This window comes from Phalacrocorax carbo, chromosome 3, assembly GCF_963921805.1.
Source record: "Phalacrocorax carbo chromosome 3, bPhaCar2.1, whole genome shotgun sequence".
Classification (NCBI taxonomy): domain Eukaryota; kingdom Metazoa; phylum Chordata; class Aves; order Suliformes; family Phalacrocoracidae; genus Phalacrocorax; species Phalacrocorax carbo.
The window spans coordinates 84,942,234-85,230,591 of record NC_087515.1 but is presented as its reverse complement, the minus strand read 5'-3'; the positions used below and the strand labels follow the sequence as shown (position 1 = coordinate 85,230,591).

General features: G+C 40.3%; 5 protein-coding genes, 1 long non-coding RNA gene and 1 pseudogene across 13 annotated transcripts in view; 3 read left to right on the top strand and 4 right to left on the bottom strand.

The window, feature by feature from the left end:
- Window positions 1–17,899: 17,899 nt before the first annotated feature.
- GPR63 (G protein-coupled receptor 63) lies at window positions 17,900–49,356 on the bottom strand. 4 transcript variants are annotated; one of them, XM_064447600.1, is made up of 6 exons: window positions 48,961–49,356; window positions 37,377–37,611; window positions 29,835–29,920; window positions 28,078–28,232; window positions 25,136–25,213; window positions 17,900–23,194 (listed from the first exon to the last, which is right to left on the bottom strand). In XM_064447600.1, exon 6 carries the CDS (start codon window positions 23,048–23,050, stop codon window positions 21,791–21,793), a length of 1,260 nt encoding a protein of 419 aa, XP_064303670.1. In that variant the 5' UTR covers window positions 23,051–23,194; window positions 25,136–25,213; window positions 28,078–28,232; window positions 29,835–29,920; window positions 37,377–37,611; window positions 48,961–49,356; the 3' UTR covers window positions 17,900–21,790. The 4 variants fall into 4 exon arrangements, with proteins under 4 accessions (XP_064303670.1, XP_064303668.1, XP_064303667.1 ...); XM_064447598.1 differs by lacking the exon at window positions 28,078–28,232; XM_064447597.1 differs by lacking the exon at window positions 37,377–37,611 and having other exon boundaries at window positions 25,136–28,232.
- Window positions 41,167–49,014, top strand: LOC135312790 (basic proline-rich protein-like). The gene is made up of 2 exons (XM_064448564.1): window positions 41,167–41,249; window positions 48,294–49,014. The coding sequence occupies exons 1-2, from the start codon at window positions 41,167–41,169 to the stop codon at window positions 49,012–49,014; spliced, it is 804 nt and encodes a 267-aa protein (XP_064304634.1).
- Window positions 49,357–49,502: 146 nt separating the features above from the next.
- Window positions 49,503–58,084, top strand: LOC135312630 (uncharacterized). Its single transcript, XR_010372261.1, has 3 exons — window positions 49,503–49,674; window positions 50,199–57,205; window positions 57,827–58,084. It is a non-coding gene; the product is annotated as an uncharacterized LOC135312630 (long non-coding RNA).
- Window positions 58,085–76,569: 18,485 nt separating this feature from the next.
- On the bottom strand, window positions 76,570–79,809 carry NDUFAF4 (NADH:ubiquinone oxidoreductase complex assembly factor 4). The gene is made up of 3 exons (XM_064447596.1): window positions 79,643–79,809; window positions 79,131–79,228; window positions 76,570–76,886 (listed from the first exon to the last, which is right to left on the bottom strand). The coding sequence occupies exons 1-3, from the start codon at window positions 79,767–79,769 to the stop codon at window positions 76,590–76,592; spliced, it is 522 nt and encodes a 173-aa protein (XP_064303666.1). The 5' UTR covers window positions 79,770–79,809; the 3' UTR covers window positions 76,570–76,589.
- A 4,875-nt stretch (window positions 79,810–84,684) lies between these two features.
- On the top strand, window positions 84,685–235,692 carry KLHL32 (kelch like family member 32). Of its 5 annotated transcripts, XM_064447592.1 has the most exons (13): window positions 84,685–84,840; window positions 112,225–112,347; window positions 129,312–129,373; window positions 134,317–134,405; window positions 137,080–137,260; window positions 161,390–161,497; window positions 172,238–172,336; window positions 194,858–195,073; window positions 218,335–219,061; window positions 228,136–228,194; window positions 230,618–230,810; window positions 232,853–232,947; window positions 234,770–235,692. In XM_064447592.1, the coding sequence occupies exons 4-13, from the start codon at window positions 134,383–134,385 to the stop codon at window positions 234,929–234,931; spliced, it is 1,863 nt and encodes a 620-aa protein (XP_064303662.1). In that variant the 5' UTR covers window positions 84,685–84,840; window positions 112,225–112,347; window positions 129,312–129,373; window positions 134,317–134,382; the 3' UTR covers window positions 234,932–235,692. The 5 variants fall into 5 exon arrangements, with proteins under 5 accessions (XP_064303662.1, XP_064303660.1, XP_064303663.1 ...); XM_064447590.1 differs by lacking the exon at window positions 129,312–129,373; XM_064447593.1 differs by lacking the exon at window positions 129,312–129,373 and having other exon boundaries at window positions 84,685–84,867.
- On the bottom strand, window positions 99,819–101,232 carry LOC104045574 (kinesin-like protein KIF11; annotated as a pseudogene).
- A 9,085-nt stretch (window positions 235,693–244,777) lies between the features above and the next one.
- MMS22L (MMS22 like, DNA repair protein) overlaps window positions 244,778–288,358 on the bottom strand; it is a 99,507-nt gene continuing 55,926 nt past the window's right edge. The window contains exons 15-25 of the mRNA XM_064447589.1: window positions 274,397–274,587; window positions 271,821–271,971; window positions 267,071–267,213; window positions 266,178–266,320; window positions 265,860–266,019; window positions 263,391–263,560; window positions 253,135–253,346; window positions 250,534–250,700; window positions 249,056–249,152; window positions 247,688–247,855; window positions 244,778–245,470 (exon numbers count right to left, since the gene is read on the bottom strand). Coding sequence (XP_064303659.1) covers window positions 245,389–245,470; window positions 247,688–247,855; window positions 249,056–249,152; window positions 250,534–250,700; window positions 253,135–253,346; window positions 263,391–263,560; window positions 265,860–266,019; window positions 266,178–266,320; window positions 267,071–267,213; window positions 271,821–271,971; window positions 274,397–274,587 — 1,684 coding nt within the window. The 3' untranslated portion in view covers window positions 244,778–245,388. The remainder of the gene's footprint in view (window positions 245,471–247,687; window positions 247,856–249,055; window positions 249,153–250,533; window positions 250,701–253,134; window positions 253,347–263,390; window positions 263,561–265,859; window positions 266,020–266,177; window positions 266,321–267,070; window positions 267,214–271,820; window positions 271,972–274,396; window positions 274,588–288,358) is intronic.

Here is a 288,358-nt window from a genome sequence, read left to right as displayed (position 1 = left end):
CTGGTTCTGTGGCAGCACGCGTAATGTTCAGGGTATCCAGGCATCCAGGACATTAGGGAAAATCCACCAAACTGCAGGTAAGCATCCAGATGCATGCTCCAAACTGAGGAGCTGATACCCAGGCAGAGAGGTTGTAGAGCCCACATTGTTACAACAGGAAACTAGGAAAAAGGGATGGGGAGGTATGTGGCACTTGCAGCATCACAGGTCGATAGCCTGGCTATATCGGTGTTCCTCTGCTGGTACGAAGAGGTGGTTAGTCTGGCACTGAATCTGCAAAGATGCGACTCTCACGTTTGGCCAAGGGATGTCAGTGCAAGCTGATCCTGGTGTTCACCCAGCTCCTGTGGCAGCACTGTCATAGCAGCTCCTTCTGCTTGCATAACTGATGCAGCTACCCACTGGAGGAGACTGGCTATACTGGTGTCTGTGGCCCTTGCCTATCTACAGAAACTTTTTTGATAACGACCCTTTTCCTTACCCTGAGGGGATAAACACTGAGCTCCAGACAATGACGGTGGGCTCCTGGAAGTTTGAATGGATGCCTCAAGGCTGGCCACAGCCTTTCTGCCTTGTAGCTGGGTACCAGGCCCCTGAACAGTGTGTCAAAGACAAGAGGATTTTGCAACCCTTGCCAGCAAGAGTAGGCAGAGTTGATACAAGAGGTGTCAGAGAGGTGATGCAGACAAACTGGGGGAGAAGTGTGGGCAGAGAAACCAACGTCGGTGAGACATGAAAAGCCAGTGAGACAGTGAGGTGGAATTTACTTCTGCCAAGTTCTGCACTCAGCTGAAGCAAGCTGGAGATGAATGGCTGTGTCTAAAGTGAGCGGAGACCAGAACCAAAGCCAGGCAACCTGTAGTGTCCCCTTCAATGAAAAAGGGTTTTTAAGGTTTATCTCTAATCCCACTGCTAGAATAGCAAAGCACCTCAAGCTTCCCAGAAGCAAGGGAAAGGAAACTGAAGAATTCAGGCTGTAGTGTAATGAAATGTGCTTTCCACCCACTTAGATTTAAGACTGTGATTCAGTACTGCATTTATGCAGTTTCTGGGATGGAAGGGCATTGCAGTGTATCTAAAGCAGATTTCTGAGCCAGTGGTAGCAGATGGACCTCAGAAGAAAAAACACATAGTCAGATAGCTAAAATAAGCAGATATTTTTCACCTCCTCTATTTCAGTGATGGTATCACCCTCTGTCATTGCTAATTCTAACAAGACTAGTAACCTCTTTAAAAAATGAGACACATGGAGGATAAAAATATCAGGAGTAGAGGTTAGCTAATTTTGTACCTTCACAGGTTTTGCACAATTTGCATCATCTGTAACATCTGTCTGACACTGACACACTGTATGTGCTAAGACTGTACTGGCAATCCAGGAAACCAAGCATTAAAGGCTATCTCATTAATATTATCGTAAAAGATTGCAAGAGACGTCATTAAAAATTGATGGCAGCCATACTTAATAATGAACACAATTTTGAGAAAAAAAAACTATCACAGACTAAGAATTTCTATAGGGTTTTTTTATTGTTAATTTGCTTTATGAAAAGGCAACTCTATAATAAAATAAGCAAATGAAGCATTGGAAAATTCTTTTATGCATAACAATCTTAACAGAGAAAAGTTTCACCTCCTTTAAAAGTTGCTCAGCCTTCCTGCAAATTTTGCTTGATGTTTCCTTATCAATGTAGCATTTGCTTTTCTCATTCATGCATTGGGAAGTTCTGCACTCTCACTTGCTATTAAAAAAAAACAAAACCACACAAAAAAAACCCAAAACACACAAAACAAAGCCAACCCCAAAACACAAAGACCCACCAACTTTCAGGACAGCATGACTGCTTCGTCTTTGACTGGGATGCTGGTGACAACCCAGTGTTCACCCAAAGTATGCAGTTTAATCTGAGGGAGATAAATCACTCCAGTGTAATGCCCGGGGTTTCAAGCAGAGGAAAAATTAGTCCTTTCCAAGTCCAGCCTAGGTGGTGATATTAATAATGAGTAAATTTAGAGTTGCATGTAGAGCAGAAAAGTTCAGTCATCAAGAGGCAAACCAGAATAGCTTATAAGTTAGGATGAGATATGCACTGATTTAACATTTTTTGTTTCTGAGACTTCCAGTTACAGAAACTGGCGCAGTCAGATACGTCATTACCATTTTATTCAATGCTTAAGATAAAATGTGGCAAAAAGCATCCATCTGTTCATCTTTAGCACCCACCCAGACAGAATCTATAGTGCCAATTTCTGCTCAGAAGTCCACCGAGGTAAACCAGTAATAACTACTTTGACAGTAATGTATTCACTCCAGGTTTAATATAGAATAAATTGTGTTTCCTGTTTGGCAGTTCTCAGAAAGACTAGAAAATCTCCCTGGAGCCCTACCTAATACTTCTGAAAAAAAATAGTGCTTCTTATCTACAGTAGCGTTTAAATCATTGCTTGGCAGATAAGTGTAAACACTATGTCCACTGTTTAACTGCTGGGCAAACTGCTTTACGGTATCATAATTTAGAAAAGCCATCATACAATGCCACGGTCTATTGAATATGTAGGAAAAAAATTACGGACTTTCTTTACTATCTGGTTCTCTAATCAGAAAATATAACATCCATGGGATATTATAGGAAGTTTTGAATGTGTTTTCTTCATACACCCACTTTCACCCTACATGAAGCAAAGCTATGCAGGGTTAGGGTTGCACCAGTCTTGTGAGCCTGCATATCACCAGCATCCTCATGGCACGCTGACTGAATATTTTCCCTGATGTGCGAACCTTGACAGATTTTCTAAAAGCCCTGTTTCTTCACTTCAAATCGGTCCATTTTGTGTCTCAACTGGCTTCACAAGCACGCAAGACCCCACATCAGACTTGTGCTACATATCAGATTTTATGAAGACAAAATGCTTGAGAAAACTTATTTTCACCCATCTTTTGAGAATATCTGAGTGACCTTGTTACATTCCTCCATACCGGCAGCTAGTGCTTTGATTCACAGAGCTGCCAACAAGTGTTGACGTTAGGATAAATTTGCCTGAACAATTTGAAAGAATGGAGGTCTTTTCCTGCACAAAGCCTAAGGACAAAATTTTGCCTGCCTGCCTCCACTTTTATTTTTTTTCAAGATTTTGTAAAGTCCCTTTTTTTCTTATCTCAGAGATGGCCCAGCACATTCCCAGTAAAGTAACACGCAGCTCTGTTCTCAATTTGAATGGAAAATGTTAACTAAAGGCAAGGAATGATATTACAACACAGTGAAAAATAAAAAATTTTAGTCCAAACTCTTCCCTCCCTCATTTATATTTTTCCACGAGAATTCAAAGGCAATGTGTCAAATGATGACATGCTGCCTAAGCGGCAGGGTATGGAAAATTCTGCACCTCTCATGCGCAACGGAGACCACAAGTGCAATAACGTCAAGAGACTTTACTGTATGGCTAAAGAATCTGTGATCATTCGCACTCTCCAGGCAAAGCCTATGATAAGTACATTAGTTATTAGAAACATATTAAAGGGTAGTAACAGTGTGAGTTGCTTCTGATGCCCACATTGAGTTCTGAGAAAGACCCTAGGAAAACTCCATTTGAGGATTTCTGTGATACGAGTAGTTGGTTCTTACTATCAATTTCTGAGAACGTTAGCAGTTGCTGAAGGCCCTCCTAATCTTGGACTTTGACTCCTCTAATCTAAATTATCAGTATGGGTTCAAATCTATAATCCTAATTAGAGTTTTGATTCACTTCTGTTACTGTCAGGATTTCTCAAAGGCAATGACATTTTTAAATGTTAAAAATAAAACTATTGTGTTTGTAGTAAATGAGTGCATCTCAAGTTCACTGCTGTATTTTCTACTTGGCTATAGAAGCAATATATGAAATAAATATCAAAAATAGATTTATGTTAAGTTTTGAAGAACCACCTGTTATTTGATAACTGCAGAAGTCTACTTTGAAACCATGAAACATATCCACTCCAATTCATTTAAAAATTATTAAACTCTCTTAAACCTGAGTACTACAAGCATTCAGAAGCACAGTCACCATTTACTGATGAAACTATAACCAATGGAAATGTATGCCATGACCCAGTGTAATAAGTACAGTTACAATGGCAGCAGGATTGCCTAACGAAGCGCTTTGGTTCCTCATACCTGGAAGCAAAATGAATTCACATGTCTAGGTAAAATACTTCTCACCCATCCTTATGTTTCCAACACCAGTTATTTAGGTTAGCTAGGGTAATGAAATAGCTGTTGAAGAAGTTTGGGAACAAGTCATTAGCACTACCTTATGATAAAAAAAAACAGAAAGATGGCCTTATGAAGAGGTGGGATGCACAGAAAGGGTGCTGAGAACACTCTCTCTCCTTTTCTTGCTGTTTTGCTGTTTCAGGGGTGAGCTACCTGCCTAGAGACAAGCTGAGCTCCGGGCAGCAGCCAGCCTGGCTCCCAGGGCCTGCCACAGGTAATGGCTATTTCACTGGCTAAGTCTGTTGCCTCACCGCAGATGCCCTTCTGTTTTTTCTCTCCCCCTGGATGCACAGCAGACCCTGGATGCAGTGTTGGCAAATATTTTATTCAGATGTAACAGCCTGCTTAGGAATTTAGCAAAACTTTCCTTGCTGCATTCCTGCAGTGAGGGCATGAATTTAGCTGTGTGACTTTGTTAGCTTTAGTGGGAGTTATGCGGCAGTATCTGAGTGCAAGTGTGTTCGTCTACACATTCCCACGGCTGACATTCATTAATAGGGTGATGTCCACAGAAACACAGTAATCCTTTCTATTGTGATCCTCCCATATAACAGGATAACATAATATTTGTCTGTATTTCTGTCCACTTTCACCTTTACCTTTGCTCAGGCAGTAAAGTTTCCTTGACAGATCAGAAACCACCTCCTTATGCACAAACTGTTTTCAAACAAATTGTCTTTCTGCAGCTTCAATGGTTTTCAAACAAGTTTGCCAGTTCTTGCAAAGGCTAAAAAAGGTTAGCCCTTCAGCATCTCTAGCAAGGAAGAAGTTTCTGCCCAGTTAGTGACCCCCATTTCGACCTGTAATCAACCAATGAAGAACTAGTTCAGTGCCCCGGACAGACCTTGCAGAAAACCCTTCTGATGAGACCACGAACATGAATGCCGATTAGCACCAGTGTTGATGGCAGTTTGTTAAAGCTTGGAAAGAGCTCTTAGAAATTCATCTCACCTAGCCCACAGACTTGCTGGGAATAACACCATCTGCTATGACATTTGGCAGTATTTCTTCTGCCTATTTAACACAGCGCTAGGTTAAAGTAACCTGGACTGTGTACCACAGTCCCATAGTACATTACAGTAACTATTACAGTAATCATGTACCACAGTACGTTACAAGCTGTATTGTACCTATATTTAGGTCCCAGACTGTGAGGACAATTCTCTGTAGGTGGAATGGAAAGGCTGATTTACTGAAGGTATTAAAAATATCCTCAGAGAGGATGGCTGAAAGAAAGAAACGCTGCTGGACGCAGCTTGGAGCAAAGCGAAAAACCTTTAGATAAGCTTTACCCTGTGCTGTATTTTGTATTATTAATTTAAAAAAAAAGCCAAAATAATATCATATACCCTTAACATAGCAGGGACTGGTATAAAGCAGTCTAATAGTAACTAAATAATGTCAACAATACAGGTAGTACATTAAGAATTTGATGGTAGCAATATTAATAATAAGAATCAGACTTGAATGTCTGCCTTAAAAAGTAAGTCAAAGCTTTTGTTAACATTTGAAAGTCAAAATCTTGTAATAATGATGCAAACATTCACTAAGTTAGCTACAGGCAAAATTAATGGAGCAAGTTACTGGAGGAAAGTAGAATGTGATGAGTCCATATAAAACAAGTGAAGGTGACAGCCTGCAAGGCCTTTCATAAGAATCACACTAGAGAGTCTGAGAACTGTCACCTAAAAAACTTGGGGTCACCTGTGAGCTTTAAGAATGTCATAAAGGAGAGGAACAAGGTGCTCGTTCTTTCTGTTGCTGATGCACTTAACCAGAAGCAAGAAAGCAACAAGGAGATGAGACAACACCGGCCAGTCAAAATTTGAACTAAAGTAATCTACTGCCTCTTTATACCTCTGAGTAGAGAGGATTGGTGCACATGTTCAAAACACAGCAGGAATGCCATATGAGATACCTCATTTCCCTGCCCACATAGGATTTGATTCAGTAAAACCATAGAATAAGTGCCATGGAGCAATCATGGTGTAATTCTGTGCTGCTCTCTTTTTAAAACAAACATGACCATGGTAATAAAGAAGCTACATCTGGAAAGGGAAGGAAAAATGAGCTTCACCTTACAACACTTTAGAGGTACAAAAGTTAGTCCCCCAGTCTAAGCCTGCCCTCCTTTAGAGACACTGGAAACAAGTGGCCATTTCTGGAGAATGACTCATCCTCCTAAAATAAGTTTCTTCGACAGAAGGGATGATTCACCACCTGAAAGTACCCAGGGAGCACATGGGAGTATCTTAGATTAGATGCCTAATTTACTGGTGCTGAAAGTTAGGTAAAATGAACCTCTAATATGGTAACTATCTGATAATTCTTAGAATCCAGAAAAAAAACCTGCAACTGAAGATGCACGAATTTGCCTCACTCTGCTAGACTTACATCGCTTTTCAAAAGCTGACAAATAGTTATAGCTTATTCTTGACAGAATTCAAAGCAAATGCCATTAAAAGACACATACCAAGCAGGTAAGTGCAGTAACAAAGTACTATTTTACCATTCCTTTTGTTTCTCACATTACTATTACAAAAAGGAGACACAAAGTGATCTTGAAGTGTAGTTATGTTCAGGCAACCATAATCGGTCCCATTATTACCTTTCAAATACAAACCTGTTAAAGCAATGTGCATTTCACTGTAAGACATAAAAAAACCCACACAAAATGACGCTGATCCACAACACTGACACCAAGAATGTTAAGAAACATCCAGCCTGTTTCCTTTAAAACCCACCAACCTATATTAACTGGAGACCAAAGGAAAAAAAAAAAAGAAAAGAAAAAAGAAAAAAAGAAAGAAAAAAACAACCAAGCTCAATTCACTGCCTTGTTAAACAGATGTTTCAGCATGGTAGAACTGGATGTAGCTCCTGCAGGTTGCACAGCAGTGGATGCTTCCCAGCCTCTAATCCCTACTGGAGCTAGATTGCCTTTTCCTCTAAAACATCTCAAGGTATACTATATAGAAACTGGAAGTAATAGGCTACTATTCTCAAAATGAAGCTTCCTCTGTGTTATTTTCACATGAGGATATTTCATAGCAATTTATGTCTCCTATTATTTCTTCAGCAAGAAGAGCTTTCAAGCCACATAGCCATGCAACTCTTAGTGGGGCAGGAGTTCACTGAACAGCCAGTGAGACTGCCACAGACCTTGTCTATACTAGTTCTGGTAAGGAAAGATCAGCCAAGTAAAAAAGCTCACACATTTGTTAGTTTTAATATTCCCCTGAAAAAGAATAATCTCAATTTCTTGCAGACATATTTATGCTAATTCTTCAGACATAGGGAAATAGTAGGGAATAGCATGAAAGCCTGGGCAACTGCATATTCTGACAGGCATATTTAGAAAACAGTTTCTTTTTTCAGAGGTTTAAGCACATTACTGCCTAAGCCATAATTGCAGTGCCTCTCCGTTTGCAGTGATTGATTGCATTACTAGCATTCAATGAAAGGGTCAGAGAAGCGATACAAAACCAGATTTTGCTATACACACGCACAAATTTGTTTTGAGTCAAATAAACCAAAGTTTTCCATTGCATTATGAGCTCAGCAGGGTATCTTATCGTTTGAGGCATAGCTCATATGGAAGACTATGATTAAATATCCCTGAATAGAAATAAGTTAAATTAAAATACCACTGGCTTGGATAAGTTCATTGGAAAAAGTGTCAAAATTTGAGTTTTCAAGACTTGCTCGCTAAGCAATTTGAATAAATTCTGGGTAAGGAAAATGACATATAGGTCATCAGTGCATTACAAATACAGGAGCTTGGTGCTCTACAAAAGCCATTATACTTCCTTGTCTGAAATATTATCCAGGTTTATAGTGTAAGCATGCTTGGTTTTCCCCCCTCTGTCTAGGTCAACCCTCTATCAGAAGACTGGCTTAAAGAGCAGTGCCTCTATCATTATATTATATGATAATGATTGATATGATATAATGATTAAGAGCCTTCACCCTCCACCCCAGAATAACTTGAGTATTGCAGACCACGTCATTGGAAAATGGCACCGCCTTGTTTCAGCAAGATAGACATTTTCCAGCACCACAAATGACAGCTTTGTCATTTATTACTGCAACGGGGAAGAAGGCCAGTACAGAGGGCTACAGTCATTGTCATTATTTTTACATATTCAAAATGCAGTAAGAGATGTGTAGCAGCAGAGCCCTTCCTTTTCCACTGTGATCATATCTGTCTTTGAAGGCCAATTCCAAATCATACCTATGGAGCTTTGTGTGTATAGATCTGTAAGCATACATGGATGATGATAATGATGATAATGACATGCAAGTACACATACACACATGATAAATCCCTCCCAAAAGTACACTCATAAAAAAAAAAAATATTTAATTGTGGACAAAGGAGAGTTTCATACCTTTAATACTGGTGTTTGCAAAAGCCCAGAAAAAAACCCAACTCATACCTGCTCTTCAACTGAATGCACAGAATATTCTTCTACCCCAGACTTCAAAATGAGAGCACTTGGAACAACAGACACAAATAATGCAATTTTAATTTCAATTTTAGATAGCATTTTAATTTAATCTCTTTCTCCTTCAGCGATCTGTTCTGTACTGATCTGGTAGAGCCAAATACCGCAGAATTTTATTACAAAGTCTCCTGTGAACAACCGTATTGAAATGAATGGATTTATTTCACATTTACAATTGCTATAACGAGAGCAAAAATTGGCCCCCTGTAATGAAGCTGGTCCAGCCTTGGAAGTGAAGATATGGAAAAGAGTCCAATAAATTTTAAACATCTGAAACATTTCCAAGATGTTTGTCAAGTAACACCAGTAGCATACAAAAATTGACTGAGGTACTATAGACTGACGTGGAATTAATAATTTAAAGACATAAACAAGATTAGCATCTTTTCTAATCATGCTTGTAAGCCATCCTTTCTGAATACATGTTGGTTTGTATTAAAACATACAGCAGGTAATACATACCTTAGAGAAAGGGTAGTTTTTCGAGTGGTCTATGATTCCTTAGGGGAAAATATCTGTTATGTTATGGGGTTTTTTTTTTAAATCTAATTCCTGCATGTCTTCAAGTGTTGATGGATAAGCTGCAAATAGATCAGTAAGTGGATGAAAAATTGAAATGCTTCCATTTCAAGAACTGGCAGGTGAGAACTTGCCCTAGTTGGTGGGAATTAGTAGGAATTCCTAAATCCCTGCTTATATCAGGAATGAAACAAGGAAATGAAACAAGCGAGGGATTTATCTCTCACACCAAATGACATGGCTTAGCAAATATTCATCCTGTTAAGGTCTCCCTTTAAAATATAATCTCTGCATCCCAATTGTTAAACGATATGGTCCCTGTTCTGTACTAACCCGCAAGAAGGCTTATTGGCCTGTGAAAAGTTAAGTTTGTTAAATATTTAACAGCAAGGATTGTGTTCAGCTGTGTTGTCTCAACTATGCCCTGGCCCATTTAGCAGTGCAGACGATGTCTCGAAGCCTGCAGCTCCGTGTCTCCCTCGCCATGCCCAGGGCTAGGCAAGCTAAGGCATCCAGGGTCTGCAGCTTCACATGGCCCTGATGCAAGGCACTGTGAGGCTAAGAATATTGGGTTTCTGGCTTCCCTAACACACAGGTAAGAGGCTTCATGTCTCCGGAGGCCCAGCTTACCTGGGATTTTGAATGCTTGTCTAGAGCTTTGCAGCAGAGACTCTAAAAGCATTTAGGGAGTTGGTAGTTCAAAGAATTTAAGCCTCCTGATGTGCCTTCTCACAATGAGACATCTCCACACCCTGGTCTGACTCTCTGGAGGCTGCCTGGGATCCTGGATAGTCCAGGAGCCTCTGGAACTGAAATACATGGCATCATTTTGTTGAAGAAATATCAAAACGGAAGCCTTCTGCTTTTCTAAAGGAATTGTTTCTTTGTTTGCTGAGAGAATTTTGAAACCTCTAACTTGCCTTTTGAATCAAAATTAAAACACTTCACACTGCTGGCATTTGCCACAGAAAGGAAATCTAGGCTTTGACAAGATCTACCTCTGAACAATTTCAACCCACCTCAACCCAATACAGGAGTTTCACATACGGGATCTGAACTTTTTTCTCTAGATTATTCTGGCATCTTCACTTTGTGGCACCTGATTGTGGACCTCTGCCTGCTCAGACCTACAGCAGAAACAAAACTTGAAATTTTCTATGCCAAATTATTCTTGCAAACAATATTAATTACTCCACCAGCAGCAGAACTAAGGAAACCAGTTTCCCAGTATACACTGCGCTGCAAGGTTCCTACACAGCTCTGGATGGGAGAGATATGGGGGTTTGAGATTCCCAGGCATTTTTTCCCCACTATTTTTACTTCGTTTACCCTGGCCAAGAAGTCATGGGGAAACTGATTCTAAAAAAAAATGGGTCTCTTGGCTTTTCTAAAAGCTAGGTAACTTTAAATTGGGTAAGGTTTAACATTCAGGATCAGTCACCTGGAAAAAAATCCATCATACAAAATTTATGTTCAAGATGTAGCATGTGCTAGAAAAGGTCTAAGCCACCTTAAGTCTGAACTGAGTATAGACTTTCAAGGCCAGTCCAATTCTACTTTCAAATCTGTTTGAGTATTGAGATAGTGCTTCATGGTGGCATTATCATTCTCACGTGATAGGGCATCTCCCAGAATAGCCCCCCAACCACAAGCTGCAGAGTATTGCTGGGACAGTGATGGATACTCACTAATAGCACTGAGATACTCATTAGTCCAAAACCAGTTATTGCTACCAGGTGTGATGGCCATAGAGGCTTTCTCTAGAAGAGAAGAGACCTGAATTCAAGTTCTTTTTTAACAAATACATGTTAAAGTCCTGGGTTCTTAAGGAAAAGGGTGGGCATGAGATTAGCGTATTAACTCTGCAAGCAAAAGAGTTGCTTTAAATGTCTGGACATGGACAGGGCTTTGGTGTGACTAAGGCACCTACAGCCCAGCAAGATGAGGACACAGCTGCTTCTGGGCATGCCCAAAGAACGGACCTCAGGTAGCTTGGGAGCATAGTCACCTGCTGACCCTCAGTACTCCAGGGACAGGAGAATCTGACTAGATATTCTGTTTACTTTTTTTTTAATTAACCTCTCTTGTGCCTCATTTCTCACTTTCTAAATATTTGTATAATCACAGAATTATAGAGTCATAGAATTATTAAGGTTGGAAAAGACCTCTAGGATCATCAAGTCCAAACGTCAACCCAACACCACCATGCCTCCTAAATCATGCCCTGAAGTGCCATGCCTACACATTTTTTGATCACCTCCAGGGACGGTGACTCCACAGCCTCTCTGGGCAGCCTCTTCCAATGCCTGACCACTCTTGCAGTAAACACATTTTTCCTAATATCCAATCTAAACCGTTTCCTCTCGCTCTATCGCTAGTTACTTGGGAGAAGAGACCGACACCCACCTCGTTACAGCCTCCTTTCAGGTAGTTGTAGAGAGCCATAAGGTCTCCCCTCAGCCTCCTCTTCTCCAGGCTAAACAACGCCAGCTCCTTCAACTTCTCCTTGTAAGACCTGCTCTCTAGACCCTTCACCAGCTTCATTGCCCTTCTCTGGACACGCTCCAGCACCTCAATGTTCTGGTAGTGAGGGGCCCAAAACTGAACATAATATTCAAGGTGCGGCCTCACCAGTGCCGAGTACAGGGGCACAGTCACTGCCCTGCTCCTGCTGGCCACACTATTCCTGATACATCTTTCCTTTGCAGTGTTAGAAGGTATGTATATTTGGGAAAACAAAATAAAACTGTGTTAAAAAGAAACTGTGACTGGACTGATCAGAACAAATAAAAAATATTTGGAGGGTAGGGAGATTTCTATGCTAACAATGACTTTGAACATTCTATCCTTACCTTTTATGAAGCTGACATTGATGACCACATATATTTATTATTTAACTCAAATATTTGGAACATTTTACTTATTTCCAGACTGTACATACCCTACACATACCATGATTAGTGAATAAAGTTGTATGATATTGATATTTTTATTACTTTAAAGTTTATAAACTCTATTGAACAAATATTGAAATTCACCTCATGTAACTTTTATGCTAGAAAATGCATCACTTAAACAATTACCAAAACTGAACACAAAAGGGTCAAGACCAAAGGATCTTACCGAAACATTCAAAAGTTTATTGAAAATAATTGTGGGGTTTGGGTTCTTTTTTTTCCTTTATCCTCCATAATTTGTATCGTGTATTTAGCAAAGCCAGTGGATAAAGCCAAAGTAAGAGGACAGAGTGAAATCTCTATCTTCAAAGAGCTGAATAGCCAGGTGTGGTTTTTTACTTAAGCAAGTATATTTTTCTACTCTGACACAAAGCTGCATAGCAGAAAAAATTACATAATCCTTTCTGACTTAAGAAAGCTCTCCTGTATTTCATTTTACTCTGTCCTCAAAACTAGAATAACCATTCTTCTTGTAATATGGCTAATATATATTACAGCTGATTGCTTTTCTCGGAGAATTTGAGTATGCTGAATTATACTTGGGACTTTTGTTTTTTCCCCCTCATTCGTGCTGTGGTGTATCTCTACATTTGAGGAGAGGCTGAATCTTGCTTTACATTCACAGTAGACGGTACATGGTTTATGCTGATCTTTAGCTCCTGCGGGAGTTTTTCCGTTGGTCAAACAACAGCTTTCAAGGAAGGAGACTCCAAAACAGGCCCTATACACAGTACTATTTGCGGTCTCTCTGTCTGGGGATAACATTTCATCATTTTTTTCCCCACTGTGTTTTCTTTTACTTTTGTACGCACTGTAGTTTCAGCCCCTCAGGAGACACTCTACAGAATCTGTTGCTTAGGAATAGTACCCTTCACAGAAATTAGCTTGAACTTCAAAAGAACAAAACATCTTTCATTAGTCACAGGTTTTCAGGTAATGAATTCCTCTGAGAAAGTTGATTAGAAAAGCCAGCCTTCTGGAATCAAGTACCACCAATGTTGACCTAAGATGAATTACAAAGGTTAGCAACGCTCTTGAAAGGGCCATTTCTTTGTTCCCCTTAAATTATGTCTGAGATTCTTTCTACCAATACCCAGGCTCACCTCAACAGTGGCACTAATAAAGTGAAGTTTTATGTAAGTGGAAACAGCCCCTCATACAGAATAAAGCCAGAAAGAATTACAGCGGTCATATAGTCTGACCTCCTGTGTAATATAAGTCATACAAATTAATTATTGTCCTAACAAAAGCACCGCAAGAAAAAAAAATCTCAAATATAAAATGCTGCTTGATTTTTTTTCTTTTTCCTTAGAGACCTGCATTACTTAAAAGGAACTCCTGTTGCATGGTAAGGAAGCGGGGTTAAGGACCAGAGAGGCACGGGAAGAACTGCAGACTCCCATTCAGAGGGTCAGAGATAGGGACCTACATCCTCTGTCCTGTGAGCGGAGAAAGTCAGCCACCTCTGCAGGCTGCCCCAGGTCATCCACATGTCAGGAAAGCAGCTGCACGGAGCCGCTCAGTAGAAATGCTTGGCAGAACTGACACCTTCCTGCTGAAGTCCTGGCTTCCACCCCCCACTGCACCCACCTGAAATCCTACATCTCCATTTCATTTGGAGGAAGGGAGGTACCTAACTAAAAAGAACTAATCTCCTTTAAAACAAGGCCACGTGGAAAAGGACTAAGCTCTCAGCCTGATGGTTAGCGCATGCTGCTTAAGAGGCAAAGTGAGGTCTGATTGCCTCTCCCACCACTTAGCTGGTACTGCAGCATGGTGCAAGAGCAGCAAAAGCTTTGTGGGGCCAGAAGATGACAGTATAGGAATGAGTGAGATTCTGGTGCCTGGAGACCAGGACACTGGAAGCCTCAGCTCTGACCTCCATTTATGGGATTGCTGATCCATTTCACATCAGGTAATGTCTGAACAAAACCTGACATCAACTAGGCAGTTAGGACCATCATTGAGGTTTTTGACTTGCCCGAATTGGTAGGCTGCAAAGTCAGCCCCCCTCAACTGAGTCCCTCTGCTTCTTTCTTACTTTCCATTTAGTTTTGTAAATCTCCCATTACTCCCTCTACCTAGTCTAATAAAACAGATAGGACAGCAGCTCAGTCTATGGAATGACGCATTCTGGATTTCTAAATTTGAAATAACAGAAATGGAATAATTACTAGTATTTTAAAAATCAAGCTAGAAGGCTGGGTAGTTTTAGGATTGACTTTATAAAGACTTGTCTATGCCTGAACATAAGAAATCAAAAACCAAGCAATTAAAGGTATAAAGGTAATACATTCTAGTCGAACAATGCTAAATCCCTGTGTAGAAGCTCTCACACAGAAGCAAAGTGACCTAATTCCTTCAGAAAAATTGGACCAAACTGAGGCCAATTTACTTTTGCAAGAGAAAATCCACACCATGGTTAAAAGTGCAGGTATCTTGTGCCTCTTGTCCACAAAGGAGCACTGAAGAAAGTGACGCAAGTTCTAAAATGCACAATCATTTTTCCAGTGCAGTTATCACCAGAAATCACAATATTACAGGTTCAGGCACTTCAGAAAAAGTCAAAAAGGAGAGCCTTAAAGTCCTGTTCATCCACATTGGACCCAAACATTCATAGGTGCCTGTTTCCCACATTAAAATTCCTTAAATGATTTGGCATGAGATTAATCTGACCAACTGAGAACACGTATCTCTCAGCTTAACACTCCAGGTTTCCTTATTACTCAGTGCAGACACACGGGCTTTTCCGGGCTGTCTCTCTCGCTCTTTTTGAAAGGTAAACTTTCACACCTGAAAACATCCACTCATCACTGACTGCAAAGGAGTCTCAAGTGACCAGTGGAGCTGTCTATGCTATAGCTAGCTAAAAGCCCACAGATGTATCCCATCATATACATCTGCTTCTGCATACGTCCAGAAGTGCTGCGGCACTGACAGCAGCGAACAGTGCAACGCCCACCTCAAACCAGAATTTACAAAATAGGCTTTATGTTATAAATGTCACATGAGAAAGTCATTTTCAGAGCTCAACAAACAGCAGGTTCACAAGCTCAGGCTGCCAAAAACTCAAACTAAGCCAAAAGTCTTGGTAGACCACTCCCTTAACCCAATAATTCAGTGGTGAATATATTTAGGAAGGAGATGATTTCAGTTCCTCTCAGGACCCCAGATGATTTTAAACAGTCTCTCCCAAATGCTTTAATCAGTGGATTATTACCTAATCTGAGGTAAGAACAGAAGGGGCACTCTCACTCCCTCCTGTAAAAGCTGTTTCACTTTGAACAGAATAATTATTCACTAGAAGAGACAGACACCTGGGCTGGGGGAGCTACTCTGCACATGATGGGAAGAACCTGGCTTCCACTGCTGCTCTGCCAGCAGACTAACTGTGAAACTCTACCTTGCATCTAATGGTGGCTGGAACACAGCCTCCCACTTTCTCGTGAGCACGCTCGCTCTTTCTCTCTGGCCCAAGGAGTATTATGTGTGAAAGAGTCCACAGGAAGGACTGACGGTGTTTCCCATCTCCTCAGGCTGATACACGATGGCTTCAGATCTCCTCCAGTGAGGCAGGGAAGGAAATCCAAGTCCAGGGAACCAAGTTCAAAATTACTGTTCTCACAGTCGAAGTGTCAATAAAGAAGCAAGAGACTATGAAAGAAATGCCACTTCATCATCTCTCTTCCTTTGAAAGGAATGACATTTTCAAATAGCACCGACGCGCCAAAGAAGAGCAGGAGTAAACTACACTCTTGCACTGAGATTCTCCTGTAAGCAGTGGCTCCCTCTTACCATCCCCATTGTTTAGGCAATACCCTCAGCCACCAAAACGCCCCCTCTGTCTTTGATACAGAGCCTAGGCCAAGTAAATCAAAAGGAGATGCTGGTGAATTTATCACAGCAGCAATTACATCCCTTTTGGAGATCAGACTAACTGACTCTTGGAGAAATTATTATCGTTTATTTCACTAGACCTTCTCTTTCAACAGACAGGGCATGTTAGTGGATTTCCTACTCTTGTTGGTGAACAGGCTTAATTTTATTCCAGGTCAACCACAGAGGTTTGAATTGCAGTAAGCTGTTTCAGGCAGACCACCAATTCAACAAGGAGTAGTCTCGTTATTGCTATGTTTTGTACCCACATATCAGCAAAGCCGGTTATCTAGACAGGACAATAAAATAAAACAAGTTCTACTTTGATATTTATGAATACTGTGTCACTTACCTGCAGTACTGTTAGTGATTTTATACCAAGCTGCATTCACTGCCACACAGGGAAGCAGAACACAACCCGATACTCTCTGCATAAAGTATCTGTAACTCCCATTTTAAAACAAAAAATCAGCTCTGTGAGGGGCACTTAAGAAGTATCACCCATTACAACCCACATTTTCCTCCACCACAGAGTGCACCCACCAACTTACGGCTCTTCCTGCTTCTATCCGAGCCAAGTTGTGATTGCCGTAGGAACTTCTGTTCCGGTGGAGGCTCACCGGCAGGTCCTGTGCCCAGGGTGCTCACAGGGACACAAGCCAGTTAAGGGATTCTTACTCAGCCATGAACTGGCCGTAGACTGTCGTAGCTCAGTTGCCAGAAAACAGGGTGGAATAAAACCTATTTTGTTTTAAATTTAATTTTTATTTATAAAACACTACTGGGGACAGAAGTCAGAATCCTGCACTAGTGCTAGAGGCAAATATACATGCTCCTGTAACAGCTCTTCCCTGACAGCCCTAATCTTATAACCAAAGGTGGTAAAACAGTGCATCAGAGATGGTCCAAACTGCACTCAGGACGGGAGGGAGTGGCACCAGGTGCCTGCTGGCTTCACAGCTTCTCCAGGCACCTCCACCTCCTCCTGCCATCAGCACCAGTGTCTCCTGCCACCATTGCAACCTGCTGCAACACAGCAGCACAGAAGGCACTACCTCAGGGAGGTGGAGCGGACAGGGAGAGGAGAAGGGAAGAAGTAGTGGCTGTTGTGGAGGTACGAGGAAGGAGTCTCAAAATCAGGGATGTCAGCAGCTGAGCAAGTCCCTTCCCACGGAACTGGAAATAGCCATCCCCCCTCTAGGCATTCTTTAGGGACATGCCTTGACTCTATCATTTAGAGAAATTATTCCAGCAGAACTTCTGCTAAATTAGCAAGCTGAAAAATTTCCCCAAAACAGCCAAGATGCTGAACATTTTTCATTTACTCATATGGGGAATAATCTGTCACATACAAACATGCAGCACTTGAATCATAAAGGTCACTGTCTTGTGCTGAAATGAATCATACCATGCAGTACCACTGCCTGTTTTATTTATTGCACAGCAAGATGATACGAATTACTCAGTCCTAGCTAAAAGGTAGCACACCCAGTTCAGGTAGTGTTTTTAGGAAAAGTTATTTTCTTTTTAGGCTTACTCTCTCTTTTGCTGGATATTGTTTCATTTGTTTTAGATATACTGACACATGTCTACCCCCAAGTCTCAGAGAAGAGCATTCTGTAAATTCTTTACACAAGAAACATTTTCTCTTAAACAAAACAATCTACATTGGGCAAACAATCTTTGTTATTTAATATACAGATAAAACAAAGTGTTTGAAAATACGAAGATGGACATTAAATCCAAGAAACCTGCACATGAACAAAGATAGAGCAATTTTATAGACTTTTGCTACATTTTTGGAGAATGTTCATGTTTATTTTTTCTTTTCTTTTGTTTCTCAGGTATTTTCACAGGTGTAATATGTACAGAAAAGACAACGCCATTCTACTTAACAGCTTATTTTAAAACAGTAATTCAAGGTTTCTCCACATCAGAAAATGACTACTCCTCAAAAGAAAAAAAAATCAAACCAGTTCATAATAGCAAAGTAGTGGCTCCTGGAAAACTGGACTTAAATTCCTCACCATTCCAGCCGCTACAAACCTGTGCTCTCAATTTTTACTTTTCACACAAAAATAAATAAAAATCTCTTTCAAGGAGGGCATTGTTGAATGATTTGAGAACTAAAAATCTCAAACGGCTGCAGAAAGGCCACTGAAATCTTGTGGTTGTTTATGCATATGCCCAGATAAAAGAAAATATGAAAGCATTAAGCATACAAGTGAAAAAATTAGTAACAGAAAGCAGTAAGAGGCAAACCAATTTTCTTCGCTATATACATAAAGTTTTCACATGAGTAAGAAGAAATGTCAAAAATACACAGCTTTGAGTACAAAAGAATAATTTTAGCAATAGATTTGTACAAATGAGACTTGTGTAAGCAGCATGCTTTGACAGAACGAATGAAACCGCAACATATTTCAAAATACATTCATTTCAATCCTCCATACCAAAGATTTCTGAAAATGTAACATGAGGGAATACAGTTTAGTAACGAGTATCATTTCTGGAGAGGAAGAAAATTATAATTCCCCAGTAGAATCAAGAAGGATCAATTTCAGTTTTTAAAATCCTTGGTCTTGGTCAAGGTCAAGCCCACTAAACCACCTCAGTAGCCCCAATCCTGCCAACACGTATGCGTTTTACCATTACAAACTTTAGCACAGTTATGCTGATCTTGGCGGGATCACAGACAGCAAGACTGAGCAGTTTAGCAGTCTTCAACTTGGTCCTAGGACTTCAGCTGTAATTATCAAGGCACTGCTCTAAAGACAGTATATAAGACACAATAGCCCAAATGGTTCTGTAAACAATTACTCTGGGGATACTTCTATGCCACCTCGTTTCTTTTTCTTAACACCCTTTTGTTCTCTGTATGCTCTGATCACCTCTAAAACCTGGTAAGTGTGAATACTGGATCACCACGTAAGTCACCTCTGAATTTGGGCCACACAACCTGGGTTTCTTTTCTCCAAGTATTGGCAGACGCAGCTCTGAGTGGAAACCCTGTTACAGTCAGTGCAAACAAACACTAAATTATCAAGACAAATTAACTTTCTTTGATGTTTGCAAGTTCTACTTCACAGCCAGTACTTATCAGAGGTTATGAAATCCCCACAAAATGTTTTCCCCTCTCCCTTCAAGAAAGTCATTTCACTAACTGTATTACTCATCATCTTTACTTCTTGTTTTATGACATTTATTCAAACCTCTTACATTATGTCTCTGGAAGACAGCAAAAATACCTGTTCCTGCCACCGTAGACAGTAGCATCAGCTCCTTAGACAGTTACGTTAGCTCTAAGCACAACTTTGCTGCTTTCAGAGATAAAGAGGCATGACAACTCTGAAACAGAAAATCCATACTAACCAGGTCATAAACTTCCGCTATCAATGTGAATGTAATTGAGAAATAAAAGCTATACTGCAAAGACATGCTAAAACACTGTTTTACAGTGGAACTCCTTTACTGCCTGTCATTTTGATCAGAAAAATCCATACCACCATCAGTGAAGCTGGCAAGGAATGGAAAGCATAGACATCAATAACATCGCCACTGCCTGGGTGCCTTTACACATAACCCACAACCTCAGCTAGCAGCTTTTATTAAAAAAATGAAATTATTAATACAAAATTGTTCCTTTTATACTCCTAAATTTTAAATATTGCCAAGACTTTTACCAGTAGTTGTTGATGAGAAGAACAGAGAAAATTGTTAAGTTAGTTCTTAACTGAAGACCTAAATAAAATCTGGGGTGTGAATGTTTAGCTGGCCTCAGGAAGCAAGCAGTCCCTAGATATCCACACAGTACAGGGCATTTCCCTCATACACAAATGCCCTGTACTGCATGGATAGAAACAGATAACATTGCTATTATTTGTTCCTCGGGTACAAGAATTATGAAGACATCCCCATGCTTTGGGGCACTGAAAGAGATGTGGAAGAAAGGGAATCCCAAACCCTAGCCCTGGTTGATAACTTTGTTGTACATTAATCCTCCTGTACTTGGTCACAGACTGCCCCAAAAAGCTCACTGCAAGGACACAAAAATTCTGCAGGCATTCTTCCCCAGCCTCAGAACAACTGGGAATTTCACTTCAAAACCCAAACCTAGGTCTTAATTTCATTTACCTCACATTAAATATTTATTTAGCTGGTTAAAAAAAACCCAAAATGTCTGAGTCTGGATTGCTATCTTCAAGGAAAACCTGTGTCTTTCTGCTTTCCAGGCAGGTACCAAGACAGCCTGACATTAATCAGAAAGGTGGTTTGGCATTTCAGGGAGAGAAGCTGATGCCTAAGAGATGAGAACAGCAAAGTTAACCCTTGAGGCAGCAGGCATTACAGTGGAAAAGGGGCAACAAAAAATGAATGTAAAGTAGTATCGGAGGGAAAAGGGGAATTTAACTTACACCCCTAGCAAACTCTGCTGGCCAAACGTTATTATTAGCTTATGGTTTCAGTCTAATACTTAAACTGGAAAACAAGGAAGTTGAGGACTTTTTTCCCCAGTCATTACTACATAGACTAAGCCCTAGCCTCAGCTATGGTTCACATGCTATTTGTTTGCTGGGTTACCCTACTACTCCTAATTCTATCCCAGCAAACGCCTGACAGCATGATTTCCGCAGCGTAGGGCACACCTAGCCTAGTATGAGTTCCAAGCCAAACCAGCATTACACCGACACAGAGCAGAGTGCAGGCCCAAAGTCACAATTTGGGATAGGTTTTCAGGCATGCCATTAGGTTTGGGCAGCTTGTAACAACCTGAAGTAACAATTACAGCCATCCCTTCCCCCATGAGTTTTCACATGAAGTCTGTTTTTCTAAATCTTGTATTATTAGCCTGAACCTCAGGACACGGTATTTTCATTGCTTTCTTTTCCTTTCATTCTTCCATTTTCTCCTTCCAACTCCCCTGATAACTGAGCAGTTAATGCTACTTTTGATCAATTGTTACAAAAACAGCAAATCTATGACTGTGCATGTAGCTATACCAACATAAATTGCCCTCCTAGAGCTTACATGGGTCTTTCATTGAAATTCACCAAAATAACAACTAAAAATAATAATAATAATAATACCACCCTTCAATACAGAATATTCCAATGAACAAATTCCATAGTAAATTTTGTAAAGTGCACAAAAAAATAAATGGGAATATTAAAAAAAGAAAAAAGTTTCTAGTGTCACCATGAAAACTTCTGAAATATTGTTAAAATTAAATAGAAGTAATCTAATGAGACTTTTTGGCTCTAATATATTGGCAGACAGCAGCAACATTTTTTCAGAAAAATTACACCAACTAAATATACTGTATCTTAGCAGCATAAAAAGTCCCTACAATTAGATGCAATTGCAGGCCTAGTAAGCATAAACCTGACAAAATGTTACAAATGTAGTTTTCATTTAAAAGAATGGATTTCCATGGAATCCTAGAGGTAACATTTGTTATTTTGTTTACATTGTATTCTGGTAGTAAACCCAGCTATAACCAATCACTTTCCCTCCCTCTATCTTTCCTCCCCAAATTGCACAGAGTACTGGAAAATTTAATCAAGTTATAAGATATGGCCACACCAAAGAAGCCATATTAAACAAAACAAAAAAATCAACCTAAAGCCTAAAAAAAATAATCCCAGAAGATAACAATCATTGTCAAACAACCACAGCTTCACACCACCGACCGATGCTCCCCACACACATAGATGGCACTGGGTCGAATGCGCCGCCTTGTATGGCCAGGTAGCTGTGGCAAAAACTTGAAGTATTTGGGCATCAAGTCCAAGCATGCATCGTGAAACTTCTTAATCCTCCAGTAGTAAATCAGCGGGTTCAGTGCAGACTTGAGGTAGCAGAGCCAAAGGAGCCAAGTGCTTATCTCAAAAAAGTTGTGCTTATAGTAGAAGTGGCTGTTGAATGTGGCAATAAGGCTGTAAGTGGTGAAGGGTGCCCAACAGACTATGAAGACAAGGAACAAGATCAAGATGGTTGTGAAGGCACGAGTTTTAAAGCTCATATCAATATTCATCTGAAAAGGTCTCTGTAAGCTCATGAGACCAAGTTTGCTGGCCTGGCTGAGGCATATGCTATCAGGGTGGCTATGGATACGAACTGCATTGTGACGGACGGTGTTGAGTATGCCCATAAAAGAATACAGCATTACCAGGAATGGAATAAAAAAAGAAATTAGCAAGATAACTATCACATAGGCTTGGTAACCTGGGCTCGTAGAGTAGCCAAAAACACACTGAGGTGCTCTTGAGGGTATCTGCAGATTAGGATTCCCTACTGATAACGGAAAAGCGACAACAAAGGATGCCGCCCAGGAAATCACAATGAGAATCTTTGCACGGTAAGGGTTCAGTTTATCTTGCCTCTGAACTATGATAAGAAATCGGTCAATACTAATAATAAGAAGAATGGCTACCCCCTCTATGACAAAAAGCCAGAAGAACATAGCAGAGACTCTGCAGAATATATCCCCAAAAATCCACTGAGTGGTAATGATTGTTATCAGAGCAAAAGGCATGTTCAGCACTGCCAGCAGCATGTCTGCAAAAGCCAGGCTTGCTAAGAGGATATTAATTGCAGATCGCATAGCTGCCTTCTGGTAGACCATGAGGCAGACAACAAAATTTCCAAGGAAAGAAACCAATAGGATAAATATCATAGCAGCAGAAAGAATGATCTGGAGTGGCAAACTCAAGCTCCTGAAAACTTCTTGTGATGGCAGGGTAGCTGTTGTGTTTACCAGAAAAGTACTTCTCTCAGTGGTGAGCACGGCACCTGAACTATATCTCAATGGCTGTGTTGTGCCACTACGAAGCAAGAACTGGGGAGTGGTAAAATTCGTATAGGCATTTTCATAAACAATAAAAGTAGCATTTGAGGTCCCAGAGTGGGCCAGTGTCAACATTGCTGAGAAAACCATTGCTCCAGGAGAAATGAAAGCAAAACCAAAGGTCTTCAAGGCATTTTATCTTGTTCAGGCAGTATCTTATTCCTGGTCATTTAACAAATCAAAATTCAACATCTGAAAGCATCAAAGTTCTTAAATTCATGTCAGTATTTCCATCTGAAAAAGAAGAAAGAAATTTAAAGCAACAAAGTAAGACCCTCTGAAACCAAGGGGAAGCAAACAATTGCTCCACTTTCCTTAACGACAAAAGGATCCTTAATACATATTTACACTTTAGGTCAACACAATTTAATTAAGCAGCAGTCATAAGAGTCTTGTAATATTTGGTCTTTTTCTTATAGATCCTGCTCCTGTAGCATTGTCAATACTCTACAATAACCTCAACTCACCGAGCTTTTTTCTACTATAACCAGGAGTGGAAAAATTTTGTGTTTGAAAACAAACTTTACTGATGAAGTACGAATGAATCAAAAAAGTATCTTTATTTAAATCTCAATTTTTAAACTAACTTCATGGGTTTTTTTAATCTGCCTACAGCTGGAAATTTTAATCACATTTCCAAGTAGCTTAAATAGTATCAGGTCACCTATCTGCCTGTTTGGTAAGCACTGAAAAGCCTACCTATCTGAGCTATCCTACGTAATACAAAATCTTTTGTTCCACGTCAGTCAGCAGCAGCAGATGCCTCAGGAAAAACATGTAAAACATCCTAACCATGTGAGCCCTCTTTTTCCCTGTAAATCTAATCCTTCGACATTCTGCTGAACTCCTTGCCTCATCATTATGCTGATACAATGCAACATTTCCTTTTATAGTTTACATGTAATAACAGTACAACAAGATAGTACATGTATTATTACGTGTACTGTTCTTACAGGTAAATAAAAACAAAGGAGCTGAGAGTTGTCTCCCCTTTTCAGTGCTAGCTCTTCATAGAACTCCTCCCCTCTATCTTGGGCTATTAAATTAAATGCTCCCAGAGTACTCTGGCATCTGGTCAAGCTGGAAACCAGGAGGATTCTATGCCCTTTTAAAAAAAACAGATCACCATAACCAGAAACATAAAGCGGGATTCACCTTATTCATTCTGGATCACTGTTAATAGTCACTTCAGGCTGTTTTCATTATTTTAGTCATAAGAGGGACATAGGCATCTTCAGAGGGCAAGCTATCTCCTCCCTCTCTGCACATGCTGACAAGCTTGTTCTATTAACTCAAGAAGCTTATGTTTGGTAACAAAAATCCTGACTGCAGTATTTTTGCGGGTTCTGTTTGGTATCAACATCAGGCAAAAGCAGGAGTGGAGGAAGGAATGCTGTTACGAATTTACACAAGGACTACAGGCTTCATGGAGGATCAGAAGTTTCCTCTTCCCTGGCTAATAATTCATGAACAAAGAAATGAACTGCAAAACAAAGTCTAACCTATGTCCCCAGTTTGGACTTCTAGTGATCCCATTGCAAGCCTGCTCAGGCTGCTGTCAAGGATTCATCAAATAACATCAGCACTATGACCTGCTCCCCTCATTCCATAGCAAAGCTGTTCCCTTCCGATATGCCAGCTCAGTATCACTAGATTTCCAGGGCCAGACTGCCTTCAGCACTTTTTCTAAGACAAATGATTAACCTCTCTGTCTCCTCTAATTTTCAATGGTATCATGAAAGGATGTTATTATAAGTACCTTCATTTCACTGAGTCACACAAATTTCACTTTCTAGAGGTCTTCCTGATGGAATGGGAGGGAATGTCATCATTTTCTATTTTACCCTATTATATTTCAAAGATTGTTAAACTAAGCTATGTACATTGACACTCTGCAAAAATGCCAAATTCTGTTAACTTTATTCTAGACTTTTCTCTCCATTCTCTCCTTTTTTATTTTACAGTAACTCTTCTAGAGAAAGCCTCAATGTTAATTACAGGCTAAAGCATATATAGTAGCCAAAAGTCTTCTTTCTTTGGCTTTATAAACATTTCCTTTACTAGTCGTCTTTAACATATTTATCAGAATAAAATCTGTAACCAACAGCAGAAATGTTAACACAGCTTTCCAGGAAAAATAAGCAAGGATTTTAGCAATGAACATGAAAATCTCACCCAAAGTTCCACCAAGGTTTATGACTCCACAAACGAAGAATACTGAAGAGGGAAGGAAGCTGTAGCGTTCTGCAGGGACTGCAAAAGAGCACAAATTCAACGAATAATTCTGGATTTAAAATCACAGAGTACAGAAGGTTAGATCCCCAGGGCAGTATCTTTTAGAGCTCTGTTAGCAATATGCCAGCTAAGGTAACTTTTGCATTTCTGATTGGTTTTGACAAGGTGTCTCCAAGAAGCTAACCTGCCATCAGAAAAACATAAAGCCCTCTCACAGACAATAGGTTTAAAACAGGAATCAAAAGAAGGAACAGTTAGTTTTGCAGTAAAAAAAGGTCACTAGAATGATCCTGCAAACAAAGTCCGTACCGCAGTTCAAGCTCTTCAACCGATAGGGGAGAAGAGGGAAACGTGAAACCACGACATTTGCTGATGATCAACATGAACTGTTTTTCAGAGCAATTTAATAAAAACAAAGGTCAACTATACAGAGGTACAGAGGAATCTCATGACAGTTAGTGACAAGCTAATAGACTGCCAGATAAAATTCCATGTTGCTAGAGGTAAAGCTATGGATGTATAGAAAAAAAAAAAAAAAAAGAAGTTATCTGCACAGTAACAGATGCTAAACCAACTATTACCATCCAGCAGAAAAACAGATCTTCAAGTTTTGATAATCTACTCTATTAAAACATCAGCCAAGTGTTCAGAATTGTTAGCAAAGAAACAGAGAAGAAAAGCAGGAGCTACCCACATATGCTGTATATTTATATCCACTACCTGCTACAATACACATCCATGGCATCTCTTTTCTTTAGTACTATATTCAGTTCTGCTCCACCAGATCTCCATTCAAAAGTGACTGAAAAAAAAAAGTATCATAGAGGCCTACAGAATTAGTGGCAGAGGGAAAGTGCTGTCTCTCATAATGTAAGAATAGGAAAAGCCAAAGGAATTACAAAATCCCAGAATGGCTGAGGTTGGAAGGAACCCCTGGAAATCATCTTGTCCAACTCCTCTGCTCAAGCAGACACCTAGAGTCCATGCCCAGGACCATGTCCAGATGACTTTTGAGTATCTCCAGGAATGGAGACTCCACAACCTCTCTGGGCAACCTATGCCAGGGCTTGGTCACCCTCACAGTGGAAGAAAAGTGTTTCCTGATGTTTAGGGGGAACCTCCTGTGTTTCAGTTTGTGCCCATGGCCTCTGGTCCGATCGCTGGGCACCACTGAAAAGCGCCTCTTCTCTGTCCTCTTTGCACTCTCCCTACAGGTATTTCTCTACATTGGTAAGATCCTCCTGAGCCTTCTCTGCTCCAAGCTGAACAGTCCCAACTCTCTCAGCCCTTCCTCACAGGAAAGAGGCTCCAGCCTTTGTAGCCCTTCACTAGACTCTCTCCAGTATGTCCATCTCTCTCTTGAAATGAGGAGCCCGGAACCGGAAATTATTATTTCACAATTAATTATGAAAATACTTGCCACAGGATGCTGTGGATGCCATAGAACTTCTGTGGATTTAGAAGGCAATTTATGACATATTTCACATGATCTTTATAGAGATGTCCATGTCGGGAAGAGGTGAATCCCCCTCATGAAGCACCTACCTCTCTCTTCTGACTGCAAGAGGTACACGGCCATCTGATTTGAATAGACATTTTGAGCACATACATGCAGTTACTTGAGTTACTTTAAACATATACAACAGAATTTGCTCACTTAGGTTGTTTACAGCTCTTTAAACACATTGATGCCACAAAACTTTACGATCTGAATTATGAAGTTCAGCAGAGCCTTAGATAACATGTATCATAAAAGCTCTAAAGAGAAAACAACCAACCGCAAATGTTCTAAGGTAAAGAATCAAAGTTTTAGAAAATACTGCTTTATCACAAATTGTCCTTCTAAACACAAGGAACCAGAAAAGAGGAGTCTGAGCCAAAGTGTTCTGGACCCTTTAGACAAAAAGACTGTGCTACCCTGCATTTCTCAAGCCAGTAGCACCCAGTATATAACAAAGGACTAATAGTTGTCTATAGACTATTCCTAACAAACACAGGAAAAGTGACTAAGAAAAACAATCTAACGTACGCTCCCTCACCCTCCCAGCTGTCTAAGCAAATAACGATCTCCTGTTTTGTGCTTTCTCCCCTCAGTGTGAAGCTTAGTGTTAAGAGGAGAGGAGGAGAATGACATCATGCAAGCTGCTGCCTGGACATAGGCAAGTGCTTGAAGTGGGAAGCGAGTGTTAGCCATCTGCCTGTTGCGTAAGTCATCAGCCATATCGTCTTTTCAAGAAGGACAAAAGAGTGAGTGGAGATCAACTGTTGCAAAGAGAACACCTAACCTAATGAGAGAACTGCAGGCTTTGGAACCCAGGTAGAAAGACACTCCTGTGTCATTGTTTCCTGACTGATGGCTTCCTGGCAGCACCCTTCTCCGTACTCTGTTTATCACTCTGAGGTATGAAATCTCTCCATGCACCACATACTGAATCTGCATGCTCAAATGTGTTTTGGAGTTACATTTATCTAACCTGAAGGCAAGCTAGTTAGGCTGTTGCTTGGCTCCCATCTGTTCTAAAAGTGATTGGCATTTTAGCCAATAAATTAAAGCATATCACTTCTGTAGCAGTCATATATACATTTTTTTAAAAAAAGGCTTCTACCATAAGCTTATTAAACCTGTGCCTCCATCCCTCCTCCAACTTCCCAAAAATTATGTAGGGATAGAAATTTAAGCAGAAAAAAGGAAGCAATAAGGTAACTTCACAGCCATTTCATTTCAGTCCTCACTCGATCTTTGAGAAAGACAGATCCTGTAATTTCAAAGCCAGCGTCATTCCCAAATGGTAATCACATAGCTTGTAAAAGATGACCATGTTCTGGCAGCTTGAGTAGGTAAACATATTGATGGTCAAAGTACTCATGCAAGAGGCAGATACCTTTTTTGTCACAGCATTCTCACTTTTGGAACACGTACTCTCACTGATTCTTTTCAGATGCAAAAAAGCATCACACAATCACTTTTTTTCCATTCCAGTACTGAAGATTACTGCACATTTTCTCTCAAGCAAGGTTCTCACTCATATGCAACTTTCTTTTTATGGAACATAATAGACACAATTATTTCAATGAAGTACACACTTAAAGCTAAATACCACACAAATTTCATTCATCAAATATAATTATTGCTAGAACTATGGTGTCTGTTTTTAACAGCTTTTGAAGCTAAAAGGTTTCCATTCAAAATTTGGATAGCATGCTCAACCAGAAATAAAAGATTATATCTTATATGCAAAGCCAGCATCAGTCAAAACCAGTAACTTCAACACAGACAAAACAGGGAATATAAGAGTACCATAATAAGTTACGTTTAACACAGATCAGAACACACTATGAAGAGCTGCCAGAACGTTCAATGATTTATTAAATTTATCTGCTAAAAGTAAGCATGTTTTCAGTACTGCCTAGCACCAAAATTTGGTCCAGCACACAGAAATGCTTTTTCAGAAACCTGAAGCTACCAATGCCTGGTACAGTGAACCTATTTCTTGGTCACAGATGGGAAGGTTCTGCATGCTTTATAGCTACTATCAATAGTTTTATTTTGATGGTAAGCTTTGGCAAAACCAGTTGGTGCAACATAAAAAAATATTTAAAAAAGAAAACTGTTCTTAGGGGGAAAAATTATAAAGTCAACAACAAACACAAAGGCCATGGGCTTAATCTGTTTTAAAAAAATATTTATGTGTTGATAGAAAATACTTAAGTATGTGCTCTCTGACAGCCCTTTATTGTACAAAGAAACCCGGGACATACTCCCATACTCTCAGTATGAATCAGGCATTGTCTCCTATGCTGTTAAGCAGAGGCAGGAATGTATTGCAATGGAATCCTTTCTGCTAAAGCCAGTGCAAAGAATGAGTCAGAGCATAAATCAGCAGGGACAATGTTCTTACTCACCTAACTATTCCTCCTAAAAGGAACTAGCAGTTTTCAGTTTTAATACCTATTTACATATCCTAAATTGAAACTAATCAACTACACTGCATGAGTAGATGACCCATAAAACTATTCACAAGAGGCATTACTTTAATTTAGGAAATTTTCCTTTTTTCCACTCTATAAACACTACTGCGGCAATTTTCATAGGAAAGTATTGCGGGAAACAGCCACCTCTGCTTTGAGTCATTAAGTACAACTAATTGCCCTCTTGAGGATATTTCTGTCTGTCCTTAATTCAGAGAGCCATTAACTGTCAAGAAATGTCAGCCATGGGAATCATTATTACTATTCTAAACGACAAATATGCAAAATGTAAAGAATAATTCTATTTTCTTAGCTCTTGGGAAAAATCAAGTTCTCAATTTGTAGATCATGTGAAAGGACTTAAGCAGTTCTAGGTTCATTTCTAGTACTGTCACAATATTCCCCGACTTCTACCTTTCCCACAAGTTCAACGGTCACATTAACCATGTTGAAGAGGTGACTGAATACTGTAGTAACTAGAACAATAAACACTGAAAATATTGAAAACATACTCTCTTAATGCATAGTCTCTACTTAGTTATTAACATACAACTAACAAGTTGGAAGCTTCCTAAATGCTTGGATTCCTATATTTTAGGTGGAATATATATTTTACATGGAATCACAATGTGTCCGTTTGACAAATAAAATAAAAAAACAGGCAGCATACCAATCCAGACAGGCTCCCATGAAGGGCAGGAATCATAAGTCATCTTGTGCTGTTCTGTTCAGCACAGAATTCCCTTTCCAAATAACCTGTCAAACAAATAAAAAAAAAAGTTGGTGACATATTTATACATGAGGCAGGACAAGATCAGAATAGCAAAAGTTCTTCCTGTAATAAAACTTTATTTTTACTGGGAGAGGTAGACTATGATGTATCTCCTGACAGAAGGCAGATCACATGTCCCTTTCTTGCAGAAGGCACAGGCCTTAGGCAGACTAAGGCATCTAAGTTTCATCAAGCCAAAAAAATTCTCAGCTATCTCACCTGTGGAGCATAAGAAACTCACCATTTAATACTAATATTTGCCAGGACTGAAGAAACATGTTGGTTTAGATCTCATTCAGATGCATTTATTCAATTTGTAGACAAGCACACAGCTGTTAGCTGCCACAAATCTTATTAGGTCTATTAAAATACATGCTTAGCCTTAAACATCAGGATCCTGATCTTGAGACCCCCAAAGCCTCTCAGAAAGAAATGTCATTTAAATCCACAGGGTGCTACTGAACATCATAATGAAGCTGAATAAATTTTCCCCAGATGGCAAAGATATTAGTGTAACAGTGTCGGAAAAACTAAGGGCAAGAAAATAGGTCTAGAGAGGAAGAATAAACCATTAAAGTTTCACTGCAGGATCTCAGCACTTCCCTTACATGCCCTTGTACAAATCAATCAGCACAATGCTATTATATCTCAAATAGTTAAAATTATTTCTGTAAACTGGGCCTAACATAGCTAACAAGCTCCACATTCCATCATGACATACCTGTTGTTAACTGAGAGCATCAATTTTCAATGTAGCTTTTCCATGTATTCTCAGAAGGAAGCCAGAAAATTTCAGTGTGCCTTGAAAGCTGAGTTTATCTGACACTGAAAGATCCCAGTGGTGTGATTTATGTATAAATATTGTTTATATATAAAAATCAAAAGCACAAAGACATGGGACACAGACATTTTTACATGTTGGTTTTAAAAAGGCTACACAACTTCTAATTTCTGCCAGAAGCAGCTTTTGGAACATCTGTAAGTCTCCTCCAGACTGGAGCAACAGATGTCAGGATCCTTCAGGAACAAGTTTCTGAATAAATGCTGTACACAGCACTTGGAGGACAAACCAGCCACTGAATTTACAATGATCTCCTGCAAGGGACACAATAAGAACAAACCGTACTTTACGACCACTCATAACCTCCTGGTTCTTCCAACCATTCTATTGCTGAGTTTCTCTATCTGCAACCAACTTAACACGGACTTCAAACACCCAAAAACATAAGGCCTGATCTGCCAGACTGGCGACTGCTGAGAAATCTGCCTTCTGCAGAACAAATCCATTATTTAGCCACAATGGAAGTCAGTGTCCGAAAAGATTTTTCTGACAATCTATTGATACAAATTATTTTCCAATAGCACAAAAATTTGATCTTTACATTTATTCCATAGAACAAGGTGGGAAGAAAAGTACAAGTCTCAGATTTAATTACGTATAAAAGAGATAAAGTGTAGCCATTACATTATTATAGACCTTCGCCACTTGGTTTGTTCCCTTTTTAGTGAGATAAGTATTATAAACGGTTAATCTTCCCTCTTAGGCTTTCTGAAGCATCAAAGCAGCTACTAGGTTTGCCAGCAGGCAGAATGCTCTGCCAGGAACTTGGATGGATTAAATACAGCGACAACCTGTCAGATCTTCCCAGCAGACAAACACATTCTCTGACATAAGAACCATTTCTTCCCTCTACTTACGTGTTTATAGAAAGTATTTCTCTTATTAAAAGTATCTTTAAAACCAATTTAGAATAGCATCCAAAACACCACCATAAACTAGAACGTTCTTCCACTTCAAGCCTCCAAGAAGGGAAAAATTAAAAGCACGTTTTCAAAGTCAATTTGGAAAATTTCACTAAATTTGAGTACCTTGAAGAGCTTGCACTTAACTGGTTGAGATGGTTTTGGGTAGTTTTCTGTTGGCAATCAGGGGTTAACACTGTTTCCAAATGACATTCCTTCTTACACCCCCATTATAAATGATTAGTCAGGCTTTTTTGTAAGAACAGAGGGGAAAAGCTCTGTAACCCTTCACAATCCTGCAATGAAATTTGAATGCAAGGATTCCTGTACCTGCAAAGAGCTCTACTTGTGGTATTACAACCTTGATGATATCAGCATTTAGAGCTGGCAGAGCTACTGAAAGGGTAGTCCTGACCTCTGCCTCATTCACTCACTCCTGAACTCAGCTCCCCAGTCCTGAAGCAGAAGGATTGATCTGGACTGAAACAGACCCTGACAAGCAAATTTAAAAGCTTCATATTTCTGGCCTAGAAAAAAATCAGCAGAGAAGCTGTGAGGTATTGGGGTATACAGATCAAGGCATAAGATCTAGATTTGGCTTCTAAATACTAAGAGGTATTACATTCAAGACAGTGCTGTGCCATAAGCAAGAACGGTGCAAAACTTGTAATAGCTGATGATCTTAGAGGAATTTGCATATTATTAGGTCTACTTCGATTCCCCAAACCAGAGACTGTCACTTCCAAAGAACTGAAATAGTGGAATTAAAATCACAGAGATCTTAAACACTGTTAAACTTAAAATGTTTCCCACAAGCATTCAGATTATGTTAAAGACATAACAACAGGCTAGAGAAGGTCTCAAAAATATTATGAAACTTTTTCAGTATACCATTGCTTTTCAAATAAGTCATAACTTTTGTTAAGTACTTTACCAACAGCTCTCTACATCTAGTTGCACCTAGTCCGCAGCCATTTTTTGGCAAGTTTTCTTAACGTTTTCTTGGAATGTTAAGTCAAACCATGGGCAAAAATAAACTGAAATACTGAAAGATTCCTTTCTTCACCAAAAAGTCAGTCTATCAGAACATAATATGCAAGTGAAGAAAGCTTCAGAGTTGTCCTAAGGCTATTTTGGCTTTTCAACTACAGCAGCTTCTCCACTATATCCTCTGAATGGAAGACTGAGTTCTCTATGAAGATGTTTCACCTTCATATACCATAAGGTAGAGAACTAAAGGCTCCTTGTATTACATCACTCTTACCTCCTTTGTAATGCCCCAGTACACCCAACATACACTATTGTGCAGCTTTCTGCTAAAAATGGGGGAAGATTGATTTTCTTATTTCTCATTAGTTTTGACAACAGCCATTAGCACATTAACTTCTACCAAAATGCAAAGGCTTACAAAATTCATCTTATAAAAATGGTAACCCCATCTTCAACAACATTCTATATTGATGCAATTTATTAAGCTGCCTCTCCCACAAAAACGTAGCTGGGTTTTGAAACAAAATTGATTTTAATAAAAATTCATCTGTTTATAAAAAAAATGCAGGGATGCTAATGGAAAAGTGATTAGAATGACTGAATTTGTACTCTTTTCACACTGTGTGCTGCCCACAACAGGTTCCTGGGGTTTGGTTTAGCTCCCAGAGCAAAGGGATCAGCCCTGATTCTGCATTGCTCACAGGGATTCAGCTCATGCTACAGTCAAATTCTGCTGCTGCCCAAGAGTCTTGCTGCTGTAACACAGATGTTATGGATTTTACTTCTTGGCAGTTGGTTCACAGAGGAGGCGCGCTGGTAGCAAGTTAAATGAGGTGACTGTATTTCAGCAACACAACTGCTGCTGCTTGCAGCATCCTGCTCTGAGTACTTAAAGTCTGCAAGGGTAAGATTTAGCTGAGAACTAAACATAGACTTAGTTTATATGCATATTAATGTATTTTTTCTTAAACATATACACATATGTATGTGTGTATTTTCAATACTTATTAGGATCTCTATTCAGCCAAAAGCAAACAAAATGCTTAATGCAACAAAATACTCTAACAGTTGCGTTCCTTTAATTTTTCCCCCCAGATTTACCATATACCTTGTTCTTAGTCTAAATTAGTCTGTTAAAAATCAGCTACGTCTTACAATAGTAACTTATTTTTCATAACAGAAACAGAGACTAAATAATAAACTAACTACGTCTTAATAGTTATCCATGTCATCTAATTGTTTTAGTAGCTTCAGAATTATTTTTGTCTCATGCCAGCCAACAGGAATAACACTTTCAAGATAGCAATTGTTTCGGAGGAACAATCTTAGTTAGATATCTGTTCATAATAGAGATTAAAAAAGACAGTTAAATTGAGAGTTCCCATTTGGACAACTCTTAGGGTGAGATGACGTATTACAGACGCTCAGACCTTATGCAATATGGCACTAACAATTTCTGTACAGACATGATAGGCAGGGCTGGAACACGCATCATGAACAGCTAAAACAATTGATTAAATTTACAAGACAGAAATATTTAAGTGAATCAATCTGGCAATTTTTAAAGCACACTTTTAGTTTAATGTAACACAAGAGATCACTATTTCAAGTTTTTCTGTTTTTTTAATACAATGCAAAGCAGACAAATATGCTTATCAACTGAAGGATTCAAATCCTTTGTAGCAACAATGTTTTTAGAGTACCTTGCTTAAAGGTTACAAATAACTTGACAGTTAATTGAAGTGATTTTGCAGTACTCAGTGGTTTAGTGCTACTTGGGAACTGTTAAACAAATTTTAGGCCAAATCGAATGCCTCACACGGATAGAGTTACAGCAGTTCCCAGTTTCGCAAACTGGGAACACAAACTTAAGAAAGGCTTGTTTCCATGGAAAAGCTCCTTCAGTAATAAAAGGGATTGTCACATTATTTTAAAAAAATAATTACTTATTTAAAAAAAAACCAACACACACAACCAACACACACAACCAACAACAGCAATCCCCCCCCAAAAAACCATAGCACCAAAAAAACCCACCAAAACACCCCAAACAAAAAATTCACCAAAAAAACCCCACAGCAAACAAACAAAAACAACCCCAAAACAAAAGAACCTTGCCAACCCAAAAGCCCCAAACCTAGAAAGAGAAGTATTACCTCACCAGAAGAGGTCACACTCAGGTTGTCTTCCACTTTGGTAGAAGATCATATTTCCCTACTTAACCGAAAGCTGGCAAAGTATGCTCAATTAACTCATTTTGCAAATAATATCAAAGTATTTCTTCAGTTACAGAGAAGTTTATTTGGCCTCATTTTCAATATGAAACAGATTCTGAGAAACCACTGTATGCAATGTATCATCTGGCATGCAGGATAACTAAGCAGAACAATAAATGTAACACATAATTTCTAATTTGGTTGCAATTACTCAGCAACCACTGAAAAAGTCAGACCAACATACTTGTATACAGGTTTTTTTTTTAAACACTGGAACACACAAAAGTTATTAACAACTGAAAGTTATGGGCTGGATTTATAGGAAATGACCTCAAGCTGCATCAGGAGAGGTTTAGGTTGAATATTAGGAAAAAATTCTTTATTGAAAGAGTGGTCGGGCACTGGAACAGGCTGCCCAGAGAGGTGGTGGAGTCACCATCCCTGGAGGTGTTCAAAAAATGTGTAGACGTGGCACTTCAGGCCATGGTTTAGGAGGCATGGTGGTGTTGGGTGGATGGTTGGACTTGATGATGAACCCTTGCCTCTGTGCTCTCTATAAGTCTCTCTATAAATCCTGAAATACTGTTCATGTTAAAATTAACAGTATTCAGTACAAGACATCAAAATGAACACATACAAAATAACAAGTGATGTTCCTCCTATATTTCCAAGACAGAAGGTGGGGAGGGGAGAGATTTTAAGCCAATGGGGAAAGTCTGCAGGTCATTTTAAAGGATTCTGTATTAGGATGTCATGACAGACAATAAAAATATTTTTTTTTCTGCCTTTCTCTGGGATTGGTTTAAAGTATTTTTCTCTAATTTTCTGATAGTTTTCTCTTTCTTTCTATGAAAACCACTTTCCTACTCCAGATGTAATAGTCAAGCTTCTGTTAGCAGCTCCTTTATACTCTCAGAGCTGGCTGAAAATAACTTCCATAGAAATTTTTGCCAAATCATTATTGTTTCTTCCATTGAAAATCATGTTGAATTTAACATATTTCTACAAAATCTCTCCAATAAAAGCCAAAACTGTTTGTTTATACATCATTATTTTGTTTACACACAAAAAAATCACTTTAGTAAGACTTGTTCCAACACACCAGGCTACAGTGCAGTACATTTACTTTAGTTCCCTCAAAAATTTTCTCATTTGGTTCAACCAACAGTCTAAGAGCCACAGTTAATCCTTCAGAACATTTTCATCTGTCTTGCCACCTTTCTCCTACTATCCATTTCCTATGGGCAGTTTGCAGCAGACGTTAATCTGATCCACAGTGTGCTCTCTCTTGCCAGCTTTCTCACGGGTCCTACAGCTCCTTCCACCATGCAACGGGCACAGTTTGTCAGAAGATGAGAAAGAGCCTTTCAGGAAGGATGCAATGCATCCTTCAGGGAGCAATCAGCCACCACAACAATTAAACTGCTTCAGTCCTGAAGTCCCTCAGCAAAGGGACAATTAAAGAAAAGTTACGATTTACATACTGTGACAGCTGTAGTCTCCTCCTGGCTACTGTTCCCAGTGATAAGACCGTGGCAGATCCTGATCCATAGGCAGACCAATACATCAATGCAATAAATCCAGTCATACGACAAACATGGAAGGAAAGGTTCTAGTGCATTTAAGGCCATCTCCACAATGACCTCTGTTGCCTACCTGGCTGAAAAGACCAGGAATGGTTCTCTCCAGTGTACTCTAAATAACAGTTTAAACACTGCATGTTGAAGAGGTTTAACACTGCTGGAACGCTGACTCATTTCAATAAAACACGTTCTGGAAAAGCAGTTTCATTTCAATTCAGAAAACATAGAATGGCAATTCTACTGACCACCTGTACATACTTCAAATCTTTCCTCAGCCTTCCATTTCATATTCAGCTCACAAACTATTTTTGTTTGGCAAGTTCTCACAATTTTCAGTTTCACAAAGACCTTTTCAGATCTCCTCTTTTTGTTCCAGAAGTAGCTAAGGCAAGTTTCTGAAGCTCTACAGACTCAACTATTGCCTGTTCTCTTTCCAGCCTGCTTTTATTCCTTTTCTTCTTAAGCAACCATAGCCTGTGAAACTCATGCATATTCAGTCCGTGACAGTTCCATTTTGAGGAGATATGCTCCATAAATAATGTCAGAATAAAGTTATAAGCACTTGCTCATGTGCTTGAATTTACACCCTTGCATGCACAGGGTACAACTTCAAAACAGCAGACTCTCTTGTTAGGTTTTTGTGTTGCCCTTCACTATCCATCTATCTGCTCTCACCACTTTTTTTTTTTTTTTGAAGTGGGTGCAATTCTAAATATATCATATCTAGACACAGTCTAGTCATTCCTTTTATCTGAAACTCACACAATGCTGAGAACACGGGTGCCATTACCTTCTCTAGTATTTCAGAGTTTCCAAGCCCACCAAGCTGCAAAGAATAGACTTTAACTGCATGAACACAAGGCACTCAGGAGTAAAGAAAGCAACGTGAAATAAGCATGTTATTTTACCTCTTATGTTGAAGACCTTGGTAAGTGGGAGGGGGAAGACCATCATCCTATCTACACCCTTTTAAAAGTCTGAGGTCTGCAGGTATTTCAGGCTCTTCAGAACTCTTCCTGCTTTCTCCTTGTCCAGTCAGTCCATCTTACCAATGGCGGTGGTTGCTCTCTGTCCCCTGGGCTCAAGCCTTTTTTCCTACAGCCACGTGCTTAGCTAGAACAGCTCAGCTATGCTTGCCCTTCTCTGTGGGAAAAAAAAATAAAATCCTCTTGTACCAGTCAATAATCCTGGTTTGGAAACCTGATACATTTTCAGCAAAAGCATTAGAAAAAGGAGCCTATGCCTCTTCTTGAACAGAGCAACTATCAAAAGTGCAATTCAATTCACTCGCTCTGAGCAACTTTATACATGTAAATCAGATCGGTATAACATACATGTTAAACAGGTTATACATGAAGTTCAAAATCTGTAACTTCACAAGGCCTGTCGTAGCATTATTCTTTCCCATGTAATCTCAGCTTACTTCCTAGTCCTAGTTTTTCAGTAGGACCATACTGCTGCCAAGTCGTTGTTACAGTTATCTATCCACTGATAGATTAATGATTATTTGGGGATCTGTTTTACTGTACAGCTTTTGTCCATTTTCTAATTTTAATAGCAAATTTTTGTTCAGTGACCCACACACCAGGTGGTCTGAATGGGAATTTAAGGTAACTTTTGTAAATACTAACAAAGCAATGAAAACTAATGAACCATAAAATACAGGAAATTAACTTCTCATCACATCATCAATTTATCTACCCACCTAAATGAGTTTAAAATACCAGCTTCAAGCAGTCTGATGTTCTAGGGACACTCAGCTGCCACTTCATTTATAGTCTGTTTCCTTAGCAACACTATAATCCATCTGGCTGCAGAAAGCTAAATTCCCAAACCATATCCTCCTGTACACCGGAAATAGGCTCAAAAACATTTATATTTTAAACAGCATACAGTCATCACGATTAGTGAGCGTATAAATGAGTCTGGAAAGGCAATAATGTTCTTAACACACACGCAAACTCTCCCTGCTCTAGCTGGAATAAGTGATTCACACACTAAGAATGGCACGCAGTCTTTTCAACTTCCAGGTGTTACAACAGCATCTCCTTCCTGATACTGCAGTCCTAAGCAAAGTTACTGAAGATCTGAGTCTTGGCTCTGAGAGGGAGAGACCTTGTATATCATCTCCCACCAAGAGTTTCAGAAACGAAAGTGGTTTTCTCATCTTTGTTCCACAACACCCAGCTGAAGGAGCCTTCAGAACTGTACGAGGTCAATCTGTTCTCTTAAGGGACCTGGGATGCAGTGCTATTAATGGCAGCCAAAAAAAACCCAATGCAAGTTTATCACATTACAAAGTAGGGCCATTTGTCTTAAAAATAATTATGCTTCAGATTTTTGCATCTAAAACTACAAATATCATCTGTACAAACTAAAATAAAGATCCAGTCCCCAACAGCAATGTTTAAACATTGTTAAGAGCATTAAAAAATGCAAATCCAAAATATTCAGGAAAGCCAAATTAGAGACTGGAGGGTAACTAGCAATTCCCCAGTGCGATAGCCAAGCTAAGAGGAAACCGGATAACACTAGGCCTTCTGCCACCAGGATGAATGGATACAACTTTAAATGGCAGAATAATTCTTAACTGTATACCAATCTGCCTGAATTTAGAAACTCCAATCTGGCAAAGGAAATTCAGTTCTTACCTAACAGGCAAATTAATCAGTTATGTAGAGTGGAACAACCTCCTCATTGCCTACATCTCACAAAGACCCATCAACAGCAAGGCAGTCTTTAATCCACAGAATGATTTTGCCATGCAAGTCAACCATTTCAGTGATAAACCTGGATATCTTTGCCTGACTCTACCATGCAGTGGTGGCATACAAGTCCATACTGATTGGCCTGCTGACAGCGATTGGAAAGAGATTTGAGCTTTCAGAGATCAGGAGCCTCCTCAGGGGAGGAACTGAGCAGTGTTTCTCACTGCTATTCACTGCCTAGCATCCCTCTAGGAAGTACTAAATACAGTAGCATTTACACCAGACACCTGATGCTTCCCTCAAACAAGTCCCACCTGACTGTTAACTACAACCATCATTTCTTAGATGCTTGGTGGTGGCTGGTTCCAAGAAAGAAGCAGGCTGACTATTGGACAGCAGCAAGGACAGTTCTTTGTCTCTTTATTCCTGGGTGAGGGAAGAAATGGGTCAAATTTACAAATACTAGTCTAAAATCACTTAGATGATCAATCATACATTATATGAGTGACCACAGCGAGCTCTTAGGAAACAGGCTGTTAATCAACTGATACATACAGTTGATTACACTCTTTGAATATGTTTTCCAAAGTGTATGAGCTTAATCTTTTTCATGATGTATACAGCAGCTCTTTGAACCACTTAGAACACAGTGGCATTTGCAGCCCCCAGACTGGCTGAGCAGTGACCTGGGTAGGCCTTTTGGCAATGTCTAGCAACTTTAGTAAGTGCTCAACAATATGAAGTCCCAATTTAGGGCCTTAAGGAAGTCTTCTTCTTTATTAGCATCTGGTTTTACACACACATTTTCCTCCTGCTAGGGCTGAGACTGATCTTACCTAATTCCAACACAGCTTTGAGGTAATGACATAAGCTTAGTCAGCAGTCAGACAGAACACGCATTTCTGAAAAGCAAATTCATCTAAACCATTTGAGATATCTATTTTAATTATCTTGTTTCTTAACAGTACTGTATGTGAACTCCATACCTCTATGTACCTACATGGGTCTGCATCCATCTGTACTGCCTGAACAGCTGACTGAGATATATGCTTCTATATAAGAGCTGTATAATGTTTAATAGGTACATTCCACAATTCTGCAGTCTCAGAAGACTACAGAAATTGCCCTGTCAATGGCTGACAACAGCCTACCAACCCAGGAACGATTCACTAGGCTCCCCCCCTTCCTGGAGTTAGGATGCTTGGAACCTCAGTGTGCTCTGGAGCTTGCCAGGAGCCACAAAGAACCATAACAGAATCGAGATCATCCATCTTCCTCATCATTTTAGAAGTGTGAAAGCTTGGAAGTCCACCGAAGTGACTGATCAGTCCCTGAGACAATGTCTAATTCATATTCATTTTTATTGTCATTAAGAAATGAAGAATCCAGTTAATTTTCAAATAGCCACACACCCAGGAACAGAATGTGTTGAGTATACGGGGCGATGAATCCACTTTTCAGACAACAAAAACTGTGGGGAAAACAGAGACAATAGGGGACTATTACATTTTCAGCCTTGCTGACAATAGCTTGAAGTGTATCACCGTATTGCCTGTGTACCGTGGAGATGCTTTTTCAAGTCTATCATTTGTGGTGGCCTTGAAAACACACATTTAATCCAGTTCAGTTGGATCTAGCAGTTTAACAGCAGAAGTGCTATTACCTGAGATTTCATGCTTTGATTTGATATTTCCAGAAAAGATGAATGCAGTCAGAACTTGCCTTCTTAACTTATCAAAATGAAGGGAATGGGGACTGAAAAGGCTCTTAACTTCAGTCAGCAAATGCACTCAGCCCCATCTCTACCCTCATAAATGCAACAGAAATTTCTTATGGCAGATGCAGATGTCCCGATACCAGCAAGGCATGGTACAACCTCTCCGTTATAAATACTCTGAGCATGCCTTTATGAGTCAGTATTAAATATTGCCAAATTTCTTTCAAATGTCACCTCCTTATCATAAATGACACAGTTGGAGCCTGAGCAGACATGCTGAATGAATTCAGCAGTGTGAAGGATGGAATTAACTTCTCAGCTCTACCAACTCACGAACCCTTCAAATCAGAAATAAGGTAAGAGGCGGGAGGCCCAACTGCTACTCAGTTGATTTTGCTCCAAAAATAATCAGGTAGCTCCTCTCCAGGCCACACAAATTTTTCCAGATTACTCAATCCAAGCGTACAAAGGTCTGGGGTACCAGCGTGCACGTCTGCAATTTTGACAGAATGGATGTGCAAACGTAACACACATTCTTTCAGTGTTTCGCAGCATGGCTTTGGCTATATGTGGGAAGTTTGGATATTGTTTTACTTCACTTCTTAAAATCATTTTGGTAGTAAGAGAAAGCATGGTAAATTTGGACACAAATACAGTTTGAAATCATTATATATGATTATATATTAACTCCAAAGTATTTATGATCTAATATATGCAAAAGCATATATACATACAGTTAGTGATACAGGAATCAAAATACCACAAATACATTATGTGCATGTATTTCTAAACACTTCCACAAATATCATGTAAGACTCCAGAAAAACATCTAGAGAAAATTCAGAAGTGACAACTGACAGAAGAGTCTGAATCAAAATGATCAAGTAATAAAAGGCTTGTTGGAGTATTACCTACTGAAGATAAGAATTTAATCAACATATAATGTGTTTTCAAATTACTTTTCAAGTCTTTGACAAAAAAAAAAGTCATCTCTATTTTTCACAAGATATCATACTCTCTTTTCTAACATTATACACAATGAAACTTGTATGATCCTTTGAAAGCGATAATTTTGCGAATTACACTACTGGTGCAGAAAACTTGTAGCAATAACCATTTTGAAGTAGTATCAGGTTTTTGAAGTTCTAGCTAAGACAGCTTTAGAAAGACAGGATTATTATTTTGCAATTTGCATCAAAAATACACATTGGGGTTTTTTTCCCCCCTCGCACTTTGTTGCAAAGTTTCCCCCTTGTGCTCAAGGCAACCCAAACTGAACCCCTCATCTGTGAGCTTTTTTCCTAGCACTTTTTTCCTTTTTCCTGTTTTTAAAATGAGGGAATAGCTTGCACAAGCTAGTGAGGTAAGGAAGATAACTTAATGTTCCTGAAGAACTGAGTTATTAAAGGGATGAATACCACCACAGAAGAAACACACACTGAAGTTAATTATTAAGCATTCAGAATGGTTTGTAAATAAGGCATGTGACCATATGCTGAATAATGACAAGAAAAAGGTCTGCAAAGGTGCTCACTAAGGATTAACCTTGCCTAAAGGTAGCTATCCTAAAAGCTAGATAGCAAAGCTAGAGAGACTCTCAGGATACAAAGCAGAGACACACTGAGCAAGTAATTGAGCCACAGGTGGGATAAACCACTTTCTGGACAAGCTTATTTTTCTCCACTGACTGTACGAGTGCCTGGAAGGCTACGTGAGACTACCTCATTGTCACCATAGTCCTCAGCAGATTATTTCCAACAGATCCCTGAGGGCTAGCCTATTGTCAGTGGGTTTAAATTTGCTATGCAGGGGTCCATATACCTAATGAGGTTGAAAAACAATTCACAGGACTGGACAGCTACCTTTCAAAAGTTCACATTGAAGACTTAGATTTATCTCCTAAACCACCAGCATCCATTCACTGCACATAATGAGGCAGGCACCTGCTGGAAAATACAATATACGACCATGTGGGAGAAAGAAAGGAGAAATTTCAGACGTCTCATCTGTTTTAAAAAAGCAAAGCTAGCAAAAGATTTGGGGTTTTTATGTAGGCAAAATAAAAAGTAATTCAACTGATTTGATCAGCATGCTATTGAATAAGGTCTGCAAGACTGGCTGGAAGAGGGTTGTTTTTTACGTGTTTGGCAAAAGTTATATGTATTCCCGACAAAGTGTGTTATTAAGCATCTGAAAAAATATCTGTTGTTTTTAATGAGCACAAGAACCAGATTCTTCTTGGAGGTTCACAGCAAAGGATGAGGGACACTGCACACAAGCCACAGTATGGGTAACTCCAACTAGGCCTCAGGAAGAAAAAAAAAACATAGTGAGAGTAGTCAAACACCAGAACATGTTATTCACAGACGCTGCAGAATCTTCATCCTTGGTGATATTGAAAACTCAGGTGGACATGATCCTGAGCAACCTCATCTGACTTTCAAACTGGCTCAGTGCCGGGCAGAGAGTTGGCCTGCATGGCCTCCTGAGGTCTCTTCCAGTCTGAATTATTCTGTAGTTCTATGCTCCACCCACAGCCCCCTTAGGCTATAACAGAATTATTCCTTCACCACAGCCTCTTAAGTCTGAGCACTGCATCTGAAAGCCCGTTTTCCCTTTGCTTTTTTGACCTGATATGCTTCGCCAGCTGGCCTTACCCACGCAACTAGTGGGCTGCAACACAGATTAGGATAAAATATTCTAACTGGCCAAGTAAAGTGACTAGCAACTAGAAATTATTACCTGAAAGGAGGTCGTAGCAAGGTGGGTGTTGGTCTCTTCTCCCAGGTTACTAGAGATAGGACAAGAGGAAATGGCATCAAGCTGCATCAGGGGAGGTTTAGATTGGGTATTAGGAAAAATGTGTTTACTGAAAGAGTGGTCAGGCACTGGAACAGGCTGCCCAGAGAGGTGGTGGAGTCACCATCCCTGGAGGTGTTCAGAAAACATGTTGATAGACTCACAGAATGGTAGGGGTTGGAAGGCACCCCCAGAGATCATATTGTCCAACTCCCCTGACTGAGCAGGGGCACCTAGAGCAGGGGGCACAGGAACGTGTCCAGGAAGGTTTTGAACATCTCCAGGGAAGGAGACTCCACAACCTCTCTGGGCAGCCTGTTCCAGAGCTCTGGCACCCTCACAGGAAAGAAGTCTTTTCTCATACTCAGGTAGAACTTCCTGTGTTCCAACTTGTGCCCATTTCCCCTTGTCCTGTCATTGGGCACCACTGAAAAGAGTCCAGTCCCATTCTCCTGACACCCACCCTTTAGATAATTATAAGCATTGATGAGATCTCCCTTCAATCTTCTCTTCTCCAGGCTGAACAAACCCAGGTGTCTCAGCCTTTCCTCATGAGGGAGATGCTTCAGTCCCCTGATCATCTTCGTAGCCCTCTGCTGGACTCTCTCCAGTAGTTCCCTGTCCTTCTTGACCTGGGGAGCCCAGAACTGGATGCAGTACTCCAGATGTGGTCTCACTAGGGCAGAGAAGAGCAAGAGGATAACCTCTCTCGACCTGCTGGCCACACTCCTTTTAATGCATCCCAGGATACCGTTGGCCTTCTTGGCCACAAGCACACATTGATGGCTCAGGGTCAGCTTGCTGTCCACCAGATGTGGCACTTCAGGGCATGGTTTAGGAGACACGGTAGTGTTGGGTTGATGGTTGGACTTGATGATCCTAGCGGTGTTTTCCAACCTTAATGATTCTGTGATTCTATGAAATCAGTCAAGAGAAGGCTCTGGCAGAAAAATGCAGGAAGCAGCTGGGCAACAAGATGGCCCAGAAGAAGGTCAGTAAGAGTGAAATATTGCAGGGAAGACAACAGTAAAGTCACCAGACAGCAATTGCCCTGTGGACAACAGAACAGAAACTAAGCCTCAAAGTTCCACCATACTCCTTAAGAAAGCAACATTATATTACATAAATTTATGAGGTAACATGGGTCTTTTCATAATCCATGTATAAAGCATGCTATTCTCCGCCGTTGTCAATCCACATAGAGATCACAACGTACTGCCACAGCCCAGTCAGTTACAGTCAGATCTGGCCTTTAGAGGTTCTAACTCTGTTAAGGACATAGGAAGTGATCAAAGATACCCAGGGAAAAAAAAATACTCCTTTTGCTTCCATTTGCTTTAGGGATAAAAGAAAAAGCACTGGGAAAACTACACTCCCAGAAACTATGTTAAAAAATGAATGCTATTAAGGTTTGAAAGTAAAGCTCTAACGACCTGAGAAGGAACAGTTATAGAACCGTAATTAAACACTATGACGCAGTATTTACATGACCAAGTACTACTTAGCCACACAGAATCCAGCTTCCTTTAGAAGGCCCAGCACTCACCAAGATGAAGAACTGTTCAAAACCTTGCTTTCTCCACAATTATTGTATGTTACCATGTCATAGTCAATCAATTCAAACCTTGCTTTAGTGACTCCAAGGAGGAGATGCAAAAATCACAGCCATCCACAAACTTTGGTTGCCCAAATTGAGACACTAAGTGCTCTGAAAAAAGTCAGATCCCAGATAGTATAAAGCACAGCTCCCAAAGGCTGCATCATCACCACTTCAAAGCTTTAAATTTCCAAACACTTCTGTGCTTATGTGGTCTTAACAATATTCTTTTAAACACAGCTTGTGTATAATATACATCTAGATTGAGGTAAATTAGGTTACAGTTATGCAAGAGATTTCTCTAAGTGCCATTCGAACCAGTGGGACTCCTCAGACACCTCAACGCGTGCCTAAGTGTAATACCTTACTGAATCAGTGCTTTTACATAGAGGCAGGAGAAAAGGATAGCTCACCTTTCTCCTAAAGTACATGTTGAAATATCTCAATGTTAAGATTTGTATTTTATGATGTTTCATTCAAATGAAATTGACTTAAAGTTCAGAGGCAAGCTGCCTGTTTGGGAAAGTACTTTAAAGCATTCACTAAGTCCCATCACATACGTAAGGTTTAGGTAAGTATCTGAGCATCATCCTCAGCTGGAAAGGAGGTGACTAAATAATTTTCCTACTTAAGTTCAAACTGAACTACTAGCTAGGTTAGCAAAATAACAGCTGCCAGCAAATACAGAAGGAAAAAAAAATACACTGTTCTATGAAAGTATTTTATATGTCTATGAGAGGCAGTGCGACCTGACATCAATTTTTGTTTAGAGATTCTACTTCTGGATCCTACGACCAGGATTCCTTAGATAAATAGTTACACTTCCTCTCGCCTCACTTTCTTCATTTGTAACAATTAAGTCTGACATCCTTTAGAATTGCCTTGAAATTTATTTATGAGACTATTACATAAGATTAACTGCACATGCCAAACCCAAAAAGCAAGCACAGCGTAAACCACCATGCACATGCACTGTTTCATCATTGAACCGAATAGTGAGATACTGCAAAAAATGTGAACCAAAACACAAGCTTACAGAAAGTTATGAAGTACACAGGATTTGTTCATAACTTCAGTGACAAAAGAGGCAGCAATCATGGCAAGAGTCCATGATGATTTGTTTTAAACATGTAGTCTAATAAATTTAACAGGTGAGTAACCTCTCCAGGCATCTAGAAGTCAATAATCTTCAGCACATTTAAAAAAAAAAAATACTTGCTCTGCCCAACTTGTTGCCTACAGAAAAATAATTTGGAGAGTAGCAAAACAGCATGAGCCACGGACATGTTCACACACAGGCATCAGGACTGCTTATGGGCACGCACTGGGAGTACATTCCCAAGCAATCAGAACAAGCCGTGTAAGCCTGTCCCTGATCCTGCTTACCCCTCCCTTACGGGCAAGTGGGAAAGCCACCGAGCCTTCACCTACTCCCTCTTCACCCACCTGCACAAGTGAGGAAAACAGTAGCCCTGACAGTTCTAAGCAGCTGACTATGAAAAGCAGCATTTTATAGTGCCTAAGATCCTCAATGCAGGGAAATTAGATCACTATGACTGAGCACAGAGTTAAGAGAGGCTTCTTACAGTGTTACTGACAGACTATGTCCACACTAGTAAATCAAGCAATGCCAGGAAGCATTCCCAGGAAATGAAACTCAGTCACACAGACTGCTGAACTGCAACAGACTGGTGCAGCATCCTCCCAACGCAGGCCAGCTACAGCTCTCCCATGCAATTCTGAGGCATGACTTCAGATTTAACACGGGCCAGGAGCCAGTCCCAACCAGCAGCTTGTATTCAGCTATCCCATTCTGGAAGGCAGGAGAGTTTAGCAGTGTTGACAAGGGCTAATCTGTGCCAGTTGGCTTCAAGACCAGAGAGTATGGTCTTGGGTACATTTAATTAGCCGGTAGAGAAGTGGTCATAGCCTCTCCAAGCTTTGTCTGCTATTATTCTTAGAGGAAGACTTTAAAATTGGCACATGCAATGAAGTATACAACATAGGCTGATAAGCACCACCTGACAAAAGTCATCTACACATTGTAGTATACAAGAAAAAAAATGAGAAGTCAGTAGAGCTCATCTTGGCTTCTTCCTGTTTCCTCTGAGCAGAGAGGCTTGGCATGTCATCTACTAATATCCAGTCTCATTTCTTTTCTTGGTAAAAAAAAAAAGTTCTATACTTTTAGCATGGGCTCTTATAGAAAGGCCACTCTAACAAACGAGTCATGCAAATTAGCATAAGAAGCTGAGTTTCTGAGGGCTGATCATTTGGTACTAAATATTTCAAATGAAAGTTATTCAGAAATTATTATTCTTCTAATTACTAATCACTATAAAATATGCTTCTGGAGACTAAAAATATGATTACTAGTGAGTGTACGATGTTATCCTGGAAACAGCTACAGCAATGTTGGCAAATACATTTTCACATGAGATAACTGCACAAAAACAACATCTGAGAGCTGACAGTATAGCACAGAATAGCCATATCAATACTTTTTGAAATATCTTTACGATTTCAGATATCCAGAAATGGTCTATTTGAAACTGTCCCTGTTATAACCCAATGCCTCTGTCACCGTTGCTCTAATGCCAGAACATATACAAAGTCCCACAGAAAATGCACTGTGCAAAACCCATTTGCCACTGTTTAAGCATTCATGTTTTCAGTAAGGATAGTTTTATTAACAGTCCTCTCAGGCATGAATCTAACTTGCCGGCTATACCTGTCTCTAAGCATTTAAAACGTGTACGTTCCCTGTACCTTTACGCAAATCGACTGTTGTCTAGGAAAAGTGTTTTTACTGATTTACAAGGAAAACTTCATAATATGCTTTATTACATATATTCGCCTGCACTGGATCATCTTGCTTTAAAGATCAAGTATAAAGAAAACCATGTGGAACACCTAAATAAAAGTTACACACTTGCTTAGAAAATACCAGTTTTCTTAAGTGAGGCGCTTCCCCCCCCGCCCCAGGGGCGACTCCCCCCATCAGGACCAACACCTACACCCTACCAGACAGCGGCAGGTTCTCCCTGATCGGGAGTTGTGACAACCCAGGCTCTGAACAGCAGGTGACAGAGCGCAGCCCCCCCCCCGCCCCGCCGTGTCCCCAGCCGGGGGTCCCGCCTCAGGGAGGCCGGGGCGCCTCCGCCCCCGGGTGCCCGCGCTGCGAGGCGGCGTTCAGCCGACGGCTCCGGAGAGCGAGGCCGCCTCACGGGGATGGAGCCCAAGCCGCCAGCGCGGCCCCCACACACCGCCTCCACCGCCCTGGAGGAGAACCCCGCCGGCCGGTCGGGAGCGCCCACCCGGTGTCGGCAGCGCTCCCGCCGCCGGGCCCCGCTCTGCCCGCCCGCCTCCTCCCCTCAGCCGCCGCCGACCGCTGCCCGCCAGCGGCGGGAGAGGGGGCGCCCGGCCGCCCCGGCCCCGCGCAGCCTCCGCCGGGCGCCCCGTCCCCGAACCGGCCCGGCCCACCGGCACGGCGGCGCGGGCGGGTCCCCCCGGGGCCGGAGCGCCCTCCCGGCCGCGGGTCCCGGCACGACGGCGCGGGGCTCCCGGCGGTGCCCGCTGCAACTCTCCCCGCTCCTGCCGCCCCCTCGGACGGGGGGCAGCGGCAGCCCAGCGCCGCGGAACTGCCGCCGCCGCCCAACGCCGCGCCTCACCTCACGGCGCGGCCGGTGCCCCGCGGAGCCCAGCGCAGCACAAGCCCGGCCTGAGCCCATCCCTCCGGGAAGTTTCCTGCCATCGCAGCGGCCGGGGAAAACAAAAGCTTCAAAGCCGGGATCAGGAGAGGGAGGAGGAGGAGGAGGAGGAAGGGCAGCGCTAGCAGAAAAGTGCGGGGCATCGCTCGCCCGCCGCGCCGCTGCCCCCGGCTGCCGACCTCCCCCGGGGGGCAGCCCGCTCAGCGCCGCCTCCCCATCGGCTTCAGCAGCGGCTCCGCCACACGGGCAGCGCCGCGGAACCGCCGGACCGCGGAGCGGGGGAGCCACTGGCAGCGCCGGTGCTTCCCCGCCTCCCTGCCAGGCCGGCCGCACCTCCCTCCCCGCCACCGCCCGTCCCGCCCGCCGCCTCAGCGCCGCCGAACCCCGACCCCGCCCCCGCCCGCCCGCGCGCCCCGCGGCCCCGCCTCCTGGGGGCGGGCGCGCGCACGCGCGCACGCACGCTGGGGGCGCGCGGCTCCCGCGGCTGTGCGCGCGCCCCGTCCCGGGCAGGGTGGCGGGGCTGCCCTCCGAGCCCTGCGCCCCGCTCCTGCGGGAAGAGGGGCGGCTTAGGCTGGGCTTAGCCGCTCTGCAGCAAGGCCCCCGTTCGGTTCTCACCGGCAAAGCGTCGATCAGGCTGTTCCAGTAAAGTTGGAGGCGCCTCTTGTAAAAACGCAGGTAAAAGAGATGGCGAAAGCAGGACTGACACATGCAGAGGAGCGAGCGCCAAGCCTCCTGCCAGGCAGGGACATAGATACGGTGTGCCCTTGGTGGTATCCTAGTCCTTGCGAACGTAAAGGGAAAACTAATACATCTCCAAGAGTCACTGTCTCCATCATAAAGGGCTGTGCCGGTGAATTTTTAAGGGTTAAGCCTCTGTGTCTCCTCCTTGCCCACGTAGCTACCTTGGTAAGGAGGAAGGTTTGCCAGATCGGATACAGTTGCAACGCTGAGGTCGTGCAGTATGTGGTACGGGCGGCCGGACCACCTCCAGACTGGGATAGGGTGGCTACCGATGCAGAGGAGTGTGAGGCAAGAGAGCATGATTTCAGCCAAAGGCTACGTGATTCAGAGTAGCTTATTGTGGTTTTAGCTAGTTTAATTTTCATAATTAAAATATGTATGATTGGCAAGACTCACTGTATCATATTAAATGGGTGTACAAGGATGTGAATTGATATGAAAACCCTTATTCTTTACAGAACTTGATGTTTGAACCAGGAAGACTCCTTCACAATCCCTTTTTCCTACTCAAACTACATTTACCTTATTGCCAGCTAACAGGTCTCTGAACCAGATCACAACTGCTCACAGTGAACTCAGAACATGTGAAAAGAGAATAAGTAAGCTTCTTGGCTCCCAAATGGATCCCTGAAGCGTGACGCTGATGGGATGCCAGCAGAATGTTAGCCGCTACATCCACTGGTCCTGCTTTGATGTTTGAGAAGTACAACTCTCAACAGAGTTCAGCTGCCCTGCACCCACAAGGCTATGACTGAGAACCGCAAGGCGAATCCAGAGAGGAAGCAATTCTTTCTGACTGCTTTAAAAATTCTTGACCAAGTGAAATTATTTCTTTATTCTTACATCTTCTTTAACAAGTGGGTGTGAGCACTTTTTTGTTGTAATTTTCCATCAGAGGAAAATCACTATTATGTTCTACTGCTTATTTTGAGCGCAGAAAGAAAAAAAACTGCGGGGTCTGTTTGTTTTCTGGGATGCACTCTGAACTCCTCCCATCTGAAATAAGCATAACTAACCAGTGAGAAACTGCCCCACTGGGGCTTCTGATTTGTTTTGCTATAGTTGGCTAAAGTCTTTAAAGGCTTTTTGTAGCATAGGGGAGGCAGGATATATTGATTCAATTTGAAAATCCTCAGATATTATCACTGCACTCCATCTTGTGGAAGAGGCAACACACATTTTAAAATGATCCTGTAGTGGGGTTTTTGAGTAATTATACATAACAATGTCTGGTTCTTACTGTCAAAGCAAGGAGCTACATATAGCAGTGGATAGAAGAAGCTGTTTAATTCTCCATCTGCCTAATTGTACCCAATGGATTTGTGTAAATGTCCCTTGGTTTTAGGTATGAGCTTCACATCTCCTTCCTCTTTGTTTTGGAAAGGAGGTTTAGGAAAGCATTCCAAGAGCCTAATTTGAAAAGAGAAACTAAAGCAGAAAGGAACCTGCTTTCTAGGTGAGGTTGCCAAGCAGCACCCCAGCTTTGGGAGAGTCATCATAAGGCTGAAGAAGCAGCCAAGTGGTGGAGGGATGGTGACCTGTGGGGATATGTGGCTGGGGTAAAGACTCTGCTACGCACGATTGCTTTGTAGGGGACTGACTAGTTTGGGGGTTTTATTTTTGTTATCCCTCTAATATAAGTACAATACTTTAGCTGTGTCCAGGACACACTATTGAGGATCGCTATCTCTCTTACCCAAAAAACCCCAACGATGAGGTCCTCTCTGCCCTTCTGAAACTGCCTTTCGTGACTTGTGACCTTTTTACCCCTTGACGTTCAGTGCTGCTTTGGGAAATCGGAATGGGTATTGAGGCAACAACTATGAGCCGTAGCAAAGGTGTATTTATACATATTTGTGTCTGGCTGGGTGCAGAGAAAACTGAGAAATTTCTCTGGATTCACAGCTATAGAAAGGTTAACCTTATAATAGTTGCCCTAGGACAAGCTGGACGAGAATGCCATTGAACTTTAATGAATAACTTAAAATACAAAGGGCTAGTTATTCGAACTGTTCCGTGGACAGAAGAAAAAAGGTTTCCTTCAGAAAAGACTGCAGAAAAGCTTAGTCATTCAGACCCAAAAAAGCAGGGAAAAGCAGGTCTTGTGCTGAAAGAAGTTAGGAAAAAATTCTGTTGTACAAATGAGGATCCTCTGAATTACCTCACCCCAGAAGCAGGTTCCACAAGGAGGATAAATTTAATCAGCAGACATGAACTGTGACTTCCCCCGTCCCCTCCCCCCCTGAACTTCCCCCTCTCTTGCAGTAGCAGTAATGTACGGGTCTCTCCCCGTGATGTGGCGTGGAACAGCAGTGCTGAATGAAGCACTGGCCTTTTTTGTTTCGTTTACCAGGGAGGGGCTTGGACAACACAGTGGTCAACTTGCTGATTGCCGGTATGCCTTACTGCTCCAAACTGTGCTCAGTCTGCTAACGTACAATTCATCTGTTTTAAGTAATGCCTCACTGAAAACAAGGCCTTGAAGGTGGAGTGTCTGCTTCTGTCTACTATTATAACAGTGGCGACAGGTCTCATTAACTCCTGAGATAATACTGAGGACAGGGAATCTTCGTTGACTACAGTATTTGTTAGCCTTTTCCAGACTCCTTGGTCATTTTCCTAGAGCAATGACTCATCACTTCATCACTGCGCTTATTAGCTTAAATTGTTATTATTATTATTACAATAAAAGTAAGATAATGCTTATGCTAATTCACTTTGTGCGCAACTGTCAGAATTCTTGAAACAGTTGTCAGTTGAAAACATCCTACATGAGCATTTCAGCATTGTTTAGACTTTTCCTGATTATTCTATTCATATTTATGAAATTTAACTCTGTTCAGTGATGATTTTCAATATAGTATGTGAAAATTCAGAGCAAATGGTCAGACCTTTTTGTGAAACCATTAGTATTGTTTGAAGGGAAATCAGGCCATAACATGACTGCTCTTCAGTTTTAGTAAAAACTCAGCCTCACAGATTTCTTTCTTGCTGAACAGCCCAAAGAGTAATGTTGGGACAGGGGTGGCAGGGAAGACTTGCCCAAAAGAAGAGGTGTGCTTTTCAGAAACATTGAATATGGATGATAAAAAGATGCAGTGAGATTTTTTTCCCCCCCTAACAACAGCAGAAATCATGCAGGTAAGCAGGAAAAAAACCCACAAATGTTCAGAGATTTTATATTTGCACTTATTTTATTAAGCAGTTAGTTGTATACAACCCCAAAAGTGTCTTGAGTTTCAGGCTGTCTGAAGTCTATGCCCTGAAGAAAAGGAAGACGTCAAAACGTGGTTTCAGGTATATGCAGCATAAAAACCTTATCATCCCTTTTGCCTGCTTTTTCTTTGTAAAAGAATGAATTTGAAGACATGGAAAAACACAGCATAGTGTAACAGCAAAGGGATGGTACCAAAGTCTGACCTTGGTGGGGTTATTCATGTGCTTGAAGTTACACAAGTGTTTTGTTCTGCCCATATGTGGAATATAAGCAAGCTCACCACAGTAAGTAGAGTGAGTGAAAAAAGACTGGGTGAGTAAGGATTATAGTGGAAAAAACAGACTGCTATTTTGAAATGGAAATTTATTACATTTATCTGAGAATTGATGCAGAAGGCTTGTGAACTGGAGCTGAGTTTGAAATGTAGCATGAAAATGCTTTCGCACCTTTCGCTAGAAGAATAAGGTCTTCTAGAGCTGCTTTTGCAGTCGAGCAAATATCAATTAGTAATTTACTCACAGCTTCAGTACTTTGTTTTCTATCCTGTTTTTATTCTGCGACGAAGAGAGAGAAAGAGAAAGCATTTGAGCAAAATTTGTGTCATTGCCAAGAGAACAGGAGATCATTTATTTTGTTGTAATTTCAGGTATTGCCATGCATTCAGTGTCTCTTGTCTTCCCTTTTGGTCATCTGACTGCTGTTGAAGTCATTCCTCTTGTTTTTCATAGCAAAAATGAAAAGATGGTCAAAACCCTCATAAATTCACCTTCCTCTCAAAGGCCATTTGCTGCTTCAGTTGCTACTGTTTGCATTTGAAGCAAGATAAACCAAAGCTCTATTGCATCTGTGCGCCATCCACATTGCTGTGAAAAAAATGTTTTGGGAAAATTCAACATTCAGCTTCAGATCTATAAGACCCTGAAGTGTCTGAGTTGTAACTTCAATCCTTCAGCAATTATAATTGTTTCAGAAGCTCATGGGAGTGGAGGACATGGCACAGAATAATCTCCAAGGTGATATTTTGCCCATGAAATTCAATTCTGAGAACTATGTATCCTCATCCCATGTCCCAGTTTTAAGAAAGGAATGAGACTTAAAACACTTCTCTTCATTTAGACTCTCCTATAGGAGAACCAACCGACCTCCCCTTGCAGCTAGTATGCTGGACGCTTTCTGGTGTTTCTAATCGTGGCAGGGAGGCAATATCCAGTATTACTAAAGCTGATATACTCTTTCTAATATGACATTTGTTTCATTTTGTTCCTTAATCCAGGAACCAGGGCCAAAAAAATCTTGATGTATGGACTTCCTAGAGAGGAACTATAAACTTCTTTCCCTACTCTCTGCCCTTCCTTCCCCCCAGTTTAGTGTTTCCTGTGCTTCCATGAAGAGCGTGTAATAAAAGAAGCGAGTCTTTCTCCCCATCCAGATCCCAGCTGTGTCTGGTTTTGTAAATTTGCTATCCTGTCACATTTAGACTAGATTTATATCTACTCCAGTTATTCAATCCAATTTTCAGTAGAACCTGCATGGTGCATATTGATATATTTGTTTTTAAAACAATTATTTTTACTGATAACATAGGAATTTAAATTACAGTCTTTATTTTCAGCAAATTATAGTTTTTATTTTCAGCAAATGCTTTGGGGTCTTTACATTATAGTCTAGTGAAACCGGCTGGGATGACTTTCCAATGTCCTAATGCTGGAAACTATCTACAGTGCAGTGTCTGAACATGCCCAGTGTTCTCTGCAGCTACGCTCTCTAGGAAAAGCATAACACAACAAGGCTTCTGCCACAAGGCACCTTTCTTTTCTGATGTCACAAACTTGGTATTACAATATCTAATTCTGTGCATCATGTTAAAACTATTGCCATTCATTCACCAGCAAATTTTACTTTTAACAGAGGCTATAAATCAAGGTGGACAACATAGATATTATTAATTTTAAAAATTCCCATTTCTTTTTATTCAGAACCAAAGACAATGTCCTGTGAACCTAATGTTATGAAGTGACCTCTATAATAAAACAGGTTTCTGAGCTGCTAACCAATAACAAATGCTTCATAGATGCTCCAATTAAATAAAAATAATGGTGAAAAACTCACTTATTGAAAGAGAGCATTAGAGTAAGTAAGGTAAACAATTTACCACTGGGAAATATCTATGTTGGAATCCCCTCCTCTCAATTGGTAAGTAATTTCAGCAAAGAATGAACATGGAATCGTGAGTTTAAAACAAATTTTTACTGTGGTGTTGCACATAATTTTCAGTTCTCTCTTGAAAAAAAAGACACCACTCTATTTTAATTACACCTGGCATTAGCTAATGTTTCAAATTCTTTTTAAGTTCCGTTTGTCTTAAATATGCCTTACCATTTTTAGGTCAGCACTAGTAATTTAACAGTGACTTTCACCTGTGGAGGCTTTTACAACTTGTACTCCTCAGAGAGAAAGAAGATGTCCAAGGACATACGTGAACACAGGAGGTGCCCCACTGGGTCGGACTGGGGATCGTTTTTTTTTTCTTTGACAGCGGCAAGAGACCCTGGCACATGTCAGATACTTTGAGTGTACATCAAACAAGGCAGGCTGCGGTCTCTCCTCCAGAAATTCTCACTGAAGTTCTAGCCGCACTTTTTCCTCTCAACTTTTTATTTATACACTCCCTAACCAAGGCCCTTCCAAGTTGCAGGACCTCCTCCTCAGTCTCTTCCAGGCCCTGTCCGTCTTGGTTACTCATGTCACCAGAAGAAGGAAGCGTGATGGGGGGATCCTGGTGACTGTGGGAACCTGTGTCCATTCATTCCATCATCCTCCCACATCTCCAAGCAGAGCATCACTGGGGAGCATCCACCTCTTCCTCAGTTAACGTTCGAGAAGTGGTGGGTGACGTCAGGGTTTCTCTGCTTCATGCCCTCTTCCAGTTCCCTATCTCTGTAGTTTCAAACCTGTAACTCTTCCCTTTCTTCCATTTATTTTTCATTGTAGTTCATTTTTTCTCCTTGTTTTCATTACCATAGCCCTCTCTCCCCCAAGGGGCGCTTCAAGGTTTTGCCCGTAAGTACCCAAACAGAAAAGCAAACAGAAACAGGAGCAGTAGGAGAAACTATTTATAGAGTGCACACAAGCTTGGCCACCTTCTTCAGGCCTTTTCTGTGTTAGTCCCCTGGCTTCCATGGCTGTTAGGAAGGTAAATCCTTACCTAGTCCTTTCACTATCCATTTTTGGACCTATTCTACATGAACTTGTCCAATTCCTGTTTGAACCTGCTGTTGGGATCTGCTTTCACAACCTCTTTTGGTAGCAAGGTCAGAAATTCACTAGCTACTGTGTAAAGTCATGTGTTCTTTTCATCTGTTTTAAACTAATTTCACCAAATAAGCCAAGCTCTACGCTGTGATGAAAAATGGTTCCTTATTCATCTTTTCAGCCACCTTTGTGATTTCATAAACATTGAACAAGTCTCACCACAGCACTTACCCTTCCCAATTGAAAAGCCTCAAATTTTTTAGTCGGGTCTCATAGGGCAGCCAGTCCCTTTAATCCCTTTTATAATTTCAATTGTTTTCTCTGTATCTTCCCTAACTCTTCCATGTCCTTTTCCAGATACCAGGGCCAGAACTGTACAGAGCATTAAAAATGTGGATACAAGAGAGTCACACTAGAGTTAAGGCAAAATTATGCTCTCTCACTACCATTTCAGATGATGCCAGACACCTTTTTTGCCTGTTGTTTGAATGCCACCACATATTCACCCAGTGATTTCTGAGAACTTCAGTCTCAATAACTCCAACGTTTCTTTTCTGAGTTGTACCTGGTCATTAGATCTGGCAAAGCTATGTGACAATCTGTGTACTTCAGAGAAAGCCAACTAATTTAGCCAATGAAACAGTGTTCTTAATTTTTATAACTGGTGTTAACCTATACAGGTTCAGAATTTTATTCTGAATCCGTGAATTATTACTTTTACAATTTCCTGTATAATGTATGAATATGTCTATTGGTCCCAGTGTTGCAGGTCTTCCAAAGGAAGAGCTCTACTTTGAGTGAAGTGGAATTCTTACGTAAATAAGCTCAAACATGTCTTTAGTATGAGGTGGACAAGGTGAAAGCTCTGTAGATGTAGATCCTACATAGGAAGACAACAGAGAGAGCAAATTGGAGTTACCTTTGGAGCAGTACCCGAGTCCTGCGATGAAGAAGTCAACTTCTTCCTTTGTGGCTGGTGATCTCCATGCTGAGTAGGTAAGGAGGAGGGGAATGGGTGCTCCTTACACATCACTGCGATCTTCATAGGTTTTTATTTATTTTCTTAATTTATTTCCTAATTTTTAGATGCACAAATGCAGAAAGTAAACAGTTAGGAGGTTGTTATCAGAGACTTTATGATATTGAGCTGTTTGTGTGTGCATGTGTGCATATGTGCATACACCCCTTATATGATGTACCCTTTGACTTGAAGGCCTTGCACTAGAGTTCAAACAAACAGATACAGGCTGAAGAAATAAACTTTTTCTTACCCATTTTACTTAGACAAGTAATGACTTTCTAGCAATCTGACATTTTGCATCTTACATTTTGCTTGGCACATTAGTTCTTGTCTATTCAGTATCCACATGAAACAATAATGTAGGGCACCTGTAAAGGCAATCACACAAGCAGGCAGGAGGCTATTCTTCTATAAGGTTCTTCACTGTTTTAGTTTTGTATTTTAAAAGCCCAGACATTTTACGTTAGTTTTCTAGCAAATCAAAGAAGGTGCTACCTGTTGGTTTTTTTCAGGGGGGGGAGGGTTGCATAATATCCAAAGAATAAATAAAATATCAATTTAAAACTTAATAATTTGATGCTATCTTATTCTTATAGATGCTTATTACCGGGGAGAAAAGGATTGTTAATGTGAAAGCTCTATGTTCTTTTAAAACAACTCTGTGTTATTGAAAGTAAACATGTTTGAAGAATCAACCTTTTGCTAATGATCAGCATACTCCTTTCCCTTTTTGTCTTCAAACAGACCAGCTGACGCCAGCTCTGATGTTATTTTTTTTTCATGCAGGGAGGAGGTGGTTATAGCAAAGATGTATTTTAACAAACAAACTTGGAAAAATAAAACCATCCTTTTTTCAATTTGAGATCATGTTTACTGGAGCATATTTCTCCTGATTGCTCTATATAAAGTCCTTTCTAATATTATGATTGATGCCTATAAATACACAGGCAGTAAGATGGCAATCACCAAGGAGGGAGAAGAGCTATGAATAAATTTAGGCTTGAAATTTAAAACATTTCTAATCATCAGAAGAATCAGTTTCTGGAACAGCTTTTCAGTGGAAGTCACGGTGGGATGAACTCTGTTCAGTACAAAGATGACATCTGTGATTTCCAGCTCTGCCAATTTAATGAGAATGCTGTAACGCAGCTTGGAGTCTTTCTTTCTTGTGCAGAACAACCAAAAAAAATTACCTGAATTCTACAGTCTGAGCATCCTGCTGTCTATGTGGGGACATAACTATAGCTCTACCTTAGGGATTAAAAGGAGAAGATCCACATTCTGCTCTGCTACGCCTTGCCTGTGCAGGGATTGAGCTCTTACTGACCTGCGGAGTTGTGTTAAATAACTTTTGTGAAAGCATCTGTGGAAGTTTTAGACATGACTGCTTTTGTACTGGAGGGCACTGTCATCAGAGCTGAGCCAGCAGAAAGGCTCGTACAAGTGTTTCTTATTTGCTTCAGCAAAAGGTCAGCCAAGATTAGCTCAAAATACATTAAGCAATAGGTTAAATGACACCAGCTGACTTTGTGCAGAAGTAGATTAGGAGTGCCCACAAAGGCTGTACCACAACTGAGCTCTAGAGGCAAGTGAACTCCGAAAGAAAGGACAGCAACAGCTTCTGCCATTTCTGTGGTGACTATCTGACACAGCCCAGTAGCTGTATCTATGCAACCAGTTATTTCTGCTGCAATCTGCATGATAGTCTCTGTGCAGTGAAGACCTTTGAAATACTAAGCTTGCAGCATTTCTGGACAGGGTGAAAGCACTTCACACCCAGATTTATGCGTTCTCAGGTGTTGTCTTGTGGCACGCTGAGAGGCACCTGATAGATGGCAGGAAAAATCAATGGACAATATGGGCTTGTGGGTCTAACTCAAAAACTGCTGTTTTCCTTTCACACTGCCCTAAGGCCCAGTTCTTCTTGGTCTCTTTGGATGCCTCTGTACCACACTGCTGGTCCTTGCAAGTTCTGACATGTTGGTGACAGGGTGTTTGACACCTTGACCAATGGACATCTCATTCTGGCAAGTCAACCACAAAGATACCACGCAGCTTTAGCACGGCACTCATGCTGGCATATTTTATCCCAGTGTATTCTTTGTAGGGGTAATCAGTAGATGCTTACAGGAACAGCATAAGAAACAGGCCATATACCAAATGATTTATCTGGTTTCCAGCAGTCAGTGACTTATGGACTTCCTAAATCACTTGTTCTTCCTAGATGTTACATCCTGACTGCTGTGTTTAACAGCTGTACATGGACTTTCACTTCATTGTTGCTGGGCTTTTTTTTAATTCTTTTTTAATCCACTTATAATTTTGACCTCCATAACATCTCACAGCAGTGAGTTCCACAATTTAATTATACACTAAAAGAAGAATTGGCTTGCAAGACTGACAATGCACAGAAGCTACACATTCCTCAAAGCCTGTTTGCCATTTTAGAGCCCTCATTGCAAAGCTCCAGCGTACAGGGACACATACAGAAGCTAGAAATGGAAAAGATCCATTGTATCACACTGTTAGCTCCAGCCTTAATAGAAAATGTTTCAGTCACAGCTGGACATGATAACATCAGTGTACTTAAGAGATACACCAGGTCTCTGAACAGTCTGCAGGGTGCAAAAGCAAAATGACTTCTACAGCCTCCAGGGTGTTTTTCCTTAACAGAACGAACAAGGCAGGATTCGTGTTAAAGCTACTGTGAGCATCTGTCTTGGAATTGTTGGCATTTTGAGTATGCCTGTCGTTTTCCTGACAATTGTAGTTCTAGAGGTATTTCCTATACTTCTTCAACAGTTGCTAGACTAATACTGTGTGCATTTGTATATGCATTACAGAGATGACATTGTTACATTACTAAATCACAGTTTGTAAGTATCTTCATACTGAATACAGTTGGTTTTCAGTACCATAAACATTGGTTAAAGAAGAGGCAATAAATGGTTGAAAGCTTGCCACAGTCAGTCTAGAAGCAGAGCTCAGCCTTGAACCATGAAGCTAGTAAATCACTGCGGTAATTTTCTAACAGTTATGCAGGATTGTCTCTCACTTGAAATTGTTTAGTTGATAGTGTGGGGTTTTTTTCCCCTAAAGCTTGTTTTCTTTTTCAAAGAAATAGGGAATTAAGGAAGCATTACATCACTATATTTTAGATCACATTAAATCATCACAGCAGTCATGTCTAAGATTATATAATGTATGAAAATAAGGATAAAGAAGGAACCGAGAATAGCCATAACCATGGAAAGACATAATTTGCTCTGGAATAATTAAGAGGAAACAAAGATCAGTTAGTTTAAACAACAACTCCTTCTGTAATCTGCTGAGGGCTTTTCCTAACAGAAAACAACACTGCTGATTTGTATAATACTTTTATGTAGCGGTAATCCAAAGTGATATACAGATGGTATATAGAATTATTTCTTGCATCTATAAAAAGAGATCTCTTGTTGAGCAGAAAAACTGTAATTATTCTCTATCAACAATAATACACTGTATGCTGGATCAGCAGTGCTGTTTCTGGATATCTGGGGTATAATTCCATCTATGGATAGAATATATGAGCTACTGTCTGTTTTCCTCTTTTGAGAAAATTATAAGAAACAAATGTTGAAGAAAATGCCTAACTACGTGCTGGAAAACCTTCCTCCAAACCAATCCTCAATATCTGATTAAGATATCATGGATTTTACATTACCTCACCTATTTTTTTTTCTCAGAGAGAAAATATATTACCTTTTTTTTCTCTCTAGAAGTTTTAATTCCTTCAGTCCTGCTAGTGGATGAAAAGCTTTATTTCCTTCTTTTTTAAATGGAAGTTTCTAAGCCTTATGATTGTAGAGAAAAGATTAAAAGTCTGCAGCAAAGGTTCAATAATTCTAAATCAAATAAACCCCATGAACCCCATATTTCTTTTAAAATTCCCTGATGCTTAAGGACACTAATACGATGCTTGGCAACTGGGACACGAGCCTTTTCTGTGCTTGGGACTGATAATATTGTAATTCCTACCTCTTTGTAGCCATTTGTTCTAGATGAGAAATAACTTAGATTGTGTTATAGCCTTACTCTGCATTCCAGGAAAACTCCAACAGCCTCATACAGATTAGGTGAGTCCAAAGTGCAGGTGTAATTTTTTTTAAAAAATGCATGTCCTTTGTTCCAAAGTGCCCTCAGTTAACGGGAACATCTAGTGGCATGCTGAACAAGGAAACCAAGCTCTTACAACAGGTAAAGTTTTGTAAAACTCATCACCTGCCTGGGTTTATTTTACCTAGGTAGACTTGACATGTACTTTACGTTTTCATCAGTACACTACATACTATTGCTAGGTTTTAAACCAGGTACAGGTTTATAATATCTGAGAATGTACGTAGCAAGAAGAACAAATTGGCAATTTGTACTTGGCTGAACACAAAATTGGCAAAATTTGGTGCAGGGCAGTTATGTAAAAGAGCTCAGTTCTGTCAATCCAGATCTCAAAGCTCATCCTAGGTTTTTGATATAACTTCTAATCATTATAAGTGGCTCTGATTTATATATATTTGTAACTGAAGCAGGCCTTCCAGACTGCACATGCATGTAATCCACCTACCAGGCATATGGGGACTGTGGAACAAATAGGTGCAAGCAGCTCCACAATTGTTCATTGGCTTTGGGGAGCAAACGGTTGCTTAGTGAACCATCAGCATCACTTCAATATGTTTTGGAAGTCTGTTAAAATACTGCCCTTCTCCATCCCCACTGAGAATATAAATTCTCATGGCTCAAAATGGTATAACTGTTTTATTCAGTATTTCTATTTTGGATACTCAACACTAATTTTCAGTGTAATTCTGTTCCAGGTGTTTGTGCACTACAAAAGGTTTTTGTTTCTAAGTACATGTTCTGCTACAGTAATTATACCTCCTGCACCGTAATTCAAGCCTGAAAGTTGATTTATCCTCCATGTGTTCTTTGTAGAATTAAATGTGTCGCTGTTGTAACTGACTGACTTCTGACAAAGCTGATCTAAACAGTTGCAGAATGTCTCATTGCCTTCACAGTTATGAGCCCAATTAACTTGTCAACATTTTCCAACAGTTATTTACTACAGATTTACCACAGCTCTAATCAGCTGTAGAGGTGGGAGAAAGAAGGACAATTAGGGTAGGGAGTGGCTTTCCTTGCAGTGTTTGTTCTAGTGACAAGTGTAACTGGAGCCTCATTTCACAAGTGTTTTAGGATACGTAGGACATCAGAAATGGTGACGGGTCAGAAAATCATGAAGAGGTTTGTTCAGCGATTGTGATCTGACTCTGAAGCCTACTGAAATTAGCTTTCGTACTGCTAATTATTTCACTCTTGGTTGTTTCAACAGACATTTAAAATGAGATTATCCCATCTGTCTTAGCATATTTCATATGTCATTTCACATGCAATTTGCTACCTAAGGACCAGCTGCTTCTATCTTTGTTCATCATATGCAGAGAACACCATGGCTGCATGAAAAAGGTGAAAATCCCAAAAAAGTTGAGAACACTGGGCATTGTTCTGATAGCATTAATCCCTTTCATATTTTGCTTCTTTGCATGTATCCTGTATTGCTGAAACTAAATTACTGTAGATTCTTCTGGGAAAGTATCACACTGAACATTGTGTGATTTAAATATAGCTAGAGACCGCAAGGGGCCTTGCTAGAGAGTGAGTCTCAGTGCATTGTGCTTTCTGGAGCTGTTGAAAGGTGCAGAGATCAGAAGCTGTTTCTCTAGCCTGACACCTTCAGAATAAATACTGTCTTCAAAATGCCTTCACTCTTCTCTCATGAGAATACAATCGACGACTCCTTTTGAGAGGGAACTGCCCTCACGCTGCAGATCTTTTTTCCCCACCCTGACCATCACAGTGGTGAAGTGTGCCCCCCTGGCAGCGGGGCAGGACACCAGCAGTGGCTGCTGCAGGTTCCTGGCAGCCTCTTCTAGGCTCTCAGTCCGTCACCGCCTGCTGGCGACGTGGCTGTACCATCTGGTGCCAGGTTGGAATTGCACAATCCATTCGCTGTCAGGGTGCGTCATAACCTGCAATGTTCAAAAGGTCCAGCACTCCTTGACAAAAGGCATCTCTGTGAGGGTGTTTATTTTCAAACCTCTCTGGGGTGAGAGGAGATACTTTTAGGTCTGCGAAAGTACATATCGTGTTCAAGAACCAAATCATGATGATCTGTCCATGGATAATTCAAGTTGCAATTCTGGTTTTAAGATACCTAAGGAACATATGTAATGAATGTAAAACTAAAGTTGTTTCTTTTCTGAGAGGGCACTGTGGCTGAATAGAAACCATGGTAACTAGGATGGCATATGCTGGTACCTTGTTCCTGAGTGATAAAAATGCACATAGAGTAGGCTTTGTGCTTAGCAACAAAAACTAATCAACCAAGTTTTCAAATACCCCTCCCTCCAGCCCTCCATTGCAACTGCCATCCTTGCCCCATGCAGTATGTATGCCCAGTCTTTGTACTTCCATATTCACCAATCCATCCTTTAGGCATGCAATAAGCAGCACAAAATACATCTCAAAAAAAAAGAAAACAATTTATTCTTTTTGGCCATCGCTTTAGAAGAATACACAACTCAGATCTCCTTCCCTGTAGAGCTGTTATGAAGTGTGACTCATCCTTGGCCAACATGTTGGATGTTCACTTTAGTTACAATATGTGCATCTAAAGATTGTTGTAAACACTTGCTGTTAATAGCAAATTACTCCATGGTATACAATGGGAAGTAGAAGCAATTTTGAGACATTTAATACATTAAGCTGTATATTTTAAGTCATGTTAGGGCAGCACACTGACAAAAATTAATTAGGGAAATTCTCTATTAGCATATATTGGCTGCCATACAAATCATGTTGGCATGAAAAATAGGAATAATGCAAATCATACTCTACAGTGATGATTAAATATTTTCTAAACACTAAACAATATTACACAAATCTTTGATATCTACCCTTTGTGGCAAATCTGGATGAGGATCCAATTTATTTATACTAACAAGTGAAACGAGATGGAGTATCGCAGGTTTCCAGTTGTTGATGGTACATGTTAAATAGGCTGACTTCCATAGACTCATAGAATAGTTTGGGTTGGAAGGGACCTTTAGAGGTCATCTAGCCCAGCCCCGCTGAGATGAGCACGGAAATCTTCAACTAGATCAGGTTGCTCAAAGCCCCATCCAACCTGACCTTGAATGTTTCCAGGGATGGGGCATCTACCACCTCTCTGGGCAACCTGTTCCAGCATTTCACCACTCTCACTGTACAAAATTTCTTCCTTATATCTAGTCTAAATCTACCCTCTTTTAGTTCAAAACCATCACCCCTTGTCCTATTTCAACAGGCCCTACTAAAAAGTCTGTCCCCATCTTTTATAAGGCCCCTTTAAGTACTGAAAGGCTGCAATAAGGTCTCCCCACAGCCTTCTCCAGGCTGAACAACCCCAACTGTCTCAGCCTGTCCTCACAGGAGAGGTGCTCCAGCCCTTTGATCATTTTTGCGGCCCTCCTCTGGGCCCACTCCTACAGGTCCATGTCCTTTCTGTGCTGAGGGCTCCAGAGCTGGACACAGTACTCCAGGTGGGGTCTCACCAGAGCGGAGTAGAGCAGCAGAATCACTTCCCTTGACCTGCTGGCCATGCTCTTTTTTTATCTCACATGCAGATGCTTTCCTCAGTACAGGCAGGTGAAATGCCTTCATACTTATGTGGGATCTAACCAGCCCACACAACAGAGTCAGCATCTGACACAGCACAAGCCAATGATCCAGAGATTTCAAAATCTCTCTCTTGGGAGATTGTAAAAAAGAACAGGAATATTATGTCTTTCCAAATGTAGCTTAGCACACTTGAGTAAGCTTAGACTGCTCCCAAAATCTAAGCTATTACACTATTACTAGAATGATAATATTGTGTGTATGTACGTGTCTTTCTCCATTGTGCAGAAGTAAATCCTATTTGTCTGTAAGTAACATATCTTTTTTTTTCTCTTTTTAAAGTTCACTGTCATTTACTGACTCAGGACGTACAGTGTCAGAGATTTTGTAACATAGCATAATGCTATATCACTGCGTTAAAAGGAAGTCTCTAGGGTGTTAGACTAATTGACTTTATTAAGGTCATCTATACTTTAAGAGTGTTCTCACATGGTCAGATCAATAGCGCATGATTAGAGCATTATCATGCCTTTTCCTACTTGGAAGTCTTCACAGGGTGCCACTTCACACTTTCACTGAAGAGTATATTTCAACGTTTTTCGTCCCTCAGACAAAAAAAAAGTGAACAACAGAATCGTAGCTGAACTAGCTGTATTTCTGAGAAATTTACAGAAGCCTCAGAGCTAATCTTAAGACCTAATTGTGCATATTTTTGACCACATGCATAATTTCTGTTGGTGGAAACCTGACCACTTATATAAATAAAAATTCACATATCCAAGCTGCAGGATCCGGGCTTGAGGGTCTGTCTCGTTCCATTCCCTTGATGAGGATAATGATGTCCCCTGGCACTGGCATAGGCTCGAGCTCACCAGTTCTTCCACAGTGCTTTTGTGGCAGGTCAGAATTTTTCAGCTTTCTTTTATCACTGACTTGAACTTAAGATGAACACCTACCAGAAAGGCAAACGTGTATAGTCCACAGAACCATCAGAGAGTCTTCCTGGAGTGATTTATGTGATGTCATGACAACGATTTGGTGTACGCCGCTACGGCAACGATCAAAAAAATAGAGGTGTCAGTCACTGCACCCAGATTTCTTCATACATCTGATGTAGACCTGAGGCATTAAGAAACTGTGCAATTTTTTCTGTGGCATCTTTGTGAAAATGTGGGAGACTTGAAAGTAAAATGTCAACTGACTTGTGCCTATGTATCAATACCATCGAAACAAAGAATCAAAGCATCATAAATTATAAAGCTGATCTATAACAGACTTGTTTCCAACTATTTCATAAAGTTTGGGGCCTTAGAAAATGAGAACTATGGATCTTTTTAGCATGCAATAAATGGAAACAATTCCTTCCATAAAGTGCTCTGACTGTAATGTGGATCCTGTAACCTCATTACCGGAAAATGTTACTACAGAGGAATTGCTAAAGGAAGAGGAGCAGTTGTGAGCTTAAGTATAATTTTTCTACATTACTGTTCATGAAATAAAATAAGCCAATATCATTTCCATTGGTGAACCACAGAGAAAAAACAGGGGTATGTTTTGTTTGGATTTTCGCTCTTGTTTCCCTGTTCTCCCACCCACAGCCCTGGCTGCTGCTTTCCAGAGACAAATGCATTGCATGGTACTAAGTATATACTGAGAAAACATGCAAGCTGGCAGCTGGCATTACTACTGCAGGAATAATCCTTAAATTGTATATTTGTATTCTGTTGAATGATTCCTTTGTCTTTTAAGCTATATTTTAGTACCTTTTCTCTCCACTCATGTCTTGTATATGAAGTGGCAGGGTTAGCTCCCGGTAGGAATGAGAACTGGAAGGATGGAAGGACAACATTTCAAGCAAAGGAGTAAAGCATAGGTGGATGGAATCAAGTTTCTTTCCCTGTAATTTTTAATGTTCTGGTGATGCTGAGAGACATTTGGCGAGGCATAGGCAATATGGAGTCACTCTTCCCAGAGGTTTGCGGCAGAACAACAATGGGTAACAGTCACAAGTTACAACAGGAAATTTTGCCAAGCCGTAAAGAAATTACTTTTTCCATGAAAATAATTAAGCACTGGAATGGGTAGCCCAAGTTGTTGAATCTCCAGCCTTGGAAGTATTCAAAGCTCAACTGCACAAGATAAATTACTCCCTTATAAGCTAAATTATTCTGTGAATTCAAAACTGTTTACAACGTGGTGCTGAATGTTTTGATGTAGCAAGTGGTCTGCCTCTTTCCCAAATGAAATGCTGAGTTCTTCTTCCAGTAAGATCATTCTACATCCCTATAACCATTAGATCCCAAATGCCTGGATGGCTACCTGCATTTGACTTGGGGGTTGCCCAGCCCCTGTTAAAACTGTCATCCAGCTCCTGCAGAGGTGCGTAAGACCCCAGTACTTATTACTCTAGTGCAACTGCCTTTGTATAACCTTGATGGACCAAGGACAAGATATGAAAGTATTACAGAAATTAGAGATGCTGCTAATGATCTGCAATTTTATAAGTAAAATTAAAAAGTGAAGTAGTAATATTATTGTAGCATGGCAAGAGATGCATTTGTAAAAAAGCACGCCTAGGAAAACTCAAGATTTATTTCTCATTAAGTTTTTTATTCCTACTCTGATGCTAGCAGACCTCAGAAAAAAATAAGACAATATTATTCCTGATGGCAAACCAGACAAAAACATAATAGTTATTTAAGTAATGCTTTGTGTGATGACTTCTCTAAAAGCTATGAGGTAAAGCATCCTTGCAAAACACAGCCAAAACAAATATTATTCTTGTTTTCATAGTTTTCATTTAGGTGCATCCTGGTAAGTCACCTTCCCAAATGGTGCAATCAGGTCCCCAGAGCACGCCCTGCATAAATCTCATTATATTCTAATAAATCTCTGAGGGCACTTAAAAGCTTTGCTAGCTAAAAACATAAAACAAAAAAAGAGGCCACCTGCAGCATACATGGACTTGGCAGGGCTTTCGGAAAAAGTTTTCTTTAGGGAGAGGGATTATTTGCAAAGATTCAGCAACAAAACCATGAGCCTGTATCTCCTCTGCAGCCTGGAACTCCATTTTTGTCTAGTGCATCTAGTGAAGGGATGCAACAGATAAGCTGTTTTCTCATGTTTAAGCCACTTTTTTTCAGCTGAATCTTTAGATACCGCTCTGCAACCATAGAAACTGTTTGACCAATTGGAATGCACACTGGATTTTTATCTCTTAAGTAATCATTTTTCCTTATCATGGAAATAACTTGAAACCAGCAGCATATGAAGTTAGTTCAGATTCAAGTTGTCTTCCACTTGAAAAAAACCTTTGATTGAGACGGCACAAATGCAACGTATCTGTGTCTAGTGCCTGATGTAGAAAGTACGTAGCATTTGAAAATCCTTCATGAGACATTCGCCGACCTGACATTTGAATCTATTTGTCTACCATTTTCCTCCCTCATTCAGGAAGCTGAGATGATCTGTGTAGGGGAAGGTGAAGGAGGTGTTATCATTTCATCAAGGACAAAAGATTATTTTAGCAAAGGCCTTTCATATTGTTAAAAACTGAAAAAAAAAAAAGGGAAATTGTCACAGAGTCTGTGTTAAATTCAAGACTTCTGAGTTTAACCCAGGGGTTAAGGAAGGGAAGGAAAGGAGTAACAGCACACCAAAAGCCCTATGTAATGTATATTAATATCTTGTTCTGCATTTTGACTTTAACTACATTTAGATTTTCATCTTTCACTTTCAGAAGTATCTAGCAGCTAAGACAGAGGGAACAGTTCATATTTCTCAAAGTATTGTTTTGGGTTGCAGCAAACTCAGGGGGATTTCAGTAGCATGGTTCTCACTCAGTCCAAGCTTTTGTTCTTGGCTGAGAAATAATTACACTTTTTTTGACAAATTTAAATGTTATACACTAGAGCATGATGTTGTAGCAAGGGGTGAATTCCATAACAAGTTCCACAACAGCAGAACTACAGAAAACATAAAATTTTGAGGATGAAAATCCAGCATGGGTTTCCTGTAGTGCTCTGTCAGTAAAACTATGGTTTTTCCTTAGGGTGTCTCTGAAACATTGCAGTTTCACCACTTTTAGAAAGCTAGAGAATTATGTATGTCATGGATCCTGTACATCACAAACAGGTATTTATGTTATTAGTTGAAAGGACACATTTGCTTTATGTAGTATATTCTCAGCTTTTAAATACAGCTCTGCGTCCATGATAAAATTCAAATAATTTTATTCAAAATATACAAAATGGTACATTTCTTTCAAAAGGGCTAAAAAACCATGATTAAATGTCAACCCTTTAAGAGCCACAAGAAAAATGGCTCGATTTTTCAAATTGCTACATTAATGAGAACTTTGCAATATAAAAAAAAGAGTTTAATGCAGAAGTGAGCTGATAGAATTTATCTTTGTTAAGTGATGACAACTGTGAATTCATTCCCACACAGGAAACCTTTAACTGGTGACAGCTAATTGAGAAAGGCAGAACACAGTATGAAATTTATTCCCACTTTCTTCCTCTGTGGAGGAGCAAAGCCAATAGAGTGGCATTATTTCTTCCTAAAGACATCTTCAGTAGCCTGCTTTGCTTTGATTCATTGCTATTCAGTGCACTTAGTTTCTATTTATTCCAGTTTCACTGTAGCTTTAGATAGACAGTAAATCAGCCTCACTCATTGTATATAGTTAATTGCCTATCTATGAAACAGGACTAGAAACATGACAGATGATACTCAGCAACAAAGTAGCGGGGGGAGTGGGAGGACTGGATTTAGGTAAGGGTGGGAATGGTAGCAAAAAGGATGGGACAAACTTTTGTTTAACAAGTCTTAGCATTCCTTTTTGAGATTGACCAAAGCAAAAAACAATCAAACACGCACCCCTCACCCCACCCCCCAAAAAAACAACCTAATTATTTGGCAAAGCAAGGGATATCTTTGGTGTGTAAACAAAATATTTTACATTCAGTTTGAACTGTTCTTAGAAATAAATGTCATCTCATACCACCATGGCAAAATACTTTATTACAATATAAAAAATAGGTTTTATAATATACTTTTCCCATCCCAAATCAAGTAACATCCTCATAGGTAAGCTTAGGAAGTGTGGGTTAGATGAGAGGACAGTGAGGTGGACTGAGAACTGGCTGAACAACAGAGCTCAGAGCGTCATGATCAATGGTGCAGAGTCTGGTTGGAGGCCTGTCACTAGTGGTGTTCCCCAGGGGTCTGTGCTGCGTCCAGTCCTGTGCAACATATTCATCAATGACCTGGATGAAGGGACAGAGTGTACCCTCAAGCAGGTTTGCTGATGATACCAAGCTGGGAGGCGTGGCTGATACACCAGAAGGTTGTGCTGCCATTCAGTGAGACCTGGACAGGCTGGAGAGCTGCAGAAGAACAACCCCATGCACCAGTACAGGCTGGGGGCTGACCTGCTGGAAAGTGGCTCTTCTGAGGAGGACCTGGGAGTGCTGGGGGACAGCAGGTTGACCCTGAGCCAGCAATGTGCCCTCGTGGCCATGAAGGCCAACAGTATCCTGGGATGCATTAAGAGGAGTGTGGCCAGCAGGTTGAGAGAGGTTATCCTCCCCCTCTACTCTGCCCTAGTGAGACCACATCTGGAGTACTGCATCCAGGTCTGGGCTCCCCAGGTCAAGAAAGATGTGGAACTACTTGAGCAAGTCCACTCAAGAGCTTCAAAGATGATCAGGGGACTGCAGCATCTCTGGGACTGGAGCAAGGCTCCCCTCCCTGAGCAGAAATAAGCCCTTCCTGCACCCACTGTGTTACAGCCTCTACCCCTTCCCCACCTCAGCCACACCAAGAGGGACTCAAACTTTTCTATGCTGTGTGCTCACAAAGGAAATTAATGGTACGGAGGAATTATGCAACTAAAATAAGATCCAGTTTCCTGCTGTTGGGGGGCATGGAGACAGCTAAGCTAGACTGCTACCTAACATTCAATTTCCCCTTCACCTTAAGAGGGATGCAAATCCACATCCCCACTTTAAGAGGAGAGATCATCAAGCCTGTGGCATCCTTTAGGCGACAGTGCTGTGCTGCAAACACCAGAGGCCAAGACAGAAGGCAATCGGTTGTGGCATGCATGCAATGTACAACTCCCAGCAGACCTGTCCATACAGCGGCTCAACACGGTTCTGGCCATCCAGGCCTACAGTGCTCTGCCCCTATTTCGCACCCAACATCTGTCCTGGGAAGAGTCAAAACTGCTTGAGTCACAAACCACACTGTGCTGATATTCCTGGGAACAAAGCCCTGTGCAATTAATAACAGGGCATACTTTAGTTCAGAGAAAAAGCTCTGAAGACTCCACCTTTATCTCTTTTTCCCTCTGCCAACACAGGCAATTATAATCAGCTCTGCACTCCCAGCTGCACCCAACTTGCTGGTGCTGTAGTCCTTTCTGCAGAGCCCCAATCTGTCTCACATAAGCAGAGCTCCCAGCTGCGACTTCACATTCAGGCTTCGAGTTACAGCAACCCCTGGCAGGAGCTAATCTAGCTTTCACCAGAACCATTTGCAGCTCATCAGCAGTGGGACCCCTTATTCCGCGGGTAAACCCAGCTCACAGGTGTGGCTGCCACTGGCTGACTATGTCAAAGGTAGGGATTCCTCCAGGCATGCTACCATCTCCCTCAGCTTTCTAAAATGTAGTGGCCGAGAGCCTCGGTCCTACAAGACACCATGTGTTTTCCATTACTGTGCAAGGAATCCTTATAGAAGATTATGGCATCTATCCTGCCACCAGTCGCTTCTCTCCTAGGTAATACAGCAGCACTACTCCCATCAGGGGCCAAAACATCTCACCTAAAGACAGAGCTTCAGCAATTGAAGTAACCCACGCCCAAAGGGGATTTTGCACAACTGTCATGGAAGAACCACCTTGGTGGATTTATTTTCTGGCAGCAGACACATCAAACCCTGCTCCACCCCACAGAACCACAGGAGCTCCGGCAGCGTGCTCCCTCCAGCACACTGTATACCCACTGTCACCTTGTATAAATCTCAGCCTCAGTTTCAGACCAAGAAAACTAATGTTAAGTTTGTAAGAGAAATTAATCCATGTTTTTGTATTGTAATTTTTTCAGCAGAAAACACTTAGCTTTGATAACAACACAGTAGTACCTAAACCGTGAAAGGTTACAGAATTCATTAGACTTGTAGATTGCTAGAAAAAGATTTAATAACAGGCACCGACACATGGTTTTGGTTGCTAATAGCACATCAGTTGGCATACAACTACCACAGTCTCAAGTGCCAAAATCTGTTTGCACCTGAAGCTCCCCTGCACTGGTCAGGCCTCCCCTGCTGTCAGTTCAACACTGGCACCGCCTGATTAAGAACCAGAAAACTCCTGTTTAGAAAGGTGCTCCAGAACAGAGCCATGAAGCTTCATGCAATCTCAAACATGAAAGCAAGATACTTATATGAAACAAGGCGAGACAGCCGCCTTTTTTAAAACTTTTGCATTTTGATCTTGGTTTATGACTACTTAAGGTTTGACTCCATTTTTCAATGCAGAAATAAGATACTCCATTTGGTAAGTTTAGTACACACCTCTCGCATATAAACATAATTTTCTTTTATCCTTGAGTAAAGAGAGGTAGCTTAAAAGACAACTTCCCTGTGCGGGAAGGCCACAGAAAGATCATTTTTTGTACTGAAGTTCCCTCTGACTAACCTGCACAGAAAACAGAGTTAAAACTCTTCCCTGCCTCACAGCTCCTCACAGCTTGCCGTCTTGGTATCAGACTGCAAGAACCTAGCTACGATTAATACATAGTGAGACAGCACAAGATGACTTAGTTTCACATATCCCGAAAGAGCAGCTTTTGAAGAGGTATGAAAAGCTACATCTCTTTTGAAAATCTGTCCTATTCACAAGTTCAGCAGAGGAAAACATGTGCTCAGTCCTCTCATCTTTACCTCAGCAGACGTGCTACTCCTAGAAGGCAACAGAGCTCTGCAGAAATAAAACAGGTTGTTGATACTGGAAGGGCAGACTACAACCAATATGTGAGCTAGTAAAGAGCAAGAGTGCAGCTGCATGAAGTTTTCATAGCAGAGAAGACTGGCTGGAGAAGGCTGGGAATAGATTTAACAATAGAACAAGGAACAGGACTATATAGCAGAAAATGTGGGTGAGTTACTAGGCTCCCCCTAAAGAGATATTTTTTTAAAAAAAATTCAAGCCAGGAATTCCAGTATGCCTGCCAGAACTCCCCTGAAGAAATCCAGTTTTATGTTTCACCAGGAATATAACCCTCATTTCCCAATGAGGCTCAGCCTGCCCTGTGTACTCAACCTGTCTCAGCACCCAAGGCACCCCTGGCTTTTTTCAGTAACATTTGGAAAACTGGTATAATAATGCCACATATAAAGAAGTTCATTAACTGTGTGTCATTTACACTAGAAATGAAACAAGTCCCTTACAGGCTCACAAAGCTTATACTTGCTACACATTTTACATTAATTCTGCAAGAACAAAGCAGTTTGAGTAAGCCAGGTTGCTCCCTACCAAATGTAATGATTCTTTATGGTGGCCAAAACTATCTGAGCTATATTTGGTGCACTGCATGCACGGCAATTAAACATGAAAAATTCTCCACATATGAGTACCACAGAAAACTGAATTGCAGGTTCCCACAAATTCCCCATAATTACCTCTTCAAAAAAACAGTTGCTTGAAGAGTACCTTTTCCTTAAGCTGACAGCCAAACAGCTATGGGAAAGGGATATAGACAGAAAGGGACAAAAACCAAGTTAAAAGTGTAAAGAAAATACCATTATTCTTCTGATTAGAAATTGCATCAAAACCAGAAACTAGTAAGCAGGCAAGAAAACTGATGAGTAAAGAGTCCCTTGTAACTGGAATAAGCAGTTCTAAAAACCATGCAACAGTGAGAATAGTCTTGTCCCAGACATCAACCCTAAAGACAGCGTTATCTTCAAACACATACCCACTTGAACACAGCTTAAGCACACACCTGACAATGACCTTGTGGCTGGCTGGGGCCAGTAGCCTGCACAGCACAAGATGGTAGCCTTGAGAGTGCTTGATCAGGGACAGGCTTTCCCACTGGAGCAAAGAGAAAAGGTCCACACTCCTGGATCTTCTTGTGAGCTTTGGGTAAGTAAAACACTCCATGTCTGAAGAGACAGTGAAAGCTAAACATTCAGACTATGGATAATTTGGATAGATAAAGGAACAGATTTTCCATGATCCCATACCATCAGCAATGCCTTCATAAGGCTGGTTTGACATTGCCCAGCAGAGGAATCTGTGTGCCGACAGCAAACTGCATTGCATCTAATTTTCCCGAAGTGAACGCGGTGTGTCAGAGAAGTTCCCTGCTCCAGAGGAGCCTTCTGGGCCACTGGAAGTTCACCTCCTTCAAGGTATATGGATCCTTGACCCACCTCTGTGCTGTGGGACCTGCCTGCTTCCCCACCGTGGACAATACATTCTGAGGACGAGATCCTGGCTCCAGAGAAAGTGGGGATAGCTTTGCAATCATCTCATTCGTGGACAGGATTTTGTCTTGAAGGAATGGCTGGAGCATTGAACATGATGAGCACCAAACATCCCAAAGCTCGTGCCTGCTCAAGAGTGTAAGCAAAGCAGCAGTACACCATAATGCCTCTAGGGACCTCCTCCGCCAAACAGGGCACTGTAACAGTATATATAGCCACATCACAAGGCAGTTCACCAAGGCGGACAAAAGAAGCCAAAATACATACCGAGTCAGTCACGGGCCATGGTTAAGGTGTTCTCTGGTGCCAACTGCAAGTGAGTTTTGAATCAACTCCAATACCTAATTAAAGATTCATTTTTACAGAAAGAAACCACAGCATCTCCAATAAAAACAACAGTGTCTGTACCAAATGCGTTCCACAGCTGTTTCCTGAATATTACCTTAAATATTACATTAGGATGAACAGTACTCAAACAATAAAGTATTTCTATTACAGCATTCTGTAAAACAGAGTATTCTGTGGAAAACAACAAAACCTTACTGTGGTACGTAACTCAGATGCATTAGTTTCGGAGTGCAGCTCTGTCCCCATTACATTACAGGCAGAATGAGAAGCCTAATCCCAGCCCACACATCCAAAGACTAACAATTTCCAGTGTTTATACAATGCACTTAGGTGTCATCTTCCGCTAGGTACAGCGTTATGTATTTCAGAAATTATTCAAACAAAACCTTGAATAAGCTGTGGCAAACTGTAAATACCCTGCTCCATCTGAGAGAGACAAGTGGAAAGAATCTTGCCGTGAAACAGCAAAGCCAATCATCTTCTTAGTAAGGTATTTACTGGAGCCTGAAATCTAAGACCTGGCAAAAAGTTATTAAAACAAAAGTTACATTGTAGACCTGGTACTGACTTCCACCCTCTTGATAAATCCAACTTCTTTGGGTGATGGGCACTAGGAATGTTAGCGCCGCATAAAATTTTGGTTTGCTTTTTGTTTCTTTGGAATGAAGACACCCAGAATGCATTTTTAAATATCAGTTCTGATTATCTGGGCACCCCGCCCGCAGCTTATCGGGAAAACATGAACCAGTTTTCACTACGGTATTGATCATCAGTGCAAAACTTCTTCCTTACCTACACAGCCCCAAATAGTCACAGTATCACGGTTACAATCCACTGTTACCACCTCACAGCTTGTGTCATGCTTTACTAACAATTGGAAAAGATGCTGTTCATCTTCGGTCTGGCAGCACGGGGGTAACTCATTGTGAGTGAATGTCACCTGATCCTAGTCAGGCAAGGCCTCCATAGGGGAAAAGGGCTATTGCAACAGGACAGGCAGACATTTACAGAAGACCTACCAGCGGGTCCGATTAGTAGATCCAGCTGCATTTCATAGCTACCTATTAATTATAATATGAACCATTATTTCTCATACAGTAGGTGCCATAGACTGCTGCAAGAGACTGATGCTAGAAGATCATTGCTCTTTACAAATTCACTGACTGACAGCCAGTATCTGGGGAGGTACAGATATTTAAGCTAAATCAGATTAGAGTGGAAGAGGTGCTACACATCAGCCATTACTGTTCGAGCATCAGAAAGAGGCCTTCTTGCTATTTACCTTCTTTTTATTTTAAATTTGACACAGCTGAATTTCCCAAATGATCTTGTGGTTAACCTTCCTTACGGAGTATAAATACTATGCCATTCTTATACAACAGAAATACAGCTGTTTGTACATACACACACCTTGACAGCACGGCCTTGAAGGAACACTGTAACGTGAAACTACACAGCTAATACACACAGGGCACTGATTTAGCTGAAGGCCAGGAATTCTGCGCTAAGAAAGGCAAACAGTTACGGTAAAGTTCTCGCTGGAACTTGCACATTTTAACTTGTAACATACGAATAGGGTAATCAGATTCGTGTGACATGCTCTCATGCAGCTTATTAGTTATATTCTGGTTTACAAAGTGTATCCTATAATTACTGCATTTAACTGAAGCCATCCAACATAGAATGGAATTGCTTGAATACACGTTATGGTATACAGAAGCAGCCTTGGTGGATGACATGTTACCAACTCTTTTCAGACACTCAGTAAACTCAGGAGTAAAATTAAGACGCAAGTGAGATCACACAAGGTTTTGGTAATTATTTTTATGTTGGCTTTATAGCTTTTTTGGATTCCTTAGGAAATTCCTGCACAGTGAAAGGAATGAAGAATTCCAGAAGAGAGTTGACCTCCTTCAGTTCCAGACTGTATTCCACTGCTATTTTCTCTGCAGTCCATGTTTGAGGATGAAGTTTATGATTATTGAGAAGCATCAGAGCCTCCACAATAGAAATTTTGCCTTTGGGAACTTTCTTAACATCTAGATCTCCGCAGTGGCCTAGTTTTGCAAGTCTCTTTTCCTCCTGTTTACATGGAAGATGTTCACCACCTCCAACTTTTACCTAATTGTGGGAAGGAAAACAAGAAGAGCTTAACAGCAGTTCTATTTACTATGCATACTGTAACAGCCAAGCTGTTTTCCTAAATATGGCATTTCCTGTTAGCTTTCCCCATTTTCACAGCATTAAAAAAAAAATAATAATGCTTAGCCAGCCTTGCTTCTTGATATCACAAAAATTGTCAGTTCTTCCACAGCTGTTCTACATACAATGTCAACTCCCACCCAAATTCTGAAAAGGTACCATACACTGAACAATAACTGTTGTACAGACTTGGCAGCCTTTCATACAAGGCGAACTACAGATTTTGGTAGCCAAACATAAATGCAGGTAATCTAATATTTGGTACTGATTTGTGGCAAGGGGGTGGGGGGCGGAAATCATACCACAGATTAGTGTCCCTGTTCTGATACCACTGGAAATCTTTTTCATAGAGTCTCTCTCCTCTTCCTTTCATTTTCAGATTTCAGTTTTGCAACTAAAATACGTCTATTCTTTTGCTCTGTCTAGAGAACAAGCTTTGCTGGAGAAAAAGAAACTATTTTGCAGCATCGTACGGAGTTTCATTCCCATCACTACTGCAGTGCTCAGACACATGAAGTCTCTTCTCACTAGTGCCTTCATATTTCCAACTCCTTTCCAAACCAGCTGTGCCTTCCCCATATTGCTTATTAAGATTTAACCAGTGAATGACACTGCAAAAAAGACAAAATGAAAACCTTTCTTAAATTTCAGAAAAAGTACTTTTAAAGTTTTCAGAGTCCACAACCACTGATTAGCCCACAGACACTATGTATTAACTCACATGCTGAAAAAATGGACGTGGACGCTACAGCACCTATAACTGCATGTCTGTTTCAAAACTAGAGAATGTCCGATGATGCTACCAATTCTCCATTTCTTCCTTTTACTTTGTGCTAAAACTGGGCTCAGGTAACAAACAATTTTCAAGTCTTAATAAAATGATCTGTCTCTGGGTATCTGCCACTTCAGGACTTTGAGTTGGTGCTTTTCCACTTCCCACAGACAGACAATCCGCATATACATATAGGTATGTATACATGCACGACACACAAAGTATTCAGAATAACATCAGGAAAGGAAGGAAGCTTTCAGGTGAAGTTTTACCCACAAGCTTTTGCGCTAGCGCATTAATCATGCTCTTCCTAACAGCTGCAGGTAGACACACCACAAGAGCCAGTCTTACGTGGCAGCAACCTCAGAGCAGGCACGGAATCAAGCGCTAAGATTTGTTCCACTTTTAGCTTTTTATCAAATCTGTCTTGCCAGGCTTACAAATTAGACCTTCAGCACTTCAAGATTAGAATCCTAACTAATCCTAACATCCAAATCTATTACGAAAATTAAGGATAGAGATTACTTGGAAACTTCATGGAGAGACTGCAGTAACCTGTTTGCATTTTAAAATACTTTTAGTCTTGAATACAAGGTACTATGAAGGAGGAAAATTAGAAGGACGTAGGAATTTTATTGCTTTATAATTATAAAACTTTTATTATTAAATAAAGCAGCTAGAAAAAAAGCGGTCCAATAATGCAACAGGTAAAATGCACAAGCCACACCATAACATTGGGGAAGAGGAGACTGAACCCCAGTCTGCATTTTACTAGAAGGGGTACACTTCACCTTCCAAGTGGAAGAGACTACGGCTGTTGGCAATGAGGAAATTGATCACCAAACTATACAGAAGGTTATGCAGAAAAAACACTGCTAAGGCACTTCCTCAGCCACTAGGAGAAGTCTCTGCACAGTAGGACATTAATATCAGTAGTTAAAGACGCCACTAAAACCTTAAAGTCTTTGTCCTCTACCGCACCCATCCTCCCCTAGTAGTCCCAATCTCTTTTCCTCCAACAACTCTACAAGAGATCTCTAGCAAACTCCTGCATCTTTACAAAAGGCTGGCCAACTGCCCTTGACCCTTACAGGAAGCAGAAGTGGGAATTTAGGTGAAAAAAAGTAAGATCAATGTGATGTTACAAGGAAGATTGTGCAAGCATTTGAAAGGCTGTATAATCACAATCCAAAATCACATGTTCAAGACCCAGGGCGAAACACAGTGCTACTGATACATAAAAAAGTAATGAAAACATCACTTTTTTTTTTTTTCTATAAAACGACAGCTTTTAGGCACTAACAGAGCATTTTTCTTTCTACAGAATTTGAACCGAGTTTGAAAACCACAAAGCCGATGTTGTTATGCCTCCTAAAGAGCAACACACTCACCTGCACAGGTGGATCTCTGGACTCGACATAAACATCTTTTAAGAAAGTGAGGAGCCTGTCATCCTTTCTGTAAATTTCTGCTTGTATCTCTGACTGGTCTAAAGGCAGCAGGGAAAAGCAGGGAAGGTGAAGGAAAAAGAAAAATAAGAGAAAAGACAGATCTGTGTCAAACAGTTTCCTTTTTGTTACTTCTGCCAGCTTAATCGCTTCCCGATCAGGGACCGGAGAGGCCCGGTCCCGGCAGCCCAACGGCGGCCCCAGCAACGGCCCCAGCAACGGCCCGCGGCTCCCGGCATGCCCCGCGCGCCCACCCGCCCCGCTCTCAATGTCACCGTCACCGGGGGACGCCGCAACCCCGCCGCCGCCCCGCGCAGCCCGCCCCCGACACCTGCCTTCCCCCACCCGCGGCCCCGGCCCCGCGCCGGGCCCCACAGACACCGCTCCCTTTCCCTCACCCCCCCACCGGCAGCCCCACCGGCGTCACCCCGAGGCCTGAGGAGGCCGGCACCCACCGGCCAGCTCGTTCAGCCGAAAGGTGGGGTGCCGCGGCGCTGGAGTGGGCTTCTCCTTGCTGATCTCGCGGCGGGCCCGGGCCTCCACGTTGAACGCCCGGAACACGCGGGTCAGCCGCCCGCCCATTGCCGCCGCCACCCGCGCCGCGCCTGCGCGGAATGGCTGCGCATGCGCACAGGCCGGGCCGGCGGGAGAAGGCCTGAGGTGCCGCGCGACAACGGGAGGCGGCGCCGCCGCAGCGGGAAAAAAACAACCACAAACAAACAAACAAACAAACAAACAGAGAAGACAGACGGGACGGTCCCCTTTTTTTTATTTCGCAGCCCCCTGACGCTGTTTCCTCCTCAGCCTCGGGCCCGGGCCAGCGAGTACCGCCGGGGATGCCCGCAGGGCGGCGGGGTGGCCGCGGGTGCCCTTCCAGCCGCGGCGGCCGGCGCAGGAGTGTCGCTGGCTGGTGGATGAGCTCCCACGACACGTCATGTCGCGGCTGTCGCCGCTCGATTTACCAGCGGGTTTGCGGTCGGTGGGAGTTGATTGAACAAGGGAGCGGAGCCCGGGCAGTGGGTTCGGGCGGGCGCCCCGCGGCTGGTCACCCCACCGAGGGAGCCCCTCGGTGCAGAGGGCATGTCTTGCCCTCCTTCCAAATCTTTTCAAGTTTTTACTTGAATAATGGTAACATGGAGGTATTTAGGGATGTTGTGCCTCTTTCTCGCTGATGTGTACAGCATTTCCTTACAGGCACCTCACTGGTTTATTGACAGAAAATTAATTTTATAGGCAGATATCTAGAAGGCATACTCCACATGGAAATCTGGACAATCACCCAGTACTGTTTAGAATTTGTGGGCTACACAACGTTACTGGGGTGCAGCCAGCCTCTTTCAACCCAGCTGAATAACCTTCTGACTAATGCAAAAATTACTAAAGTACAAAAAGGAGTTGTGAGAAAATAGTCTTGAGCCATGCAAGATAAGAAAGGTAAAATTGTAGACAGGTAAAATTAGAATCATAGAATGTCCTGCATTGGAAGGGACCCACAAGGATTATCAAGTCCAACTCCTGTCCTGGCACAGAACAACCCCAAAATTCACACCATGTGTCTGAGGGCGTTGTCCCACTGCTTCTTTAATATCATCAGGCTTGGCACTATGACTATCTCCCCGGGGAGCCTGTTGCAGTGTTCCTCCACCCTCTGGGTGAAGAACCTTTTCCTAATACCCAACCTAAACCTCCCCTGGCACATCTTCCTGCCTTTCCCTCTGGTCATATCATTGGTCACCAGAGAGAAGAGATCAGCGCCTGCCCCTCCTCCTCCCCTTGTGGGGAAGCTGCAGGCCACGATGAGGTCTCCCCTCAGTCTCCTCCAGGCTGAACAAACCAAGTCACTTTAGCCACTCCTCATACGGCTGCCCCTCTAAATCCTTCACTGACTTTGTGGCCCTCCCCCGACGCTCCCTAGTACCTTTATATCCTTAATGTACTGTGGTGCCCAAAACTGCACACAGTACTGGAGGCAAGGCTGCACCAGCGCAGAGCAGAGTGGGACAATCCCCTCCCTCAACTGGCTGCAGTGCAGCGCTTGGTGCACCCCAGGACACAGTTGGCCCTCTGGGCTGCCAGGGCACACTGTTGGCTCATGTTCACCTTGCCATCGACCAGAACCCCCAGGTCTACTGAACTGTTGAGATAGAATCAGAAGTTTAAAGATTTAAGAATTAAAACATAAGCATAAAAAGATATAAAATTCTCTGAGAGAAAGGAAGGCAGCAGGAGCACCCCAAAAGACTATTAACCTGTTGGATGAAGCAATAGAGCCTAATGCTCCTCTACATGATTATAGGACTAACTAAGACCCATAGGGTGTCTTACCAAAGGTGCTTATTAGTGGCTCATTAATTCCAGCTGCTGTGTGAATTAGCAAATAAGTAATTGCTTTGTTTTTAAGTTGTGTATATGCTGTTGGCAGGCTCTTAATGCATGGTAATAGTCATGCTTATTACTGTGGACATGCAAAACTTGGGTTTTCAGAACTTGGTCTTCTATTTGTAGCATTATTTAGTAATAACAGTGATGATGTGGTAGTTATTAAAGCTACAGTGCGCTTGAATATTTATAATGGATTATAAGAGCTTTCCTTAGAGGGAAGCTAAAAAACAAGCTGGTGGATGAGGAAAGCTAAATAGATTTACAAATGCAATGGAGACAAGGTAGCATAAGTATGGTACATGCTGGATCTCTGCTCTCTTGGGGAATTCTGAAGGTGCAGTTTCTTCACTTCTTCATTTTTAAAGACTCACTGTCTGTAGGAGAAGGACAGAAACATGTCTTTAATTTATGTTCTCTGGTAAAAAACATACTGACCCAATCTTATTTTAGGCACTGCATCTGTAGTGACACTAAGAAGTGATATTGGGAATAATAAGAACATGGATGCTGTTAAAAGCTTAGACTGGTAGCAAGTTTAATTAAATATCAATAGTCAATTACTTGCTGACTAAACCTGTGTTCCTGCATATAGGATTTGATATTTTTGTAAGTGGTTAGCCTATCTGGTGCAGCTGTATTGGTAAAATTCACATGGACGCCTCTGGTGGTTGTAGACCTTTGATGTGTACTTCAGCATTTCTCTGAGGCATATTCTTATTAATCTGTCTGTGGGTGCAAGCCATTGTGCCAAATTTGGAAATAAAGATTCTCCCTGTAAAGGCGAAGAACTGCCAGCTTCTGTGATCAAACTCAGCACAGGGCTTCTGTCTCTGTAAAGCCTGAATGTGACTAACACGGCTGAAATATGTAAAAAATGACAAATAAATTCACCAGAAGGCAGTCAGTTAAAAATAAAGAGTGATGTCATGCTCTGCCTGTCACTTCCTATCACTGAGGATGACACAAGGCTGTTCTTTTTATGTATGAGGGCGCATCAAAAGTACAAGGCTTTTATTCTGAAGAATCTTTCTGAGACTGTAGCAAGCCAAAGAACTGAATTTTTTTTTTAATTTGGTATTTTACCAATGTTACCATGTTGATATTAAATATCAGTAATCAAGAGCTTGGGTATATGAAGTATCTGCAAGTGTGATTGTTAAAAAATGAATGTGTAGTTCCTCAAAGCATAAAAACTCTGTGTATTCAGCTTATACAGTGTTAGAAATGGGATACATTTTTCTTGAACCAGGAGCCTGAATTTTTCCAGGGAATTTAAAAATAACATAAGAAATAAATCAGTTCTCAAGTAGCTCTTTAACAAAACAGCCCATGAGAAGAGCACAGGCTGTCCAGCTGGGTACATGTATACCAGGAGCCTGTTCTGAACAGTGGACAGCATCAAACACATCAGAGGAAAATACTGTAACTCGCAGAATATGCGTGTGTTACAGGCTGCCACACTAGATCTTCTTTTAATCCTTTCACACCTCTAAGAGAGGAATCTCTAAAACTACTGTGGACCTGGAAAATGAAAAGTATATTTGTGACCATTTGAATCTTTTGTTTCAGTTTTTCATCCCAATTTTGATTTTATGTCGTGTGTTCTTAATTTTTCATTCTCAGCTACTTCTGTAGCTGAATGGAAGACCAAAAATTCATTTTGGCAGTTAACTAGCATCAGAAGTCTGATCGATCTATTGCAAATTCTCTTTAGAGAAGGGAGAATAGGAATGCCTGGTGTTAACTTGTTTTGCTGTGAGGTACTACTAAAGTTTTCTGCAGTGTTTAGTATTCAGAAAAGCAGGAATTGGAGTATTAGTCAAGATGGGCAGGTAATCTCCGTGAAATAAGAGTCCTTTTTTTGTAATGGGTGCCCAACCTGAGAATTTTTGAGAGGAGGCAGGTGGGGTTTGCTACATGATTTATGGTCTGGGAATGACCCACAGGTCGACAGCAGAGGAAAATTATAAGTGCCCTTATTGAGCAGTGGCATAGGCTTATGTTTGATCCTGTCCACATTTTCTACCACTGCACTGTTTTCCTCTTCTCATATTTTTGTTGCTGTTTGTCCATGATTTATGGCAGTCGAAAGGGATACTCTAGCAAAATCATGTGTAATTAGGATTCAGGGAATTGAGTCCTCTGTCCTGATTACTGGTTTCCCAGTAAATACAATGAGAACATTGATCCATTTGTTCCTTATCTCATAAGCGTTAGGCAGAACCAGAGAACTTAGCATTAGCAAGAACTGATTATGAGCCAAGCAAAAATTTCTGTCCTGCAGCTTTGTGAAGAGGAACTCAAGAAAGATGGACATTTATCTAAATGTTTAAGTCACTGTTGCCTTCCAGTGATACCTGATTGTTCTGTTACTTCGAATTCAGTTTGTTTCTGTGTTACTGGCTTCAACTGATGTGTCTTTCACTGGTCCTGAAGTATACAAATAAATGGAAGGCTTTTGCTTAACTCCAGGCTGTGATCGGCGTTACTGAACACTTGCATCTTTTCAAGGCTAGGTGGCTGCAGTGCTTTATTTAAAGGAGTTTCTGTCAAGTCCTTACACGGATGAAGTTTATGGAGCATGCAGCAAGCTCACGTTTACAGTCTCACACATCAGCCCAGACAGGTCACTAGCCCCTTGTCAGATAACATTCATTTCAAAGACATTACATATAAATTCTCCTGACTGACTGTAGCTTGGCATACCTGATGCCATCTTCTATAGTTTTCCTATCTGATTGTTATATCTCAATTAGCAGGTTACTCTGACTTGGAAATACACAGTAGGGGCCGGCATATTTGAGAATGAGGCAGCCTGGTACTGGAATTAATTAATTATAGCAATTACATGTGCATTTTTGTTTAACTTTTACTCTTAGCATTCAGTTCTCAGTGGCAATACTAGCTGAGAGAACTTACACCCTCATTCTTTCCTATAATCCTAGATTCAGTTCATCCCTCTTGCCAGAGCAAGGGTGTAGGAACTCTTCAGAGCGAACAACATCAGATAGGAGGAGTATGAATACCTTGAACGGGTATTGCTGCCAGGCTGGTTGTTTGGTTGGTTGGTTTGTGACCGGTTGCACTTTGCACCCAGATAGTTTCACTCCAGCAGTCAGAGACAACTGTACCAGCTCCAGTGAGGAGCAGAAGGTGAACCAGCAGTGAGAAGAAACTGGGTGGAATGGAGAGGTGGCTCATCTTGGGCTGGCTTTGCTGACACACCAGAATCACCCAAGACAAACACCATCCCTTTGGGCCTGAAAAACATGTAAGTGAATGTTTATCCACTTGAAAGGTAAGAATTATGTTGGCTCTACTGGAGGGTCTGCATTATGATGATAAATTGTTACAGAGACCATTGTACAAATACAAGTTGTGTATTGATAAATACAGTGACCACAACCATTTTGCTGGATTAACTATGTATAAATTGAAGTTACACCCATTAGATCAGGTTATCATCTGGGGAGGTGACAGAAATGTGCACTGATGGGACTGAGGTAAGTTATGTGACTGAATAACCAGTAAGCCTGACCTAAGGGCCTGAGGTGACTGAAGTACATGGGGTGACCCACCCATCCAAGGTCTCTTCTTTCCAGTGTAGCAAAAAAAGGGATGCACATGGAAATCTCTGCTTTCTACAGTGTTTGTTATTTGATGATCTGAAATTTTGCTTACATTCTGCTTGGCAAATAAAAGTACACATTCTGACAGCTGAAAATCATGAAATCCGGGATTTCTGAATCACAGCACCACCTGTATGTAGCTCGGAAATATGTATTCTTAGTCTGATTTGTATGAAGCTCCTTAAATTATATCTCTCTAATATTTTATATCACAAAAAATAGAGTGATCCAGAGGTCTGATGTGGGCATAGTGTGTATTAAAGGCACAAGGAGAGAAAGAAGAACTTTTATTTTTAACCTATGATTATTCCAGAAAGCTGGACACACTATAGACCAAAGCAGGCTGTGGAGTAACTTAGTTGTTCAACTCAGGTCTGATCAAATCTGGGCTGATTTTGCCCCAAGAAGGACTACATTTCCTGACCTATTAAAATGTTTCTCTAAAGAAGCTGCTTTAAAGTGACAAGAGTTCTGTTTCAGTGTGTTTGGGAATTTCATTTAGCCTATCAGTTATTTTGAAATTTTCCAATTTAAATCATGTCATGCTGAAATCTCTTTCATGTCTGACTGAAGGCTTTCCTGAAAGCAGGGCAGAAGGAATCCAGTCAATCCTTCTGTACTGGGAGCCTCAATTTAAGATGGTGACCCACTTCCACCGGCATATTGAAGCACACTATTTCCTATTTTCTTTATTCCAACACTACCATCCGCAGTGCTAGAGGAAACATACAAAAATGGAATCCCTCTACTTATTGCTCCTAACAGGGATTTCTCAAACAAATAGTTGAAGACAATTCTCGGTATGATGCACAATCTAGTCGTCAGTAAAGCTCTGATTTAATCTCCAAATTTGGAAACATTGGTGGCAAATAGGAAATTAGCTTAACGCATCTGTGTGTGAACAAGAGTCAGCGTAATAATTCCACTTCACTTCTTTGAGGAAGTTTCATTCTTACAAAACAAATATGAGACCCATTAGTTTCGTGACATAAGGCTGCATGTGCTACCATCTTTTTCTTTCTGAATTCTCCGCCCATCCCCAAACCCAAACAGTGTACCAATTATTAACTTGAAATTAGACCATAAATAAAAGTTGGGGGGCATCCTGTTCTTCTGCTAATGCTTTTTTTATACTACATCAACATGTTTCTTTGCATTGTGTTTTCCATATTTACTCTGTATCAATCAGTATCTTTTCTGAGTAAGTTTGTGTTATAAAGAACCACTGTGAAAGTAACAAGTGAAAACTAAGGATATGTAACTGTCTTAAACTATAAGCACATTACAAGAAAAAAAAAGTCAACACAAACCCTGTTGAGACAAACGCCTCTTAGTTTTTGCTAAAAATTACTGTTTAAAATCACTAACTTAATTATTTTCTGTGGAAGTTACTTACATGTTCTTTTTTGTGGAAAGCCAGCAACTATTTTAGTATCTGGCATATCACTGAAGGGTTGGTAACAACGTGGCCTAGGCAGAGAGGGTCTACTCTCAGCTCTGTCACTGACCTTCTCTCAGACCATGGAAACTGCAAACAACAGGCCAGGAAGTTCTCAGTGTTTTCTTTTTTTCCAAGAATGTAATGATCTACCCTTAAATAACGGAAGAATGCATTGTCAGTAATATCTGTAAATAATAGGAAGTTATCTGGGCTTGCTCAGCAAGTTGAATAACAAGGACCCCAGTTAACAGGTGCTAAGGGCTAAAGTTACATCAATTTGTATGTAGCTAATCTGGCAAAATGGTTGTGGTCACTGCGTTTGTCAATATGCAACTTTCTTAAGGTTTCTTAAAGTTCCTACCAAGATTTTCTTAAAGTCTGGACACATCCGAGAAAAATAAAACTACACTCACTGGTGGCTATTTTGACTTACTATAATAAAGTTACAATTAGAAGTTAAACTAATCTGTTGTTAATAATAATTACCGATTTTGAGTCCTCTCCAAGAAGCAAATGCATCTACTACACTAATGGTAGAAGAGGCTTCTATGAGGGAAAGCTACCATACTCCAGAGCAAAGAAAACGTGACCATAGCATTACAACCTACAACCTTTAAGTAAAAGCCTTGAAGTAAAGTAGAATGTGTAACTTTGTATTACCAAAAGGTAAACTACAGAGCATGATTTCAGAAATACATCGTATTAATTTAGCATTTAGTCCAAGAAACAAATGACAAACCATCATCTAACTTCTCTAAGACATGCAGTCACCAGTAGAGTTACAATAGTCAAGTCTTGCTGATTCAAACCCAAATTTTGCTTAAATTTGTGGTTGCATTCTTTTCCCATATTTTAAATAGTAACTATTTAGGGGCTGACCTTAAAACAGATAAAACATAAAAAGTCCCATTGACTTCAGTGACATTTATACAGAACAGGATAAATAGGAATTCAAATAACAGGAAAGAATCCAAGGCTCTAGACAAAAATCTACATTCAAAATGGACCAAAAATTTTCAGGCTTGGGGTGTGATCCAGTGAGGGTCAGGAAGGAAATTCCTGAGGGAGGATTTTCATAACTATCTGCTGTTGTCTGCTGCATGGGTTCTGTTTCTTTGTTTGTTCTACATCTTACTTTGAAATATCTTGTGGAAGCCATTATTACAGACCCCGTTTTAGACAGCATGTATTCATATTTCTGACCGGGGAAAATAGACTTATTCTCTACTTGCTTCATTTACCATAAAAGATGATGCTTCTTTTCATTTAGGATTAAACCAGTATGGATTATTGCAACACATTGCAGAAAAAATGCCTGTTGTAACAGGAGTAATGTCCACTACAGAGGATTTGGTCTACACCTAAGGCAGTAGTACCCATTAATGTATGTAAGGAATGTCTGGGGTTGGATTAGTTCACCGAGGACATAATTAAGATGAATAATGCTGTATAGTTTTAGTTAATTTTGCATTGTTCCTAAATAGTATACTTTATGTACAGTAATACAGTAAATGAATTACACTCTTAATGCAGGTCTTCTGAGCCTTTTCATTTATATTTGTAGGTATCACCATTTCCCTGAGAGCTTACATACACAAACTGTGCTGGTAGAGAATGCATTAGAGAAACAAGAAAATGTTTCAATGATACCAACACCTAACTACCAGTATTAGAGTTCTACTGGAAATCCTTACTGAAGTTAGAGAGCCCTCTTTCCACAGCATCAAAAATCTGGGGGCAGCATGTGGGACAGACAAATTTTGAACAATCACATTTACTAATTATATGTGAAGAAACAGTGTCTAAATATGTTAGTGTCAGGTTGCTCTGGGGGCTACTAAAATAAACCATTAAAGAGGTCCCAAACTATTTAAAGAAGTACTACCTCTATGTACTAAAAGTCCATTTTTAGATTGTATAATAAGGACACGATTAAGCTTCAAAGCTCCAGCATTAAAATGCAGGCTTACTGAGACTCCTTGAAGGCAGAGTTCTTTCTTTATGTAAGATGCCTTCAGGACCATGATGAAGCTAACACACTTTCCTATATACATAATATAATGCAAAAACAGTGTTCTTGAGCATCAATTCAGAAATTCAGTTGGGATTGACATACTCTCTGGCTAGAAAATTAATGCTGAAAATGGTCAAGATTTCTTTGGTTAATAAACAGTTTGTCAGAATGAGTCATGTTTTTCTAATATGGATTAAGACCTTTAATTCTCCACAGAAGGCTTTAATTATGAATGATAACAAACAATAAATTCCTCTTGCACAAAACATCTGGAACCTCTTTCTAGTAAGTTACTGACAAAAATCCCTCTGAGCACTTTTCTGTGGGACCAGGCCTCAGCATCTAACAGCTGCCTTGAGAAGAGGTTCTCTGCTGTACCTATAAGTAGCAGGACTCTCAGCTTGTGGATAATGGAGACTTTAAATACTGCAGAGGAACTGTCTGTTCACGGCCTGCCTGAGTTACGGCAGCCAAGCTTCTCTTCCCAGAAGCACTGCCAGACTCTCTTCAACCGTTTGTGACATGGGCCAGCTTCGCCCTGGCGTCAAACCTCTTGCAAGCCTGTAGAAAGGATGCCTGCAGGGCATCTAGTGGCAGCTCTCTCTTTGCAGCACAGGGAAATTCACCTCTCACCCCACCAAGAACTGAGGTTTTTACATTTCAGCAAGCTGCTCCTGCACTCTTGTACCCTTTGTTCAGACATCAGAGGGAGCATGAGAAGTTATTTGTTGTTTTTTAGTACCTTCATCTGTTTGGAAAATGTGGGTGATCTTGTAATTGTTAATTGCTACGATGTGGTGCTTTCTTCTTTTTCTTACCCCCCTGTGGATGGATCATACTTCATCTCTGGGCACGGGGAGAGATGCAGAGCTACAGCCTGTTTGCACGGGAGACAGAACAACATTGATCTCAGAATCTTTTCTCTCTCTCTACAAGTGTGACCTCTACTAGCAGACTGCAGCATACTCTGCAAGGATATTTTCATAAAAAGAACTTCTTACAGTTTAGATTGTTGCAGATACAAATAAGAAAAGGTATTTGTTCTTTTATACGGAATGAATGATGTTGGCCATTTCCTTTTTTTTTTTTTCGTATTTCAGGCTCTTCCATAATTTCCCAGTACTGGTTAGAAAGTGGAGTGGAAAGAAACAGTGAAATCTTTAAAACTGTAATTCCACCTTTTGCTAAAATCAAATACTTTTTTTTCAGATGTGTTCCGTCTTTCTGACGCATAAGGGAATAAGGTGCTTTTTTGTAGTGCAGTGCATGAATTGAAAATAAAGAGTAAAAGACTAAAGTATAATAAGCAAATGTATAAGTAAAAACTATTATGAAAAACAGAGAAAAACTGTGAAAGTGTGTTCCTTGTTTCCTAACAATAGTTAAACTCTGAGAAGTTTAAACCTTCATACTTCTTACAATTTAGCACTTTATTGGTTAATTGTTTTGCCAGAGAGGATCATACTTATGATTTCTTTATTGCTCCTTTAGGCTGGGAGTTGAATGGCAACAATATTTGTTTTAATGCTAGAGTTTTTGCCAGCATTTCTGATTTTACAGGTTGTTTCCACCAGGAGAACCAGATGATGGCTTCAATGACTTTTCTCAAGGGATCTTGCTCATTTGAGACCTGTTCCTTTCAAGCAATATACATAACACCCCTCCTTTTTTTTTTTTTTTACAAACACAGCAGGAAACAGGAGATTGTTTTCATGCTCAGAGTTTCAGGTCCCCAACAGACAACATTCACACACACATACACACACACTCATATGCTTTTGTTGCTTTTATGGACAGGAGGACCTGTTGTCATCTATACCCACTGCTGCCACAAGCCAAATGTTTCATTTAATAACTTCCATAATCGGTCTCCCCCCCGCTGCCTTTTGTCTCTTCCTCTGGGATGTACAGAGCTACCTGCAGACAAGTCCCAACCCTCCTGGCTTCAGACCAGATTGTTCAACTCCCACTCCAGGCTTGTCATTGTCATTCAGGTGAATGACTTGAGCAATGACTTCTGTGGTTTCAGATTTATTTTTTTTTTAAAAAAAAAGGTATTTGACTGTAGCTGGAATGGAAATAGGTTATCACTCTTACTAACCTTAAATAGGATTTAGGCTTTTTTATAAATCAGAGGTACATCTCTTGAAAGTTAGATGCAGTCTGCCTTTTAGTGTCTCTTGTGCTGTCAGGACCTGCCATCTGTCTGAGCAGACAATGTACACAAGGTGCCTGGTGCCCAGAGTGGAAGCCGTCACTCTGAAATTAATTTCAAGTATCTTCTTGTGTGCTTAACAGGACCGATTTAAGGCTGCAATCTAATAGTACATTATCTCTAAAGGAGAATCCTTCTTCTGCTAGTAGCCACCCCTCAACTCCCTTGGAAGAAGGGCTCTTCTGCCTGCACGGTAAGCCAGCTCAACTCGCTGCCTCTGCAGAAAACCATTCACTGTGTTTTTTTTAATCAAAGTTTTCTGTCTTAAAACACAAAGCAGCTTATAAGTTGGTTATATATACTACCGAATAAAATAGGTCAAGGAGCATTCTTTGGTCAGTCAGCCCTCAGGTCAGTCAGCACACGAAGTCCATACCAATACATATAAATTTTTATTACCCTTTTTTGTCCATAGTATGACATACTGTCCCACAGCTGATAGTTATTGCAGTCACATTCAGATGCTGTTAGTACCTGTGCAAGTGCTCCTCTGTTTCAGTACAAGTTTGGCCACAGTAGCCTACAAATTGCCGAAGATACATCAGCATGTATCTTCAGCATGTATATAACACAGCTGTATGCTGTGTTACTATCCTTGCCATTTATCAGTACTCAGCAAAACAAAGCATGCCGATAACATAGCTTTTTTTTGCCTCAGGTTTAACTGCAATTTCAGTACCATAGTTTTGTAACAGCTATGCTAAATTATTATAATTGGGGGTTGTTTTTTTTTTTTACAATCCTAACCAAGATACCTTTGTCAGCAAAAGATTTTAAATTTAAATGAGGACTCAGACTTGTCTGCATCCTAGTCAGGTCACGTTTTAAATTCTTTTTGAATAACATAAAGCCATGAACCTTAAACAGCAGAATCACAAGAATACAAGCTATATTTTCTACTTTGGGTTTTTCAAAAGCCATACTGCCCTTCTGCTTCTTAGACATGTAGGTGGCTCTGTGGTACAGTCCTTGCCATTTCTGTGTGTTCAATTTTATAGAACCCTAGAGGTATGAGGGTACTTTTATACACTTTTTACATGGTGACAAATGCAGACACAGCTGTGATAGACCTGTCAGTCTGACCTCGGTGCAGGGGAAGGTTATGGAGCAGATCATCTTGAGTGCCATCACGTGGCACATACAGGAAGACCAGGAGATCAGGCCCAGTCAGCATGGGTATAGGAAACGCAGGTCCTGCTTAACTAACCTAATCTCCTTTTATGACAAGGTGACCCACTTGGTGGATGAGGGAAAGCCTGTGGATGTTGTCTACCTAGAATTAACTAAAGCCTTTGACACTGTTTCCCACAGAATTCTCCTGGAGAAACTGGCTGCTCATGGCTTGGATGGACATACACTTTGATGGGTAAAAAGCTGGCTAGATGGCCGAGCCCAGAGAGTTGTAGGGAATGGAGTTAAATCCAGTTGGTGGCCAGTCACGAGAGGGGTTCACCAGGGCTCAGTGTTGGGGCCAGATCTGTTTAATATCTTTATCAGTGATCTGGATGAGGGGATCAAGCGCACCCTCAGTATGTTTGCAGGTGACATCAAATTGGGCGGGAGTGTTGATCTTCTCGAGGGTAGAAAGGCTTTGCAGAGGGATCTGGACAGGCTGGATTGATGGGCCGAGGCCAACTGTATGAGGTTTAACAAGGCCAAGTGCTGGGTCCTGCACTTGGGTCACAAAAACCCCATGCAATGCTACAGGCCTGGGGAGGAGTGGCTGGAGAGCTGCCTGGAGGAAAAGGACCTGGGGGTGCTGGTTGACAGGCGCCTGAACATGAGCCAGCAGTGTGCTGAGGTGGGCAAGGCGGCCAACAGCAATCTGGCTTGTAACAGGAATAGTGTGGCCAGCAGGAGCAGGGAGGTGATCGTGCCCCTCTACTGGGCACTGGTGAGGCTGCACGTCGAATGCTGTGTTCAGTTTTGGGCCCCTCACTACAAGAAGGACATTTTGTTGCTGGAGCGTGTCCAGAGAAGGGCAACGAAACTGGTGAAGGGTCTAGAGAGCAAGTCTTCTGAGGAGCAGCTGAGGGAACTGGGGTTGTTTAGCCTGGAGAAGAGGAGGCTGAGGGGAGACCTTATCGCTCTCTACAACTACCTGAAAGGAGGTTGTAGTGAATTGGGTGTTGGTCTCTTCTCCCAAGTAACTAGCGGTAGGACAAGAGGAAATGAACTCAGGCTGCATCAGGGGAGATTTAGATTGGATATTAGGGAAAATGTGTTTACTGAAAGAGTGGTCAGGCATTGGAAGAGGCTGCCCAGAGAGGTTGTGGATTCACCATCCCTGGAGGTGTTCAAAAAATATGTAGGCATGGCACTTCAGGGCATGGTTTAGTGGTGGACTTGGCAGTGCTAGGTTAATGGTTGGGCTCAAAGATCTTAAAGGTCTTTTACAACCTTAATGATTCTATGATTCTGTGATTCTATTGGGATTTCCATATCATCTGATCCTTCTAAAATAAGCCCATTTTAGGTCTTTCAGATATGGATTTAGAGGGCATATCTTGACCCTGAATCTTAAAAAGGTATTTATTCATTCTCCTGAAGAGAAGTTCCTGTACTGGGGATCTTAAGTAAAGGAAGTGTGCTAGCTCCAGAAAAGGGAAGTATTTCCTGTAAGCTCTTGCAGTCGGTGTTTTCTACTGGAAAAATCTAGGCTGATTTTATGCAACGTAGATGAGCGTTAGAAAGACTGTGTCTCTAAAAGCTTGTCGACTCTTCTTGACTGTGTTAGACTAGCTGATACAAGATACTGCTTTTCTATATGTCGCTATTTGTTGACTTAAAAGAGAATTAATTAGGAGTGCTCTAATTTTTCAGTTTAAGTGCCATGCATACATGTGCCTTTGTCCAAAATGAGCTCAACAGACTTAATATGAACTCCAGATAAATGTCAACTGTCAATCTGTGAATTAATCAGATATTCCATTCAAGGTTTGGTTTGTCATTGTTGTGTGGTTTGTTTTTTTTTTTTTGTTATAGTATCTCTTTGATTTTTTGTAGTGTTGAAAAGAGATCTATTGTGTTCTAGACTAGTGTACCTGTTAAAAATCCTTGAATTACAGAAGTTCAGCTCCAAATACATTCATACTTAACTGTTTCCACACATACTGGATGGAGAAACAGTGAGTATACCAAAATCTTATCTCAGGATAAGGCAAGTTTTGGGCCATGTGGAGTAAGCAGTCCATTTAGTATTTGGTGTATAGAGCATTGTTTCTTGTCTTTCATCATGATCCAAATGGGAGAAGGTGTTACAGACCACCACGCATGCAGCTTAACCAGTCCAACAAATTGCTGAGGGAGCAAGCATGGACCCTTCAGAGAATGGTGCCTGAATGTCTCATTTGTGGGGCAACTCTGCAGAGATGTGCTAGAGGGGCTTTTGCAGTGTTCGGATACTTCCATGGCTAGATAATGTCAAGAATGGGAAAAGACAAAACGTATGTACTAGCAAATTTGGACCGAAGGATATGTATTACAACTAACATGCTCCTTATTCCTACTGCGTTTATCATAACATGCAAAATAAGCTAATTCGCATACAAGTGGAACTTGTATTCACTTTCTATCACCAGTTGCCTGATTAAAGATCACATCCTATTAGAAGAACAGATTTCTGTTAGGGAACTATCTACCCCGGATTTTTACTGTTCCTTAACTAAAGAGTTAAGCATTGGAAAGTCAGCCTGTGAGGGTTCAATCACATTGCGTTAGGTGAACCTTTGCTCTGACCAGTACAGCCATGCTTCTGCCACTAGCATGATTACGAAAGCTCTTCCTCCACTGATTTAACAGCACCAGTCATGCACATGAAAATACCACGCTTTTAGAGACTAAGGTTTTTATATTGCACAAGCACCACTGAGTAGATGCATGTTTCAGCGACTGTGTTAACTAGAATATCTTCTGTTTCCAGTGCACAAATGCAGGAAAAGCTGGCAAGGTGCAGGGGCCTCAGATCAGACACGGAGATTCTCGAACAAGCTGAGACCTTGTATCACTGGTATCTGCGGATCATTATTTTGGGACTCTACCTAACTCTTCCTGCCACAGTTTATGAAATCATGTCCTGACAACATGAAGCCATACAAGACCTCAATAATGCTCTGAAAACCACAGAGAACTGTTAGAACACACACTGAGAAGGCTGAACGTATGGTAGCATTTGCAGAAAAAAGTTAAAACTTAGTAAACCCCAAACTGTAAGTGCAGGGTTCAGTAGCCTACAATAACTGATATCTGTAGGTGCTTTTGAATGGCAAAAGACCAGAACCCCTTAACCAGTTATGGAATCATGTGTTCTCAAGGTGGTGCCTGGAAAGTGAATAGTCCCAGTTTGAGGAAGACTAAGGACAATGTGTTACACATGCTTATATTTCTGTCACATGCTGCGTTTCTAATGTGTACTTAGTAGCTCCTCTTCTGCTCATCTTCAGATGTTCTAACTTACAGGGCTTTATTATTAGAGAATTTAAAATATTTCTTTCAAACTCTGTGAGGAATGAATTGCTAGTGTGCATTTTGTTCGTAACATTCTGGACTGTGGCAAATCTTCTGCTGAATTAGATATTCAGCTTCAGCTCATTTGGTTGCCATTTCAGGCTCCAGAGCTTGCTTGCAGTAAGGTCCTTGGCCGCTTCTTTACTCATGAGAGGAGACCAGCAGCAAGTGGCTCAAACAAAACCTCATGTTACTCATCATTAAGGCTTTGGAAGGCAGCACAGTGAAGTCAGGTCTGCCAGCTTTAATCGTGGAAGGGATGAGGATTTTCTAATAGAAAGCACTTTCATTCTGCAGACAGGCTAAATTCAGTAAATTACTTGTACAAGCTCTCCCTCAGTTTCTAACACCTCCATCCTCCCTCGTATTCTTAACAGGGAGAGGACTGGTTGTCTAATTGTCCCAGAATTAAAAGTGCAGCAAATATTCAGGCATTCTTTCAGATCTTCACTATCTCCATGCTACTTTCCATTGTAGGAAGAACCTGAATGTAAGAAAAAGCTGGAGGAAGAGTAATCTGAAGAGGCTGTGGTTCCTGAGGTAGGCTGGTTTTGAAAACAAAGGCATGCAAAGTGCCCTACGCTGAGGCGTGCGCTTTCGTTAGCAGAGTGACAGTGCAAAGGCTTGTACCAGGCTCAGTAAAGCATTACATATACAATATCATCTATCACAGTGGAAAAAGCGCTGCAGGAGGTCGTGGTCTCTCTCCCTCTTCCTGAGCATCTACCCCTGCTCCTCCTCTGCCAGCCATTCTGTGATCCCTTTCCTCTGGTCATGGAACTTCTCATACATCGGAGCCTCCAGCCTTTCTTGCAGCAGCCACGTGCTAAATGAAGCAACTACATTTTTGGAGTACTGGCTGTGAAATATGCTTGCTTGATGTTAGAAATACACCTCCTACTTCACAGAAATAAAAGCTGTGGATTGTCACAGCTAACGTGCCAGACTATTTGGATTTCAACAGTTCAGAAGTGGAGAATGATTTTGTTTAAAGCAACCTCAGGCTGAGCCATGCTCAACTGTTCTTTGGGAGTAGGAGGGATCTAGGAAATGGAGATGGTACAATTAAAGAATTGTTAACTTTCAGTGGCCAGCAATTTACCTGCCAACTATATGGGTTGCTTAGAGAACTTTTGTTAGCATCTTGTCCAACCTCCAATTCCTTTTTACCTTTCTGTAATGTTAAGTGCTGTGTCCAGAGCTGTATTCAGAACGACACGCATAGCAGAGGAAGCATTGCAAGGTTCAAAACAGGACTTTACGCACCCTGCTACCTGCCAGGAAGCTTCCTTCCTCCTGGAGAGAATGTCACCTCATCTGACTAAGCCTGTTCCAAATGAACCAGGTCAAAGCAGTAACCTAGACAACTCCGATGTTACAGCTAACACTGCTATTTATATATCTACTACTCCAAAGGGAATAATTACTCCCTTAACTGTTTTACTTTTCTTTTGCCCACTGGACTTTTTATAAGCAGGTGCTGTCATGCAACTGGTGCTTGTCAGCTCCACCCAATGAGCAGAGAACCTGAGGCATTTATGGGTTTCTTCTAGTTCCAGTTGCAAGGTTAGAGAAGAGGATTGCAGATATTTTTTTTTTCCTTTTTCTTTTAATGTTGGACCTTTATTCTCTTTGTTTTATATACTTGTGGTACTGCCATGTGATCTGGAAAATGCTCAGCTGAGCGAACTGCTCAGAACTTAGTGTAGTGTTTGATATTTTTATGGTTTTAATCAAAATAGTGGTGCTTAGTATACTTTCAAATGCAGCTATGATTTGACTATGTTTATCTCACTAATTTTCAGAACGTTAAGATAACATGCACCAGTACAGCAGGTTTACATTCAGCTTTGCAAATCAAGAAGAGCACTGTGGGAACCACTAGGCACTGTAGTGTCCATAGAGGTTTCCAGTGACAGGAATCTCAGGGGCTGGTATTGGGACTGGTGCTGTTTAACATCTTTGTTGGCAACAAGGACAGTGTGATTGGGTGCACCTTCAGCAAGGTTGCCAATGACACCAAGCTGTGTGGTGCAGCTGACATGCTTGGAGGGAAGGGATGCCATCCAGAGGGACCTGGACAGGCTTGAGAGGTGGGCCCTTATGAACCTCATGAAGTTTAACAAGGCCAAGTGCAAGGTCCTGCACATGGGTCGGGGCAATCCCAAGCACAAACACAGGCTGGGTGGAGAATGCATTGAGAGCAGCTCTGAGGAGAAGGACTTGGGGGTGTAGGCTGATGAGAAGCTCAACATCAGTGTGTGCTTGCAGCTCAGAAAGCCAGCTGTATCCTGGGCTGCATCAAAAGAAGCGTGGCCAGCAGGTTGAGGGAGGTGATTCTGCTGCTCTACTCTGCTTTCGTGAGACTCTGCCTGGAGTACTGGTTCAGCTCTGGGGCCCCCAACATAGGAAAGGCATGGACTGGTTGGAGCAGTCCAGAGGAAGGCCATGAAGATGATCCGAGGACTGGAGCACCTCTCCTGTGAAGACAGGTTGAGAGAGTTGGGGTTGTCCAGCCTGGAGAAGAGAAGGCTCTGGGGAGACCATATAGCAGCCTTCCAGTACTTGAAGGGGTTCTCCAAGAAAGCTGGAGAAGAAATTCTTATGAGGACATGGAGTGATAGGACAAGGGGTAATGGCTTTAAACTGAACGAGGGTAGATTTAGATTAGCTAGAAGGAAGAAATTTTTTACACTGAGGGTGGTAAAACAGTGGAACAGGTTGCCCAGAGATGTGGTGGATGCCCCATCCCTGGCAGTGTTCAAGGCCAGGGTGGATGGGGCTTTGAGCAACCCGGTCTGGTGGAAGGTGTCCCTGCCCATGGCTGCAGGGGTGGAACTAGATGATATTTAAGGTCCCTTTCAACCCAAACCATTCTATGTTTCTATTATTCTATGAATTTACTTTTCCTTTACAGTGCCAGGAGTAAAATAAAACTCTATATCTGTGTTTGAAAACAGTCTCAGTTTTATGTTCAGCTGTACCCTGAGGCTGAAACATGGCCATGTTTTGGCAGCAGGGAAGGCTGCCATATGTTGCAGTGATAAAGAAATTACACTCATGCCAATCTCTAAAAGGCTTATAAAAATATGTAAGGGAGTATATTTGTAGCAATTCAAGCTTTTGTATATATATATATAGAGAGAGAATTAAAAAGCCTGACAAGTCTGTATTTAGGGATAATTTTTCTGTCTCTTTAACAGTCACACGCTTTGTAAATGCTGCAAGCCACAATTCACTATTGTTCTTGAGAGGAGTTGTATTATATACACAAATCCATTGCATTGCTTGCTCTCTAGCCCCCAGCTTCCAATAGCCATAGGGCAATTCAGTTCTCTGAATAAATTCTTACTTATTGACTGGCTTTTAGTGAGCACATACTGGAAATCAATAAGAAGATTGGTTTTTTAGTAGTCATTCAGCCAAGCCTCTAAATGAGAGCACGGACGTGGAGGCCCTGAACATGGCCAGCAGCAACATGACATACTCTTTTTTTTTCTTTTTAAGGTCAGTACAGGCCGTCGGTTTGTAGCTCTCATGGGTGACTTCCAGTGCTTTTAAAATCACCAATTAATTTGTTTTAGTGCCAGCAGTATGTCAATGATCTTTGAACACAAAAGACTATTTGTATTCTTGATATGCATATAATAAAATCTATTGTAGGATCTATTTGTACAGTGTGGTAGTTCCAAACCACATCTACTGCCACTTAATGCAGAACCAAATATCCAATCCAAAATACTGATCTCAATCATAAACCTTCTGTTTTCTATTGTAAACACTGAAGCTGCTGTTTCTCATTGCTGAAGGAGGACTGCTACTGATCCATAAAGCTGACTATCTGAGCAGTTTTAAATTCATTCTGTTTACCAGTATCCTGAGACACGACGTTGCTAAGAAGTTGCTGAGAACAGACAATGGGTTCCACCAGCATCTTCTTGATTTCACCACTTACGTCCTTGAAGAAAGTATCAAGAGATGCAATAAATTTGTTTTGAAGCACAAGTTTTACTGCTGACTGGGTCCATAGGTTCCAGGTAAACATTTTCTTGCCCAGCAGTGATGGTGGTCTTCAAATTTCCATTGTTTGACTGTATACCAGCTAAGTTCTTCTGTGTCTCTCGTGCCAACGGGTCCAGCTGACTTTGCAGTGAGGACACTAATTCATTTGCATTCTTTGTATATACAAGTCTTTCCGTTTCCACTTCTTAAATTCTCACAGTAATTTGCAGCTGAGAAAAAATACTGGCTGTTTCTTCCTGTAATTTTTTCAGAGAGAGATATCTCCTAAGAAGATTTTAATTTCTTTTTATGGCCCTCCATTGCATCAGCCACAGCAGAACATCTCCTCATGTTATTCTGAAACTGACAGTTTAGTTCCAGGACAATTTGCACTGCTGGTGTCAAGATATTTAATGCTCTTCCTAATCCACACATATGCTCCTCAGTCAATCTCAACAGTAGCTTTACTAGCAAATGGCAGAGTCTTATTTTGTAATATTTTTTCAAACATATAAGGAAGTTCAGTGGACAGCAATTTTTTAACAAGAGGCAAAAGACACTGATACAACTAATGCAAATACATTAGCTGCTGAACAACTGGTAGATAGGAAGCCCCCTATAAAATATACATAAGATGTCAACAGACTGTTCTCACTAACTGAATCTGGTATTTTGTTGAACATAACATTCATTTCTCCTGCAAATTTATTCGGACGATAGCACTGTGTTGATCAACAGCCTTCTTATGATCCAGTTTTGCACAGAATATCTTTCGTATTAACAGTACTAACCAAATGACTAGCTGTGCCATAAACTTTTTCTCCGGTGTTTTCCAAAACTGAAAAGCCATATTCTTTCTCAGCCAAAGGAACCTTGGTTTCTTGCAGATCTGTCTATGCTTCTTGCAGTTCTTTCTCCTTGATCTGCAGATCTGTTTTCATTGTCAAGACTGGCTTTTATCAACTGTGAATGGTTTAGTGATTGTTTCAACTTCTTCCATGGTGCTGATTACGTCAATATACTCTGCAACTTGTTCTTCCTGAACTTTCAGCTTCCTTTTAAGCGCTTAATGAATTTTTAATAAAAACATAGACTCCATTTTACTGTTGTGCAGCAGCAACGTCTCCTTTTAGATGCTCAATCTCTTCAGTATCTTCCTTAATAACAGCTCCTCTTGGCAGCTGCTGGTTAACTTCAGGCTTCATTATGTTATTTGTTCTGTGAGCATGCTTCAGTGTACTCAGTGTTTCCTCAAGATTTATAGTATGTGAGAAACTGTGATAATTATTGACGTTCTTTCTTGTTCTCCAAGAGAGTCTTGAAGGATTCTTGTAAGTTGAGATCCTCTGTGTCTCCTTCCAAAAAAGCAGTAATAAATCCTCCTCTAGTCAGAACAGACCACTCGGTATTTCCAGCTTCACAAGCTCTTTCATCAACTGCCCCAAGCTGAAGCGTTTTCACTTCCTGCAAGATCAACCAAGTTTATCTTCACAGATCTAACAAGCTCCTGTCCATCAGCTCTGGTTTCTTTCATATGGATGGCAACCAAAACCACAAAGATCAACTGGAATATGCATTTTTTTGAGTAGCTGCGTTACTTCTTTTTGCTGCACCTCATTCCAAGATTTTGTAGGCTTTATTTTTGTTGTGTACAGGTATTTCTTCCAAGCCTTTCATGTTTACACCTGTTTTCTTTATGGGATCATCAAATATCTGCAGTCTTTCTCCAGTGCTGGGAATAGAATTCAGAAGATCAAAAAGCTCTTCATTATAGATTTCCACAAGAGAGGCTTTTACAAAAAAAAAAACAGTATCAATCTGAGTTTCTCTAATATTTGATACAAAGTATTATACATGGTAGCAAATCCTCTTTCAGAGTTTGTTCCTCATTGGGGCTCCCCTTAAACTGCGGAGGTCATTCCAATACCGTTGTGGCCATAAATGATCACTGTACAGTTGTACTCATAATAACTTCATCCAAAATGTGACACGACACTCTTGTGTCAGTTGCCTGTGATGCCTCCAGTGCGAAACTTCTTTTCTTGCTTGATCACAGTCTACAAAAGCGTAGGCACTTGCTTTACATCCTGAGGCATTAAAAGGCCTGCACCACACCACCATCAAGATGTTCTTGCCCTTTGCATTCTTTGTGTAGCTACTTCCCTGGAAGCTCAAGGAAGCCGTGCTGGGCCTCAGGGCCAATCTGCCAGGGAAAAAGGCAAAGTGCTGACTGTCCCTCAATGCTTTTGCAGCCCCTTGAGCTGCAGCCAACTGCCTGCTGCTCACATTCTGCTCACCTCAGCCACTGGCACTGCGCCTCCTGCAACTCTGCCCTCCAATTCCTGCCAAGTTTCTAGTTACAGTGGCCCAGAAGTGTCTGAGTGTAGGGAGACTCTGCTCGTCACTTAACTTGTCATGTCCACACTGTGCAGTGCAGCAGGGTGTGACATGTTTAAGCTAACACTGATCAAAATAGCCCTAGAAATAAAAGGTAACGTAGCCACAACAGTTTTGTGTTGTACTTGAGTTAACTGGCCCCGAAATGAAGCAGTGGCCCTGCCCTTATGCCTCTGTTTTGACACAGCAATCGGCCTCTGCCTAGTATGGCACTGCATAGGCACCCACCTGCTTGAAACTTGATTTGGAGAAGCTTTGCGTTACTACACAAAAGGCACCATATATTGCACCTGCAGTGCACTCTCTGAACTGACTTCCTAGCTTTTACTGTCTGCTCTGCAGATGAGGAATTGTGGTATTTCTAAATGCCTTTCATGGACACCTTACAGCAGAACAACTCATCTGTCAGTAGGCTTAACTAAAGGCCCACACTCTCTGAAAAATGTTTTAGGGAATTGTCATCTGAAAAAGGCTGGAACTCCTCTGATGTGACACATACATCAGATTTAATCTGGAGGTATATTGGAGATGGAGGCAGATATTTTTGGGATCCCCTGTTTTTTTAACAGCTGTACAGATCAGAAAACAGGAACTGACTTCTAAGAAAATCCAGTAGCAAGATGTGGACTTTGCTCAAAACTAGAGCCACTGCATGCAATTCTCAAAATAGTTTCCTCCTATATCTTAAAGCACTGTCCAGTCTTGCTAAATTATATGAGTGGCTGACTAATCATTAGATTTCTTTTTTAACTCTCCTGAACATTCTTCACAATCTTGGGATCAGTTAGAGAGTGGGGTTAGAAAAGCTTCCACCACCTCACAGGTCTGTGAGGTGGGGTTGAAGGAAGAGCCCCTTTACTGAGCCTCACTGCAAAGCCAGGTACTGTGTCCCTGCAAAAACAGCATCTGGAAAAATACCTGACTGCAGCCTGCCTGTGCACAGCAGTTTTATCTCAGAAAGGTGTCCCTCCTCGCTCTTGCAATACGGCTTTTAAAAAGCCACATCAAAATCTTTAATAGGATAATAAAGCTCTGACGCTTTAATATCCTGGATGTAGCACTCGGGCCCTGACCCTGCCCTGGGCCTGCCCTTCTGGAGACCTCTCCCTTCACAGCCATATTTCTTCTCCTAAGACCTTCCTTCCCAGCTCCCCGCAGCTGACAGCCTTCCCGACCCGCCGTCCCTGGGGCAGCGATCCCGCCACCCAGATGCTCTGGCCGCAAACTTAACGCTACTTCAGGGGCTTGGCCAGGCCTCCTCCCTCCAGCCCTCCCGCAGGGCCGCGGCCCCGGCGGGCGGGAAGCCTGTGGCGCTGCCGGCGGCCGCCGCCTCCCGGGGACACGGTTGGACCCCGACGCCCCGGCAACACCTCGGTCGGGAGTGACCGAGAACCGGCGCCAGGGTCCCGCGGCCCAACCCCGACCCACGGCCCGCCCCTCCTCTGGCAGGTGCGGCCCTGCCGCTCCGCTCCGCTCCGCGCCGGGCCGGGCCGCCGCTGCGCACTGGGCGGGGCGGGGAAGCTCCTCCTGCTCCGGCACCGGCGCCGCGCAGCCGGCCCGGAGAGTCAGCGGTGTTGCGGCTTCTTCACCGCGGTTCGTCCCTCGCTGCTGTCGGAGCGGGGCGGAGGGTCGGCGGCCGCACCGCCGTGCGCGGTCCCGGCACCTGCCGCGAGGTGAGGGAGCGGCCGGGCCTGAGGCGGCGCTTGGCCGCCGCCGTTACCTAACGGGGACCGGGGGGCGAGGCGAGGGCAGCACGGCTGCCAGGGAGCACGGAGGGAGGGAGGGAGGCATGAGGGGGGGCGAGTGTCGTCGTTGCCACGGAGACGGTTCAAACGGCGGCTCCGACCCTTGGGGCGCCCCTCGGTGGCGGGGGGCGCCCGCCTTAGCGGTGCTGCCGGCCCGCGCCTCCGTGTCCCTCTGAGGGAAGGCGGGGGGGGGAGGACGAACCGCATCTCGGGGGGTGGCTCCGGGGCGCGGCCGGTCCCGCTCCCGCCGGGGCTGTGCGGGGACGTGCGCCAGGTGCTCCGTTTGTGGCGGTTTCTTAAAACATGGCTCTGGTGCCTCGAAACGGGCGGTGAAATGCGTCTCCTTACTCAGTAGGAGCGGTTCGCGGCGTGTGTCCGGACCGTGAAGCTACTCGTTTGAGTGGCAAAAACACGCTTTTGCTCTTCTCCAGTGTTTTAATATGTGAGAGCTCCCAGCTGGAAAGGAGCTCGGCACCTCGATTGCTGAAAGAGTAAATCTGCAGCCCTGGGACTTTAAAAGGTACTGCCCCGGTGGTCGAATGCCTCTCTCAGAGCAGGGAAGGGCAGATGCCTCGCTCAGAGCGACGTGGTTCTCATCACTAAATTTCCAATTTGGCCAATCTGGAGCAATTCTACCGAAAAAAAAAAAAAAATAAAATCCCGGGTTCCTGCGACGGCGCAGGTGACTCGTTGCTGCGAGCCTCCCAGGGCGTCGGTGGAGGGTGAATTCAGCCTGCGGAGCGAAGCCGGCTTGTCTGCACGGTGTCTGGCGGAGCCCGACTGGCAGGTGATACACATCGCTGCCACACGCAAACGCTGGGAAGCAGCACGCTGGGCACCACCCGCTGTAATAAAATGTGAAAGGAATGGAGCTACAGTTTAAAACTTAGCGCCTTGAGATAAACCGCAGACATTGATCATAGCAAACAGTGGGACTACGTTTTGGTTTTTTTTTTTTAAGCTTGGTATAAATTTGTCTGGTTTTGTAGCGGTAGGAGGATGTCTTACAAATGTTTCAGAAGTACATTGGTGTTGGTCTTACTTGTGTAAATGTTAATGGCAGCGTTTGTTCAGTCATGAAAAGATCAGGAGTAGACCCAGAGGCTGCAGCCCTGTTAACTGTAGCGCATAGGGTAAAGAATTAGTGTAGCCTTGCCAATTCCTGTTGATTTTGGGATCTGCCTGCATGAGGCAGTTGGCAGGGGTAAGGCCTCTGAGGGGTATTCAACAATTGTTTAGAGTTTTTATCCAAAAAAGAAGTTTACTATTTAACCAGAGTCTACAGAAATGCAGTGATGTACTGAACAAATAATTTAGTTACCACAGATGCTTAAAAATCTACCAATATGTAGCTGCTCAATCAGATCTCTTTGTTCTGTTCAAGTTTATGAATGGTTAGAGAGAAAATTTTGCCCAACTTTGAAAGTGTTCTAGAAACACTTTCAGCTTTTGTCTGCTTTTCAGTTTGTGAATAATCTGACAGTATCTGTAGAGCGCTTTGAAGTTATACTGTATGAAGTACTAAGCTAGGTATGGGTACTCTGAGAAACCTTTAGGGAATAATAAGCTCTTGCTTTAGTAGGACACTAAAAATAATGCAGTTGTACCAATTAATGCCTCTTAAGCATAAGATTTATTTTTTTTTTAGGTGCTTACAGTGTTTATAAAAAATGTCATTATGATTTATTGTGCATACGAGCAACAAAAGTCCCGGTTTATTCCTGTATAAGTGCGCATGGAGAAAATGTGCATTTGGGCAGCTATTGAGTTGGCAGATGTGGGGAGAATAGTACTTCTACTATTTAAATGGGGGAAGAAGTCGCACCAGGGTTTCATAAAAAATGATACAGTTAGATTTGCAGGTATATCTTGCATTCAATTCCAAGTGAGAGCAAGTGCTTTTAGGGAAGGGGATTTTAATATGGAAATTGAGGGGTTGCTTATTTAACACTTTATAAATCAGCATGGTATATGAACCACACAGAATATGAGATTAAGCATTGTCTTCACTGTTAGAAAACCATGTGATATTCTAAAAGTAAAGATGCCTATGTAGAAATTAAATATCTGGAGATTATTTTTTTTGAACACAAGCTTGGAAGTGATTGAACTTCAAATTGGCCCTGAACAGAAAGTGTAGAACCTTGCCTCGGACAACAAATTTGGGATTCTGTGGGATCTTCCAGTTGAGCTGTAATCTTGTTTAAGTCTGTCTTCTCCATAAGAAGGACATGAACAGCTGTGTTTGAGATGGCAACTCATCTTAAAAAGTCTGTGTATTGCTAAATGTATAAGTGAATTTGGCTCAGGATTTGAATTTGAACACACAAAGAAATTCAAAACATCAGGGAAGGTGGTGTGGTTTGGTTTTGTTTTGTTTTTTCCTCTCTGATCGTTCTCTTTGTATTAAGGGGTGCAATAAATTTGCAGTTTACAGTAAGGAGAAGTGTGGATGAAACAATGGTAGCAGGTGGAAACATAGGCTTGTGTGGGCCTGTTCTTCAGTGGGTACTTGCAAAGTAAAGTGAGCGGGATTTGACCAGGGAAAATGCAGTGTTCATCTAAAACAAAAAATGGGTTTTGTTACCTCCATTTTTGATTCAGAATGTGTTGCTTCTGCCTGAAAAATCAGAAATTGATATAATGTAGCTTCTGACACTGATGATCAGCTTCTGCAATGCAGCAAAAAGGAATGTATTCAATATGAAATATGAAAATTCATGGCACTGCTGTGGTGTTTTTTTCATCGACTGCTGACTGGAATATGATTGACTTAATGGCCAAGAATGACGGTAATTTAATGCCCCGCTACTACGGGGAAGTGGTGATTATAAATTGGACTAGAAATGGGGATTGGATTAAGTGAGAAATGAAATTAATTTAAACACTCAAGTGAGAACAGTTGACAGTGTTATCAGGAGAAACTAGTCAAACATAAATGTCATCCACTCTAATTATGCTTACCTACAGTAACTGCATAGTTGTCTCATTTTAATTCTTTTTAGCATAAAGAAATTATTCGTCATATTTCTCATCCACCTAGGACTTTCATATGGCCCTTGCCAGTGTGTTCTGTGCTCTGAGGACTTCAATTAGTCCAGAACTGATTGGGGGTGGGAGGGGAATCTCATGTTCAAATTTTTGTATCTCTTTCTTTGGAGATAGTGAGAGGAACAGTGCCAAAAGGCTGAAAATTACAGAGGTTTTCCTAACAAATTATTCAACTTTTAGGAACCTGATTTTTAATTTTTTATTTATTTATTCCCCACAAAATTACTAACCTCTTGTGGTGGTATATCCCCCCAATTTCTTCAACTACCTGCCAGTTATACTTAGTAGTGAAAGATAAAGGATCCCTAACATAGCAGTTCCTAAATTTTCATTTCTTTGTCTTCTGAATTAGATGGCCTTTTGACTGCTTATGAGGTAAAATGCTTGGCTTCCTTTCTTGGGAAGAAGTTTTGCACACAGGAGGTAGCTGCATCAGAATACCTTTTGTGCTCCATGCTGTCAGTGGACAGCTAAGTCACTCAAAGGACAGATGCCCTGTGAGAACTGGCGTAGTTCTGGTGGGTCTTTATACACCTTTATACACCTACATACATTGGTTCAAAATGCCTCTCTCTGTTGGCTTGAGAAAAGAAAGGTGTCGTTTCAAAAAATGCCATTCCGGTAGCGAATGCCATGCAAATTCCATTCACGCTCGTGCCAGTTTGAAGCTATTGACTTTCATATCAGCAATCGGAGATTTCTCTGTGATGAGAAAGCAACAAAATATGTAAACAGTTCTGAGTAAAATAAATCAAGAGGCTTCAGAACATCAATAATACTTGAGAATGTATGATTTTTCTCCAAGTTAGGTGACTACTCTGAACGATTATGTAAATTGAGAATGTGTTCTGCCAAAATTTCTGTAGCAATATGCTGCAGCAATTTAGAAGAACTTTAATTGTAGAGAATGAGCTTTATATGGGGATAAATTTTGTAAATATTTTGATTCATCAGTACTTAAAGGTTATGGTTTTTCTGAAGAGTGTCTTTTTCTGCGACCATCTGTCTTTATTTTTCTGACAGGAATGATACATGTAGTGGTGGTTTTTGACAGTGTAGAAGATGTGATGTTGCAGCCTAATTTACTCTTGTGTTTTTCCTGAATGCTGTGATTACTTAGGATGTGTCTTAAAAGTGTGTATGTGTATCTTCCCCCTGGTAGTCTAAACTTTAACATCTTCATTTTTTTTCTAATCCCTTGTGCCTCCAGAATAGCCTTTCATTCTACTCTTCAGTAAGAATACACTTGGAAAAAAATCTCAGCATTACTAGTTTGGGTAACAGTGGGCTTTTGTTTTTAAGGTATCATGTCTAAGAGTGATTGAGGTCCATTTCTGCAGTGTTGATAAGACTTGATTTCTGTACTATATTTTTTTATTAAAGATTGGTTAAGTGAAAACAACATTGCTTAGATTAATAATGAATTTCAAAGTGGACACGAGCAAGCTTATGGCCTTATTATGTCTGAAACACTTTCCATCAGGTTTCACTTCAGGTTAAGTAAAGTAAAAAGGCTATTGCCCTTTATAAGCTAAAGTGGGACTCTACCTGGTTTATCAAGACAGAAGAGATAAAAACCTTTGGTTGAAGGAATGTTATCAGGATATGTGGAATGTATTCTTTCCAGGTTTATTTTTGAAATTCTCTAAAATTGGTATTAACATTTTTTCCAACAGCTACATTTATAGGAAGAGAGTGGCTTTGAATAATATTTTTTCCTGATCTAATACAGATTTTAAAATGATGTTTTTAAAGCAATAATTGACTACCAAAAGGTGTTCCCTTTGAGAGAATACATCTTTTGTGTTTTTTCTCTTTTCTGTGTTATATGTAGTTTTGAAAGCCGCCTTTCAGTCAGTGACCTGTATTTTAGTTGCATAAAATAAGAAGAGAACTGAGGTGATGTTTTCAGAACAGAATGGGGACTTTGACTTTAGCTAACTGTGGAGTTCAAAATAGAGATCTCAAGAGCTGAAGTGTGGAATTTATTTAAAGGGGATAACAGCACCTGTTTTGTGGGTTTAGTATATGCCTTAGCTGAAGTTCCTTTGGTTTTTTTTTTTTAATTCTTGTTTTTTCTTTTTCTCCTTTAGTAGAAAGCCCGGGCAAACAAACAGGAAGGGAACAGAACTCCTTTCTGGCAGGGTCTTAGTGCATCAGGACTGCAGAGTGTACTGGAGAGTATGCCATATCCCTGCTGTGCTGAGCTTCTTATCCTCAGTGAGGTTACATTAAAATCCACTATGCATTGCTTGTGGTCAGTGGTGACTTTTGCATACAAATGCAACTGCTGTATTTGCTTGTTGGGAAAGTGCATAGAAAATTGAATGATGCAATACAACTATGAGATCTGGTGCATTTACTTTTCGTGTATGTGCTCCATCCTCCAAAGAGAATTACAGAAGTGCAAAAACATAGGAGTTGCTGAAATGTAAATAAGAGGACTGGAAGTGCTTTGCTTGCTTGCTTCGGGAGGATAACTATGAATGAAGGTGGAACAGAAGTAGGAGTTCAGCTTTACAGAGAGCAAGTCAAACTGCAAAATGTTTCTGTGGCCAGGGCTGGTTGTCTAATAAATGAAGTTCTTGTCTACTAATGTGACTGGGCCCTCAAGTATATACTCAGTTTGAAGCGTGCCATTTGAATTTATTTTTTTTTTAAATCATCTGGACAGGCTGGATCGATGGGCCGAGGCCAACTGTATGAGGTCTAACAAGGCCAAGTGCTGGGTCCTGCACTTGGGTCACAAAAACCCCATGCAATGCTACAGGCCTGGGGAGGAGTGGCTGGAGAGCTGCCTGGAGGAAAAGGACCTGGGGGTGCTGGTTGACAGGCGCCTGAACATGAGCCAGCAGTGTGCTGAGGTGGGCAAGAAGGCCAACAGCAATCTGGCTTGTAACAGGAATAGTGTGGCCAGCAGGAGCAGGGAGGTGATAGTGCCCCTGTACTGGGCACTGGTGAGGCTGCACGTCGAATACTGTGTTCAGTTTTGGGCCCCTCACTACAAGAAGGACATTTTGTTGCTGGAGCGTGTCCAGAGAAGGGCAACGAAACTGGTGAAGGGTCTAGAGAGCAAGTCTTCTGAGGAGCGGCTGAGGGAACTGGGGTTGTTTAGCCTGGAGAAGAGGAGGCTGAGGGGAGACCTTATCGCTCTCTACAACTACCTGAAAGGAGGTTGTAGTGAATTGGGTGTTGGTCTCTTCTCCCAAGTAACTAGCGGTAGGACAAGAGGAAATGAACTCAGGCTGCATCAGGGGAGATTTAGATTGGATATTAGGGAAAATGTGTTTACTGAAAGAGTGGTCAGGCATTGGAAGAGGCTGCCCAGAGAGGTTGTGGATTCACCATCCCTGGAGGTGTTCAAAAAATATGTAGGCATGGCACTTCAGGGTATGGTTTAGAAGACATGGTAGTGTTGTGTTGATGGTTGGACTTGATGATCTTAAAGGTCTTTTCCAACCTTAATAATTCAATGATTCTATGGTTTTTATTTTATTAGGATTGTTCACTTTCTTTAAGACCTTTTAATCAGGTCGATCGTGTTAGGCACTTTATGGAGTCAGATTCCACGCTTTAGATCTTTGGATGCATATGACATAAGAGACTTACTGAAGATGAGAACAAGTCATGCACAAAACTATTGTAGTTTATACTTATTGCAGCTGTTCACGTTTCCACAATATTTCAAATCTGGCATAGTGCAACTCTAAACTACTGTAAAGGGAGGAAAGCTGCTAGACAGGCCATTCGAATTTACTCTCTTCACTAATTAGAAGTAGCTCTTGCACTATGGACTTGCATTGATTTTTAGTGATGTTGCTGGATAAATGAAGAGAATTAAGGATCTAATAACTGATCTCAGTCAACTGTAATTCGTGGGAATTTAAGACATAAATACCTCTAGTTTTCACCTCCCTCTGCTCATGTAGCAGAGCATGTGCCTGAATTTTTGGCTGGTCATGAGATGTTGCTATGGGTTTGTACCGTAACACCAGCAGGATGGTGGCAACACAAATGTTGCTGGTGCTCTGAGGCAATAATTTGTTGCAGAGCTCAGGGCATACAGGGTAAGGGGAGTAGAAGTGTCTTCAGTGGCATAAATTGTTTCACTGAATTACACATTATGCTTCTACATTTTGTCCTGTCACTGGTCTGCATACTGTGAATACTGAAAATTGTTTTGGGAACCCAAGGAATGACTTTTTATGGGCTGCATCTTTATTTTCTGACTTATTAATTCTTTGGTGAGAGAGGTTACTATGTAATTACCAGGTAGCCCACAGCAAACCAGACCAAGTCCTGTAGACTTAAAAGCAGGGAGGGGAGAGGGGGAAGCGGTAGTTCAGCTGTGGTGATCTAAAGATATGAGAGAGGTGATGGGTGGCATTTTGTTTGGTTTTTATGGGGTTTTGTAGTTTTTTTTTCTTTTTCTGATCCAGTTGATATAGTCTGTGGGAAGGAGGAAAAAAGGACAAGGCTTATGAATCAAAGTGTTTCTTTTGGGGCCTGAGGAGGGCACAGAAGTCTAAACACTTGTCTGTTTCTTTTATAATTCTATTTCTGATATTAATTAAAGATCAGGGATTAAAAATGATTTAAGATCTTCTTTTTAAAGTGTTTTTCCTTGTAACAGAAACTTTTCTCCAAGTAAGGGAAAGTTGTGTCTCAGGCTAAGGAGGGCGGGGGAAGTTTGAAGAAAATCTTGAGCTGTAAATTCAGATCCTTCTATTTGAAGGAGAAAAAAAGCCCCTCTACCTGTTCTCAGTTAAGATTATTTTCCATCTGCTTATCTGTGTGGTGCACACAATTGAAAACTGTCAGAAGAAACAGACTTTATCAGAACATTGTCTAATGGATTTACAATCCCTTATCTGGATAGATGGATGACAACTGAGTAGAAGTTGTGGATCAGTCTCTCTTTGCCTTTCTGTCATGGTTTGATACAAGATGTTCTGCAGCAATACTGGCAATACTGCCCTCCTGCTGCATCTTATTGCTCTGGTGTTTTGCTTGCATCACTGTGTGTGTGGGTGTACTGTGAGCTGGATCAACAGCATGCCTCTTAAAGCTTTAAGGAAAAAAAAACAAATGAAAACCAACCACAAAACCAGAAAGCAAACCCTAAATATCAAAAAGCAGCCCCATAGAAGTTCTGATATATTCTTTAGGCAGGTCAGGCAAGAGAATGAAGTACAGAAGCCAGTGTAGCTGCTGAACTTGTACCTATTCTATCTTGAAAGAAGAGCAACCAGCTGCCTTGCCCTGTAATGAATATATGCTGACTAGAGAAAGACCTGTTGACTGTAAGTGCTTAGTTTTCTTTCATATACTAGGGGGCAAAAGGTGTTAAATTAGTGTTTTTATTTACCAGATTCTTGCACTGAATTGGAGTAAGCAAATGTTTTTACTGCAGCTTGCCATAAATAAACAGAAGGGTGTTTGAAAATCCTGACCAGTTTTTGTGTAGGAGAGAGCAATCATAACAAACTGGTTCTGTGAGACACTGAAAACAAATAAAAGATGAGCTGTTATTCATGGTTTACAAAAGCAGAGGAGATTGTGCAGAAAAGAAGCAAGTTATTTTCAATTACTGAAAACCATTGTTTGCAAACCTAGGACAAATTTTAGTAACATTTCATGTTCTCCTGTTTTCAGTTTTTAGAAGATCTCGGGAAACCAACGGCAATGATTTTAACCAACTTCAGCCTCAGAAGAGGGTGAAAATCTTCTCCAACTACTGCATTCAATACTGCTAGAAGTCTCTTGAATCTCCCCAAGGTATTTCCAAGAACATTTCCTACCTGTTTCTGTGTGTTACAGTCTTGCAGAGGGTTACAACGCTGCAGTTAGCTGAAGCGAAGAATCAGTTCCCCTAACAAAACTTCTCATACAAGGAAAGCTCTTCTTTTAGTACTTAAATTAATGAGATTACCACCTACTACTTTGAAGTTATTTTCCTTATTATTTTGTGTTCTTGGCATTTTTTGAGTCTAATATTACTGTACAAAGAGATAGGCAGGCAATACTTAGATAAGCAGAGTATTTCCAGTTGTGAATCTGAAGGATGGATAGATTTATTTTTGGGAGTTTCTTTTAAGTAGGGAGTTGTTAAATGACACAAAATCTCAAAATCAATATTCCATTTTTATTTGTCCTGGTTTTGGCTGAGGGAGAGTTAATTTTCCTCCTAGTAGTTGGTATAGTGCTGTGGTTTGGATTTAGTATGAGACTAATGTTGATAACACACTGATGTACTAGTTGCTGCTAAGCAGTACTTATACTAAGTCAGGGACTTATCTGCTTCCCACGCTCTGCCAGGTGCACAAGAAGCTGGGAGGCGAGGAGGCACAGCCAGGACAGCTGATCCAAACTGGCCAAAGGGATATTCCATATCATATGATGTCATGCTTAGTATATAAACTGGAGAGCTGTCCAGGGGGCAGTGATTGCTACCTGGGGACTGGCTAGGCATTGCTTGGCAGGTGGTGAGTGCTTACAACACTTGTTTTTCCTGAGTGTTGTTTCTCTTTCTCTCTTTGTTGTTTTTGTTACAATTTATTCTTATTTTATTTCAGTCATTAAACTGTTCTTATCTCAACCCACGGGTTTTCTTACTTTTGCCCTTCCAGTTCTCTCCCCTGTCCCATGTGGGGGGAGGGTGAGCAGGCAGCTGTGTGGGGCTTAGTTGCCAGCTGGTGTTAAACCAGGACATTACTTTATATTGATACTGTGTGTTTGTGACTGAGTAATGTCTGAGTATCTTGAGCTGGTAACTCACATTAGTGTTTTGCAACTTTTTTGTTGTTTTCATGCAGCCACACCTGTGACCCAAAGAAAGTATCTAGCCTTAAAAGGGTAGACTCTGACTAGAAATGGAGCTGATGAAATGGTAAAAAAAAATCATGCCTAAGGCTGCACCTTTCTCTTAGTTGTTCCCTATGTGGAGCAGAAACCTGTCTTAAGCAATCTTGGGGTCTTCACAGAGAATCTCTTGGTTGTAGGGATCCACTGGAACCAAGTAGGCTGGAAAACTGTAACCATAGATCAAATGTGTTTGTGGCTGTGATGGTGGGAAAAAGAAATACAAAGTTTTACAGAAGGGACGAAAACTTCCATATAAGCATATCATCAGGACATACAAGTTGACTGTGCTGTGCAGAGGTACCCACTTAGCTCTGAACAAAGTTGCAAAGCCCATAGGAACAGTATTGTTAGTACAGTGTTTTGTGTGGGTAACATGAGAAACTACTTAGATGTCTTTGCAAGCCTCTGCATTGGGCTGTGTTGAATGCAGGTGAGGTGGTGATCCTTTAGGAATTGCACATTGGTAAATTCCAATCCAGATTCAGAAATTTTATTCTCTGTCAGTGATACATGGCCTTATGTGTGGTAAATTGGGAAATACTGGGGAAGTCCCAGCAGTATTGCTGCATCGGATTTTGATTCATCTCTGAGCAGGTTTGTATTGCCAGTAGCACATACTGAAGGAATTTGATAAATACTTAAGAGCAAATAGCTTTTAGTTCTAGTTAGCCTTTAGTTTGTGCTCCTTCTCTCCTGAAGTGGGTGGGAAAAGCCGGTGTTTGGTTGTATCAGGATCAGTGTAAATACAGAGGTGAAAGCTTGCATTTGTTTTTCAAAAGTAACTGAGAGTTGCATGAGAGCATGCTGCAAAGCTACTCATAAGTAGTGATGCTTCTGTCTGCTCACTGACTGGCAGCACTGTTAGGTCTAAGAGTTAAAGCGCTGCAAGGTAGAGAAAGATCTTTCAAACCTATTTTTGCATTACAGATTTCTTTATTTATTAGAGAACAAGAGTCTCCTGATTAGGTAGGGGTGACTGTAGTGTTGCCACGTAAATGAGTGAACCTGGCCAAAGCTAGAAGTCAACCCTTTGTTTGGTTAGAGTGACTCAGACCATCTGGATGCAGTCCTGCACTTGTTGGCTGCATTTGGTATGTTACTGTCCAAAGATGGAAAAGAAGCAGTGAGTCTGTGCTTAGAGTGCTGGATCATGTACAATACAACTGCTCAGTTCGTTGGCAAGGTAAGGAGTAGTCTGTCCCCTGCAAATCCTCTGATTCAAATCCAGGTTTTTGTGTGTGCCATTTGGTAAAGAGAGAAATCAAACGCCATTTAATTATCCTCTTAGTCCTTGGAACTGTCTGCAGTATCCTTAGGCTTAGTCATTGGAGGGGGCAGGTGGGTGCTTCAGGCCATCTTTATGCCAGTCATCACCTTTTGGGCCAGTGTGTCTCTGTTCCCAGATCAAGACATTGATGAATAGCTTCCATTTGTTATATCATTCAATGGCTTTTAATTTAAGCAGTGTCAGCCTCAAGCATTCAAACACTGAAAGCTAGTTCCCAGACACCAGTAATTAAATAAATTCAGACACTTGCCATCAGAATTCATAAGTCTGGTGTTACATTATGTTTTCAGGCTTCTCTCCGTAATCTTCAGACCTATGAACTTTATTTTTTGTTTGAAACGAAAGCTTCAGGTGCAGTTTGATTCCAGGAGATACATTTGGTGACAGGGGAGTAAACCACCATGACTACTTTATTTTGGCTTTTTCTTACCTTAAAATGTGTGCTTTTTGGTGTTTTTTAGTTTTTTCTGATCAGTGCTTACCTTTGACTGCAACAAAACTTTTCTCTTGTGGTAGAGGCTGAGTTAGCGTTTTCCTTCCTAAATCAGTCTGTATCAAATTCTAATTTAAAAGGTCCGTTGCTTTTAGTGGTGATACTGTCCCATTGATTCTTCTAGAGATGTACTAGCACTGATACATTTAAATTTTATTATTTGTTGTGGACCAACTGTAGAGTCAACATAGGTAGCTTCCATGTAGATTAGAAGCTTGGAATCTAAACTAATGAAAAACTATTTGGAGTAAAAGAAAATCTTAGTGTTGTGATACAGTGTAGAAGTCAGAATAATATTGTAAAATACAGTAATTCAGATTCCTCTCAAGGAAGTTAACTTTATTAAAGCTTATGAAGTGTCTACCATAAAATAGTATTGTTTTGTTGGGCATATGCAGTTTAATTTGGTCATCATTCCTTTGTGAAATGGATTGTCCCTTTTATGTCAACAAACATTGCTTTTGGGTGTCTAAAAGTTCATAGCAGCTGGAATCAAACGCTTTCCACTCAAACAAGAATGATTATTAAGAAAGTAATCTCTAATCACGCTGATACCATTAATATTTAATGTGCTTTAAATAATTAAGAATGTTAGTGTGAGATCTTGTAGATAAAGTGCACAGTTAAGGCAATTAACAGCATAAGAACTCGTTAAATGAGTTGTTTGATGTAAATTCTTTTCCACTAAAGAAAAAAGAGAAAAAAAGGGAATGCCTAAATGAAAAAAACCCTGTGTAATGGAAGTCTGCTAACTCTATGGTGTGAACTGTAAAAAGTTTGTGGGTCTTTCAAATTTAGTCAGAGCTTTTACTTCTTCAAGGACTTCAATAACATATTTAGGGATGAAGGAACTGTTTTGTCCTTAAACATGTCCGTGGAGAAAGATTTTTGGGGAAGAAATCTCTTCAGGCTCTTGTTGAGTTTTGGTATTCCCACATCCAGGAAAATCTTCTGTTTTCTGGGACATGACAACAACAGTAATAGGCTATTGTTCTCCTGTTTGTAATTCAAAGTTTACTGTGGTTTTGAATCCCTTCTCTCTCCGGCAGTGCATCCACCATGGCCTCTAGCAATCTGGTCTTGAAGCATACCCAGAGGAAGATGCAACTGCTCACTAAGCTAGCTTCACGTTCAACATCACTGATTTGGTGCTGAGTGAAGTGCCTCTTCTCCAGGGACTGCACCTACCCCCTCTTTTCCCAGCTGTGGCTTGCTTGTTACCTGAATGCCTTTTCCAATTCTTGGCATCCAAACCCAAAGGCCTGTTCCATGCTGAAATCTTAGGTATCAGGGAGAAGTGTAATAAGTTACCTCCCACTGTGTAAGGAGCTTCATTCCTTTTATTGCAAGAAGGTCATTAAAATATGAGTACCTGATTATTTAAAGATTTAATTTCTTCATTCTTCACTGTTGGGAATGCTTTACACATGTGTACCCTTAGAGAACTGCTTGCCAATAGCTAGGAATTCAATAATTTGCCTAGCTGCATCTGTAGGAGTGATCTAGCATTAATCTTTCACTATTTTTTTTCAAATATGTAGCAGTATTTCTACTAGCAATCTATGAAACATTGCAATAAAAAGATTCACAGAAATGTAGGCTGTTAAAGTATGAATTTAGTCTAATTCTCATTGAAGTCCTTGACCAAATTATTGATGAATTTGAAAATAGCTGGGTTTGACCTGAAATAAATAGTACAATATGGTATATTTTGTAGAAGTTAATGGATACTGAGTACTCTGAATTTAAAAATCTGAGTACTTGCTGTGGTTTTCCCAGATATACTCAGAAGAAACCTCTTTCAAGAAGGCTTCTTAGTGTGCCTTAATTCTGAAATGTTCTGATTTGTTCCCTTTACCTTTGACTCTTTGAAGCATTTTATTTAAAAACAAATTTTTGTTGTTGTTGGGCATTTATGCAAGGTGCTTTTATTGGTTTGGAGTTCTTTCAAGTGATGAACATCTATCAGAAAACTTCTTGGAAATATACTCACTGAAACTTAAGTTACATAAAATAAATTCTTTTGCTTTTTGTCAGGAGTCATTCAGGGATCAACTTACTTGCTGAAACATTGATGTCTAGTGCCATTTGAGATACTGATCCAGAAGAGACTGGATGTCGTGTGTGTCCTACATCATATCTCTCATCTCCCCTGGGAGATGTCTTAGTTACTGTAGGGGGTCTGAAATGATAATAAATTTCTGTATATTATCAACTGAATTTAAGTATTAATTGAGCTTAATCAGCAAACAATAAAAATCAGTACATGCGTGTTTTGCTTATGAAGTATTAGTTTTGTTTATCAAATGAAATAATAAACTTTATATAACATCAGTTGCACCAGGATTGCTACTGAGTTTTCCTATCCTTAAAAAAACCCAAACAAACAAAAAAAACACCCCACGCCAAAAAAAACTTGCTATGACAAGATAAGTCTTTTTAGTGTTCTAGTAAGTTTGCTTTGGATTGGTATAAATTATAGCCAGAAGTTCAAAGGATTCTTAGGCTGTTCCAATAAATGGAAAGACTGCAACTCCTGAATGTGCTGCACCAGGACACTTGAGAGATGTGGACGCATGTACATATGCTATGATTTTAATAGGATTTCCTGTTTTTTTTCCCCTTCTGTTTCCTTTTAAGAGATAGTCTCTTAAAGAAGATTGGAATGTGGAATAAATAGGGCATATGGGACTAACGTGCTCTTGCATGCATACCATTTTCGTAGTCTCAGCTGTACCGTAGAGAATCACACAAAGCACATAATTGTCTAGGTTGGAAGGGACACTTGAGATCATTTAGTCAACTCCCCTTATTCAAGCAGGGTCAGCTAGAGCAGGTTGTCCAGGGCTGCATCCAGAGGTGTTTTGAGTACCTCCAAGAATGGAGATTCCACAACCTCTCTGGACAATCTGTTCTGGTGTTTAATTATCCTCACAGTAAAAAGTATTTTCTTGTTTTCAGATGGAATTTCATGTGTGTTAATTTATGCCCATTAAGTTATAGAAGAAGGAATATTTTAACTTGAATTAGGAGTAGCTATTTGTAGCATTTAGTGATTATTGTCCTTACAATTTAAAAAAATATATATGTTATTTTAGAAACAAGTGCTCCTAGAGCCTTTTAAATTATATATATTTTTTTATATTGTCATGTATACTGACATCATGTTGGCAAAAGCTGAACTCCACTTGTGTCCAAGGAATTATGCTTGGCACTGTTTAGCTCTTCCAAATGTAGTGGGCTTCTACTGACTGGCATGCAATTCATAAACTTCAGTTAGGCATTTAGGGCTGTCTCCACAAATCATCTTACGTTTGGTTCTAGGAGCAGTATTGACAAACCTTACTTGCTGAAACAAAACTTGCTAAAACAAACTTAATTGCTCAGCTTCCTAGTTTAATGTCTGAGTAGTGATAGATGCTTAAGAACAAAGATTCTTTAGCAAGCCACAAGTTGTTTGCATGTGTATGAAGGGAAGAACAGGACGTCAATTTAGCCGATAGAAAAACAATCAGAGATATATGTGTTAAAAATTCCTCACTCTTCTGGAAGTAAGCACTTAACTGTAGCCTTACAAAGTCTTTCATAGTGCCTATGTCACCAAAAGCTGGGAATAAAACTCCTTAACACCGGGTGTGTTAAAGAGCAGGCATGACTTTATTTGGCACCAAGTGCACAGGGGATAATTCCTCCTAGTGTGCACACCTACCATAATTCCTTTTTGACATTCACATATGAAAGTTAACACACCACGCCTATCTAACACATAATCGTTGACCTGACTGGGCATCCCCATCTTCCATTGGTCTGTATCTTCTCTGCTTAAGTTGAAAGCCACAGTGTGATTTTAATTCACTGCGCACGCCCAAGAGGAGTGTGGTCCTTTTGTCCGTCAGTTGAGTCGGTGGTCGCAGTCTCTCCCTGCCGGAATTACCTTTCGCCCAGTTTCTGTGCTTCAGTGCCTTCTGAGCCAAGATGTTCCTTTTTAGCACTGCTGACTGATTTGTCGCCTTCCCTTTCCTTCACAACCTGCTTTGTAGCAGGATGTTTCCACTGTTAGTCCCTGAAATTCTGCTGAGTTGTATTATTTTAGGAGGTTCTTGTCAATGAGGCGTTCATTGCTAATACCCTCTTGTCTGGCCTAAGCATTATTCACTATCTTGTTAAAATTCTCAGGTGTTAGTCTCTACTCCTAACTATGATTCTTTTTTAACTACTACTAACTCCTGCGCTATTGCATTTCATCCAAGAAGAAAATATATATATATGTATGTTTGAGGGAACACCTATATTCACAGTGCCCTTCTGAATGTAAGCAGCAGGTTGTTTCATGAAAGAAGCATTTTACTTTTCTTTTGAAATTTAGCTTCTCCTGTGGTGTGCGTGTTTTGTGGTTTGTTTTGGTTTTTGGGTGTTTTTGTGTGTGTGTGTATTTTTCTTTTTTTTAATAACTTAAGAACTGTTGATGCACCACTTGCCTCGTAATGGATCTGAGTTCAGTTGTCCTTGCTGTGATGGGCATTCAAAACTGTTCCTCTCACCTTTTATGAAGAGTAAAATAACTATCAGACTTGAGGCAGAACTAGGTACGCATTATTCCTGCTTCCCTCCCACTCTTGTGGTTTACTGTTCCACTAAGAATGTACACTTTGGGTCAGAAGGAGAGAGTGTAAGAACAGATGGTGCGGATAGGGAGACCCAGTTCTGTCCTGGGAGCTGGCACCAGAAGATTGAATTGCCATTTTGAAAACAGGGCTGTAATACAAGTTTCATGTATACACTGGTGCACAAGTATTAAGGAAATGGGAGATTTGAGTATACTGTTTCTTGTTTGTTCAGCTTAGAAGCAGAGCACATACAAAATACAGCTGTTTACAGCTCTCCAGTTAGAGTATCTGTGCACTCACTGAGTACTTCTACACATTTCCATTACTGAGATGAGGTTATTGCTGAGAAGTGACAGCAAATGAGGCAGTTTCTGGTTTGTCTTTTGACTGCCAAATGTGTCAACAGTTAATGCTAGTCAGATCTGACTTGTGAATTTATACAAGTTAAAAAACAAAATCCATTGAACTATCCAGTCTGTCTTCAAATCTGTATATACTAAAAGGATTTTAAGTATTAATTCTCAGATTGTCTCTGAAAAAGAGTAGAGCACGTTGAAATCTGATGTTTGCAAACAAGACCTCAAGTGTCTCTCTCTAATAACCTAATTGATATGGCTTAATTAGAGTGATCTTTTACTTTAGTACAAGGTATTATCTTAAAGTGAGTTTCTTAAAGCATGTTGTCAAAGGCATGACTCACACTACAAAATACATCATATGCATCCTCAAAATTAGTCTTTTTAGACTATATTTCCTGGCACCTCCCCTCCCTACCTGGTATGTCCTTTCTGTTCTGAGATAAATTTTTATTTGCTGATTGACGCTGCGCATTAATGACAGTGTTCAGTATCAGAACATTTTCTAGGTAGCTGGTCTGGAACATAGAATAAATTCTGTGTTAGAAATGGAACGTATGTTAAGCAGAGGATGAGAGAAAACAAGAAATCTCCTGTTTCAGTAGAACATGCTAGTATTGAAGTCTAGATATCTTGTGCAAAGCCTAAATAAAAGCTCTGAATCAATCCCTGGAGAAGAGGAATCCACTAACTCCACAATCAGCTTGGACAGGACATTCAGCTATTTTCCTGAATAAGAGGTCAGGTGTCCTGATGTTTTCCTTTGTTACCAGCAGATCTGTGAACCTTACCTTCCCCTGGCAGGGGGTGGGAACTGCACTATTCCCAACCTTCTTAATGCTTTGGAAGCTCACACTATAGCAGGTTTAACTCACAGGGAGTAGGGAAAAGGCCACAGTTAGTTCCCCTAGTAAATCTGTCCCTCGATACCCTTCAAGAGTTGAGAGAGCAATTTTCCTTCTGTTGGTATAGTAAGAGTTTTCTGTCTTGATTAAATTGGTTTTGCTTCCTTTGTCTGGTTACAACTTTGTACAGCCCTGTGTATATAGCGAAACTCCTCCAGATTTTTGGCTATGGGGTGCAAAAAATCACTCTGACTTCTTCCATGCTACTTTTCCCCATCCCAGATCATGCTTATCTGTGTTCTTTTCTAGCTTAGCTAGTTGAGGTTATAGAGGTAGCAATGACTGTGTAAATGTGTTAGAGGCAGTGAATGTAAGAAGTGGTCTACAGTAATAAAATTGTATACCTGATGAAAATCCTATTTTTTCTAAGCAACAGATCTTTTTTTTCTGATCTGCAGAAGGCAGTGTAAGCAGGGTGAAGGGCTGGAATAAACCATCCGTCATGGGGATAGCAAGTGAGGGATTGTAGCTAGGGAAACCAGTGTCCTTCCAGAATGACAGAGGCTTAATGCTTTGTTAATCTGTAACCATGGTGCTTACAGTGCTTCTGAATGAAACTTTTGGATGGTTTAATGAAAGCTTGGAATAAAAAAAAGTACAGTTCAGATATGCTGAGAGCCCTAAAGAAAGTGGGTCAAAAGAAGTTACTGCTGCAAGATGTAGTGGTGCAAGTTCTAAAGTTCAGATTTTGCATGCTCCAGGTCACAGTTTTGTGAGACAGTAACTGCTGTGCAGGAAGCAGTATTGAAGATGACTTATGTATACCTCTTCGATCTGTCTTACCTCTGATTAGACCTTATAGGTTTAGTCTTAAAGACAAGAGCATCTTTACAGTTACTGCTGCATATTTATCTGTGGCAGTGTCAGTATAACTCACACTGCAAGAGTCCTCTACAAAATCTCCCAGCTGTGTCTGTCTTCTAGAAAAAAAAAAACCAAAGTCAGATGTTGGTCTGTCCTGTATGTCCTGTCAGATTATGTGTTTCTGAATTATAGCATATTTCAAAAATGTAGTAGTGGTAAGAAGTAGTAACTGGGATAGTCTACTACAAGGTGGAGGAGAGAAACTTCTGGAGGAGCACCTTTCTGCCACTTACTGTTGGAGGGTAATTAAATAACTTCCCATCACAGAAGAGATGATCTGTGATTAGTGTGCGGGACAGATGGGAGGTGGTGGAGGTGATCATCCCTTCCTTGGGGCAGCTGATCCAGGTGGCAGCTCTCCTTCCAGGATGAAGATGGGTCTGGCAGGACAAGAGAAGTGCAACAAGGAGCTGTGCAAGGGACAAGACTGTAAGAGAGCGCTAAGAGGAGCAGGGAGCAGATGCCTGTCAGGTTCTACATGACTGAAAGAGAATATTCCCCAAAACCAGAGATGATTGTGCAGGATTTACTGCTTATGGCTTTTGTGATTGCAGTGTGTAACAGAATTTGGAGATGGGCAGCCCTCTCCATTCTCTCCCCTACGTCTCACCCACAAACAATGGCCAGAAAGAAATTTGTCTGTAAGTCTTATTTATTCTGGTCATGTAATTAGTTTGGATTTTCTCTTTCAAACTATAATTTTTTTAATGTTTCAATCAAACCTGACTTTTCAATATAGAAGTGTTTTAATCACTCTGAGTTTTCCTTAGAAAAGGTCTAGATTAGGTGGATCTACTTCAGAGCTTCAGCTAACTTCAGGTCCTGTCACCTACTTAAACTTGTAAGTCAATTAGAAGGGAATAGCATGAAAAGCTGCATGTGAAAATTCCTTTTATACTTAAAGCAGCTTGTAGTTCAGCAGTAACACAGGCATCACTGTAATACAAGAGTTTATGCTGGAATGGCATTAACAAGGTTTATATAAGTTTGGATATAATCTAAGTGTGGAAAAGGGCCCAGGGGGAGCTTGTGTGTCTTCCTAATATTGTTACCCCCACTGACTTTGGTTTTAACACAAGCATAAGTCATATGAGAAGAATTTAACTTTGCCTTTTTTTAAAAAAAAAATAATAAAACATTCACGTGTTAGAAAATGTTGGAATTACCCGTGCCTTTTCTTGTTGTAAGATGGTCATAGGCAACTTCACTTTGGGAATTGGAGCACTTAAGTTTTTGCCTTTTCTAGCATTCTTAGCTTCATGGGCATGTAACTTTTTCACACTTTTTAAAAAGCAAACTAAAGGGAAAAAAATCTTGAAGAGCTGTACTGACTGTATGGAACAGCAGCATAATTGGAATCATTAGCACTGAGCTCTGTTGCCCGAGTAAACTGTCAGGTATTATTCATTATATTCCAGCACAGTCAGCAGAAAGTGAAGGCGAGTGTTCTGCAGATCCTTCTCCACAAAAAAAGATGTGAAACTTGGTGATCTTAATTTCTATTATAAAATCTAGATGGAATGGGCTTCAACAGACATTGATTCTTTTGGTTGCTTTCTTCCAAATCTGATGTTTTTGTGTCACATGCAGGTTTTAGTCCAGGATCTTCCATGCCGTTGGTTCTTCGTCTTCTCTGTGCCTTCCCAGTCTTCGCTTCTGAACTGAGCATTCAGCCTTCTCCCCAGCAATTAAAATTATTCCCAGCTGACCTCTGGCTTCTCTTCCTGTGATTGTGCTGTGGAAAAAAATATCCATCCTTTCTCCTCAGTTTTGCCCAGATACTCGTCTGATGTCAGTGTTGTGCGCTATTCCACTGCTTCCCCTCGCCCTTTGCAAAAGAGGAAAACCAAGAAACAACTGCAGCTGTCTGACCTGGTTGTCATCACCAGCTTGCTCCTTACTGTCTTTTTGTTTCCTCTTCCATCTTCTTTCCCACTCTTCATCTTCCTCTTGGCCTCACCCATCAAGATGAATGTTGCTGCCCAATTTGCTTAAAGCTGCCTTATGGCATCTTTTGATGCCCTCTTCTCTTTGCAGAAAAGTGTTTGCAAATATCTTTGTTTTTTCACGTTGAAGAGTGGGGAATAGTTGACAAGCCAGTTATGTTGCAACAGGCTAGAAGGTAGCTACTGTTCCTCCAGAGTGGAATTCTGTGCTTTTAGTGTTTGATTGAAATGGCAGATTATTTTTTCTGTCCAAAAAAAAGTCAAGAACCCAGAAGCTCTGCAATAAAGGAAGATTTTGAATGTCCTTGACTGGGAATTTGAACTTTGTACAAAATATGTTTTCAATTAGCAGTGCATACATTAACAAAGGATCTCAAATAACATATTTTAATGTTTTAATATTCATTAATAACTGGACCACATCTCTTCCACCTCTCCACTCCCCTCCTATTTCCATGTGAAAGACATTTATGAAAAACGTAATAGAGAAAAACAAATTTATGAAACTGCCTAAGATGGTTCCTATGTTAGGAGTTTGCTAGAACTTCAAATGTTCTTGCACAACACTGTGTTTGGTGGGGGGATTCAAAAGCCTTGTTTCTGCTAGTAACATTGCATGGCCCATTCCAGGCCAGAGCCTGAAACACTAACATCCTTATCAGCAGACCTTTATAACAATCTCTGGCAAGGTCTTGACCTGAGCCATCTAGTGCTCTCCCAAAACGTTTCCAGGCATGGCTTGGAAGTTAGTTGGTGGCTTTTCCCAATTAGTTGTTTGGATGCGGCCATGTTAATTTGGAGGCCACAGGACACCAAATGTGGGATAGTTGGCTGTATGGGCAAAGGAACCAGCACTGGCACTGTTAAATTTGCTGATGTTGGTGAAACTTTCCCTGCCTTCTGAGGATGTATGTTGGTGAAATTGTATATACTTCCAGTGAAGAAGTGTCTAGGGTTTCCTTTGGCCTGTTAAAGTATATGAGAAAAAATCACGCTAATTTAATGATATGAGGTAAAATTTGATAGTGATCAGTTACTGAATGACTTGAATAAATTGTCAAAATAGAAACATGGAGGTCAGTAATCTTTTGCAATGCTCTGATGTTTGGAGAACTGTGGGTTGGTCATACTGTTACGTACAGGCTTTTTTTTTTTCCCCTCTCTGATTCCTGGCATTAAAAGCACCCACTGAACACACAGCAAGTATTTTACGCATAGCAATTATGTTGTGAGTGGGGAAAAAGACTGCTTGAAATAGTCTGGTCACTGTCCTGGAGGTATAAATTATCCTGAAGTATAGTTCTGCCACCCTGTGGCTACCTAAGGTCATTCTTAGAAGGTGCATGTTTACTTAGCTACTGGAATTCACAGCCTCTTTCGTTTGAACTTCGTGAATGCTATTTGTGGAGAAGGTTGGACTGTTATAGGTCCCATAGAGATGTATAAACTCTCTCTGCTTTTATTGAAAGATATAAGTACTCATTCACCGGAAATGCCGTTAGTTAATAAATCTCATGATGGTGTTGTATGTAGACACATAACTGGTCACCTCAGTTACGCAGGGCTGTCCACAATCCAGTGATCACATATGCTTTTCTTCGTATTTTTAGGTGGTTTTAAGCAGAAAATATGATCGTTTATGTTTCAGTCATAGGTATAAAATGTTTAAGTTCATGTAGACTAATTGCCAAGATAGTCTGCAATCTACAGTACAGTATATTCCTGTCTGGTGTAAATACACCATATGCAGGTTTGAAGTAGTTTCAAAAACATACCCATGTATTTTTGACTCTTACTACTCTAGAAAAGAATGATTGTTGTGTTCAGTAGAAGCACCCTGATGGTTGTGACAGTTAAAAATCCCAGGCTTGTAGGAGTGAGGCCCTGATGAAGTTGACAGCATTTCAGAGCACACCTCACTCATGTGTGTCCCTTTCAGTGTTCATTTCTAGAATTACAAGGAGAAATAATTATGATCTCTATAGTTAAATTTCTGTTGCCCTCCCTTATAAAGCATTTTGGCATCATTTAGAGAAGCCTTCCAAATTTTGCAATAGGCAGGTCAAATTTCCTAGAAAAAAATGTTTACATTTAAAGAACAGGGGTTTTTTTTGTTGTTGTTGTTGGTTTTTATCCAATGAAAATGCAAAAGAAATTCCAAAAAGAAGTTTAATTACAAGCTACAGAAGTCACCCTGTCTTGTCTTTTCTTGAGCTCTGCAGAAAAAAATATTGAAAGCATACTTTGGCAAAGTAACTGAAGATTTAGATTCACGCCAGCAGCAGTATGCCTGAAAACTAAAATACCAGAGAGCTTTTGCCCTGTCCCTTTATAATGACTGTGCACTCAATGTATGGTTTAGATACTTCACTTTGACAGTGCTTTGCATATTTGTTGCCCAAGTTTCAGAAAGATGAGAAAATAAGGTCATAGAATCATAGAATAGTTTGGTCTGGAAAGGACCTTTAAAGGTCATCTAGTCCAATCCCCTGAAATGAGCAGAGACATCTTCAACTATATCAGGATCAAGTTGTAATATTGTTCTCCTAACAATGACACGTGGGTCAGCTGTCAGGAATGGCCTTCTCCTTTTACCAGGTAAGTAACTGGTATCACAGCTTAAATGATAGTAACAGTGAGTGGCTCTGAAAAGCTAAGCTGATAGTATACAGCAGTAAGTTATGTAAAACTTTTTTTTTTCAGATGAAAAATCTTGAAGCATATACACTCATCCTGAAATGTGTCGTTTCCAGTGGAACTGCAGGCTTTTTCCTTTCATGGGTAGTATGCTGCTCTGTTGAGCGGTGTCATTGCATGTTGTTTTATCAGTAGAATTCAACAACCTCTTGCTGAAGAGTAGCGTAGGTAAAATATGCCTCATGTTACACAGACAATCATAAACTTGGCTCTTTTTTTTTTTAAAATCTGAATGCCTCTTCAGAAAAAATGTTCTGAAAACTGTTTTATTCAGATATGTAGAAGATACAGAGCTGCAAAGAGGATACAAAGACATAAAGATGTGGTTCTGCTCTTACATCCTTTACCCCTGTGGTTTCATTTTATATTTCTGTGGTTAATATCTCAATGATTTGTGAAGTCAGATGGTAATTTGGAAGTGATAGACAATAAACTTCATGCTTCTAATTGACTGCAGCTTATGACCTGAAGATAGCAATGACCTTTTCAATCTTGCAAGAAAATAGTTTGTAACTAATCAGAAGAGTGAAACAGTTTGATTTTTTCTTACTGTGTTTTACTTTATTATTGATTTTGTTGAATGTTTTCTTGCATTGTTTTGATCGACTCTTATTTTTCCAAACAAATCCAGGTTTTCAATTTTTTGCTCCCTTGGTGTTGTAATTTTCATTAAATCTAAGGTTTCCTCCCCACCCCCCCACCCCCTGGTACTATGAATGCTTTCTTGTGAAAAATCACTGTATTGAGGCACTACATTAGATGTGACACTTGTGGTTGAGCTGCATTATGGTTTCACTGACAACACTGGGCAGTGGTAGAGTCCTCACAGTTGTGGCATTCTTGAACATTCCCATGGAATGGGAAGAATCTTTCAATTCTCAGGGACCTTACCGAAAAAGGGAAAAAGTAGTGTCTCCCAGGCAAGTGGGAGAAGTGTGTTAATATACTCAGAAGAGCAAGTTTGCAATCAAACTTTTTTTTAGCAGTTTGCAAGTGTGTCCCTTTTGACATTAATTTGGCAGAACTGATAAAAAATAGAAGATAATGCTGTCCTTTATTTTCTGTGAATGGTAAGCTCATATAGTCTTGTTTCTGAAGACGCTTTTACTCTGAGAGAAGGTGAAATACAGGTTGAAAGGATGATTTATTATGCCTTACTAAAACCAGAGTACTTTTAAAGACAAAACCAGAAGCTCCTATGAATAAGGATCTAAACTAGGACAGAAAATTGCCGTGGGTCTTAATGGTCTTATTCTGCATCCATGACAGCCTCCTTCAGCATGTGCTATGAAGTCATTCTATAAGGAAATTAATGTAGTATACTTATGATAACTTTTAAATGTTACATTTTCTTTTTACATAAAGACCAAATTTAAAACAGATATTTGAAGTTGTCAGAGGGAAAATAATATTTCATAGAGTTCAAATGCTTTATCTTCATGACATATTGAGCTGGTTCAAAATTTTGCTTTTCTCCAGGAAAGAGTAATGTGATCTTATGATCCCTTTGGTTCACTTTTGCACCTGGTGTATGTTGTTATTTCTTCTAAGTTAAAGGGAAGAAGCGTGGGTTTAAGTGAAATTGTTTTTCAATACTTAAAATACACATTTTGAAAAGGAGTGACTTGGAGGATTGAATATAACTAATTCAAGATAACTACTTGAAAATGCAAAATCTTTTGAATTCTTTATATATTGAGTATTTCTAGTCTTGTTAACAAATTTTTGAGTGTGAATTTTTGTGTAGTTCGGCACACTGCAAATTTAATGAAAGTAATGTTGATTCACCATTTTCCACCATAACTTAAGAGTCAGTAGTAAGACTGTTACTATATACATCTAGATGAAATGTTGCTAACTGGAAAGATACATTATCTGTACTCATAGAAACAAAATAAAAATCATGTTTAGTGGGAAGTTTTACAAATCAACAGGTTTTAATGGTTATTGATAAATGAGACGACCTCCGTTTAGGAAGAAAACTAAAAGCTATATATGTGAAATGAGTTTAAAATCTTTACTTAAATCCTCAGCGTTTGGCTAGCTGGTTTGAGTGAGTGTTAAAATTGATTATTTAAAATAGATTTTTGATAGGCAGTATAGTTTTAGATAATGTGGAAATAGATAAATAATTCCCCAATTCAAAGTAAAAATTGAAGAAGGATAAATTAGAGGGCTTTTCACACACCACAGGAGTTTAGTTAAGTGTTATTCTGCCTACAATGCAGTGCCGTTCTGGGAAGTTTAGTGGTAAATAGGAGATCAGCAACATTATTTGTGATGAACTGGGTGAAGGCCTTAAGTGGTACTAGTGTAAAGGACTCCACAGTCCCCAAACTTCCACGCTGCGTCCCATATTAGGAGGTGAAGAACGTAGATCTTTCCAGAAAGATAAGCCAGTCTTCCTGTTGCTCTGTGAGTGGGTCTGAAGCAGCAGGAGCGGTTGTGAGGAGCCAAGTAGTAGCTGCTTCATTCTGTGTAGACATCCCCAAGGGTTCTCGGCAGCCTGCTCTCCTACCTCGCCCCAAATGCGGATCATCAAAGGAGTAGGGATGTTGCATCAAGTTGCAGTGAATGTTTATGTATGATAGCTGGGTGGATCTCAGTGAGCTGTTTGAAAGATGTGGCTCAAATTTTGTGTTGCAGCTTTTCATAGTTACAGTCTTTTCTTTGGGGGAAAAGGCATCAGTTGCTGTGTAATTTTCTGACCTGTCTTTTAAAGGAGTTCTGATACTGGCCGTATTTGCAAGAGAGGATCTCTTCTGTTTGCAAAAGCATCTTCAAGTATCTCTTGAATATTGTATTAAGCTGAACTCTGTGAAGTGGTAGCTGCCTGTGTTTCACTTTGATTTTTCTCAAATTACTATTTGTCAGTCTTGCCAAATTTCTGGGAAGGGCAGAGTCTCACTTCTCCCACAGCAGCACCATGTGTTACCCAGAACCGTGGAGGCAGCTGAGAGGGGAGGAGGTAGATGGAAGGAGCAAGCCCAGCCCAGATGGAAGAGGATCCTCCTCTGTAAACGGCTAAAGCCAATGAGCAATGATTAAGTGATCTGTACAGCTCAATTGAAATGTATTTCCTGGCTTCTAGGTAGACAGTAAACCCCTTGCTTTCCCCTAAACCCAGGCTGGGGCTGAGGGGATAGGAGAGGAGTGAATATCTTGTGGGGAGGGGCATAGTTTAGTAACTGCTGCCTAAGATGTAATTGCCTTAGCAAAGAAGAGAGAACTAATTTCTTTTCAAACACCATTTTATTTCTGTAATAAGAACACATTTAAAATCAGGATTTTCAAATCACTTCATTTCTGCCTTATTAACAAAAATAATGCTTATGTCATGTTTTGTGAGTTCACATTGAGGTGATTGTAACTCAGTTCTTATTTACATAAAGCAAATATGAAAATCATTGAAACTCCCAAAGTTATATTTATTTAATATAAGCTTAAATTATGTAGAAAAGCTGCATATTTTCAGGCATTATTAATAGGCTAGTTTCCATTATGAATATATATTTTTACTAGTTTGTAAGACAAAGCAAGCATGCTTAAAGGGGAGAAAAATGTTTCTTAGGCACCAAATCTAAAATACAGAGCCTGTTTATGCACATAATTAATTTTCTGATGACCTGGAATGCGGCTTAAGTCCTTCTGTAAAATTGTATATGTGAGCTAGTAAAAAAACCAGCTTATTACTTGGGCGGGGAGGAAATAGTGAATATTGTGCCATTGAAGTTATTTTCAGTAATAAACTAGAATTAATGGGAGTTTTGCTTTGATTTCCAGCACCCCCTCCACTGTAATGTAATTCATATTCTGTTGACATGTAGGTTCAAGAATTAATCAGAAATATGTTCTTTCCTGCAATGCATTTCTAAACAATATAAGAAAAAAAAAAACCCAAAATTATGAGAAAAGGTGTAACTGAAGTCCTCTTAGTGCTTCAGATGTATTCTGTGTAAATCTTGAATGTGTATTGGCTCCTCCAGGTTAAACTAACTTAAATGAATAAGTGCTTTTTCTGAAAAAGGACACATGAATTCTGCCAGTAAATACTTTTTGGAATAAACTGCTTTGTCTAGTATTTCTAAAACAATATTATAATCAACTAAAAGGAAGAAATACTGCATGCTTAAATACTATTTTTTTAATAATGTTTGAACAAATAATTCTTGAACTACACTACTAATTTAGATCAGAGGAGGAGTATAGCCTGCAAATATGTGATGGATGCAGCAGAGTGGCACACTGTTCCAAGGTTTTCTGAGAGAGAAAAAAAAACCCAAACCTACTTTTTACTCTGCTGCATCATAAGACTAAGACAAAAAAGTGTATAGAAAGACTGACATTTCTTTAGGTTGCCACGGAACAAACACTGCTTTGATACATTAGTTGGGGGTTGTTTAGATTGGACATTAGGAATATTTTTTTCACTGCAAGAGTGTTCAGGCATTGGAAGAGGCTGCCGAGAGAGGTGGTGGTGTCACCATCCCTGGAGGTGTTCAGAAAACATGTAGATGTGGCACTTCAGGGCATGGTTTAGGAGGCATGGTGGGTGCTGTTGGGTTGATGGTTGGACTTGATCCTAGAGGTCTTTTCCAACTTTAATGATTCTGTGATTCCATGATTTTCATGGGCATTGTGATTTCTTTTGAATTGGTTAACTTTGAAATCCCTGGATATACTGTGTTTTCATGGAAAACTGTTGGTCTCCCCCAGTCCCCACCAAATTATTGTTATATTCTTTCAGCACTAACTGGACCATTAGTAAGTTTTTGGTGCACATTTTTAATTTTTGTACTTTTCTAGGATGTGAACGAAGTAATGAAGGAATAAGCCTTTTTGCTCTAGAATTCTTTGTGCCAGTATGGGCAGTGCTGGCATTTATATGGGTGTTGTAGTGGTGTAACAGGAATATTAGTACTGTGCTAGCAGTTTTGGCATAGGACTTAGGCCATTTAAGGACCTAGTTAAAACTTTTGTGAATATTGGTCAAGTTAACTGTTGAATCTCTTTCCTTTTGGGACTGATGAATGTAAAATTTGAACTTAGAAGCCTGTTCTAGCCACTGAAATGTTGCATAGGTCACATATGGCTGCATGCAATAGCAGGTACATTGATCAGAAAATGTGTCTGCTTCATTAGTTGCCAGCACATGGACCACTAACTTAATATATTGTGGTTTTCTGTCTCTTGAAGGATAAAGTGAATTGTCTTAATAAACTAGAAATCAAGTTGATGGTGAGAGTGAAATGTTCTGAAACCACCATTGGGAAGCACTGCATACCAATTTGCTGAGCATCCAGCTGAATCATTGGCATAAGTTCTCAGTGACCTCACACCCTTGCCCAGCATTATATATAGTCTTTTGCAAAAGGGAGAAAAATATGAAAACATTTCCATTCTTCAAATTTTGCTGAATTGTAATACTTTATTTTCACATTAAACGATCCACATATGGTTTAAATAAGCATCCAAAGTAGTGTACGTTTCTTTTGACCATTCTATTAAAATCTGTTTTTTCTTTCATACCTGACATATGAACTTGAAATGTTATGAGTCGGCTGTGCTAGCTACTACACCACTTAACAATTTGCCATACAACCCTGTTTTCAAGAACTTATTTCTTTGGATACTTCAGCTGTTCAGGATATAGTTTTCTATGCCAGGTGCCTGTCCCAGGCTGAAGTTTTAGAAGCTGCTGTTGTGGAGGATGAGATGGAGGAAAACTACATTTCACCTAGCTAAACATACAGTTGTATCTGAACTGAGTGGCTGTTACTCCTTCTGTGGTTTGGACTAAGAACTTGAAACATACAAGTTCTCAAGAGTGTTCCTTATATGGTATTCAAGACCATACAGCTAAACAAAATTATTAGCCTCCAAAATTAAAAACTCTTGGAAAGTTCTACTTAGTCCTCCACTGCTGTGGTGCAGGCGACGGTACTTGCAGAAAGGTAGATGTCAGTGTGCCTCTCTGGCAAGTAGGAACTGAAGTTTTGTCTGTAGAATGAAGAATTGTAATTCAGGAGAAATAGAGAAGGATTAATAGTCCTTTCTTGCAGATTGCTTGCTTGTTTGTTATCTGGGAAATGACTAAGGACTTAATTCTGCCTTCATATATACATTGCGGTCTCCCTGAAATTAGTCTAGTGGCTTTCAAAGTAAAACTACCAGACAGTGTAAGATTAAGGGGCAAAATTAAGACCAAATTAATATAAGCAAAGAATGGGATTATTTCTAGCTTTTCTTTTTGTTTAATTAGTAACACTACAAAAGGGTGTTTGTGGTGTTTCAGTGCTGATCTCAGTGGAAACCTCTGATAGCAGCTGGAATAGGGCATCATTTTAATTGGAAAGCGTAAAAAAACCCCTTGTATTAAAGACGACTGCTTTTACAGGGGCACACTGGCAAGGAGCAGTGATCGAAAAATTCTGTATTTAGGTACTGGGAGATCAGTGACAGATCTCTAATGGTTGGACAACTTTGGGGAGTAATTATCTGTTATGACCTCCTTTATCCTTTTTGTTAAAAATACAACATTCAGTAGTCATTAAGCAGCATAGGTTAATTTTTAAAAAGCTGGAGATTTTATAAATCTGATCATCCTGCTTGTATGTACTGTACTGTTTGTATTTGCCGGAAGGTTTCTTCATAGAATCATAGAATCATTTAGGTTAGAAAAAGACCTTTATGACCACCAAGACCAACTGTTAACCTAGCACTGCCAAGTCCACCACTAAACCATGTCCCTAAGCACCACATCTACAAGTCTTTCAAGTACCTCCAGGGATAGCGACTGGAGCTGCTTCCCTGGGCAGCCTGTTCCAATGCTCGACAACCCTTTTGGTGAAGAAGCTTTTCCTAATATCTAATCTAAACCACCCCTGCTGCAACTTAAGGCTATTTCCTCTTGTCTTATCACTTGTTACTTGGGAGAAGAGACTGACCGCCACCTCGCCACAACCTCCTTTCAGGTAGTTGTAGAGAGTGATAAGGTCCGCCCTCAGCCTCCTTTTCTCCAGGCTAAACAACCCTCAGCTGCTTCTCATAGGACTTGTGCCCTCGACACTTCACCAGCTGCTTTGCCCTTCATCCAGGTTGAAAGTGGTACTTGGTCATAGCACTGAGCTGCCTTTTGAAGTATACAGTAAACCTATCCCCTCTCCTCTACCCAACTGTGTCTTTAGGAAAAGTTAATAGTAAAAAAAAAAGTTATAGTCAAAACATGAGCTTAGGTGTGTGGTAAACCTCTTAGACCCTAGAGAGACTTGTGAGATTACACTGTGAGAGATGTAAGGTTTTTGTAGTTGTATGGTATTCAGGGAAGTGAGCAAACACCAGTAGATGTTTCTGGCCTACTCTTCAAATTGAGGGATTTTTGGGAAGATATTTCCTTCCTCACCACTATTCCTTTTTTTTTTTTTTTTTTAATAAAGATGTATTCCTGAGTTTGCAGAAAGGAGATGTGCCTCAAGGGCAGTAGGTGGAGGAAGTTCAGATGATAGGGTGTGAATTTCTATAAAAGACTAGAGGAAAAGCCGCTTTCAGACTGTACTCCATCTAGCCAATAAAATTTCACATGCAATTAGGCTATATGGTATGTCTTTCAGCAATAAAAGAATTGAAGAAAGTTGCTTTTGAATTACACATCCTGAAAGTATTGATCTTCAAGGCTGAGGCTGTGTATGCTTTGAATTTTAACGTTCCTCTCCATTCTCTCCTTCTAGCTGGAATGCTTGCTGCTTTCCCTACAGGATTATAAGCTTTGATATTCAGAACAGCACAACTGAAAGATGCCATCTGAGAGGTGCCTGAGGTATAGTATCTGGTAGCATGTAAGAAGTCATTCACATTTAGGATGATGTTTACCAAAGCATCAGTTAACCAAGAGTAGAAAAATGAAACTAATATTTTTGTTTATTAGGTAGGAATGCATGTTATTAAATACATATCCATGTTAGAATCTGCAGAATACTACTTTCTTGTTGCCACTTATCTCTAGCAAAGAGAAGTGTGCCTGGGGTTGTTTTGGGACCCACAGTCTCTTCATATGTTATCTTATTTATGCCTTCATATGTACTTGGAATTTTTAATTGAGGAAGCAACTGACATTTTACATTCATGCATCTGAATGAGTGGCTGGTAGTAATTTTGGTGTGTGTAGTGTTCACTATTTGCGACATAAATTACTCTTCCAGTTCTTTGAAATGGTTTCAAAGCATTCTCTCCAAAGTGATCTGCCCGCCTTCCAGAATATCCCATTCTGTCTCTTTCCCTTTTATAACGTCTTAATCATCTATATGTACTTGCCAGTCTAGCCTTTCTCATTTATTTGTATTGTCCATTGTCTCGTCAAATAATTTTATATTTATAATTTAATTAGTTTCTGGGAGTACTTTCAGGCAGAACACTCAGAAGAATTTATTAATCTAGTTGCTTTTCTGCAGAACCTTGCACTAGTCTGATATGCTGGTAGTTTTTCTGTTTTACAGAGTAGTTAACACTCATGGGCTGATCTGGGAGGTCAGAGATATACTTGATATTACTGGGACATCATATAATTCCAGTTCTGTTCCCCTTTCCCTGCCATGCTTCTGCAGCAGAAGAGAATCAAGAATTCCTTGCATTTATAGCTGTTGTTTATCAGCTGAAAATATCACTACAAAGTGGCCATGTTATGTTTAATGAATCAGGGCTTTTTCATTCATGAATTCCAGTTCAATTGCCATGCATGTGTATACATTCTTCGTATGTTGTTAACACAAGGGTTACAGACAACTGATTTTCACTGTGGTCATTGAATTGAAAAAAGGATTACGATAGAGCTCAATTTAAAACCACAGATGCCTGAGATTGTGCGTGTGTGTATACACACATATGTGTACATATAAAATTTCTTCTCCAATATTACCCTTGTGCCTTGTCCCTCCGATCTGTTTTCTAATGAGTGAAATGGGCCTTTTCTTGTGGAAAAGGACTTTCACCTCTGGATGATGGTGAAAAAAGCAAGAGGAATGAAGGTCTTGGCTCACAGCAGTGGGAGGGAGGCTAATAAAAATAGAAATACAGTGAAACCATCTCTAGGTATAATTAGCTTATTATACTTGCACTATGTTGATTTAGTCACTTTGCAGAAATTACAGAAGGGAAATAATTGTTAAAAATAGTTCCCTTGTATTTTAACAAGCTACTTTTCTTGACAATTGTACACTTCAGACTATCAGTGGAATTCCACAAACAACAGCTGAAGGAGGAAGAAGCATTTCAATGAATAATTTTGAAATGTATGTAGGGTATGTCCATATGTGAAACCTGAACAATTAATGAGGGGATGAAATTCAGAATCAGGTTATTCCGGTGTAATTCTAATTAGGCCATCCTCCTTCTGCAACAAATGTCTTAGTTCTTGTTTTTTTAAAGATTAGGTTAGATTAGAGCAAACAGTCTGCAAGGCAGGTCTGCATTAGTTTACAGATGCCCAAGGTATAGGCAACACAGAGAATGTATGCTGATGGGAAAGGAGAATATAGCAGGCACCTAGGTGCTGCATAGCATGTGTTTGGAGTGAATTACGTGATTGCAGTGGAAAGATGATAGCTTATCTACCCTTTAATCAAAACAAAAAAAATAATTATACCTTCATTTTGATTTACTCAAGAATGACTCTCTGTAAACTCACCTTCTGTAAAGACCTAGATTCTCGGGCAATATAAATTGGTGTAGTGTCACAGATTACAAATAAACCGCATAGTTTTGTGCCAAAGAGGATTTGCGGATTTGTTTGCTTTGTTTCTGTTTGCATCAACAGTTACATTGTCTTTTCCTTTTACTGTAGAAAGGGAAGCTGCAATCAGACAATCCTAGGCTGGATGACATGGAAATCTTGTATTCGTACAAGGAGATACTCAGAGGTGGTGGAAAGCCTCAGCATTTTAAAAACAAGCAAATACTCGCTGGCCCCAATACAAAACAAAAAACCAGAAAAACCCTACAACACTTCTTAAATGTGTATGACCTGAAATGGTCTGAAAACATTCAGTATTGCAGTTTCAGACTGTGAGTCTTCATTCTTTTTAGTAGGACTAGTTACACACATACACACACACACACACACGCTCCTTTCAACTAATACATCAGTTTGAGCCATTTAAAGTTTTCTGTCACTCAATTGACCTAGGCCCTTTATTCTTCTCACTTAATTCTGATTTAATCCTGAGTCCAGCTGACTTGCAGTGCAGCAGATGAAAATCAGAACAGTTGAGGTTTTTGAATTTGAGTGTATAGCCAAGTTTCATAATACTTTGTTATACTGAACTTTTCTTGTCATGTCTATACCATATAAATATTTTTGCCTGACAGGGTTCCTGACTTGTTTTTTTTCCAAGAATCATCAAACAATCTTGTCTTAGAAAAAGTTCTTTATTTCTGACAGAATCTGCTTGTTTCCTACATTATTTTTTTGACAAGGCCTTTTCCCTTTCCCCTCTCAGCGTTCAGGAAATGCTGACAGGTCAGAAGCTTTGTCAGTCCAGCTCCCATAACGATGCTGTCCTGGCAGCCCTGAACCAACAAAGAAGTGATGGCATACTTTGTGATATCACCCTTATTGCTGAAGAACAAAAATTCCATGCACATAAAGCAGTCTTGGCAGCCTGCAGTGACTACTTCCGAGTAAGTCCAGAGTTTTTTTTTTTCTTTTAATAATATTAAAAATCACCTGGGGAGGTAGGGTTGGGGGGGGGGAGACGGGGACAGGGATGGCTATAGATATCATCCTTAACAAGCTTTAAATTTGAGCCTATAGAAAACTCCAGATTATTACACATTCAGTAGAGTATATAACTTTAAACACCCCCGTCCATGTCATAGGAAAGAAATGTTAAGAACATAATTAAGCTTTTTATCATTATTTATGATTAGTCTTCCTTTCTACACCACCACGCCACCTCCCCCTAATAGAGGTAGGCAGTACACATCTTTCTATGAATCCTATGCCCCACTGAAGTCAGAAGTGGAAGATTTTTTTTGTAGAACCCAGACATTTGAGGCAGTTGTGATTAAGGCATGGAAGGATGGGGAGAGGGAATTTAAATATTAATAAATGCAATTTAAGTCAGCTTGAGAGTGGATTTTTGTAGGGGCATAAATGGATATCCTCAAAGAGGTGGCCATGGTAACTTTTTAAGCGTAATAAAGCCTATTTTCAGCAACAAGTGTTTCTGAAATGTAAGGATTAAAATATTCCCTGTGAAATCTAATTCAAATTCTCAGCATGGAAAATTGAACCAAGATGCTGAAATTGGAGTAACTGAAAAACTGAGTTTTCTAATAAGACCATTCTTCATATGAAGTAATTCTGTTAACCTTCACTATAATGTACATGTTCAAAATGTTGGGCTGTCTGTAGCTTTTTAGTTGACTGGTGTTTTTAAGTTTGAGTCATCCTGTTGTTACTCAGAGACTAAAGCTGAAATAAATTTAAAGGTCTGTTTTCTCTAACAAAGTAAGTTTATTTTATATTTTGCCTACACTGTAATTGTAGCACTACAAACTTTTGTGGTGACCTTTTTGTTTTGTTACAATAGTAATACAGTGTATGACAACTGTTCTATATCTTTAATTAGCTGAGCAGAATTTTTATCTTCCTGTCAACTCTGTCTCTCTCTTTCGGTTAGAACTGAGGCTTAATTTTCTGTGTATTTAAGAAATATTGTTAACCTTAATGTTACTTTCACTGTGATGATGTGCCTGTTGATTGCTTGGGTTTTTTTGAGCTTGTCTGCATGCTTGTGTGTTCTGCTGCTGCAGACTTTGTACTGCCGTAGCTGCTGATGTTGCTTTGCCATGGTGCCCTGGCCTGCTGTAACACAGATTGCTTATCACTCTTTCCCACAGAGAGGGATTTTGGAGCTCTCTAGGACTAGCATGTGCTATATATGCTTGTTGATGATAGATACACTGCAGGGCTGCTGTTCTGGTTTGACTGAAATATTTTAACATGGGTGCTATATCATTCCTCCACACCTGCGACATACATTCCTTCCAGAGCTCACTGTACCCTGGGCAGCTGTAGCCAGTGTTCAAGCAGTGTGGTAGGAACAGCTTCTACTTTGGTCACTTAGCGACTGACCTTGAGATTTGGGACACTGTGACTCACCTTGTTATTTCCAGTTGAGCTACTTGATATTTGCTGGACTGTTATTGCAAATTAAAATCTTTATACCCTATGGAAAAGAAAAGAAAAATACTCAGTTTTACAATAGATCAAATTCCAAATTGCTGCATAAGTACTTTCTAGTAAAAAAAAATCCTAAAAGAATGATCTATATGGTATATAGTAATTTGATCAGCCTCAAAATTTTTGTAATTTGGTAGGACGTGTTCTTCAGACTTTAAGTATCAGCTATAAATATGGAACTTGTGCTTTCTGAAGTCAGCCAAACAGTTTCTAATATTAATGGACAAAAAGCTTTGTTAGATAATTGTGGAATGAGATTTATGTTCTGTAGGAAGATGGCAAAAAGTTTATTACAGACTATGTTTCTGATTCTAATAATTAAAAAAAACCAAACCAAAACCCAAGGGTTGTTTAAAAAATAATAATGTTTTGTATTTAAAATGAGATTGTTAATGTTTTTAAATCTAGGGGGATTTTGCCTAATTTGAGCTACCTGATTATTCATTTTCTAAGATTTAGGAGAATGACGCCAAGCTTCATTCAGAGTCAGTGAAGAGAAACGGGCATTTCCAGAGGATGATAAAGAGGGAGAGAAGATTTATTTAGAATGACACAAAACACCATCTGGAAGTGCCAGATCTCTCTCCACTAATCATAAAGACTAGATTCACATGCTTCAAACTTAGCTGTTAAAATTACCTGATATTATTTCTATCCTTCAGTTTTTTCTGGGTTTTCTTGGAAGAATTTTTGGAAGAACCTTGCTGCTTTTCTAACCCTGAAGAAGCCATTGCCATGGGAAACTTCCCTTTCACTGATTTTTGTGAGATCTTTTTTTTTTCTCCACATAAGCACAGGACTGCAGTGGATGGGATTCTGGGAACATTAGATGTCAGAGTTGCCTTGAATAAAACTGAGGTAACAACACTGTAAATCATTGTGACATACAGAACTTGCCTACCGTAGCTTCTGGTTTCTGTGGCTTATAGATGTGATTAATGTACCAGCCTACCTTCAGCTCTGTCTAGAGAGGTTGTCATGCAATTCTTAAGATCTCACAGATTACTCAAGAAATATGTTCAGTTCTACACAGGGCTCTATCAGAATGAATCAGCATGATCTCTGCTGTTTGTTTTCTCTTTTTTTGCACTCCTGTAAAACAGCTTGTACAAGAGACTGGATATTTGCTTTCTCCAGAGCCCTTTTACGGTTTTCACATGTTCTGTGTCTACTTTGATTTAGATGAAGCTACTTCTGAAACTGTGGTGCCTTCTTGATAAGAATAGCAAGTCAGCTGAGCAGCATATTTTTTTTCAAATTGCCACTTCTTTCCTTCCTTTACTGCAAAGAAATGTTTGTTAACACTTTTGAAGGATAACTAAATGTGTGTCATGTTACAGACTGAGGGAATTGGAGCCACTGTATGCAGAAGAGTGGAGAATGTTAAACAGAGGTTGCCTTATCATTTTTTCCTTTGAGGTTGTAGTCTGGAGTAAAATAATATGCTTTCCTAAGACAAGCCAAAGACCTGAGCTTCAGCAAAATACAAAGGGCCAGCCTTCTGGGGTAACAGCTTGCCATCCCTTCTTCCAGTTGATATAGTTAGTCTTGTAGTTCCAGCTGTGCTGAAACATTGGAATTTAAATCATAAAGCATAGCACCCGATTTGGGAGTTTGTTACATTTGTACATCAAAATGTTGTGGTTTTTTGCTTTAAGAAAAAGAGCCCATAAGAAATTGTGTGGAAAAACTGCATTAAAAATACAGAGTGAAACTGCAAGATTTGACGCTTGAAAATTAGGGTTTTCAATCTTTCTGTTCAGCGTCTCCTGAAGGACCTCTTCTTTCAAAATGAGCTAAGAGCTACAGTAGTCAGCTCTGTACCCTAAAAGACTCATATAAAGAATGGTAAATGTATTTTATTAATTCTTTTTTAAGCAACAAACAGCATTTTAGACAAACTTTTCTGTATGACATACTGTAATTTGCTGTTTGTCTCCATCTATTGCAGTGAGACAAGTGAGTTAGGGAGTATGTGTGCATTGTGATAGCTCTAGCAAGCTAAGTGATTTCCAATTAAAAGATTCTTTTTTCTTTTTTCCCCCCTCTGGGAGCAAAATGAAATGTTACTGCATGACTTCATTAGTAGGCATTTACAGTGTTGGCAGGTGATTATATAACCTCAAGATTTTCTTGTACAAAATGCATTGGTTTTCCAGTCAGAACAACTTTTTCCTTATTTTTCGTTTGAGTGGGTTCATAGTCACAGGACTTTGATCTTTCTGAAAAAGATGTAGATTTTCCATGTAATCTGGATGAACAAAATTATATCAATTAACTAGAATAGATTTTCAAATGTCAATAATATTCTAATTTTTTTCCACAATGAGCATGTTCAATCCTTAGCAGAATCTTTCTTCTCTGAAATGAACTAGTAGATAATAATTTTACATACAGGCTTTGTACTTACAACTGTCACAGTTCATTCTCAAGCAGTTTATTTTCAGGGGTTTTCCATGCCGTCTTTCCTCCCTGTCAACAGATAATTTCTTCATGTGCACACAACATTCCTGTTTGTTTGTATTTTGAAATATATTGCATTGTTTCTTGATAAGGTTAGAGAATTAATTTTTGTAAGCAAAACCCTGAGGTATGAAAGACTGGATGATCCAAATAGGTTTTGAGATCTTGTTACATTAATCATAAAGAGGAAAAGGCTCTCCCTAAGACATTTTAGGGATAGGTCTAACGACCTAGTTCTGACAAATCAGAATTACCTGCTGCTTTTGCAGTATAATGAGATTTTGTTTTTCACTATTTTACTATTGATATGTGACTACCAAATGAAAGGTATTTTCCTTGCAATTGTACTCTAAAAGCAATGCTACTTAGAAATCGACTTTACAGATAACATTTTAGAGTGTTACTTCTTTCCACTGGCCCAAATCAACTCTATTGTTTTAGTAACATCTAGTCATTGCTGAGACTTTTGTGCCAAAAGAAGCTCTTACCCTCACTTTTAGCTTCCTGTGTAGGTTGAGAAAGGCTTCCTCTTCTTACGTGTTTAAACTTTTCCTGGGATCACTTTAATTTCATTTTCTTTGTTGGAAATTATAATTGAGAAACTAAACTATTTCAGCTGTATTATTTGACTAATACAGCTTTGGTAGAGCTCGATCACATAGCTTCGCTGTATCATCTAACATTGTTTCTAAACGAAAGCTTTTTTGTTGTTAATTTCTCCCAAGCATCTAGAATTATTGCTTTTGTTAGTTAAATGCTGTAGATGTGGGTTTTTTTGTTTTTTGTTTGTTTTAATAATTGCTGCAGGTTCTTTTACTCAGTTCATTCAAAGGATACCCTTCATAAGGATATTACCTGCTTGTACCAGTTACCTGCTAGGTAACTTGAAGTGAATTCCCATATGCCTGTTGTCTACCTGCAACTTGCATCCGAAAGCAGTGGTTTTAATGAATTTGAAACCTGAAGTTCTAAGTTAGACCAAACTTTGTGAACAAGATAACAAAAAAAAGGAAACGCAATTGAACAACAAATTCTGCCTCAGTTGACGGAACTGGTAGGCTCTGTTGTGCAATTGCATCTCCTTGCGTATAAGCTGTTGCAAGTAGAATTCACAAATGTAGAACAAAGTCTGGAATGGATTTTGGTTTTGCTGAGTTCTGAGCAACTTGGGCAAGTAAGGCAGCGCCAGTGCCAAATGCACCCTTTGTAAATATAATTTGTAAGTATAAAGGCAACAGAAGTCTAATGTGGAGGGAAAGTCTCCAAATGAAAAGAATTAATTATTGTAAATGAAACAATTTTATCCTAATTAATAACTATTGAAACATTTGTTCAGATTTTTTCATTGTGTAATATATATAGTTGATCGCCACTAGAATATGTTAATAACTCACAGTTGTCCTTTATTGGACTCCTTGGTACAAGAGAGACTCAGACATACTGGAGAGAGTCCAGGGACGGGCTGGGAAGATGATAAAGGGACTGGAGCTTCTCTCCTCTAAGGAAAAACTGAGAGAGCTGGGACTGTTGAGCCAGGTTCAGGGGGATCTTATCAATGTATGTAAATACCTGAAGGGACAGTGGGTGTGTAGAGGACAGAGCCAGGCTCTTTTCAGAGGTGCCCAGTGACAGGACAAAGGGCAATGGGCACAAACAGAAACACTGCAGATTTCCTCTGAATGTCAGGAAACAATTTTTTCCCCTGTGAGGGTAACTGAGGACTGGCACAGGTTGCCCAGGGAGGTTGTGGAGTCTCCATCCACTGAGATATTCAGAAGTCATCTAGACACTGTCCCAGGCTACTGGCTCTGCTTGAGCAGGGGATTGGACAAGATGACCTCCATGGTTCCCTTCCATCCTCAACTGTTCTGATTCATAGCGGAACTAAAACAATAAAGACAGTATTCCCAGACATTTTAGTTAAACTAAAACTCTGCTTTTATGTTAGGGTACTAAAAATGTAGGTGTAACTGATGTGGTATGGATATGATCCATAGCTGAAATGACCATGTCTCCCCTTTCACCATCCATATTCTTTTTGTGAAAACTACCTCTTTAGGATTGACCAAGGACTCAGGAAGTGTGAAAATCTGGTAGGCTCTGAGCCAATGCTATTTGTCACCAACTCCTGAACACCTATCTAGTACAGGCTTGTTTGGGACAGTACAGGCTGAAATCCAACATTCTTCTAAGTGTAGTAGGATAATACTAGAGGAATAGTATGTGTTGCATCCAAATTATGCAGACTATCATAATGGATGTGGGAAAATCTGTGTACTGCCTGTACGGATTCAAGAGGGCCAAGAAAAGCATGCCTCTTTGTGAGCCTGACTTTTAGCACAAAAATCCTCCTCTAGTGCTCAAGTTAGAAAGCTAGTTAGTTGTTCAGAAGCAGTTATACCTACCTGTGTGTGGCTCGGGACTAGAGAAGCACTGTAAGTGGAACTACTGTTCAGCTGGAAATCTGGCACATCCATGTTACACTGATCCACATAGAATAGATAAACTACAGGATGCAGATCTACAATTGCAGGGGTGTCAGATGAATGTCCCTGAGGTGGCAAACCGTGCACTGTTATGATTCCTTACATCCTTGCTTTCTTTGTCTCACTGATGGCAACTTCTACGAAAATTGAAACATGTTCTATGAAATACCAAGCAATTTTTCTGCTGCCATCATGATTTATGCACAACCAGTAATATCACAGTTATGTGGCATGTCTCATTTACTTATACATCCATGCCATCTTCTAACTCTTAACGTTCTTCCCCACAGTCTGAGAAGTCTCAAGACTTTTGATCAATCTGTTTCTTGTCTTTGCTGTACTAATTCATATTGTCCTGTGCCATTCTCTATTTTCAATGCACTACCTCGAAATAAGTTCCCAATCGCCTCACAAGACTTCAGAACAGGATATAGTATTGTCATTTACTGCCACACCAGCAATTTTCTTGTCTAAGAACTTTGATGAAGATGTCTCTTTTAAAGATGCTTAATACTGAGATGAAACTATTTTCTCCCCTTCCTAACTCTCTTTTTAATATCTCTTCATTTTTTTCATGCGTTCTTCCTACATAAGAATAATAACTGCAAACTTGGGAAGGCATACAGTCTTGGCTGTGATTCCAGGCTTGCAGTTATTGACCTCATAGTGTTCACTATGATACCATGTTGTAAGAAATCTAAGGAATATTTCAGCATGATGTCTGTTTAGCACTATATTTGAATTCTTCTGCATGTGAAATCAACCAAACGTGGCCCAATAGACATGCTTCTGGGTGACGCCAGCAATGCAGAGGATATTTGAAGATTCATAGCAGTGTCTGGTGAAGTGAACATGTTACTTTTACACCACCTGTTGAGAAATGAGAACTTAGTGCTACTTGCTTCTCATTGGGGGAAAAAAACTTGCTTGAAATAAGAGGAGGCCTGGAAAAAAATAAGTTTGTTGCTTTTTTTTTTTAATTGTCCTCCTAGCATAATATGAAGGTTTAAATACAAATTAGAGTTTTGTTACTAATTATTCAGTAATCTGGTTACAGTTGGGTGTCAAGAAAACATCACATTCCTTCACTTCTTAAAATAATTTTTGATACAGGCATTGTCAATGGTTTTACTAAGTTCAATTAAATTGTTGGAAATAATGTAGCACGGCAGTTGTGAGCTGGCTTGTTGTATAACAGCCTTTCTAATATTTATCTGAATAAATGTTTCTCCTTCTAAACTATGCACAAAAATATTTTGCAAATATTTTAAAGCTTTCTAAATAAATATTTTATTATTCTTTCAAAGTGGACAAAGTAAGGGAGTGTATCTGGGTTATTTGTTTATCTTTATCTTTGCAATTAATGTTGGCTTTTTTTCATTCTATGAGACACTGAAGTAATTTCCCTTTGCTGCAGACAGAATTCCCACAGCTCAGCAATGTGGGTGCTATCAAAAACATTTACAAGAATCTTTTCTGTATTCTGTTTCAAATTCCCAGCAGTTGTTATGCTGTCAGGGTAAATATGTTTCTGTTGCAATTCTCATAGTATGTAAATGAATTAATTGCAATTTTGCCACTACCACATGGTAGACAATATGATATCTTATACTCTGAGCTATCCTCTTGATTACTTTTTCTTTTCTGAAGCCCCTATATGGTAAGTGAGTGCACCATGAGTAAGTATGGCAGAGTCAACTCTGCAGTTAGTGAGATAGGTCATAGGAGACTGTGGCTCGTTGTCTGTAATTAAATTAGTGTTATAACATCATGTTGTGTTTGGTTACTATTCAGTTGATGCATTTTCTCACTTTAAAAGCAGGACAGAAAGGAGTCATTGTAGCTGTGTTGCTGTAATTGCCAATTTTCTTTGCCATCTTCTTTGCTTGCTCCAGGCTACCTCAGTTCAATTTTGCAGTGCTGCTATAGCAAGCGTTCTGAAGCTGGGCTGGGCTTAGCTGCAGTTTCTGTGTTGCTCAGTGTCTGCCTGTGGAAAGCCAATTTCCTGGGGCAGGCCTGTGGTAGGGAAGTGTTTCATACCTGGTTTCTTCTATAGAGTCTCATGAAGAAGTCTTATATTTTAGAACATTGTTGGGTGTAGTAGACGCTATTCTATATTTTGCAGTCTCCATCAGTATCTTCCTATGCAACCTCAGGAGAAAATAAAGCTATTATTCTGTGGGTGTAGTGAAGCTGAAAACACCTTCTGCTCCAACCACCTGAGTGAATTATTTGGGCAGCGTATCACTTTTAGCTTCAGTGAGTAGGACCCACATATGATTTTAATACCATGAACAACATGTTAATAACATGTTAATAACAAAGGAAGAGGCAAGACAATTGAAGAGCTAAAAACACGATCCATTTGTTGCACTTGTACAAATAGCACTTGTTATGAAGTTTTAACATTACTGAAACAGCTGTTCTTCTTTTGGATGGTCCCTCAGAGTTTCTTGCATTCCCCTTCCTTCACTTGTGTAAGTAGTCCATCACAATGCACATACTTTTGCTTTTTGTGTCGCACATGATGCTCACTGGAAGTTTTAGAGATAATATCTTTAAACAAATTCAATTGCTTCACTGTCAACAGTGCCATTTTTTTTACACCCTGTTAACAGCTTCATTTTAGTAGTCTGAAATGTGATATTGGCTAGTCGCATTCACGTCACTGTAGGCCTTCATTTAGTAAAAGGTTGGGTTTAAGCAGCGGAACCTCTACATTTGAATGTCCTGAACATCTTCGTAAAATGCTGCTGGCTACTTATCTTCAGAAGGAGTTAATCTGCCTAAGTCAACCTGTTTTCAAACTTAGACTTCTAAAACCTCTCTAAGCTGCAGTCCACTCTTGCTAGATGACCTAGTGTGGAAGGGCTGAATTAAACTGCCTCTCTATCTACTACTTAATAAGTAGTGCCTCAAAAGAGAGAGGTGCCCTTGGCAGCGTTGGGTGTGACTGTAAGAATGGCCACACAATGGTGGATCATTGGCTAGTTGCTTTAGCAGTAGTTTGTGATACCTGGAGAAAAAGAGTAAAACCAGCTAAGTGTATGTGATGTTTTTAACTTGGGCATTTCCTGAGCAGGGTGTGATTCCGCTTTATTCAGCAGTCCTAAATAGGGGTCTTATCCAAGCTTTTATCCTCTTTCCCACTGAGCCTGTGTAAGATTTCCCATCCACTGTGTTACCCAGTAAGGTGTCCCACTACATGTTGTGCAAAGAACTACTTTTTGTTTGTTCTGAATCTGATTTCCACCAGTTTCACTTGATTCCTTCTAGTTCTTCTATTGGAAAAGACATCAAACCGTCAGTTCCTAGGTATTCTTCTCATGGCACTCAGTCATCTCTTTTCCAGGTTGGAGATTTCTGATTTACTCAGATGCTACTCAAATGGAAGCTGTTCCATATTCTTGATGAAGCTTTTTTTCTTCTCTGACTCTTTTACAGCTCTAGTATATCTTCTGTGAGATGAGGGTAAGAGAATTGTATGCAGCAGAAGGCAAAGCATAGATTTCTGCATGGGCATAGGGTTCACTTCTGTTTTGTTCTCACTTGCCTAATGATTTCTAAGCTTTGATTACTTTTTTTTTCAATTGCTGAGCACTGGGATGACTTAAACTCTCATACTAATTTGATAGTTGCCATTTTATAAACCAACCACTCATCTGAGAGTCCTTTTACAGTTTACCACATTTTGCCCACGTCCTTGCTACCTTGAATAGCTCTGTCTCAACAGATTTTCTAGCTGCACTGCTCTCACCCTTGGCCAGATCTTCTGTGGATATGTTAAAGAGCCCAAACTGAGATGCTCCACTGGAATCATCACTCCCTGTGAAAATTTCTTGTTCACTGTTTTATGTCTTCATTTACTTATCCAGGCGAAGGTCCCTCCTCTTTTCTCTCTTGCCTAGTTTGCCTTCAGGGCTTTAGAATGCTTTTGTCAAAAGGTTTTTGTGAATCCACTTTGTGGAAAAGTGATGGTTAAAGCCCAGCATAACATCCTCTTCACCAGAAGGCTGCAGGTATAAAAAAACTTCTACATTTTTGTGTGTTATGTGTGCAAAAATCAAATTACCAATTACCTTCTGCTTAGACATTTATAGCATTCTCAGCTACTGATGAAATAAGAGCCTGGCCTTCCAACGTTATAGGGTACCAACTATACAAGTAGGCAATAAATGTACATAAAGCCCATTTGAAATCAAAGTTACTGAATACTAGGACACGTTATGAAATGTCCATTTGCATTTTCAGAAGTGGTCATACCTGGCACTTAAGGACCTACTTTGCCAGGGTTAGTTTTCAAGCCAGAAGGGGTAGGTGTCAAGGCTATAGAATTTATGGGGATAATTAAATTAAATTAAATATCAGTGATCTGTTAGTTTGGTGGGAGTTCGTTTGTTGGAGGTGAAGGAAGAGCCAAAGTATTAACGAGCACAGTCAAATGTAGACCACTAAAAATGAAATGTTGAGATGATTTTGTAGAGACATTTGTTCCAGAGGAGATAGCTGATGGAGGGCAGAGCTCAGGTGATGATGAAATTTACTGTGACAAATGACTGCAATATTAACACAAGCTTGGTTAGTTAAGTCATTCTTCTTTTATTTAGCAAATTGCTAGTGTTTCATTACTTTTGTAGATTTTATCAGTAAAAGAATGTAGAAGATCAAAGAAGGATGGTCAGTAAGCTGATTTTATTCTCTGGCCTTTGTATAAAATAATTTAATAAATATGTTAGTGGGAATTAAGGATACTTCTTTAGCAGGAGTATGCTGTAATACTAATGGAAAGCAGGATTAATAATCATAATGGAAAATAGGATTATTTTAAAAGATATGAAGGGTATCTAGTTCAGACCCTCCTAAAATGGGCCAGATATGAAAAGTATCCAGTACAAACCTTCATAAAATGAACATTTTCAAATGTCAGCATTAGGCTTCTCACATAACAAGTATGCTTTGCAGTTATGCTGCAGAGTAGAAGATAATTGTCATAGGTTACTATTGGATGTCAGTGTTTAATGACATTTACGTCACGTTATAAATGACTTCTTAAGAAGCTAAATATAATAATAATAACTAAGATTGTTACTCCTGTTCTGTTAGATTAAGCCTTGCTGTACAACTATTTAGTTATGACTGGAATGCACTGAGGTGGGAAACTTGTCTTGATGGTCCTGTATGAAGTACGCTTTTAAAAATAAGCCCCTGAAAGATGTCAAAGTTTTGATCATGGTTTTCTTGAAGAAAAAAAAAAAAAAAAAGACCGCAAGAAGCTTTGCATCCCTGAATGAAATGGATTGTGGTAGTTAAAGTGCTAGTTCAAGAGCTTACTGGCTTTTATTCCAGTTTTATTTTGAGCTTGCTTTTGATATCACTTGCTAAAATCATCAAAGGACACGAACAATAGGCTTATGCATTCACTGGGAAGTATTAAACCAATTTAAGCCAGAATTTGCAATGTGACTCATACTCTGCTGTGCTTGACTGGAGATGCTGGAAAAAAAATCTGGTTTTAGTTATGCTGCTCCCTTTATATTCCAAAAGGCAGGCCTGCTTAAGAGCGACTGCTGTTAGGACAGACTGTACACTACTGCAGATTTCTGCAGTGCTTTGCATGGCACTGTCCTTACAATTCAGTTTTCTTGCTTTCTGCCACAATAAAAACAATAATTTTTGGTATTCAAGAGCACCTATGACAACTCATTTATTTTGAAATATTGGAACTAATAAGGTTACTGTAGCTGTAGTAGTTCACTGTTAATTTTTTTTTATTCTGATATGGGGTTGCACATGAAAATGTGGAAGTATCTTGTTTCTACAGCACAACTTAGAGTACTTTTGAATTTAGATCTTTTTAGTGATGATGCAGCACCTCATTAGTAATAGTATGCTACAATCTGTCCTTTTCCCTTGTGTCTTAAATTATGCTTGTGCATTTAAGCAGAAATTTGGGGAAGACACATTACACTGACTATTAAACTCTGACTATCAAGGCATGAATTAGGTTTGATGCAGGGTCAGCCAAGAATGTAACTTGTTAGCAACAAATGCTTATATTGTTGTTTATTTTGACTGGGAGTGAAGACCCTGTGCTTTGTTACAATCAAGAAAATTACTTCATTCTTTCTGGATTACTCACAAAAAAACCTGCAATATACAAACAAGAAGAAATATCACATCCTTAGGCCCTCTAAACAATAGGGTAGCTGATTACTTCAATTTTCATTACTTATTTCTAAGGATACTAAGAATTGTATTAACAGTACAATACAAGTGCATTGCATGTATCATTGATCTGTAACTCTTAGGCACTGTGTAATCATGTATCACGGGTCTGGCACTTTGACATACTTAAACACCAAAGGTTTAGTGGAATTTGCTTTGCTAACAGTAATATGTGAGATATCACTACTGTGCATAAAATTGTATATTTTGCTGCTCAGTTTTTCTTTTATTTCTTCTTATTTCTTTAACTATACATCCCCTTAAACTATGAATGATAGCTGACCTTTTCATTTTACAGGATTCATTTTAGTTGCATGGCAAATGCTTAAAAAACAATATTTAGGTAGATTTCATTGAGCAGATGAATTATGGCAGGCTCAGTTATCAGTGACTGATGTTATGTGACATTTTCTCTGGGAATTTATGTAGAACTTTTTCAGAAGAGTCATGTAATGAGCCTCTTAATCATATTTCATGCACTTGGTATTGATGGATATGTTTTTCAGTGTGCGAGAGACTCTGGAGGACATGGCTGATGATTGATTTAGGATAGACAGGCTTGAACTGGGAGGAAAACAAAGCAAAAAATAACATGCCAGTATGAGAAAAACAAGCTACATTTTTATGTGCAGTAAGGAGGCATTCACATATTAAATTGATTATTTGGATAAGTATATGTTACATATCTAGAACATAGGTGATATTTGATGTGGGCATTGTTGTCTGTCAGAGTAGTATTTTTGACTCCTGTTAATACATTCTGAATATTTTTTTGTTGTTATGATGGGAAAATGGCAAAGGAGAAATAATATTGCTTATGTAATGAATGATTAGAACATGGAAGTTAAGAACAACCAAAGGTTAATTCAAGAGTAGTACAACAAAGGGGATTAAATAGATTATGATTTATTTATTTAATATCACTGTTACATGAACAGTGAGGTGCTATTTTTAGTACAAACTGCAAAGGAGAATGTTTTGGCCTGAAAGAGTTTTTAGTCCAAATAGATAACATAGTTTCAGGGCTGGATACTTGCAAGTTTCAGTGACCTGTATACAGATAGGCTTAGGTCCCAAATCAGAACACAACTGAGCTGTCCCACTGATGCCAGTAAGATTTCTCACAAGCTTAAAACTACACATGTGAAAAAAAATCATCTTGTGGTATCACATCATAACCGAGTTCCCTGAGCAGCGTAGGATATTGATCCAAGGTCTCTGAAGTGTTAGTTTACTTTCTTCATCATTTTTCTGATGCATGAGATAAGAAGTAGGATCAGTTTCCTGTAAAGAAAAAGATGTCAAACAGGTAAATTCAGAAGTGTGTGCATACATTGTGGGAAGTGATTTTTGAGTAAAACACTGCACTTAATGAAGATGCCTATATATTTTAAAGCAATTTTAAAAAGAACTCAAGCAATATCATTGTGGAATTGTGGAGGCAGAAATTTCAGATGACAATTCTGCTCTTCTGTAACAGTAAAACAAGGCTAGATAGTGTTGTTTACCTTAAAAATTCAGTGCAAGAAGATAAATAGCTAAGGAAAACCTTTGTGATTACACTGATCAGTTCTTTACCAATTAGTTTTAGACAAAATAGATGTTCACTTACTTTCAAAATTGTTCTGCTGTTACAGCTTTTTTTCAGCTATAAGTATATATTAAGTTTTGTTTTCTTCACATGTTTTGGAATTGGGTGGAAAAAATTTAGTTAACTTGTTTTGTAGCCACATTAACTCTTCATTTGGTGCAGCTTAATCTTTTCCTGTAGAGCTCAACCTCAGTAATAAGAGGCTGGGTGGGATGGCATACTTAAGGTTTAATCTATGGTAAGACTGATAAAAAATTTTTCCCATTACATATGACCAAAGTGCTTGAAATATAGTTGATAAGTAGGAATGAGTTTTTAACACAGAGATCTACACTGACTTAGAGATGGGAAAGCTCACGTGTATTGAGCTTAACTTGCTGTTAGTTCATTTTGACTTCCTGGATGTTCATCTTTTTTAGTGTGGTGCAACGAAAGGAACTACAAGAATGCTAGTTCATTCTGTGCCAACTTTCCACTCTCCCTATCTGGTAGTGATTGTGAGGAAACGCAGCAAATGCTTACGTGCTTTATAGTAGAGAACATGTCAGGTTTCTGGACAGCCACACAAGAACAACAGCTGAAGGTAAAGGCAGGCTCTTGTACATCAGTTGCAAAAGCTTTCAACTGCCAGTTAGAGTCAAGCATGAAAGGTGACAGGGTAAGCAAGTGGGAGGTGGACTGAGTTGAGATATCTGCATTGTGTTGTGCAAAATAAGCTTGGCCTTGCTGAAACCCTGTGAACGTCATGTGAATGTGGCTTTTAATGAAGAGAATAATTATAAAGTATCACAGGACGTTATTATTGTGCTTGCTATCTACTGCTAAGTCTGTGGTTGGACAAGAATTTGTGTAGTTCAGAGCTATGAATTGGTGGGGAGGTCCAAATATTCATTTTGTATTGTAGTGGACTTGGAACAGGGGCTGCTGGTAGTAATCAAAACAATGTTAGAAAACAGAGGAAATTTGGAAATGCTGCTCTTTGGGTTAACATAGGTTGCTGTAGTAAGCTCAGCCTACCTTTTGGTTTTTGAAAGCTTAGGTTTATTTTGAAAGTTGCATTTAGAGTTGAATCAAAGAAGAGTAGATAACGATGAATGTCTCTTCAAATTCCTGCTGAGGGAACTTTGAGATATTTTAGAGGCAATTGCTGTGCACTGGAAACATGTACTTTATTCTTAGAAGAGTCAGGCTATTTCTTGAAGGCAGTAATTTAAATGGTCATTTGCTCACCTCCCATTTGGAACATATCAGAAAAACCAGCTAAGGGCTGATGTAGCTGAAGTAAGGGATGAGCATAAGAAGGTCAAGATAAGCAAACTGAAGGCATTTTGTGTGGATTCAGCCTCTCATAATAGGCGATCTCTAACTTTTCTTTTAAAGACCCATTCACCTAAGGCTTTTAAACTGGAAATGACTTCATGTGAATTCAAAGAAGTGAAAGAAAACTCTGGTTCTTATATATAGTAATCTGTCACAGGAAGCAAACTTACAGGTACAAACATTTCCTAGTTTATTATTGCTATAATTGTTTGTAGCTTTCATTCCAGAAATACCCATCTTCAGAAGTTCTTCTGTTATAAAATAAATATGCTAAAAGGGCACAATTCACTCTTAGAATCATAGAATAGTTTGCATTGGAAGGGATCTTTAAAGGCCATCTAGTCCACCCCCCCTGCAATCAGCAGGTACATCTTCAACTAGATCAGGTTGCTCAGAGACCCATCCAACCTGACCTTGAATGTTTCCAGGGATGGGGCATCTACCACCTCTCTGGGCAACCTGTTCCAGTGTTTTACCACCTTCAGTGTAAAAAATTTCTTCCATATATCTACTCTGAATCTACCTTCTTTGAGTTTAAAACCATTACCCCCTGTCCTGTCGCAGCAAGCCCCACTGAAAAGTTTGTCCCCATCTTTCTTAATAAGCCCCCTTTAAGTACTGAAAGGCTGCAATAAGGTCTCTCCACAGCCTTCTCTCCTCCAGGCTGAACAACCCCAACTCTCTCATAGGAGAGGTGTTCCAACCCTCTGATCGTTTTTGCAGCCCTCCTCTGGACTTGCTCCAACAGGTCCATGTCCTTTCTGTGTTGAGGGGTCCAGAGCTGGACACAGTATTCCAGGTGGGGTCTCACCAGAGCGGAGTAGAGGGGTAGAATCGCCTCCCTGGACCCTGCTGCCCATGCTTCTTTTGATGCAGCCCAGGATAAGGTTGGCCTTCTGGGCTGTGAGTGCACATTGTTGGCTCATGTCCAGCTTTTCATCCACCAGTACCCCCAAGTCCTTCTCTGCAGGGCTGCTCTCAATCAGTTCATCCCCCAGCCTATGTCGATACTGGGGGTTGCCCTGACCCAGGTGCAGAATCTTGCACTTAGCATTGTTGAACCTCATGAGGTTCTCAAAGGCCTAGGTCCCTCTGGGTGGCATCCTGTCCCTCCAGCGTGTCAACTGCACCACTCAGCTTGGTGTCATCTGCAAACTTGCTGAGGGTGCATGCAATCCCACTCTCTGTGTCATTGTGAAGATATTAAACGGTGCTGTTCCCAATACAGACCCCTGAGGGACACCACTTGTCACTGATCTCCATCTGGACATTGAGCCATTGACCACTATCCTCTGGATGTGACCATCCTCATCCACTGAACAGTCCACCTATCAAATGTATATCTCCCCAATTTTGAGAGCAGAATGTTGTGGGGGACTGTGTGGAAGGCCTTACTGAAGTCCAGTCCCCACAGACTTCACCTGACTGCCATGACTTCTCAAATATCATGGAGTGTGGCTTGGCAACTACCTCAACCAATTCCCTCAGGACTCTGGGATGCATCTCATCAGGTCCTATACACTTACATATTTTCAGGTTCCTCAGGTGGTCACAAACCTGATCTTCTATTATAGTGGGAGGGACTTTGCTGCCCCAGTCCCCATCTTGTGGTCCATCCACTTAAGAGGTGTGGGAAGAGAGGTTGCCAGTGAAGACTAAGGCAAAGAAGTTCCTGAGTACCTCAGCCTTCTCATGTGTTGTTACCAGTTTTCCAGTCTTGCTCATCATCAGGGGCATGCTTTCTTTGACCTTCCTTTTCTGGCTGACATACCTGTAGAAGCCCTTATTATTCTTTGCATCTGTTGCCAAGTTCAGCCCCAGCTGCACCTTGGCCTTCCTGACCCCCTCCCTACACAAGTAAGCAGCATCCCTATACTCTTCCCAGGACACATGTCCCTGCTTCCACTGCCTGTGCATTTACTTCCTGCTCTTTAGTTTGACCAGCAGGTCCCAACCCAGCCATGCTGGTCTCTTGCCTTCCTTTCCTGATTTCTTATACCTGGGGATCAAGAGCTCTTGCACTCTGTGGAAAGTGTCCTTAAAAATCTGCCAGCTCTGTTCTGTTCCCTTGTCCCTGAGGGCAGTTTCCCAGGGGGTCCTATTGACTAACTCCTTGAAGAGCTGTGCTGCTTTTCCAGCAGATGTTGGGGTGGCTGAAGTCCCCCAGTCAACTGTCCCAAGGCCCCAAAGTCTCTTATGATTGCCTTTGGACTACCCACATGGTAGTGATTTCACCACCCTATCACTTCTGTTGTGATTTCACCACCCACATGGAAGAGCAGTAATGGGAAACAGTCGGAGGGCTGTACCAGGCTAGGAAGTTTCCTAGTGATGTCCTTAACCTGGGCCCCGGGGAAGCAGCAGACTTCCCTAAGAGGAGGGCCTGTCTGGCATATCGGACCCTCTGTTCTGCTCAGAAGGGAGTTGCCTATAACTATAACCTACCTGTCTTTTCTTCCTCATAGAAGTGGTCATGATATGGGCGATAGGCTTTGTGACCTTGGTGACACCTCTGGTGTAGATGGGCCATCATCTATTCACTGGCCTTCCATATCCAGAGTCTCACACCTGCTGTATAGAGGCATCTGGGAATGTGAGGTGGGCAAGGAGGGGGTTCGCCTGCAGCCCCGAGCATGGACTTGCCTCCATTCACTTCTTTCCTTTAAGCTACTGCCTTCAGCCTGGTGAGGGGAGGATACAGGGCCACAATGATCTGTTTTGGCGTTTTTTTGTTTCTTTTCTTCCTTTTTCTGGTGGCTGTTCCTGTTCCCATCTCAGGGAGGGCAGAGTTTGGTTCCACCAGTCTATCTCTTTCTCAGACTCCCTGGTGCTCCTTAAAGTTTCCACTTCCTCTTGTAGCTCTGCCCCTAAGCTGAGTGGATTGTCCACCTGGTCACACCTCAGTCACACCTCTTATTCAGCTTTCATTCTTCAGTTCAGTTCACTTAACCCATTACTCCTAGGATTAAAGTTTTCATCTATTTTAGGCATCTAGGCTAAGCTAAGTGTTTAGGCTTTCTCCACAGTTACAGAGTAGAAGAGAGATTTCATCCCACTAAGTTCTGTAAATTGGTGCCTAAACATGCCTATATCTATCTATTGATTACCCAGAAAACATTTTAGCTTACTTTTGTTTTACAGCTACCTAACTTCAGATACTGTTATTACAGGCTCTGATGACAATTTCCTCTCCTTTTCTCTCAAGTTTCTAGGTATTCAAGTAATTTCCCTTCTGTCCAGTTTTTACCCAATGTATCATATTGTTGTTCATTTAATGACTTTATTAATTTCCTTTAAATATTTCTTAAATGTTAAACTGTTTTAATGCAGATTTAAATTAGAATCCAGTGATTACCTTAGTGTTAAATTTTTTTTTTTTACCTCCCAGCAGAGAACTTAAAAAAGCTCAATAATAATAATGGAAGTTTGTTTCCCCAGGTCATAGCAGTAAGTTACTTGTAATTTTGGTGACTGTATTTTTTTCTAACAGCATAACCATTTCTTCTTTTTATACTCATTTACCTGTCTCCTGAGGCTGCGGATGTTTTATGATTCTGCTTCTTGCCTTTAAAAGGCCACTAAGATGCGTGGAATTCACTGAAAGAATTTACTTGTGTAAAATACCATACAACTTGGTTAAGTTGTTTTGTGATGATTTATTGCCTGGTATACCTGACATGGCTGTAAGATTGATGTGTATAAATGAGGACAAGCTCATTACTCTCATGGATATGGATCATCTGAGTAAGAAAGAAAATGACTCAAAGGCAAGGAGCAATTTTGTATCTCTCCACTGTGACAGTTAGCAATTTGTATGTTGGGGATTTTGAATATCATCTTGTGTTTCTGTGATCCTTGTGTCTGTTCTTGAAATTGTATGTTGTGAAGGAGTCTGTACATGTTGCTGGGCTGCTGCATGAGTGATAAAAATCAGTGTATCTAGACTTTTTGTTTGTCTCATTTGTACTTATTTTAACAGTAATACATTATTTTGATTTGGTGGTGTTTTACACTCATCTTGCATTTTGATTTTGAAAGCTAAGCGGCACTAAAAGCTGAACATGGAAAGTTAAACCCAATGATTGTGCTAAGCACCTTTTACTCAGGCTGTTTTTCCTGTTTACATCAGACCTGATCGCATCTTAGCCTACTCACCCTGTTGTGTGCTATTCAGTTTTCAGCTCTTGTCATCTTTTGTGTTCTATGTTTGTAAAAGAAACCATTTTAGAAAGGTGCCTTTGGCTGCTGATGGCAAAGTAGCGAAGATGCATGCAAGTGTGCAGTATATTAAACGCCCACCAACTTGCCATGTTACTTTGAAGTCAAATGTTCAATAGTCTTGAGAGTTGCTTTAAGGTCTGATTATTTTTATCCAAGGATTGTGTGCTTTGTTTTCTTTTTCCTTTGGGAATAGTTCTCTAGCTCCTGTTTCTGTTTCAGGCCGAGATTAGAAGAAGAATGGAGAGTTGATTCCTCCCTTCCTCCTCTTTTTACAGTTAATAAAGTGTCTGCCTGCCCCACAAACACAAGGCCATCCTGATTTGTAGCTTCTTAAACAAGTGTGAGCTCAGGTGGAATTCTACAAATGGAATATATCCATTTGTGACAGTATGCTGATCCCTGAATTTTGGAACTGTTGTCACAGAATGGCAAGTGGGTTGCGTTTTCTTTTCTTTTGGGGAATTAGTTTACTTAATTAAAATCTTGACTAAAACAGCAGAATTTAAACAATCACTTTATTTCTTACAATGTTGGCTCTGTGACTGTTTGGATGGCAGAACAAGACCTGGATATTTCAAGGAACTGGAAGAAAAGATGTGTCCTCTCACCAGTGGGTTTTATTACAAAAGGGATCTTTGTTTAACACATTGGCAAGTTGTACTGCCCACTCTCTTGAAGGTTTTGGAGGAGAAATGAGGCATCTTCCAAGATTTTATTTTGTCTAAACAGAAGTATTTTAAAATAAAGTATGAAATGTTAGGATTGCTGAAGGAAATTAGTACCTAAAAATAATAAACATTTCATGCTTAGCCAAATTTGGTGACTTTTCTGGTAAGTTTGACTTTAAATTGTGCACTTGTCCAAATATTGTGTATTTCATTGTTTTTTCTTGTCTGTCACTTGTACATCCACCTGAGATGTTTATCATACTGCCTTGTTTTTAATGTACCCCAGGGAAAAATTAAGGAGGCTGCTAGTCTTGCATTAAAAGCATGACTGGTGGATCTATTTAAGCTCACAAAACCTCAGAGTGTTTTCAGAGGTGCATCTGAAATCGCAGTTTGAGAGCCCAATCGTAACTTATTCTTCAGGTATTGGTGAAGTCTCAAAGCAGAATTTAATGATCCATATGTTTCTACAGTTGAAACTATAATATTAAAGTACAGCAGTGCAAACTAGTGGCTGAGTTTGAGCTCAATTTCTGCCTATGATTGAACAGACTTTTTTCATGTTGGATTAAAACTTTAAAACTATCAGGCTGAGAAGGAAATTTGCCTGCTGGTGAAGGCAGTGTGGATCACTGAGCAGTACTAGGTTCGTCTGTATGGGATGCTACTTTCAAGGAGGCTAATCCAGTTCAGCTGAATGTGAACTCTCTGAGGACCTTTGCAGACCTTATCCTTCGATTACGTTCTTTGGCCTTAACCCCTGAAAAACAAATGCAGTTCATACTCATTATCAAAAACTTGCACAGAATACTCAGATAACAGTATGAGAGAAAATAAACTCCATATAGCAGATGGCTTGCAAAGCCATAGTCCTGTGGCTTACTGGCAGCTACGGTTCTAATGGCCCATTGCACTATTAGACTATGCCTGTACTAGTAAATAAAATGCATAAAGGCTTTTTATCTGGCCCTAAAAGCAACTAGCACAGCATGGCTGTTGTCCATGTGGCTAAACCTTCTCCCCTCTGCAAATGGGTTGTCTCTGTCCATGCTGTCTATTTGGAACAGCTTGAGCTATTCCATGAACCATCGCCTGGGTATTGCTTGGGAGAGTGCTAGTTGGCAGGGGGTCAAAGCTGTGCTGGAGGCTGTGTTCGTTAAATGCTGTGGATGATTATGGACAGTGACTGAGTCAGCGGCCTGATCCTGCTGAGCTTACTAAGGTAAGTGTAGTAATAAACCCTGTGTAAGGACCATGTTGGAATCTCTGATACAATAGAATAGTCTCCTAAAGTAAATTTAGTAAGCTTACACAGAAAAACTCCCAGTCTTTCAGAAAAGTGATTCATGGTCTACAGATGAGATTCAGTTAAGTATTTCTTTGTATCTGTAAGCTTAACCTGTTGTGTGGGACATCTAGCCCTTGAGCAGAATAGAAACTTAATTAGTAGCCACACTGGTTTTTGATGGTTCCTATGTACAGGTAGGTAGTGTGCAGATAGTTGCTGTAGCACAGTCAGAGAATGCAGAGCATGCAGGATCTTGTATCGCCAAGCATTTCCAGCCTTGCTGCAGGCACTCTGTGAGGGAACTGAGTGTACAGAACACGTGCAAATCTACCCCTGTCAGAGCTATGTAGACAGGTGTTGCTTTGAGACTTCACTCTCTTTATTCAGGAATTGATGTGGGGAAGGGAATATTATCCAAAAAGTTTATTTAGGAGTGAATTTGTGAGAAGAGAAGCTTGTCTCTTCCACACACAAACTGCAGGTCTGCTTTTGCAAGGAGCAGGTGGCTGATGGGTACCTCATAGCTCCTGGCAAGCCTTGAAGCCCACAATAGCTATTAGAGCTCATTTGATGTATCTAAATGACAACAAAGTGTCAAACTTTGATTATGTTTTTAATGGAATTGGAAAAGTGTCTGAACTTGTTAGAAATTTTTTTTCTATCTAGGTATATTTCATGGCCGTGTCGTACTACATTTGTTTGATAAGCCTTTTAAACCTTTTGACACTTCTTTTCTGTTGCCAATTTGGAAGAAGCCCTGGGATCGCTTTATTGAAATAGAAATTGCTATAATACAAGGAGTGACCATGTGATAAATGTCACTCTTGCTTATACTGGATGATTTCCAGGCAACAGATTTATGTCAAATTACAGCATTTTAATGATGAAAATGCTAACAATTTCAGAAGAAATTATTATTTGCAGGAAATAGCTCTTGAAAGAAGGCAGGGTGAATGCTATGTGCTAAGCTGTTAGAGGAGGTAGGGTTGTTTTTTTTTTCCCTTTAAACTCAGCAGTGCTTGGTGGACAGGTTGCACATATGAAAACCACTGTTCTGGTTGACTGCCTCAGCTTCTGCAGGTATCAGCCAGAGTAGAGGCAGAAGTAGCAAAGAGTGTATTCGTAAGAAGTGCTCCTTCGCTGGAGTTCTCCGAGGTGAAGTTTGGTAGCCTCCTCCATAGAGGCATTAACAGTTTGGCGTAAAACCTACTGGGGATAAGATTAGACTCTCTTTAGCAATGACAGATGGTAGAACTGTTAGTTTATTTGTTCTCAGTTTGCTGTCTAAAGACTGTGAGTGGTATATTTTGTTAAAAAATGTGTGGGAGAGTGACAAAGATAAAGGTTGCTTTTCTGGAAGAGTACTGAACTGGAGAATGGGACTGATAAGAGAAGGGAAGGAGTGATGAGTAGGGATACTGCAGTGTGAGTGCAGTGTGCCAGGGAAGGGTGAGAGGCAAAGACAGGTCTTTATGTTTAGCAGGTGTGGGAAAGCAAGGGTTCCTACCAGGATCCAAAGTCTGTGTAGGGTTGCTTCAGTCCAGGGAGGCAGTGAAGACTGATGATCTGGAAACTGAGTGGGACAGTTGCTCTCTTCAGTGTTATTTTCAGGGAAGTTCCATAGCACCATGCCAGTCTTCAGTTTAGGTTCTGAGAAACCTAATGATCTGAGAAACTGGGGCAATAACAAATAAGGAGAGGTTGTAAGTTTATGTGACAGCATCTCCATCCTTGCTCCTCATTCAATGACTTGAGTGTTACACTGTTCACATTCCAGTCTGAGGCGCTTATTTGGAAAGGATTGTTTATAACAGATGGTATGTTAACTGCACCTTCTTCTCATACAAGTAACTGTGTATGGCTTATTGTTCCTTCTATATATAATGATTGTATATATAGGTGTTATTTCTAATGGTGCTTGTATAGAAATTTTTCCAGAGACCAGTTCTTTATTTTTATTGAATGATACCTTATTGTCTGACTGTTTCCATTGATTGTACCTGAATTACTTAATTAGGAAGTATATATACATGGATGAAAGGGATTTGTTTCAGTTTTTGCAGAATAAGTTTTTGTATTTCTTTACTGATAAGAGGACTCAGCTGCAAGATTGACGTCTATGGGGTTAGTATTGAAAACCTGGTATAGCTTTCATTCTAATTTGCAAGTTTATTGCTATTTAGAATTCTTATCCAAGGAAAAACAAAGGTTAGTGAAGGTGGAAAAATCAACCCTGTTCTTCCTGGACCTTCACTGGGGGTTGTTTTTAATGGTTAATAACATTTCTTTTCTTCCTGTAGGCAATGTTCAGTCTCTGCATGGTTGAAAGCGAAGCTGATGAGGTGAATTTGCACGGTGTCACAAGCCTTGGTTTAAAGCAGGCCCTGGACTTTGCATATACTGGACAGGTACTGTACATTTCCTCAAACTGAGTCACGAATTAAAGCAAACTGCAATAAAATTTGAAGATGACCTTTACAAAGATACTAGAAATTGTTTTTCTTGTGCACTGCCCTGTACAAGGTCTTTCGATCTGACAGATCTTACTTTGGATATACTGTTGTTTTTTGGTTTTTCTTCTCTCTCTGTAGAGGGACTGTCTAATAAAAACACTGCTTATGTGCATTGCTACCAGGTAGCGAACCATGTAGGACTTGCATGCCCCTTCTATGGTGACCTGGCTATTCATAAGAACTTAATGTGGGTTGATTCTGCACGTTAATCAAATGTAAAGAAAGGAAGAATGCCCTAGGTGTTTTCCTAATAATAAATATTTACAAACTCTGCTGTTTTGACAAACCATATAATTGAGGGAAAAAGTAGTCTCTTACTCTCTGGACAGATGCAGTCCAAGCATCTTTGTAAATGCTTGTAGGTACTGTACATATTTATCATAGCATTTTTTATGATAACAGTGTATGTATCATGTTATGTTACTTCAGAAAATGCAGAGTGATGCTCCTCTTCCTGCCTCCCCCGCTCCCCCTCAAAAATTAATAATTAAAAAAACCTGCCATATCTGTACACTACATGCTTGGGCAGTGTTGCTGTATGACTTAATCTCAGTTCAGAGTTCATAGATAGGGAGTTCAGAACTTCTTAGCATCCAACTATTTTTGCTTTGGACTCTAAAATTATAGATAAACTATTTCTGGAAATATTGCTGGAACAACTGAATTTATTGATGAGTATTTGTTTATTAGTTAATTTTGAAAATGAAAGCTTAAATCCATCTTATGTTATTCTGGAATAGTTGTTGGGTTGTACAAATTTAAGGCATCTGTTTCCATACTGTGGATTGAATATATGGCTGTAATTTTTTCAAAGGGAATTATATAGAAATAAAGATTTTTTTTTCCCTGATTTAAAGGAGCTATTTTTGTCACCAGCCCACACAACAGTTATACTTTAGCATTGGCCTTAGAGATTAGCACTTGAAATTTCTGTGCTTCTGCTATCATGGAAAAGATAACTTACTTGAAGATTTCTTTCATATAAATAAGAGGCAGAGGTGCCATGCTATATTACAGAGTTGTCTGCAGATCTCAGTACATGGCTGTCATCAGTATGCCTTTTCTTTCAGTTGAAAGTTCTGATGTACAACATCGAATATTTCCTGTGCTGTGGAGCACCTGTATCATCTTAAAGTCATTTGATACTTTAGGTTGGTTATTCTGAAGATAGAACCCTTGTTGCTAAATAGAAGTATCCAAAAGATACTTTTCCAAAGCCAATTTTGAGAAGATGGGTTGTAGTTGACTTCTATCTGACCCATCCTGTCTGCTGTGAATAGAGGAACATTCCCATGTCTTTCAGCAAAATTCAAAGTCTTATAAACCTGTGTAAAATACGTTGAGAACCCTGAAAAGATGGAACAATCCACCCCACCTTGCTTCCAGGGTAATATCCTCAGCCCCTGAGTAAATAATATGTGCCTTCTATCCTTGGTCCTTTATGGACTTTTGAGTCTTTCATTTTCAGGTATAATCTACTTTGAATAAATGAGTGGGTTTCTTCAGTTAAATTATAGCTGTGTGCTTATGTACAGTTGCTCAAATATATAAATGATTATAGGGCAAAATTTGCACTCTGTGCCTGTGAGATACACCAAGTGCTACTTTGAAGCGCAGAGAAATGAGAAGGTTTCTCTAGGAATTATCTGATAAAGATGCCTTTGAAGCCTAACTCAGTGATATGCGGATCAGAGAATTAGCAATGTCGAATTTTCCCTTTTGTCCTTGAAATTCTCTTCTGGCACTGCAATTATATGTATTGAGCATTGCTTATGTACTGACTCAGGCTGACAGAATCTGGGTGAACATTTCAAGGTAGTGAGTGGGAGTAATCCACAAAGGCTGTTAATAAATAACTGGATTACTGCATGCTTACATCAGAGAGAGTTCTGAAAACAGAGTTGTCTTTAGTTTGAGTCTGTGACCTCTTTCTGATTTAAAAACAAACAAATAAAATACTTCTTAGTAACCCAAAACTCATTCATGCCAATTACAACCCTATATTGCCCTGAAAATGTAGGTATGTATGTGCTTCTGAAAAGTGAAAGCCATGAACTCTTTTTTCCTTTTTTTTTTTTTCTTAACATATTTGGCCAAAATGTTAGTCCAAAAAATTGCTGTTTCTTTAGGTAACGCTATGGAACTGACAACAATTTAGGGACAGTCCAAAGGTATCCATGTCTAAACAGATAAATATTTAGTTTCAGCTTTCTTCTCTTTATTTCTCTAATATTTTGCTAGACTTGCATTCAGTTTGAAGTGTAGTAGCTCAAATGTAACTTTCTGTGTAAAATAATATATTGGAGACATCTGGTGGAAGTATTTAATATTGCATGATGGCAATATTTGATGCCTGCAGTTTTTGAAAGTTATCAAAATTAAGAATTTTAATTTTTAGCATGATATTGCAATCTGAAATGAAACTCTGTCATCCTTGCATTTTCTTTCTTTTTTTTTAATAATTCGAAATATGACCATGGACTTAAAATAGCAACTTTATCATCCTGTCCACCTAGGCAGACAGTGCCTTATCGTAATTACTGCTGGAAATACTTTTCTTCTAAGGGAAAATTGATTGTTCAACAGAAGAAAAGACTACAGTAAAACTCAAATATAAATAAAATCGCAATTCCAACTGAATTAATCCATTACAATAGTCCTTAGTCATCACAAGAAAGAAATATTGGTATGGCAATAAATAAAAACTAACAAAAGGAATAGCAGCAGAATTTGGTTTTGTTCTTTGCATGACGGCTCTCAGTAATTTTCTAATAATGAAATCTTTGGCAAAAAATTGTCTTAAACATCTTCCCTCTTGGCCTTAGGCATTTTACCGTGTACCCCCCAATATTCAGAATTCAGAGATACAAGACTCTTCCTGGTGTAGCTCTTGTATCCTTTCTTCATAAAAGGGCTTTAAGGTCATTCTCTTTTACTTCACAGCTGGCAGCAATAAAGCCAGAACAGGGAGTCTGTGACTAGATTACTCACACCTCCTCTTCACAGGGGCATTTTGCAAGTGTCAGATGTCCATTGGAAGGGAGGTGGATGAAGTACAAGCAATACAGGAACTGTATATTTTAGATATTAATATAGAGAAACAGTTCCTGGTGCAGGGTTTGGAGCTCACAGTTCCTTCTAAGAGTCTTAACCCCTAGGTCAGAGAGTCATGGGCACTGCCTGCTCTTTCTGACTTTACTTTGTTTGTTTGTTAACTATTCTGTTACCAAGAGACGTAACCTCATTTGGAGGAATGGGATAACCCTTAAATAGGCCAGTGTAGTTGGGTCAGCATTCATTACAAGAAAAGGTGCTTTTGATCAAATGAAAACCTTTGGACATTTGAAAAGTTTTAGTGCTGAAAACAGGCTCTTATTAGTGCCAACGGACTGATTTGTTTGAACTGAAATTTTGAGGCTTTTCATTTTGGATGAGGCTCTTGCATTCCTCCTCAAATTTAGATCCAGCAAACCACATAATTCATGTTGATCTCATATACATATATAAAATCTAAGCAATACCATAATTTGAATCGGCTGTCAGGCACTGCAGTATAGTTTCAAGAAAGAAGAATTGTGGAAGAAAACTGGGTTTAATTTCTAGTAGATGATTGTGATCCTAATTCAACAAAAATACAAATACACAGTTGGAGTCCTATGTATACTGAAGTGCTTCACTGACTTGGATCTTTCTTCTTTGTAATTAGGTTCTATCATATGTCTTTAGTCTATGGTAATAGAAATATTTTGCATTTAGATAGAATTTTTGTTTGAGGAGCTCAAAACACATTTACAAAAGCAAGTAATTGCTGTCCTTACTTTGTTCCATCATAGACAGGACATTATTTTGGGAGAAAATAACTTTCCAAAAGCCACAAAGCAAACCAGCAGCTTTAATAGGGCTTAATATCAAGTTCTTCTGACCAAGTCCTGATTTTCTAACTGGCTGGTGTCTTTCTAAACGATAATGTTTTGTTCCTGTAGTAATAGAAATTAAGCTGTCTTCCTGAAGTTATAAAATTCTAAATTACCAAAGCTGAAAAGAAAGAATCAGTGAGGCAGCCCTAATGTAAGAGATGTTTTATGTTCAGCTCCTTCTCCAAAAGCAGATTTTGGGGTAAGTCATCCTGTCATATCTTCTTAGCCCAAGATTAACACAGCCTTACACCCTGCCTAAAGAAAGAACGTTGAAATGTTTCCTTTTCTTGAAAGCCATCTATGAAGTTGTGTTTATAATGATTGAAAATAGGCTTTAAACTTTTCCTGTTTCATAGCATATTGAACAGATTTTCTTTTACTCATAAAATGATAACATAGCACCAGTCTTTATTAAAGGGGTATCAGTATATTATTCTAGTTACAAATCTAGAACTTCATGGTATTTTCAGATAAGTTGTTATTTCATGTGCTTGGGTTGCTCTCTATTACTTCAATCCATTATCAATGTGAGTCCTACTTAATTACTGCCTTTATTTAGTAACTTTACCTTCTATTCAGTTAGTTTAAAAACTGTCATCCTGTAACAGCTCTTGTCACTTTGCTAAACAGGTTTCATGAACTAGTAGGAGCACCGTCTGGTGATTTTTTTCAAATTCATGCACACAAACCTATGGTTAGTTAAAGTATTATCTTACAGCTCCTTTGTGAAATTATTCTTTTTCTTTTGTCAGTCAAATACTTCAGCTTAGTTTTTTGGCAAAAAAAACCATGAAAGTGTGAAAGGTGTTCTCGGATAATAAAGAAATAGTAGTAATAAATATTTGTAAGTACAACTGTTTCTCCTGATAATTGCTTTGATTCCTTTATAGAACCTTGGCTTTCATCTCTCATCAGATCCCCCTTCATTTGATGGTGACAGTTTTTTTTTAGTGATCAACCAGTATTTAATCTGCCATTTTTACTTAAGGCTGGAGGGAGACAGCTCTCAGTATCTTAGCACCTCTTATTCTTTTAATCCTTTCTAGCTCACTTGCGGATGGGTGTATTGCAAAGCCCCATTGCGATGTTTGATTTTCCTGGGTAAGTGACCTCCTGTGTCCTGTGTGTGGCAGTTCCACTGGTTGCCTTTTGATTAAAGCGAATCATAGGGTTCAGTTAAACTGCCCGGTATCCCTAGCAAAAGTGACTGCAACTGTCCCTGTTCTTTCCTACCAGGGACAACGTGCCAGGTTCCTGGAAAACTGATTATGGCAGGACTATGTTGCTGTAAATACTTAACATCATTTTTCAGTGTGATTTCAAAGCCGAAAATGTAAATTTGATACTTAGTTTTGGACACTTTCCTTTTTACTTCTGTCATGAAGATGAGCTTGGTTTTGTTTCTAGCACTAGGTTACAGCTACTAGGTGTTAGGTTCACAGTTCAGCTACAGATTGCCCAGAAGGCATAGAATAACACAGAGCTTATTTAACTAAGCTGTGGACAAGACAGCTTTTCTAGAGCTGAAAGTAATCAAAGTAATGAAACGTCTTCCCAAAAAATAGTGAATTTCCTTGGAGTCCTACTTATAATAATGGTATTTACTTAATATAATGGTACTTACTTCATAATGGTATGAAGCTGTGTCAGGAGAAGTTAAGTCTGGACATTAGGAAAAGGTTCTTCACTGAGAGGGAGGTCGGTCACTGGAGCAGGCTCCCCAGGGAAGTGGTTACAGCACCAACCCTGTCAGAGTTCAAGGAGCGTCTGGACAACACTCTTAGTCATATGGTTTAGTTTTAGGTTGTCTGGCGAGGAGCCAGGAGTTGGACTCAATGATCCTTATGGGTGCCATCCAACTCCAGGTATTTTATGATTTATATGCTGTGCATTTAACATAGTTTTTCATTTAGTTTTCTGGAAAAATATTATGACATATATCAGAGAAATGCTGGTCACGATTCCTTCTGGCATTGGCTAATGAGGCTGGGTTTTGTAATGAGTACTAGCAAACATTACATTGCCAGGGCTTTGGGAAGCTTCCCCAGGGGGCTAGAACATTCTTCCCTCACTCACACTTTTTTGAAGCAGCACTTCTCAAAGTGTGAGGAGCTCAGGATTCAATTGAAACTTGAATGAATAGGGAGACAGGCAGAAGTGCTAACTGGTTGCTAGTGAAATGCAGTCTAAATTGCTCTAAAAGAAAAGTTACTTTTTTTGATTGCTATGAAGCACACAGAATAGTCTCCAGAGGGGAAAAACAAGTGGTACTTTTGTTAGATGCCTGTCTTGTTTGAAATGCTGATCACTGCAAGTGAAGTCAAGGAGGAATTTTCTTTTGCATCAGACTGGCAGTAATCTTAGGGTTGTTTTTTTCCTCTTGTTTTCTGTGTTAAATTCCATATGTTTTACTTTCTAGAATTTTCTGACATGATATTACATATTTCCATACTGTTATAGTGTAATGCTGGTTTATTTTTAATGTGAATTGTGTGACCACCTTATTCCATGGCCCCACAAACAGCTGTGTGGAAATGAGAAGGAAATACAGGCATATAAATGAATCGCTGGAATGAAGGTGATAGAATTGCAGTGTCAATCTCTCCATCTTTGGCTGAGCACACAGTTTAGCCTCTTTGGGCCTCAACTATCTTTAGTTTAGTGTCTTTAAAAGTGCCTGGATGAACTATAATGGCCTGCAATAGACAGGGAATATATTATATGGTCTAATTGTTCTTTCCAGATATAAACCTCATGAGACTCCATAGAGGTCATAGTTAATCTGGACCTTACATTCTCCCTCAGGCTGTAAGTTTCTTTGTAGGGAAGGACAATTTAAGGAGTTTCTTCCTTACTTTTTTGTCCATTACTGCCTTCTTTGCTAAGAATACACATTTTCCTGTTGGCCTATACTGGTTTGTTGGTTGTAGCAGGGCAGGAGGTATTAAAAGAGTAGGAGAATGTTCTCAGTCTGGGCAGTGTGGAGGTAGGGCATGAGCAGTTGTCTTTGAGAAAGGGTGGTGGTTCATATACTGCTCCTAGCCCAAGAAGTCGTAGCTGCTAGTTGCTTTGTGTTGCCAAGAAGTCTCCCAAAGAAAACTGATTGAAGAGGGAGGTAAGATGTGTGACCCCAGCTAATCTTTTCCACGCTTGCCCAGAGCTTGAAGATGTACTGGGTCAGGGGGGATGTGGAGTGAGTTGGGAAAGGAAGAGGGAATGAATTCCAGTTCTAGAACTGCTGCCCAGAGGGAAGATGTACAGAGAGATGTTCAGGGCCATGTGTATCTGTGACCATGGGGATGATTATGAAATTCCTTTTTCTGCCTCTGAATTTTGCTTCAGAAGCTCAGGTTTAATTTATGAACGTTTCTAATTCTTGTATTTGCAGAGCAGCTTTCCTCAGTATATCAACGAAGCATAAATGGGTGCATTTCCATGTAGGTTTGAATTGTACATCAAAGAAATGTGGATCTAAGAAGCTGTGTAATCTGCCCTTCTGGATCTTGTGAACTCAGCATTCACTTGCAAAGAAACACCAAATTTTTGCATCCTTTCTATCCCTTGGCTTATGGATCTGACCACAAGAGGGAGTGATCTGGATTTAGTGCTTGCTCCCTGAAGGGTTTGTGGGATGGTGGAGGGTAGAATGGTTGCCTTGAAGAATAGGATTTGTGTCTGAAAACACAGTCATTGTGGGGGAGGAGAAAAATAGCTTGACAAAGGACATCATTTTGAAAACGAGCTGTACGTCAGACCTGGTAGCTTGGGAAAGTAAGTTATTCAGGCTGTCTACAAAATCTGCCCTTTGTATACAGGGAGAAGGTGGTTAAACTGATTTTCTTGGGTAGCATCACGGGCCAGAGAAAGGTTGAGAGCATGATGAAAATTAACCCTCCAAAATAAGGATTGAATAGAGGATTGATTGTAAGATGCAGCCAGATGCAATACCTGAATTGCATCTAATTAATCTTAATATAAAAATAGCACAGAAACCAGTCTTTAGATGGCATGTGTCATACAAAGGCACATCCTTCACTGGTGAAGATTGCAAAGTTTGTCTGAAGCTAATGGTTCCAAATTACTCCAAGCTTCTGCTCTGATAATTATGCCTTGTAACCCTTGGGTTGAGGATGGTGTAGGGAAAATTATTAAGCGTCTCTCTTTAGTTTTCACCCTAATTATTTGTGATTAACTTTGTAGGTGTGAATCCAAAGTAGATCTTCATTTCCCTCTCCTTAATTTTCAGTAAGCATCACTCTGAAGACCTGAGAGCTGTTGTTTTGAGGGTTAGACAAACAGAGGAGAGTCAGTCACTGTGTGTAATTCTGGTGTGCATATGGTGGTATTTATGTGCATTTACTGTTAAGATTTAGCTGGATGGCCTATATAGCATATAAACAGCTATGCTGGTAATTAATAAAAATCAAGTAATTCTGTTAATGCATGGAGGTGAAGAGGTGTGGAATAATTGTCAGTTACCCCAGTTTCAGTAGAAGGAAGTCTTGCAATATTTTCTTTCTTCTTTACTTACTGTCTGCTTTTTCTTGTGGTTTTACCAGCATGCAGTTTGCTGATGGTAAACACTTAGCACAGATGAATTAGTATTTTTGCCTATATCCAAATAAGTATTGAACACAATTCAGATAGTTCCATTTAAGGCAAAGTCTTGGAAAGAGACAAAATAGACTTTCGTTAGTTACCTTGGGAAGCACAAAGGTGAATATGTTATCTCAGCAGAATAAATTTTGCATGGTATAGGAAAGCTGAAAGTATGAAAGTAATGGAAAAACATGTAAGAAATATGTCTACCACTTTGAAATGAACTTTTGTTGCTGACTTTGTGCAAATCATCTCTAGGTAGTAACCAGTCACACTCCTTCCCTCTTGTCCTGCTTCTCATCTCAATGCTACTAGTATTATTTGTAAATGGATCGCTGTAGCTTTAAAATATATTAATATTGTCACAGTTAGATATACTTTATCTATGCCTACAAGGTAGTAATCTGCTTAGGGTTCTGGTCCTCTTCATATTGTGTCTTTAACAAGGCTAAGCTGGTGGTTGGCACTTAGTGAGGAATAGGGCATCAGATGACAACATCCTCAGTGTAAAAGATAGCTGAATAACACTGCAAGGTCTAAACCTGCCTGTTTTGTCAGTCTGACCTTGAGTTCTCCCCTGAAAGTGTTTGACAGTGTTGCTCTTTTTTTTTTTAATACTTGTTGGAGATATTTTTGTAACTGCAATCCTTTCTAGCTGTCCATTGACCTACCTCTCGTCATGCATAGCAACCTGATTAGCACCAGCCAAAAACCTGGATTGTGCTGGGCCTGATTGTCACTTACATGAAGATCCTTACTTGCCTTTCTGGCTAGATAAAGAACTTTTATACCATGTGTAAATTACATATATGTTCACTTAAACCCAAGTATGAATACACATATATAGTGATTTGCACAAGCTTTAAGCATGTCGTACAGTGATGGAACTCAATGTAAATGAGCTCTTGACATAATCAATCACCTTCTCTCCTGTTCCTAATACATCCATAATGTTGGGAGATAAATTGTGGTTTTGCTTGAAGAAATGCATACGTGGGTTTGTGGTTTTGGTTTTGGTTTTTTTTTTTTTTTTTTTTAAATTTTCCCTCAAAAACAGTTTAACTGCAAAAGATGCAGATAAGTTTCTTTCCTTTGGTTTGCCATCCTCCTTACTGTGCTGCATTTGAGATGTAGAAATGATGCTGTGAGATTAAACTAAATTGTGTGGGCAGAAGAAAAAGGATCTAAAAAAAGCCTTACTTCCCAGTGGAGCAGTGAGAGACTGACCTCATGTGGTGCAAAACCAAAGTTGCCAGGGGAAATACAACAAGGATAAAACTCTGAATAAACTGAGTATCTTTGAAAAATTAATTTTTCTCATGCATTTCTGATTTTTGTTGGATGCTGCACCACTTATTTTTAAATATTACTTTGGATGTTTGTAATGCAATTGCTGATAAGAAGTTGACCAGTGTCTGTATTCCCAAAGACTTTTTTGTGTCCTGAAAGGGATGCTCTAACAAGCTGACCCCAAGACAGCAGGCTAGGAGCTAAGGCCCAATTATCCTGGCTGCTGCCTCTGTGTGATTTTAATTGAAATGAGTAGGAGTTTCATGTGAGCAAGCGACAGGATAATCAGTCTTGGTTTCTAAGCCCTTTCTGGCAGTTCCCCAGCAGCATGCTCATTCTGCCTTCACAGCTTTGCTCTGTAAAATGAAGACAGTAGTTAGGAAAATTATGAAGTGGCACCATGCAGAATGGGAAGGGTGTTCCTAGCCTGTGTATTTTTTACCAGCATGAATATACTAATACTGGAGACTTCTGAGTCAATTCTGTTGGCCTGATTCATCATTATATGTGGAAGCATCCAGGTATGTGCATAACAAAAGGAGGTTCTGTTATTTTGAAAAGTCTCCTTTTTAAATAAATAACATGCAATTTATTTTAAAGGATTTAGGGAATAAAGTGGCTTATGGACTGTCACAGGAAAATCTGTTTAAAAATCCTTCAGGCAATTCAGGTGAACTTTAAAAACTCTGTCCCCATCCTGCAAAGACTTCTCTATATACTCTTTTTGTTCTTTATGTTGACTTAAATGTCTGAAATAACAAAGGCCTGTAGTATTTTTCACAAGTACTCTGAATTCTGCATGACAAACCTTCCATTTTCTTCTTTACAGATCCTCTTGGAACCGGGAGTGATACAGGATGTCCTAGCGGCTGGGAGTCACTTGCAGCTGCTGGAGCTTCTCAGTTTATGTTCTCACTATCTCATTCAGGTGAGGCTTCTCTGCCTGATTGTTGGCCATTTCTGTTTTGTAAGCTTTTGTTTCAAGCCTCATTTTAGCAGGAGAGTATTAGTACAATACCTGGGGTAATGCAAATGGCAATAAACTGGATTTCAGGAGACCTGAATTTTGAGTGTCATCTGGGTATCAGTTTGTGGTAGATCCTTTCTCCTCCCATCCATTTTGTCCATTTCAGTCCTGAAAACAAGGATGGTCCACTGATTAGTGTCAGCACATGGGAGCTTGATTCCCTCCTTTACCAGAGGATTTGCTTTCTTCTGCCTGAGTTTACCCAATGTTAATTATTTCCCTATTGCAATCATGAGTATTGTGAAGCATTCAGATGCATAAGTGTTCACAATGGAATATTGATGCGTATTTCAGGGCACTACTACCTCCAACTGAAGGGGTAGGGCTTATTACAATGGCATCTTATTCTCAAATGGCCTTGTGCCCATAATGCTGATATTATCGTCAACATTAGGGCTGTCATTATGGAGCAAAGAATCTGAATCCAGTAAAACAATTTTTTGTGCTTGGCTTGTATAGGAGGTGGCTCATGATGGTAACAAGGAAATAGCTTTGTGTATCTATGGAAAGCCTTATTAAAAAAAATTACAATAGCAATTCTACAGAACGGTTTCCTTTCCTTTGTAGCTTTTCAGTATTGTTTCTGAAATAGGGCGCATTGGCTGTATCTGTGCAACGGTTTGGCATGGAAATGCATGTCAGCACAATCCTCTCCGTATGTATTTGCCTTCCAACAGCATAGCTGCCTTTGAACAGTCTGAGTGTGCTTGGCAGCACACTGAGCTGCTGAGTACCATAGGCATGCAGGATCTCATGTTAAGAGCCTCAGGATGTACTTGAAGGCTCTGTGTCTTACAGAGAAAGAGTCTGTTCTTCGAGCGTTAGCCCTAGGGAAGCCCTCAAAATGTGTGTTCAGACAAGGTGATATTAATTTGTGCATTATAAATTGATCAGAAAGTTAAAGGAGCTCATAGAGTACTGCAGTTTGTATCAGGTTTGTTTTCAGGAATGTAAGGAGGGATTTAATTTTTCTGAGAAAATAGACATGGAATGTTTTGGGAAAGATGGTTGGTTTGAGAAATAAGAAATGTGAGATGCCAAATAAGCCACAAAACCATTTGAACTACCGGTTGTCAGGCAGGCATGGGAAGGGGTTACTCTAATGATAAAGAATGTACAAGCCTAACATTGATAGGCATACAGTGTGTTTAATGCCCCCTTAAAAATCAGTCAGTGTGAGCATGTCTCTGCCGCTTACGCGCTCTTCATCAGAAATTCAGCCAAAGAGACCATTGCTGCAAAGAAGCTAGGGGAAATTTTAGAGAGTAGGGAAGAAGCTGAGTATTGTGGAGCCAGCGAGGCAGCGACATGAGAGGACTGTAGGAAAGGAACAGGTACATTCCCATTGTAAGTCCTTGTACTAAATTCTTCCATGACCTGTATTGAGTTGCCTCTGGTATATGTAGTTTTTCCCTTGGCACCATTCAGTTTTGCTCCTGAGGTCACTGCAGTAGAAAGACAACTGTAGAATTAGCAGTGCTTTGGATCTTGTCCTTGATGTGCAAGCCACAGTCAAGTATTTAAAAAAAAAACCAAAAAAGCCCAAACAACAAAAACCAAAACAAAAATCAAAAAACGAAAACAAAACAAAAAACCAACCTCAAAACCACCCCACCCCCCTGAAACACCCCAGAGTGAGCAAGCATTGCTGCCAAATTACTCTGTAATTAACAGACTAGTAAAAATTCTGTGGAGGTGACGGTCAATATGCAGTTACTCAACTGATATGAAGGAGCTCTGTTGTACTCTTGAGTACGCTGTTGTATCTTGAATTGTGATTACTCCCCAGCCTTTTCTGTTTGGGGGTTTTGTTTTTAGCTTAATTTGTAGAGGGGGACTTATTTGAAGCATGCTGATGTATTTTATTGAAGATACATGAATATTTGTGAATCTCTCCAATCATAAGGTCTGCATAATTCTCAGGTGCTTTAAACGTTGAAACAAGGCTTGAAATCTCACACATCTAGCTCAGCCTAAACAAATGGTAAGGCAACATGATTGCTGTTAGCTGTATTGCTGCTACATAGGTGTGGGAAAGCTAAGCTGAAGACTTGAGCTTTGTGTATCTTGAACTGCGCAAAGGTCCATGGTCACACACACAGCATTTGTTTGCAGAGTGCACATGTAATCTTGAAGACTCTTACTTCCTGAGTTCCTCTTCCAGCTCAGATTGATTGCTGGTTTTGGCTGAGGTTTTTCAAAGGAGGCTGAGAAATGCTGAGAGCTGTAACCAACAGGTAGACTTTGAAATATTATGGAAGCGGGTTATCTGAACGTTGTTTCTCTTTTAGAAGTTTTAGCCTTTAGAGTTCCAGTGGACCATAACTATCCTATTATGACATTGGAGAAGACAAGAGAAAGCTAGCTGAAGGCTTTGAATGTGGTGGAGATCTGAGAAAGGACTTCTTAGAGCTGTAGAGGACATGGTATTAGGTAGTGTGTTTGTGATGACCTATTTTGCACTTTAAAGCTGGCAAATGTTTTTCTGAAGGGTACATGACGACTTTATTATTATGCAAGAGAATAAATGAGTTAAAAGATTTATTCAGAACATAGAAATGTTTATTTTGTAAATATGTCTGAGTTATATAACTGTAGATGTAAGAACTTTTGTCTTTTTCCTCAGCTGTTTGTGTATTCAGTACCAGAGAGAGCAAATTATTTCAACAATCAAAGAGTCTTAAGAAGGGAATGCTATTGAGAATATGAGATTTTAATGGAATTTCCCTCTACTGATCAACATCACCTCAATATTGTGTGGGTATAGCTTTAGACATCAGTTTTTAAACCAGAGGTTGATTTCCACTGGCATTCAGTGACCTGGGACATAAAATTGTCCACATCTTAAAGCTAAGTGATTTTCCTGATTTTCTAAAGTCCAGTATTTTTGCTTTCAGTGGAGTTCTATATACCTGCTAAGTTACACTCAAGGTAATAGGGTGATAAGTGGAGTGAGGGGTTTAGAAGTTACAGAGCTGTCCAAAGCAACCTACTTGTTTCTGAGAGGGAGGGCGCGGCATGATTGTTAACATTTATCCCTTTAACTTTCTGCTGCTAGATCAGGCACATTCTGTGAAGAACAAATTAAATTTACACACTGGACAGAGTCTGGGATATGGGATATCATTTATGTTACGTTTATTGGTTGGACAGTTGCATGTTTTGAATACAACCTTATTAGAAGTGGTCTTAGCTGACTGTCTTGTATTCAATGCTGGAAATAATTTCCTATTCTATCAGTAGCTAGGAGCAAAAAGTATAGTAGACATGAGCAGTGATCCTTAAGTTGCCATTAAAGTTCCCCTGACTGTTAGAAATTGTTCTTGGGACCATAAATGTTTATGTGTCAAGAAAAGTTAAAACTTTGATGCCAGTTACCCCATTTGGGATAACAAAAAATGTTTTCTGGGATAACAAAAAATGTTTTTGCATATATATCAACAACAAAAAGAGAATCTCTGTCCTCTTTTGGATGAGTAGGGGAACATTGCAATTGAGATGAGGAAAAGGCTGAGGTACTAAATGCTTTCTTTGCCTTGGTCTTTAACAGTAAGACCAGTTTTCCCCAGGGTATTCAGCCCCTGGAGCTGTAAGGCAGGGACGGATCGCAGAATAAACCCTCCATAATCCAGGAGAAAGCAGTTTATGACATGCTGCTCCACCTGGACACTCACAACTCTATGGGGCTGGATAGGATCCACCTGAGAGTACTGAGGGACCTGGTGGAGGAGCTCACCAAGCCACTCTCCATCATTTACCAGCAGTCCTGGTTAACAGGGGAGGTCCCAGATGACTGGAGGCTTGCTGATGTGATCCCCATCACAAGAAGGGCCGGAAGGAGGATCCAAGGAACTACAGGCCTGTCAGCCTGACCTCGGTACTGGGAAAGGTTATGGAGCGGTTCATCTTGAGTGACCTCACCAGGCACGTGCAGAACAACCAAGGGATCAGGCCCAGCCAGCATGGTTTCAGGAAAGGCAGGTCCTGCCTGACCAACCTGATCTCCTTCTATGACAGGGTGGCCTGCTTAGTGGATGAGGGAAAGGCTGTGGATGTTATCTACCTGGACTTTAGCAAAGCTGTTGATACTGCCTCCCACAGTATCCTCCTAGAGAAGCTGGTGGCTCATGGCTTGGACAGGTGTCCTCTTCAATGGGTAAAAAGCCGGCTGGACGGCCGAGCCCAGAGAGTTGTGGTGAACGGAGCTAAATCCAGCTGGTGGCCAATTACGAGCGGCATTCCCCAGGGCTCAGTGCTGGGGCCAGTCTTGTTTAATATCTTTATCAATGATCCGGATGAGGGGATCAAGTGCACCCTCAGTAAGTTTGCAGGTGACACCAAGTTGGGTGGGAGTGTTGATCTGCTCGAGGGTAGGAAGGCTTTGCAGAGGGATCTGGACAGGCTGGATCGATGGGCCGAGGCCAACTGTATGAGGTTTAACAAGGCCAAGTGCCGGGTCCTGCACTTGGATTGCAACAACTCCATGCAGCGCTACAGGCTTGGGCAAGAGTAGCTGGAGAGCTGCCTGGAGGAAAAGGACCTGGGGGTGCTGGTTGACAGCTGGCTGAACATGAGCCAGCATGTGCCCAGGTGGGCAAGAAGGCCAATGGCATCCTGGCTTGTATCAGGAATAGTGTGGCCAGCAGGAGCAGGGCAGTGATGGTGCCCCTGTACTCGGCACTGGTGAGGCCGCACCTCGAGTACTGTGTTTAGTTTTGGGCCCCTCACTACAAGAAGGACATTTTGTTGCTGGAGTGTGTCCAGAGAAGGGCAATGAAACTGGTGAAGGGTCTAGAGAGCAAGTCTTCTGAGGAACATCTGAGGCAACTGGTGTTGTTTAGTCTAGGGAAGAGGAGGCTGAGGGGAGACCTTATCGCTCTCTACAACTACCTGAAAGGAGGCTGTAGTGAGGTGTGTGTTGGTCTTTTCTCCAAGGTTACTAGCGATAGGATGAGAGGAAATGGTGTCAAGCTGCATCAGGGGAGGTTTAGATTGGATATTAGGAAAAATGTTTGCTGAAAGAGTGGTCAGGCACTGGAACAGGCTGCTCAGGGAGGTGGTAGAGTTGCTATCCCTGGAGGTATTTAAAAGACATGTAGACGTGGCACTTCAGGGCATGGTTTAGGAGGCATGGTGGTGTTGGGTCAACAGTTGGACTTGATGATCCTAGAGGTCTCTTCCAACCTTAATGATTCTATGATTAGTTTTAACTGCATGAAGTTCCCTGCTAGGTTACCTTTTAGAAACTTCATTACAGTTGATAGAACTCTGCAACAGGTGTATCTGCCTACTTGCTACTGACGTCAATCATAGCATCTTTAAAGGGGACTAGTTTAAGCTGAGAAGAACATTTTAGGTAAGTGATTAAAATGAGCTTGAAAGAACACAGCACTGCACAGCAGCAGTAAATTGGGATTATTTTTTTTTTGAGCCTTCTCTGTAGTATATGCACTGGATTCTTCATTACAGAAGCAGACAGCGAGCCGGATCAGACCTGGAATGCAAAAATTAGATTAGTTTTATAAACAATTAAAGCAGGCAAATAGCCTTGGGCGGGGGCATTTGATTTTTAACCTTCTAACCTAATGGTCAATGTAGGCTTACAAAACAAAAGTTTTTTCATGGTGTATGAGCACCTAATGATTTGGGTCTTCTCTTCTACTAATTTTAAACTATTTGAATGTGTTTATAGATTGAAATATGCTACTGTTTTTAAAAGGAAGAAGCTACAAATGAATCTGCCTGTGGAATGAAAAGGAGTGTGCATGGTTTACATACATGGTGGGGCCACAGCTTCAAAGCTATTTATTTTTCGTAAACCCAGCTTGCCCGTTTGGAACTGTGCCAACAACACAATCCCAACTTTCACTAAGATACACTCTTTCAGAGATGAATTAATTCTTACACCAGAGATTGAGAGCATCACCTTTTGTATTGCTAGAAACCCAAGCTCAGTTGGGATTTTTTAGCTCCTGGGTTTTTCATATAGAGCAAATTAAACTGCTGAAAAAAAAAATCTAAATGTCATCTAGCAACCAAGGCTTGCCTTTTTTTAACTAATACTGAGTTTTTAATCTAAGTACACATACGCTTACTCTCCACCCCCTACCCTCACCCCCGAGAATTAGAGTGCTTTTTTTATAAAGCCACCACCATCAAACTTGAGTCCACCAACTTTATCCCATGGTGGAAAGAATGACCGTCCAACACCAAGAAATTAAAGCAGACAAAAATAATATCATCTTGAATTTTGCTGGTTTTTAGTGTTATGCAACATGCAGTTGCTGTGCTAGTCTGCTGTTTTTTGAAGGAGCATATTTTGTCAGTTGTTGAGTCATTGAGCTATTGACAGTCATTAGGAAGGTTCTTGTACGAAGCTCAAAACCAACTTGTGGAATTTATCTCCTCTCTCTCTTTAACACGTGGGCGAATTACAGAGATACAGATTTATATGTATGAAATGTGAATTCACTACGGAGGATTCCAAGTCAGAGTGGGACTCAGGGAAAAAACAATGATGGTGGTTTTTCTCCATCTTTCAGTTTGTTTTAGTAAGAAAAGTAAAAATGGCATACCCAGTCACTTTGAATCCCATTCTTACTGTAATACACTTCCTGCTATTTAGGTGTGCAATGGTAGTGGATATTCTGCTCATGGGGTGTTAACTGTTAGAGAAAGTGGTGCAACTGTAGGCAGGAGCCTGCTGGCTTTGTGTGGTGTTCTGCTTTTCCTAATGAACTAATAGTTGGCAAAGCTGAGTTGGAACTGCTGATGGACATGTGAAAAATTAGGCTGGAGTGTCTAGGTTTACTATTGCTGGCAAGATTAAAGCTCCCCAGCTGTCTAGCTAGGGGTAGTCTTCTTGCTTGCCAGTCTTCTGCATCAGAGTTGCAGGAGAGGTCGTAAGTTGGGAAGAGGCAGATACTGCTACATCTTCCTTCTCTTTGCAATTTCTGTCAGGAAGGGAGAGCAGCTTTGATGTGTGTTTTAAATAGGAACAAAGAATCTGTATTACCTCCCTGTTTCCCTCCCTGCCCTTCTCATGTTGTCCTTCTGGTCAGTGTGGCCTCCTTACCTGACCTTTCTGTCCCTGAAAGACTGCTTCTGGAATCTTTCTAGTGTTTTTATAAAGCTGTAAACAGAGGCTGATGAATCCCAGCATGCTCAGTGTGCCAAAAGTCGTCTTCGTTTTTATTACCGTCTGATCAATACTAATGTTTTATTAGTCCTCCTGCCCGTTCCTCCTGCCCTCCAGTGCTTTTAATTCTCCTTACCACTTGAGGCAGCTTAGACGCATGCACCCCCAAAATGGCATTATATGTAATTGGGTAGTGCAGCTACCCTTACCTGCTGGTTGTCCTTGGTGACATGCCCACTTAGCAGTCTGGCAGGAAAACTTGTTCGATTGCAAGAGATGAAACCCAAAAGGCCGAATGGCTGAACCATAGTTGACATAAGGCAGTCGGGCCCTTCGTGCCCAGGCGTGGGCAGCAGGTGGCAGTGTGAGTCCATAACAGTTTGAGCAGATAAATTCAAGCTGAAATCAGAAAAAATGAAAGAAAAATTATTTATTTTTACTCCGTATTAGTCTTCTGACCTAATCAGTAAAAAAGTCATTATTCACACAACACTGGGCAATATGCATTGTAATTTTTAACAAATAATAGGAAACTGTTAATGTTTTCACAGGAAATACAGTTCTGTCTTGTGCAGCAATGGTCATTTATCACTGCACTTTGTGAAATCACTCATTTGTTCTAATTTGAATGTAAATGACTCTAAGGTTTTACAAATAAGGTGACAGACTCACATAAATGTAATTGCAGGGTTCATCTCTCTCTTTTTATATATCACTCATTAAGTTATGAATTAAATACATCGTATTAAACCAGGGGCATGTCCAATGATGATATTGTAATGGCAAATTACTCTATGCTATTAGAGGTGTATTTTTTATTCATGGACATTAATTTGTCATTAAGCGGCATTAGTTTAGCACTTTTATGTGGAAGACGTGACCTGAAAGAGGAGACTTACAGCTCTAATGTGAAAGAACAGGAATACAGGCACCAGATATACAGAGCTTCTTTCTTTTTTTTTTTTTTTTTTTTTTTACCTCCTGTAAAGAAGCAGGGGGACGTTTTATTTAAATTTGCTTTGATCTAAAGCAATTTGAGTTGTGTTAAGCCATTTTAGCAAAGGTATTTCTGAGACATGAAAATGCTTTGGTTATAAAGTATTTACCAATATGGGAAAAGCCAGAATGCTAAGTACGAAATGGTGACTATAAATCATTTGTAACCTATGAACCCGAAGAGAACATTGGCTCTGAAGTGAGTTACAATCTGATTTTTATCTCAGCGTTATCACTGTGGCAGAGTGTTAATTGTCCATCTTTTCTTTCCTCTGTACTGGCGTAGCCAAAAGAGAACTGATTTTTTTTTTCCTTCTTAATTATGAAGTAAATATTTTTTACCTCCTCTATATTTTGTATTTTTAAACAGACTAGTATTATTTTCACCGGGGTCAATTTCAAGTTTGCAATGCTAAGGAGGAGCAGAATCTTTCTTGAGAAAATGTATTATCTGATGGAATTTGAGAGGCATATTGGCACTTGAAGTATTAAACTGAGGAAAATAGTGAATGCCTTGGTCTGCTTTGTCATTAAAAATATTAGAAAGGCCTTGTAAATTTTATTTTCATTTTACAGTCACTTTAATAGGGCTATCCTTTCAAAACCTTGTTTACTTAATGATGGAGATGGACTGAAGTCATAACGATCCAAGTTGATATGTCCTCCAGTTTGGCAGCATTTGCATTTTAGACTTCAATGAGAGATCATCTAAAGAAAAGGCAAAAAGTCTGAAGTTGATACAAAATTATGTAGTTGATTCCCTGGCCACCCCCCATTATATGTTATCTTTTTCTGATGGCTTAATCATTACTGTTTGATCCATCTATGTGAACTGCTCACAACACACTCAACTAGTGTGTTGTGCTTGTTAAGAAGAAAGATTTCTAATGGCAATGACCTAAGCCCAACGTATACATAAGTAGTTTCAGAAATGGAAGTACCCCAGATTCCCATCTAGTTCTAACTACTGTTAACTATTATTTCAGTACTTAATAGAGAAACATTTTTTTGCTGAACCAATTCAGTTTGTAGGGGAGCACAAATAAGGAAACAAGTTCCATGTAAGGCTGTTGATGTTTTCCAGTAGATCTCTTAGCTGCAGTAAATGTAACAGCATTTTAGTACATTCTGTCGTTTATAGTGTTTTGTTCGCACAACTACATCAGAGTAGAATTTGCCAGGGAACCAGTGTCTTGCTTCAGAATTGTAATGTAGAGTAATTCTATTTAAAACAAAAACTCAATTTCTGTCCAGGGTATTGAGTAGGCCTTAAACCCAGAATGAAAATAAATGTATGCATGCTGTCTTACTGAATCTCAGCCAATATGTAATCAGGGCTTTGAAAGTTATAAATTGTCCTCATTCATTTCACTAATTCCAGGAGTTAAAGATACAAACTTAAAGATTAGTGGTATCAACAACTTTATTAACCATCAATAATGTCCTGCAAGTGTGTTATTCCAAACTGAAAAATATTTGTAACTTCATTCTCTTATTTTCCTGTGTAATCTAATCTAAACATCTGTTTATTAATTCGGAGGAAGTTGCTGCTAAAAGTCCCATCTGTTTCAACAGGGTCTTACAAAATTTGTGACTTCTACCACAGAGTGTGTCTAGCTGCATAGGTGGCATTGGGTCTTGAATGACTTAAACCAGGACTTTTATTTGTGGTTCAGCAGGAACTGAGCTGGTAACGCATGGAATTGTCTCTAGAGTAATGTTTATAGGAGCTGTTGTGCCCTCTGGATTAGAGGGGTAGTAATATATTGGCTGGAACTTGCCTCGTAAACACTTTGACCTTTGTTGTGAAAGTCGCAAGTGCCACTCAGAGGAGGTTTTCTTTCTAAATTCCATTTCAGTGTTTTCTCTTTGTTTACCATAAACCACATCTGTTCTAATTATATATGCAAAAGGCCTTGAATTTCCATAGCATCTAAACACACCTGTTTATCATGGGGAAAGTATTGTAGTAACCTCAGGTATGTTCAGTCCCCAAAAGACATTTGGATTGGAATTCCCACTGACTTGAAATGGCACGCTGTGGACATGGAGCATGCTAGGAGGACAGGCCCAATGTCATATGCCAGGCCCAAAATCAGTGTTTATATGTGCCTGTGTTTTGGCTTTGCCTGCCTCACAATATTTTTATTCATATTTGCAGTGTTCCCATCTTCATTGGGAACTGAAGTATGCAGAGAGTATATGTATACAATGGTGATGTCAAGGACCCCCAGAGACTGATATTGACTGTTTACTGTAACTAAATAGTTGAAAGTATTTGACTGCCTAGATACTGTTGTGAGTCTTAACTTGCATGTGCATTATACACCATTGGTAAAAAGTCCTAATCAAGTTCTAGACTCATATAGCATCATTCAGCCCTGGACCAAAAGTTGAACTGATGAATGGGACTTACTGAAAAGGAATAAAACAAGTAACAAAAATGATCAGTGTGTGTGGTGAATATTTTGGGGTGGGGGAAACCAAACAACATTAGGTATATGTAACCGTTGGTAAGCTATTATTAGCATTTTGCTTTTAAGTGTGGTTGAAATATTTTGAAATGTGGATGTTTTAGCAATATTTCTTACAGAAATTTGTGTTTGAAAAGGACTAATTTTTATAACATTGCATGGAATAATCACTGACTATCAGTAGTCCATTTTTAAAACCAGTGACTGTTCTTTTTAGTTTAGCTGCAGAAATACATTCTTTTTGAAGTAACTGAGCTATGTCCCTCCTCTAAATGTCCCTCTAAATGCCCTTCCAATTTTCTGTTAAAGGGTGTCTGGCTTTACTTCATTCTGATTGTGTTTTAAGAGGAATGCAGGAGAGGGGCACTTCATATACTTCAGGATTTTGAGATACTGGCAAGCGCCTGTAGTTGTGAACACTTAGAAATTGGGCCTACAATGATGTATTCTGCTTTTAAAGTTGGTGTCCTCAAGGTGAAATCTTGAAGCCAGTGAGAATTTAATCACTTGGTTACATGTCTTAAATATATGATGCATTGATGAAATATTTTTCTATATTTCTGTGGGGAAAAAAAGCCTTGGTGGTAAAGCATGGAAGGAAATCTGACCATTAGCTGTTTGAGATTCAGGGTGGGGGGCACTTATTTTTTATTTTTGGTAAGAACTGCTAGAAACTAAATGAACAAAAGTCGGCATGATCTCTGAAGGCTTATGCCTTCCTGATGTTTAGCACCTTCAGCAATGCGAACATCCACATGTGTTAGTTTTGGGAGGACTTGTGACTTATTTGGCACTGCTGAAGGTAAGATGTAGGAAATGTCAAACTGGACATTGACTCAAGGCCTATTTTTCACATTTGGGCTTTGCCCTTTCTAGGTTTTATGGTTTTGAGAGTCAGATTTAAAACAGTTTCCGACCAAGAGAATGATTAAGTGAATCCCTAGTCAATAATGCTTAAAATACAAGCAAATTCCCCTTGATCCTCACACATACTGAACTCTCTTCTTTTTTAATTCAGTGGTGCTTCCTGAATTTTTTTCATTTTTTAAACTTTTTTTTTCCCTGTATGTGAATTAATACTATCCCTTTTTATGCTGTTTACCTCCTGAAATCAGTTCTGATTATTATGTAGTAAACCTGCTAATCAGCATAGCTCCTAGTCCTGGGAAAGAGAGATGATCTTCTCACTGCATAAATTCAGGGACAGAGTGTTGTAGAGGGTTTTATTTTACTGAGACATAATGCTTATACAAAACATGTTACAGACATTTTGCTGATATATGGAGCTGTATAAATAACTTTAAATTGTGTTAAAGTTGAGAGTGGGTAAGAAAAGAATTCTCTAACTACTAGAGCACTGGAGTGGGTTCCAGGCATCTGAGGTTCTGTTTTCTGTATCTTCAGCATAATGGGAAATCTTTTAAACTATTCTTCTGCTCCTCCATTTTTCTCTGTAAAATGAGAATTTGCCTTGGTTTAGTGTTGTGAGCAAAAAATTTCTTAGTGAGTTTCGACTTGAGGTCAGATATTGCAGGAGCATAGAAATACCTGCGCAAATAACAGTTTTCCAAATAAAATGGAAGTGTTGCCTTTTTATCATTCACATACGTCTAAGCAGGTTCTTTTAACTGCTGAGTACCTTCACATCTTCCTGCAGCTGCAACAAGTCTCTTGCTCTTCAGAGAAACGTGAACCCTCAGAGAACAAATTGTGCAAATATTTCCTTCTTTACTTGTACATACAATTGATTAAAAAATTGTTTTATTGCAGTAATTCTTTTTAATGCAGGGTTGCAAAATGTTTGTAATCACATGAAGGCAATGCAAACAGTCCTGTACTTCCCAGTCCGGGGGCCGGGATAACTTTGATCCTACATTCATGAGCCAGAAACTGTTTTCTGAGGATTTGGTCAGAACTTTGCTTTCATATATTCTGCCCATTTTATAAATATCTTTGCTCAAGACTGAATCGTCCAGGAGTATTTATTTTATTAAAAAAAACCCAAACAACCCCCAAACAAACAAAAACAAAGTTAAGCACCTTAAATCTTGCAAAGTTGGTTTTCCAGCCTATAGTGTTTTCATATCCTTAAAGTGTGGACGTCAGAACTGGGACCAATATTTGAGCAGTAGCCTTAAAAATGCAATGTTAAAGCAGCAAGAGGGTTTGTTTCTTTTATTGGACAGTACTTGGTGTGCATTTGATGACGAGCTTTTTTTTTTTTTGCACCATTCCAAGAGCTGATGTTGCTATTTATGACCGATTCTTAGTGCCTTCTGATGGGCTGTAAGTGTTGTTCCAAATAGAGCCTGGTATATTTTCTGTATCGGCTGTGTTACTAGTTCCCAGGTTGTTTTTTTTAAATGTGATCACTTTGCCAGGAAAGCCAGACAGTACTTTTATTCTGTCATTCTCATAATTTGTTAGCCCACTGCTTTTACAGAGTCTTCTGCAAGCTCTGTGGGCAAAACTTACCATTCTCCAGTTCAATTAAACTGTTCACACTATTGGACCAAGAATCAAGTCCTTGAGGTTTTTGCTGGAAAATGTTACACTGCTTTATAACTTACCATAATAACTTCATTTTGAGATTGTCATTGAACAAATCTTTGATCCATTTAAGATGTGTCCTACTAAAAGGATATAATCCTTTTATGAAATACTCCTGAAATTTATGAAATACCATAATACTCAACTTTCTCTAATACTCTTTTTGTTAAATTTGTCCCACTTTATTCTGCCAATATTTCTTTTAAACTTGGGAAAATGAACTCTTTTGAGGTTTCCAAAAAATAAGTTCCCCTACTGATGCTTTGTATGAAAGGAGTAAGTCAGGTGTTAGTAGATCGCTGGGGTGATGCGATCCTTACAACGCATCGGGAACTACTCATTTCAAACTGGTGACTGCTTCTGCTTTGTCTATCAAGATCATACTCAGTATTGAGTTATCCTGCACTGGATTCAGCCTTTCTGTAGACAGAGTATCACATACTGCCTTAAAATTCTGAGAAAGTTTTGTTGCTTTGTCTTGTTTAGCAAATATTTCTGAGATTTGAATTTGTCTGTGTTAATTAACCTGTCCTTCAACACATTTTAGACAGTTTGTTTCATTCTCTGGTGTTATTAGATGTCCAGCTCACTACAGTTACCTGTTTCCAACTCTCCATTTTTAGATGTGTTTATTAGCTTTGTAATCCTTAAGCATTTGGTGACAGGCTGTTGCCTGGGAATCTGAAGCAGAGACAGGTTCTTAAGAAAAGTGGTCCCTCGCTGGGTTTATTATGGAGCACACGTATACATCATTGAAATGTTCCAGAAATAAAATGTCATAAAGAGATTCTGAAACAGAGTTGTTTTGAATCATCTTATATATTCCTTGCACATGAAAACCTCCCCTGCTCTTATTTATACCTAGAGTGTTAACACTAGTGTATTGATAATTTTGGAATATGCTCCTTGTTTGTTCTTTAGCACAACATCATGAGTGTTGACTTCTGTTTTTAGTTAGTGACTACCATGCTATTATCCATCTTCATCATTATTCATTTATGTTTATGCAGAGCAGTTGGAGGAACTATCACCCAGCCTCCTTGGGAAGCCACGTCTTCTCTGGATTGTGATTCTAACTCTCCTGCTAGATTCCAGTACTGTTTGCCCCTTGTTATGGCTGGGCTTCTTGTTGGGATCCGTTCTCCTGTTCTTTGGTCTGGGTTTTTTTCATCCTTCTGCATTTAAAAGTGATGGTGGCTTTCTCTGACCCGCCGGGCCTCCAAAGTGGCTCCTAAGCAGCACAATAGAAACGGACTTTCAGCCTTCAGGTTTTGTCCTTGTGATTTGGCCCACAGCGGACTGTGATGCAGGCAGAATCTTGCTCAGCTGCGGAAGCTGTATTCGCAGACAGCACAGCTAGAATGGGATGAGATTTTAGCTGCAAAGTTCAAAGAAGTCATTACCGAGCATATACAAACCAGTTATTTTTTCTAGAGGCTGATGAGAGGGGTCAGTGGAAGTTTTTCACAGTGACGGCAACTCCTGTGAGCTATTTCCCTTCTGAATATTTTTCATGTGGAAAAGCAATGGTCTTTTCCTGTCAGTCTCATTCTTAGTAATGTGTAATATGCTTTTTGAGATGTTTTCAAGAGATTTTAAAGAGATTCATCTTGAGGCTGGAAGACTTCAGCTTTTAAGTATTAAAAGTCAGCAAAATAGGAAGTTCTTGAAAAAAGGCATTGGAAAGGGGAACTGCCATGTGTCTTAATACCTCTGTTAACAGATCTATCAGTACTGTTGTGGGTTTTGGTTTTGATTGTTTTGGGGTTTGTGTGTGTTTGTTTTACTCTCCCCTTCCCCTCCATGCGGGTAATGGAGATTGGAGATGGGGGGGATTAAGAATAAAAGTCACCCTCTACTGTATGTTAGAAGCATATTTTCTACTTGTATTTTCACTATGTTTGAAAGTGTTCATATTTTATATTGATATAAAACTTACTTTTTCACAAAATTAAGGGCATTTCCGTGCCTACTTTTGAAACAAATCTTAAGAAAATCACTGAAATAATTTTTCTCCCAATAAGTAACTGGTATGTACCAGTACAATTATAAAATCCATTCCTCAAATATAGAACAAAATTAAATAAGCAATTGGAAAATAATTTCTGAGCATCCTCAGTAGAATCTACTGCACTTCAGTGGATCGTACTCAGTTCCCATTTGTAACATGTCATATTATTTCCATCCTGCCTGGCAGACAGAGGGCTGCTACTGTGTCTCGCTTGAGGACCAAGTTTACAGAGAATTTTCCTGTATTAAATCATAGGATGGGTTTGAGTTACTAATGTGATACCATCATGAAAAAGGCAGTTTGAGTCTAGGATAATGCAAGGTAATTTATAAACCTAAGGAAATATTAATGCTGGTGTACAAGGTACTGCTGAAAAACCATGAGTACTGGAAAAGTTTGTCCATGCAGAAGGATAAACGAAGTCAGACTGGGAGAGGTGTAGAAAAGGGCAGCTAAGATGATCAGGAAGGCCTGTTTTACGTGAGGAGATTAAAATAGCTTGGGTTGTTTAGTCGAGCAAAATGAGGGCTGAGGAGGAATACGATTGCTTTGTGTAAATACATCAAGGGAATAAATACTGGGGGAGGGGGGAGCAGGGAGAGAGACAGAATGCTGTTAAAACTAAAAGATAATGTTGGCACAGGAACAAATGCATATAAACTGTCTGAGTAAATTAAGCTGGAAATTAGGAGACAGTCTCAAAATCAGCTGAGCCTTCTCGTAATAGTAGTTGGGAGCAAAAACAGAGGGAGTTTTAAGATGGATCTGTCTTCATTTATGACAAAGATGATTTGATGAGCTTGTCCAGTATAGTAGGGGAATAGGCTTCCACTCCTGTATTCTTATGGCCTTAAACTGTTGTTATAGTCCGCAAAAGAATTGGAAGTAATAGTATGATATAGTCCTATTTTTCTTTATTCTTTGTGTTGACAGTAATTGGTTTTTTAACTGCTACTCCTTTGCAAACTTTGGGTTTCTAAAGGACAAAACTCGCTCTTTCTGGCTTTGAGAATATTAGCAACAAAAAGAAAAGTGAACATTTACCATAAAGGATTGCTGGTGGTTGATGGCTTAGCCAAGTAGTTTTCAGCTTTCCTCAAGCACTGCAGTAACTCTGAAGAGTTAGCAAACATATAAAGTGGTGAAACATCTGTAAAGACGATGTATGAGTAGTCTGTGATTTCTGCTGGAGTAAAGAATGCAGGGTAATGTCATTCCTCATAACATATTTGAAGAAAAGACAGGCCTACCATAATTGGCAAAAACTGTAAATATTGATAAATCTGATTAAATCCTCCCTTTGGGTTTCTACTGTCTGCAATGGTATGAAAGGGCCAGGTGAAGGGTTAGATGATCTCCATATTCCATTTCAGGCCCTGTATTTTTATTTGTTAAATAATACTGATTGCTACACTTACCTTGCCAGGTATTCCTGGCAAGGTATGAAGGCAGGTGAGATGTGAAGCTTTTCATTCGGGGAGTTTCTGTGCCAGTTGCAGTTTAAACAAACAAACAAACAAAATAAATTTAAAATTCCCACAGCAGCATCTGTTTAGCAAGGGAAAGCAGCTAAAGCAGCTATTGAAAACTCTGCAGAACCTTACCTGTGGTTGTTCCAGTGGTACCATGAAACTTTAACTGAGTAGTCTTAATGTTTCATTATTATATTTCTTTCCGTGGTACACATAATCATGTATGCAATATATGAAAGGTACATATAACCAGGGCTACATAAATATTTAATTGGATTGCCATTTGAAAATATTTATACTATTTAATAACTTAGATTAATCTAAGATTCTAGAAAATGTTTATTTTTTGGTTTCTCATGCATATCTGCATATGGCACATTTCACTTTCTTTTTGGAAGACCACACATTTGCTTCATCACATGAGCAATCTGAGAATGTCATGTCTCTCCACTGTGCTTGTTGAGGTCACAGGCCTCCTCCGTGCCTTTGAAGAGGGTGCTCACTAGCACCAGCGGGCAGGTTGGAACTGAAAACTCAGCAGATATAGGTAAACACTAAGTGAGAAGGAAAATGACTTCTCACAGGGAAGAGGGCAAATCGTAGGGCTGAAATGTTTTGTTACTGTTGTTCTTGTACTTAGCCCCAGACCTACTTTGAAATCACAGCAAGGATGCAAAATAACTCTTTGTACTTAAAAGGGAAAACAAAAGCAAGAATTACAGGAAGTGTTGAGACAGCAGTGATCTACCAGAAAAAGTAATTTTATTAAAAAACAAGTCATTTAAAAAGACATCCTTTACTGTGCCTATAAATATATCTACAGTCTGCACTGACCTTGTAATAAATGTAAACATAGTTTTACACATTGCAAAATTCTGACGCAGCTGTTCCACTGTGACTAGGCTTCAGCAAAATGTCTTTCATGGTTCAACTGGATGGCTTTGGTGTTCAGTGGAGGAAATTTTCAAATAAGGTCTAAAATATAGTTTTTGAAGGATTTGTGCTTATGCTTGGTATTAAGTAAGTGTGTCTGTTGCTGTGATATGGAGTATGTGCGTGATCTATAAGTTCTTAGGTAAATGTGTGAGGTTTTGCAGAACTAGAACCTTTCATATAAAACGAAGAGCTAGAGCTGACAGAACCTGATCTCTTCTCTCTTAAAGTTGGGTTGATCCCTTTTGTTGTCAGAGAAGTATATTTTTATTTGTTGCTACAGTTTTTCATTTTATTACTATCCCTTATCTATTTAGAGTCTGTCTTTTTTATGATTTATGTCAAGGCTCCCTTCTGAATGGTGCCACTGGTTCATAGTATTTAACATAGCAGAGTACCTGGAGGACTTGGGGTCAAGACCCTGTTGTGCTAGGCACTGCTTAAGGATTTCGAATGAACACGTCCCTGTCCCGGAGGGCTCACACTTCCTTTTTAGCTTTAAAGAGGCTGAACCCCTTTTAGGAAAAGGGGAAATAGCGTCACCATGCAACTCTTCTCTGTTACAGCAGCAGGGCTAGTCATTTAATACCTTGATTTATAACAATGTTGTAATCTAAATAGGAAGCAGGTGGAGTTACAACTGGGTACGATACTTTGGATATTAATGGCTTGGCTTGGCAGTGGAATTCTGAAGCTGTATATACTTTTTCTGTCTTAATTATGCATTCATTAAAAGCTTTTATACCCAACAGAATAAAGTAAATATTGTTTGATCTCTGTAGTGTGCTCCCAGACTGTAGATTTGCACAGCAGGGTCTTGATAATCTGAATAAATTGTATTTCCCCAAGGAGTTTATCTTTCAAATAAGGTCATAAAGAAATGCATTCTTTCCCCTTAGTTCTCCTTGTGCTTTTTCTGCTATTTATAACACAGAGCAGAGGAATAGAAGTATATTGTAGTCTGCTGTGTACTTGGTTATGATTAACTCTAATTTATCAATCTGTTACTTACATCCTTTTCTGTGGCTTGGGCAAGGCAATTATTCTTTAAAGTACGAACGAATAAAGATGGATTTGGAAGTAATTTAAATACAATGTTTATGTCTATTATTCCTGTTTGACAATTTATCATATCTCTATATTAAAATACCCCTCCATATTAAAACAGGGACAATGTCACATCATTTATTTTGAATATGTAATATTGTCGTCTTTCAGATTGTTTGTTTGGAAAACTGATTTTCTTTTACGAGGGTTTTAAATGTCAGCTCATTGTTAAATTGGTTTGGCATCTAAAGGTTGATGCTACTGAATCAGAAGACCAGTAGCACAGAACAATGGATTCTCTTACTTCAGAGAGGGGGGAAGTGTGGGGGATGTGTAGTAGGTAGAATGCATAGCATCAAAGAGAGTTTCTCGTTTTAGAAGTAGACACTGATAAATAATTTGGCCAATTTATTTAAATTGGTTTGAGTTTACTGTGAGATTTTAGACCTATTTCAACTGCTAGTTGTAAGATCTGTATATATAAATTTACACCTATTTTCTTAGCCTGAATGTGTTTCAGCGGTGTAACATACATCGTATTAGAAGAGATAGGATCGCTACCTTCCCTAATTCTCTTTAACTCTTAGTGATGGTTCTGCTTGTGTTCATATTTCATCCTTCAGTTCAAAAAAGATAAGTGGCATATATTTAAAAGTTTATAGCAACAAGATTAAAAGTTTCATAGTTTACGTAAGCCTGTTTTGTATCGCATGTTTTTAAAGAATTTATACTGCGATACAGCATTGGAAGAAAGTTGCACACAACTTTGTAAATTTTGTAGCTGCTCTTTTAACGCAATAAAATAAAATCTGTGGAATACAGATTTCCTTCCTGTTGGATTTTTTTTTAAAGCTAGAAGATAAGGTGCTTTTTTTTCTTTCCCCCCCTTTTTTTCTCCCCAACAAACTTACATACTGCATTTCAGTCTGCTGTTTCTGAAAGTCTTAGCATATATGAAGAGCCAGGTTATCTGATCTGTGGTATATACTTTGCAATCTCAGTGTGATATTTTTGCTCTCTTGTATCATCACAGAGACAGTAATGTATAGTACTGTATAATTTTGATTTGAATATTGGTATGACAGTCTGATAACTTTCATTTGTGAAAGCTAATGCCCTACTTGCTTCTTTTTCTGTGAAATACAAACCTGGAGATCAACTCTAACCTTACAAAACCAGAAATGAATGTTTCTAATTACAGACCAAGACAAGTTTTAACAAAACATAGTCGCAATATTCATCAAGCAGTAAACTGTAAGTCCAGCGGGTCACTAACACGTTGTTAGGCGAAGCGTCAGAAATCCTTTGAAGCTTACCAATGAAAATAAGTAAATAAATAAACCCCTATAATAAATAAATAAATAGACACATAAATAAATAAGCACCTGAAATAAGTGAGCACACACAAATAAAAATAAATAATATTGTAAATAAACAACTGGTGAGAGTTTATTTATTCATCCATAAGTAGATTTGGCCTCTTCCACTGCATGACAGCTCTCAAAAAAAACCCAACTTCAATTGGTGTTGATTTGAAGGGATTGGGGGTTTGGGGGATCATCAAAGATACTGAAACCAAAATTGAAGGCTCACCAGTGTCTTTCAGATTTCACTGAAAATGTGAAGATTTTTCAGGGGAAAATTGCATTTGTGTGTCATGTTACTGTTTCTTTCTAATGAGGAAAGATTTTTTTTTTATGGTATGTCCAGTTTTGTCCTCTTTGGAAGTCCACCAAAAGCCATCTGTCCTCCTCCATTGACACTTAGTGGGGTTTGATCAGGCCTGTATTTCAGTTGGGCTGTTGAGCCTCAGATCACAATGCTTAATTATTCATTTGTTTATTTTAATCCTCCCCAGACAGAGCTGTTGACTACAAAAGAGCTCAATAAATACACACTGAGCTCTTCTAAATTTCTTTCTGGATGTTTGGCATTCATTCAATCAGGGAGCTCTTTGAAAAGATCATCTTCCAAACCAAGGACAATAAGCCATGGTTGTTGCTTGTCAAATGCTGTGATGTTTACTTGGATGCTACCCCTTTGCATTGTTGCCACCATTGCATGGCCATCCCAGAAGTGCTGGTGTGACGCACCATCTGCGACCTGCAGGTATTAAATCACCGAGCAAGCACACAGACTAGGTACTTCTCATGTAAGATTCATTCCTTTTTCTGTCTTTCTGCAACTGTGGAGGATTTATCCTTACCTCTTCTATGTTCAAGTGAAGAGGAACTGAGACTAGCGTATCTGTGGCTTTTGGGATGACTGCTGGTAGTGCTTGTTCTGACAACATAAAGAACTTTGTTCTTCCAGCAAAACAATGTGAAACTCCTATGCGGCAGTTTAAGTAGATAATGAATAGGATTTATCTTTGATGTACAAGCCTGCCAGGGAAGGCGTGCCGTTCAGACTGGGAGATGATGTAACAAGCGGGAGCCTCCACAGGGATTTCATTCCGTTTCCTCTAGTACTGACTCCTCTAAGCAGGTGAAAAAAATTCTTTCTCCACTCTCCATTGCATATGCATAAACAGCTCCACAGTCATTGGGACAGCCACCCAATTCACACGTTCAAGATGTAGTCCATAAAACATTCCAAAAAACCCCCTCTTCGCACTTTCCCATCTTCCCTGTTGCTCTGCTCTATCTGCCAGCCGTGCAGCTCATTTGACATTTACAAGATTTCTTGTCAGTTTCATTTGGTGCTGCCATTCCAGCCGGCAGAGCAGTGAAAGTGAAATTGACTTAATTTAGTCTGTTTCTCTTTCCTGCTCTAGTCCCTATGTTAACTAACCAGCAAAGTGAAACTGACAAGACTTCTTGTCGCTTTCACACACGGAGCTGGTCAAGGAGAAGGAGGCTGATAGGGAGCAATGCGGTAAATTGGAAGATGAAAACCAGGATTGCCGAGGGGAGAGGAAGAGAAGTGTGAGCGTGCGGCAGGAACAGAGAAAATGGGTAAACGGGCTTATTTCCCAGACATCCTGGGTGCTTTTCGCTAACACAGGTGAATTCTTGGCCTCTCCCCTGAAGAGCGTGTGATCTAGGACAGCGGTAGGTATCTGTCCAGGCACTAATTTACAAGGGATGCCAAGTTGAAAACATTAGTCTGTAAATACAGGTTGTCTGTCACTAGGATGGTAAAAACTTCCTGCACTGAGTTACTGTAGCTTCCGTCTCCGCTGATTTTCTGCTGCTAGAAGGAGAGGGAGAAAGAATACAAGGCCAACATCCACTATAGGTTGATGTCAGTGGTTGGAAAAAAAGGGTCTGTTTGTTCATTGAAGATAAATTTACACGTAATGAAATGTGGCTCAACATCTCGTATTTTGTGAGGTTTCATGGAACTAAAAGTCCTACTGCACAGGTGCTCTAGCTCAATCAAAACAGTAAATAACGAACAAGCAATTGCTTTGTAACAAACCATCGTAGTTAACAAATCTATTTTTTAATCCACTTGTTAACTCCTGGGAGCTCTTGTCATACAGTGTAAATCATGCTGGTTTATTATCTTATGTACTAATCCATATTTCTTACAGATGCTGTGTGCATATATAACCTTAGCAGTTGCAACATAAATTAGTATTATCATATATATTTGCATATGCACCGGTAACATTTACACATACATTTTGAATGAGACTATGTTAATTAATTTCAAGTTATATTACCTTCCTTCTCCACAGCTGCAAAAGAACAACCTTTTTTCATTATCTGAGACCTGTGGGGTTTTTTGTTATCTGGTTTGTTTTGGGTTTTTTTTTTTCTTCTGAGACGTATTTTGTTTGCTTCACCCATTTAGGAATTAAATAGTTTTAATTACTTGGACCTGTATAAGCTTGCGGACCTCTTCAACCTCACTTTGTTGGAGAATGCAGTCGTTGACTTCTTAGTAAAACACCTCTCTGAACTATTGAAGAGTCATCCTGAAGAAGTTCTGGCACTCCCATACTGTCTCCTTCGAGAGGTTTTTAAAAGTGATAGACTCACTTCACTCAGTGAAGAACAAATCTGGCAGGTAAGGAGATCGGTGAACAAGCAGAATGTGTGATACTCTATAAACCACAGCAGTAATCTGTTGTTTTGAAACCCTGGAGCAATCTTGAGGGAGAATAAGCACTTGAGCAAAAACTGTGAATAACAACCAAAGGAAATTTTTAAATTAAATACAAAAAAATGTTGAGTTGTGTTAATGCAATTAGTTTGTTTGAAAGAGAAATTTGCTTTATTGCTTGACTTGTGTTACTCAGCCGTGGCCAGGGATTTTCTTCTAGATCCAGCTTTGCTGGTGGGAAGAGGTGGCCAACACATGCAACTCAATCTTCATTGCTTCTGGTGAGGCTAGTGCCGCAAGCCTGGCAGCAAACCTGCTCCTGCAGCCTCTCTCATTCGCTTTGGACAAACTTAGCTGTGTATTCAGTAGTCATTCAGATTGTTTAGGCTGCCACAGCTGACTTTGCCTGAAGCAAATTAGTGAATCATCACACAGGCTGCTCTGCTCAGAGATGAGTGGAGGCATGGGTGGAAGGTTTGAGGCAAGAAGCTGGAGGGGGCGATCATTTCTTCTAAAAAATCTGTCTCTAGAAAAGGGCCAGGTTGCTAGCTGTAGAATATTAACGAGAGAAAAGCATTGTGTTGTGCTCTTCAGCGTGGAGGGAGGTGGGGTGGGAAACCTAATTTGAAAAAAACATGAAGCCTGTAAAGAGAAAAACAAAAACTAACCGCAAATCTGCCCTTGGAAACATTCCCATCATATGTCTGTAAAAACTACAATTCACAATATAGTAGAAGGAAATCCCTATAACACTGGTTACCCAAACGCTTCTTTCTGTTTCCTTTTTGCTGTCATGTTGTACAGAAGAAGAGTATTTCAGGGTATTTCAAGGTAGAATGTAATTTCCTAAACAGAAAGCACAGATTTCTTTCAAGCTGGTGGGTTGCCTTGGTCCAACAGAGAAGACTGAGAATCAGAAGACTGATTTATATTTCAGTCCCTGTTATTTATCTATTTATCTTTTGGATTATTCTAAGCAAATAATTTCCTCTATATGCCATCATTTTCTCAAAGTGTAAAATGTGTGTTCATCTGTGGGACACTTCATGTTCTGTAGATGAATAACATCATGCAGGAACAAAATACTTATTCTTAAAAAATAAAAACACCTAGTTAAGCTCTTCAAACCACAAAGACAGTATTCAGATGTAACATTAAGGCTTTAGATTCTAGAGTATTTTACAAAGATGATGTTTTCTGCAAATGTTAATGTAAAGTTAGACCCTTGCCTGTCCTAGTCTCTGGAGCATGTCTGTACAACACAACCTGCAGCGCACTACCCATGAGGGTGGGTTTGGTTTGGTTTTTTTAGGCGTGATACTCTGGAGCACTAGCCCTTTATTGGAAAAGGTTTTGATGTACAAGTTCATATATGGGGCGTGGCTGATTGGCCAGTTGGGTTTTATAGGGTTAGTGAAATATAGCTACACGCTTGGGTATGCTTTTGCTGGAAAAGTTGCTATAGAAAGCGACACAAGTATTATTTAATGCCCGCTCAGGAATGAACAAGCATATACAGAGTAATACGCCCTGCGCAACCTGTTGAAACAAAGTTTGGGAAGTGGGAGTTTTAAAATCTTGTGTCATTGTTCTGTCCTGTAGAAGAACTCAGAAATAATTTTGTTTCAATGACTGGAGTGTTAATTAACATGTAATGAGGTAAATATGACAAAGCTTCTTGTTTCTGTTGCACGGTCATGCTGGAGAGAGATACTTATAGGTAATATGCTGCTTTTTGAGTGACAACAAACTCCACACTGTCCATTTAAATGTTATCATAATTGCCTCTCTAAAGGTTACTAATGCTGTTCCGAATAATTTTTTTAACTAGTTTTCTGCCGCAGGCAAAACGTGCATGTATCTTTTTAATTCAGTCTGTACAACCAGGAATAAATATGTATTTATAAATATTACAGGTCTCCAGAATGAATTAAAAGACACACATAAATATTTACCAATTTAGACATTCAAAAGGCAATAAGAAACTGGGGTTTTTTGCTTTATCTTAGTAAATAAGTAATTCCCTCATAGTCAACCCAATAGAAGAAAATCAAATCAGACCAGTTATATTGCCTCAAGTGTAGTTAAGTTCATCATTTTTGCTAAGGTTGTAGTGGTAATGCAATATACCATGGAAGAATCTAATATTCAGCCCAGGGTGAAGATTGGGTATGCCAGAGGATTAGTGTCAGGGTGCTTTATAGAAGTGAAACTTGATGGACAGGCTGGAGACAGATCTACAGAATCTCATTAAATTGCTGAATTGTTCATTACTGAGCACTCTCACTGTAATAAAGTGCTCATTGACTTTGACAAATCCCCATCCCATGTCTTAAGGAAGAACAGCAAAGCAAGAGGTGTTGGGGAAGCTGGAGGAAATTGGCACAAAGTGGGGCAGGTAATAGAAAAGCTGATGGGGGATGCTACCATTTGATTTGTCTGTCTTACCTGTGACTAGCGTGGCCTCCTGCGCACACGCATGCGTGCATGTTACAGCAATATGAATTCAGTATGTCCCCGAGGCACCTTTAGCAGCCGGGCTCCCACGAAGCCCTAAGCACAAATTAAAGCTTTTCTCAGAGAACCTCTGGAAAGGGTGCCACTCTCTGCAGAGCACAGTTATTTTCACTAGTTTAGATTCCCAGTGTCTACTGGGCATTTTGATCGTAATGCACCTAAAGATTAAGGCAGTTATTTTAATGCATCAAAATGTGTACACGGAGCAATGCTTGAATGTGATTTAAACTGAAGTGACTGAAACTCATATCTGGCACATTTTTGATTTTTTTGTTAGACTACCAATTCACAGTTGCCCAATTTTTGTGAATATGGTGAAATATAACCTTGAACAAACCAAGTTTGAGAAAGTTACAGTAATTTTAATGTCAGCATACTAGGATGTGGATTAATGTAAAGTACTACAGTAAATCCTGTTGATACTTTCAGAAAGAAAGGTATAGCTTCCAAACCAGGGTAAAGTGGTAAAACTAAGTAGGTCATTCCTCTTTCTACCCCTTAAAATCTTAGGAAACTCTTTGGTCTAATAATAGGTGTCTTATTTTTAGTGGAGGCAATAGACAAGGAATATAATCATGTATTTGTTAAAACAAATAAAAAACAAAAAGAAAGCCCACCAGAAAACCTCCAGAGGCTGTGAAATTGGAACAATTTACTAGCCTACATCATTAGGGTTTTATTTTTTAGCTAGGCTAAGCCAGTAACAATGATTCTTACATGGCAAAGGATTTGTTTCCATATAGATTTTTTCCATTTCACTAGCATGTGAGATTATGAGATACTATTTTGTATATATGAAATTTATGATTTGTCAGCTGCATTTAAAATTTGAGTATAAACTTAAAGCAGTGACATAGAACAAAGGATTAAATAAAAAAAAAAATGAAGGAAACCAAAGAAGAATCCTGAAGAAGTTGGAAGGAAAAAAAGCAAGTTGTTTGGTATTTTTCCTCTTCATCATGAGCTGTGCAGCATGCCTTTTTTACAGGAAACGGTCATCATAAGGACATAAATGGCTAGTTTATCATGAAGTGAAAAGTGAATCTTTTCATAATTGGCCATTACTAGAAAGGCTCATTGGCTCTACTTCAAGGAAGCAGATGAATTCTTTCCCTTGATAATTGAAAAGGTAACCAACCCTGTAGGACAGAATGTGTTCTCAGAGAAATCTAGCAGTAGAGGGCTTCTTGCTGGAACCTTAGCAAGCAGAAAGCAAGCCAAAGATTTAAGTAATAAACTGATGTTAGCCTTAGCTTTAGTATAGTTATGCCTTATCATGATCATTGTTAAAAATATCAGTGTCATGAGGCTTAAATGTTCATATTTCAAGGATCATACTAATAGTTATTGATAGAAATATCTAGTGGATCATTCTGTCTTCTAACAGTACATTGGTCAAATGATACTATATTCAGTGCTGCACCTGATCCAAAGTGAACTCTGGAATCACTTTTGGCAAAAAATATTAACGTAAGATCAGCGTAGATTAGTTTCTTCCTTCTCTGCTAGCGGTTAGTAGGTTGCGGATGGATTTTTTTTTTTTTTAAACAGCTAACATTAAAAATAGATCAATTCTAGTGTTTGCCAATATTTCTTCTGAAGTTGAGGTTAGGAATTTTTTCTTGGGTTGTTTTTTTTTTACTCTGCCATGCAACTCAGTTTCTTGATAATCAACTGATAAGCAAGCAATCTAGGAAAAACTGGTAGATAAAACGGCATGAGTAGTTTATTCTGCTAGAAGGCATGCAGCTGTGTTATGTCTTTTCCAGGCCTAGGCTCCCAAGACATTCCAGCCCTGTTGACTTCCTTGTGTGCAAGTTGTGAGCTTGTGTTCATAAACCAGATGTTCCACATATGAAGGTGTAGCACAAGTAATTCCTTCTGTTACTGTGGATGTGATGTGCAAAACCAGTCTTTGGTCTCTGTATTAGAGAAGTGTCTTTGCTTGCATACATAGAAAAATGGAAGACAGGAAGAGTACAGTGTTACAGGTCAATATGAGTTGTTGACCCACCAGTGTGCCCAGGTGGGCAAGAAGGCCAACTGCATCCTGGCTTGTATCAGGAATAGAGTGGCCAGCAGGAGCAGGGCAGTGATAGTGCCCCTGTACTCGGCACTGGTGAGGCCGCACCTCGAGTGCTGTGTTCAGTTTTGGGTCCCTCAGTACAAGAAGGACATTGAGGTGCTGCAGAGTGTCCAGAGAAGGGCAACAAAGCTGGTGAGGGGTCTGGAGAGCAAGTCTTCTGAGGCGTAGCTGAGGGAGCTGTTGTTGTTTAGTCTGGAGAAGAGGAGGCTGAGGGGAGACCTTATCGCTCTCTACAACTACCTGAAAGGAGGCTGTAGTGAGGTGTGTGTTGGTCTTTTCTCCCAGGTTACTAGCGATAGAACGAGAGGAAATGGTGTCAAGCTGCATCAGGGGAGGTTTAGACTGGATATTAGGAAAAATGTTTGCTGAAAGAGTGGTCAGGCACTGGAACAGGCTGCTCAGGGAGGTGGTAGAGTTGCTATCCCTGGAGGTATTTAAAAGACATATAGATGTGGCACTTCAGGGCATGGTTTAGGAGGCATGGTGGTGTTGGGTTGACGTTTGGACTTGATGATCCTAGAGGTCTCTTCCAACCTTAATGATTCTATCATTCTATTTTACAAAAATAATAAATGTAAAATCCAATTTCCTTATTACAGTCCTGTTTATCATTTTCCAAGGGAGACTAAAGTGCCCTATTTTCAGCTGCCTTTTCTTACACTTGAGCTCCATTTTGAATCTCCTGGTGGCACTTGTGGAGGGCCAAAAGTATTCGCCAGCAGAAATTGTGCAGTGCCATTGGAAGTTTTGCAGTGTGCACATTATAGCAGGCTGTTACAATGGAACAGTTCTGGGCTGAAGGCAGGCCCACAGACGACATCTGTACATCTCCAGTGATGCCCACATTTTCCCATGTAGAACTGCAGTTTCTAAAGTGGATTGTCATGTTTTGGTACAAGCTTGCCACTCCTTCAGTGCAGTAATTGGAATTTTTCTTTGCTGTCAGTCTTTTGATTCTACAGAGCAATTTTTAACATGGAGAGAGCAAAATGCATGTTTCTCAGGGGTATATATACGTTTTGATGAAATGTGGACTAAGTGCCTTGCTAAATGTGAACTTAAGTTTTACTGCAAAACAACCACCAACATAAAATAATAATGGAAGGAAAGCATCTTGGTAATCAACATTGTGTTTAAACAGTATATTAGCCTTTCACTGTTCAAGAAATAAGCTTAAGTGCTCTCTTGGGCAATAAGCAAAATCATGTTTGGTGGTCTGATGCTCATCCCTAGTGAGTATTTAGCCTAAGTAGAAAACCACCACACTAAAACATGGCTGTCAGCCTGTTATCAAGAGAGGCATAGGAGAGAAAAAAGGTGTTCGATGCATATTAAGGCTAAGGTGAATTAGTGAGGCTATATGGGAAAATTAGCATATTGCCCATATGGGTTTTGCTGTGTTTTCACCCCCTCTTTAGTACCCTTTTCATGAGTAGTCTACATAAAAGTGCCAAAAAGCCACCCTTGAATCCCAGCATCCACTGTGCTGGATCTGTGACGGTGCACTGTGTATCACGACTAACTGGAAGCAAGATTAGTTACCCTCAAATTAAAGGAATGTGAAAACATAACCTGTGATAGGATGTAGGTTTACTTTTCCTAAGGCTAATCCTCATAATCACAGGCATCTCATCTGAACTGACTGTGTGCAATGGTAATACTCCTTTTGGTCTTACAGACTATTTGTGTGCAATTCATTTTTATAAACATAGGCACGTGCAGCATTTTTGGTAGGATATCCATGATGTATAGGCCAAGCTGGCAGTTGTGGCACAGGATCTGCAAGGAGATCAGTGTCCACTGGAGCTGCAGGCTAGACAGGGTTTGTTCAGGCTACAGTGGATCGAGGCAGTGGATGTAGGCAGATGAATCTCACACTCTGCTGATGTGCTCAGGTCACACACATATTTCCTGATATAATTTCTGCATCATTTGTAATAGTAATGGCGCTTTGGCTTGCAGTGGAAATGAATGCTGCCCCTGTTGGCACTGTCCCCTTGCTTTGTGAAACACCTTCCCCCTTTGTCTGCCTTGGCTTAAACCTAACGGGCTCTTAATCTTGTCCTTTACAGTAAAGTTTTGTGAACTTTATATATGCTTTTGTTCTGAACTTTTGAAAGTTTCTGCCTGTTATTTCTTGAATGTTAGCTAATCTTGTTATTTATCAAGTATAGTAATATAGAAAGGGATTTTCTGTATTAAAACTAGGCTCATGTTAGGAGCAACTCTGTGTGCTCTTCTAATTTTCTTTTTGGTACATGTCAGTTCCAATCAGAAAACTTGATTAGTTTGCTGCTATTGCTGTGAGCAATAGATAAATTGCTGGAGGGCATTACTTTTGCTTCAGTGTCCTCCAGTAACATTGCCTCACCTTATTTATCCCAGATTAACTTCAGAACTGCACAGAGCATCACACAGTATTTAGGAAGGCTGCTGTGCTCACAGCTCTTGAATTTAAGTCACTTCTTCAGCTAAGCAATGGATGTGTGCTTTGATTTGGAAAGCCAAAAAGAGGACCCCAAGGTGTGCACACACAGCAAGACCACTTCTGTGATATTGCTTTCTGCATTTGAATTAGTCTGTTACAGTGGGGTTTGTGTTGACTGTTATGTTCTTTGTGGCACCAATCTGTTGGAGGTTACCTGAAATATAATTGTATTAATATATAAAAGCAAGCTGCTGAGGCTGTTGTGGTTGGAAATACACATTACTTTCATTTTTAAGTTAATGAAAAGAACAACAGAAATAAAGTCTAAACCCCACAGATACTATGGATGATCAAACGAGGCAGTCTTTTGATACTTAGTTAATATCTTCCATTCAGAGATACAAATGTTGGTAATCTCTACTCTTTGAAAATCTCAGTAAAGCTGTTTAACACTGTTTCTGATGGACTTAATCTTGTAGAAAATGATACAAAATGAGCCGCTCTTTTGAGAATTCCCAAGTCCGTATTTCAACAAGTTTTCCTTCTGGAGCTGGTAGAAGCATTACCTCTATTTTCAACCATGGAGCCAAAGACGATGGAGAACGAAAACTGAATTTGAGGTTGTCTGAAACCAAACAAATTGGCATCAATGTATTAAGATAGCTAGAATCCAGTTTTGGCGTTAAGTGTTCCTGCTTGTACCTAAACTAAGTGTGTAAAGTCAGATGAAGTAAATTTGCACCCATATGTCTAGACCTGCTGTTAAGTGGATGCAGTTCATCGTGACTGCTGAAATCTGACCAGCTGTCGTCCCTTGCTATCACTCCTGCCCCAGGACCAGGACACCGATGGCTCCGAGAGGGTGAGGAGGCAAGGAGATGGAAAAGCAGCGGCACTCCTGCATGTCCTTGCTTACTCTAACAGGGAGACCGTTGGCAGCTTCCAGATGTGTGATTGAGCTGCGGAGCTGGGGGTTTCGTTGCCTCACGACAAAGGAGTCCTTATGCTCCTTTGATCACCTTGGACTCCCTCGTGCCAGGAAGAAGTGGAAGAAATTATGACAAACATTTTTGTCAAAAAGATCTTAAGAAGCCTCACTGTGAAGTGGCTTCCAGGGTAGAGGTCTGTGTGGGATAGTGATGGCAGATGGAAAGATCACAGTCTCTGAAGTGGGAATCTGCTGAAAAGCTTTCAAACTGCTCCTTTAGGGTGGAGCCTATTTTAACATCTGTGTGAAACTGTATGTAGGTCTGAATTTTATGAGGTTCACCTTTTAGCAGTTGCAGTTGTTTCAGTTCGCTTCAGATGTGATTTAGTTGGTTTAAATAATAAATTTATGGTTGTTCTAACCTTTTAATAGGGAAGCTCTGACTTCCCAGATACGTGAGATATGTTTGGGATCTTAAATGCATTTACAAATGTGGCTCTAAGTGTTTAAGTCAGTTTTAAAAAGAAATAACATTCTTTGGACAATTATCTGATTTTGAAAAATTAATGCATCACTTAAAAAAAGAGTTCTGCATTAATCGGAAGCCCATCGTGTGGATATTAAAGACAATAACATTGGCATCATTAAGAAGGTGTGACTTGATTGAAAGGGAAACTATTCTGTTCTCAAAAAAGCTGAGTGAGCTTCTGCTAGTGTACTTGCTTGTTCTTTTTGTATTTAAAAAGGAATGGGGAAAAATATCCCTTTGTGAAAAAATCAGCCAAAAATAATACCAACTCCTAAAATATATATGTAACTTTGTTGTTGTCATGTTCTCCTGAGGCACATTCTTCACGGGATTTGAGACAGCAGAAGTAAATTGTCTGCTGACAGAAAAAGGCCTAAATGTTCCCACAGTTAATATTAGTGGGCATGTCCATGTTAAAACAAGGTTCCAGCAGTGCTTCGGTGTTGAAGAATCAGGCTCTCTAATGCGCAACGTGGACTTCAGCAGCTAATATTTGATAACTGTGGGGGTGAAGTGGCTGGGAGAAAGTAGGGGACTCTCAGACAACTTTCGGCTGTGAGACCTGGATGGGTAAGCTGACGCTGTCCTTGTCACATAGCTTAGTTCATTCATTAAAATAATAAAGCGGAATAAAACTGAAATAAAGCTCCTGTAGTGAAGGTGCTGGTGATATCACTGGTTAAAAACAAAACAAAACAAAAACCCCCACGCACACAAAAAAAACCCCAAACACCTGGTGATTTCACTCATAAAAATCGACCTTGGTGATTTTGTAGTAACATGGCATGTGAAGAGCATACATATATATAAACCAAGGAGAGTAGGTACTTTGATGTCCGTTCTTCTGTGTGACCTGAGATATTAATAATATACAAATCCTATATAGCTGTTGTGAAGATTATTATAGAAGATGATACATTTTTATGTGATTTGTTAGATTTGCCTATTAAATCTGTAGAAAATTATACCCTAACAATAGGGAGGAAAGGAATAGGAATCTTTCTACATTCAAGAACCATTTAGACTAATTTTCACAGAGCTAAATTGCATTTTTATAGAATTTTGTTGATTTTGTGCCTATTTCATTCCCTAACAATTTTTACTGATGAAAGCTTGTAGATTCCTGTCTCCATAGAGAGCCACTATACTTCTAACACATATTTCAAGGGAAAAAAATAACAAGGGAGGAATAGCAATAAAAACAATGTGTATCGGGTGGTGAAAGATTGTAATTTTCACTTATAATTATGGGCCAGCAGCTTATTTTAATGCTAAATGTGGCTATGTAAAATTTCAGTGAATTTGATGTCAGCCTGAATGTTTCCTCTAGAAATAAAAATGAGCAATTCTAGATTTTGAAATTATGGCTGCTGGGGGAGGGAAGGTCCTTTTCTTCTACCTCCCATGTGCTCTGTCCTCACCATGTTTGAAAAAAGAGAAATGCTATTGTAAACTTTGATCTCCTTAAACTGAAATCAAATCACGGTTAAGAGTCCTAGTTAGACAGCTGTGTTTGTGAAGAGATAAGCTTCTGTTCTTTGCAACTTCAGAAAAACTTACCAGTGATAAAGCACCAAGCAATGTTGGTTTTACCATCACGACAAATGATGGAGAGTCCAAACTTGGGTGTTTTGTGATGCATTAGAAAACAGATGGCAAGAAGTTGTTACCACAGAGCTTCTTGCCTTTTGATCCAGTTATTAAAGAGCGGCAGATCTACTAGGTTCCATTGGTTTTCGGAGCCTATGAAGCTACATTTTAGGAATGTTTATGGTTGGAGGGGGCTTGCTTGTAATTTCTAACTGATTGTGGATGGACCTGTTTGAAAGGAGAAAGGGAGGTTCTGTCTCTGATGCCATATGTTGTGTTTGGTCTTATTGCTTTGCTTTGCTTTAGATAGATTGTCACCCTCCACGCTCCTTTCTGATGATCTTGCTAAAACAAAAGTTACTTTGACTGCAGGAGTAAGTAGGGCCTTTCCAGCGTGATCAATCCCAGCTCATTTATTTTATTTGTGTACCCTTCCAGGTGTGCTAGTCATTGCAGCGCACAGGAAAATAGAGTGGTTGTCAGTAGCGGGGTGGCTGTAACGTCTGCTGCAATAGGGACTGTATGCTAGCTCATACTGGTTTTAGACACATAATTGCATGAATGGAGTGTCGTTGCTAGGGGTTGCACAGGCCCTTGCTAGTTCCTTTGATCATAGTAGAAGAATGAGTTAGGTGAAAGAAGCACAGCTATAGATCTGCCTTTGTAGGGAAGCTCCAAATGACTGTAAAGGGGACTACTCCATGGTTGGAGGACTTGATGATACAAGAATGCACTTCTTTTGAAGCACACTATGGGGTAGCGTTGTCTTTGCTGCTCCAAGAAGGTCAAGAAAGAATGCAGTGTTTTATTGCCTGTATGTGCTTTTCAGCTGCAAAAATATCTCAAAAACTTTTGTCAGATGATATTCAGGGACCCGTTCTGTCCTCAGTCGCAGATACCTGCATCTCACCAGGTTTCATTCTGTGGCATGGAGCACAAAAACATCCACAGGACTTTGGTAGTGGGGTAAAGAGACTCGACTGTGGACAGGTTGAGGGGACAAAAGATTTTGATTATGTGTCAGCTGTACCATTGCCGTCTTCTGTCATATTGCTTAATTTTTCTCTCTCTCTAGTTCCTGTGTTGGGAAAATGGTTGAAATGTACGCTGCTTTCAGAGAAGCTTGAGTTTTACTGCTTATAAATTGCTTTGAGATACTTGGAAGGAAAGCGCTATATAATTTTGAAGTTCAGATTCTCCAGAAGGTGTAAAATGGCAAACTTCCATGAGCTGTGACAATTTACAACAGCTGAGAGTTTACCTTCTGTCCCTACCTTACTTCACTTTGAGCTTGAGTAGATGAAGTTTAGCCTTTCCATTATAGCAACTCTTTGCTTTACTGTAATATGATTCATTACCATATATAATGTTATATATTAATGTAGTTCAGCTAGCCTTTTGTAAAACTGATTTTTGATCATAGTTATTTTATTGCAAGGCTAAAAAGCTGAGATATTATTATTGAGGTTAGTTAATATCTTCTAGGTAGGCTTCTGTCTAGTCTCATTTCCACTACATTTAAGAAATGGTAAAATAAATGCATTGGATAAAGCGTGTAAAAGAAGTGAATACAGTTTTGAAAAGTGTACATTCTATTCTTAACTGTTGTTATAAAACTCACATTTTTTTCTATGTTTCATAGGAAACACATACATAAAAAATGAAATTAACACTGTCTCTTTCACAAGACTTGTGATAAAATAATGGCCTTTCTGGGAAGGCCAGTATCATTATGTAGCACCAGGAGGAAAGGGAAGGAAGCTTGTGGTAAAGCACTGGACTGAGAATGCAGGGGACTGTATTTGGTTGCCGGGGAGCTCATCTTTAGGATGAAGAACTCCTCCCTTACTCACAAGGATGTTGAGTGGAAACATTTATTAAAAATTTTGAAGACAGAAGTACAGCTGCTAAAATTGTTACTAGTGGAGCTGCTTAATTATGACTAAGGAATCTGCCAAAATCATGCAGGTTATGCATTCTCCCTTGTACCTGTTGAAAACGGCAGGACAATATTTTTGTCTAGCAGCCTCGTGAGGAAATCGAGCAACTGGTGATTGATGATTCACAGCTTAAAAGCTTTGAGAAGATAGATCTTATCAGCACTTGAGAAAAATTGAGAAATATTTTTAATACATTGTGACTCACTTTAATGCCATTAATTTTGATAAATGTTTGCTATTAATACAGCTGCATTAGGTACCTCTAGCTTAATCACAGTATCTTATCATGAAATGCATCATTTGTGCTGCTAGACAGACTTCGGCCAACAACCCTGCTTGCTACGTGTTATTCAGTGCTGAAAGATCAAAATCAAATCTCTGCCTCTTGGAAGGTGGTTCACAGACAGCAGGCTGGTGTTCTGAAAGCTGCCGATTGTCATCTTGACATGAGGTAGATCCCAAACTGGCAAAACTCTAACTAAGAGGTATAGCATTTCTTATTTAGCAGACCAAGAGCTTCCTAAAGTAGTACTCTGGAGAAACCACTGCAGCTTTTGCAGACACCGATAAGAGGCCGGGGGGACATATTCTAACAAGTGCTTTCAATCTCCAGATCTAATGATTGGGGTTTTCTGATCTTCCTTTTGGGCCCTGTATTTCCTGAAGTCATAACTTACTTATATTTGGCTTCCCCCTCTATCGCCTGAGCCTAATGTCCAATCCCTCAGTCCTCCAAACCCTGTCCATCTCTGAAACTGTGGGTCTGTGACTGGATGGCAGTGATTGTGGTTGGGTCTGGAAGGATGCATGCTTTGCTTTTCCTGTCAGCTGTGCTCTCAGGCTCTAGTTTGGGAATGTGCTTCAGGGGGCCCCCTTGCACCCAAAGCCAGTGCTACTGCTGAAGCAGGGGTCTAGCGCTGGTGTGGGGGTGGCTGGGTGGGAGTTGGGGAGAGACAGCAGAATGACAGCATCTTTGAGCATGCGGTGTGATCCCTGTGGTGGGGACACTGTGAATGTGGTGGGGAAATGTGACCGTGAGACTCTGCGATATGTGTAGAGAGGAGCATGTTTGCTTCTGAGCCTTCCCAAACAAAGCACATAGTGGCAGATTCCCAAACTCTTACTTCCCTTCTCCATTGGCGTGCTAGGAATGTTTTGGGGTCATTCCCAAGAGTTCACTAAATCTATATGTATATTGCAAACAGCGCCTTTATACTTGGAAGAGGTTTGGCATTTTAATATTTGAAACAGGAGGAGAGGTGGAACTCAGCTGTCAACCGAGTAGAAGCACTAGGGGGAAGTACTTGCCAAATCACTGGCAGACTGGGCAACTTTTGTCATACTTCCTTTATCTAGGACTTGGAGCTAATAGATCTTCCTTAATTGTGCTGGGATGGAGCCTTCATGTGATCTGAGGGTTGTAAGGCTTTCCTCACTATACAAAGAAAAAGCACCAGGGAGCCTGGTCCTTTCAGCCTACTTACACCAACAGTAGACTTCAATATATTCAAGTGAAACAGGAGCAAGTGAAAATGGCATCCTCTGTGTCAGCAAGGTTGTGCAAGCCTGCTCACAGCTTCTTCAGCTGAGGGCACTTGTGTGTTTTCCATTTAGATGAATGTTCTGCTTATAGCCCCAAACTTTTAAGGGATTAAAACTTCCATTCTGTAGTGTGAGGGAAAAGGTACAGGAAACAAAATTTCTTAAAAGCCTTTGGTGTTTGGATCAGCCTTCTCTACCCACTCCCCCTTCAGGGAAATATTAATCTTTGCTTCTAAGCTGCTTTTTTGTTCTGGTATGCTGACCTGAATGTTGGTATGCATTTTGTGATGCTTGACAGGCTAGAGAGCGTCCGATGATGACCAAGATCACAGAACAAAAGATTTACCATTTGTCACATGAAGTACTCACTTTCTTCGGAGGTACACAGAGTTCTTTTGATTTACTGCACCTTCCTTACAGCGGTGTTGTGAGGATGGGAAGCCATGAGGCTGGTGCTGCGTGAGGTTGGGGCAGGAAGTGAATTGTAGCTGAGTAGGTGCAGGAAACTTAAATCTTCCATTCTCTCCAAATTTTGCCAAAGGAGCCCCCAATTTTTTTTCCTTTTTTCTCTTCTCATTTGTGAGGCACTCTGATTCTGTGTGCTGGTGAGTAAGGTAAGAAACACCTAGTGGAATTGATTCATTTTCCATCCCTTAGAATGTGGGAATGAACAACCCACCAGAAAACTAAATATTGATGCTGTCAGTGGCATGATAATTGGTCTCTGCTTTCCTTTCCAAACAATCCCTTGCTTGGATTCCATTATTCATTCTAAGAGGAAAAGGGTTATTAATGCAGTGTTCTTTAATTTTTTTCCTTTTGTGTGTGTGTGTGTGTGTGTGAGAGAGAGAGAGAGAGAGAGAGAGAACACAATAAATGTATTGGCTAAGAGAAAACATTTGCAAGAGATCCTTGCCCATTTTTTAATCTTCTCTTATCATGAAGAATGTGAGCTGTGATAAATTGTTCTGCTAATCAAACAGCACTGAAAGGTTAGGTCATTGGAAGTCTTTAGTCATTTTGTGCTTTTCAAGAGTGAATTTGTTAAAATTATGCTGAATACCCACTTAAAGCCTGGGCTGAAAACCCTACCTGTGTTTTATAACTCTGCACTGTCAGAACTCATAATAAGTCAAACATTCTTTCAGAGGTACTCATAAGGGAGAAAAAACCCTGTAAATTTAAGAGTAATTTCAGATTGTAAATGAAAAAGAGAGGCACGACTGTTCATTTGCACCAATCATGCCTTCCTTTCATCTGCTCTGATTAGGCCTGGTGCGGTTTCATCAAACTACTCCATCACTGAGCTGTCACTCCAGTCGTCTGTTGATTGAAAACAATCAGGGCTCTGATGGCACAATTATTCTGACCCTTTAACTAGAGGCTGCTGTGATAATGAAAGGTTGATTATGATAGTTTGTGCCTCTTTCAGTTTGCCAAGAAGGTTAATTTGGGCATCAGACGGATGTTTAATGGGCGCTTGCTGGCTACACTGAGGTAAATGAGAACGTGCAGTCTTCGATATTGCACGGATATAGTTTGGCTGTCAATCATTGTCATTTTGAGTTTGTGCCTTACACTCTGGAAATCACATTTTATTTTTTCCTTGGGATTTAATTTATTCTGTGCCCTGAGGAAGTTCTTTCACTCTGTGACCTTCACAGTAGCTTTCTCTGTCTTTTTTCCCTTCCCTCAAATGGAGCCCAAAGGCATAATACATCTAGAAGAACATTTTTCTTTCATTTTTCACATTGGGGAAAAAAAAAAAAGGAAATTTTAAAATCCCTGTTTATCAGCTCACCCTGAACAGAGCAAATGTTTTAATTCTGATTGTAAAACCAGAATGTGCAAATGAAAGCGTGCCTGCTTGCTAACGCAGCGCCACACGGGGCTGCTTACATAGACACACATTTGTAAAACTGACAAACAGGTAATTTTAAAATGTGTCTGTGTAAAGAGGGTGGGGGATTGCACAGCTTTATTTTCACAGGCTACATGCATATGCCTCAGCCTGGTGCCTTGTAAATATGGTCTCAGTCACTGTACTACAACTTTTTGAGTTGGAAAGTCTCTTCAAGGTTCAGGGGCAAAAGGCATTTCATTGCTGATTCAGAGATTATTAATATTTACTGTGTTCAGATTGAGAGAATCCTATGCATAATTTTGTAGTTGTTTGGCTCAAGGTGCAAAAGAAATGCAAATACCTCATAATTTTGATTGTTCTACATGCAGCTCATTACAGTCTTATTTTTATGCACATTTTTAATTCAAAATAAAAAGGAAGAAAAAGATTTCTATCTTTAAGGCTCTCTGGCATCTAGGTTTGAGCCACTCATTTTCCATGCTGCCCACAACTGTAAAGTAGTACCTGATTGATACCGTTGCAAAGAGAGTCTGGAGGCTGTGCTATGTGGTTATGTACTAACTTCTAAAAACATTCATGTGCAATTCATGGCTTTGAAAAATTGCATTTGGTGGCTTTTTTTGTTTTGTTGTTTTTTTCCCCCCCAGAAACAATTCCTTACCCATATGTTTTTATTCTTAAATAGGCGGTACAGGCCAATGTAGTTCACTTTAAATAAAATGCTTAAACTGATATCCTAAACCTCCGGGTCTTGTCCTTTAGCCTCTGGAGAGAGAGAAGGACTGAGACCCTTTAGAGATCTGAATTCAGGCCCTTTGGAAATCCCTCTTCATTTTTAAAAAGTGGAAGTTCATAGCCTTCAGTGGACTTTGTTTCAGAGCTTTAGTAAATGTCCTGGTTTATTCATGGGTTCTGCTCCTGGACTTGAGATTTGAAGAGCCAGGGTGGTGCTGATGATAGCCAGCTGAGACACACAGTGGTTTTGAAGCAACAGGTTCCAGTCTGGAAGGCCTGAGGCTTGCTGAGTTAGGTAAACTTTAAGGAGAGGCCAAATCATGTGCAAGTTTATGGCCAAAATACATATTTATAGTGTTCTCAAACACTAGTAAACTCCAAGTTTTGCTTTTTGAAGTTCCTTCAGTGCCTTAAAGTGATTGCTGTAGTAACTGTGTTGCTTTCACTACTCATTTTGGCTTATCAATCAGTAGGAGCAGATCTATAGCACTGTCAAATATGCTAACGATGCAAAGATATTAATTTGATTTTTCTCTGGCCTAGCATTTTTGCTTAAGTTAAGCAACAGAAGGACTGCTCAGGTGAGATTTGTGTTAAAAGATCTGTGGTTCATTCTCTTTCCCTGGTATATAGCATCATCAGATTGTCACCAGAAAGCTCATAATTTGTGTTGTATGTATCTGATATTAGACCAGGAAAATACTTCCTTCCACCTTTCCATATTTAAAATTGTCCTTTCTCCTAAAATGAGAATGTTCACTATGTTATTGTATTTAAGATTTCCATTTGTTTTAATGAGACAATGTGAATTCATTGTTTTGAAACCTTATAAAATTTAATGTTTCTTTTAATTTGTTGTTGCTGGAAAAAAACCCTCCAAACCCCTCATTTTTCTACCACTGTCACTTTTTGGCTTCATCTCAGTTATTAGAGACCTTTGATGAGGTCTCTAATAAACTCTCTAATCTCTTAGATTAGAGAACCTTAGAAAACTAGCATAATTCCTTAGCAATCTGTGTGGCTACAACATGAACACATCAGCTGAAGACCAGACCAAGATGACTTTACGGGAGTTCCTGTGGCCCCTGCCTCTCGCAGAGCCCAGGCTCAGAGGAGCGTTTCCTCTTGCTGAGCGCTGTGGGCATAAACTTTCCCTGACACTGACTTTGGGATTTAAAAGTAGTTTCCAAGTGACCTGGGACTAATGAGTATGTCAAGCTTTTTGCACTCACGAAGTAGCTTGGCTTTTCTGGTTAGAAAACTTGCTGTGGTGCAGGCGGAGGTCGGACGTGTTTCCCTGCAGAGCGGCATGAGAAGGATTGCAGAGAACACTGACTCTGCAAGGCACACGTGTGCCGGGTTTTCTTGTTTCCTGGGATAACTGGCAGCCCAAAAGACCAGGTAACTACTTATTGCAGGGTTATCTTCAACAGGGGTGAAACTCTTAATTCAGCTGTAACCTCCACTGCCTCCATGCCCTCTCTGGCTGTGGTACGTATGCAGTACATATACCATTAACAGCAGTGAGGGAAGGGCCGTGCTATGAGGCTGTGTGAATAAGACTGTCGAAGCACCGTGCTGGAAGCAGAAGCAGCTGTTGGAAATGCAATGAAATCACAATCCAACATGCAGGTGTGTTTAGATGTATGCTCCAACTGTGGCACAATATAGTTTTCCATCTGTTTTCTGCTGTGAGAATGTACTCCGTTGCTAAATCAAGTAGTGTAACCTTGGAGAAGAAAAAATCCTTTGGGTTAAGGCTTTAGAGTAAGAGAATTAATCTGGTTTGAAAATCCTGTCCTTCTGAGGGTCTAGTTGTGTCATTTACTTAGTTTAGAAGATGAATATGGCAAAATATATTATTTATTAAAGTTGATATAGGCACTAGGCTGTAGCTTCCTTTTCTCACACACTCATACATTAAAATTAATAGAAAAGAAGCTTCTAGCAGTTTAAACAGAATTTGTCTATATGGCACTAGGAGTAGGAGTATTTCCCTGTTTTTGTAAATTATTTAGCAGCGATACAAATATTTTAAAACTCAAAATTGTGGATGGTCTCTTTGTTTTTGCTTGCTTACTTGTTTGCGTTTTAAACACAGTTGTAATTTCAAGTGCTATTGGTATCTCCTTAGTGAAGTCTGAATGTCTCTCCTTGCAATGTCATAAAGTGTATAATGGCTTTGAGTTTTTTTACCAATACTGATTATAGTTGCTAATCACTGCTGCCAGAGAAGGTAAAAAATATGCGCTATAACTAGTGTATAGACAGGGTGAATTTTGGAGTTTCTATGTATGTACCAGGTTTCTAAGTCTGGATTAAACAAGAACTGAGTAAAGGTAGTGGAACTTGCATATCGGCAAACATCTGTGTATTTATCAATGCTATATGGAAGTTTGTGCTTCTGCCATATGTTCATAAGAGTTATATTTGCCTCCTTTACACTGAAGGAAATTTAGGACTTTATTACAGTCCATCAGTGACTATTTCTACGACAAGCAAAAGACTTATTTGGGAACTTAATTTTCTTTCTTTTGAACTTCTCCAGCCTTCCAATAGCTGTCAGACCACCCAGTGACTAAAATACCTGTTCACCCACATAGATAACTCAGTTTTCTTCCATGCCTCCATAGCGTGAGACTCCATGTTCTGCTAGAGAGCACCATAACAATGTGTGCTGCGTAACAAATGTATAAGTCTAAGGCTCAGTTTGTGAGTGTCCCTGAAACTATGTGACCTGTTCCATAGCCTTGTGTCACAATTTAGGAGTTGGTCCTGTATTCTATGAATATACATGTAAATACCTAAATTTGTAGCTTAAATTCTTAGCAGTTATTTTTAAGGAATGCCCCAAAATTAATTTATGGTATTTAAAATCAAGTAAAAGTCACTGTTATCAATAACAAGACAAGGAGATAAAATCATTACAGCTTTTAGCTGTTGTGGCCTTTTCTCTGCCTTGGAGTGCAACAGATTAGGTGTGGGTCACACAGAATACTGTAGTCAAATTGTGTTCAACAGTAGCATAAATTGATCTGGACAGGAGCTTCTCAACACATTGTGATTCCCAGACCTCAGCTGCCTCCCTAATACCCAGTAGATCTCTGCTGATCACTAAATGCCTACAGACCATCTAGGTGATACAGTGATGTGCAGGGTTCTTAGCCCTGCTTTCTAAATTAATATAGAAAAATGCAGTACTCCACTGGAAACTGACCTCAGACACGGAGCCTGGTAAGAGCTAGTAGCCACCTACACAAAAGACAGCCTGGGATTCACCTTACTCTCCCCGTTGCTGTTGCAGTTGCTTGTCAAAAGGGAAAGGTGGAAGTGGTGTAGATCAAAGATACTTTTAGGTGCAGCATGTAGAGGATCCCAGGGAGGCTGCAATAAGTTTAATTCAGAAAGATTAAAAGGTTTTCATCAGTAGAGAAGCAGGACAGATGAGTGGCGATCAACTAGTGTCGGAACGGATGGAGAAAGTTTTGGTTCAAGCCAGGAGCAGATTGTACATCTCCTAGGATTGCCGGCAGAATCTTTGTATCACTTTGCACCGTCACTATGGTGGTTTAGAAATTCTGTGATTTTAGAGAATCATTAATCACTATTGCTTTCAGTGAAACATTTTTTACAACTTCAGGAACATTCTCAGTACAGACAAACTCGGTATGAACCAAGCTGCTTTTGCCAAACTTCATGCAGTGGAGAAAATGTATTGTAAGGAGGTGTCCATCCCTTTTGCTGCAGATCATCACACATCCCACATAATTAGAAAGGAGTGCAGATACTGTGTCTATGAGAGGTATGAATGTATGTAGTGTCGCTTGTGTGTTCATATAGTATTTACTGGGGAGCTGGAGGGAGGACAATAAAGGGAAGAGGAAAGGTAAAGTTCTAAGATATTAACAGGCATTAATGTTAAACCTGCTTTGTGGTTACCAAGATATGATTTACATTAGTGCATGTCTTTCAAGAGCCTGTAATGTCTGTCACTATAGCACAGGTGATACCTCCACGATGCCATTTTAGATGTGAGTGAAGGATGAACTATAAGCAAAAGAAGCCAATCTGTTGGATGTTAGTGATGACAGATAAGAACTCGGGTTTTGTAATTCTTTAATAGAGCAACCCACACATCTTTCAGTTGGTCTGAATTCAGTTGGTGTCTTTGTCATGATGAAGGTAGCCTGAATTCCACTTCAATGTCAAGTGTCTAGTCAATGATGAGGGCTAAGTGCCCCTGGAAACTTTGAGGAGTGATTCACATGGCCTAAGGCATGGCGTAGGGAGTTGCCTAAAAACACTCAGTAGGAGACACCTGACACATGGATTTGGTGGATTTAGAACATGGGAATATAATGCTCAATGATTTCAAGTCCATAAACACTTATAAATTTATTTAACTCCTTTTTTTTTTTACTAGCAAGTCTAAATACATATAGCTAATGCACATTTTGAAACTGAGTACAGCATTTAACTGACTGAACGACTTGCAATTTTTTATGCCCTTCATTGATTCTTTGTTTCACAGGGGTTGAATAGCACAGTGGAACAAAAGTGTTTCAGATTAATTTTAATAAGAAGGTGGTTTTGGTTTGTCATCTTCCCTCTGCCAGAATACAGAAGCAGCAATAAATTTGATATACTGTGCGTATATGAATGCCTTGAGTAAGATCCCTGAGCCAGCAATGTGCCCTTGTGGCCAAGAAGGCCAACAATATCCTGGGCTGCATTAAAAAGAGCGTGGCCAGCATTTTGACAGAGGCAATCCTCCCCCCTCTGCTCTGCCCTAGTGAGACCACATGTGGAGTGCTGTGTGCAGTTTTGGGCCCCCCAGTTTAAGAATGATGTGGAACTGCTTGAGAAAGTCTAGCGGAGAGCTACCAAGATGATCAGGGGACTGGAGCATCTCCCTTATGAGGAAAGGCTGAGAGACTTGGGTTTGGTCAGCCTGGAGAAGAGAAGACTGAGGGGGGATCTCATCAATACCTATAAATATCTAAAGGCTCTTTTCAGTGGTGCCCAAGGCCAGGACAAGGGGCAATGGGCACAAGTTGGAACACAGGCAGTTCCACCCCAATATGAGAAAAAACTTCTCTCCTGTGAGGGTGCCAGAGCTCTGGAACAGGCTGCCCAGAGAGGCTGTGGAGTCTCTTTGCCTGGAGACATTCAAAACCCGCGTGGATGCGTTCCTGTGCCCCCTGCTCTAGGTGTCCCCACTCAAGCAGAGGGGTTGGACGAGATGATCTCTGGAGGTCCCTTCCAATGCCTAACATTCTGTGATTCTGTGAAGACAGAAGCCTTTCTTTTCAGCTCCTTCATATGACATTCCCATAGCAATACAGGGCAGTAAGTTTTAGCTGAAACTTGTTATTGTATGACTAGTTAGAAACTCTTGCTCTACAAGTTCTTTGTCAGGATGAAATGAAGTATCAAGTAAAGGAGCCTTTCTTCAACCAAATTAGTCAATGTCTTTGTTAATGACTTGGATGAAAGAATAACACGATTTTTATGTTTTCAGACAATCAGAAGGTAGAATGGTCTTCAAGCACGTTCAAAAATATAGTTAAAATTGAGAATGATCTTGACAGATGGGAGCAGTGGCCTGAATTAAATAGTAGAGAGTTCAGTAAAGACAGAAAGCATGACACTTTGTGGAAGTTCTGTGAGAAAAAAAAAGGTGGGAATAGTACCCAGTCATAAGCTTAAACATGAATCAGCAATATCATAGTGCACTGACAGTCTTGTGTAGTGATGCACAGACAAGAATGGCATAGATTGTTACATTCAAAGTGATCCTTCCAATCTATTTGCTACAACTACAACCTTAAGAGGAAGATTTTATTCAGTTTTCAGCAGCAAACATTAAGGATGAGGGCCATTTCCTTTCAATAACAGAGAACTGTGAGCCAAGCAACAGAGGTTTAGAAAATATGACCCAAGATGGATTGAGAGACTTTTTCATTCAGAGAACAGAAGCTTCTCTGCAGAAGCAACACACATAATAAAATGCATTGTGGAGGAGACAAGGAAAGTAGCAGCCTGCTTTTTGTCCTGTATGGATGGATGAATTTCAAGGGTTGGTCTGTGGGTTTCTGAGCTCTGGAGTATAAACCAAAAGGTGGAAAATGAGGCAATGAGTTGAAGGATTTAGAGCTCCTGCATAGGTAAAAGGAAAATCTGTCCAAGAGGATAGCTGAGCACGGGGATAGTTTTCCTGAGGAAGTTTGTGTATCTTCATCACTGGAGGTTTTTGAGAACAACTTGCACAACAGTTCTTGAAATGGTATAGGCCCTCCCTAGCCTCTTTTTAGACCTGGTTGGATTCAATATGCTTTATGTAATTTAAAGGCTATGTTTAATTTTGGCTGTTGACACCAGCTGCAATTGCTGAAAGGTTTTAAAATACTCCTTGCTGCTTTCTGTCAGTCCCAAACCAGCAGAGCCTCTTCTCTGCTCCTCTCTTCTCTAGCTTAATTTCTGGTCCCTTTACACTTCTCTCCACTTTATGAATAAAATGAATTAAGAAGGAAAAAATATTGAAGGATTCAGTATGCATTTTGTCATATTCCTTCAATATTTTGTCATAAATAGAATGAAAGATGGAGGGGAGAAAGGGCTTTTCTAATCATCTAACCATAACCTTACTTCTCTTTCTAGTGTGCTGATGGTCTCCAGTGATCACATAGTCCCTACATTTATATTATTACTCCAGCAGCTTGATTCAGGGATATAGTGGTGGTCTACATCATCACTAACGGTTTGCACAGCAAGCATATTGCATAGCAGTGTTGCAATCTGATAATGCTGTGGAAATTCTTTAGGGGGACTGGTGCAATACAAAGCTTTTATGTATATTATAGGTAGAGTTTTAGTAGGTATCTTTTATGTTGACTCACATGAATTCATAACTACTTTTTTTGTTGATTGCTATCACTACTAAGGCAAGTATATAGCTGCTCTTGCTATAGTTTTCAAAAGCACAGTTTTCAAAAGACCAAATTTTGACAGAATTGTACACAAATAATTGGTGTCTTGTTTTTCCCTTCCTTCCCCCCACTTTTAGCTGGCTGTGAGGTGGTTGGAACACAACTGCCACTACCAGTACATGGACGAACTTCTCCAGTATGTCCGCTTTGGCCTTATGGATGTGGATACGCTGCATACCGTAGCTCTTTCTCATCCTCTTGTCCAAGCTAGTGAAACTGCGACAGCGCTTGTTAACGAGGCCTTGGCTTACCACCAGAGCGTCTATGCACAGCCAGTTTGGCAAACCAGAAGGACAAAACCTCGCTTCCAGTCAGACACTCTTTACATTATTGGGGGGAAAAAACGTGAAATCTGTAAAGTGAAGGAATTGCGATACTTCAATCCGGTAGATCAAGAGAACGTTCATATCGCAGGGATTGCAAACTGGAGCGAGCTAGCGCCTATGCCTGTAGGGAGAAGCCACCACTGTGTTGCTGTCATGGGAGACTTTCTTTTTGTAGCTGGTGGAGAGGCAGAGCACTCCACAGGGCGCACCTGCGCGGTGAGAACTGCCTGTCGATACGACCCCCGCACTAACTCTTGGGCTGAGATAGCTCCAATGAAGAACTGTCGGGAGCACTTTGTGCTGGGAGCAGTGGACGAGTACCTCTATGCCGTAGGGGGCAGAAATGAATTGCGTCAAGTGTTACCTACAGTGGAACGATATTGCCCCAAGAAGAACAAGTGGACCTTTGTACAGTCCTTTGATCGGTCGCTCTCATGCCACGCAGGATATGTGGTGGATGGTCTTCTTTGGATATCAGGTAGAAAACGTTTCACACAGTTTGAGGTACTAACAAAATACCGAAATACTGTCTTGAATGAAACTAATAAATCTTCTTAGGTTTATATGGCAGGATAACTGTTGTATTAGGAGATGGGTATTTCAAAGAATTGAAGCCTGGAAGTATAAAATCAAGCCTGATTAGAAGTACAGGAACATAACATACTTATACGATATTTTTTGTCTGCTGAACAGTTCTCTGTGTTTCCAAGCTGCATATATATGTGCTATCTTCAGTCGCCATTCACAAATCACAGTGAATGGAAATGATAAGGTACTTTTGTACAAATTTCAGAGGACAAATTCTGCGTACTTCCTAAAAACAAAACAAATCAAGACCCAGTTTCTGTAGCATGATCTGGTACCACTGCCTTTATTGCTGATAATGAAATGGAGAATGAAGTGCTTGTTGGCTTGTACAGAGCCAGGGCTTGGAAGGCAGGTGTGTGAACTGCTCCCATGTGCTCTTCAGGATATTGTAACAGGCCAATATGTATGACCTTTGTTAGAAATCATGCACGGCTCTGTCCATAACGAGTGCACAGGACTGCCTGATGTAATCATAGCTTTATGACACAGAGAGATGAAAGTACAGGCCTTGTGATCTTAAACTAGCATATCATTTGCAACTCAGTCTGATGTACTTTTTATTTTACATACGCACATTGATGGGAATTGAAGACATTGTGCCATCAATCTTTCTAGTGACTCTTCTGTATTGCTTGCTTTGGAACAAGGTGCTGTCTACAGAAAATTTGACAGGGGAAAAAAAAAAAACAAACCCTGCCTTTTAGTAAGAAGCGTGTCACGGAAGGTTATAAAGTTGTAATATTTATCAAGGAAGTTAACGAGTAAGTGGGGCCAGCCCTTGAGGAAAATGTTCAGTGATTGCCATCCTCACTGTGTATACCCTCAGGGGATTTCAAAACGGTCTGGGATCCCTCTGGTGAAAAGTCGATATATGAATGGAAGATTAAGTTACGCGTTTGCTGTGCTTCTGCCCAGGGAAGTGGTTGAGTCTCTATGCCTGGAGGTATTTAAAAGATGTGTAGATGTGTGCTTAGGGACATGGTTTAGTGGTGGACTTGGCAGTGCTAGGCTAATGGTTGGACTTGATGATCTTAAAGGTCTTTTCCACCTGCATGATTCTGTGCTGCTGTGATTCTCCAAATATGCCATTTACGTTAGCGGAGCTCCTTGTGGGTGTATCTTTCTGCCCATATGGATTTAAATGCTTTATGGGAATGGATTCCCAAGCATTGGCAGGGGAGGTAGCCGGTATATTTTTACACATATACACTAAAATCGTGAATAGTGACTGTGGAATTAAAAGCATGACAGAACGCAGAAAATCACCAAGATCCCTGGCAGGCGGTTTGGGTCGCTTTCCTTCAGCAACAGGCATCGACGGAGTCTTGTAGGGTTTGTGCTGTGCGTTAATCCTGAAGCATGCACACGGCGCACTTTGAGACCCAGGTACGGTACAGAAACAGTGTCTCTGCTTTAGGGTACCAGCTGCGCGTGTTCAGAGCATTACCCTGTTTATTCATTACCTTTCCTATTTTGTCAGTGGAGAGAGGTGTGTGCCAGTGACGGGCAATTCAAATACATGGATGCTACTACTGCTGGGTCTTGATTTTTTCTTTTTTCTTCTCCTGTGGTTTATATTTGTAAGTCTCTATTTATGAAAAAACAGGACTTTTTAGGAAATTGTCTTAAATGTATAAAATCATTGAACGAGAACTAGAAACAACCATCAGAGTGTGGTCCTTGCTCCAGTACATGAAAAAAGAAACATTTTTTTTTTTCTTAATTTCTTTTTTTCTTTTTTTTTTCTGTACAAAAAAGCCCCACAGAAGTATTTGATAGAGGTTTTTAAGTCAAATGTGGGACTGGTTGGAAGATTACTTTTAATCTTTCCAGAAACGCTAGGAAAGGGAAAATTATGCTGAGGATTAATTAATGTGCTTAGTTACGTAAGTGAAATGCATGCCTGCCTGTGTGTTTAAATACTATCTGCATTTATATAATGAAGCAGTGTGATATTCCGTTCAAGGATATGCCTCTAATACAGCTGTAGAATCAGGGGAAGAGGTAAGTGGAAGCCTATTAGATGAACTCTTTAAAACTGAGCAACAGAACAAAAAATATTTTATCAGTATTGTTCCATTTATATTTGAAAAATGCTACCAACGTAACTTCTGTGTGAAGTCACAGTAAGGAGCAATGTTTTGGCAGTGGAATAAGATAGACAGGACTTCTTGGTTCTATTTTGTATAGTTCTTGAGAAAATTCTTAGCAGTTTTCAGTTGCTAGATTCTGACATATTATTATGAATTACGAGATCATTCTATGCAATACGTCAGTAGGGTATTGATGTGAATTATGTACTCACAGACTGAAAACTGGGTTCTGTGTATTGAACAGAGTTATTTGATAAGTAAAAGTAGATGGAGATGGAATAACTGTAGCTAGCTTTCTATTATTAATTAATTGCTTAGGGCTAGAATGTAGCTCGCCGTACGTGTATATTCAGAGGCAGGGGAATAGTACAGAGAGATGTTTTGTTGTTCCAAAAATATCAGTAGTCACTGCTCAAAAAATCCGCTGTTCATCATCAAATGTAAAGTGTTAGCATAAGAGTAATCAGTAATGCAGGAGGGAACATAATTTTGAAGTATGTGGCCTAAAATTAAGTAATTAAAAAATTAGTCTGAGTTAGGGATGTTTCTGAGCTGTATCCCTGCTGCTTTTTCTCAGAAATCGGGTCATCAGCAAGAGCTCTCAAAGTCAGTCTGCTACTGCCAGCTGGCAAGGTAACCATGAAAATGTGCCCAGGTTTTTAGTAAGTGAATAAATTAAATAGTAATAATATAAGTTTCAGCCCTTGTATTTGTGGAGAGAGTCGTCACACATGACCTGCACACAGACCATTTACTTATTCTGTAGCCAAAGCATCAGCGCCTCTGCTACAGCCCCTTGTCTTCTAAAGGCTTTGCTAATCAAAAGCTGACTAGACTTAAGGGGTTTCTATTATTATTATTATTGGGATTCATTGTCAGCTTTGCTTTGCTGCTCCTTTGGGACAAATATTGAGAAGGAATAAAAAATAATAGAGCATAAAATCATGGCAAAGGCAGCAGGGAAGGGAAGCGTGTTAAACAAAATGCTGTAAGTGCACGCTGGCTGTAGGAGATGGGCGGCCGGTGTTTCAGGTGACAGAGGGACCCCTAAGCTGCCACCACCCCTCTGGGGTTTTTAACCCGCCAGAAGGCTCAGAGGGAGCCTTCTGCACTCTGGAACTCATCGGACCCTCTGATCAGCACAAGTGGGTTCAGCTCTCGAGTCTTCTGAGCTCCCTATATTGTGGAACATATTTTTATATTTGTATCATTATTTTTTCTCATCTCTCTTTTTTTTTAATGTTTTCACAGCCAGCATTTTATTTTATTTTCTTATTTTAAAAAGTAGATGAGAATTCATTAAAATAAGTTTTCTGTATTGACAGTACAGCATCGGGCAGATGGTTCGGCAATTTTATAGAAAGATGAATCTTACAGGTCCCAGTTAACATCTGACACCGTGACCCATTTCACAAACGAATTGCATGCCACATGCTTGAAGAGTGAAGTATTCGAGTGTAAGAGAAACAAAATGCACCAAACTCTTTGGAGTTCAACATTACTAACAATCATCCCCTACAGAAGCCAGGAAGTATTTTCCTTAAGAGTGGGAACTTGAACTGTGCCTGTTTCCCCGCATCCTCCGTGGTGCGCACATGCAAATCTGGAGACCTACTTTTCTATACACGTTAACCTTCCTCCTCCCGTGTAGGTGTAGTGCCCGTGGGGACAGAGAGGGGCAGGGAACCTCTGCCAGGCAGTTCAGCTCTGGACCGTTCCTGCACCTGCAGATGGGGATAACGAGGCTTCCCCTCCGCCTCAAGTGCTCAAGAGATTAGCACATGAAAAGTCTTCTCTAAAGCAAAGTATTATGCTGTTGTTTCGCAGAGGTCTGAGTTGCCTGACCTTAAGTGTGTCAGCTAAAATCACATCTTGACATGCACGGGAAAACTCAACTTGGGGGGGTAAACAAGCCAACCCCATACAGTTGCTTCGTATTTAACAGCTTTTTCTTCAAAACTCAAGATTCTTTTTTTTTATTTATTTATTTTATTTTTTTTCCCCCTAATGGTGGAGATGTTGACCAAGGAAATGATGGAGATCACACATCTTGGAGAATTATTCTGAGTTTGCAAGTGGTTTGGGGGGGAAAGTATTATCTTACTATCAGTATGCTGTTTGTTATGAGAAGAAATTTTTTCCCAGTAAATGCCTATAAAATTGTTTTATGAAAAACAGATCTGGAATAAATAGGAATCTACAGTGTCTAACCAAATCAAGTCTTGCAGTGCAGCTGGCACAGAAACTACCAGGAGCAGGAGCTTAACAATATATAAAAATGGCCTCAGTGACCCCGTCTTAGTCTGTATATAGAACAGTATCTCCTTATTCTTATTATTGTTATTATATTTTAACAAAGATAATGGATCTCACACCTTTTAGGCATAGACATTATAAGTTTTATGCCATTGATTCTTCTTAGATTGAATGTAAACACCAGGTTTTAATAATAATAAAAAAACCCCAACAAACCCAAAACAAACTAGGGCTTGTGCCCCTTTTGTTTGCAGCTGGATGGCATCTGAGGTAGAACAGCGTTAATTAGAGCTGTTGGTGGTTGGTGTCTTCCGGGGTGGGAGAATATGCTCCAGCTCAGCTGTCCTCACTGCACCTGGGCTAGCTGAAGTAAAAGGCAGCAGGTTTGCATGTCAAGGAAGGATTATCTCGTGTTTAACACACAGCCATACAAGAGAGGAGAGAGTTCTATTTTAAGATAGCAGAGCACCTTGGGGCGCGTGTCATGAGTTTCTATATATTCCCTGGATTTGCTGGAAGGAATACACGTGGGAGCTCTTTGCCAACATGTAGTTTTACACATCTCCCAGCAAACTCGGATTCGTGCGTGCAGCCTAGCACTTGGGGACTTCGGAGAGAGTTGTGAGATTTTGTGGGGGATTTGGATTGGATTAGATTTCTCAAGTCATATGGGGGTCTTACTAGGACATGTTATAAATATGGATTATAAATTTTTGATTGGGAAAATAGTGTTGAATCTACTGCCTCCCACCCTTCTCCTTTTGAAGGTGCTTTTCCATGCAGTTTGTGGACAGTTTGGGGGACTGTAGTAGTTAACCAAAATATTTCCCATGTGTGGGGAAGGGCTGGACAAGGCAGGTCTTGGTCTCCTCCGGGACCTTTCCATGTAGAGGGGCACTGTTGCATGAGTTGGAAACTTGTGGGTCTTGGGAGGGCTTGAAAACCAGGGTTTACAGCCTGCAAGGGAGTGAGCAACAGCGATTGTGGCAGCGTAAAAATATTAGAAGCCCTCAGGTTGGCTGCTGGGCTCTCCACGAGTGTGTTCTTGCAGCTGTAAGAGCAAGAGAGACACATGCTTGTCCTGAGAGCGCTTCTTGCCTCCTGGAAACTCTGCTTCGCAAAGCAAGCTGCTCCTGTCAAAGTGCTGCAATCATCAGCTCTCAGTTTATAAAACCCAGCAAGTGCTGACCAAATTGTAAATTTTCTGTCATTTACCCAACCAGACAGTTTTTTCCTCTTTCCTTTACCGATGGGTTACTACCACAGTAGCTGCTATCGCTTGACGTCAAATTTAATAGTGTGGTTTGTATTTTTAAATACTTCTTTCCAAGTGGAGTTACGATGCCTCCCTGATTTTCCCCTCTTTTCCTCGTAGAAAGCATGACAGGGAAGTTTAAGAAATTATCTCAGAATTACCCCTATTTATTCTGAGGAATTATGTATTACTTTTAATACTGTTTAGACTTTCCCCCCCCCCCCCCCCTTTCCTGTTTTTAAGAGACATATTGCTCTTGTTTTGCCCTTTCCCAGCTGCCTGGAGAATTTAAAAAAAAAAATAGTTCAAGAGGACACTGCAGACTTGTTAAATTTGAATTTTGGCAGAAAATTTTAAACTTTTGCTATAGCACTTCAAAGTTAGGAGGAACTTGAGTTTGAAAATTGATGCAGATATAAGATGGCATATTTAATGACAGATGTATCTATAGAAACCTGTTAAGATGCAGATTATCCCCCTGGGGAGGGGAGATCAAAACTGCCAATCTATAAAATATACTTGTTAGGGGAAGGCATGGAATCTATCTCTGCGAGCACTTTGATTGCAGGGGACAGTGTAGCAGCATGTGGCATCATAACCTAAGAGCAGACAAATCAGCTTGATGACTTTCAAAGCCAAGAATACTGCTGGAGGCAAGGGTACTCCAGTCTAGAAGAAATTAAAACATATAGAGACTGTTATTAATTCCAGATCTATTTTTGTGTAGTCAAATCTGTATGCAAATCCTTAGCATCTCATTTTGGCAGATTAATCTAAAAGTGAAGAGCGGTATGTGAAGGGAATGTAATGATAAAACGCCACAGATGAGCAATATTGCAGGGGAAAAAATGTAAGCTGTGTACTTGATATGAGGGGCCCTTTGTGAAGAGAGGCAAATAATTTTGCTTATTGGATTATTTCATTATTTTACGAGGAAGCAACCCCCTTCTTTCTCTTCTTCCTCCACATCTTTCCCCCCAAATTAAGGTGTCCTTTCTGAATGGAAATACAAGACCCAGCACTGCTTTTCTGATGCCTCTCCTGTAGTTTAACATTCTGGAGGTAATCATCCAAATAACTATGATTTTTATTTTTCAAAACACTAATCTGACATCTCATTTTTAAACATTACACTAGGAGTGAAAATAACTATGTAAAAGAAAATCAAATTACAAAGCAGATATTAGAAAAGAATGTTTTGTGCACGTGGCTGACGGCCACTAACACTGTGACGGCTGCACAGCAGTGTAGAGACAAATAACAGATTGTGAGCTTAGATATGGGAACGGTCACTGCTTTCTGATGCGTGTTCTTGCATGGGTACTTCACAGGTGCTGTGACGGGCAGTGTGTGGCATAGTGTGATGGAAGGCGTTTGGAAAGACTACATCTTTTCTCGGCTGTCCCGTAGCGTCTCTGAGCTGGGGGCCCCAGCACAGGCTGCTGCTTGGAGAGGCGCACCCGAATAGCTGTTATTCCTCCCTGCTACTGTGGATGAACACAAGACTCTTGAACAGATTTGTCCGTAGTTTCTGCTATCCATTGATCGGATTCTTAGCCTCACTCAAGTTACTTGAAGTGGTCAGAGGGGGACATCTATGTCAGCAAGTAGCTAAGCCCAGTAGGAGCAGATGAGCAGACAAAACCTCAGTGCCCAGCTCTCTATACCCACTCCATGTACAGTTCACATATCTTGCTTTGGACTAGACTTACTCTGGTCCTCCAGGCCAAACATTCCCAGCTGTCAGCTGGTACAGCACCGCCTGAAAGACCAGTTATTATTTCACGCCCTTATGCCTTCGTTAGGAACTGGGGCACAACTGTTGCACATGTGGAGTTCAAGATTCTGGTTTAACTTGAAGGCACACCAGTACCGCCCTGCAGCCTGAAATGTCAGGTGAAAGGTGGGGAAGTCACGTCAAAATGATTTTATGAATATTTAATTCTCAATTCTTAATTCTCAATTCTTTATGAAGAATTAATGATTCTATGAAAATCACAGTATGGCTCTGAAGCAAAATGCTGCACTGGGTACAGCTGGAGGCTGCTAAAATGAGGATTCCCCAGCACAGAAGCATGTTAAGACTAGTTGGGGATAAAAGAAAAAACCCAATGACCTTAGTAGGAGCGGGCCAAAGCTCAGCCGGTAGGAATGAAAGCAGCTCTGCCACTGCTCTGTCTGAAACAGGGAATGTCCTCACAAAATCGAAGCATAAGCAAGTGTAATAACAGACGAAATTCCTTCCTCTCATTGCTGTGGGTTTTGTCCATCATCGGCATGTGCTGCTAAAACTGTAATATAAAAAGTTTGTCAGTGAGTTTCACTGGTGTGTGGCCACCGGTGTGCCCTAGCTCAGTCCAGACCTTCTGGTAGAATGAAAGGTAGGGAGCAGCTTGCAGGCGTTATTTCTGGTCCCATCTTCCCATGGGCCTGGGATGGTGACAGAGGGGGGACTGGGACCTGTGGCAGTGCTGCAGTGACACCACATCCCCAGGAGGCTTGAGCACACTCAGGAACATGCTTATGCTGGTAAAATTACAGACTTGAGACTGAAGAATTTTTCTGCCAGTTTACCCAGTATGATTTGCCAGTTAAAACCAATAGAGTACAGGATGATCGGGGATTAAACGTATACTGTGTCAAGGTAAATAGTTGGTTTGCGGCATCTACTTGGGTCAGACTCTATTCCGAGGTGGCTTAGACCTTGCTTTCCAAACGCTGTTGAACGGTAGGTATGTTAAATGGTAGTGTTGTTTCTGGCCACTATGGAGGAACCTCCCAACGTAAGTCCACAACTAAGCCAGGAGATGTTCTCTGTGAAACAGACTAAATACAGAATTTCCTTCAAATAAATGGGTGAGTGCAGTTGCACAGGGTTGGGCTGTGCTTTCCAGCTGGCCGTGGTGTCCCATGTCATACCCCTGGTTGGGCAGAGCTCCTCTCCAACTTCTTCCTTCTCTCTGATGCAAGCCCACCTCCTCCTCCTTTAAACCATGTCACACACTGCATGCTCCTCGGAACAGGGACGGTCTTTATTTTCACATCTTGAGGACGGCTGAATGAAGAGTCATTTATAAACAGATCAACTTTTGCCTCATTTTTAGCCCATAGAATTAGCTTTACAAAAGAAGTGTGTGTGTGTGTGGTTGTTGCTATTTTTTGTTTCTAGATGTTTGACAGATACGCTGCTTCTTCCCTTGTACCCAGATTAAAAAGTGCAGTGGAATGTAAGCATAAGTGGTGGCATGCAGTGTAATTACGTCAGCAAGGGAACCCTAGAATTGGTTATTTTGCTGTACCTGATCTTGGTCCTCGTTTTGCTTATATGAAAAAATGTAACCTGTATAAACTCTTTCATAGGAGGAGTGACAAATACTGCACAGTATCAAAACAGGCTCATGGTCTATGATCCTAAGCAGGTGCGTACCTGTGTTTTATCTTGTATGTTTTGCCTCAAACAGGTCTCTTAGCAAATATGTGCAATGATTTTGTAAGGCTAAAAATGCTGACCGTTTGAATTGGTGGTGGTTTAAATTCACTTTGTACCAATGTGTGAGTTTATCAGAGTAATGGAGACCCTGGCTTTTTATTATATTTTTTAAGATTGTGGGTGTTAGAAACATCTAGATTAAATACAGAAATGTGCTTTAAATCCCCTGTATTTATCAGTATTTATTTTGCCTGTTCTTTTTTTTTTTTTGTAATCCAGCAGCCCAGGGCAACATATGCTCAAAGTCGGTGTCACAGAACTGCTCCTTGTCATTGGCGTTTCTGCTTTGAATTGCATAGATGGGCTTTTTGTTTCCTGCATACTTTCAGAACTCTGCTACCTGGCCGTGACTTATTCTGCTGACTGCAAGGGTGCCTATCGTTTCATTACCCCAGCACCTAAAATATCTTTTAGGGATTATTTCATACATTATGTATGTGTTTTGATTAGGTTAGCATGGCTCAGTAACCACTCCAGAGGGTTAGGACATGGTTATGCCCTCTTGCTTGTATTAGGAATTTAAAGTCCTAAGCTTGCAATCAGAGTTCCACAGCCTGATTTACACCCGTGCCGAAGAGTATTGACTTTCCTGATTGTAGGATAGGAGCTTTGATTGCTGTATTTGGAACCAAATTGTGCCAGGAGAGACTTCTGTGTGGTTCCCACTGACGTTTTAAAGCGTAGCACATACGGGTCCTGAAGCAGAAAGCAGGAGGTGACACACCTGCCTCTTTTTCTTTGAGGTGCAATTTTATGCGTCGATTGTACAAGTGCTGATTCTGTCCTAAATCCACGGAGTGATTCCAGGCAGCAATCTTATTTTGCTTAGGAGGGGGACGCTCTTAATTTACATACGTGTCTCTACTGTGTATCTTTTGCTTTGATTCTTTACTTGCTGACATGAAAGTTGAACCCCAAAAATACCGGTGGCCGAGCTACTTCAGCGTGCCGTGCCAACGGCGAGAAACCCGGCCTGGCGTGTAAAGAGTTACAGAGGAAGTGTGCGCTTGCATTCTTCAAATGAGGTCCGCTTCGTGTTTGTACACACAAGCTCTTTTTAAAAATTCTGCTGGCATATTGTTTACGGTGGGTACTGGAAACCATCACATCTGCTTGCATCTCGCACAGAATCTCAATAACTCTATCATTCAGCACCAGCGCTTGCTTCTGCGCGAGGCCTTTGTGGCGAGTCGATAATGCCTGCCATCTGCCACAGAGCACACAGCTACCTGCCAACAAGCCGGCTGGGGTGACCTCTGCTTCCCCACCACTGATTAGTATTCACACGCTGGCTTATTAGAAATGACCCCACCAGGCCCCTCTGTTTCTTTGCCTTTGCAGTGCTTTGCGGCTCACCTGGCAGGCACTGCAGTGGAGGAAGCTAAAGATATAATCAGGGGATGCAGGCAGGCTTTGCAAAGCAGATGGTGTCTATAGGCTGGTGTTAAGAGACTGGACTACTAATGCAAACATTAATGCCTAATATTCAACTATTACGCATTGAAATGTATAGCTCTGTATTGTGGAGGTTAGAAGGCAGTGGTATTAGAGGCTCTTGAGTTACTGCAAGCGGTAGCACATGTCACACAAAGAATTTCCTCACAGATTTTAACTTCCTCCACTTAAATAAATTAATCTCATCCATTGCTCGGCTGTTTGATTTGGTAAGTGCAGCAGGAGCAGTTGTCTTAGGTTTAAAATACTGTGCTTTAATCCCTCTTCTTCCGTGCCCTCTTGCCCCTCCCCTGACCAGGTAGAATTCTTGAACACTGTTAACCAGGAAGAAAAATATGCAAAAGGACGCTGCTTCGTAAGTGCCCACAAAGGGTTAGCGTTAAACCAAACACGTGAATCATTTGAGAAGATTCTTTAGGGAATTACTTTTCCCGGTTGCTTCATTCCCCAAGGATAAGATCAAATAAGCTTCCGAATAATGGAAGGTAGAAGAACCTCTCTTCCCTCATAACAGAGCCAGTTGGTTGCAGATAATTTTAGTGCTGTATACGGAGGAGACATCTAATAGTCTTGCTTAAGGACGATTTGCTACTGGATTATAAAGAAGAAAAAAAAGCTTTGAAACATGATGAGCTAAACATAAAAAATGAAGAGCAAGAAATACTATTAAATTAATGATTTAAAATGTGAGAACTGTAAACCACGTGTTGAAAGTCCAGTATGTCTAGTCGGTGTTACAACCAACACGCGTGGTTAACATAAGAACAACACAAGTATATACACTTGTGATTCCCGGCCAAGGGTAAGGAGACCACCACTAACATGCTACTGTTGTCGTACTACTAATGTAGGTACGGCTCTGAGCAGTGCTGAGACACCTTCTCTCTTCCTTTCCAGAATAAGTGGTTAAGCCGTAGCCCGATGTTGCAGAGGAGAGTGTACCACTCCATGGCTGCTGTCCAAAGGAAACTTTACGTGTTAGGTGGGAACGATCTGGACTACAACAATGATCGGATCCTGGTTCGGCACATAGATTCCTACAGCATAGATTCTGACCAATGGACGCGTTGCAGCTTCAACATGTTGACAGGCAAGTATCGTACACCAAAAGAGGAACTCTCTACTGTTAGAATAAAACATCAGTTCTTTTCCCTTTAGATGCCTCTAGTATGTGGAACTCCATGGACTCGCCTCAATTGCCTCTGGTTTAGGGGCCAACATTGGCCAACAAGACACTTCTCGTTACTGTTCTGGCATTCAGTGTTCTACAAAACATTTGTCTTACGACACTGTAGGATATATTTTTAAGAAGGTGCACATAAAAGTAATTTAATTTAGCAATCAGAAATTCTTTGTTGTAGTATTACCAGTACTTATTTTTGATTCTCCAAACGCTTGCCTGCACTGACAGATTTAGCTCCCTGTTTGAGTCTTCAACAGGCAGATCCATCCCTACCATGATTTCGTTTTGTAGTGCTTCCTGCTGGCATCGCAGAGCACCGAACTCCATTAATCATCACTTATTTCTAAGCAATATCTTCTTAATAAATTACATGGAAGGAGGCGTCTTTGGAATTCTGTCAAGTCAGGGATGACTTGAGTATCTCTGTTAGCTACGGATCTGTAAAGTTCCTCTTGACCCTCGTTGGGAGGAACTGCTGCAACTTGCAAAGCACTGCAACTCGCTGTCCCTGCCACCCAGTCCACCAAATATAACTGCCACTTGATACGATTCCTAGATGTACCGCTCCCTTGAATCCCTGGGAGAGGCAGGCGCGTGCACATACTCAGAGTAGCCTCAGCAGCAGCTTTGCAGAAGCGGATGCATTTCCAGGACAGAATTAATGTTGGGACCATTCTCTTGTGCAGCAGACTTGGAGCTCAATTAGTAACAGTATGGGCTGCCAAAAAGTTCCAGCATAGGCTGCTGTAGGAGTCCTAGAACTGATCCTGCCTCGCTTTTCATCCTGTTCCATTTGGCATTGCATTCATTTCCGAGATGTACCACTAAAAAGGATACAAAGGATGTAGGAGCTTAACTAGAAGCTCAGGATAGCTTGAAACACCATGTCAGGGAAATGAATGTCTGACAAATAGGACAGTCACCTTATGTCATTTTCCTCCTGGTAGGTTTAGAAGCTGCTCTAGTGGCAACTTTGTTCTTTAAGGTATTGCACCGGGTTTCTTAATCTCTGGGATCTGGAGAAGGGTCGCTTGGTTTCTGAGTCATGTCATCAGAGCACTTCATGGACATTGAGGAGAGAGGAATGGATTTAAACGGAAGAGTAAGAGACTGTCAGACAGAACTAGTTTTTCACATCCCTTTTGCTTTCTAATTATTTTATTTTACTTTATTATCTGGAAGAACTGAGAGCCTTTGAGAAGGACATAATCTGATTTGCAGGCGCAGAAGTGCTGGCACTGCAGGCACCCCCGTTCCGGAGCTGACCCTATACTGCCAAATGCTGTGAGATAGTAGCCTCTGCTCAGATATGACCTGGTGGGTTGTTTCCACAACCTGCACCTTGAGAAACGACCTAAGCCTTTCTTTGCATCTCTGCAGTTGGTGGTAAACGTGCCTGTTGCACTGTGTAGTGCAGATTTTTTTAAGGCTGTATTTATCCTTCAAAACTTCCAGACTTGTTCAGGAGACCGTTGCTATGGTAATGAGCTTGCACAGCCACTTCTGCAACAGTCACCATACTTGTACCTGGAGGAACAGAGGGATGAACAGGTGTGGGCAGAACAGGAGGGGCGTTCAGCGCTCTCGGCCTATGTGTCTGTCTGGATGTGCATGTGTGACAGTGGCTGAGGGGCAGGCGGGGAGCTTGCTTGTCACCTATGAAATACAGGCGTACAAAAACCTGTGCCGTCGAGGAGACGGCAGATGCTCCCCTGCACAGCCTCAGTTTATTGCTCATCCGGGGTATCTTTCCGGACGGCACCGTATGGGGGTCCTGTAGAGAGCGAAGAACAGCCCTTGCGCTTCACCTTCACTGGTGCACGTTGCGAATTCTGACACAGTCAAGTTACTGCCAGGTGCATTTTCGTCATATTACAGAACTCCGACATTTGGCATTAAAAGGGTTAATTAAACACGGAAAGTGGTTTCCTTTTCCTCTTTTGCTTTAGGTCAAAATGAGTCTGGAGTCGCCGTCCACAATGGTAGAATATATTTAGTGGGAGGCTATTCGATTTGGACAAATGAGCCTTTGGCGTGTATCCAGGTGAGTGATTTAGGTTTCTTTTAAAGTCTTTTCCAATAATTTTGCAAGGATATGTTTTGCACAGAGGTTATTCAAAAAGGAAAATGCATGTGAAGTGGAGAGATTAAGGATGTTTCTTATGCGGCCACTGAACCTGCATAAACACAGAGGGGAAATACTGTGGATATTAAAAATATTTCCAGATGAGCCATTAGATCCAATTATTTTTTTATATTCCAGTAAAACAGGGTTGAGGAGTCTCTCCTTTGGTGAGGTTTGGGTAATATCGTGGGTATATATTCCCAGGGTACACAGTGAAGTTCAAAAGTAAAACGCGTGCAGAAATGGAAGATGGGGCTTGGGCTAATGGTTTTTCAGCTCATCTTGTGGTTTTGGGGCTTTTTTTTTTTTCCCTCCAAGTTGCCTTTCTGAAGAGCAGCCAGAGTTAACGAGTTGTTCTTTGACAAAGTTCAGTCAGCCTGCAACCTGCCCTAGTGCTTACTGCTTCAAAGCTTGAATAGGAGTTTTTTGATCCCTGCTGTAGGCAAGAGGTTGTCCAACAAACTCTCCTCCTCTTTCATCTTGTGTAAGAGCAGCTTACCTGCAGATCCCTGGCTTTCAGATATTCCTGTACAGAAATCAGGAATTCTTATCTTTCTGCATTTTTCTGAGCGAAGCAAATCTGCATCGCAGCCATCGCTTTGTGACCAGCTGGGCAGTTAGAGACAGAAACTCGTTTACATCTCGGTTTCTGCACTTTTGCTGATAAACAACGTTTTCATTAGCTTCCAGCTAAGGATTTTAGGATTTCACCTCTAAACTGTCCCATAAGGCTAGAAGTTAGACTTAGCATAAGAAGGGAATGTATTACATACTGAGCTGCTGGTCTGTTAATGAGCACGTATTAGCATGAGTTTGTAAAGAATAGGTCATGCAAGATATGGAGTTAAAACCATGTTCCAGCCAGAGTATAGTGTTGTTTTACTAAATTGTTGGATACCCAACCTAACAATATTTATTGGAAAAGTTAATTCAAACTGGCTTCAGGAGCTGACATACAGTGCTTCAGATGGAGTAATAGCACGGTATCGAGGTGGAGGCTGTACTCCACCAACACGCTCATCTATAATCAGCCCGTACTTGGCAGTATTGCACCTGCGGTTAAATACTGCTTCGTGACAAGAGAAAATGATCCGGGCGTCTTGCTTTCCTAAATGGACATTTGTCCAGATCCCCATACTGGTCGTGAACTGGCAGCCTGACCGAGACAGTCCCTGCTTTAAAGGGAAAAGAAGTATAATGAGTGCTTTGGCAGAGCTGTGTGTGCTGCCCCTTCTCAGCTGCTGGCAGTGTGCCTGGCTTTAACCAGTAAAACTAGCCCTTTTATCTTCAAATTCAGCAAATTTGAGGTTGCTCTCTCCTTTGGAGGAAAAATAAACGCAGATTTTCCATGTATCTTCGTTTTCTTTAAGTCATTAATTTATTTGGCCTTTCCAACTTAGAGAGAGCTCCCTTGCTCCCTATCTCCCACCGACCTGACAAATGATTCATACTTTGTGGTAACAGAAGCACTTCTGTGCAGAGTACCCTACTTGCGTGCTTGCACGTTCCGCTGCCTGGAAGCAGGATCCAATGTCACTGTCCGCTGCTGAGAGCCGGAGCTAGGGTAAGATGTGGGTGATGAGGACAGCAGTAACTCACCAGATCCATAAATACAATCTAAAAGTGATCCGAAATTACCTTTCTGTTGGGATTAACGGTACATATATGCGGTGCGTACCAGCAAATTTGTGTCGGCTTTCTTCCGTGATCCCGGAAATATTTTGTATGCTTTGACCCGCAGGTGCTGGACGTTAGCAAGGAAGGGAAGGAAGAAGTGTTCTATGGGCCTACGCTCCCCTTCGCTTCCAACGGAATAGCAGCTTGCTTTCTTCCAGCTCCTTATTTCACGTGTCCCAACCTTCAGACTCTGCAAGTGCCTCACCACAGGATCGGCACAATGTGAGACGCGGAACATGCACTTCGTAAAATCAGAAGTGGGGGGAGAAAAAAAAAATCAAACCCTGTGTATGGAAGGGTTTCTCTGGATCAGTGAAATAATCAATCCACACGGGCTGCTGCTTTTCCTTCACACATTTGTCTTAAAGTCGGATCACAACAGGCAGGAAGGAAGCTACAAAAGCTGTCTGCAGTTTCTCTCCTCTGCCTCAGCTGTAGAAGCACATACGTGAGAGCATTTGGCATTTCTGCTGGTGACTACTTGCTACCTGTCTCTACTTCATTTCCTTATGCAACTCCGTAAGGCATTGTGATGCTCTCAGCTCCTCCTGGGCTGCTGCTCTTCAGAGCCTGCACGTTCGGTTACTCACCAATGGCACTTTCAAAGCTGATAGGAAGCTGTGTTTATGTTGACAAAGATGATATAATACTGTGGTAATTATGCAACTTACTCGATACCTTTGGCAAAAAAAATAACAAATGTGTTGACTTCCAATTCCAAACTCCATCGTCCGCGGTTTCTCATTTAATAATACTTCATTTGAAATTTAAATACTGCAAAGCAGGTTAAAACAAAAATTAAAAAACCAAACAAGCCCTATAGTATAGGAGGAACAGATAAAAATTGTCTCAGCTGAAAGAGAAAGACACCGAAGCGTCGTGGTTAAACCCAAGTCTGAACTGAATGTGTTTGTCTGAGAATGTAAAGATCATTTGGGATGTCATTTACCAAGGTCTACTATCAAATAAATGTTACCTTCTGTCATATGATCAATTCCTCCTGACAGCTGCAGTCTTTTAATGGTGGAGAACAGCCTCTTTACTGCATAATTAAAATGTGCCATTTACTTAATATTTTTAATATCCAGTTTGCAAGGGGTCACCACATTTACAATTATCAATGAACAGTCTCATTTTGTCCAACATATGGTCCCACAAATCACTGGTCTCCAGAGGCCAAACAGGTGTAGAACAATGTCAATATTTATTTATTTATTCCTTCAGCTGATATAGTGTGTCTCCGTCCCGTACTCCAGGCATATGCCCCGCCACAATAAATGCTCTAACCTGTTACATTTTGGCTTTGCCCAGCTATTGCAGCCCCGGTCTCTTATTTCCGTCTTTTATTTACATCTCTAACAACAAGTTCGATGTTTGTAAATATTAACCAAGCATGTAATTAAATCTTCCTCTATTTATGACGTACGGGTACTCTGCACCTCTCTGCTTTACCTGCTGATCTGTGCCCTGCCACCGTGCTATCTGAGCGGACCTATGACATCCCTCCTGACGCTCAGGCAAATGCCACGTGCAGAATATGCCGCAGCAGCAGCCTGCGCTTGCTGGGCAGGAACAGGTTTGACTTCGTCCAGTGAGCAGTGTTTCCAAATCAAATGCATCTTTACACTCTTAAGGGTCTGGTAAGTGGTGCAGGGGGGGTGAACTCTTATCACCATTTCTGTCTCCAGCTGGGCAGCACACTCACGAAACATCACCCTTCCTTTTCCAGTAATTTTCAGGCTAGAACGTTTTTTGGGGTTTTTTGCTGAGCTTTCTTGCTGTCGTTGCATGGAGCAGAGCTGCGGCTGCACAGCCTTCGCCAGCTTGAGCGCTGACAGTGTCTCCCTCTGCACACAACGCAAGCCGAGACCCAGGCAGTGCTTTTCTCTAACCGCACGGGAGCTGTATAGGCTGTGCTTTAGGATTTTTTTGTTTTTAATTCCTTTGATCCCCTGGAAATCAGCATGCAGGGGCCAGCTCTCCGAACAGGCTATATACACTTTAAAAATCTGACGGCTGCCCTGCGTGGCTGCAGGGCCCAAGCCTTGCAAGTATCCGAAGGTCTACTTACGCGTGACTTGCAGGGACGCAGACGTTACATGTCCTGTTTTCAAGAGGAAGGCGGCTAAATAATCAAAACGTGCGTGTAGAGGTCCTTGGGGCTTTACGCCTCGCCCTGGAGGTGCCACACCAGGTGAGTGAGCAGCACTCGCTCCGGGTGCCGAACTGACATGTACTTGCTATTTCCCAGGCGGTGGTGGGAGAATGAATTCCTTAGCCCTGGTAAAGCCCAGTGCGCTTCCAGACAATACTGCAAAGTATGGTTTGTACGTCACAGTTTTGAGGCTTTTATTCATAGCTTACCACAGATTTAGAACTAATTTCAGAACTGCTCCTTCTGCAGATTACGCTGGATCTGGCAGGTTATCGAGCGGCGGCAGCAAGCTGCGACAGAGGCCCGGGTTTGAGAAGCGGAGGGGGGCACCTTCCTTATGCAAAGCAGCATGTGCCTCACGGTTCGAGGACTGAAAGGCAGGAGTGTATGGCAAGAAAGTTATTTATCATGTTTGTTCTGCCCTTTCGACGCTTTTACCGTTGCGGTTGTTGTCACCGATTGTCTGTACTGGTGAATAGCAGTTTTAAACAGCTGTGCAGTTGCATTAAATTAGTCAGGGGTACCGCAGCCACAGAGCCGCAGGACAACACATATGCTCCTATTAGTGTCAGGATTCTGCTCTGGCTCTTAATCATCAGGCTCCACTATTACAGAGGCGTCTATCGTGGCAAGCTCTTAGCCCCGAAGTTTTTGTGCCGCACTGGCCTAGCCGGGCTTTTTGCTTTTGTTGCGGGACAGATGGGGGCGCGTCACTGCACCTGAAGTCAGAAAACGCCACATAGCCCTTGCCAGGCGAGCAAAAACTGGTTATTTATTCCCAGATAAGAAACGAGAATGGTGTCGGTGCCAGAGCAGGCAGAGAGCATGCGGGTGCCAGCAGCAGCTCTGCTCTGGCTGAGGGGTCTCTATGAAGGAGCAGGGGGTGGGAGAGCAAGGCTGGCTTCCCCTGCTGGCAAAGGCTCCCCGGTGAGCTGGAGCTTCTGTATCACCGCATCCTTGCTCTGTCATCTTTCCATTTAGTGTCCCTGCCTTCTGAAACCACCCCAGTTGCGGGCTCCTGTGTGCGAGCTCCAGCTCCGCCTCTGCCGTTCTAAATTTTGTACCATTTTTGGCAAACATAAACCTCAGAACCTAACCTTTGTCCCCGCCCAGCCTACCAGGTTTGGTATGTACCTCTGAAATGCGGTTTAGCTCAGTTTTGTCACAGAGCCTTAAAGCTGTCCACAATAAAAATACTTCAGCGCTTGCTGGTTTTGTCGCTGGAGTCGGATCAGCGCCGTGTGAGAGGAGCTGCCGCCACAAGTCGCTCGGGTTCCCAGCTGGGAGTGCGCGCGGTAACAGCGCAGGCTGCAACCGGGAAGAACTCACTAGTGCTCCAGGGAAGCGGTAGCCTTACGAGGGAACAATGAATGCAGCTGCAGTCGCCAACTGTCGAGTTCTGTGCGTTTCCTTAGACATATGGATTAAAGCTACTCCCGTCTGCAGCTAGGCTTTTGGGCCGCAAGGTCTTGAGAGCTGTACTGAAGAGCCTCTGCACTTTGATGCCTGGCCTGTGATCTCCTTTTCTGGGCCATTCCCGTAAAGAGTAATATTTCATCCTTTATATAGCGTACTTCACTTCTGAGTCCTAAGATACGTTATCAGCTCTTTTTAGCTATAAATCAACACAATGACACTCAGCTGCTTGGTGCTTTTTATCCAAAAAAAGATGCGATTTCCAGAAGCAGCAGCACCAACAGCCTCTTCTGCCCCTCTGGGCTCTGTGGGGCGTTTCACACCCAAGCACTGACCAAAGAAATACTTAGGTGTAGCGAGCCAGCATGCAGCAAATCCGCTTCTGTGCACTGGGGCTTTTGTAATCCTTGCGTTTCTAGTTCTGGCTTGTGGTTTTCTTCTTAACTTAGCAGCCTTCAGGGAAAGTACCTGACACTCAGAATAGTTCAGACTCCTCCAAGTTTTGCCTTCCCCAGTTACCCTCCCCCAAACCTGTACAGACATTTAGTACATCAGTTGCAGAATCATGGAGAAATAGATAATTGAATACTCACACATGCAGAAACAACACAGGCAGAATGTGGAACAATGTGGAAACAAGCGCGAAAAGAGGCGGCATCTGTTTATTGAAAATTAGAATGTAGAATAAATTAAGAGGGCAAGGTTAAAACACTTCATCTGCAGGCAGAGTTTGTAGGGGAGGAAGACTTTGCAGGAAGTTTAGCACATAGACTATATAAAGGGCTTACACAGTTTGTTTTGCAAAGCGGGGTTTTTAGTTTATGTTTTTCTCTGAAAGGACACATTTTAAAGGGGAAAAAAGTGTCCACATGAAGAATGGTTTTCCAATAGAGATGATTATATATAGTTGTTTCACAGAAAAGCCAAAATTAAAACGCTTGTTAACTCCTACTGCGGGTACATTAGGCTGTGTTGCAATACTGCACGTACTGAAGGAGAGAGTAAGTGTTTTCAGCAACAGCCTCCGTTCATTTAAGTGACCGACGTGCCAGTTTTTCTACCGGAGCCAACGCGGGTCGTGTTGGCCCTTTCTAAAATGAAAAATGAATTTAGCAAACTTGAATTTCTAATACCCGTTTGAGCGACATTCTACAGGGAGGAGAGTAGATCCAAGGTAGCGTTTGATGGACTGAAGAAATGCAGTGAGTTTGGCTGTGACGTGGAATTACCCTGCTGGCATTTCCCGAGGCCTGCAAAGACACCGCGTCTATAAATACAGGATCTGAGTTTTATAACTGGGGTTTTGTTTGTTTGTTTTATGCACACCTTCACATTTCGTACATTAAAGCCTACAAAAGGCTTACCTTTCTAAAGCTGCTCGACTAGACAAAAGCCATATCCCAGTCACTCATCCTAAAACAAGCTTAATTATGCTAGGACATATTGACACTGCATCAGGTTTTTTAATCTTCAACATAATTTTATAACCATTGCTAACAGATGGGCTGATTACACTGAATTTGAGTTTTAAGTAATAGCTAAAAATTATAAAATATGCTTAAACTGAAAATACCCATGCATACATAATTTTCAAAAGCTACTGAAAGAAGGGAAAACAAGAGCGCAGTAAAACCTCTTTTTTGTTTCCTGAGGGAAATACGTTGCATTTAGGTGGAGAGATATCAAAGTTCCTTAAATGACTCTGTAAGGCGTAGGTACTGTTGGTGGCTCCTCCTCTGTGCAATTACCACAGCTCTGCAGAACCCGCTTCTTGCCATAGGCCTGCTGCTCTCCTCCAGCATAAAAGGCGTACATTTTTCTAGTTCAGGAGCTCTTTTATTGAAACAAGTGCCTTCCCCCCACTATTTTTCTGGCACTGAAAATAAAAGCAAGGAGTACTTTAAATTATTTTAAATTATTTATTCATGTATTACTTATGTTCTATAAAATATATAGTAAAATTGGATACATTATTATTTATATTATCCATATTATATAGAATAAAGTCTATATTATAATTACATACTATTATATAAAATTTTCTAATTCTCTAAAATATATATAGAAATAATAGTATTACATTATTTATAAAATAAGTTCTATTAATTATAAATTAATATCTAATAAACACATATATTTTAATATATAGGATATATTTGTTTATTTAAGGAGCATTAAATTAAATGCTCCTGCTCTTTAATAACAATAACGTATGGGAAATTCTTACAAAATAGGGGACAACTTTGTGGGGCTAATGGAAGTTGTATGTGAATTTTGAACAGAATGTGTCTTTTTTTGGTTTTCAGTTATCATTTTAATGTTATTAAAGGAAAGATAAGCCCGACTTCCCTCTCCCTGCCATCGTTCAGGATGTGCTGGACATCTGTTTCATATCACAAGGATGACAATGGGTCAGTATCCTGAACTCTGGAATAAGGAAGATATAAAAATTAAATACTTTCTATTCAGCTCTCAATTCTATATATTGCAAAAAGCAAAGGGCACAGTCTCAACTGCGCTCTTCCTAGAAAGGTTGGACTAGATGACCCCTGAGGTCCCCTGAGCCTGTGATTCCGTGGTGGTCCTCTACCCACTTTTATCCTAGGACAGGCCTCTGGCTGGCGAGATCAGTGTAGAAATTGCTCACAAAAAGTTCATGCCTGCTTAAAAAGGTCTTTAAACAGGTCTCCCATCAACATCATGGAGGGAGCTATTGGGCACGGACCATGCAAGAGGCTTGGGGGAAGAAAAAGCCTACTGAGATTTAATAATTTGTTACAACTGCACTGACATACGATGGTCGCATAGTCCAAGTAACTAATGTTCAGAATGGCTTAATTCCACTGACTTCTCATATACAGAAGGGGAAGAAGACTAAGCCCAGGTGTACATGTTGCAGTTTCCCTGTTTCTCATTAGGAACTTTAGCTACAACCTGTTTTCAGGATCTTTTCACCCTCAGTTATGGAAGTTACAAGTATGGTAAATGTCCATCTTTGCCAGCAATGTTGTTTTTAGGCATACTGTGAGAGACCCTTCCCTTCTAAGACATACAGTGCTGCCTTTCTGCTACAAAAATGCAGGCCAAAAGAAGAACCTGTAAAAGGCAAAATCAGGCTGTTATTCTATGGTGATGTTCAGACCCAAACTGGGGCAAAACAAAGCTGTCTGGAGCAGGCACGTTAGCGTCATCACACTCACCCGCAGCATGGCTTTGGCACATCAGGTCTGACCTGACTTTTAACTCTGACTACTGCTGCGTCGCTGTAGCATATTCTCTTGCACCCAACAGCGGTTTGCCTTTCAGCCCTCTGTTAATAGCGAACGCTCCGGTGAGCGTTCTTCCACAGCAGCACGTGTGGGCAGGTGCTGGCGGAAAAGGGAGTGAAGGAAGGACCCAGGTAGGGTTCTTGGCAGTGCCGTTGCTCCCAGCCTGTGAGAGGACGCAAAGCCCTGAATGAGCTGGGCAAAAGAAGCAGGATGGCACTGGTGTCTGTCCAAATACCAGTGGTACTGGTACCAGTGAGTTGCTCGCAAGAGTCACAGACCCCTCGCAAATGCACGATCCTCAGCTTCTCTGTGGCCAGCAAACTGCTTCGCACAGCTGCTGAGGTCAGGGGCTGGGGACATCCCCATGGCCGCTTCTGTTGTCTTCTCTGCAGTCAGTGACAGCGCTCGTATTAATTACCAGTCTTTATTAGGTATGGTGTAAGGCTTGGTATGTATCTCTACAAAGGTGATGTTGGGACATACGTTTCTTCATCTGCTGGAAATCACCTCAGATTTGAGGCATGACCCTTTCCCTCCAATCAACAATCTTTTAACAGGCTCAAAGAAGCCGTGCTTAATGGCCTACCTGGGATACTTGCTTGGGGGACAGTGGAAAATGGGCATCTGCTCTATATTGCTTAGTGGAAAGCAGGTCATCCTGCAACTGGATCAGCAGAGAAAGGTACCTGCTCACCGCTGGTGGAAGATTCTGGTAATTTGTTGCCCATTACTCCTGAGAAACAAAGCCGCCAGAAACTGTAAGGCAGGGCAAGGCCGTGACACATCTCACCCTGTGGTCTGCAGAGGATTTCTGTTCCGATGCTCCCTGGATTTCTCCCTATACAGCCTTGACAACAGATGCCTGACGTTGCCTGTCTCAACACCCACAATGCAAAGAGACTATGAGCTTTCAGTGAGCCTCTGGGGTTGGCATGTGGCTGACCCATAACACCAGAAGCATCTGCTGGTTCCAGTTCAGATTTAAAATGCTTACAAAGCACTCATACACATTAGCAGGAAACTGCTCAAAAGCAAGATGTATAAGAGATATAATTAACATTAGGGAGTAACTGAGGTGCTCAAAATTATTCTCAGCTGCTGTCCAAAGCCACTGCACACTTACTTACTTAAGTATCGGCTGGCTAAACCCTATGGCGATGTTTTCAGCTGCTACAGAGCCAAGCTCCCTGCTACCAGGCTATTGCTCCCTGGCGGAGCTAACAGCTGAGCTGCTTCTGCTTCCACACTTCTCCAGCTCTGCATACAGGGTCCAATACAGGTGCCTCAGCACACACCCGCCGAGCTCAGCCTTGCACAAGTGACCGTGTGGATGAGTCTTTGGTGGAGGGAGGAGAGCAAGCCTGGGAGGGATGAGTTCCATTCCTCTGACAGGGGTTAAGGATCCGACTCACCAACAGGTAGAAGGCTTATTTTCAGACCCCCTCTTTACCTAATTTACAGTAAGGCTCTATCCTATTGTTTATTAAGCAAAGCAAAGAGGGCGACTTCGCATCTGCATGCAGATGGACTGCTCCTGTCAGTGGCAGCACAGTGTAAAAGCTTTCCACAATCTCCTGCTTTTTAGCTGAGGCAGTTCTCCAGGCATTGTGTAAGGAAGCTAGACGTTTGTACTGTTTTCAAACCAAACTGTTCGTATGTAAAATAATATAGATAGGTTTAATTTAAATAATATCCAGTGTCCTAATTAGCCTTTATAAAGACAGCATCTATTAAGACATAATTTCTTTTAGTTCATGGTGGGTTTCAGTCTTTACTTTTCCTATATGGTACTTAAATTCAGCACTTTCTTCTTTTCTCCCAAATGATTTTAGACTGTTGTTTTGGTGTAGACTTGGTAGGGCAGTCTAGACTAACACTCTGAAAGGCTTCATCTCATTAATATTATCAGAACTGCCAGCCACATCTGCAAATGTCCATACCAAATAATTAGACCAAACCAGATTGCCCATTTGGCAATGGCTGATGAATACAATGCATTATTTCTGTTCGCATTAACTTTTTGACAGAGAAGAACAGTAATTTCCAAATTGTTTAAATTAGTTTCTCATGCACCAGGGGCTGTTACACATTTACATAAAGCTCTGTTGCTTTTTCAGAAACTTCTAACCGCTACAGATAGCATTAAATAAGTCTTTAACAATCTACTAAACACACCATTAAATGTTTTGTTATAATATCTGCTCTATCCTTTAGAAGTCAAAGGTTTTACATTCAGGAATTAATACTACAGTCAGACATCTGGTCTGTAATCTACTGTGTGGTAGGCCTCAAATTTCAAAAGACATCTCTATTAATCTCTCTTGGAGAGGTTTTTATTTTTATTTATTTATTTAAAAAGCTTTTTAGAAGCACAATCCTCTTGAGATGAATAAAACTCCTCCCAGGTACAGGAGCTTACAAGAAGCTACAATGCAAGTTCAATAAGTCACTTCCATAATGAAAAGAACCTCCATGTTCTGCACTATTAAGTAGCCTAAAGAGGCTTTTAGTTACTGCATTATCTGAAGTAACGATAGCTGATTTAGGCAAAAAGATTATCTAGTTCGACTTGATAAGATTACTGTAACGAAAGAGAAGCTGCTCTGAACAAGATTTTAGGGATTTTTGTTGAGCTATTAGACACAAAAATAATCTCTCCTTCCCATTAATACCATGAAGTTAAAATCTGAATAACTTTAAAAGTAAGCAGCCTGTTCACCAGTGTTGTTGCCATTAGGGGCAAACTTACCACTCCCAGAGTCCAGCAAGTAGTTGCAGAAATACAAGTTATTGAGGGAAGTGAAAAGTGTGAGTACCACAGGCATTAATGAAGGTTTCCTGAGGACTTTAGAAAAAAAGAATGTAGAAAAAGTTACAGAGCTGGACCTGTCCTGGAAAGACCCAAAAGTTAATCCATAACACAGCAAAATATTTGAAAAGATCCAACATTCCAGGTAAAGAGGAATAATTACTAGCCTATGATCAAATGGAATAAATTCCCAAAATGAGTATTTTCTTTTGAAGTCTGTGGTCTCTTCTTTTTTTCTCACACCATTTACACCTAGTCTAAGTTAAATGGATAATCAACAGTGTCATAACTAATAAAGAGGTCACTGTAAATTATAGGTTAAATTTAAGAACATAGTATTGACAAGGAAGAGGACAGGAAATCTGAACCTACCTTTTCTTATATTACCCATGAAGACAACAGGAGAAACTTTACACTGGAATCTGAAAGATTTTAATGTTTTAATACAGGTGGAAGGTTATATGCATTTTTTGCAACACGTACACAAGCCCTCTTAACAAACAATAGCTTTATCGTACTTGGCGCAACTCCTGGTGAATGTGCTGCGTTCAACAAGTTCAGTATTAGAGATCACAATTTTTCTCATTCTGCTAAAACAATGAATTAGAAGTTACAAAGTTATGATGTGCTTAAGAACGTAACGTGAATTTTCAGAAGTACAGTGTTAAGAGGGTCAGGTCTCCCTCAATGTGAACTCAGTTTTGTGAAATTACTTCGATTCTTTGAAAACCTACCTCGTACGTTGCAATACAGGCTTCTGCTCATGTAGGCCTTTTAACATAATGAATTTGCCATACCTTTCAACTGCCATTCCACAGTATACTGAGAGTTACTCTTCAGATGCACAACAATATTCAAATACCACAGACATTATTAAAATTAATATATAACTGGGGGGGGGGGGGAACACAGAATTGAGGAATGTATTGCCATTGTAAAGGAAAAAGAACTTGGCTATTGTGTCGTAGAGTGCAGTTTTCGGTATCGACAGTGTCAGAATATCCAAGAGGAAGCGATTAATCACCAGCGCACTGCTAGCCCATCTCATTCTCCAGTTTTTGTATCTCATTTTGTCCAGCCTCTGTGAGGTAAGATAAGAGTCTTTTATAGGCTTCTCTGTTGAAAAAACAGAAGAATGTAACATGTTACTTAAATGATCTCTCACATCCTAGGAGTAAAAGCACATAATTCCCAAACACATTGTATACATATTGGGATATTAAACCAGAGTAACTTTCTCCCCCCCATCTATTCCACTGCTATTTTTGCTGGGAATTTTTAACGTGGCCAGGTTGGAAGAAGAGTAAGGATTGAGTTGTTTATGGCTACAAGCATAGTGAAGATGCTTAGAAGTCTGCTTGTTTAGTAAAATGTTGTGTAATGGATTTTTTTAAAATTTTAAAAGATGGAGTTTCCAAGATTGGCATTCAGTCTTCACGATGCTTGCTACTGGATTCCTGCATAAGAAATCTCTCTGTGACTTATGCTACAGCGCAGTGGGGTGAGCCACTGGCACTAGGGTGCAGGCTGGCACTGACACACATTTAGACCATCATCCTCAACACAGGGCAACAACCCTTTCAAAATAAACCTGGAATTCAGAAGGCACCTGTCACTCAAGTGGATTTTCCAGAAGAGTGCGTACGCATTGCCAAGACTTTTCACCTGAAGTTCATTCTAATACTCTCCATCATAGAGATGTATAGTTATTGTTGAAGTCCTGCCTCTGACATTTAGATCTATTCTAATTATATGTATTTTTCATGTAGTATTAACTTGAGCAAACAAAAACTGCAGTTTTCGTACTGGTTCCTTGCAATAATAATACTGGACATCACCACTATAAGCGTCTAATGCAACTTTTGAACTTTGTTTCTTTGGTTGGCAGTTTAATGCCTACAATAATTGCACAGAATATGTTAATATAATGATATTTAGTGGCCAGGACTGAAGAGAGAAAATCAGTGATTAGTGTTCTTACAACAAAATGTTCATGGATCACCTTAGATTGCTGGGTAATGGAGCACATTCTAAATACAAATTATTTATATAAAACGTTAACAACAGATTAGATAATATATATGTTAAGTGATGAGGCTAAAAGAAATTTAGCTTTTAATTAACCTCCAAGTATGTATTTCAGGAAGCTCAACCAACCTGCTTTTTCTTTGTATTTTGTAGGTAAAGGGATGAATTTTACCTTATTAAGACTATTAAAAACCCTGAAAATTTGCTACGAAATACATTATCAAAAGATCAAAAGCAAATCGTATGAAAAATCTGCATATAATGGTACTTCAGTCTGACCTTGGGTGAATTCCCTGAATAAAAGCAAAGGTATTTGTTGGTAGAGAACAATAAAAAATGAATAATATTACAGATGAGTTAAATACTACCCTTTATTGTCTCATGAGTTACATTCTTGCGCAACTCTGTCCTTTGGGTTTTTTATAGCCCAGGCCCTGCTGATGTGCACCTCGAAACTTCTCCAGCCTGAGGCGTGACAAGGTTCCTATCCTTTGACCTGTCCCAGTATGTCCATTAAGGCAAATGCTGAGGCCAGTTCCTTGCCCAGACCACTCAAGGAGGGTCAAGAGCCAGCCTTCCAGTGAGCAGAACTCACAGGAAAAGCCCTTTCAGTTTGGGTGTCACAACAGAGCCTCCTGGAGTTTTCTAGCAGCATTTATATAGGTGGTGAAAGTTCCCTGGTGCATCTGCACCCAGAGACGCCACCACCTGTGTGGAGCTGCTCACCTCATGTGCCACTTCCTCCTAATGCCAGATGGATTCAAGTATTTCTGTCCTAAGCTCTTGGGGGCAAAGGGAGCAAGTGTGAGCCTGCTGTGCCTGTCAGAGAGAGGAGGCCAGCCTTTTCGACACCCACAACTCTCGTATGCTCATATTATGAGAAAACTCTTGAAATGAAGCCACGGGTATTTCTTTTCCAAGCATCTCAGATCATACCTGAATATACCGTAATTTTAGATAAGACCCATAAAGTCCTCTAAAACAGGGTCTGACAGGAAAATTCTTTGGGGCAGGAATTGTTTACTCTGTTTTGCAACATAGAGTGTAGCGAGCACAGGCGACCCTGCTTTGCATAGATTCTACTGGGGTCTGTTATCTTAATGTCAAAACATCTCTGAAAATATTTAGCAAATATAGATGGCTTTAAAACCATGAAAGGCCTGAGTGAAGGGAGATTTCCAGCTGAACACACTTTAAAATCACTCATTTTTTATTATCTGTGCTGCTGTCTAACACTGCTTTCTTTCAAGAGAATAAACCTCTACTGCTCGTTGTCAAAAAAACAATATTAAATAAAAATCAAACCTCTGTGCAGCATTTCTTCCAAGACCTTGTTTGTGCTCTGAATCCTTCAGAGACTGTGTGATTGTGGGAATCAGGCTGGTAACTAACGTCTGATCCAAGACTGCCACTGTTTCTAGTATGCTGAAAACCCGGTGATCATACACGGCAGTATACTCCTGGATAAACTGCCTGAGGGGGACACAGAGGCATTTAATGCAAGGTCAAAACTAGATGCAGAGAACATACCAAGAACAACTGAAGAGTCTAATCAGAACAAGCAATCTGGCTGCATTGCAATTTTCGCATTGCTACACTGAAATACTCTACACGGAATACTTTCTCTAAACAAAGCCAAGCTTTTGAAGGCTAAGGCTAAAGAAACCCACACGTTTATTTTCAAGCAAATGGTCAGATTCTGCTGCTGCTTCACCAGGGCTGACTTATTCAAGAGCACTTTACTCTGTAATGTGTCTGAATGCAAAACGAAACCATGCATTTATTATTTAATTAAAAATAATAATAATAATAAAAAAAGAGACCAGCAAAACAAGACATCGAGATTCAAGCCTGCAGAAATAATGGTGGCATTTCTTATAAAGCTCCACTGGACCTCAGGCGGGGCAGACCACCGGATGGAAGTGCACCTATTTGTCTTCCTGAGGGTTTGAGGCCTTTAAAGATCACAGGTTACATTCGAATCAGAAGTTACACCCTAGGGATGAAACATCCTGTGAAAGTGATATATCATGTACAGGGAGACTGGCATGCCCACAAACATCTGTTCTTATTTCAGTGGGTCTCCCTGGAGCTCCCACCTAGGCACGACCCAATACAGCACTGGTGCTTAGGTTTGCAAAATGTCTTCAGGTCTCAGGTCATGCAGCTCTTTACTCTATCCATGCGAGAATGCAGGATTCATTTTGCAGAGATATGGAATAAATATAATTTACATTATAATAAACTATTATTTATTTGTCACAAAAATAAAATAAATTTTTAAAAAGCTAAGCTTGTTGTATGAGGATTTGATCTCCATTATATATACTTCAAATTAGGCATGCACGCCTTTCACAGCACCTAACACTGACCATCCACATTCATGAGGAGTTTTTCCCATTGCAGCAGCAACATACCTCTCTATTAAATGCTGTTCAAAACAGTACCTAATCATCCATCCATCGGAAAGCAGGTATGTTTCTCTCTTCTATCTTTGCTCTGGCTTTTTGGCCAAGCTATGTTTAAAACCAGTGCCAAAAGCACCATTGTTTAAATACCATAAACAAGTGACAATGCAGTATGTTAAGGATAATTAGTTATTTAAAAAAAAACATGTTTGCTGTCAATTGGCTTGCAGTAGCTTCACTGCCAATCGGCATATTTTCTGGTTACCTAAATACAGAAGTCAGCTGGGTGGCACGTTCTCCTCCTGACCCTGCTTGGCAGCCTTCTACCATGTACTGTATGATGTCTGTAGATATTTTTTTAACTGTAAAAGAAAAATCACAAGATTCACGCAGAGCTCTTGAACTGACCATCTGGAGAATGTCTTTCATGAAGAGTACAATTTTTAAATGAGAAAAAAAAATGGTTTTATCTTACTTTGATGCAAGGGAAATGACTGCAAGAGCAGTTAGTTAGATTGGCTATAAAGAACAGAATGAATCACAGATTTATGCAAAAGTCTTATTTTCACCACCATTATCCTTTAAACATACAGATTTTTAAGTACACTATTGTCTCTTTAAGTCAAAGCAAAGAGCCACACACTTAGCGGAGAGAAAGATTGTATTGGAATTTAAGTTCTGTTTGTATTCTTTAAATCATACCTATTTGAATTAAAGAAAAGCAGTCATGGCATTACATCCTGCCCAAAGCTATACAGATCTACTCCTTACTTTCAGTGGTGGGTATTATTCTAAATTCCACCCTACCTCTTTTTTTAAGGGGAAAAACCCCTGACAACAGCCCACTATTTTCTTCCCCTTCATTGTTGCAAAGTTCTTTTATCAAGGTGGAACGGGGCTGCAAGGCCTTTTCTACAAGGGTGGGGTGGAGCCCTGCCTAGCCAGGCAGTGAGCTGGTGGCCACGGCAGCACAACGCATTCAGCTCATTCTACTCCACAGCACACTGCAAAGTAGGTACTTTCAGCTTCAGGTAGATACGGCTATAATGGCAAAAGGGGGAAGAAAGGTGATTCAGCTAATTTCCTAAGCAGATCTTGTCCTTGAAACTTCTAGAGACCAGAATCAAAAAAGTGCTTTATTAGAAAAAATTCCCAGGAGAAGTCAGAGGTGAATCCCCATTTTGCTTAATGCCTCTGCTGGCAGCAAGAGGTGGAAATTTTGAGCTTATGCACATATGCACGTTCATTATACAACTGTGGGGTGAACAGAGTCCTTCGTTTTTTAAGAAGCTAAAAATAAGAAGTTCTCACTACCAAACAAAGCATGCTAAAAGAAGAAAGAAAACTCAAAGATGCCTTCAGAGAGAAACATGCTACTTTTAATCAATTTATAATTCTATGGGGAGAACATACGCTAGTCTTATTTGGTCTCTAACATTTATGTGCAAGAAAACTTTCACAGTTACCAAGTCTGGGAGAAATAAGATGGGAAGGACGGGGAGAAAGGAAATATTCTTCAGATTCCTGAGAAGTTGTTCATCAGAGAGCAAAATGAGGCAGGACTCGGCCTCTTGGAGACAGAAGTCCCAGACCAATTCATGAAAAAAAGAAAGCTTGTCCAGATTATCTGGCCAAAGCATGTCATTCACCTCATCTAAGAGTCTTAAATACTGGGATGAAAGATGCTCAGCAGTACAAAAACCTTACAGGTGTGCACAGATGTATTGAAAACAAGCAGCTCACCTTGTAGCTCGTTAACCAACACCATGCATTTCAACACAGGAGGGAGAATTAAGTCAATGTCGCACAATTCAATGCTCTGGGTTCTCTGAAGTACTTCAAGAATGAAAGCAAGAACTGAGGCCAAGCGCGGAGGTGGAGCATTACCTTTGAACTGCATGTAGTTTTCACTGGGAAGACAAAGCAAACCAAAACACAGTCGAATATTTTGGTTTTTTCCATTCAAAGCAAGCACCATATACTTAAAAAAACCCCTTTGTGATATTGTATCTTTGTCTAGGCTGAAGGAAAGGCTTCTATTTGTCTTAGCCTTAGAAAACACTTCCAGTTTATCAAGGACAGTTTATCAAGATGCCTTCTGACTCATCTGCTGAGGGAAGTAAGAAGTAGCAGCTATCATAGTTAAAAAGCCAAGTGTGACTATAAAAGTTTAAATATAAAGGCAGCTTCATAAATTAACTGAAAAAAAATGGAGGAATCAAGATTCTAAGACCCTAAACCAACACCCAAAATACAACTGTTGTTCAATTACTTTATTTAGCTTGATGTGCCTTTGTCAACTCACAATCCAACTTGTCGTATCAGCTCTGCTGTTATACTGGTACTGTTACGTTTTTTTTTGTTAACAGTATGTTGTAACGGGACAGCCAATGTCTGCTTTTGCTCCATCACAATTAATGCAATCATCTCCAGTATAATATTTGTCACAAAGATAAAAAGTGACCTGTCAATCTGCAACAACAGCAAATTTTGACATCATACACACTGAATGTTCCAATTTGAACGGCTTGATTCATTATGTGCTTCTGCAAAAGGATACAAAATTCTGAAGTACTGTTCTTAATGGATAGTAATATTTTAAATTACTGAATATTCAGTAATATATTCAGAATGTACTGAATATATTCAATATATATATGTAACACACTGAACATATACTGAAGTAATACTGAACTTTTTGACATTACAAATTATGAAATCTGAATACAGTAAGCGTAAATTGAAGCATTCAGGACAGAAAAGTGCAGATAAAAAGAACACAACATTGTTTCATCAGTTAGCAAGAGCACTCCTGAAAGCTGCAAAATAACTTTTTAGATGTTTAATATTAGGTACCATTAGCTACCCAAAAAAGGCATACAAGTTTACTGAGCAATGCATCAATTAAAAACCACCATCCTTGTTAAAAACTTACTAGGGCATGCTTCTACAACTTTCAAATGTAACCTGAGATCTGAGTGTTTCATTGCACAGCTTCAGAGTACTGGCATAACTTGGCAAATGGAAGTTGTAACGCTTTACTTCTATATTCCTTGTATTGTGTGGTCTTATTTTAATACTAGCAATTCTGAAATCTGCTATCCCATTAATTTACAATTAAAATTTCACACTAGTTTTTTTTTGTGCGTGCTCTTCCACAGAAATGGTTCTCTGACTTGGATAATACACCCCTGATCACGTTGTTCAGTCTCCTCTGTGCAGCAGCAAGATACTCACTAGGTTTCATACATCAAAACGGCTAGGGAACTCTGTACGAGTTTATGTATAGACCTACTGACTGCCTCCTGACCACCCAACAGTTTGTAAATGAGACTGCTGCTCAGTTCCAAGATATTTTTCCCAGATCAATAAGGAACTTTTCATGTCTTACAAGTCACAGAGTGCCACTACGCTTTCAGAACTTACTTTCTACTATCGATCTTAAAATTCACATATGCATGCACACGTTCACAAATAACTTTAAGATGATATAGTTTGAGTACTCATAAGTTAAAGACATGTCAAGAAACAAGACTATGAAATCTTAATTCACTCCTTCAATATGCGACAATACAGGCTTTACTTACAGGATTGCCTATAATATTTACTTAAGATTAACACTGTAATTCTCTTCATCAACATGTATATACACTCTAACACAGAAAAATACAATTGCCTTGGATATAAGCAATCATCTTATATTTGAGGGAGTTTAATTCCCCGCCCGACAGAGGCAAAAAGTATAGCTTGTTCCCTATTCTGCAGCACATAAATCAAAGCTTTGGCCTTTCAGCAGCAGAGACACAGCATTTATAGCTGCCGTTGACATCGTGCAAGTAGTGACAGCACAGTGAACAAGTACTCTCTCCCTGCTTCTACATCTCCCTCTTCCCACATCCCAAATTTTCCGTTTCCCCTGGGTAGCTGGCACACCTGTGTATGCCCTGACGCTTACAGAGCAATAAGGCCTCCCATGCACAGGTAACTGTGGCAACTATAAACACTACAACTCTGTGACCCTCAATACAGCCTGAGACACAAATACAAAATGATGTAAACTGGAGTGTAGTTTTACTAGAAAAATGCTTGCTTTTCATGTGGCCCCAATGTGATATTTTTTTCTTATAGTCGAGGAACTTTATCCTCACTCTCACTAGTTTCCAGATCATCCCGATTTTAACTTTCCTGATACATACATGTTGTCCTTCCTTTGCTCCCTGCCCAGCAACTTACAGGCTCTTTCCACAGCCAAACTGTCAGATAACTGAGAAGAAAACAGTGGCATTCCCTTTTTCATTTGTGAAATCTGAATGAGATATGTTATTTTAGTTCACTGGTCCTTACTTTATGACATGCAGAGTGGTCTTCCGCAGACGGAGCATCTGGGGGGCTGTAATGGAACTGCATAAAGCAGTCAGCATAGGATGCTGTCCGGCTCCAAGTGCAGTCGGAGAAGAAGGGAGAAATCGCCCAAAATACTGTTGAATAATGTTCCCAAGCAGTTGATTTAAATAGGCACCCTGTGTTTGGGACTGACAACATATAAAGGACAGGCCCTGTAGAAGAAAATTTTAGAAAGTGAGAAATCGAGTAATTTTTTAACAATACTTTTGAATAAATCTTTAACAATCGTAGGCTAAATACTTGCTACACGCTGTGTAAACTGCTGCACACAGAGTAACTGCTGCATGACAAATGCGTATCAGTAATTTGCTGCAGATGTGGTCTACAAAGGACTAGGCTTGCAAAGGAGCGAAAAATCTTTTACTAGACTAATTAATATATTGGAAGATAAGCTTTGGCACATGCAAGCTCCCCTTCAAATTTGAAGTAAAACCTTGGTATTTCAGACCTAAGAAAGTGTTTCTGTGCCTCAGAGCTCCTCATATCTTTTTCAACTCTGTACATGGTCTAACAAAGGATAGGAGTCAGGCAAGATTTAAGAAGGGGGAGAGAGAGAGAGCGCGCGAGAGAGAATATACCTCATCGGTTTGTAAAGTACTGTGTGAAATTTTTGTACAAACGATATAGCAGAAAAATGAGCACTTAGAATCATGGTCTGGCAAGAAAAATTTTGCTCACAGTATGAACAAATTAAGGTAAATTAAGCACCATTTATAAGGGATTTAGAGGTTTTTTTAAAAAGTCTGTTTAAGATAAGGCTAAAACTGCTGTGATTTATCCAATATAAGCTATATTGATCTAGAGAAAAATCTATAATGAAAGTACTTGCTCAGTATGCATTTGAACACTACCCAGTTATACAACACACACACGGAATGACTCTGAGAAAAAAAAAAAAGTCTTGTTCTTACTGATACAAGTTGCTGTGAGAGAAAGTTAACAGTTTCCTTCCCCTTCCTTCGATTACTGAAAGGAAGAACAAATCACTAAGAAAAAACAAATAGTCCAGCGATCTCCTGTCACAAGGATCACAGTCAGTGGCACAAACAGCAGCCTCTTGAGAATTCAGAGTTTTCACAGTAGTTTTGTCCAACAAGAATAATGGTGTAACAGAAGTTCAAGCACAGAGCTCCCTAGACAGCAACTTCCACAGTACTTCAAAGTTCCACTGGCATTGCAAACCAGACTCCAGTTCTGGTAGAAGGAGTATGTGCCTGAATATTGATGGTTGCTGAGGTAAGCTAATGCCCCTAATATAGGAATTAATAGTTCAAGACAAGCTGCTTTTGTTCCCCAGCTACTGAGAAAGAGTATTTCTGTCGCTTTCCACATAGGAGTCCCTCCCAGAAAAGATTTTAATCTATACCTGTCTGTGGGAACACGACAGAACAATTCTTTCAGAAAAAAAAGCAGGCTGAGACATAGCTGAGGGGTCGTCTCAGCACTTCCTTGAAATGGGGAGTTCCCACTTTTGGTTCCACAGTACACAAACACAGGAAACATGAGATTTCAAGAAACAAGGTGCTTCAGGACCTGCCTGAAGACTTGCTGTAGGTGGCCCTCTTCAACACAGACATCTTCGATTAGGGTTTAACTTCACGTACTTCTAGAGCTCCTCGGTAATTTTGGTAAGTCCCAATGATAAAAACCACACTTCCTGAACTGGGGCTTTGATAAACAGTTCAGATTCTCTCTTCCTTTTGTGTACACACAACAAAATTTTGTACGAAAAAGCAGCTGCTGCTGTATCAGAATTCTTAAAAATACTGTTGGCAAGTAGCAGACAGAGACTGTTAGAGATGCCAGATTACTTGGTACATAAGCTTGAGTGTTTGGTGTTTTCAATAAGATGTTGCAGCAGACAAAAAAGAGTTGCCTGTGCTTTCTGTAGTACAGCTCTTATGAAAAGACACAATATTCCATAATACCAAAATCGGAGCTGGCACTTTTTAGAGTTTACACTGTTTTAACAACACAAAAAAAAAAAAAAAAAAGCTTTGAGGAAGTGTCCTGGTTTCAGCTGGGATAGAGTTAAATTTCTTCATAGTAGCTAGTATGGGGCTGTGTTTTGGATTTTTGCTGGCAACAGTGGTGATAACGTGGAGATGTTTTGGCTGTTGCTAAGTTGCGCTTACACTGGTCAAGGACTTTTTCAGCTCCCCGTGCTCTGCCGGGTGCACAAGAAGCTGGGAGGGGGCACGGCTGGGACAGCTGACCCCCACTGACCAAAGGGATATCCCACACCATATGACGTCATGCTCAGCATATAAGCTGGGGAAGAAGAAGGAAGGGGGGACATTGGGAGTGATGGCGTTTGTCTTCCCAAGTAACCGTTACGTGTGATGGAGCCCTGCTTTCCTGGAGATGGCTGAACACCTGCCTGCCCATGGGAAGTGGTGAATGAATTCCTTGTTTTGCTTTGCTTCCACGCGCAGCTTTTGCTTTCCCTATTAAACTGTCTTTATCTCAAACCATGAGTCACCTCACTTCTACTCTTCCGATTCTCTCCCCCGTCCCACCAGGGGGGAGTGAGCGAGTGGCTGCGTGGTGCTTGGTTGCTGACTGGGGATAAACCACAACAGGAAGTGTATTAATCTGATAAAAGGGACACAAATAACATCACTACCTTACAGAGCACACCTGTAGCAATACATGAAGAACATAACACCTGTGAAGGACTAATAATGATAATTACTAAAATGAGACAGTTCTTCAAACCGAGGATCAACAAATGCTACATAGTATCAAGAAAAGTAGGAAGAAATAAGTTATTATTAAATAATAAGAATTACTGTTTTTAAAAAATTATCCTAAAGATACTTAATAGGTGCCATAAAAAACCAAAAAATATTAGAATTTAGGTATCTGAAGGAGCGCTGACTAATTTTTGCAGATCTAATAGTTTCATTTGAAGATGGGTCAGCAAACCTATTCTGATCCTTCATAAATGCATTTTCACTCTCTGAGTTGAAGTTAACTGATTCTAATTTTTGGAGTGTGGGATGGGGAGAGAAATAATCTCAAAAAGAAGGAAAGGATTAAAATAAAAAAACCCAACACCCTGTCAAGAGCATTACTGAAAGATACTCTTCTTGACTAGAAAGGAAAAAGAGGACATAAGTTAACTAGTGATTTTTTTCTTTAGTTATCTGATGAGGATAGAGAGAGATCTTGAAACCCTGCAAGGAGAGCTGTTAACTTAAGCAGCATTTAAAAACACAGAAACTGCCTTGTTTCTGTCATCTAATGTTTTCTTTAGAAAGGATTCTAGATTGCTTTTTGGTGGGTCAGGCAGAGATGCTGCTTTTCAAAAAAGGTGTAAATTTTAAAACCACATAGTAATACCAAAGCTCTCTCTGCAAAAAGGAGGATCCTGATCATTTTTCCCAATGAAAATTACAAGATTAGCACCAACAGCTTCCAACATACAAATTATTTTTTCTACTGAGACAACAGGGAGAAAAATCACCCTTCATTTTGCTGGGAGCCAGATAAACACCCTCAAACAAAACCCCCTTCTCTATGCAGCAGTCCTCACACATGAAGGGCACATCTACAGCATCAAAGCTCTTCAGGGAAGTCGTCACACCCTTGACCCTGACGCTTCTACCATTTCCTAAAAGTTTCCAGATAAGAACTTGGATTTCTCTTTTGGACATGAATGCTTATTGACTTTAGCTCAACACTGTGTTTTTTATTTTGAACTCTTTTTTCCTTGTGTAAGTGCAGAGAACAGACCTGCACAAAGTCTGACACCACCATATCCCAAATGGCACAAGGGATAAATTACCAACACTGCATAGTAGCTGCAGATCTCTCAATACAATAGCAAAATATCCTAGGCAGCGCCGGCTAAGGATGTGATTACAAGGAAATCACATAGAACTTTCTTCTTTTAAATCCTACCAGTAATTAACAGAGATGAAGGAAGCTACTGTTCACATGAGAGAGAAAAGGAACACATACTATTGGACTGCAATTCTGGACCAGAGATCTGAAATCAATTACATCAGACCCCTAGGACAATCCCTACAAAGCAGATGGACTTTCAAAGGTTGATAGGGCCACCCTTTTTTCCTTAACTATGTTCTTTAGCCATCCTCTGAGGTTACAAAAAAAAAACCAACCAACCCAAAACCAAAGGCATTTTAAGGGGAGCAGAGGGGCATGACAACATCTGCTCCTCATTTAGCAGAAAGGCAACTGATTCCTGTGTGTGTTCACTGCAGGAACCTTTTGTGGCCAGAGCTGCCTCTTTCTTCTGATTTATCCATATATCTGTAAATCACCTGTGGAGAGCGAAGAACCGATTAGTATGGATTACTGGCACTATTCTCTGCAGAAATGCCAAGCTACTTAATGATAACTTATAATATCAGTCCTGCTGTTGGAATAAATCTGCTGTTCACCAATTAATGTTGTGCAATTCCTATTAAACATATACTATAACTCACAAAACGTATTAATAAGCTTGCTCAAATATAGGACCACAGATGTGGCTCACAGGAGGGCTTTTAAGGTCTGATCTCTGACAAATGCTGAGCCTGCACAGGCCCATTAAAATCACTGGAAAATGTATGTGCCAAGCACTACTTAGAATTAAGTTCTTTCACCACTCTCCTGTATTTAGATAGAAATCAGCCATCTTCTGTGTTTGGACAGGATTAACACTGATAAATCAAGCAGGCTATCTCACCTTTCCCATCATTATGTATATTATGCTTATGCCATGCATGTACACTGTATTCTGCAAGATGTATTTTAACTGGTGTTTATTCCCCAAAATAAGGTCTGTATACCACTGCTGTTCTTTCTCATATTACTGATAAATGTGCACCAAAATTCCTCCAAATCATTCTCCAAGAAATCCATCCAAGAGCAATCGTAAATGCTCAGATTTCCTGTGGTCAGCTTCAGCAATCCACTACAACACAAACCAACTCAACTTCTTTTTATAATGGCAAAATATCTAACATTAGATTTTTTCATGCCTCACTATCTCAGGGAAAAAGATTAGGAAGGTGAAGGCCCAGCTGGAACTTAAACTGGCCACCATCGTTAAAGACAACAAAAAATGTTTTTATAAATACATCAGTGACAAAAGGAGGGCCAGGGAGAATCTCCCTCCTTTGTTGGATGTGGAAGGTAACCTTGCCAGGAAAGATGAGGAGAAGGCTGAGGTACTTAATGCTTTCTTTGCCTCAGTCTTTAATAGTCAGACTGGTCATCCTTGGGGTTGTCAGGCCCCTGTGCTGGGAGATGGAGCTAGTATGCAGAATGAAGTCCCAGTTGTTGAAGAGGTGGCAGTCACCGACCTGCTCCTTCACCTGGATGTCCACAAGTCCGTGGTGCCAGATGGGATCCACCCAAGGATACTGAGGGAGCTGGCAGAGGAGCTCACCAAGCCACTCTCCATCATTTATCAGCAGTCCTGGTCAACCGGGGAGGTCCCAGACGACTGGAAACTAGCGAATGTGACACCCCTCTACAAGAAGGGTTGGAAGCAGGATCCGGGGAACTACAGGCCTGTCAGCCTGACCTTGGTGCCAGGAAAGGTCATGGAGCAGATCATCTTGAATACCATTACACAGTACATGCAGGACAACCAAGGGATCTGGCTCAGCCAGCATGGGTTTATGAAAGGGAGGTCCTGCCTCACTAACCTGGTCTCATTCTATGATAAGGTGACCACTTAGTGGATGAGGGGAAGGCTGTGGACATTGTCTACCTGGACTTTAGTAAGGCCTTTGACACTGTCTCCCACAGCATTCTCCTGGAGAAGCTGGCTGCTCACGGCTTGGACAAGTGCACTCTGCGCTGGGTCAAAAACTGGCTGGACGGCCGAGCCCAGAGAGCAGTAGTGAATGGAGTCAAACCCAGCTGGTGGCCAGTCACGAGTGGTGTTCCCTAGGGCTCAGTGTTGGGGCCGGTCCTGTTCAATATCTTCATTGATGATCTGGATGAGGGGATTGAGTGCACCCTCAGTAGGTTTGCAGATGACACCAAGCTGGGTGGAAGTGTTGATCTGCTGGAGGGCAGGAAGGCCCTACAAATGGACCTGGACAGGCTGGATTGTTTGGCCAGAGCCAACGGTATGAGATTCAACAAGGCCAAGTGCCGGGTCCTGCACTTCCGTCACAACAACTCCATGCAACGCTACAGGCTTGGGCAAGAGTGTCTGGAGAGCTGCCTGGCGGAGAAGGACCTGGGGGTGCTGGTTGACAGGCGCCTGAACACAAGCCAGCATGTGCCCAGGTGGGCAAGAAGGCCAATGGCATCCTGGCTTGTATCAGGAATAGTGTGGCCAGCAGGAGCAGGGAGGTGATCGTGTCCCTGTACTCGGCACTGGTGAGGCCGCACCTCGAGTACTGTGTTCAGTGTTGGGCCCCTCACTACAAGAAGGACATTGAGGTGCTGGAGTGTGTCCAGAGAAGAGCAACGAAGCTGGTGAAGGGTCTAGAGAACAAGTCTTCTGAGGAGCGGCTGAGGGAATTGGGGTTGTTTAGTCTGGAGAAGAGGAGGCTGAGGGGAGACTTTATGGCTCTCTACAACTACCTGAAAGGAGGATGTAGCGAGGCAGGGGTCAGTCTCTTCTCCCTAGTAACAAGCGATAGGACGAGAGGAAGAGAGGAAATGGCCTCAAGCTGCGCCAGGGGAAGTTTTGGTTGGATATTAGGAAAAACTTCACCGAAAGGGTTGTCAGGCATTGGAACAGGCTGCCCAGGGAGGTGGTGGAGTCTCCATCCCTGGAGTTATTTAAAAGAAGGGTAGATGTGGTGCTTGAGGATATGGTTTAGTGGTGGACTTGGCAGTGATAGGTTAGCGGTTGGACTCTATGATCTTAAGGGTCTTTTCCAACCTTAACGATTCTATAATTCTACAATAATTAAGAACAGTCCCATAGAATTATAAAATGGCTGCTCATTCATGTTCTTCATGCTTTACTTTCTGAAGTCCATCATTCAAACAACTTTGAGGACAATTTTGATATTAGATCCCAACAAAATCTTTCTCAGGTCATCAAACATTACCAAAACATATGAAGCACAGTGAAAGAAATAATAGAAGAAAATAACACTAGTTTAAAAGTTGCTAGAGCTAAGCAATTTTGACAAGGCAGAATCAGTGAGTGAGTTTGAAGGAAACTTCTAGATAAGTTCAGTGTATAGTGGAGAACACATCAGTTCCCAATAGGTGTCAAAAGGCACAGCTCTAGAGCCCAAATTTATATATAAAGTAAACACAAACATAACAAGTAAATACAGTCAGTCTAAATTGAGGAGAGAGAAATGCAACATCCAGTCTTAATTAGCACATTTAACAGCTGTGCTTCTGTAAAATTAAACAAAGCCTGTAATTTTGATCTTTCAAAAATAAACCTGTAGGTTTGGGGTGGTGAGGGAGGTTGGGATACAGTAATCAGTTTCAGTGAATTGTGAACTATGCTTTGGGGAGAGAAGGAGCTTCATATGTTGTCCTAGAAGATGAAAAACTGGCCTCCATCATTTTAGGGTGATGAACAAAGGTGATGCCCTCTCTTAGTACAGCACAGTGACAACAACATTGTTCTTGTTTTTACGCCTGCTGCCCAAGATCTGTGGCCAGCTGCACCACTATTACACAGGGTATGTGACCGTTTGGGGAATCTTTTCCCTATACAATTCAGAAATTCTATAGGATTTCATAAGATTGCTACATCAATGAATGTGTGAAATTAATTATCTGCTACGAAGACTGATTTCAAATCCTTTTCAAAACCCACATAAAAGGATCAAATAAACCACATTAAGATGAGTTGTTAAAAGCTAAGTTGTTAAAAGGAAAAAGGAAAGTTTTGCAAACCATTGCTTGCAAAATAATACGTTTTCTGAGATCTAAGAAGGTTTTTTAGACAAAGGAGGAGGAGCCCACACTGAAGGAGCTGAAGAAGGAGAATTCAGAGCAGAAAAAGAAGATTGAGATGGAGCCTGGAACTTTTCAGATTTCTGGAAAGAAGCAAAAAAGAGAAAGAAAAAAAAAAAAGGGGGGGAATTGAAAAGATCCCTGAGCAGAAACGCTACTCAAAGGCTTTTATGCTTTGACTATGAATAAAGAATTTGCATGTATAAGAAGATATTTTGCATGGTCTCCAAATTCCTGTTTCTTTATTGTCATGTAACTGCCAAAGGATTAAGTTGTAAGCTATAGTATTAACAGGGACAGATCTATGGAACAATGTTTGTCTAACATTAGAGTGAATTAAAGCTCCTGCACTAAAATACCACTGCTCCACCACCAGGAATGGGCACCAGATGCAGGACAGCCACCCAAGGACAGTCTGATCACACATTCCACCATCAGCCTAGGTTAGTAGGGGATGCTGTTTTTCTGTCTTTCCTCCTTCCATGTTTACATGCTTTCCTTCCCACATAAACTGTTTTATCACCTTTCTGATATGCCCATTTGGGTTTGGGGGATAGTTTGTTTTGTGGGCCTAGTTCCTAGTTGAATCACAGAAATCATCCCATATTCACAAAATCATTAACGCAAATTAAATGGGAACACACATGGGCATGAAAGGGAATGAATTTTGTCTTAAGCCAATTTGCCTTAAGCCAACTGTGAAACAATAACCTGAGATGTCAGAGTGCCTACAATCCATTTGATCTCAAAGGAGCTCAGAAGCAGTCCTAAGAGAATTTTGTTTTGTGTTTTGTTTTGGTTTTTTTTACTGATATTGAAATGTGTTAATTTTGAGTTGATCCTAAATCAGAATTTTCCACTTTCCCAAATAAAGGAGAAGGAAAGGAAGTATTTGCAATGAATGAAGAAGTTCAAAGCACTTAAAAATGTTGGAACTTTGTAAATACAAACAATTAATAAAATGTAGAAGTTCCAGATTGAAATAGGAAAAATAAGTCCCCTCTTTGTCTTCTCCCCCCAGAAATGTTTGTCAAATTAAAGAATTAGTGGTTTTCTAGAAGCAGCACTTGTCTAAAATAAACTATTTGGTCAATTAGATCATCCAGCTTAGCCAGAAAGCACAGGGACTGTGCAGCAGACTGCTGGAGAGTACGACAGTGAGGTCAGGAAGTCAGAGACTGACAAAGAAAACAGGAAACAAGGGTCCACAACACTTGGGACTTCAAAACCAACTTGAGTGGCTTAATCTTAAAAATATATCCGTATGTGCAGACTACAGAGAAACAGTGCTCTCTGACTAAAATACAAAATTAGAAAGCAGACAGTCACACTCTGTTGTAATATCAGCGTCCAGATGGTCCTACATGTATATAGCTTCTGAAAATACCTACAGAGCAGCAAAGCAAGTCATATTCAGCACATCATTATATAATCATATTCACTTCCATATGACATGCCATCGATCACAATGCAACTTGTTAAAGGAACAAATCTGAGGGATGTTTACAATGTCACCACTGCATTGTTTCACAATATAATCCTGTAAAGTAATCAGTTAAGACTGCAATTGAAATGGAGACTAGCAAGGAAGGGAAAAAAGCAAGCAAAGAAGACACAAGGATTTACAAGTAAAAACATGTCAACTTTTTGTTTTTAATATATTCTTTTCCTCACCTGCAGGAATTAGTGTCTTTCTACAGCATAAGCAAGCCTTAAAGAGTTTCAAGAGGGATAGGTACGCTGAGGAAGGAATAATGGGCAAGAGGGTTTTAGTCATGTAAGTGTAAGCAGTGGAAATTTGATTCAGCAAAACCCATTCTCAAACTATTAAGATAAAACAGTGCCAAGATATGCAGAGGATTGTCTTTTGTTCCTAAGAGCAATGGAAAAAAAGAGTAGCTCATCTTTAATTATCTACAGTTAGCCAAGTCAAAGATGATTTAAAACATTTGTTTGCTCTGTCCTCTCAACAAGTGTCTTGCCACGTATTATGATTATTTGATCCACGGTTTCAGAAACCTCTCACATCAGAGACCAGTGTAAACAGCAGGTTGGCTAAAAGCTTCTTTATATACAGTGATTGGACTAGCAGCTCTGCAGTGTACCACAGTATAGCTGCATGCAATAGGGTGGCATTTTTCCTTACACTTCTACAAGAAGAAAAAAATTCCTTTGCTGCTTCTTTAAATTCAGTCAATGCTTGTTTTGATTAGGGAAAAGGAAAACATCCTCTCCAATATGAATCCTTTCCTGAAGATACATGAGTCTGCTGATAATACAGTCCAGATACTTACCTGAAGATAGAGAGGTAGGCTTTCCTGAATGGCAGACAGCAAAGCCACAGGCAACTCTTTGTCCTGCTGGAGTACTGAGTGTGGCAGCAGTAAGCAATCCACGATGCGGAACAAGAGTTGCTGTGCTTTGGAAGTGGCCAATATCGGTGCCCAGAACTTTACCAGACATCCTGTTGAATAAAAAAAATAATCCCAAAGCAATTTACAGTCACAAAAAAAAATTAAGAAAGCCTAAAGAGGCAATGAAGTTAAATTAGATAATCCAAGAGTAGCAACAGCAAATGAAATGTCTTACTCCCATGTACTCATTCCATGGTCTTCCCTTAGAAAAAGCCCAGGCAAGACAACTCAAAGTCCGTTTACAGTTCAGCAAAATGGAAGTACTAAATTGATTCGATACATTTCACTTTCCTAAAAAATCCTAATTGTAGCTGCTTTAGGAAAAAGTAGAGTAATGCTAAAGAAAAGACAGTCACTCACATCCTTGCAGAAAAATTAACTAAACTTGACATGTAACACTATTGCAATCAGCACACATGCACTTAATCATTTACCTTACCGAATGCATTAGTCAGATTTTACAGAGAGACACTGCCTTTGCCTTCCCTTCACATTTATCTAACGCCACTGTGGCCACATCAGCAACTACTCACACAGCAATTCAATGTAGGGAAAACATTAAATATCTTTCAAATTGTATTTAATGCATGTAATTCAGCAGGTTAAAAAGAATGAGGGGCAACCAACTCCATTAAACCAGCATGGTCTCTCCAGATCGTTGTGGACTCTTAGTTCAAAACATGAGAGCCTCAGAGAACATCCTTCTTGTTTTCAACACATTAATGTGTCACTTGCACTTCTTTGAGCCAGTTTTAAGATCTTCCTTTTGGGGGGCGTGGGGGGGTGGGGATGGCAGGTAAGAAGCTGTTGATGTGTAAATACCCTAACTTTGAGAAACATTTTTATTCCAGGTGAAGTGTAATTTTTCTTGAGAAAATAGCTCTATACTTGTAAGTGTTAAAATACAGATTAAATAAAACAAGATTCCTATGCAGTAGTTCCCACAGACATTCTTAACTTTATATTTAATTAGAAGCAAGGAAAAGTTTGTTGGGTCGAAAATACAGGACTACCCCATGAAAATATGTTAAGACTTTGAAAAAAATGAAAGATCAAAAGTAGGCTGGTACGAGATATTTTTAATCTATAAAAGTCATCCATTATCATCTCTGAAAACAACGCAAAACAACATTAATCTTGTGGAGTGAAAGAAAACACAATGATCAATCATAGAGAAAGAGAACGATCACTTAACAATACTTCTAATAATGTTGTCTAAGCTTCCTGTTTTGAAACAAACATGCTCGTTCCAGCTAAAAGTACTCCTCCTGTCATCACCACTGTAATGGATGGGACAGTAGAAGACACAACCTGACCACAGACAGGAGGTGTTTAGATTTGTTAAGTCCCTTGCTTTGTCCTTATAATTTAACAAGCCTACAGAATGTGAAGAAGTGATTGAAATACACTTAAATATTTTTTTTCTTTTAAACCTTTTTTTACGTTTTCTTAACTAAAAAGAAAGGACAATTTCTCGCACACAGCAGCATGACTGAAGATTAATCATTTCCTACTGCAAAGAACAGAAAGGAAAATATCAATCCAAAATTACAAGGCTCTAGCTCAACATCAGGATTTCTAAAAACATTTAATTTGACATACGTCTTGTATAACAAAATACGCAGAACTTGCAACAGAAAAGTAAAGTATTTTACAAAATTCATATTCCATTACATTTGATGCACCTCCTGCATCATGGTCACACTTTTCATCGTAGTCCTTATAATCATGGTGTACACTGTGTGTACATGCAAATCATTACCTCTGACTTTAAGAGACCTAAGGCATACCCTATTTTTGAAGGTAAGTGGGTCAGACTGGCACATTCAGTCATAATAAACACACACGTCCACCCAGTGGTTCTACACTTTCATGAAAAAATACTAGAATTTGAGCTTTAATAAAGCACAGAGTATATGTAAGAGAAGCAGTTCTAAAAGGAAGCAAGTTACATTCCTGGGCTGACCTGTGCACTGTCAAAACTCTAGTACACCTGACGTAGCACGTCATAACACTGCTTCACTGGCTTGTCACTGTTTCTGGTTTTGTTTAGGTAAAACAGGTGCTCTTCAGTGGTAAAAGACATGAAAACTTCTTACTTTTGAAAACACTGATTTGCAGGGGTAATTTAAAAAAAACCACCAAAACCTCAAAGAGGTTAGGCATCAGGATAAAAAACAAAGAAAATCAGTGGAAGAAAATCAAATATATAAGTGTCACAACTTGGTGACTTTACTTTTTTAAACCATTAAGAGGGACAGGAGAGAGGGGAAAAAAAGTATTAAAAATCACATTTTACTGATTCCTTAAAACTATTTCCTAAACAAAAAGAGTTTGCAAAATAATTACCTATGATCCAGTATGTAAGCTGCAGACCTTCTGGAGGTCCTTTTGCCTTCAGATAAGGTTTTACATACTTTAGTACATCACCTAAATACTCCAGAGTCTTTGCTACCATGGCAGATTTCTCAGGGAGTGTCTGAAGGCCACTGTAACTTCTACCAACAGCCTGAGAAAACAGAAACATTGAATTAAATATAAATAAGCTTATTAAGTCTCTTATGAGGTATGTGTGAGTAATTTCTTTTTGCACACCAAACAAAAGCTGATACACAATTCCTTTTCCTTAAAATTGTCCCATGAAGCTAACACAGAAACGTACAGTACCTTAATGAATTGGACAAGAGCATTTTTAGGGTCTTGCTTGAAAACTGACTCTTCAACATGAGCCTTTGAAAGAATGTTTTCTACTTCTGAGAGTGTGAAAATCAGCCTTGTCATTTCAGTCAGCTGCTCCATATAGGCTTTCCCTGTTTGTTACAAGAGAGCACAGCAGTAAATACAGTACACAGTTATGCTTTTTGATTTACTTTAGTCCCAATTCATAAAATGAAGCATGATTTTAAACTGTCTAGAATACAAGGATTCTGCAACCGACTGCATCTCTCTAGACAAAGAACGTGTGTCTGAACTAGTTAGGTTTCTAATACAAGAATAAGAGCATTAAGTAGGGATAACCAAGCCTTTAATTTTACCAATGACTTTCTTCAAAATCCACAAAATGTGTATGAAAAAGTCACTAGAAGATGTGTTCTACAAATAATTAGAACTGCAGTGTACGATAGAAGAAGTGATGAAGTATTGCTCTAAGAAACCAAATATTCAATATACAAAAGGGGAGAATTACTTACAACTGGATTTTTCCCCCTTTTTTCTTTTAGGGCATTCACAGCATGTTTTCTGACTATTTACTTCAGATTTCCACTTTTTTCAGAGCAGTTTCTCCATGGGGGAAAAATAGCTTGTCTCCTTGGGAGCAAGTTTTTGTTCTTTGCTTCCAAGGAAACAAGCTCTTTTATCTTTATTTGTGATAAATTTGTCATATGCAGAGCAGGCAAACTATCAATAAATAGCACAGGGAGCGTAAAGAAACACATTTTATAATTAGGTAAAAGTAAAGGAATACAAACAAAAATACATTTTATAATTAGCTGAAAATGTTTGCCAGTTTTGCAATATAGAATCATTACTGCAGACATTAGGGAAATGTGAACACTTACCAACTGTTCGCTCAGCATCTGTCTTGGCCAGCATACCAGTCGGTTGATCTACGAACATTTGCAAAATGCATCGAAACCAAGAACGTACTGTCAAAGCTTCATAGGATGTATACCCCATACTAGAAAAAGCTTCACACAGCGCACTGCATAGGTAGAAGAGGAGGAAAATGGTAGAGAGATCTAATAAAAGTATGCAAAAAGGTGGCAGAGTGTCTGTAGACACTCTGTAGACACATAGAAACAGTGCACAGAAACAATTAGAAATAAGATAACAGAAAGGGCAACTGGAATTCCTTTTGTGTACTCTACAGACTTCACTCACAATATCCTGATGCCTAAATACAGAGGACATGATAAATTCGGTAATGCCACACATGGTAGTACAAAAGCATATATATACATATACGTGTTTTCTCTACATAAAACAGAGGGAGAAAAATTCACACAATGGGAAATGCCTTATTCTAACAACGGATAATTTGACAGCGCTATCTAAATTGCCGATGTACAGCACTGGGAACAGTTTACCTGAATCAACCTCGAACTTCATATTGACACTGCTTAAGCTACCCCAGCCTTTCATATAAAGCTAGCTCAGGTGCCCTGCACTACTCTGAAGTCTGCTCAGTCCCAGCTACATAAAAGATGGAGAAGAGAAGGTCTTCTTTAGCAAATAAAGATACGTCACGTTAGAAACAGATCAAAACCAGAAACATAAAAAGGCAGCTTGGAGATGACAAAGGAAACCACTATACTTGATGTACACTTACAAACATATGTACTTATGTATGTATACACACACAAATATATACATTCACACGCAGCGCAAACTTGCTGTATACACTTTCAGTCGAACACTTGCTACAGTTCCACCAGCCAGGTGACAGGCCGGAGTCAATGGTACCTTCAACCCTCAATGCACAATCCCTGTACTCTACTGTCAGCATTCCCAAAGCTTTACTTGCCTTACCACCACGAGCAGCCGCTGTAGTCACTTTTTCCTCAAGCATCATTAATTCTGCAGAAACTCCTTGCTAACAGAGAGCGGGTCTATTCTGCACCCTGTTTGCAATTCCTATCAGATGAGCTCCATGTGTGCTTCAGGTCAGTGAAATTTCTTGAAAATAGTTAACACCTTTTTATTTGAGAGATTTCCTCCTTGGTCAGTCCTGGGTACTTTGACTTTAATGAAAAATGCTTGTACTCTTTTCTTGATATATGTACATATAAATCTACTTATTTTCTACTGAATTTTTACTCATGTTTGCAACAGGAAGTCAACACAGGTCCAGATGGAAACCAAACTGGATTCTGTTTCTCACTGAACAACCTTAATAAAGGTTTTTTTTTCCTGTTTCATTTAGTTAAAACCAATGACAACTGTTTTTTTTTTCCAAACATCCCTGCTGAAGTACTATTGACAAAATAAATAAAGAGGCCAAATGCAAGCAAATAAAATATAAAACACGATCATTAAATTCCAGCACCAAAACAGGAAGAAATCAGGATGCCTTAATGCTTTTTCCAGTAATGTATAAACAGAAAAAAAGTCCAGCCTTATGTACACAGCTAGTCTACTTGGCCACAAAGGCTCCAAAAAACATTTCCTGCTGTAGTCTCATTCTTGTTTCTCTTGCTGGTAGGTAGGCCACTTAAGCATCTTCCTAAAACTGGAGAGGAATATGCTCCAAATCCTTAAGAAAGGAAGCATGGCAAGTGGTCCTTTTAAACCAGTGAGCTTATACACATGCTCAAAGTTAGTTTGAACAGGTTATAATACTACCACGCACTACACAACATGGATCTGCAGAGGAACTTTTATGCACTACTGCAAAAGAAATGTCAAAGCTTGTGCGCATGTTCCTAAGGGCACAGCTTGTCCATCAGAACCTTTTCTATTGATACTGAAATAGCTGACACACAGAATAAGCTTCAATCTTAAAGAGACCAGGCAGAGCTTGCAGGCTATATAACAGCATCAGCAATGAAATCTTTCTACTTTTTAACTGAGAATGTTTGATGTGAAAATTATCACAATGCAGTAACCATGAAGTCTTAAGATCCCAGCAGTTACATACTTCGATGCCATTTGCTCTACAACTGCCTCATGTAAATAAGTACATGGATCATGCTACAAAAAAATGCCATCTTATTAGCATATAATAAAATGGCAGTGTTTAGAGTAGGATACCTCTGTAAAATCCTACCAAAGAAGTCTTACCATAGGCACTCATTGTCCTTTCACGAGGAAATCTGAGCATCTTACAGCTCTGTTGATGAGGCAGGGACATACCTTCGCCTAGTCTCACCTTGTTGGTCTAGAAGCAACTGATAGCAGAAACAGACAACCCTCCTTGAGGCTTGCCAATTGCAACTCCAACAGCTTAGGGGAAAAAATATTTGCCTCTCTGTGAGTGCTTTCTGTCCCATGCTTCCAGCAGGAGGGGAAGATTCAGAAAAGCAGAGTGTGACAGAGAGCAAGAACATATAAGAGAGAACCAGAAAGAGTGAGAACATACACATCTATAAGCAAAAGACAAATACCCATCATCCCTCAACTGCACAGTCATGCTTTTTCCTGCTAGTTCTGTCAGTATGGATCCACAAACCTGACATTTTCAGTTAATCCATGGTACAACCTGCAAGAGGAGGGCAGAGTCCTCTCGTTACTTTCTAAGGCTGTACTTGGAAATAAAGGTTTGAATTCCCTCAGAGTGCAAGAAAACCCAGTTGTGTTTTCCAAATTCTTGCACAAGTGCTCTAACCTCTCAACTAATGTACACCAGGTAAGACTCATCAATGCTAACTGCATTTTTGAATGAAATTATGGCAGCAGCACTGTATGGGGGACTCAGTATTAGCCATGTGTGCGTGTTCTGCACTTGCTAATGCAAGCAGGCTCCCAAACACTTGGGAACAGGAATGCTTCAGCCGTGGTTCCAAATACAGTAAATGTTACCTCAGTCAGCACAGCAATGTATGTGCGACTACATATGTAATAATATGTCAGGTGCTTAATAAATATTGCTAACGCATACTTAAGTGACTCCTTTCAATCACTTAAGTGTTTACTGTGGGAACCAGTAATTAGCCATAAACACCTAAATTATACCAAAATTCCAGTTTAGGCATCAAAATATTTTTCTTGATTCCACCTGAAGAGCAACAAAATTCAAATTATAAATGGGCATTTATGCACTTAACTCCTGTTTCATTCAGCATGTACTAGGTATCTGCAACTTTGCGTGAAACTCACCCTATTAAGATCATAGAAGAGAAAGACAGCAAATCAGGGGACTGAGCGCTCCTCTCCCGAGTTCCAAACTGACACATGAGGAACTAAATTCAACCTCTTTTAACATCTCCCTGCAAGAAGGCCATAGCCTCATCACACTGAAATAGTCTTTACCATATCCTGCTTTACAGCTATGCTCCTTAGTACAATTTGTACCCTAAAGACGTGCAACATTTTTCACTTTCAAATACGGTCCGACATAGAAACACTCCCTCCTTCTCTCTCATCTCTCACCTCCCCTGCTTCCAACGCCTGATTCAGACGCGGGGTGAGGAGTTAAAAAAACCCACACCACAACCACCACCCCCACCACCACCCATCTATATTAAGTTCACAGAGCCCTACTTGAAGCAAATAAAATTTCTCAGGTATATAAAATTCTGACTGGACAGAGTCCTGGGCAATCTGCTTTAGCTGACCCTGCTTGAGCAGAAGCATTGGACAAGTTAAACTACGTGATCTCAAGAGTCCCTTCCAACCTAAACAGTTCTGTGATTCTGTGAAAATTCAACATTGATATGTACAATGTAGAAATGTGATAAATTTTCTAAACCTATTATTTAATTTAAAGCATCCATTTAGCAGGCCTCAGAAACTCGAGCTACATGAACATTAATATGTACTCAGAAAGTGTGCCAAGCTTGTCAAAAGGAAAGTTTTAAGGCATACATTTCCTTACGATCATTTTCCTTACACGTTCAATACTGCCCAATCTATCCTCCTCAGCTGCCTGCAGATGTTCTTTGCTTTGAAGTCAAGATATTTAAACATTGAATACTTAACTACATAACACCTTCAGATTTCTGTGATAATGTTTATCTTCACTTTTTATAAGAAGATTTAAGTTTTTGTGTTAAGTGTGACTCTTGTACTTTTAACTAGAAATTTTAAGATTTACCAGGTTACATTATTCAACTTCAGGTACAGCCAGGGCAGGACGCTATGGCCTGGCCAAAATGTAACAACTTTGCCCAAGTGTAAGAAAAATAGAAGGGGGTGGATAACTATAACTACTCAAATTAAAAATAGGTTATGGGCTCAGGCATTTCCCTTTGATGCAGTATTGCTCTTCATGGAAGTACTTCTCTGAAGATCTTGTCTAGGTCCCCATTTTCCAAAATCTGTTAGTAACAACACTGTTTCCATTGAGAAAAAAATAAGTGGTTTGTTGTTTGTTGTATAAAAGACAAATAACTTCTTCAAAATGCTTACCTATTTTCCTGACAAATTTTTAGTATCTTAAGCTATTTACAAATAAAAACGAACAACCCAACCCAAATAGCATCCATGATCCCCTGTGAAATGTCCCAGATGAGTCCAAGAAACCTAGAACTTTAGCAGCTGCAAAGAAACTGAACCATCTTAATGAAACATTACTGTTTGAAGCAACATTTTGCACAAGTTTAACGAAGGAATGACAAGGTACTGGAAGAACAAGTAGTCACAATTTTTCACCTGTTTTGAATTAGGTGACTTAGATATCTTGACACCAGCTGAGGCCACACCATGTCATCCCATCCAAACAGCTGCATCATTGACAGAACCGGCTGTGGCTGGAGATCTGATAGGGCTTTACTGGGTATATCCAAAGCTAAGAGAGTAAAGCCTGATTTTAAACAGAGAAAAACACAGCACCATGTTAGTATTTTCTCAGTACATTCCCGTTTCACTAAAAAGCACTGAAAATTAATTAAGATTAATAATGTGCAGGCTGGGAGTACCAGAAATCTCAATTAAAACTGTGCAACTATTCTAACAGATAGCATTTGTACACATGTTAAAATGTAGCCTTTGTCCCAAGGAGTTTGTAAGTCAACATGACACACTGCAAAGAAGGGAAAATGGATCTGAACATACGCAATTTTAAATATATTCATGAAACCACAGTTTATAAATCCTGAAGCCACAGCTTTACCACCCATGCAATAAAAAACACGTCTTTGGCCTCCCTTTCTCGCCTCCATCCACCACTTCTTCCCTTGTACACTTAAGTATTACTCTGGTTTACAGGGTTGAGTTTTATTTATTTGCTTTGCTGTTTTTACACACTTCTCACAGTGAAGAACTGTATCTGGAAAGAATTTACTCAGTAAAAGCTGGTACCTTTCTATTTTTAGAATAGACTTTCATGTATCAGAAGTTACTCTGTAAATAAAGCTCTATGGACAAGATTATTCTTGAAAAAAAGGATCTTCATATAACAATTGTAGATCTAGAAACTGGGACAGTACTTTGCACAGAGTTTTTGTTAATGAAGCATAACCATTTGCTTTTTCTATTAGGTTTACTGTGGAATCTATATCTAACACTACCAGAATAAAAAAATAAGGTACATTCTTTATGCCGCAAATGACAAATGCATTTAAACTCAGGGAGAAAATATAATCTGAAATGCTGAGCAGTTATTAGGTTATAGGAAATGAGAGGTATCAAATGAGTCAGGAAAACTGGCTTTGGAGGACAATGAAATAGAGGCTCACTAGTTCCCAAATTCTCCAGTTCAAGCTAAATATAAATCTAATATTAATTTATTAAAGTAATGATTTATAAAACAGCAAGCGTTGAGAAGCTGACCTTGAATTAGACAGAAAAGGCTAGTTTTCAGAAACAATGAAGCTATTCTAATTAATGGTGTAGGGACAGACTACCTTAAGCTATGAAGGACTTCACATTTCCTCATGTGGCTCAGAATAAAAAAGAAGGTCATACAGAGTCTCCACTCTGCCTTAGGTGAGGAAGCAATTTGTGCCAGCCTTCTTCCAGATTATCACATTGTTTCTGCAGCATCAGCCATAACATGGGTGGGGGAGACATGGGAGGCAGAAACGATAATGTGAATCCCGGGCTATTTGCCTGGCAGGGGGAGCAGGAGAGCTGTGACAGCTGCTCTCTCCTCCGGGCTGCAACCTCTAAGGCAAGAAGCTCATACAGCGTGGGAAGGGTTTGCCTTCCTCTGTAGTACTGCCTAATACATCTCTATAAAGCAGGTCACAACTGCACTCCCCTGCTTCTAAGCAGAGTTTATAATAGGTTGTTCTTCTTGCTATTTCACTGTATTAATATAAAATAAAAAGATATGACACTGTAGGAAAGGAAGTTTTGATGTTAACAACCTCTTCCTTTGATTTGTATTGCTGTTTCCCATACATGCTTCAGCAGTGTGAGACCACTACCTTGCACGCTGCCTCCTCCATTAATGTTACCTACTAACTCCTGCAGAGCTGCTTCAAATGAAGGGTCTTTTAACTTTTCTATTACTAACTTGGTACTTCTGAGCTTGTACTTTATCTAAGCCATATCATTATAGAAAAAATATTTTATGTTTCACTTCTCTAAATTTCAATTAAATGGATACAAGATTTCATTGTAACTACAGAATACAATGCTAGATACTGATGTTAAAGATCAAACTGGGATTTCTTTCAATACACTGCCATGCTGACTGATTGCAAGTGGAGTTCACGTATACATGGAATGTTGTACTTCAAGATTATAACCCTTCAGTGTAAAGCAAGATAAATAATTAATTATGAAATAGCTTTATGACCATGACCATAAATGGTCAGCAAAAAACAAGTCATGTAACCAAGCTTTTAAAAATTGTCTTCAAATGTAAAATATTTTTTTTTTTAAATTTAGCTTGAATTGCAGCCATAATGAAAAGAATAGTTCAACACAAAATTATAATAAACTTCTACAAAAAGATGTAAATTCTAGGTATAGTGAAAGAAGTTACTCTCATTTATACTGTATAACATTTGCAATGTTACTTATAACCTGTGACTGTAGGGAAAAGGAAGTAAGGCTTGTACAGCTTCAAACCCCTTTGAGTCTGTTGTATCCAATCAAGTAATTAAACACTACAGTATTTGTTCTTGTAAAAATATCTAGAATAGAATCTACTTCTTGCACTTATTCATATTTAAGTTCCTACATGCAAGTAGAAATACCCCAAAATACAAAATTCCTGAAAGTTTGTGACCCTGAAAGTAGCACCAAATCCAGTAGTCACAGGACGGGTCAATGCTAACCTGCAGCTGTATCAGCAAGCTGTGGGGAAGGTGGCATCTGTGACATCCTCTGGCTCTTCAAATAGGGAAAGAAATTTCTCCAGAGAGCGCTGGCGACAGCAAGGTGGTGCTCTTTAGCCACTAATGGAAGCTGTGCGTCTGGGGCCGTGTTCCCTAGTTGAAGTCCCTGGCTTACACGTTTGTGCACACTCCTAGGGAGAAACAAAAACAATGTTTACGTTCAATAAATGAAAAATTCACGTCTTCTAAAAATGCATCTACAACTACTTTAAACCACAGAGAGAACTGAAGGATCATTCTGTGCAATTAAAACCTTTATGCAAAGACATTATGCATACCAGTTATTTGATGGATGATTGATGGCATATTAAGCACCATAAAGTTAATGTTAATTACTAATGTCAACCATTAATTATATGCTTTTTAATATGTCAGATCAAAATGAGAAATAGGCAGCTTTAAAATGAATATCTGCATTTTGCAACTGCTAGCATGACAAGCAAGTCAGCTTACAATGCAAAGCCAGACGCTTTTTTAAAATTTTTGTCAGTAGGGTTTTTAGGATAGGGTGGTGTACAGCAAATAATGGCAAATGATTTTGATCAATTGTAAAGCTTCCTTCTGAAACCTATTTCTCATTTGTAAAAGCTCACCTGGTAGAAGTTTTGATAAGAGGAAAGGTTCATTTTATCCTGATGCGCTGCAGACAATTAGGTTTGACAGCAGTGCCCACAGCTTTGTTAGTACAGTAAGGACAAAAGTTACCACTACACATAACTCCCATCTCTTCCTGAGACAATGTGGCATGAATTCAATAACGCACTCAATTTCCTTTGATTCTTCTAGTACCATTCCTGCTACTTAATCTAATTTGGAAGTTGTGACTTTCTAGAGGTTTAATAGAGATATGTCTGCAGGGAATCGATGTTCTCAGAGAAATGGTGAGGGGGGGGAAGGAAGCATTAATAAATTTGTCTGGTAGAGCAGGATAGGAGGCATTACTGCACTGGGCTGATCAACTAAATAACATGCTTATTAAAAACAATCTGTAGGAACGCACTATCATTCCTGTTCCTATTTATCTTCTGGTCAACTCAATTGAGATTGTGCATTAAAGCACAGGCAGCATTATTACATTTGCTTTATTAAATTCTATAAACAGCACTGTAAAGTCAGAGTCAAGATATTTATAAGATAATGGCAAACAGCGGAGGCATCGAGACTTGCCTTAACACTAACATTTGTAGAATGTAATTTTTTTTTCTTAATTGCCATCCTCACAATAGCAAGTGTTTCACAAAACTCTTCCCCTAGATCTTTATTCTGTGCTCACTCTAATCTGAAATAAATCAAAACAAAAATAGAAAAAAAAAATCCAGCCCCTAGTTCCCTTCTGGGAATGTGGGAAAATTATGAAAGAATTACACAACTCACAGCACTCATTAGGACATCTGAAATGGAATAATTTTAAATAAAGAGTAGGCTGGCTGCAAGGCCTTCCCGTACTAGGGTTGATATTAGAAGTGCATCTCATTATATCAAATTGGTATCCAAAAATTCTGCCTAACACATAATTTAAAACATAAAACACACTGGCTGTCAAAGGTAGTGATACCTTATGCCTGCCTGCAGGCATCCATTAGTTTCAATAGGACAGACAGAGAGAGAATTGAGTACCAGCTACTTTTTCGAATAGCTACATTTAACTGACATGGAACGGTACATAATATTAGGAGGAATCAAGTATTTCTTTGAGAGATGGTGAGAGTCCAAACATGGAACAGAAGCCAGGAATTCTAAACCCAACATTTATTCCCTCTGTGGCTTTACATAAATCATACAGCCTTTGTTAGCCTCAGTTTCCCAGCCATGATATTTGGATAGTAAGACAGCTTACCCTTTAAGGATGCTGTGAAAACAATCAATGGTTAGAAACTGAGGATTATATTCAGTATGTCAGTTGGTATTCTTATTTACAAGGCATATTCTCCAAGTCAACATGAATTGAAATAGAAGCAAGATTAGAATAAAAAGTCAAGCAATACTTCTTTGGGAGTATCCCTTATTGAAAAAAGAACAAAGAAAAGGGTGCAGAAATAGTGAGGTCTAGAGGACAAACCATGAAAAAGTAAAAGCAGGGTTAAAGCAGCAAGTTAAAAATACATTTTTGCCCATTACAAAAAAAAAAGTTTAACAGTAAGAAAAAAGCGGGATTTTTTGTTTGTTTCTTTTGTTAAGTAAGGAAAGCACGGTGCCTCATAGTGCAGAGAATAAAACTTATGGGACCAAATTCTGCCCTACTTACATCCAGACTACACCGTAAAATTGCACAAAGACCTTTTTCTCTCCTCTAAATTGCCTCTCCAAAGAAGGGTGCCTTGCATCTCCTTTAACCATCTATGCAAAGTAGAAGGGTGCACAGACTTCCAAAGTAAGGTAATACATCTCTGTGTCAGTGGAAGGGCAACACGTACAAATCAGTATTTATGTTTATTCATAGTAACCTACACAAACGCTTGCAATATGGTAAATGCTCAGAATCGATGGGGCATCAATATGTGCTGCAGCTGATGTAGCCAGCTACTTTGACCAACACACAGATTTTTTTTTAATTCCATAAAAATATAGATGAATACAATTTTACTTTTATTCGGCTTCTACATTTTTCTAACACTAGACAAGCATGCCATCAAACATCACTCCATTTCTGAAACTATATAGAAGTAGTTTTCCATTGTGTTAAGAGCTCTGAAACCACCAATTGTCTCATTACAATAGTAATAACTTGGTGTTGTTTTTACTTGTTTTAAATTGTGGATTTCCTATTTCTGTAAAAAGAGGTGTGTTTTTTCATTTTGCCATCAGATCAAATAAACCCTGGGTTTATAAATGAAGGGAATATTGTGCTACCTGAATGTAGATTGTGCTGGATGTATAGGTACAGCAGTAGCACGCAGGATTATTTTCTACATCCTACACCTGGGTAAGGAATTGCAGCCATTTATCTGGATGCAGATATTGTTACCATGAACCACGCTTTCGCAAACATAAACCATGCCTTTGCAAACCTGGGTTACTAAAATGGAGTGAAACTTTAAGTCAAGCTGGAAAACTAAGACACATAAATGGGATAGAGTATAACCTCACCAAGTTCACTGATGATACCAAGCTGGGAGGAGTGGCTGATACACCAGAAGGCTGTGCTGCCATCCAACGAGACCTGGGCTGAGGGGAAACCTCATGAAATTCAACAAGAGCAAGTACAAGGTCCTGCACCTGGGGAGGAACAACCCCATGCACCGGTACAGGCTGGGGGCTCAACTACTGGAAAGTGGCTGTTGAGAAGAACTTGGGAGTGCTGGGGGACAGCAAGCTGCCCCTGAGCCAGCATGTGCCCTTGTGGCCAAGGCCAACTGCATCCTGGGCTGCATCAAGAGGAGTGTGGCCAGCAGGTCAAGGGAGGTTATCCTGCCCCTCTGCTCTGCCCTAGTGAGACCACATGTGGAGTGCTGTGTGCAGTTTTGGGCCCCCCGGTTTAAGAATGATGCGGAACTGCTTGAGCAAGTCTAGCGGAGAGCTACCAAGATGATCAGGGGACTGGAGCATCTCCCTCATGAGGAAAGGCTGAGACACCTGGGTTTGTTCAGCCTGGAGAAGAGAAGACTGAGGGGGGATCTCATCAACACCTATAAATATCTAAAGGGTGGGTGTCAGGATGATGGGACTAGGCTCTTTTCAACAGTGCCCAATGACAGGACAAGGGGAAACGGGCACAAGTTGGAACACAGGAAGTTCCACCCGAATCTGAGAAAAAAATTCTTTCCTGTGAGGGTGACGGAGCTCCGGAACAGGCTGCCCAGAGAGGTTGTGGAGTCTCCTTCCCTGCAGACATTCAAAACCCACCTGGATACCTTCCTGTGTCCCCTGCTCTAGGTGTACCTGCTAAAGCAGGGGGGGTTGGACAATAAGATCTCTGGAGGTGCCTTCCAACCCCTACCATTTTGTGAGTCTGTAAATGCAGAAGCCTGCCTATATAATGGAAACTCAAGTCACTACTAGTCCATAACCTACACTGGCTGCATATTGGCATCCAGACTTAATACCATGTCATTTAATTTGATCTACAAGGGTTCAGAGCTCCCCAACATGACAGGAGACCTCTCTCCTCCTAGAAGCATTGCCAGGGACACATAATACCACCTTCAGGGTCCCCAGACTATAAATACAGGCACTGGTTTCTTCACAGACAGTACTTCAGTTCCTCTACTCCCAGACCATGCCAGGCCAGCCATAGTACCCAAGACCTCAGCTGCCCAGTACAGCCAAGATTGAACTCAGTAAAGTGTTTTTAATGGACGGGAATGACCTTTTGATGTTGAAACAAATAAATAATTAAAAAAAACCCACCCACCTGTAGGACCAACACCCTTCAACAAATCTAGGGATATTGGGTAGAGATATGTGAGTATTTCTAAAATGATAAATGGCTTTGATGCTTAGAATTTCAACTACTAACATCAGTTCTTTCAAGGAAAAGTCAGGCCAAGTAAAATGAAATAAAGCATCATCACACTCAGATTCAAAGACAGGTAACAGGGTCTTTGTGCTCTCCTCAGATCAATAGACTTGAACAATACTTGAACTTAGAGATTTCCCTTCCAAATGTTCTGCCTCTTTTTGAATGACTTTAAAATTATTAACACTGTTTCTGATTTTGATATTTTGACAGCAAATGCGCTGTGCCTTCGTCCTATTTTAATGTTGCCATAGAGGTGGTAACTGCAACAGAAATGGTTGGGGGAGGCTGAGGCTTCTTCAGTTTATGGGGTAGCTATGAAGATATCAGCAGAATGAAATGGAGAGATACAGAGATTAGTTGATGCAGGGAACAATAAAGTGAGAGTTTTTATTTCAGTGAAGAAGACCAAAGAGTTTTACATTCTCTCAATAAACCCCAGACACAGAGGTGATGTCAGGTACTTGGAAACATGCACAACAATAAAGCTGTTATCTTGAGGACTCCCCAAAATCAAAAGTCACATTAATACAATGAAAAGCATGTTTGTTTCTGCTGAAAAGGTTAGCAACAAGTTACACAATAAAGATGGCATTAAAATAAAATCCAAAATAGAAGTGCCAACGTTGAAATAACTCCATTTCATATGGAAAGGTGTTTCAGCTTCCCATCCCCTCTTACTTGCCAATGCAAAGAAATTATATAGCACTATTGTATTGCAAAATATGGGCTTTCCTCTAGAGATCTATCCAGTCATATTTTCTGTGTTGTATAAATCTCACTGCAGTGATAGACTCAAACTTTGTGCTACTTCTACAGGTGCAAAACTCCAATATCTCTGCTAGACAGCCATCAGCTCAGCTTCAGTGACCAAACAATACTTACCAAGCAGCATCTCAGAATTTAATTCAAAATTACTATTCCAATTTCACTTTCTTAAAATGCCATAAACCATCAATACTACTTTTAATACCCCTACTCATTACTTCCTTTCATTCCCCCAGAATTGTTGCTTCTTATGGTGACCAGAGCTGGAAGTGAGGTTTCGGCAGAAGCCACACACATTTCTGGTAACTAGTCTTATCCAAGATTAAGCTGAAGATTATCCTTGTATGCCCTCCATATGCCTTTGAAAATAATCCCAGTATATGTTTTCAACTAGTTGACTCATTTACCGTTTAGTTACATGATAGAGAAAACTACAACTATAGCACTTACTTCATTGATCCATACAGTTACCAAGTCCCATGTTGACAAACTCAGCGTTCAACTTCTACTTAGTAATTTGGTCATAAGTGTTTACTTATTTTTATGTCTGTGCTTCAAATATGCAGTTTACACTAAATACATGTAAATTTCTGAAGTCATAACCTGTTAGACTACCATAAAGTATAATACAAAGTGTGAAGGAGAACACATTTTTAGAGTTAATTACTTTTATACAGAATTTTTAGAACATTCAAAAAAGAAAAACTAGTTTAAGTATGGACTAAAATACTGGCATTCACAAAGGCAAAGACAAAACAGTTGCATCTGGGTTCAAGTCTGCTTTCCTGCAGTATCATGGAGCTATGCCAAGATGGAAGTAACAAACTATGTGATCCCACTGCTCTCATACATGCAAATTCATGGAAGTGAAATGGATCTGGATCCACAGAAGCGGCACACTAGCTGCACAGTGATTCCACAATAGCCCAGCTCCTCCAGGAAGAAAGTGCCCAAACTAACCATGCTTAAGAGATTGGTAGAAGGTCGTAGATGTGGGTTTCGGGCATCTCCTGGTAAATGCTTTTGGCTTCCTCATCACTGGTGAATGACGTGACCACTTGACCTAATGTATGAAAAGATGAACCTTCTTTCTCTTGGCCATGGTTTGGCCCGCAAGTAGGCGGGGTTGCAGAGCTCTGCACTGACCTCTCAGTTATCAGTGTGTCAGTGCATCTACTAAACAGCACGCTTACAAGAATTTTAAGTGCTTAAACGTCTGGTTTATGGCCTCAAAGTGTCTAAGCTGGATGCTAAACAGCTAAGGCCTGTGAAAACAGCCTTAGTGTCTCTGGGTGAACAAGTTTAGGTACTTAGTTCAGGTTCAGCGGTTAAAACAGAGTCACCGACAGACTTTGAGACACTTCCACATTCCTGCTGTTTCTGTGAAGCATGCATGAAGGAAGGTGAAAAAATCCTACCTGGGTCTGACTCAAACAACAAAGTTGTTTTAAATCTTTTAAATCTGTTTCTAAGCTCTTTGGGGCACAATTTCTTTTTTCATATCCCTTTATATAGCACCCCATGTATTGAGACTGGTATGACTGCAGTAGTAACTGGACAGAAGAAGTAATGCTACCTCAAATCAGAATCTCTCAACTTAAGTTGTTTCCATGCCTGCAATATACATACAAAGTATCTGTAAAGGTTCTTCATATTTGAGCAACAGCCTTTTCACTCTTTGATAACTCAGAAAAAAACACAACTAAAAACCAAAACCCTGAAAGAGCACAGAATTTTGACCCACCTTTATGGAATTAAAAAACAGATTTCAGAAATATAACTAACATCAGAAACTTACGGCCAAAAATAATTCTTCCCATCCATTAAAAGAAACATTTGAAAAAATCCCACAGTTTATAATGAAAGAGTCAGCACTGTGTAAGCTGCAATGATAGCATTACCACCACCACAGAGCTGTATTGCTGACTGTACAAACAGAACTGGAAAGTCATGATTCAATATTATCAAACATTAACGTGCCCCCATCGGATCAGTATTTATTAAATTATGTTTCAGTGCTCTTCCTTCAGTTTAATTTGCTTCGATAGTCCACAATAAACTTCATGTTTAAATGTTTACTTCAAAAAGGATGTCCGAATAAAATGCCTGGTTATGAATGTGTATGACAATCACTGATTGGTGTGATGACGTAGGGATGGGTAACAAGGGAAGAGGGATGCTTTTCAGAACTCAAACATCCAGGATTTTTAATCAAATGCTGTAATTCATCCATTTGTGCTTAAGATTTTTACAGCACAGACTGGCACAACATCATACATGTCAGTGTTACAGCATGCCTTCATCAGGCGCAACAATGTGAAGCATACACAAAGTGACACGTCTTAGATGTTGGATGAGAACCAAAGGGATGAAAGGATGCAGTGGTTAAAAAGTAGAGCACAAACAGATCTCAGACTCCTGAATTGTAATTCTCACACTGCTCACTTAGCCAGATCACCCATTTTTTGACTGGGAAGTACCCTAGGTGCCTGCAATTCAGCTACGTAAATGCCTTCAGCTAAGCATCTAACCCACAACCTCAGTCTACTGGGGCCCAGAAAGCTGGTCATGACTAACTCACGCCAAGAAAAGCAGGCTACACAAAGTGCAGCAGTAGCTACCTTAATTTTAAAACCTGGAATACACTTTTTTAAATATAGCAACCAATGAGTCACAGCCTCAGGGTGGAGGGCACCTAGGTCCAGTTTTGATACGACTGGTTCCGGGATTAGGTTCTGCTCTTGGACTGTGACTTTTACATTAAGTCAGTCACTTGATAAAAACGCAAAATCCCAGAACAAGGACTGGAGCCCATGGCACTTTTCCTTCCCTATATTACGTCCTACCCACTAGGACAGATATTTAATTGTTCAGACTATCTGTTGTCTGTTATTTAAAACAAAACAAACCAAACACCCAAACACCCCAAACAAACATGTTTCAGTACACATCTTCAGCAGTGGGACTCTACAATGGTTCCAAGCACGCAGATTTCTGTTCTTCATGACAATGAATCAGATGTCTCTGGACCCACCAGACACACAGTAGATCCAATCCTTCACTTCATATTTTCTGTAGGCTAGCAGTAGACAAAGTCTCACACAGGAGGCAAGAATGGTTTGGTTTACAAGACTCACATGCTGTACATGCCAAACAATTTGCTGCTCAGCTGGATCTGTTACTGTAGGCCATCAGGCACACACTGTACTTTGGAAGACCCCGACACCATTTGAGAGTAGGAGTCTTGCAAGTTCTGGTATCCTCCTAGCTCATCTGAATGGAGCTGGCAGGCAGACAGATAGCCCTAGTGCTCAGGAGTAAGAGGTCAAAAAAAGCCTAAATCACCATAATACTCAAGGACTGAGGTGCCTCAGACCACAATTTAAAGGACTTGCTTATATATATATGTGTGTGTAGATACATATATCTACAGAGAGATAAGTAAAAATACCAGGGCATCTAACTTAGGCTGTAAGAGACACATATAGACATTAGGACAGCTCCTCTGTAAAACCCTGGCTAATCATTGCTAAAAGACACTCCACCTTCCTCCACCCAAAAATCCTAATCATACTGTTTTCTGGTTTTTCCACATGCACATCAGGAAAATGTTGCCCCTAAACATCTTAAAACATATTTTGCATTATGTTCCCTTAATTGAAAAAATGGCTACAGATCCTTTCAATTTACCACACATCAATTGCTGCCTGAGTAGAAGCAGATCACATACTCTTTCCCACTGAAGATACAGTAGGTTTAAACAGAGCCATTCCAGTTCTTTCACTGATGGTATAAATCTTCAAATCTCAGTGGAAGAGCCTAGTATATTCCTATTGTTAGTGGATCATTGACAGAACAGACTCAACAGTTAAGCAGCTTCTAATGTGACAATTTATATAAGCAGAGTAATTAAAGTATATTAGAAATCCAGATAATCTCCCCCAATCAAACCAATGAAGGGCAGCCCATGGGCATTCAAATCACACATTGCAATTTAGCTCAGGGTCACCTTCCCAAGTTAAATAATATTAACAGAAAATACCTTAAACTAAATGATCCTTACTTATTACTAAACCTATTCAGGAAATTATATAAAGCTCTTTGAAGATACAAATATTTTAAGAACAGTTAACCGCTGTAAACTACTTTTTTTTCCTTTTAGTGTTTTTAAGACTAAAGCCAGGTTTCATTTCTCAGACATTACTTGGGATATTCACTAAAAGATAGGCAAGAGTGGGGAAAATGTGACAGATCCTCTGAAATGTTATAATGCAAGTACAGCTGCAGCAATACTTTCTTATATTACTAGAGTGTGCATTAGTGCAGATGATGCAAGCTGTCAGTAATTAAATCCTTATACTATCAGCAGCTAGGGAATCTAGCTCTGAGTTTTTAATATTCTCACAAGGCATTATATTTTTTGTCTATTTCTGTTTGGGTTTCTTTTTTTGTTTGTTTTATGTATCTTCTACAAGTAAGGCTATCAATTGCACAATTCAAAACATATGATTACATTACATTTTAACATATAATAAAAAGTAAATCAAAACCAGCACTCTCTATAAAGCTTTCCAAGTTTGTATTAAAAAAAACAACCCAAAACAAAAAACCCCAAAACATAAGCATTGCAACTGACCCCATAATAAGCAAAAATTGGAAAAACCTACACTATTCAAATTTTAAGTTAATGTTCCTAACATTTTTTTTTTTAACAACAGATGCTGTAATACATGGCTTGGCACCTACTTCATTAGAGATGTACGATTCAAGAAATGTGGCTCTTTGTCTGAAACTAATACTGAGGAATTTGGTAGCTCTATGTTCTTCACTAAATTCTTTAGATATACATATAACACTATAAACAGCATGTAGCAGAGAAAAAAAGAGAACTGAAAGTCTTAGGTTTTAAGACAGTCTTCCACAGCAACATGGAAACAATAATACGTTATGTTAGGGTGTATAATCAGCAGAGTTACCTCTCGTTGCTCAATCCATTTTCACAATCAAGGAATCAGTGAAATTTGCAAAAGCAACCATGACCTAATCCACTTCGAAGTTTTCAAACCAAGCATTCAAAGTAAGAGATGTTAGTCTATCAAGCTACAGCATCTCTGAACATGGCCATCCTTTAAAACGTTAAATATATTAATTCTTTGGGAGTTAATCTTCTGGACTTTTAGAAGGCAATAGCACACAGGAGTCAAAAGAAGCCTCGATATCTAGGTATAATTCACATATACTACTTTACTTTTTTCTACTGGAAGGCAAAAGTTGCACAAAGGCCAAAGCAGTACTAGCCTGAACATTCCTGCCCTTTACCGGACGAGCAGTAAAAGTTTCCAGGATATCACCAAGAGACTTAGCAAAGACAAGAGGATAAAAATAGTCTATTTTAAAACTCATGGGGTTGCAGGAAGAAATATGGAAATCCTTCAAATAGGAAAGTGGACAGACAGCAACTGCTGAAAAGTTTAACTCAGAACAACAACAAAAAAACCCCAACAAAACAACCCAGAAATGAAGTGACCTCCAAGCACTGCCAGCTCTCCCTCCTCTATTATACTGCTTCTTTCATCACATTCTTCCTGCAGCGACCTTTCCCCCATGCACTATATGGCAGAAGAGACCTGGAACGTGTTATGATCAGCCTATCCTGTCCTTCTGACTCTTGGGCAACTGTGGATGCAGTGAGACTTGCAATGATCCCGGCCAAAGAGATGCCATAATCGTGAGATGCAAGTGAAAGCTGTCATATAAGCACTTGGAAGAATTTTCCACTGGTTGCTTGATGAAGGGCTTAAATATATGGAAAAATGGGCCAGCAGTCTATCTGAAATAGTTCTTATTAAATTACAAGAAACAGCAAGTATTTGGAAAAGAACTAGCATAAAATAAAATCATGGACAAAGAAAATCAAGCTTGAAATTCTTCTTTACTGGCTAGATTCTCTTTAAAGAGAGGCAAAGCAACTGTCACCAAAATTGTGATTCTACAGTGTGCAATACTGAAGATGGGGCAATTAGTGCCAATGATTTCCTATGCATTTAACTTTACATTTTAGAGGAAAGCTGTTCATTATTAGGTCTGCATTCATGACAGACACAAAACGTCAAGACACCTTATATTGCTCCTTCAGTCTACTGATACGTAGGTAAGACTGTTTATTTTTAGATACGGAACACCAGGAAACATTTTTCTTACTCTGAAATGTTGTTGTGGATTTCTTCTAGAATGCATATGTTTTCCTAAAGCATTCACTATTTCGTAAGCAATCAAACAGCATAACAGTCCCTTAGTTAACCACTAATTCATTAATCAATAGATTGTTTTATCCGCTTTTGAATGGTTAGGCTTGATGAGTATTCCCTCTATACACCCAGGTGAAGAAATGTCCAAGGCAACATCTGCAGGACCACATTAATTAAAAAAAATAAAATTATCTGCGCATCAAAGAGCTCATCTCCTGATGTCAAAGATTCTCATCTTCACTGGGATGGAAAGTGTTAATGCTGTGAATAAAAGGTTTTCAACTGCAGTTGAATCATGTGAAGATTATCAATATAGCAGCAATGTACAAAGGGGCTTCAGCAAGGTTACAGAGTTTAATATAATCCTCTCTATAGCTAAGCACAGTAATAGAGAACCCTGTGTTCACTGTGACAGCACGCTGTGTGTGCTCAGTAATACTTTTAAAATATACAGGGAGAACAAGAAATCCCCAACATCTTCACTATACTCAAAGACAAAGTAAAGATATTAACAAGAACAGACACACAACCCTAAAACATGAAGGTACAGAAAAGCCAAACATTCAGAGCTGCAGAATATTAGTTAGCGTTTTCTCCTTCACCCTTCTCAAAGTGTTTAACTACATCACTGAAAAGACAAGTTGTTATGATCATAATTTAAACATAAGAAGGCTCTAGCCTGCTTTGGATAGGTCTGCTGGGAGGGAATATTACATCTGCTTCAGCCACCCTAGCGAATTTGTACCAGAGAGCTGTGGTCTTTTCTTAACCACATTTAACTAAGATAAGGTTGCAACAGCAGCAAAGACAACTGTCCTGGTCTCAGCTGGGATAGAGTTAAATTTCTTTGTAGTAGCTAGTATGGGACTATGTTTTTGATTTTTGCTGGCAACAGTGGTGATAACGTGGAGATGTTTTAGTTGTTGCCAAATAGCGCTTACACTGGTCAAGGACTTTTTCAGCTCCCGTGCTCTGCCGGGTGCACAAGAAGCTGGGAGGGGACACAGCCAGGACGGCTGACCCCAACTGACCAAAGGGATATCCCACACCATATGACGTCATGCTCAGCATATAAAGCTGGGGAAGAAGAAGGAAGGGGAGACGTTTGGAGTGATGGCGTTTGTCTTCCCAAGTAACCGTTACACGTGATGGAGCCCTGCTTTCCTGGAGATGGCTGAACACCTGCCTGCCCATGGGAAGTGGTGAATGAATTCCTTGTTTTGCTTTGCTTCCACGCGCAGCTTTTGCTTTCCCTATTAAACTGTCTTTATCTCAAACCATGAGTTACCTCACTTCTACTCTTCTGATTCTCTCCCCCGTCCCACCGGGGGGGGAGTGAGCGAGCCACTGCGTGGTGCTTGGTTGCTGACTGGGGCTAAACAACGACAACAACATAACCTGCTCTAATTCAGTGCACCTAGTTCATGTTTCAGCTTGTGGAACCGTTTTGGGAAAAACAGACAGCTAATTTGAGCCCAGCTGCAATTTTCCTTCATTGCTTTCACTGGTATTTGTCCAAGTTAGCTTCTCCACTGTACTATGCAGGCACCCGCTAAGATTGCAGTTTTCTTTGTGTCTTTAATGCAAACTATAAACTGAAACACAACCCCACGACCCTCTGCTGTCCCAAAATCTCAAGTCCCAGGAGAGTCAGCAGGGCTCAGCTGTTCACTGATCTCAGCCAAGCACTCTATACTAGATTCTGCCCTGTTCAAGGCACTGGGAGTCATCTTGTTGCTTTTAACAAGTCAGTCAGTGCTCAGTTCTTTCAAGAAACACACAGAAAGAGACTCTTAGTTTGCCTAAGCAGATTTTCAGCACAGGTCAGATTCAGAATTTTTCAGTCCTCTGAAAGAACACAGAGAAAAATAAAGGAAAAAAAAAACAAAAAAACAGACAGGGTACATTTGAAAATGATACTATCCTAAGCTGTTGTTTTCCTCTTTTTAGTTCACATACACACGAAAAACTCACCTAAGCCAAACTTAATATTTCTAAATCATTCTCATTACACAGAATTTAAAATAGCTGCATTTCAATTCTTAAAAAGCCTTCTTTTGAATAGCAATCTTGGTAACAGACTGACATTACAACTCATTCTGATCTAAGTAAGACAAAATTCCCAATAAATTAGTGTACCACATGCAAAACTTCGGTGTCTCAGCTTCTACTGCACTGTTTCGCAAAGGTCCTCTAAGAGCTGCTGTTGAGCTTTGAGCCGCAATACCTGATCGATAAAAGCTAAGTCTTCCCCACCGTATAATTCTAAGTATGTTCACCACATGACTGAAATATGTTCTTCAGCAGAGGCAGACATTCAGTCATGAGGGCACAGTCTGCAGGCACGTCACCTCACGTGATGAGAGTTTAAAAGAAAAACGTAAAACACGCTTATCCACCACTGATGGGGAGGGTGGGCCTTGCAGGAGT

Coding starts and splice junctions, on each gene's coding strand:
- GPR63 (XM_064447600.1), bottom strand. CDS start 23,050: ATGGTTTTCTCAGCAATGTTGACACTGGCCCACTCTGGGACCTCAAAT.
- LOC135312790 (XM_064448564.1), top strand. CDS start 41,167: ATGCTGAATGAATTCAGCAGTGTGAAGGATGGAATTAACTTCTCAGCT. Junction 41,250..48,293: donor CCCTTCAAATCAGAAATAAG/GTAAGAGGCGGG, acceptor TCCCCCCATCAG/GACCAACACCTACACCCTAC.
- NDUFAF4 (XM_064447596.1), bottom strand. CDS start 79,769: ATGGGCGGGCGGCTGACCCGCGTGTTCCGGGCGTTCAACGTGGAGGCC. Junction 79,229..79,642: donor TCGGCTGAACGAGCTGGCCG/GTGGGTGCCGGC, acceptor TGCTGCCTTTAG/ACCAGTCAGAGATACAAGCA. Junction 76,887..79,130: donor CCAGAGATCCACCTGTGCAG/GTGAGTGTGTTG, acceptor TCCCACAATTAG/GTAAAAGTTGGAGGTGGTGA.
- KLHL32 (XM_064447590.1), top strand. CDS start 134,383: ATGCCATCTGAGAGGTGCCTGAG. Junction 230,811..232,852: donor CAGCTTCAACATGTTGACAG/GCAAGTATCGTA, acceptor CTTTTGCTTTAG/GTCAAAATGAGTCTGGAGTC. Junction 232,948..234,769: donor AGCCTTTGGCGTGTATCCAG/GTGAGTGATTTA, acceptor TTTGACCCGCAG/GTGCTGGACGTTAGCAAGGA.